Source organism: Podarcis muralis, chromosome 5 (assembly GCF_964188315.1).
Source record: "Podarcis muralis chromosome 5, rPodMur119.hap1.1, whole genome shotgun sequence".
In the NCBI taxonomy this organism is placed as follows: domain Eukaryota; kingdom Metazoa; phylum Chordata; class Lepidosauria; order Squamata; family Lacertidae; genus Podarcis; species Podarcis muralis.
Genome location: NC_135659.1, coordinates 25,132,712 through 25,421,069, shown reverse-complemented (window position 1 = coordinate 25,421,069; position 288,358 = coordinate 25,132,712). Strand labels below are relative to the sequence as shown.

Sequence of the window (288,358 nt, the reverse complement as noted above, 5' to 3'; positions counted from 1 at the left end):
CCCCCTTCTGGTGTTTTACCCTTACCGGACTCCCTGTGCAATGGGCAGGAGTCAGATATTGTCAGGTCCATTCAATGCCTAAGCCAATACTGCTCACATTCTGTAATCAATAAAGTTGTGGTCAAAATTTGCCCAATAACAATTAACCTCATTTCTGTGTCCTAGTGTGTTGATTTGCTTATACCTCAACGAGGGGGTGGTTGCGGGGTCTAGACATGCGAGAGTATTTCAATAGCTTCACTGTCAGGGACTGGCTGGATGAAGAGGAGCGATGGCAGGCACCAGCTGGAGACCCCCTTAGGGAAGCCTCAGAGGAGGAAGACCCAGAGCCTGGGGAGTGGTGGTGGGACACTGAGGACAGGTCAGAGGATGAAAGAGAGGGGCAGAATGGTGAACAGGCTGAAGAAGCAACAGGTTTGAGCGAGAGAGAAGAGCCAGATACAGAAAGCAATTCAAACTCAGGACATGAAGCAGAGAAGGAGGGGCCAGAGATTATAGAAACATCCACAGAGCTTGCCTTTCCTATTGTAGCAAGCTCCCCTCCCCTTTGTCTCCAAGATCACAGAGAGCTTTCCATATAACAGAACAAACAGCCTGTGTGGCCCCTCCCTGTGTAGTTTAAAGCTGCTGGGGAGACATCTGGCTGGGGGGGGGAGACTTAATGGGAAGTAGAAGGCAAAGACCTTCAGTATGGCAACTGTTTCACTGGGGCCAGTCCTCTTTGCAGGCATTGCTGCCTGGTATGCTGTTTCCTTGAAGAAAGAGCTGACTTTTCTGCTTGTCTCTGCATCTCGAGTGCTGACCTGCATCTGAACCAGCCGTGACATTCACTTCTTGCAAAGTCCATGGATTACGAGCACAGAAACACAGAGACATAGAACCGACAGAGCGGGTGTACAGAAAACCAGAGCAACACAGTGGCAGAAGACTTTGTGGGAGCCTTGATCTGATTAGGGATGTTTGGTTGACTACAGGAGCATAAACATCATTCCTCATCACCATAGCTGTCAACTTTTCCCTTTTCTTGCAAGGAATCCTATTCAGAATAAGGGAATTTCCCTTTAAAAAAGGGAAATGCTGACTGCTATGCTCATCACCTCAACTTGCTTCATTATTTGACCCCAGCACAGAGCAATTGCACATGCCTAGGAAATATGTTTTGTGGAAAACCCCCGCCCCTCCAAGAAAAGAACAGGTTTTGGGGTTCAGAATGCAGAGTACTATAGCTCCACTATATTACTTTCCCTGTGAACACAAAACTCCTTCCTAATCTTTGCAGAGATCTTATTTTCGTTAATGACCACACTTTTTTTTAAACTGTGATTTTAGCATAATGTTTATTTTGCAGCACCTTGGAGAGCTTTGGTCACAGACACAATTAAAACACGAATTAAGTAGGATGCAAACTGAGCCGATTTATGCCCAGCTCGCTGTCAGAGGTCCAGCCGTGTATCTTTCTGAACTTTCCTTGCACTTGGGGTTGTAGTAGCATGGGGGGAAAAAAGCTGTGAAGTGTTCAGAACCTTTTAGATTTCTTTTGGAATTTCAGCAGCCGTAGCACTAAGAGTTTGCCTTTTAGCCTCTGCTGAATGAATCAACCTTTCTGCTGGAAGTTCAAGTGCGGGAGACGTAATCTTTTACCAATGTATTCCTCTTGCGAGAGAAAGTCAAGGGAACGTTATGTATGGCCAGTCCCACTGTTTCACTTTGCTAAGTGCATTCTGGAATTCTTCCTGTATTTATCAGAAGACACCAGCAATGCATTGCTTTTTGTAGCAAAATGGCAGGCTGCCGATCTTCTGCTTTTTTTGTCTTATTGTTTTAACATCTGGGAATCTCTGCAGAACTCTGCAAAGCATTTCAAAAGAAAACATTGCTAAAGGAAATTAAGTATATTGAAAACAGCATGATTAGCAAGAGAATAAAATATTTTCATAAGTATTGAACGTATCTGCTGCTGTTGCCGCCAGTGGTTCTCATCCTGCCATCCTTCCCAGCCTGCCATGATAGGTGGTAGCTGTGGATGATGACCTGGGTCTGCCCTAAGAGACAGCCTAGTGTAGGAAGGAAATACTAAGGAAATGGGACACCATGATGCATGGAATTTGCATGCCAGTTTGCATTCACCTCCACTGTGCAAACATCTCCCATGGCAGGGTTTCCCAAACTTGGGTTTCTAACTGTTTGGGGACTACAGTTCCCATCATCCCTGACCATTGGTCCTGCTAGCTGATGATGATGGGAGTTGTAGTCCAAGTACAGCTAGAGACCTAAGTCTGGGAAACCCTATCCTATGGTAAGGCTGGGGATAGCCCAGGTGTCATACAGCTCTGTCTCTGTCTCATATTGTATTTGTGTGTGTGTGTGTGTAGTAGTAGTAGTAGTAGTAGTAGTAGTAGTAGTAGTAGGTGCTGATTCAGCTCATGTAAGACCCAGTGTTCTCCTTCTCCATGTAAAACCAATCTACAACGTCTCGGGCTATTCAAAACCCTTGAGCATGTTGCAGCATGAATTTAATGGGGAGCTACTGATCCACATCAGCAGAACTGGGCATGGTGATCACAGCAGATGTTTTTGGTAGCAGCTATGGATGATGTCGCCCGAGCTGCAGCTTGATGGGATATGTATGAGGAAGCAATTCAGACACATTTCCCCCCGTACATTGGCCTGTAACTTTTTATTTTACTGGATGTGGTTGACTAAGGTTTACCTGATGCCCTTTAAAATGAATGAATATACAGCAATAAAAAACAAGACTCACTACGTCTTTCCTTTTCCCAGCAGTCGACAGTCACCTTGTTTATAACACAAATGGCACACGGAACGAAAAGAGTCACGGTATTCCTTTTGGCTACACTAACAGTATTCGGAATGGGATAAAAGTCTTTGCCTGTAAGGGAAAGGGTGGATCAAGGAGATAACCCAAATGTTTCTCGCTACAATCATGGCGCAGTTATTGAGTTAGACGGGCAGCAAATCTGTTATGGAAGAGAAGTAGGTTGTCAAAAATACAACACCTAGGCTCCAGGTGCCATTGTTAGTTAACTCATTAGCTTTGCCACATTTCATAGTTTGGAAGGTGTAAATGCCACAATTGATTGCCTCTTGTCTCAACTTGCTTATCAAGAACTGCCTTGAATGGGCTTTATTAAGCAAGGGTAGAAGTGAATGATAGGATACAGAGAGGGGGTCATGCCACCCTAATCTCTGCACCTTGCTTCCCCTGAATATAAATAGGCAGGTATCTACGTACAGAGCAGAAGTACTGAAAGCCCTTTAAAGATAAGGAACCAGTTCTTTTGCTATCTTCTCCAGGCGCAGGTAGCAGATCTGATAATGAATCTATGCCAAATTGGAGGGCTTTCATCTGAGGCTTTTTTTTTTTTTTGGCCTTGGTTTTCAAAGCTAACTGATTAACCACCTGCCCTTTTTAATGGATGAATTTAGGTGCAGTGCAATTGAGTTCAATGGGACTTGCTTCCTGGGCAAGCGTGTGTCGAATTTGAAGCTTCAATAGAAATGCATTTGCTTCTTCCCAATATAGATGCAGTTTTGACATACCGGGGAAGTGCCACTTAATAAAATGAAAGAGGCAAAACATCGCTATAAGGAAAGCCACATCCTAATGTGTTTGTGCATCCATTCCTTGTTATAGTCATACAATTATACACCACAACCAACAGAGCCTCAAAGCAATAATGTGTGTGTGTGTAAAGTTTTTACTGACCAGATGAACGCACCAGTAATAGAAATTATGTATAGCATAGGTTCGCCTTTCCTGTTGCATACTGTGGAATGTGCTTAACCCACATTCCCAATGTACCCTTACCCTTTCCCTTGCATGGGAAGATAGGCTACAGAGGATTGAGTGGATGAGACCAATAGTTGGTCCAATGGTCCAATGGTCAAGAAGGCAGTTTCTGCACATGCTGTTGAGGGGCAGGTGGAGCTTGTCTGCCTCAGAAGGCTAAGGAGTAAACCCTACACAAATCTGGAGTGGATTCCCTAAGAACAGTTGGATGGCATCTTGCACGCCTCCTTCCAACCAAGCTGGTGCTCTGCTTTCCTTTTGATCACATCAGTGAGGCTAAGGGGTTGTGGTCTTGTCATCTGGGCAGCTCAGGACCTCAATATGGCTCAGGGCCTTCTCTGCAGTGGCTCCCCATCTGTGGAATGCTCTCCCCAGGGAAGTTCGCCTGGCGCCTTCATTATACACCTTTAGCCACCAGGCAAAAACAAGCCTTTGGTTGACCTGATCAACATCCTATACCGTTTTAAAATGTGGCTCTTTGGGGGAGGGTATTATTGGGTTATTGTTTTTATTTTTATTTTATATATTGCAATCTTTTTTTGTGAACCTCCCTGAGACCTCCGAGTATAGGGTGGTATATAAATTCAATAAAAATATTTTTTTTAAAAAGCTTGATTAAAAGGATGTCGACCTGTCCTGATAATGCTCTGGGAAACTGTGGCAATTCCTAGGGACTCAAGTTGTTGATGCAGCACAGATTTTGTGTTTAGAAATTGCTTGCCTAGCATGGAGCACATGGACAAATGTGCTCCATGAAGATACATGCCCGTGCCACATGTAATACAAGTAGAATCCAACTGCGGAGGACTTGATGAAGGATTCCAGTTGAAAGCCCTACCAGCACCATAGGAATTTTTGCAATAGCTTTCCACTTAAGCAAGCTGTCGGGTCCATGCACAAGGGTGTTGATCGATGGATATTCACAAGGCACCAATTCATTATAAAACTCTTGTGCTTAGAAGTAGTTGCCATTTGTAAATGGCATTCAGCTCTCTCTCTCTCTCTCTCTCTCTCTCTCTCTCTCTCTCTCTCTCTCTCTTAAAGGTAGGGGGCATTTATCAAGCAGACATTTTCTCATGAACAAACCAGCAAAAGACATTCTATATACTGTGTAATGTACTTCTGAAAGGAACACGAGCAGCAAGGAAACAGATGGCCCCAACTTGGTCAGGTGAACAGCACCATAATAGGTAGCCTGAGGCAACGGAAGAGAGGGGGGTACGTGGGTGGGGTGGGTGGTTGAAAAGCAGTAGATGCTGCTCTATTTCTCAAAGATTCATTTCCCCATTGTCCTGTTACATTGCCTCAAATGGCCAGCTGTTTTACCATTGCTTGCCTGAGCAAAAACTGGGTTATAATGAGCCTGAAATGTCTGGATAATATATAGGCTTTAGCTATATAGTGCTTTGCGTCTAGGAGGTCTAAGGTTCAGACTTGGGCATCTCCAGTCAAAAGATCTTGAAGGCAGCAAGGTTAAACCCTGAAAGGTCCTGCCAGTCAGGGCAAACAGATACCTTGCTTATGATGCCAGTTCTGATCAGCAGATGCCCCACCTGGTTTCACTTCTCTGGGTTTTGGAAAAGAGCAAAGTGAATTTATTCTGCTCTGCGAAAATTCACATTTCCACAAAATTCACTTGGATCTGGGTAAAGGCAACATGCTGGACCAGGTGTTTGGGTGTGTGCTGTGTGTCCTGGAAAGCAGACACAAAGTTGAAGGTTGGTGCAGCTCAGAGATCTGCACTTCATTCCCACCCTGCTTCACCCTGTCCAAGGCCTCTAAGTTTGTTGTTGTTGTTTAGTCATTTAGTCGTGTCCGAGTCTTCGTGACCCCATGGACCAGAGCACGCCAGGCACTCCTGTCTTCCACTGCCTCTCGCAGTTTGGTCAGACTCATGTTTGTAGCTTCGAGAACACTGTCCAACCATCTCGTCCTCGTCTCCTTGTGCCCTCCATCTTTCCCAACATCAGGGTCTTTTCCAGGGAGTCTTCTCTTCTCATGAGGTGGCCAAAGTATTGGAGCCTCAGCTTCACGATCTGTCCTTCCAGTGAGCACTCAGGGCTGATTTCCTTAAGAATGGATAGGTTTGATCTTCTTGCAGTCCATGGGACTCAAGAGTCTCCTCCAGCACCATAATTCAAAAGCATCAATTCTTCGGTGATCAGCCTTCTTTATGGTCCAGCTTTCACTTCCATACATCACTACTGGGAAAACCATGGCTTTAACTATACGGCCTCTAAGTTAGCAAGCAGCAAAGGGAAAGATCTCTCCTTCCCAATTTTGGAATCCTCCCTCTACTTCTGGAGTGAGCTCAGAACCTGTTGGAAAGGAGAATGTCCTGGGCTTGTTCTGGAAATGCTTTGGCAGCCATGGTTCTTGCACAGATGGGGGAGAACACCGCTTCCGTTCTATGTTTGAGCTGCCAGCAATATCTGTGGCAGGCTGCTGTGTCAGAAATAGTGTTGCACTAGGTGGACCTTTCGCTCGGTCTGTTCCAGCAAGACAATTCATAGGGTTTTAAATTAGGACTCTAAATGAAGTGTACACAGAATGGAAAGATGGTAATGGAACATTACTATTTTCATTTATCATCCTTTTCATTCTCACCATCCAATATTTCAGCAAGCAGAGGTTTAGGCAAGTGCTAAATGAAAACTTTCATCAGAGCATAAGAGCTGTCTTGCTAGATCACACCTAACATCCATTACACCAAAAGTCAGCTATGGCCCAGCAGATGCCCTGTGGTAGTTCAAATATCTGCTGAAATGTTGACAGGAGTGAATAAAATGGGTAGAAAATGAAAAAAGAGGTAATGTTCCATTAACATGTTTCTATTTTCTTCATACTTCATGGGGGGGGGGGGGGAATCCTAATATACAACCCTACAAATAATGGCAATAGTCATTCTTTAATGTTTGCACCAACATGACTACAAGATTTGGTTTGGATCTTGAATCAGAAAATAAGAATAAGCTATAACCATTTTTTCCTTTTGGCAGAAGTGCATGAAATTTGCAGGTGTACCATCCCCTCCAGAGTGGATAAAGCATGCCAAAAAATGGTCCAGGAGCTTTGAGACTGGCTACGTTTAATGTTAGGTTGGGATTTTTTTTTAAAGCAAATGTCTATAACTTTTAACAAAAGTTATTTTGAGGCAAGATATTATGAAATTTGCAGGCAATGTCACCTCTTCTAACACCATAAATCCTACTCAATTTCAGAAAGATAGCTGTAACGGTTTTTTTAACGGGGGCCATGATTACAGTTTTGGGGTAGGTAAAAACAAAAACAACCTTAATCACCATTGATTTATGGGCAGTTGTTCTGCAGCCATGAATAAGCTGAGCCTGGGTAAGAAATTTGTCAAATTGTGGTCAAATAAATCCAGACGCTTTTGAGCTAGGTAGCTTTAATGAGTCGCCCCCCCGGGGGGGGGGGGGAGGGAGAGAACCAAAGGGGTTCACTTTCTAGGTAAAACCATTCCCTCTGATTACTTTATTTGCTGTGCCTTGCAAAAGATCTGACTTTACCTGCTCCACTTGAGGCTCGGTTAAACAAATTCTCTCTTCAGATTTTCCATGCATCTGATAAGATCTGATTCAGCGGATAAGATCAGATTTTTGCAAGGCATAGCCATGGAACAACGATGAAAGCTCTTGGACCTTGGGGAATTAATTGGCACACAATACAATCAAAATATGGATTGAGAAAAAGTGTGGAGGATCCTTTAATTGCTTGGATTCTTTATGTGAGCAGCACGAACAACAGAACCAGGTAATGAAGCACAATGTTTATTTTGATACATTTCTAAATGTATCTTGGGGAGAAATGAACTGAAACCCTGATACTTCTTTCTGTGAGCACCTATTTATGTGCTACAATGACTTCCTTTTCAGTGCCCCCTCCCTCTGGAGACGAGGCTGGGTGCCCCCCTCCTTCCTTCTTTTGGTCAATTGAGTATGGCACAAGGGTAATAAGCAGTCTAATAGATGCTGTAAACCACCCCTTTTTAATGCATAATGTAATTGAGTCAGAAAATAGTGCCTATGCTGATAGTATCCCTGGTGCTTTAACGGCTGGAATTATGATTAGACAGAAGCAGATAATGCTGACTTCTAATACATTAAGCTGCAACATTATACAATTTGCCTTCCGCGGTGGAGTCACTTTTCACTGCTTTTGAATTATGTAGCGCCATCTTAAACGAGTTTATTATTGTACTGCAACAGAATGCTAAATCCAAGTGAGGGCTCTGCCATTGTCGTCAGGTGAACCGTACACAGGCTATGTTTCTAGGAGCCATTTGCGATGCTTAGATATTTCTGCCAACTTTGGGCTGCATTTGAAACACGGGGTGTGGGGTATGTGGGCAGAAGGTGCCACCAAGGGGGTGATTTGGAGCGGGGAAATGCCATTCACGATTCCCTTCTCCCTGCACTTCTCCATTCTAAACCACCTCTGCCGCAAAGCGGCAGTAATGGCTGTTGCCTATTGTGGCTGGTCGGACAGGAAGGAAAGAGGCCAGCAGTAGGCGGAGTTAGAGCTCATCATGGGCAGAGCCAACAAATTATAGTTCTGTCCCCAACCTTCTCCCTGATGAGTTCTACAAAAGCAACACGGAGGCTGAGGAGGAGGAAGCTGGTGACACCCCAATGGGGGCTGTTTCAGAGACAGATGGGGTTTGGATGAGGGCAGACTGAGGTTTGTGAGGCAGTGCCCCATTTGCCCTAATGGACCATCCTCTACCGCAAAACAGATTTTTTTTAAAAAAATGACAACACTGTAACACACATTAATGGGAGTAACATGTAGTTCTCCTTTAATCTGCAGCTGTGACCCAGACACTTAGAAGAAGAGTTTGGAAGAGTTTGGATTTGATATCCCGCTTTATCACTACCCTAAGGAGTCTCAAAGCGGCTAACAATCTCCTTTCCCTTCTTCCCCCACAACAAACACTCTGTGAGGTGAGTGGGGCTGAGAGACTTCAGAGAAGTGTGACTAGCCCAAGGTCACCCAGCAGCTGCATGTGGAGGAGCAGAGACGCAAACCCGGTCCACCAGATTATGAGTCTACCACTCTTAACCACTACACCACACTGGCTGTGTGACTAAGGGGAGGGGACCTGCATTTTTCAAACAGCAACCCTTGATGCCAGAGGAACCTTATAGTTGAATTTCACAAACATTTTAGGATTGCTGGAGGCCACTGGATGAGAAGCTGAAGCCAGGCAGCCCCACCCCACCAAGTGTCCATTTTGAGTTCCAGTGGAGAACTGCTTCTCCTGCAGTCTCAGGATGAGTGCTGTCATGATGGCAACTAGGCAGCTACATAGGGTGCAGATCTCAGAGGGGAACAGTACTGACCTTTGAGGGGAATTTTTTAAATTCAGATTTAGTTTTTTGAATTTTTTAAAGTCAGATTTAGTTTTTGTTCTCTCTTATACATTTCTGATAATATTTTACTTTTATTTTGCCGGCACGGCTTGCAGTTGGCTACTCCCATTGCTGGAGGAAAGACACCACTGTGTCTGGATCCGACCCCAGCTGAGAACCCCCTAGCATTCCAGATGCTATTTATGTATCACATAAACGCACTGTGTTGCATTTTAAGTGCTGTTTATGTCGGACTTTAATTGCTGTGAGCTGCTCTGGGAGTGACGTTTTGGCTGGAAACAGGATATTTGAATACCGGCGATCCTAATTGGAAGTTTGCTTTCCAAAGAAAAAAATAAAAATAAAATCCTACCAGGCATACCCAAGCCCTTGGATGCATCTCAAGTAGGTCTTTGGATCTCATCTGGTATGTGCATTGCAGTGGGATGCAATCTGGAGATGTTGTTCCCAGTCGAGCAAAGGGATTCATGCATAAAAGAAGCTTCTACGCCAGGATATCCCTTGCTGGATTAGGGTGTTTGCTTAAACTTTCTTTTTCTTTTTTTGCCAGTGGCCGAATTGGAGAGACAACATTGGCGAGGCAACAGCTCCTGAACGGAATAGCAATCAGAGGTGGTTGTGCGTGTATGTTCACCTTCGCTCTCCCCAGATGGTATGATTACTCTGCCCTCTTGTTTTCCCTTTTCTTTATCAAGAGTGCAAAGTCAGGAGACTCTCTGCAGATAGCAGTGGATTGTGGAAGTTACTCCGAAAAAGACTGAAAGCCCCATAACTCATAGATGCAGTGAGGTGTGAGTGAAAGATGTTCTGCACTCACACTTAGGAATTCAGCTCATCAATTACAGCCGGCTGTCAAGATTCTTTCAGGAGACATTCCAAAGGGTAATCTAGAAAATATGTTAGGATTTTTTTTAATTTTCTTTTTCCAACCCAGCTACATTATGAATACACACAGACACACACACACACACACACACACACACACACACAGAGAGAGAGAGAGAGAGAGAGAGAGAGAGAGAGAGAGAGTGGTACCTCGGGTTAAGTACTTAATTAGTTCCGGAGGTCTGTACTTAACCTGAAACTGTTCTTAACCTGAAGCACCACTTTGGCTAATGGGGCCTCCTGCTGCCGCTGCGCTGCCGGAGCACGATTTCTGTTCTCATCCTGAAGCAAAGTTCTTACCCTGAGGTACTATTTCTGGGTTAGCGGAGTCTGTAACCTGAAGCGTATGTAACCTGAAGCGTATGTAACTTGAGGTACCACTGTGTATATATATATATATATATATATATATATATATATATATATATATATCTCCACTGATGGTTTTCTTACTATCCAGACGGCTTCTGCATAGTACATAGGATAGAGTCATTCAGAGGGGCTGTAAAAATGATGATTAGAGAGCTTTTTTTTCTTCTCCTCTTGCTTCTCTTCTGACAAAATGACAACAAATATTTTTATGGCATTTTGGTCGCACTGTCGATATCCAGATGTTATTGTAATCTAAAAGCAATCTAATCAATAGGGCAGCCACTCCAGCCCATTATAGGAGTCTTGGTCAATTAATTGCATGAGTTGGCTATTCCATTAATTTAATAGTCCAATCTGCATAAATTCATGTGGGAGAATCAACAATGTGTTCTAAAGCAAAATAAAAATAAAAATAAAAATTTAAACCCTTTCTTTGGGTTGTAGCCAATGGTGGTCCTTCTGCAGATGGTAGAAGTCTTTCTGTTTGCAGAAGAGTCTTTGATCTTTGCTTATAGGTGGTGATTTTCACTCATTTCTCCTGCAAATCTCCCACCAGCTTCCAGGCTATTTTGGAGGGTCTCTGAACTCTTGAGGAAAGATTTTTAGGGGGCACTGGAGAAATGGGGAATGGGTGGGGGGAATGCCTTCCCTCTGCTTCCATTAGTGGGGGCAACTACTGGATCAAAAGCCTGTTTGCAAATGGAAAGGCTCTGTTTAATCTAACCCATTGTTTCCAGATAAGGAACATTGTTTGGATGTACATTTTTAGCTTATTAAGCTGAGATGTGCATGAGTATTGTACATGTGTGCTCTGCCCTCCTTCCCTCTCTTCTTTGCAGGCCAGTTAGTCCAGGAAGTCTTCAGCTAACCATAGTTTTCCTGTTATGTCTCAGTCAGTAAACCATGGCTGGAAGGATCTTAAAACGGCCATTTGAAGTTGGAGGAGAGGAGGGGCAGCATGAAGGTGGAGCAAATGGGCAAAAAGCTCTTGCATACCTTGGCTTAGTAAGTCAAGATGTGTACATCCATGACCGTTGTTTTACATCTTGTAGAAGCCACTTTTTAATATGCAGAATGATTTCCTGCCTCAATACTGACACTTCTTTCATTTTAAAAGCCCTGTAAAGCAGACTTTCTTTTTTCGTCTCTCTTCTTTATTTTTCTTCTTTTTATATTTTCTTTAGAGTCCAATGTCTGGGGCCTTTCTTCAGGTCCAGACATTGTATATTCATGGGGGGGGGGGGGTTAGATGGAGGCCCGTGGGTGAGAGACAGGGAAATGACGTTCTCAGAGGGTGAGAGGGTGAGAGGCTGGGAGGAGAAAGGAAAAATTCCTAGGTGAAAAGTGAGAGGAGCTACTGTCCTCAGTGGGTGACAATGGTCAAGCATTACTTTTAGGTAGGGTTGCCATATTTTGAAGAGCAAAAAAGAGGGCGCTATGATGTCAATAATAATAATAATAATAATAATAATAATAATAATAATAATAATATTTATACCCTGCCCATCTGGCTGAGTTCCCCCAGCCACTCTGGGCGGTTTCCAATCGAGTGTTAAAAACAATACAGCATTAAATATTAAAAGCTTCCCTAAACAGGGCTGCCTTCAGATGTCTTTTAAAGATAAGATAGCTGCTTATTTCCTTCACATCTGAAGGGCAGCTGCCACTACTGAGAAGGCCCTCTGTCTGGTTCCCTGTAACCTCACTTCTCGCAATGAGGAAACCGCCAGTAGGCCCTTGGCGCTGGATCTCAGTGTCCGGGCTGAATGATGGGGGTGGAGATGCTCCTTCAGGTATACAGGACCGAGGCCGTTTAGAGCTTTAAAGGTCAGCACCAACACTTTGAATTGTACCCGGAAATGTACTGGGAGCCAATGCAGATCTCTCAGGACTGGTGTTATGTGCTCCCAGCACCCACTCCTAGTCACCAGTCTAGCTGCCGCATTCTGGATTAATTGCAGTTTCCGGGTCACCTTCAAAGGTAGCCCCACATAGAGTCCACTGCAGTAGTCCAAGCCATTCAAAGCAAATGAATGCAGTGCATCTCAAATTTTACGCCTGAAAAAGAGGGTGTGTCCTGGAAAAAGAGGACACACATGGCAACCAACCCTGCTTTTAAGGGAGGACTTCATATTCAGCTTATTTCCATTTGCATTTGGGTAGCTGCTATTTTATTGTATTATGAAAAAGTTTAATAAAAATCGCATTATATATATAAAAAAGCAGAATTTATGCTCTGAAATAAAGTTAGCTCCTCCCCACTCTTTCCTGTCATCAAAACTTTGCTACATTTGTATGTTCACCGAGCAACTGAAGCAGCCATTCTGTCAGGATGGCGGCGGCTGGGGTGGTGGAATTAATTCTGAAAATGTTACATCTGTATGTAGCCATAGATGCCTCTGCTCTTTATGGAGCCATTGTAACTTTCCCATTGTAGTTTAATGAGTATGATATATGTGCCTGGCCTAGGTAGCGTTTTATAACACCCAAACTGCACGTTTGTTCTGAGCTTTTTGTGCTGAGAGGGAGAGTGATCAATTCCATAGACCTACTGGACCTGCTGCTGAGTGATCTATGATGAAATGAGCAGGGAGAATACCCTTTTGCAGTGCCGCCAAAACTTCTTCTTTATTACCTCAGTTCCTCTGGAATCTAGTGTGAAACGGTTCCATGAATAAAGGGGAGATATAAGTCGAGGAACAAAATTCTCAGCTCAAGTTCTGAATTCCCAGAGTTGAAAAGCATGGGATATGCATCCTAATTTTGAATGAGAATACTCTAAAATTATGTGTGTGTGTACACGTATACTAGGGGCTAGTGCCCCGGCTTGCTCCATTCGAGAATACTGATCCCGGCACAGTTAAAATATCTTCGATTATGAATATCTTCCATCCAGAGCTTCAAAATCAAAGCTCTGCTTCTCCTTTCCAAACAGCTTCCATTAGCCTGAGGCTGTCTTCCTGGAGAAAGAATGAGCTCATCCTTTCTCTTCAGTAGCTTCAGAACAAAGAGCTAACACACCCAAGATGCAGACCTGCAGATTAGCATATGCATAGACTTTTAACAGTACATTTTTTCGTGTGATTGAGCCAGCAGACATACAGCCCCACTTAATCAGTAACTGTTAGGCTCACTGCAACTCTTGTTTAGCTTCAGTGGAAGTTTCCATGCCTGCTGCGCTGTCTACAAACAGGCACATACAGAGTTATTTTCCATTCCAATGTACAATTAAACAATTACTGTATACTTAGCAGCTGCTGTAGAGTTCTACTGCTCTATGTTCAGTAGGCGATGGTAGCTCTGCACTGGGTTATTCAGTTGTGGGTTAAATACTGGCCTCAAAGGTGGAGCATTTAGATGTTGGCAAACCAGTCTTTCCAAGAACTGCTGGGGGGTGCCAGGCATATGGACTCTGTTACAGACCCCCCATCACATCTACCGAGTAGTGGAAAAGGCCACGATAACACCAGTCTGCACTTCAGGATTTGAATATTTTGCTGGCGAGAGAGCCATAGCTTCCATATCAATTGGACAGCCTGACGACAGTGCTGGAAGGCATTTGACCTATGTCAGGGACAATTAGAGAAGCTGTTCCATGCTGTGCTGGTAAATTGTCCTTGCGGGCTGCAGTGAAGGTCTAAATGAGACTTTAACTGGTGGACAATCTTAATTTGTTGCAAACTAAGTGGATACAGGTGCGTTGACAGCATTGCACATTCATTGCACAAAAGCATGGGACATCCATAATGATTTGTGTGTGGACAACTTGATTCAATTCACTGTTTAGTACATCTGGGGCTGCAAATTGCCTCTCTATTTGTGTTCAGCATCCGCATCCCAGTGCAGATGGCATTTTCAGGCTTCTCCCCCCGAAGGTTTCTTGTACTTTAAGGAATATTTTGACTCATTGTTTCTGCCCCAAAAGATTTCCTTTGTAAATCCTTGCTATTTCTTCCCCGCATCTTCTTCTTAGCAGCTTTTGTTTATTTGTGGCAAGGAATTCTCCTGATGAAAATGATCGTTTCTTCATTTTTTAAAAAACTAATCTCCCTGCATTATAGCCAGGCCAGATTGACAGGTAGGCTTTTCCCTGGACTCCAAAAGATCTTAAAATGTTATATAGCTAAAACACAATGATGGAAACAAGTGTCAGGAAAGCAAAACAGCATGGAGAAACCTGCAATGGCCGAAATAAATTGTAATGTTTTCATAGAAGGGAGCTAGTAAAGGGGTGGGGGCAGGGGGCATCTATGGATGCTATCCAGTCATAAAATATAGCTTTATATCAGGGTGGTAACCTCAGGTTTTCAAGGCATCTTTACATAGCTTTGGGACTTCTCCAGGGCAAACCCCTTTCTCAGCCTACTGAACCTTGTGTCAGGAATTGGCTGGATGAAAAGGAGTGGTGGGAGGCATCAGCCAGAGAACCCCCTAGGGAAGCCTCAGGGGACAAAGGCACAGCGCTTGGGGAGTGGTGGGTGGTGAGACAGCTCAAAGGATGAAGGCAGGGGGGCAGGCAGAATGGTTGGATGCTGAACGAGCAACAGGCTTGAGCGAGAGAGAGGAGCCAGATGCAGAAAGCAATGCAGACCCAGGACATGAAGCAGAGAAGGCTGCAACAGATTCACAGAAGCTTGAAGGTCTTTCGGTAATCAGCTCTCCAAGAGCACGGTGGGCTTTGCATGTAGCAGAGTAAAGAGCTCTGAGAGCATAGAATTTAAGACTGCTGGGCAGGGGGGAGATTTAATGGAAATGGGAGGCACAGATTGTCAGTTCTGGCAATTGTTTTACTGGGACCAGTCTTGCCCGTAGGTTTCTCGGTTTGTATTTTGTTTCCTTGAATAAAGAATAAACTTTACTGCTTGTCTCTGTGCTAACCTGCAGATGAACCAGCCCTGGCACCCTGCTTTACATCTTCCTTGAGGGTTTTTGCCTGGCTGGAATGTACCCTTGAACTCTGATAATATCTCTTTCTTCCCTGAATGGAGAGTTGAGAGGGTGTGTGTGTGTGTGTGTGTTTGTAGAAACTAGCCTTGTCAACAAAGGTAAACTTTGCCACCCACATTTTCCAGGGAGTCTTCTCTTCTCATGAGGTGGCCAAAATATTGGAGTCTCAGCTTCACGATCTGTCCTTCCAGTGAGCACTCAGGGCTGATTTCCTTCAGAATGGAGAGGTTTGATCTTCTTGCAGTCTATGGGACTCTCAAGAGTCTCCTCCAGCACCATAATTCAAAAGCATCAATTCTTCGGCGATCAGCCTTCTTTATGGTCCAGCTCTCACTTCCACACATCACTACTGGGAAAACAATAGCTTTAACTATACGGCCCTTTGTTGGCAAGGTGATGTCTTAAGGTATCCATGAAAAAAACTTCTATGAGCTCTCAGGTTCTCTCATAGTATAAATACAGGGTCAGTCCTACCATTAGGCCGAATGAGGGAGGTGGCTCAGGCAACTGGTGTTAGGGGGGTGGCAGAAGTCCTCCCACATAAGCGGAGTTCCCTAAGCTCACTTGCTCTGAACCTTCTAAGTGTCCGCAGGCATGGCGGAGAATTTTGTCCTGTTTCTAACATTGAAGTAGGATTCAGTTGTCAGTCTGGTTGGATTCTATGTGTGGAACAGGGAGGGCGCCATTTTGCCTTTTACCTCAGGCACCAAAATGTCTTGGTCCAGCTCCATATTGACATGTAAAACCAAAACCCCAAAACCGTCAACATTGTTTCTGATATAATGAATTGGCCTTGCTTTGCGCCAGCTATTTTCCATGCCTCTTTCCAGGCTTCCTTTTCTGTGCAGCCTTGGGCTCTGGCTGCTCCTATAACTGTGTTGGCAAGCTCCGATACGTGATAAACCACCCTGCAACAATCTGGATTTGTTGAAAGAGGATTCCTGTGGCCTGCATTGTTCCACTTAGTGCCAGAATGAATAAGTTGCTATTGGACTCCACCTCCTGTCAGCTGTAGCCAACATGGTGAATGGCTGGGAATGAAGGGAGCCATAGTTCAATACCATTTGGAGGGCTGCACCTTCAGCACCTTCATTCACATAACTGCCTGTCTCCACCTCAACAGGTGCTCATGGCTGTGTGTGCAGACTGTGCCATCCAGGGCAGGTAATGGAGCCAGGAGCCTGTTCACTAAAGCTCATGTTACTTGATGAAACCCAGCTGGGCCATTGGGAAGTATGTGTAGCCCTACCATTAGCTGGTACAGGGACGTGGGTGGCGCTGTGGGTTAAACCACAGATCCTAGGGCTTGCTGATCAGAAGGTCGGCGGTTCGAATCCCCGTGATGGGGTGAGCTCCCGTTGCTCGGTCCCAGCTCCTGCCAACCTAGCAGTTGGAAAGCACGTCAAAGTGCAAGTAGATAAATAGGTACCGCTCCAGCAGGAAGGTAAACGGCGTTTTTGTGCGCTGCTCTGGTTCGCCAAAAGCGGCTTAGTCATGCTGGCCACATGACCCGGAAGCTGTACGCTGGCTCCGTCGGCCAATAAAGCTAGATGAGCGCCGCAACCCCAGAGTCAGCCACGACTGGACCTAATGGTCAGGGGTCCCTTTACCTTTACCTTACCATTGGCTGGAGGAGCTATTTGCACCTGTAGCCATGGTTGTACACTGAGTGGGGGTAAAGATACCGCTGTTAAGCACTATGGGACTGGATCTACACTGACCTATTTAATGTTATTTCCCCCGTCTTAGAACGATATTAGATATGTTGCTCTAAAAGTCATAGGGCATACTTGTTAACTAAAATGTTAATAATGGCTTTTCCCGTCAAATGTAAGTAATACCCAGCCACACCACTTTCCAAAATGCTGTTTCTTTCTTGCTGCTGGTTGCTGGTTGCTCTGCTCCACCCTCTGGTGTCGCATTTTAATTCTTCCTCCCTCGCTTCCTGCCTGAACACCGCTCCTCAAATACCATTGGAGGGGGGTTGGAGTTAGAATGCAGTAAAGAAAAGCAAGACGCTACATAGGGACATATGAGCAGTGTTTCACCAATATAGCAGCATAAAACGATGAAAAATTAAGCGATGAAAAAGACAAGGTAATAACGCATCATGAATGTTAAAAGGAGGACGGCATATGTCCATCTACGTTATCTAAACCCTTTTTTAACATTAAAAATCATAAGTGTAGATCTGCCCTGGGATTTTTCTGGAGAACCTGGCCAAGGAAGTTCGTGGCTCACCAAACAGGATTTATTTCCAGTGTGTCTAGAAGAAGGTAAAGGTAAAAAAATGTAAAGGACCCCTGGACGGTTAAGTCCTGTCAAAAGCGACTATGGGATGTGGTGCTCATCTTGCTTCAGGCCAAGGGAGCCAGCGTTTGCCCACAGACAGCTTTCCGGGTCAAGTGGCCAGCATGACTAAACCGCTTGTGGTGCAATGGAACACCGTGAAGAATGCCAGTGCGCACGGAAACGCCGTTTACCTTCCCATTGCAGTGGTACCTATTTATCTACTTGCACTGGTATGCTTTCAAACTGCTAGATTGGCAGGAGCTGGGACAGAGCAATGGGAGCTCACCCTGTCCGGGGATTTGAACTGCTGACCTTCTGATCGGCAAGCCCAAGAGGCTCAGTGGTTTATACCACAGTGCCACCCGCGTCCCTAGCACTCAGGGTGGCTATTTGAAAGGCTGTTGAAGGGCAACTCTCTTGGGACAGGTCCTCTGTTTGAAGGATTGCCCAACCTAAGCCCGGCTTAATGATAACTATGCAGAAGGAGGGAGCGCAGGAGGGGATTTGAAGTCGTCCACCCAGAGTTAACACCTGTAGAGCAGACTCAGGTCACCCGGCCACAGTCTTCTCCACTTCCAATTCAATTACAGCAGTTATTTCTAAGTGTGCATCGTGACGTATAAATGAGCATGTAAATCTGTGCTCTCTTTTTGCCCTCTTTTTTTCCTGGCACTGTGTAACTGTCCTAATGGCACTGCCAACACCGCGACATTGTCTGATATGATGATAAGGTCGTGTAAAAGCCCTTTCTTAAGGGTGCAGAGCCGTGTCCCGCTTTTAATATACGCTTTGCACCGGAAACCTTTTCAAAACACATTTAATTAAAACGGGGGCTTGGGAGATCTCAAGCTCCTCTCCTGCTCATCCTGCTTGCTTTCTTGCCGACAGCAGAGAGACACAATGGCTTGTCCTGATTTATGACAGCTGAACGAGGCATCCGAAGAGGAAGCTCCCTTTTTATAGCTTGTTTAAGGGTCGCCTTCTCTAAAGTCAGCGCATGTTCCCAAGCATGAAAAAGAGAATGTGGCGGTGGTGGTGAGGAGGAGGGGACGGAGTCGGGAATATGGGAGGGGAAAAAACAAATAAAAGAATTGTGCACCATTTTCCTTTTATTGTTTGTTGCTGGTCTCTACGATGTTCCCTCAGGGCACACAAAGCTTATTTCACGGTAAGATTAGAAGACTCGCTGAGTGCAAAGTTGTCTGCCTGGCAGGAAGTTGCGAGGCAGGATTTCTTCAGTCGTTCCACAGTGCCACACCAGGGATTCCTTCCTTGCCATTGTGCTGCTTCTCTTTGGCGGCTGTGGTCTCCTCTGATGTTTCGGCACAGCGCAGAGGTGATTCATTTGGCTAGGTGGTAACCCTCAAGCTCTTAGCTCTCGGCAGTTTCTCATTAGTGTGCCAAAGTTTGTGGGAGAACTTCTGTGCTTCCTTCCGCCTATTGCTCTCTTCTGAGGAACATACAATACCATCTTTCTATATTTTTCATGACGCACACAGATACTTGCAATGACAGACGCAGTTAAGCACTTTAAAGTCTCCTTGATTTCAGTGGCATGTTCTTTACTCCCCAGTTGCTACGGATGGGATTTAACAGTGCTTAATTTGGGCTAGATTGGGCCCATTTTTGCACTTTTATGCAGTGTGGTGTAGTGGCTAAGAGTGATAAAGCGGGATATCAAATCCAAAACTCTCTCTAAAAGCTCCCTGGTTCCATCCCAGCATCTTCAGCTTGGACTTGAAGAGTCCAACTAGCTCAGTTGTTTTACATCCCTTCCTGGTGCAGAAGGTCAACAGAACCCACCACACCAGCCCCGTCCTTGCTGTCAACGCCACTGAGTACACGCACATGGGGTGTGGAGGGTTTATGGAGCTTGCCTGCCAGCTCAGCCCTGGCCACCGGATCCTTGCTGCACCCCTGCCCACCGTGCAGCAAGGAGCTTGGCCGGCCAATGCTGCCCTTTGAGGGCAAATCTCCCCCCTCCCAATGCCGGCCAGGTGGCTATTCAGTGAGGGGGCTGGAGATGCAGTGGCAAGGCCAGGCCAGGCTTCGGGGCCCAGACCCCTGGTGGCAGAATGGGGATCCCTGCCTGGGGATGGTTGGCTCGTGCCCTCTAAAATTTGTGTGTCCGAGGCTACAGCCCCCAGACTTTCCCCCGCTTTGCTCCTGCTGTAGCTGCAACCCTTGGGAGCTACTTCCAGTCAGTGTTGACAAGCTTCTGTAGTTTGGAATTGGCTTCTATGGATCTCTCTGCCTTAACTACACAATATGTTGCTCCTGCTTAAAACATTTTTGTTTAGGCAAGCCAAGCCAGACTTGCATAAGTTTTATGAGCTTTTAACTTGATTTTAATTAGTTTTTAAATGCGTGGGTTTTTAAAATAATAATAATACAGTGGGGATTATGGACTAGCTCACAAAATGCCGCTCAGCTTGCCATGTTGGCATTTCTCTGTGGGTCAGAGCACTGACCTGGCACACTGACCATAATGTCCACCCCAATTGCTTATTGGGTAGCCTTCTGGCCCACAGAACTGGCCTTTAACTATTTCCATGGGTAGATCTGGAAATTATTTTAAACACCACAGAGTGGCTGTTGGTAAGCTAATGGCTATTAGCAACGGCAAATAAATTGGCTAGGTATTTCGTGTTGTTTTAACAGCTTCGCCAGACAGCTGCCTTGGATTGAGACAATATTCCGTAACTCTGTTTACCAGGTTACTCTTTCAGCTTGCCATTTACTTTATGTCTGTGTCAGGAGAGCAAATTTTTATTGACTCTGATCCACGGCTCAGGGACTCAATTCCCCATTGTTATTAGAAATGCAGAAGGCTGTTCCTTTAAAAACACACACCATTGAAAGACGTATTTGTTTGGCTTGGCTTATTAATATTTGATTCCAGTTATTTTCTACTGTGACTTTGTTCGGTGCCCTGGAATGTCTGCACAAAGGACACTTTATAATGCAAATGTTGATTTGATTGAAAGTTCTCAGGGAAACCAGATGCGGACGTTCTTGTGTTTTTTTTTGGGAATTGATTGCAGTGCCATGCGTCCTTAAGGAAAGCTACAATAGGCAAAACAATGAGAAAGGTTGTTGTTCTGGAGATTCTATCGTTGCTTTTGTTTGGGAGTTCTATCATGCGAATAGAAGCTGATTCTCATTCATCCCCCATTTCTTCCCATTGTGTGGGCCTGTTGTACCCTTCATTTATCTACTTGCCTCAGAGATTAGCTACTTCATTTTGCTACAGGTGCTTCCCAGTGTCATAGTGAGGAGCAACCATAGCAAGAAAACCCTAAAACAATAGGTGCTCCATTAAAAAAAAAAAGTACTTCCTATTGCAAGGGTTTTTGAACTACCGCTGCTGTGATCTGTGCAAGAAACCGCCCCGCTGCGCAAATCTTAGTAGCCCAGGTGGATTTGCAATGGTTGCAATTGCCTTTTCCCAATTCCGCCAGATGAAAGTATTGTTGATAGAGTGATCGGTTCACAGAATCTGCACACCTGTCATCACACCTGGTGGAAGCAAGCATTTGGAAGCAACAGAAAGCAGCACAGTCAATGTACTCTTACTGAAGAAACTTTCTGAATAAATTAATTGGTGGAACTAAAACGTAAATAAAAATCCATGCCTTAGTCTTGGAGTTGAGAATTAGGTCTCATCACTTCAATAAATGTAGCTTAATGGAAGTTTTTCCCATCCCAAGCTCAGGCAAGACGTTCAGTACCTGGGCTTGGGTTTTGTTGGTATTAATATTACTTCTGCATTGAGTGATCGTCCTTTCTCAGGAATGGGAAGACAATGTTGGCTTATACATAGCTGGCTTACACCAAGGTGGATCACTGCTCCATCTAGCAACTGCAGTGCTCTCCAACTGTTGGATTCCAGCAATCATCATCCCTTGCCATCGGTCATGCTGGCTAAGGCTGATGGCAGCAGAGTCCAGTGATATCTAGTGGGCACCACATTGGCCACCCCTTCCCTACACAGACTGGCAGTGGCTCTTCATGATTTCAGACAAGCTGCCTCTCTCGGCTCTAACCGGGAGATGTCAGGATTGAAGCTGGGCCTCTGCGCGCAAACAGACTCTCCAAATGTCCCAATTTTCCAGGGACAGTCCCGGATTTACAGAAGCTGTTGCAGTTTCCAATTTGATCTTGGAAATCTCCCACCTTTCCTTAGGATGTCCCCATTTTCATTGCAGAAATGTTGGAGGGTATGGAGTTATGCGACCCCTGAGCCAAGGAGATACAACTGTTAGAAGACATCTCAAGGCAGCCCTGTATAGGGAAGGTTTTTTTTTAAAAAAATGTTTAATGTAATGTATTATTATGTGTTTATATATATTGGAAGCCACCCAGAGTGGGTGGGACAATCCAGTCAGATGGGTGGGGTATAAATAATGAAATTACTATTGCTATTGCTATTACTATTGAATAGAATGCCCCTATTTTTATAGGATAAATGTTGGAGGGTATGTGTAAAGCAAATGCTCTCCCTGCTCTACTAGTGATCTATGGCCCTTTCTGTTAAGGATTCCAGGTTAGATCTCTCCTAGATGGCTCAGTTGGTTGGAGTGTGGTGCTGATAATGCCAACGTTGTGGGTTCAATCCCCGTATGGGACAGCTGCATATTCCTGCATTGCAGGGGGTCGGACTAGATGATCCTCAGGGTCCCTTCCAATTCTACAATTCTATGATTCTATATCAGACAGGTAACATCTCAACAGAATATTATCCAGGCACTCCATGCTTTCCTTGCACAATAGCTGAAGGCTGCCAGTTCTTGTTTCTGTCAAATTGGATGTAAACTCTATTTCTCTTCCACCTCAAAATGCAGCAATTCTCACACTGAACGGTGACAGTTACAGAAACTGTCTCGACTCCTTTTAACACAGCAATCTGAGGAGGTAAGTTTTTTCCTAGGTCAGGCTACTTTGGAATGAGTTTCTTCTCTAGGGCTGCAATGGGTCTTGTGATGTTTCTTCCCATTAGCAACTCTGCCCGGGCCATGAAACTAGTAGCTATCAGCAGTGTTGACCTGTAACTTAAAAGGGCAACTATGCAGGTCATTCTTCCTCAAGATTTCCTTTGCTGTCTGTCTCCACTCTGCCTGCATGCTTGCTGAGGGTAGTGAGGGCTAGTGGTAATCTGGTGGAAATAGAGGTCTGGGACAACTGCTGTAAAATTGAGTTGCATTGTCTGTCTTTGAGGTCATCTGTTGCTCTTTAAAAGGCCACCCAACATGAAACTTCGTTCACAGTAATATTTTCTTTGAGCAAACTGAGCGCCAGTGTCATAGGAATGGGTAGACGGGAAACATGCCTCTTGGGGAATGATTGCTTTACTGCCCTTTTTTTTTTTTACTAATAGGATTAGAAACAGCTTATGGCCTGAAAATGAAATGATAAAGCATCACCAAGTTGAGGAAGAAGAAGAAGAAAAAGCCCTAACTACTTACCAAATTGCCAGGTTTTACAAGTGATTTCCTGTTGGAGGTTTTTGTTAAGTTTGCCACGGCAACATGTTGTGTCATAAATAAGTGTTAATCTTTAAAGCTACTTAAGGAGGACAGGAGAGCCGCTCTAATCCTTTCCTTGCCACCACATTTCTCAATTTTCCTAACTCCTCAGGAGAGTCTTAACTTGAAGGAGGTAATGGCTGTGCTGTTAGATTCCCCAGGCAGAACCTGCTTGTAAAGCTTCTGCAGCCATTATATTACGTGGATCTGCATTAATGCCATTCTGCCACAAATTGTGAGCTGCATCATCCGTAAGAAATACTATTCTTTATAATGGAAAGGCCACGGAACCCTGCTAAAGTATCTGCTTTGCAATGCAGGAGGTTCCATGTTAACCCCCAGCAACTGGGAGCAGAGGTGCTGAATTGTGTCCAACAGTGGGGGGGAGCATCCTGCTGTGTGTGTGTACAGGTATGTGTGTGTGTGTGTGTGATGTCACACACACGCTGCCCCCCTGAGGGTGTCTCCTCCCCCTCCAAGAGGCCTGCCAAGGAACTTTGGCATGTTCCTTTGAGATTGCCTTCCTGGAAGGTGCCCTGGCAATCGTGAAAGGGACGCGCCGAGGCAAAGACGCTTCGCCCCATCGTGTCTCTGCCAGAGGATGTACCGTATTTTTTGCTCTATAAGACTCACTTTTTCCCTCCTAAAAGGTAAGGGGAAATGTGTGTGCGTCTTAAGGAGTGAATGCAGGCTGTGCAGCTATCCCAGAAGCCAGAACAGCAAAAGGGATCGCTGCTTTCGCTGCGCAGCGACCCCTCTTGCTGTTCTGGCTTCTGGGATTCAGAATATTTCTTTTCTTGTTTTCCTCCTCCAAAAACTAGGTGTGTCTTATGGTCTGGTGCGTCTTATAGAGCGAAAAATACGGTATTAAGGCACCTTCAGTGTGCATGGTTGCCACAGAATTTTGAGGGGGCCCAGTACCCTCCTAGAAAATTGTGGGTGCTCTTTTGCTCCTCCCCCCCCAGATGGCACCCCTGACTGGGATGCCATCTGACTATGCCATCCCTCTGTTTCCCTTTCCCTCTGGTGAAATCCCCAATGGAGAATGAATTATGAGCGACAGGTTGCAAGCGAACTTTATTACAACAGATGTAAACAAGGAGATTTGGTTCTTCTTCTTCCACAGAAATGTAACGAACAGTGAGGTCATTCACGGCGCAGTGCTGTTGCTTTTTACAAAAACGTATAGTGTTTCAAGTTATAGGCTGTATGCTGTTCAGGCTTAAGGTTTCTTTCTTTTACACATCTTTCATAGATCAGACTTCTCCACACATACATCAGGAACTTAGGATTTCAACTGGACTGTTTCCTTACAGACCCCCCAATCCTCTTTGGCCTCGGAATCACTCCTGCCCTTTCCTGTCAGAGTATTCCCTCTGAGGACCCCTTTTTCCTGTAAACACCGTGTGGGACTGTGTCCTTTCTATTTTAGCAGTGTTCTGCGATCCAGAACCTTAGAGCATATGCTGAGAGTTCTCAGCTCTCCTCAGAGTTCTCACCTGTCAGAACGAACTCTCCTGACAGAATCCAACTCATAGACCGAATGAGTCTCTCACACAGTCTCTCACTCCACCCCAAGTGCCTCCCTTGGAACCCTAGCCAATCAGGAGTTATTGCTAGCTAACTGTAACAGTCACACTTTCCAAAATGAAATTTAGAACTGTATAACAAAACTCATTAACTGTTTTATCAGAAATGAGGACTGAGTTGACTTTTTTGTGAGTTACGATTTGTTTCTTTCTTGGGAACAAGCTCAAGAGAGGTGGTTTTTTTTTTTTTTGGCAAAGCTCCCATTGATCTAGGACTTGAACAACCCCCCCCAGCATTTTTCTTATGGGACATTCTGGAAGCACATTTAAAAATGTATTTTTCAATAACAATGAAACCAAAAATATAATGGCTCACCTTAATTTGGAGTGACTGTGGCAGACTTTTCAACATCATGCCCATGTAGTACCAGCAGTGAGTTACATTGTTCATTTCAGTGGAGGGAGCCAATCTGAGCATGCCGAGGAGCATGGTATCTCCAGATATTCCCACAGTAATCAGTGTTCAACCATGCATGTGCAAATTACAACTCATCCAGTTCCCAGCTGTCCATTTTTACATTCGTCTCTTCCTCATTGCACGGTTTCACTCAGATTGCAAAAGCTGGTGTGTGGGTTAAGAACAAGTTTTAACGTGCTTTGCATTAAGTTTTCATCCATGTGTCATGTCTTATATTTTTACAAAGATAAGTAATCCCCCTACAACACACGATGACAAATAAACATTTAAAGCCATAGCGTTGTTTCTGATTGGTATAGGCAGGGGCGACATGCCATGTTTTGCTGCCTGAGGTGCAGTGGAAATGTGTCGTGGAGCTGTACCACTCTCTCTCCTACCTGGGCTGTGTGGTGGCTGCCTCACATTGTCTAAATGTGGGCCAGCTCTGGGATAGGGGTAGTGAATGCACAGGCTTTCAGGCGTTGTTGAACTACAACTCTCATCTGCCCTGACAACTGACCATTGTGCTGAAGCTGATGGGAGGTAGAGTCCAGCAATAGCTGAAAGGCACCATGTAGTCTACCCCTGAGTAAATAAACATCCTACGGATCACACTGATTCAGAACAGAAGAAGAGAATTGCAATGTTTACTGCCATTATTCTGAGAAAACATGCGTGAGCCTGTCCATCTCAGTTCTCAGAATGAGCACGGACATTATCTGGAAGCAATTAATCCCTGTGGTATGAAAAGCATTTGCAAAAGACAAGAAGATGAAGCTGCCATTACACATTATGTTCTTGAGAGGTGAAGCTAATTTGAGGTAAACTATGAATAGATTGTCTTTTCTATCACTGGCGAGCCAACTCTAGAAGACAACAAAAGAAGTGGGTCACTCTGAGAATCTAAAAATATTGCACAGGGAAAGCATGGGTTTTGCAGTCAGAGCTTTTGGTTGTACTGAATTGCTTTTCATATTAGGAGGGGTTAAGAAAGTACATTCAGGTGTAATATTAGTGTGCTAAAATAAGTAAAGGGTACGAATGGTGGTCTCTGGCTGTTTTTGGACTACAACTCCCATCATCCCTAGCGAGCAGAACCAGTGGTGTCAGGCTTCAGGGAATCCTATCCCTCCCACGGTGGGATGCCAAGAAGCAGATAAACAAGAAGAGTTCTTATCAAGTAGTTTATTCAATATTCACAGAGAGAGAAAAAGGAATGCAGTCTCTCTTAGATAATGGCGTTGCTCCAAGTAAAGTCCCACCCCCTCAGTCCCTCCTATTCTATGTCATCCCTGTGCCAGCTGATCTGTGCTTTCTGCCTCTAAGCTTTCTGCTCTGCTACTCTCAATGCACACCTGGTCCTGGCGTGGTGTTGGTCAGGAATGCTTTCTAGAGACACTGAGTCTGTCAGCCGTCTCTCCCCTGGTGCTTCTTCTTCCTGCTCTTCTCCCAAAATTCCCAGCTTTCCCCTCTGCAACCTCTGAACTATGACCTTCTGCAAACCACTGTTCTAAATCTATACTGTCCTCCTCTTCTCAGGAATGTGCAGGAAGGGGGGGGGGGAGGTCCCCACCATCCCTCCTCAGTCCAGCCCCTGACAAGTGGTCAGGGACGATGGGAATTGTAATCCAAAAACAGCCGGAGACACAAGTTTGGGAAACGCTGCTCTAAACAGAGCCTATCAGAAGCTGAGCTGGGGAGGGCAGCCATTTGTATGTATCTTCCTTTCCTGCTCCTTTCCTGCTGCTTCTTGCTAAGCTGTACAACCTGGGGAATAATCCCAATTGTTTGGACATGCAGTATGCACAGATGACGGCAGTTGCCAGGGACAAACAGCAGAGAAGGTCTATTTCCTTCATGTCCAGCTTGTGAGCTTACAGAGTCAGGATTCTGGATGATGAGCCTTTGGTCTGATGCCGAAAGTCTCTTCTTATGATTCCCATCACTCTCTCCTGGGTTAAGACTGGAGGAAGTCAAACCAGTGGGGATTCAGAGATGAGAAGGAGTGGCAAACCCACAGGAATGAGGGATGGATTAGCAGTCCATATTTCCTGGCAGGGGTGCTGTTAGGGACTGGGCAGAGGAGGGGGAGGAATGGTGGATACCGCCTCCTCAGACTGAACTTTCCAGAGAAGAGGGAGACAGTATAGATTTACAACAGTGGTTTGTGGAAGGTCACAGTTCAGAGGCTGCAGAGGGAAGAAGATGGGAAATATTGGGAGAGGAGCAGGAACAAGAAGAAACACCAGGGGAGAGACAGCTGATAGACTCAGTGTCTTTAGAAAGCATCCCAGACCCTCCCTCTCCCAGAACCTGGTGAGCATTGAAAGTAGGAGAACAGAAAGCTCAGAGGCAGAAAGCGCAGATCAGCCAATGAAGGGATGATGTATAATAGGAGAGGTGGAGGGGGTGGGGCTTTACTTGAAACAACACCATTACTGCAAGAGAGGCACCTTTTCTAAGCCTCTGTGAATATTGAATAAAAGACTTGGTAAGAACTCTTCTTGTTTATCTAATTCTTGGCTGCCCATTGTGGGAGGGATCAGATTCCCTGAAGCCTGGCATGTGCCAACTTGAATAAAATATTTGAGGGGCCAGATAAGGCTCTTGTAATTAATCACAAGATGTAGCACGCACACATACACACCATTTGAATGCCAATGCCCATTACCTTTGGGGCCTCCACCCCCTCAAATATTTTATAGGGAGGTCCCACAGCGACCTCAGCCCCAAGGAGTTGGCTCCCATGTTTCCTGCTGTCTTCTAGGCTCAATGCTGCACACCACCTGACTGAGGCAGCAGCTTGTCTTGCATGATCAGAGGATTCCCCCCCCCCCCATTATTTCTAACTTTGAATCCAGGCATATAAATTAGCATATGTAGACATCTATGCAAATGAATGTCCTCTTTTGGAGTGATGCTTTCCTTCTCCTTTTCAATGATGTGTAAGTGGCTTCCTTTGTTAGGAGGGAAGGGTCCAGGTATGTTAGGCTGGATGGAAATAGTTGTCCTGTTGCCCATTCCCTGCCATGTTAACAACAGGTGATGGCAAAGGGAGGGGCACCATTTTTTGTCTCCATCTGACTTGCTGCCAGGTTTAGCGCTTCTCCCACACAAGACACGGAATGCTGGCAGTTTAAGTAAGGTAAAGGGACCCCTGACCGTTAGGTCCAGTCGTGACCGACTCTGGGGTTGCGACGCTCATCTCGCTTTATTGGCCGAGGGAGCTGGCATACAGCTTCCAGGTCATGTGGTCGGCATGACTAAGCCGCTTCTGGCGAACCAGAGCAGCACACAGAAACGCCGTTTACCTTCCCGCCGGAGTGGTACCTATTTATCTACTTGCACTTTGATGTGCTTTCGAACTGCTAGGTTGGCAGGAGCTGGGACCGAGCAACGGGAGCTCACCCCGTTGCGGGGATTCGAACTGCCAACCTTCTGATCGGCAAGCCCTAGGCTCAGTGGTTTAGACCACAGCGCCACCCGTGTCACTTTTAGGTAGTTTAAGTGTCCAGTTTAAGTAGCTGAGGTTTATTTCTCAACAACAGGCTTACAGCAGTCTAAGCTTCCACAACTCATCCTTCACTGTTGGAGTCAGTTGACTTGACTGGCTTCTGACCCCTCTCAAGACCAGATATACGCCATGTCCTCCCCTGCCTCCTGCTGGCCCGCCTCTGCTCTAATCGCTTGCTCTGCCTCCTACTTCTTGGCGACCCAGCCAATTGCAGCCAATTCCTCCTCCTCTGAAGGTGGAGACTCAGGTGCAGCCAATTCCTCTGCCTCTGGAGATTCCTCTCTGCTGGGCTTGTCTCTGACACTTTCATTTCCCAGCCTTCTCAAAATAAGCATGGCTCCACACTTCTTACGTTTCTCAATTGACAATGAACTTCCCTTTCATCTGAATCCAGGCTAGTGGCCTGACATTTGGCAGTACAAAGTCAAGGACACAACTCCCCTCCTGTTTTCGCCTTCTTTCCTGTTTGAATTTTGCCGTTATTCAACTTCGCGGCTGCTTTTCTCAATCAAAAGCAGTTCTTTGTAGTTCAGACGGCACATTCTTAAGACGCTTGCTTCTTTCAGAAAGGGAATGGTTTCCGAGGCTGGGGGGAAAGCTCTCCCGTGAGTTTGTTAAATATAACATATTAAATGACTTCACCGTGGTTAATAAAAGGAAACATGAGTGTTTTGCTTCTCAAAAATGAATTAATGCCTCATCAATGGACACTTACAGGTGATCTGTCAAAAGTGCTGCTGGTGCTGAGGTCTAAGAGTATATTCTGGCCCATAATGTGTATAGGAAGCACTTAGCTCCCTGCGATGCTGCATTTTCCTGATCTAAGTGGATTAATTCCTGGAGGAATCCTAAACGCTGGATAAATGATCTCAGTGTGTGCATATTAAGTGACTTTGTTAAAATGCCATTGAGGGACTGATATTGCTGTTTTTTTATAATGCAATTGGGCATAACATGCCCAGAAACGGCAATGAAGCAATGACAGCTTATTGTCTGGCCCTATTAAACCAACATTGATTGAACAGTAAACAGAGCTAAGGCAAAACAGGGCAAGGGGTGTGTGGTACTCCTGCAATTTAATCTGAAGCTGTCAAGCAAGCAATGTTTTGAAGGTCTTGTGCATCCCACAGTTCTATGTCCTTTTCCACCCCCTGCAGGGGGAGCCCTAGAGCTGAGGAAGGGATGGAAGCTGGATGGTTTGCTCCCCCAATATGAGACTGTGAGCGGGTGGCTCACTGGAGGTGTATCATGTTCCTTTCTCCCTACCTCTAAAGGTTATGGTCATGGGATTTCCAGCCAGAATCACAAACGCATGATTGCCAGACAGGCACATGAGGGGTTGACACTCATAGAGTTCCCGAATCAATATGGAAGGGACTGGATGAGGTCACTTCCTTAATGCTTTGACGGGAACTCCCAACATCCCAATTACATTTGGTGCCCATGACGATGGTTGAATTTGCAGTGGGATTAGGCAGAAATTTAATTTTCATTAAAAGGCAACCCTACAATTCACACTTTCCCAAACAATATGTGAACAAAAACACAGCCATCCTTCGAAACTCACACTTTGTACATACAGAGGTGGTTTTAGGGTAGTGCGATTGGTTTGGGTGCACTGGGCACTGGGCTGCAGGGGGTTCCACAACAGTGCTCTAGAACTGAGTGCGAGAGGCGAGGGGGTGCATTGCAAAGGGGGCCACTGAAATTTAAGAGCCCCACATCTGTCACTGGTAGATAGATCAGTCTTAGCGTGTTTTTGAAGAAAGCCCTGCCTCTTTCAGCGTAAGGCTTTACTCTTGCAGGATCAGCAAACACATTTTGTTCTGTTTGCTGATTGTTGTTTTAAAATAAAAACCTCCTAATATCCTCATCCATAAAAGAAACACCACATAAATGAATGAATGAATGAATGAATGAATGAATGAATGAATAGATAAGTTTATTTTACAAATGAGAGACTCACAGTGTGTCCAGTAGTGGCCCTTCACACAAAAAGGCAATGGGCATGAAGCAAACAACAGGGAACAATCCTGCTCATGGGACCAGTCTGTGCAGGTGTGGCCTTCAAGGAAACAGATTCAAGCATGCTCAGAACAGATGTATTGGCTCGTGGGTCTCCCCTACCAGTAGACCTGGTTAGATTTAATGGCTAGATTGCCAACATGACGATAGGAGGGAAAACTTTACAACCACAACTAAGAGCCAGTAGTGTTAAAAAGATTTTTTTTAAAAAAACCCCCAAACCAATCATATACTTTTTCTGCTTGGTGGGGACCTTCTGGCCATAGCATCACTTTTGGACAGGGGTTATCATAGAATCATAGAATCATAGAGTTGGAAGAGACCACAAGGGCCATCGAGTCCAACCCCCTGCCAAGCAGGAAACACCTGAAAAGTAATGGGAGATCGGCAGAAAGGGCCTCTCTCAGTTTACTGGATGTGTGGGACAGAAAAGGAATGTGACATTGAGATTTTGGAGAAAACATTAGAAAAACTTGTTGGCGTTTCGCTTGCCCTAGCAGGCCAGCTTCCACTGATCAGCTTCCATCCCAAACTTGTAAGAAGGGCATGAGCTGGCTCTGGTAACTTTAACAGAGACTGCAGCAGATTCCTTCCTCCTGTGCCATTTCTCCCTAAACTCTCCATGGGGGAAAAAATAGCTACAGCTTGTATAGACAATTTATCATATTTGACAAACAGATTTTTTTTTTAATAAAAAAAAATGATGTCAGGCAGACGGCGCTTGTGAAAAGGATATTGATAACGGGTTGTTATGTTTTTTAATAAGGTCACCCCACAAGATTTTGTCGATCACTGAAGCAGTGCAAGCCTTGATTATGATTGCCTATGCTAACCTATGGCTACCTCTAATTTCATTTTAATTAAAGTTTACAAAGATCCACCATTTGGTATTCCCACAAGAAGTCCATGTTTCTTAAATTACCCCATGATGATAAATGTAATCAATCAATGGAGAACGTGCCCCTAGGAATGAATTGTTGCCAGCCAACGTGCTTAATGGGATATCACACTTCATTAGCTCAGCTAACTCATTAAGATAGTAAAGGGGGGGGGTAAGTTACTGAACAAAGTTAAAAAGTCTAAAATGTCAAATTCCTCCGTTTCCACAAGAGGCCTCGCTCCTGGCACTGCCGGACTGATTTTTATATGGATGTAAGGATCCCACTGACGTTGCTGGAGCCATGCCAGAATCCATGATTGCCACAGACTGCAGAATCAGGACCACAAATTAGCATTTACACAGCATTGATTTAGGGCATTATTTATAGCAAGAGACAGAAGGCTACAGTTTTCTGCTCTTTACACTTGTGCCAAGCCACGAAACTCTCATGGGGCTGTATTGGCCATAAATCAGATAAAGTAAAAATTGCCTGTAGAGTCTTGTGCAAAGGGAGAAAATATTAGATCTCTCCAGAGCAAAGAGCAAGTACAATATTTCACAGAAAGAAAGCAATATGTTTTGTGGGCGTTATGACCCAACGCAATCAGTAAATTGCTGAAGTAAATGGCAAAATACTATATAATTCCAGCATGAGCAGAAGAAGGCTGCATTCTCATCACATATTCCCGAAACCACAGGATAACCCCGGTTTTGGTCTTGGAGCTGCCATTTCAGATTTCAGAAGGCAGGTAGGGTGGAAAGAGATTTCAGCAAGGGAGGGGAGAAGGCTCAGCAAGTTGAGACAAAAGTTTGAAAGAAAATTCATTGTGGTTACTTTGTTGTTAACCTATTTAGTAGGTTACTAGGTTGGGATATTGTTTAGGGGGGTTGTTGGGGGTTCTGTTGCTGTTATTATCAGGACTTTTTTCTAGAAAAGGAGGTGTCAGAAACAAAGCTGTTGAGCTGTTGAGGTGCCGGTGAGTTCTGGCTGAAACCAACCCCACCCCCGGTTATTATTGCCCTAATTGTTTAAACTCCTTGAAATTCTTTTAGCTGCTTTTTAAGTTGTGTGTTTATAAATATGTGCTTTCTTGTTGCTCTTTAAACCAAGGGATGTAAGATGTACCTGGGGAAAGGAGAGAGCTAGGGAGAGCAGGGGCAACCCCAATCACAGTGGTTCTGGGCAAGGCGAGATGGGGGGTTGGGGGTGAGGCAGGCTGGATGAGGGAAACAGGCAGTTAGTGACTGTGCTTTGTGTCCGCCTCTCTTCCAAACGGGGGAATTGTGGTTGTCCTATCAGCCAGGTCTCGGGTCTGTGGCTCAGTGCTGGATTACCAAATAGGCAGAATGGGCACCATCCTATGGACCCCATGCCTTTTAGGGGTTTTGTGATAACGGATCAAAATAATATTGATTTGATCTTGAAAGGAAATTACAATCAAGTCTTGGGAGATAATTTGTGAGCCCCCCCCCCCAATTTCGACTGCCTAGGGGTCTCCACAGGGTTTAATCTGGCACTGGTGTGGCTGCTGTGGCTGAATGTCAGGTCACCTCTGAGTAAGACTTCCCTCATCCATGATCTGATTAGGGATGAGGAGGCTGATCTGGCCTGCATCACTGAGACCTGGGTGGGTGAGCATGGTGGAGTTGGTCTCACACAGCTGTGACCACTGTTGGCTATTTGCAGTATGGTAGCGCTGCAGATAGCTTGCTGGGGAGATCATGCATTAAAAATGAAAAGGACTCAAAAATAACTTAAACAAGGTTTTAATAAGAAAAACAAAAACTCCATTTACACTAAATACATTAACAACCAAACCAGACCCAACCACCAACCCAAACCCCAGGGTAATGGGAGAGCTAGGTGCTGCTCCTTATATACTAAACCCAAATGCTGACACACCTTAATCAAATACAACTCAGCAGCACCTGCTATGTTTCACAGCTTTAAAGTTGGGTCTCGTTATCTTGCTCTGGCCCTTGCTCTGGCCCCTTTAAGATATACACATCGAGTGGAACAATGATGAACCTTTACATTTAAAGAAACCATTCAACATTTCCCCTGCGGTTCATCATTGTGGAACAAAAACAGAAAGCATACTTTGTACATGTTTTTCATGTGTAACCTTTGGAAGTGCTTTTGTAAAAATGTCCGCAATTTGACTGTCACCAGGAACATATTCAAATACAACCATTTCATCAGCAATTAGTTGCTTTACAAATTCTAAACGTAACCTTAAGACTCTAGTGCGCTGCGTATTGGTCTCTGAGCACAGGATAGCAAGTCCACTCTGGGAATCAAGGTAAACTTTTACTGGTAGTGTTACTTGCATCTGTAGGTCTGCAAACACTTGCAGATACCATTCTACATCACGAGTGGCCTGAACGCATGCACATAATTCACTTTCTGTTGTGGAGAGACAAATAATGGTTTGTGTTTGGGACTTCCATTCAAATGGACAACCGTTATAACAAAACACCATACCAGACACACCCCTGCAGTTATTTTGTTCCATTGCATGAGATGCATCGCAGAAAATTTCAAAACCTTTGTCAATACATGTTGTAAACTGCAACCTATAATGTTTGGTATGTTTAAGGTACAGTACCACTCTCTTAAGAGCAGAGAAACATTGTGTAGTAGGCTTTTCCACAAATTTTGCCAGAAAATGAAAAGCATAAGTTATATCTGGTCTTGAGATTCTTTGAATGAAATTTAGCTTGCCTATAGCAGAACGATACAAAGTTTTGTTAGGAAATGGCTTGTCTTCACCTGTAAAGGTGAAACCACACACCATAGGTGTTTCCTTCCCATTTGCATTTTCTAAACATAGCATTTCAACAAGATCATCAATTTTTGCAGTTTGATGAACCAGAAAAGATCCATTTTTGCCTTTCTCAATTTGCATGGATAAGTAATTTTTAGCTATGCCTAATTCCACTACATCAAATTTCTTCTGTAACTGTGATACCACCTGTTCATATTCCTGTTTAGTTTTTGTAGAAATTAATACGTCATCTACATACACACATATTTTTGTTACAGAGTTTGCCCTTTCCTTTATGAACACACAATTGTCTGCCTTTCCTTGTGAAAAACCAATATCCAGCAATTCTTTTGCTAAAGTTTGGTGCCAATTCCTTCCACTTTGGTGCAGACCATAAAGGGATTTGTTTAATTTGCATACCAAACCTTCAGCGGCGTCTATGCCTTCAGGAACACGCATAAAAATTTGTTCTTTTAAATCTGCAAACAAATATGCAGTTTTTATATCTAGGTGATAAACGGAATGTCCACGCTGTGATGCATCTTTTAACAAAAGCTTAACTGTTTCATATTTTACGCTTGGTGAATAACACAAATCATAATCTTCGCCTGGAATTTGTTGAAAACCCCTAGCAACTAATCTTGCTTTGTACCTTACAACTTCATTTTTGTCATTCGTTTTAACTCTATAAACCCATTTCGAATCAATAAGTCTCATATCTGGGGTTTGTGGTACAAGAGACCAAGTGTTATGCTCTTTTAAAGAAGCTATCTCGGAGTTCATAGCTTTATACCAATTTGCAGCTTGTTGCTTAGGTAATTTCTGAACATCACTGTAGCTTTTTGGCTCAAAAACTACCTTATTGGCATACACAGTATTAAAATGTTCATCTGCAAATCGTTGTGGCTTCTGTCTCTTTCTATCTGAACGTCTCAGTCCAGAAGGAGAGTCAGACTTCTCAGACTTAATGGGACTAAGTAAACCACTAGTTTCAGGTTGTAAATCATTGTCAGATTGAAGAGGTGCCTGTAGGCTAAGCTCACGGTCAGAAAACTCAAGAGAATCTGACCTCCCCTCGGGTGCCTGTGACTTTAAATCATCAAACAATTTATCAGACTCAACAGGCTTTTTGTCTTTTCCCATTAATTCAGAAGCACTATTTCCTGCTGCTTCTTCTGCTGTTTCTTCCTCTTCTTCCTCAGTATTATCTATACCATCAGTATCTTGGAAGATAGCAACTCCATTCCAATTTACAGTTTGTATCATGCTTCTGGTAATATGAAATTTGCCAGTTGCTGGTATGTAAATTCTGTACGCCCCCTGCTGGTAGCCCATTAATTTTCCCTGGACACTACGTTCACCCAATTTTTGCTTAGCAGGATAATGCATAATTACATCTGAACCCCAAATGCGGAGGTATTTCAGATTAGGGCGTTTTTTAAACAGTTTCTCATAGGGGGTGACATCTAAACCAGTATGATAACTGCGATTTCTAACGTAACAAAATGCATTAAGTGCTTCAGCCCAAAAGTCTTTGGGCAGATTAGCATCATGCAGATACGTTTTAACCCCTGCCTGTAGGTCACGCTGCACAACTTCAACAAGCCCATTTTGCCAGGGACTTCGGGGGCAAGATAACTCATGAGTAGTCCCCTGCGCTTCCAGGAATTTCTTAAAATCCTCAGAAACAAATTCCCCGCCCCGGTCAGAAAACAGGTTCTTAATTGGTTTGTTAAAGTGCGTTTTTACCCAGTTGCAAAAAACTTTATACTTTTCAAATGCTTGGGACTTCTCAGCTATTGCATAAGTCCAACAGTATCTACTATACTGGTCTATCAGAGTAAGCCAGTACTTAGAACCTCCTAATGATGGTGGGAGTGGCCCAACTAAATCACAATGTACACGCTCAAATGGTTCAGTTACTTTCCTATCTGAGCACCTACCCTTGCGTGCAACCTTAATCTTATTCTTGCAACAGGATAGACATTGCATAAAGAATTTACATGGTTTTAAGTTGAGGCCATTAACGATATTCTTTGTCTTAATTACATCAGCAAAATTCAGGTGTCCCAGAATTCTGTGCGCCTCATGGACACACCCGGAATGAGGCCTTACATTCCTCAACCCCTGGCTTGACTGTGCTGCTCTGCAATTTATAGGCGATTGGGAGTAGGTGCGAAAATACAGTCTATATAAACCATCAGAGTCCCGGGCATACAATAAACGTTTGTTCCCATCAAAAAACTCACACATTGATTTTAAGAAACGCACAGTTATGCCTTGACGAGCAAAGCACCTTACTGACAATAAATTGTCCACTGACGGGCAGTAAATGCAGTTTGCTATTGTAATGTTTAAAGAGTCAAGTTTAACAGTACCTCTGCCAAGCGACTGCAAGACTTGTGAATTGGCTAAATGTACATTACCAATTTCCTCTTCGAAAGAAATAAACAAGCTTCGATCATTGCAGATGTGCTGAGATGCTCCAGAGTCTATAATAAAAGACTTCCACTTGGCATCTTTAATTCCTTTACGATTTGTAGTCCAAGCATGAAAAGCTCGCGGCTCGTTTCTGTCTTTACTATACGATGTCTGCTGTTGGGCTGACAACCGTGACTGACGAACAGAAACAGACTTGGGAGTACTTTGCTTTCTTTTGGCTCTGCAGTCCTTTGCAAAATGTCCTTGCTTATTGCAGAACCAACAACGCTTTGCAGCTTTAAATGCAGTTGTATCACCACAGGTTTGCATATGGCGTTCCTCATTCTTTCTGGAAATAGGAGTGCTTATGGCACAAGCCTCCCTTCTATCCAACTCGCCCATTAATCTTGCCGTTACCCCTTCCACAGTTAATTGTGCTGGTGGAACGGCAGATATCTGGCTAGCTATACTATCGAAGTCCTCATTAAGGGAACAAAGGATGATAAAAACATACTGAATATCAGGTATCACCATGTCCCTTCGAATTAATTCGCCGCGTATTGCCTCCAGACGTCTCAAGTGTGCTGCCAAATCACCACCAGGCTGCAACTTCGTCTGGTACAACTGCTTGAAAAACGTCAATGCAGATGCTGACTCTTTTCTAACATGCACTGCTGCAAGACTGTCCCACATTTCTTTGGCAGTTTTCTTATTTCTTATATAGACTACTTGCTGGTCGCTGACTGCCAAATTAATTATCGCCCTGGCTTTTGCATCTCCTTTCGACCAAGCATTAGTTACAGGGTCAGGAGGGTCATCAGTTACATAGGTCCATACTTCTCTAGAGGTCAAAAGCGCCTCCACCCGAAAAGACCATAAACTATAGTTCTCATCTGTTAGCTGTGGGAAGACCAGAGCCTTCTCAGCTTCAGAAACCCGGTCAACCATTCTGGAACTCTTCCAGACCCACAAAAAATTACTCTAACAGGAGAAGGAGTTTTCAAACCTTTCTCAGAGTCCAAAAATATGCAGTCATCCACTCAGCAGCTGGGCCCATAACCAAAGATGTTGGCTATTTGCAGTATGGTAGCGCTGCAGATAGCTTGCTGGGGAGATCATGCATTAAAAATGAAAAGGACTCAAAAATAACTTAAACAAGGTTTTAATAAGAAAAACAAAAACTCCATTTACACTAAATACATTAACAACCAAACCAGACCCAACCACCAACCCAAACCCCAGGGTAATGGGAGAGCTAGGTGCTGCTCCTTATATACTAAACCCAAATGCTGACACACCTTAATCAAATACAACTCAGCAGCACCTGCTATGTTTCACAGCTTTAAAGTTGGGTCTCGTTATCTTGCTCTGGCCCTTGCTCTGGCCCCTTTAAGATATACACATCGAGTGGAACAATGATGAACCTTTACATTTAAAGAAACCATTCAACCCTGCCTTTGCTCTCTGCGTTGCGACTTGCAAAGATGCCCGGCTGTAACTTTCATCGATAGCCGTCGTTATGTCCTTTTGAAATGGAAATCCTCAAATAGCTCCATTACGCAACAGCTTGAAAGGACTCTTACTATCTTATCTGTGTTCCTTTGTAGGTATGTAACAGTTAGCTATAATGTACACCGTTATTATTTTCATGTTTGTAAGACATTTAAGATGTGCCTGTGGTTTTCCCACATGTTTTCAGTTATTCTTTTAAAATAAACTTTTATGTTAGAACCTGTTGGTATTTGTGCCTTTTCCGAGGGAATAGCTAAATCCAAGCCTTCCGCTTAGTTACGCTCTACCAAGTGAATTTCTGCCTGCAAGCCTGTGGATGCAGCTTGTAAGGAAGGGGGGATTGCCAGGTTAATTGGACGCACTCTTCTCCCTGGGTGGTGTCCTTGGGTTCCCCTGAACTAAAGGGAGTGGTGGCAGCCCTACCGGTGTGATTTCGGCCTGTGTTTGAAAAAAGTAAACCCCCTCGCCAGCCTACTCTAGAAACCTGGACTGGCCGGAGAGCAGAGTCGGGTGATGGAAGGGTAGCGTGGGCGAGGGGCGCCTTTACTACATGGTGGCAGCGGTGGGATTCCGCTACACCTGTGTACCTTTACTACATGGTAAAGTTCATGGGTATTCAGTGCAGCATCAAGGCAGACTTGAAGGTGAGGAAGGGGAAATTGCTGTCATCTGTTGAGATTTCATCTCTCTCTCTCTCCAGGCACTCAGTTGGGGGGAAATCTAGAGTGTGTGTTCCTGGTGTTGGGCAATCGGGACAGAGTAGGGATTCTGCTAGTTTACCACCCGCCTCACTGCCCGGTTGTCTCCCTGTCTGAGCTGACACAGCTGGTCTCGAGAACTCCCAGAAGGTTGGTTTGGGGAGAATTTGACATCCCTGCTGGGACCACTGTCTCTGGGGCGGCTTAGGGCTTCATGGCTGCCATGATGACCATGGGGGCTGTCCCAACATCTCACCAGCCCAAGACATGGGACAGGTTATATTCTGGACCTTGTTTTCTCAACTGGGCAGGAAGACGGTGATCTGAAAGTTGGGGGAGGTATTGACATCAGTCCCTTGTCATGCTCAGATCACTTTCTGTTGAGATTTAGACTTTCCACACCTTTTCCCTCTGCAGAGATAAGGGATGGTCTGCCCTCATGGAGATCTTCCGTTGCCTTGCAAGGAAGTTTCATGTCCATGCCACCTGAGTCTTTTGCTAAATGCGTCATAAGAGCATGAAGTTACTTTATGCAATTCTGGGTGGGTGGGTGGAAAAATACATAACCTGTGCCCAACACTGATATTTGCTAGAACGTGAAAACATGATTTTATTAAAAGTCATATTTAATGCGACAAGCTTGGGGGTTACTATCTGCTGTCATTAGCTGGCTTACCAACCTTTAGTGATATTTACAAATTTGGTGTTACTTTGACTTGAGGCCTCCTGGGTCATTTTACATGAGATGATTTAGAGTCCAAGTAGACAAGTCTGACGGACATGAAAATGAGTAGGAAATGCTATTACCATTGAGGAGGAAGGAGCATTTGTTAATCAAACTGGGGGGGGGGGGGACTACACCAGACCCTTCAAATGTCCCTGTTTCCCAGGCACATATTCACAGAAGCTGTCCTGGTTTCTGATTTGGTCCTGGAATGTCCCGCTTTTCCTTAGGATGTCCCTATTTTCACTGGAGAAATGTTGGAGGGTATGGAACTATGTGATCCCAAGCCAAGGAGATAAGAAACTATACATCCTTCAGAAGACATTTGAAGGCAGCCCAGTATGGGGAAGTTTTTTAATGTTTAATTTTTTATTATATATGTTGGCAGCTGTCCAGAGTGGCTGGGGCAACCCAGTCAGATGGACAGGGTATAAATAATAATAGGCAGTGTACTACTGTTGCTGCTGCTGCTGCTGCTACTACTACTACTACTACTAATGGAATAGAATGTCCCTATTTTCACTGCAAAAATGTTGGAGGGTATGCTATACAGTGGTACCTCAGGTTAAGTACCTAATTTGTTCCGGAGGTCCGTTCTTAACCTGAAACTGTTTTTAACCTGAAGCACCACTTTAGCTAATGGGACCTCCTGCTGCTGCTGCAACGCCGGAGCATGATTTCTGTTCTCATCCTGAAGCAAAGTTCTTAACCCGAGGTACTATTTCTGGGTTAGCAGAGTCTGTAACCTGAAGCGTATGTAACCTGAAGCATATGTAACCCGAGGTACCACTGTATAGGCACTGTGATGCAGAAAGAACATTGGCCTCACACTCAACAAAAATTCTTCAGGCAGAGTAGTTGTTCCAGCTGGTTGAAAACAGAGAATGAACCAATACACACACACACACACACACACACACACACACACACACACACAGTCAGTCCACCCATGAGGCAGACTGAAGCAGCTGCCTCAGGTGGTGGAATCCCATAGGGCAGTGCCCTGCCAGGCACCTTGCCCCTTCCTGCCTACTACTGGTGGAACTTTCATGAGATCTCATGCAGTGGCATAGCTAATTGCTTGGGTTCCTGGGACAGTGTACACACCCTGTGCGCATGTGCCATGCACAGGGGCAGGGCAAGCTGCTCCAGGAGCAGGTGGGGCAGGGTGCGCTGCTGGAATCTCAGCGCCGGAGCCACCACGTTCTGCTCAAGTGCAGTTTGAAAGCACACCAGTGCAGGTAGACAAATAGGTACTGGTGTGGCGGGAAGGTAAACGACATTTCCGTGAGCTCTGGTTTCTGTCACGGTGTCTCATTGCACCAGAAGCGGTTTAGTCCTGCTGGCCACATGACCTGGAAAGCTGTCTGTGGACAAACGCCGGCTCCCGCAGCTTGAAAAGCAAGATAGTTCCTCACCCCATAGTTGCCTTTGACTGGACGTAACCATCCAGGGGTCCTTTACCTTTACATGTACCCACAGAACTTAGCTTTCATTGTCACCTAACCATAACTGGTCAGTTTCACGATCTCCAATACCGGAACCACATCCAGCACTGGACCCTGCAGGCTTGCAGCTACAAACTTCCAATGTGAATTACTGAGCTCTGAATTTGTGCCATCATGACCATGCACACATAGTTCCAGACAGGTCAGAGCAAGATACAGGTTTCTGAAATAACCTGTTACTTAGCATCTGGCACTGTGGGTTAAACCACAGAGCCTAGGACTTGCCGATCAGAAGGTCGGCGGTTCGAATCCCTGCGACGGGGTGAGCTCCCATTGCTCGGTCCCTGCTCCTGCCAACCTAGCAGTTCGAAAGAACGTCAAAGTGCAAGTAGATAAATAGGTACCACTCCAACGGGAAGGTAAAAGGCATTTCCGTGCGCTGCTCTGGTTCGCCAGAAGCGGCTTAGTCATGCTGGCCACATGACCTGGAAGCTGTATGCCGGCTCCCTCGGCCAATAAAGCGAGATGAGTGCCACAACCCCAGAGTCGGCCACGACTGGACCTAATGGTCAGGGGTCCCTTTACCTTTACCTAATGAAATGATGTGAAGGAGATGTCTGTGATGAATGACTGCAATGGTGCAAATTCAGCATAAAGATTAAATGTGGGTGGCTTTTTTGGCCTTATAAAAACAAACTACCATCATTGCTATGGATTACAGTCGTACCTCCACTTACGTATCCCTCCGCTTACGTAAACTTTGGGATTCGTAAGTGGCAAAACCCGGAAGTATATTTCTGGGTTTTTGCTGTGCGCGCATGCGCAGAAGTGCTCTACCACTGTGTGCACTTGCACAGAAGTGGCCCCTCTGGTTGTGGAAACCTCAGGATCTAACCAGAGCTCTGGAACAGATTCCGTCTGCAACCGGAGGTACCACTGTACAGGTTTGTTCGTGATAAATGTACTGTGTACTGAACACGACACAAGCTCTCCTCTGAGACTGAAATTCACAGAAATGTCACAATTCCACTTTTTGCCTTTGCTCAGCTTCTGCAGAGTTGTTTGCTTGTTTCCCCATCCTCGTAATTGGCTGTGTTCCCATTTTTTTTGTCATTTCCGATGAATCTTTCACCAATTCTTATACAGAATTGTACTTCTTTCTCCTATTCTGAACTTGACGGTTTCTCATATTTCATTCCCTTGCATTTCCTTTTTGACACTTCAGATTCCTTTTCAAAGGAATTCCTTTTACGGAAGGTATTATTATTATTATTATTATTATTATTATTATTATTATTATTACTACTACTACTATTATTATTATTTAAAAGCCTGTTGCTGCTAGGGAGGATGATCCGATGGACATCTTTGATGGTATTTGAGTCATTTCAAGTTGTTTTTATGTAACTCGATAGGAGTATGTTAGTCTATGAATGTATTTATATCTAGTTATATTATTAACTAACTTAAAAACAACAACCTGGTCTATTTGAGGTTCGCTTTTGTTTTCTTGCATGCCTGTAAAAATACCACCACCCCACTTTGTTACTGAAATTATGTCAAATACATCAGAAGCATTGATTATCTGCTGAGCAACAGAATACTGAATAGGCAGTTAATATTGAATAGGCAGTTTTAGATCAAGTGGTGTAAACTGTAGTCTGTACCATTGCAACTCAATGCAACAATCCCATACTCCCTGGCTTCCTGGGAAGGTGGCTGAGGGGGGTGATAGGATGCTGCAGGCCTCATATTCTGTAGAGGGACGTCTGTGGGCAGAGAATTCAGTGCAGCAGAAGAAAGCGCCACCGCTATTGCTGTTCTACTGGTGATGCTCTGAAGGCAGTAGTGCCATAAGTTGGCCATTATGGGTGGGTGGTCTGAGTGGAATCTTGGGAGGCACAGAATCCCAAGTTCCCTTATTCTGTTGACACCCCCCCCCCCGGAAATGCAAAAAAGAACACTAGGTCAACTGAAAAGGTTGTACAGGGAGATGGAAAATCCTGGTGGAACTTCTACCCTGACCGGTGTGAGATGACAGGATGGCAGGTTTTGGGGTCTTGGCTTCCTCCCCCGCCCTTTGGCCGTAGATAAGCAAGACAAAGCGAAAAGAGTCACTTAATGGGATCATCTTAATAGATGGTCCTGGTTGCGGGCAGGCTCTCAACCTGGTTCCCCCCACCCTGGCGTGGGTGGAGCTATTGCCCTCACTGGAATCATCCAGGGCTGTTGCCCAATCATGTCAAAGGGCGATAGTGGGGGAAAGTATAAAAGCGGCAGCGCGACGTGTGCCAGGCTCCTGCTTTGCGCTGCCAAACACCAGCCCGCCCTCCCTTTAATTTAGATCCTTTGGCCTTGCTTTGGACTTTGGTTGGCTGCCCAGCTTGAGTCGGGGGCTGGGTAGGAATTTTTTCCATTTGGCAAATTGGCACGGGCCACTTGGTTTTTGCCTACCTCTTAGCAATCGTCACAACTTTGTAAGGTTTGGCGGTTAGGCATTGGCTTATGGTGAATGGGGGAGGGGAGGTTGGCCATTGCCTGCCTCTCCAGTTTCAAGGGTATTCCGTTAAAGGAATCCGGGGTCTGGTTCCTGTCTGAAGTCCGCTTAAAGGGTGAGGGCCATGCCAGGCCTCTGGGAACACCAGGGGAGATGCAGGCGGGTTACCCCGAAGCAATTTCCCTTTGGGTGGTTTACCCTTACAGACTTCCTGCAAAGGGGGCAGGAGTCAGATATAGTCTTGCCAATGCCTAAGCCAATACCACTCTCATTCCTGTAATCAATAAAGTTGTGGCCAAATTTTTGCCCCAAAACCTTAAACAAAATATCCGTGTCTGTGTGAATTTATTTACCCTAATGGGGGGTCGGCTTGAGAGTCTTGGCACACAACCATTTAAAGAGTCTTTAATGAAAGAACAAAGCATCCATTCTCGAAGCGAAGGTGTTCTCAATTAAAGTTTCTCCCCACTCCCCCCCCAGTCACTTCCGTGCCTTGCAACCTGATCTCGCAACCACCATCTTGTGTAGCCACCTTATCTGCTCTACCTGACCTTGGGCTGATAGGCTGGACACTTTCCAGTGAGAGAGTCTGTTAGCTCTCTCTCTTCCAGTTCTTCTCCACTTTGCGGTTCACAACCCAGTTCTTCCCAACTTTTGTCTTCAGAACTATGCCCCTCTCCAAACCACTGTTCCAAATCTATACTGCTCCACTGCTCCTGGGCAGCTTGCGGATCCTGGTCAGGAGGAGGGGGACGGGGAGGCTCCCACCATTCCTCATCAGAGCAGTACTCCTCAGCCTGGTCTCTGACACAGGCCTTAGGAAGCAGAATTTTCCTTGTCATGGAATCCAACCTGTTGGTTCCTGACACCTCTGATGTTTGGTTGCCCCCCACTAGGGACTGAGTTTTTAGTGTAGGAGGCCATGCCCTGGCTGCAGAGCTTTAGCATACCCTCCAACATTTCTGCAATGAAAATAGGGACGTTCTATTCCTCTACAACAACAACAAGAACAATTTTATTATTTATACCCTTTCCATATGACTGGGTTGCCCCAGCCACTCTGGTTGGCTTCCAACATATATAAAAATATAATAAACATCAAACATTTTTTTTAAAAAAACTTCCCTGCCTTCAGATGTCTTCTAAAAGTGTATAGTTACTTATCTCCTTGGCTCAGAGGGGTGATGATGTAGCATAACTCCATGACTGATGAAAATAGGGACTTCCTACCATATCCTCCCATGGCGCTGTGGGTTAAACCACAGAGCCTAGGGCTTGCCGATCAGAAGGTCGGCGGTTCGAATCCCCGTGACGGGGTGAGCTCCCATTGCTCAGTCCCTGCTCCTGCCAACCTAGCAGTTCAAAGGCACATCAAAGCGCAAGTAGATAAATAGGTACCGCTCCAGCGGGAAGGTAAACGGTGTTTCCGTGTGCTGCTCTGGTTCACCAGAAGTGGCTTAGTCATGCTAGCCACATGACCCGGAAGCTGTACGCCGGCTCCCTCGGCCAATAAAGCGAGATGAGCGCTGCAACCCCAGAGTCTGCCACAACTGGACCTAATGGTCAGGGGTCCCTTTACCTTTAAGGAAAAGAGGGACATTCTGAGATCAAATAAAAAACCAGGACAGCTTCTGTAAATCCAGGACTGTCCCCGGAAAATAGGGGCACTTGGAGGATCTGCTTTAGCAGAGACAGACTGATGTCTTCTGAAACCTGTACTATTTAGACAGGCCTTCACAATATTCCCCCCCCCCTCTAAAACAACCCATATCTGCTGCTGTTTTAAATTCCATTTTATATATATTTATAGATTGATTTTATTGTATTTTATTTGTGAGCCAGCTCGTTATGTTTCAGAAAAGAGCAGATCAAACTTTGAAATAAATAAGTAGAATAAATCTTTTATCCCACTCTTAAGTTGAAGAAATAGAGGCTCCCACAGCGACTTACATATATCAGTGATCTGACTGCTCCTGCCCTCAGGCTTAAATCTAAGATGCACCACACAAAAGGAAATGGAACTGGGAGGGTGGAGGGTGGGAAAACAACCTCAGGCACTGTTATTTACAGAGTCCTTGTAGTGACCACCAGCTGGGATGGAAAGGTTTGGTGAGAAGGAGCCAAACATTGCTGGTTTTTCAGGAGAACTAATAGAAAAACCCTGCAGTCCTCCCTCTTCCTCTGCTGTAGCCTGATGGCTGTGGAATCACTTGCAAGATTTTCAAGCTCCCTCCATACAAAGGATCCTGAAGCTGGCTGCAAACAGCTATAAAAAGACGGAAAGCAAGATGATGTTGTTTGCTAAGCAATCTTATGCCTTAAGAGCAGGGCAGGGAACACATTCCTTATTTCTGTCAACTGCTTGTTTGTTGGGCAAAGAGGTTTTAGTGAGTGTTTCAGAACCCCCTCCCCAGTCCTGCAAAAAAACAAAAACAAAACCACCCACACATTACCACCCCTCCTATGAAATGTGTTTGTACTGAGGGAAGTGAAATCTCTCAAAGCATTTTCAGTCTCATCTTGGAAACTGTTGCTAATGAGTAAGGATGGATGAACCTGTCTAGTTTGGATTCTCTCTGTTTTCCCAAACTGAAGTTCGCTTCACATTTCTGCACCAATCCGCGTTTGTTTTTTTTATTATAAAAATTAAAAAGTCCTCATGAGAATCCCACATTTTCCCAAAGATCGAAATTTTGTATGCAATTTTGCCTAATATGCAGATTTTGGCAAGCAATTTCCCGTAACAGAATGCGCTTTCGCCAGTCATTTTCGTGAACAGATGCCTAAGGTACACTCTCCTCTAATGCACACATTGGGAGTTTCAAAGGATAACTGCATTTTGGTTTGTGTATTGGGGTGGTTTTTTTTATGGGGGGGGGGGGAGTGTAGATGTGTGACGTGCTCCATTTGAATGTCTTAGGATTCCCGATAGATCATCAAGAGGTATTTGTTCCTGTTTTGATGAAGTTTTCTCTTTGGGCAAGAAAAGAAAAAGTGGGTCTGTTGGAGTTCATTTTTCACATTAATATTGAGAACTGTAAGTACAAAACTGCCAGAGGGGTCAGGAAAACCAACAAAGTGTACTATTTTGGGCTAAGCGCAGCTCGTCTCCAGCCGTCTGCAGATCCACTGAGACACATTTTTGATCTTGAAGGAGGTTAATTACTAATTCTGTCTAATCCCTTTGCAGCAGTATCCTTATTATAATGTGAGATCATATACTCGTGTGTCCCTTATCTAATGTGACTGGCTAATTATTAAAATCCTCCATTTTTCTCCAGCTGTTGTCTTCGCGGGTAAACAAATTGCTAAGTTCAATTGGCTTCCATTTGCACTTCATTGCTTCTTGACAGCAAACACTCTGCAAAAACGAGCTGCCTCGGGGTGTTCAGAATCTCCATTGGCAGGAGAAACAAATTTATGCATAATTTCTCTAGATTTTTTTTTTAATAGTAGCTTACTCGAAACATAGCTGTTAAGAAGTCCTTTGCACATTAAAAAAAGCCTTTGTTCCTTGCAAGGAGTGACATTGAAGGACATGCAGGTCCCACTTTCTCTGTGGTGCAGGAGTCCCGAGGGCTGGTGGAGCATGTTCTACAAATTGCCTTGCAGAAAGGCTGAGATTATATAAAGGTCAGAACAAGGGCAAAGAGCGGAAGGAAGAACCATAGCTCAGTGGCAGAACATCTGTCTTGCATGCAGAACCTCTCAGGTTCAATCCTCAACATCTCCAGGTGCAGCTGGAAGAGGTAAAGGTAACAGATCCCTGGACGGTTAAGTCCAGTCAAACTACAGTGGTACCTCGGGTTAAGTACTTAATTCGTTCCGGAGCTCCGTACTTAACCTGAAGCACTACTTTAGCTAATGGGGCCTCCTGCCACCGCCGTGCTGCCAGAGCACAATTTCTGTTCTCATCCGGAAGCAAAGTTCTTAACCTGAAGCACTATTTCTGGGCTGGCTGAGTCTATAACCTGAAGCGTATGTAACCTGAGGTACCACTGTATGGGATTGTGGCACTTATCTCACTTTCAGGCCGAGGGAGCTGACATTTGTCCATGGAAGGCTTTCCAGGTCATGTGGCCAGCATGACTAAACTGCTTCTGGCGCAACAGAACACCGTGATGGAAGCCAGAGCACACAGAAACGCCACTTACCTTCCAGTCACAGTGGTACCTCTTTATCTACTTGCACTGGCATGCTTTGGAACTGCTAGGTTGGCAGGAGCTGGGACAGAGCAACGGGCGCTCACCCTTGTCACGAGGATTCAAACCGCCAGCCTTCTGATCAGCAAACCCAAGAGGCTCAGTGGTTTAGACCACAGCGCCACCCACATTCTATGGCTGGAAGAAACCCTTTTGGAAACCCCAGGGAACCACTGAGCTAGATGAATCAGCAATCTGACTTGATATATGACAGCTTCCTATCTTCCTGTGAGGTGCGATTTGAAATTTGACAAATGACCCCCCTCCCCCCTTTTAAGGGACAACTAGATCAGATTTGGGTTGATGTCTCTCTGTTGCAGCATGCTGGCCATTTGGCGGGAGGTAAAAGAATGGTTGGTAAAGAGATGACATTTCTTTCTGTGGCCATATTGAATGATACCAAAGATGTAGACAAATGTGATACATGCCTATGCAAGTTTAACAACTGCTCTTTTACCAGGTGTCAAGGGGCTGCCAACGAGCCAGGTCATCCACAGGGCAGGCACACACACAGAAGGCATGGAATGCAATTAGCTTTTTATAAGCATAAAAACAACAACAATATAGCAATGTCACTGGTCCATCTTAACTCAACGAAGGCATTGAAGAAACTGAGCTCTGGGCATGCCCTTCCCCTTCTAACCTCTCACTCTGGATCCTTCCCAAGCAGACAAAGGTTGCATTAGGGTGGGGGTGGGTGGTCTCCTTCTCTGGGTGTGTCTGGTGCATTGCTCATCAATGTGCAGGATCCTCCTCAAGCGGGGAGTCAGAGGGGGAGGAGAGTCAGCAGGACTGATACTGTCTGTGCACATGCTGTGACTCTCAGCTTCTAATCCTGTCCTGGAAGACCTCTGATCACTCAAGTCTCCTGCTTGTAACAGCTCCCAGTTCATACCTTCTGCTGACTGCTCCTCAATGTCCCACCACCAGGCTCCAGGCTTTGTGTCATCTTCGTGTGTGTGTGTGTGTGTGTGTGTGTGTTGTCTTGGGAGGAAGGCTCCCATCACTCTTCTTCATCCAACCAGTCCCTGACACCAAAGAACCTTGAGAGTTGTTGTGGCGTTCGTACGGAGCCCCCGGTCGTCTCACAGACTATTGACCCGTACACCACTAATCCGCTGCCACCAACGAGGTCCTCCCTGGTAAAATCACTTCAGTCTCAGTCAGGTTCTCAAGTAAATAAAGAAGAGTGTATTTTATTTCAGACACAAACAAACTTTTACGGCACTCCAAACATTGTTACTCTTTACTTTCTTAGTCTTATTTCCCACTCTCTATCTCTTCTACCTCTCCTCACTCAAGAACCCACTGCCCTAACTGTCTCTCTATTTCCAACTGCCTGCCAACTGCTTCTCCAACTGCCTTTCCCAACCAGCCAAACCACTAAAACCAACCAACTACCCACCAACAACTCCCAACAACAACTAACTCAAACCTTGGGCTAAGCCCTTTTATACACAGGTAGGCTCCGCTTTCTTATTGGTCTATATTTTTAACCCTATCTCTCCCCCCTGTTCAAACATTTTCTAAACGAACAGGCAAACGCCACATCTGTAATGCAGGGAAAGGGCTTAAGAGCATTCTCAACAACTCTGCAAAATTCAAGTTCCAGAGTCCATTTAGGCCAAGGGTGGTGAAACCTTTTCAGCCTGAGGGTCTCATTCTTGTGTTGGTAAATTCTCGAGGGCCATATTCTGGTAGTGCCCAATGCTTTGGTTGTCCATTTTTGGAGATGATTAGATGTGTGTGTGTGTGTGTGTGTGTGTGTGTGTGTGTGTGTGTGTGTATAGCTAAGCCTTTCGTGGAAACTTATTTTGCCATTATGAATCTACTAAGTTTCCCAGAACACAGTCTGAAAACTTCTGTCATAGGAACAGTAAGCACAAAGGTGAACATGGAAGTCCTTTGTTATATAGTCTTATGAGCCGCCAACATAAAAGCTGGCTGGCTTCTCGGATTGCTGTATTCTTGGGGCTAAGCATATGTAGCTGAAGCGAGAGCTAGGAACTTTTTCTCTCAGTTCTGTCTCGCCTTTTCCATTTTTGAACAAGCTGTCATAATAAGGGCATGGTACATGCTCAGCCTTATGTTAACAAATTTCTGGAGCTGAAATACTATTCCCTCAGGGTGGCCCGCATGCCAGCATTTGGCATATGCACAAAAAAAGCAATCGAGGAAAGGAGGACATTCCTGTGATGTGGGCCTACATTTCGAAAAGAACATGACAGCATTTCCTATGAACACAATAGAATGACATTTTTTCAAAAAAAATGCAAAGGTAGTCCAACACATTTTTCTGTTTTCACCCCTCTGCCTCGAACGCAGCATCTTTTTATTTATTTTTTAAAAAACCCTGACATGATAAGTATAAGATCCCTCTAACTTGAGCTGTCTCAGTAAGGTTTTTATTCTGAAATCTTCTATGAAATTGTGACTTGTTTTGAGGCTATTGAATCTTAGCACGCTGTGCATTGTAAGTGAAATGTGCGTTTGGTTATGTATTTGCGCTGGCATCAATAGGTTGATCCTTCAGCAGGAATAATAATTTATTCATTTGACAAAATTTCTATGCCACTAAATTGTAAATAAAATCTCTAAGCAGTTTACAAAGAAGATAAAACATGCTTTAAAATTGTCGATGAAAAGCAAAGTTACAAGAAGTTTTTAAGAAATCAAGACACAAATAAAACCCCTTAGTTAGAAACATACAGTATAAGCTAAAATTACATAAAATACACGACAACTTTATGTTTGGGTAGCCTAAGGTTACCAGATGTCCCCATTTCCTGGGGACAGTCCCTGGATTTACAAATCAGTCCCCATACAAAATCCTATCATTCCTACTGAAGTTGAAAAGTGTCCCTGGATTCATTGAAAAAAAATCTGGTAACCTTAGGGTAACCTTGCCAAAAAGCAGGCACCAAAAAGAATACAGCGAAGATGTCTGAGCAGGCAATTCAAGAGTGTAGGAACTGCCACACTAAAAGACTGTTTCCTTACAAGGGCAGAATGAACATTTTATAGGACTTGTCAAAACACCAGTTTTTCAGACTGAAGTGGTCAAATGGGCATATATGGTGTAAGGTGATCCTTCAAGCAAACTGGTTCCAGGCTGTTAAAGGCTTTTGACGATGGTGATGATACTAGCTGAAACAAATTCAGAACATTGATTTATTTTTATTTCTACGTAAAGGCTGTACAGATCTGAATGTGTGTGCAGTCTTCATCTTTTGCTCAGGGAAATGAAAGATAGGGTGTTGCCTTACAGTGCACCAGACTGCCGATAATTAACAACAACAACAATTTATTTATATGCCGCCCACCTGACTGGGTTACCCAAGTCACTATGGGCGGCTTCCAACAAATGAAAACACAGTAAGACATCAAACATTAAAAAAAATTCCTGATATAGGGCTGCCTTCAGATGTCTTCCAAAAGTCAGATAGTTGTTCATTTCCTTGACATCTGATGGGAGGGCGTTCCACAGGTTGGGTGCCATTACCGAGAAGGCCCTCTGCCTGGTTCCCTGTAGCTTCACGTTTCACGGTGTGGGAACCACCAGAAGACCCTCAGAGCTGGATCTCAATGTCCAGGCTGAACGATGAGATTGGTGATGCTCCTGCAGGTATATAGGGCCAAGGGCATTTAGGGCTTTAAAGGTCAGCACTGACACTGACTTATACTCAGAAATGTACTGGGAGCCAATGTAGATCCTTTAAGACTGGTGTCATTTGGTCCTGGCAGCCGCTCCCAGTCACCCATCTGGCAGCTGCATTCTGGATTACTTGTAGTTTCTAAGTCACCTTCAAAGGTAGCCCCGCTTAGAGCGCATCTCAGTAGTCCAATGTCTATATTGGCTGGCACTTGCTCTCCAAAATTGAACCTGTAACCTTCACTTTGCAAAACAGTAGCCCTATTAGAAAAGGAGCAGTAAAAAGTCCTCTTGCCTCTTATCAACAAACAGCTGGCTGGGGTGCTTGCTGATTGTTTGACATAGCTGCAAACACAGACACAATCCTGGTTGCTAGACTGAGGCCCATGGAATATAGAATTTATATAGAGTCAGACCAATGTTCCACCAGGCTGGGACTTTCATCTGAGTGGCAATGACTTTCCAGAATACCATCCCCAGCTGAAGAGATTACACCAGGGATCTCCTGCATGTACAGCTTATGGTCCCCTCTTGTGTGGACAGGATCTCCCACGATCACTGTTGGAACTGGCCCTAGGGAAGCACAGAACTAAGGGATTTACCGTATTTTTCGCTCTATAAGACGCACCAGACCACAAGACACACCTAGTTTTTGGAGGAGGAAAACAAGAAAAAAAATATTCTGAATCTCAGAAGCCAGAACAGCAAGAGGGATCGCTGCGCAGTGAAAGCAGCAATCCCTCTTGCTGTTCTGGCTTCTGGGATAGCTGCGCAGCCTGCATTCACTCCATAAGACGCACACACATTTCCCCTTACTTTTTAGGAGGGAAAAAGTGAGTCTTATAGAGCGAAAAATACGGTGTTAAAATAAAATAAAATAAATTCCCGAAGAAGTCTTTACAGCACAGCTTCTCTGCCAATGGTAATAATGGCACTTCAAAATGCTTGACAAGAACTACTGCAGTGAACCGTAGCAAAAGCTGTGAAAAACAGGCGAGCCTTTTGATTTATTAATTTATTTTAATCCATTTATATCCCACTTAAAAAAAATTAATTGGCTCCAAAATGGCTAACAAATCAAGAGCAGCCATAACGATAGGACAACAATGGAAATCAATCACGTATTTGCATGCGTCAGCATAAAACTGGGAAAACCAATATAAAAAGCGCATAAATCAGGCATTGGAAAAAGTCTTCCAGAAAAGAAAAGAAAAGTTTCCAAAGTCCATCTAAAAATGAAGTCAGAGGGTTTGGTGGATTGCAGGAACTGGGGTGGGGAGTGCCTGGCGTGCTCTGGTCCATGGGGTCACGAAAAGTCGGACACGACTAAACGACTAAACAACAACAATAACATATGTGACTTCAGAAGCTGTAGGACAGTTTCAAACAAATATGTGCTCTCCCAAGCCCACATTCCCAGCATGTTCACACTCCTGTCTCAGTGACATCTATGCTGGCTTGGTCATGTTCACAGAATGGAAGGATCCCCAAGGACGTGATCCAGAATTGCGTGCTGCAGAGACCTGGCTACTAACTCCATCTTAAGGATGATGGGAGTTGTAGTCTGACAATGTTTGCATATCACTATGTTGGCTATCTCTGAACGGGGGGAGGATATCCTTTCAGCTTCAACTTCCCAGCTCACAGTCTTAGGCAGCACTCGAGACTATGCTATAAATATATGATTATTTTGTATCGTGGGCATCTGCGCATCACAAACGGTAACACTATTATGTGAAATGAGTTATGTTAGAAGGTAAGTGTCCTGATTTCTAAGACTGAACTTTAAGTACAAAGACACTTACATTCAGAATGGCAAACACTCTGGTTAACGCAGCAGCTCTCATGTGTGACCAGATTACTCCGAAGGGCACTTGAAAATTGGTGCTTGTTAGTGGGATTCAAGCCTCCCATACTAAAAAGAGAGACCAGAGGAAGATCTCAGAAAGTGCAGCTCTGCCGAGAATTAATAAGAGACAGGGTGTTGTGGCCGAGTTTATTGTGTTAAGAAGGTGACCTTCACAAAAGCACATCTAATTGTTAATTGCGGAGAGAAACCATACACATATACCCCCATTGAAATTAATTATGTGGTCTCCCCTCATCGCTTGGTAGTTCTGTGTCGTGGGCATCTCCACAAATAATCAATGATACAATCGGCTGATATGAATAAGTTGTGTAGAGGTTTCCAAGATTGTCACTTTCATTATCTTTCCTTAGGGTAGGGTATTAGCTTCCCCCTTCCTACTGCATAATGATTTATTTATTTTAAAAGAAATGATTAGAGGCAAGGATCAGCAGAATAAGAGTTGGGGGGGGGGAAATATATCTGGGAAGACAGATTGCAGAATAAAATATTATCTTCTCATACAGGAGGGTTAGTCTTGGAGGAGTGGCAAATTTGGCAGAGTTGAAGATGATACAACATAGCATGTGTGTGTGTGGAGGGATGGGGTTAGTTTCAGGTCCGTCTCTATCCTATAATAGGCTATCTTAGGGTCCAGATTAGGGGACACTATTAAAGGGCAGCTGATCCCCGGTTATTTACTTTATTATCACAACTTTGCCACTATGCGGGGAAGGTCTATTTAGATATCCTGCCTCAGGTGCCAAAACTCCTTGGACCATTTCCTAGTTAGCAGTGGACATGTCTCTCTCCACCAGAAATCAGTAGTTGCTTCAGACTTTACTTCTGATTTGCCAAGTTCCTCCCCCTCCAGTTGGCACAGAGGACCACAACACTGTGGGTTTAAGGGTTATGAATCCACTAAATCGAGACTGTGGACTCATCATGCCAGGGGTGGGGGCCGGAATAACCTAGGTTCTGGGTTCCAGTTCTTTCCTGCCAAGTAAGACTTCATGGAATTGTCATTTGAGGGTTTTATTAGCCCTAGTCATATGCCCACCTCTTTGCTTAGACCAGCCTTTCTCAACCTGTGGGTCCCCAGATGTTGTTGGACTACAACTCCCATCACCCCTAGCTAGCAAGACCAGAGCTCAGGGATGATGGGAGTTGTAGTCTAACAACATCAGGGGACCCACAGGTTGAGAACTGCGGGCTTAGACCAAACACAGGGGATTAGGACCATATGAGAGCCAAAATACATTATGGCATGAATAGGGAAACTCTGGGCTTCCATTATCTTTCACCATTGGTCATGCTGGGTGGAGCTGATGGGAGTTGTAGTTCAACAACTCCTGCAGGGCCACAGGTTTCCCATTCATCTTCCATTACCAAACTTAAGCTTAAATCTCCTCTACATTGCTTCCCCTGCTGTTCGCTGTCCAAGGTGCTGATTTACTATGATACTGAACCAGGAGAGAAAGATCAAGTGCTCAGATGCTCCTTCACAGAAAGAAGTTCTCCTCTAATGGACCATTCAAGGGGTGGCAACAAGTAGGAACCAAGGCTAACCATCAAGGATTCTGGAGTGACACATTATGGGTAAACACAGATAACCATTTGCCAATGACTAACTTCCCACAAAAAGCTATGGTTTTCCTAGTAGTGATGTACGGAAGTGAGAGCTGGACCATAAAGAAGGCTGATCGCCGAAGAATTGATGCTTTTGAATTATGGTGCTGGAGGAGACTCTTGAGAGTCCCATGGACTGCAAGACGATCAAACCTCTCCATTCTGAAGGAAATCAGCCCTGAGTGCTCACTGGAAGGACAGATCGTGAAGCTGAGGCTCCAATACTTTGGCCACCTCATGAGAAGAGAAGACTCCCTGGAAAAAACCCTGATGTTGGGAAAGATTGAGGGCACAAGGAGAAAGGGACGACAGAGGATGAGATGGTTGGATAGTGTTCTCAAAGCTACCAGCATGAGTCTGACCAAACTGCGGGCGGCAGTGGAAGACGGGAGTGCCTGGCATGCTCTGGTCCATGGTGTCACAAAGAGTCGGACACGACTAAACGACTATACAACTAAACAACAACAACAACTTCCCACAGTGTGTGTGGTAGCAGTTGTTAGGCTTCTTGCCTGTAAGTGGAGGAATGAATTTTGCCATGTTTCATTTGCACTGGTCAGAAATCGGGGTGAAGTAGTGGAGAGGTTAAAGAAATATGTTAAGGGAGGCAAGAGCAAGGTATCACAGGTATTAGGACCTGTGTGTGTTTGTGTGTGGTTTCATAGGGATGTCTGTTATTAAAACTTCAGGTGTCAGTGGGAGAGAAGTATATAAGGTGGAGGAAGCAACCATTGTCCTATGCTGGGACAAGAAGAGACTGTGAACATCAGTTGAGAGTGATGCATTGCTGAGCCCTTGGTTCAAGAGCACTCAGAAACCCTGAATGTAGGATAGCAGGATAGAATGCTCCTGATGGAAACAGGTCTCCCTGTTTCAGGTTGTAAATATAGTCTCACTGCTGGCTAGACCAGCCTTTCCCCAACTGGTGCCCTCCAAGTATTGCTAGGCTACAACTACCATCAGCCACACAGTCAGAACAGTCAATTGCCAGGGATGATGGGAGTTGCAGTGCCCATCAGTAGGGCATGAGAGTACAAATGATAAGTAACTGTCAGGCTTTGAGAAATTCTATCCCTCCCCTGGTGGCAGCAAGAAGCAGAGAAAAACAAAGAAGAGTTCTTACTAAGGAGTTTATTCAATCATCACAGAGAGAGACAAAGTCTGTATCCCATTAATGGCGTTGCTCCAACTGAGCTCTTCCCCCCTCCCTTTCTAGCAACAGCACTTCCCCTTACGGTGGACGCCAGGGGCTATTTGTCTCTGAGTGCTTTGCTCTTGCACTCTCGGTGAATGCCGAGTTCTGGGCGGGGAAGTCAGAAATACTCTCCAGTGGTAACGTGTCAGCTGGCTGCTCTGTCTCTGCCTTCTCTTCTCTCACACCTCCCAACTCTTCTGTTCTCCTGTCTCTGAGCTGTGACCTTCCTCAAACCACTGCTGTCATTCAATATTGCCTTCCTCTTCTCTGCAAGCTTCAGAAGGGGAGCGGGTGATGTCCACCATTTCTCCTCAGTCTCATCCCCTTCAGTCCAGTCCCTGACAGTAGCTTAGCATGTGAAAGGTCACCTATATTCATCAGGAAAAAAGAAAGCCTTCATTTGTTATTGTGATGTACATCATTTCCATTTCTCGTTCTGAAGCAAAAACCATGCAAGGTTTGAGACGGAGGGGATGGAGCGAACTTCTAGCCCGTCCTCTAGACATCAGCTGACAAAGTCAAGCCTTTTCTTCTCATACCCGTCATATTTGCACTTCCAGAAATAGAAATGACCCCCATCACCAAAGACTTGCTTGAACGCCTCTCTCCCCGACAACCAGCCTCTGTAATGTAATGCAATCATCTCTTACAACTGTTCTTCAACTTTCAAACAGCTTGAAGCAACAATTTCACTTAGGTGGACAGTATATATTATCAAGTGCTCCTCTTGCTGTTTGTCTCAGTGTGAATCTTCCTGTCTGAGGAGTGTGTAAAATTGAGAACGGGGGAACAGATGGGTCTTGCCATAAAAATGAAAATCCTTTTTTAAACACACACACACAAACCAAAAACCTAGAAATGAAAAGTTTCATGAGAATGTGGAACCAAATCCTGTATAGCTCATGCTGATAATTCTCATCCCTTCATCCTGTGCAAAGTCCCACTGCTTTGTACAGCTCTCGCAAACCTGAGCGTGGAGAACATATATGAGGAAGGCTTAGAGGATCATGCTGGCATAGGAAGGGATGCGAAGAGAAGAAGGAAAAAAGTCAACAAGGAGGCAACAGGATCCTATTTGCAATTCAAATCTGATGCTGTGTTTGTAATGCCGCAGCTACAGACATCCTAGTTGGCAGGGAATGAAATCTCATGAAAATGCAAATTCTTTTGACACAGTGATAGTGCTGAGACTTACCTCTATTGTAGGAAGGGAAAGAGAATGCACAATGCAATATCTCTGGTATACAAATACCAAATGTCCCATCCCTACCTGCTCCAGTAGAACCATCTAATTTCATACCCTGTTTCCTTAAAAGAAAAAAGAAGAAGTCCAGGTGCCATTCTCTTCATGGAAATATAATGGTCTGCCATTATTATTATTATTATTATTATTATTATTATTATTATTATTATTTCTGAATTGTTTCCTCTGAGGCTTATTGCAGTGAACTGCAGTGCTATAAAATGTGGATAAAACAATGACATTTCTAAAATAAATTTCAAATCCAGTACAGATACCACCTGGGATAACAAGGCTTGTTTTAGTGCTAATTGATCCTGTTGCAATAATAATAATAATAATACATTTTTATTTATACCCCGCCCTTTCCGGTTCAAAAACTGGGCTCAGGGCAGCTAACAACAAATTTAAAACACTTTAAAACACTTAGTTATAAAAGCAGCATAAAATACAGTATAAAAACATGAATAACAATAAAATTCAAAAATAAAAAATCAATTAGATAATCCCCAGGGCTTGCTGGCTGAATTGTTCCTACTTAGGCCAGCGAGGAGGTCAGGGGAGAATTAGCTGTGGGGTCTCAGAGTGGGTGATCTTCATAAAAAAGGAGGGGGAGGGAAGAGAAGGGAAATAAAAGATCAGGCTGAATTCAAAGGACAGGTGGAATAGCTCTGTCTTATAGGAGGAGGTTTAATCTTGAAGGGCCCTAGTCTCATAGGACAGAGCATTCCGCCAGGTCGGAGCCATCACTGAAAAGGCCCTGGCCCTGCTGGAGGATAGTCTGACTTCCTTAGGGCCCGGGACTTCTAAACTATGGTTATTCATGGACCTTAAGGTCCTCTGCAGGGCATATCAGGAGAGGTGGTTCCGTAGATACGAGGGCCCTAAGCCACAAAGGGCTTTAAAGGTCAAGACCAGAACCTGACAAAGGGGAAGTTCCTTTGTTAAATCCCTCCCATAGAGCTTGAAAACATAAGGCCAATGCCTTGTTTCATGCCTGTTTGGTCCTTGGCCAAACATCCACTTCAACCAGGCTGCTATAAAGGCTCCATGGATGTCTTAAGACCTTGGTCAGGGTTGGAGAACCTACAGCCCTCCAGTTGTTGCTGAATCTCAGCTCGCATCACCCTTGTCCATTTGTCATGCCACCTATGGCTGATGGGAACTGCAGGTTCCCTATCCTTATCCAGATGTGGGTTTTAGCAGGCTGTCCTTTTTTATCTGTTGACTTTTGTTATATTATTTGCTCTGTAATGGTACATTTCTGCTTTTCGTCTCATTGAGTGCTCAGCGAAGAAAGGCAAGATACATATTTATATATATAAAAAAATACATAGGTGAATGTTGCTGCTAGGAACCCATAGCAGAGCTTATACCCAGTGGTGCTGATGGTCCGATTTGCATTCAGGTCTTCCGGAGTTGTCTGTTATGCCGACGGGATTGAAAGGTCACTTCTGAGCAAATGAAAGACATTGTCTTTTTAAAAACCAGCATCCTCTGTTCTCAAGGCCTTGAGTCCCTGAAGATATTCATACTGGATGCAACACTTCCTGAATAATAAATAGCTGTGCTGTTCCCAGAGGGGCTGGGGAGGGGGGGAGAAAACAAATGGCAAAAAATTGGACTGTTTCCATGTTTTTCTCTTCTCTCTGTGATTCCAGCTGAGAGTTCTTTAAAAGATGCAGTGTACTTTCTGTCTCCCTGCTCCATTCCCCTAAATCTAATACTTGCCATCTCAGGGCCTTTGGACACCATGCAGGGCTAGTTCAGGCCAGACACTGCTTTCTTCTGTCTACAGGAAGTGTGAAGAACCTTTGACCCTCCAGATGTTGCTGAACTGCCCCAACCAATGGCCAGGGAAGACGGGTATAATAGTTTAGCAACATCTGGAGGGCCAAAGGTTCCTCACACCTGCTCCACAAGGTGCATGTTTGCTATCAAATGCGATGGAAAATTCACTGTTGACAGGCATAAGGTGGTGCCCATCATTCTATCAGCATTGGGTCCTATAAGGAATAGTCTTTATCAGAGGGGCAGCTTGAAGAACATAAGAGCAGCACACCTAGATCAAGTCAAAGGCTCATTTACTCCAATATTGCATTCTCACAGTGGCCACCTAGATGCCTCTTGTATCCTCATGATTAAATTTTATTGAGAAACCAACTGCCAAGAACTCAATTATACTTGTACAATTTAAGGGGGATGCAGAGGAATGATGATTTTAAAAAACCCTGATCTTTGGCTTCTAAATGAAATATTTAATTTTAAGAACATAACATGTATTTCTAACAGGAACTTCAGCTGACCTCGATGACTAATGTCCTGACTTGTATTGCACCACACTCCATCTTGAGGAAGGGACGCGGGTGGCGCTGTGGGTAAAACCTCAGCTCCTAGGACTTGCCGATCGCATGGTCGGTGGTTCGAATCCCCGCGGCGGGGTGCGCTCCCGTAGTTCGGTCCCAGCGCCTGCCAACCTAGCAGTTCGAAAGCACCCCCGAGTGCAAGTAGATAAATAGGGACCGCTTACTAGCGGGAAGGTAAACGGCGTTTCCGTGTGTGGCTCTGGCTCGCCAGATGCAGCTTGTCACGCTGGCCACGTGACCCAGAAGTGTCTGTGGACAGCACTGGCTCCCGGCCTATAGAGTGAGATGAGCGCACAACCCTAGAGTCTGTCAAGACTGGCCCGTACAGGCAGGGGTACCTTTACCTTTACCTTTACCATCTTGAGGAATGGCAGAGGTATGGAGAGGGGCCCAGAGCAAATCTAAGTGCTCTCTCCAATTTTGAAACAGGGCAGTATAGTCCTTGGTGTCCATCATGGCTCTGTGCTGTTATCCACCGGCTATGTACCTCTCCCAACATCCTTGGTCCAGCTTTCCTGCTTATGGCAATGTTCTGAGCCAATCCGTGGCATTTGCTGGAACACCCAATTTCCCCTTTCCCCTTTTTATTGCCAAGCTGTGAACATCAGGGCAGTCAATGTCTAAAAGTGAGCTAGCGGTACTTTGGACATCTTCCTTATACATCCATGACATGTTGGCTTGGGTCAAGCTATGGATCTCACTAGGTTCTCAATCTATCAAACTTTATCCTCATCCTCACGATTGCGAAGTCCTTATGCAAATCATCCTCTCAACCGGATGCCTTGGTAATAGTGGGTTGTAGCCACTGTTAGTTCCACTCAGAGGGGGACAACTCTGAATGGAACAAAACAGGATACAACCCACAGTCTGCTTTCCTCATTAAGAAAGTTATAGTCTCCTTTGTAGTTTCCTGATATGTACAATACGGCATCTATTTATTTAAAAAAAAGCAAACTCAAAACCAGCTTTGCTAATGTATTGTATTTATGGTAACAACTCACAATGAATGCAGAATTGTACGTGCGCTCTCTCCTAAGGCAAACTAAAATAAGAAAGAAATAAACATGCTCTCCTCTAATTTCCATTCATCTCACTTTTCTGTGAGAAGGTCCTGGTGGGTTATGTCCACAATACCTTCTCATCACATGAAGAATACCTGCTTCATGCTTTCAATTCTTGCCACTCTTTAAAAGTTTTTGTTCCAAGAACTGTAATTTATTATGTTTTATTGTTGCATGTAGCGGGAGCAGACTTTTGTTCTTCACACTAGGGGTATGAAAAATGAAGCAGGTAATATCATGAACCCTAAAAATAGAGGACGTGACTGGATGCTAACAGGCCTTAATTTAGACTGTGTGGCTTAGACTGAACTATGACATGTAGAAATATGGGGGGGGGGGAGTAGCCTGTGACCTGCGCACCTGCAGCATCTTGCAGACAAGCACCTGAAACTCAGACTCCATAGGTAGCAATTACGGATCAGAAGCATGAGGGATGATATCATATAACTCACCAGTCAGATCTTCCTGTTCTTGCTGTCTCTTCTGATTTTATGAAACAATAATCTAACTAAAACTCAGCTGAACCTACTCTCTGTTTTCTGAACACTTTCAGCAGTCCAAAAAACCACCTCCTTTCCCCAACATTTTTTTTTTTTGGGGGGGGGGGACAATTCCTTTGTGAACATGTTCACTTAGTAACCTCACTGCTTCCCCCCTCCTTCTCTCAGCGGATGTCATGATACAGACACATCTGATTGGCTACTTGGTGTTATGACATCATTCCATTTGCTATGCGATTCCTTACTGGCAAGACCAACCACGTGACTGAGCTAGAAAGCAAGAAGAAATGGTATCTGTGGAGAAATGTAATTAAAGAAGCAACATGACCCCAATAGCATGAAACGGGATAAAAATATATAAATATTATTTAATATTACTAAGGCAAGCAGTACACATAGAACCCCCCACACAATTAAAAAATCAGAAGCAGTACTTTTGTGTACCGGGTTGCTCAATACATGGTGACATCATCATAAGTACAATCTCTGCTGTTGTTGCTTTTGAACAGTATTTTAATGTTGCAGATTTTTTAAATTTTAATACGTCATATGGCATTGTGTTTCAAAATTGCCGTAAGCTGCACGAGCACTAGAAAGACGGGAAATAATGTTTTCATGTAAGTAAATTCAGATAAAGCCATCAAGCGCTTTTTTGGAGGGCTGCAAACTGGACTCAAGGTAGTGAGGCTCTGAAGAGAATATAATGGGAGCCAATTCTGGCCTAATCTGACGAAATCTCAGGTAAGACATAACCACTTAAATGTTCCAAAGTGCCAAGCTACAGCAAAGGACAAAGGTGCCAACTCTATGTGTCTAAGGTGTTTTAAATACCTGTTGAAAATTAAAAAGTCTGCAATAAGTGCTGGAATTTCAAGAGGGCAGGGGTCTGTCCAATCTCAACCAAGAGAGAGTTCCTAAGAATTGGGCCACAATCAGTGCCGGATTTACGTATAAGCTAAACAAGCTATAGCTTAGGGCGCCACTCTCTTGCCCCCCCCAAATATACTTCTTAATTGTATTTCACTATTAATATAGATAAAGGTAAAGGGACCCCTGACCATTAGGTCCAGTCGTGGCCAACTCTTGTCTCATCTCATCTTGCTTTACTGGCTGAGGGAGCCAGCGTACAGCTTCCGGGTCATGTGGAAGCATGACTAAGCCGCTTCTGGCGAACCAGAGCAGCTCACGGAAACGCCGTTTACCTTCCCACCGGAGTGGTAGCTATTTATCTACTTGCGCTTTGATGTGCTTTTGAACTGCTAGGTTGGCAAGAGCTGGGACCGAGCAACGGGAGCTCACCCCGTCACGGGGATTTGAACTGCTGACCTTCTGATCGGCAAGTCCTAGGCTCTGTGGTTTAACCCACAGGTGTTTTAGGCCTCCCCAATATCTGTTGGGAAGGGACTGGGCCCCCTCAGTGTTGAGGGGGTCGAGCAGTCTAAGTGTGGAGCTGAGCACAATGTGGCTTCTGTGACTGGCTTCTCCTGAGGATGAGAGAGGAGGAGCTCCACGCTCGGCCCCCTCCTGATAATGTGATGTTGCACATGATGTCATGCATGCACATCATGCACCAGGCCCCCTCAATCTTGGGTGCAGGTTGCGCCTCTTGTAAAGGATAAGGGCCTGCCTGGTCTTTGAATTTGGTCTCCACTGGGCTCAACGGCCAACTTGCTCAAACGTTCATCAAGAACTGATTAAGATGCTGTAAGCTTTGCAGAGACCTAGGAGAAAACCCAGACTGTGCACTGTGAGGAGATAGTGCCACAAAATCAGATGGGCAGGGTGAACGGGGAAAACACCTTGTTTATGTACTCCAACAGATTTTAAGTGGCGTTGAAGAGGGATATGACATAGAATCAGTTAAAATTAACCATGACATGAGAAAAAGTAACTGAAAATGCCTGTTGAAATTTAAAAAGTCAGCAATAAGTGCTGGAATTTCAAGAGGGCAAGGGTCTGTCCAATCTCAACCAAGAGAGAGTTCCTCAGAATTGGGCCACAATCAGTGCTGGATTTACATATAAGCTAAACAAGCTATAGCTTAGGGCCCCACACTCTTGGCCCCCCCCAAAAATATACTTCTTAATTGTATTTCACTATTAATATACTTCTTCTTTAATTGTATTTAAGTTCAACAAATACTTTGATAAAATACAGGTACATATTTTTTTATGTGCAAATGGCTTTAGATACCTATTAGGTCCATAAATTCCCATATAGCATATATTCAACACAAAAAACAGCGACAATTTGTTGTTGACAAAGGACAGCTGGACATATAAAGGACCCCATTACCTTCAGTAGCTTGGGCCTCATCAAACCTAAATCTGGCCCTGGCTACAATACTGAATGAATAGCTCCTGGTGGATATGAGTCATACATGTGACATGTGGGGGACCACTAACTAACAGCCAATGCTGCACATGTGCAGAGTGCCTTGGGTGCAATGGGACTCTCCTCTCCTCCCCAAGCACTCTCAGAATCTGCTCCAGAGGGTCCTCCAACGCTCTGGGGCAAATCTTGAGGGTGCATGGGGGCCTGCAGAGGAGAGAAGTTGTGCAAGAGAAGTTCAATGCGGTAGTGGAAAGGATACAATCTTGTGACTTTCCCAAACATCTCAGTGATTGGGCAGGGGTATAAGGAATCAGGACGCGGGTGGCACCATGGGTTAAACCACAGAGCCTAGGACTTGCTGATCAGAAGGTCAGCGGTTCGAATCCCCACAACGGGGTGAGCTCCCATTGCTCAGTGCCTGCTCCTGCCAACCTAGCAATTCGAAAGCACGTCAACCTGCAAGTAGATAAATAGGTACCGCTCCGGCGGGAAGGTAAACGCCGTTTCCATGCGCTGCTCTGGTTCGCCAGAAGCGGCTTAGTCATGCTGGCCACATGACCCGGAAGCTGTATGCCAGATCCCTCGGCCAATAAAGCGAGATGAGCGCCGCAACCCCAGAGTCGGCCACGACTGGACCTAATGGTCAGGGGTCCCTTTACCCTTTACCTTATAAGGAATCAGGCAGCCAAGATCTTGGATCCAAGTTGTTAAGGCCCTTGTAAATTAATACAACACTCTTGAACTTGCCCAGGTATCACAAACTGGCACTGGCTGCCCATCTCCCTCCCTCTCTCTCTCCCTCTATAACTTTCACTCCACTTTGATTTGAAATGGCCCAAGTGTAACTCTCCAGAATTGGATCTAAAACTGTTAAAGGGTGATAGAGAAAATGTGACATCGCTGCAATTGAGCGGTGATGAAAAGTACCGGGTGCTTTTTTTATCTCATATTTTTTGCTTTCAACAGTAAAGTACTCCTGTTGATGTTGCCACAAACTGAAGACAATTATTCTTTAATGCCATGTATTTGCTAGACCGGGACAGGAGAAGAATTCATAGCCTATTTCACTCAATTACTGCTCCCAGCAATATTCTTACCAGGATATTGCTTTGCAGCCACTAAAGCAAACCGAAATAAGATTGGGTTGTTTGCGAGGTGGATGGTAAAGGGGAAAAAATAGTTATTAGGTGTGTGGGTGTGGGTATATATATATATATATATATATATATAACCAAACAAACCTGTAAACGGACAACATAATGCTTTCTTTCTGAAAGGCTGCTTCACAAACTAGTTAAGCTAGAATACTTGGGTTTTACTTGATAGGTACTTGATCATAAATGTTGGCTTTAGTGTTCTTGCCATAAACATTGGCTCTGCTGCTTCTGCCTGTCATAGTGCTTGTGAGATCACATTGGAAAGCTGGCATCTTGCCATGTTTTGTGATGTCTCCCTTGTGTATGTCATCTTAAATGAACTCTGAGCAACTGCTGAACTACCCAGCTTTAATTTATTAGGACCCCTGTTTGTGCAGAAGATTGTGGTGAGTCAAGAATGGCTGGTGGTCTTTGTGGATCAGGACAGTTAAATATAATGGATTCAATCCACACAATAATGAAAAATGTATGTGTATTAATGAAGGTTTAAAATGGAAAATGGCTAAATGTGTATTGCTAACATTTGGGGTTTTCCACAATTGTTTTCTAAAGAACTCCGAGCGTCTAAATGGGTTAATGATTACCTGTTGATTGCTTTCTGTTACTCTAAACTGCATGTAACTTTTGATCACTTGACGAGGGTATTGAGTTACAAATTCGCCATCCTGAAAGGGTGGTGGCTGTCAGTCTTTCTCTAAACATGACAGAGACAGAAAGATGTAAATGAAGCTCTCCTGAAGGGAGAGTAAACAGCCTAAGGCCAATGGAAGCTGGAATGCAGTCTGTGGGAAGAGATGATCCTCTGCTTCTAGGTCTGTTTGGATTATTTCATATTTTCTAAGATGCTGAGCCTGTGCCGGGTAGCACAAGACATTGTATAGATATTTTGGTTGTATCTTAGATACTTATGTTTTGTTTTGAAAAGTTCTCCCAGCAAAAGTTTGAATAATATTTTTATGGGCCTGGACAACGAAACGTCTCAACAGCAGTTATTTAAAATTACTTTCTTTTGAACCTAGACACTTAGAAAAATCTGAAAATCTTTAGTCACTTGAAAATTAAGAAGTTAATTTAAAAAACAAACAAACAGTGAGGTGTACCTTTCATGCGGTTAATGAGTATTTTTTTTTTCAAAATTATAAAGAAATTCCATCTTATTTTAAAAAAGCTAAACTAAAACAAGTTTTCTTAGATTTGCTGAAAACCTTTTCAGCACCTTTCTCAAATTCCTACTTTTTTCCAGTGTAGTGTTGCTGTGCACACTCAGTAAGCATAGCTCACTGATAGCTCACTGAGCATTCAATTTCAAATGTTCTGATTATTTCTACTTTTAGTTAAGTGTTTTTATTTATTTACAGTTGTACCTTGGTTCTCGAATGCCTTGGTACTCGTACATTTTGGCTCCCGAAGCCGAACGTCCGACGTGACTTCCACTTGAGTGCAGGAAACCCCTGCAGTCAATCAGAAGGTGTGCCTTGATTTTCAGTTTTGGGTGTCAAATGGACTCCCAGAATGGATTAAGTTCAAGAACCAAAGAACCACTGTACGTGGCTATGCTGTTGATGGGCCTCCTATCCTCCAGCATCACCAGCAGCAAGCTAAGTATTACATTTCAGAGGAACCATGGGACTGTCAGGTTTATTGATTGCTAACCACTGGGATATAGAACTGGTTCCTGAAACCAGTTGGTTTAGACTTGATCTGCACTTACAGTGGAGTGAGGTGGTAGAGTTGAGGTGAATCAGCAGTACCATTTCAGATTACAGGTTAAGATAAAAAACGCTCTCTCTCGTGTGCTAATTAATTTTGTTCTTTCTGTTTTGCCAGGAATTTTCAATCTCAAGGTGCACTACAAAATGGCACCTCCCACCTGTATGGTATAGCCCTATCATCCCGTGTTATCATTCGTTCACGTCATTCTGCTGTATGTGTAGACTTGATCCCTAGCTCAGCTTGATTGTAGATTGAACGCATTTGTTGATTTGATGAGCTGCCTCCAACGATACTACTTGAGAACACTTGTGCAATGTTAGACTCATTAAACTGCACAGAAGCAGCTTTTTATGTATTTCAAAACACAGATGTGTTTTTTTTTAGATTAAGAACAAATTAATCCCATTTGTTCTTAAGTACCACAGAAACCCCTGGGTAACAAGCAAACAAAAGTCTACATCTGCCACGATTTACATTAATTTCCGCTGCAGAGATTGTACACATTGGCTTCTTACTGTTAAGAAAACAATACTCCCTTCTAAGATGAAAAATGCAAATAAGATTTTATCAGCATCACATGCTGACAGTGCCTGTAACATATTTGCCTGAAAAGCCTGTAGATCTCCAATGAGACTATTGCAGTTAATCATACATTAAAAATTCAATGTCCAGCCATAAAAAACAGCAGGGAATATAAAGTCTTTATAAATCCTCGTGGCTTTAAATTGAATGGTTAATGTTATAGATTCTGAAATCCAGTGGAGTGGATGGGAATGTGCCATTTGATTACAGCAGGCAGGGCTGACGATAAGGAGCTACACACAAACTCAGCTCCAGTCCAACAGAGGCCCTAGTCTTTTAGCTTTCCATTGTTTTTTTTAAAAAATAAAGCACATCTTTACTTTTGACACTTGAGTTGTGTGTGCTTTTGACACTTGAGGTGTATGTGTTTAGGACTCAGCTAATGTTTATGGTTGTAAATGGTTTCAAATGGCTTTTAAGACTGTAACCTGCTCTGGAACCTTAAGACGAAGGCTGGGTAATCCATAAATAAATAGTCAATGAGTCCTGTCCTTCTCATCAGAATTTGGACAGGCAGTGAAAGTGGTGCTCTGGGGTCTGGAGGCAGTTTTTATTTTACGATTGGACACTGCACTTGAAGCCATGAGAAAAAGAGTGGCCTAGAAGAGCTTTAAAATAAATAAAAATCAAAACAGCAGCAGCAGCTTAATCCAGCTATAAAAATTTGCACGAAGAGGAACAATGTGTGTTTGTATTAATCATGGCAGCTACAGTAACCATAACACACGGGAGAGAGAGAAATAGTGAAGACAGGGAGAGATTGTGAGGAAGCATAGAGAGAGATACAAGGAGAGAGGGAGAGGAGGAGGAGGAGAAAGAGAGTCGTTTTATCAGTTAGGGAGCCATTTGATTAGTTAGGAGGTTATTGTGTTAGCTTGGGGGTTAGAGAAAAATGGGATCCTCTTTAGTGAGGGCCCTGGTTGCGCGTGGGCCCCTAAGGCACCCCTGCTGGGAGAATTGTTGCCGGGCATGGCCCAAGCCTTAACTGTTAGGCCCCAGGATCGTGCCAGGCTGTTTGGGCCAATCGGGGCGGTTGGCACGATTCCTGGGGCCTATAAAAGCTGCAGCGCAATGTAACTGGGGGCGCACCCTCCCTCCCTAATTTTAGGTGCTGCTGCTTTGGCCTTGCTTTGGATTGGGTCGCCTACTTTGAAGCAGGGGCTGGGTAGGATTTTTTTTTTCCATTTGGCAGATTGGCTGTTAGCCACTTGGTTTTTGCCTACCCCCTTAGCAATCGTCACAACTTTGTAAGGTTTGGCGGTTAGGTATTGGCTTATTGAAGTGTGTGGGAGGGGAGGTGCAGCCATCACCTGCCCCTCCATGAATAAGAGTATTCCAGTAAAGGAATCTGGGGGTCTTGGATCTTGTCTGAAGTCCTCTTGAGGGGCTAGGGCCATGCCGGACCACGGGAACCCCGGGGTGAGCTTTGGTTGGACTTCATCAATGTTGCTCCCTCATTTGGTGTTTACCCTTTCAGACTTCCAGCCAGAGAGGCAGGAGTCAGTTATAGTCTCTTGCCAATGCCTAAGCCAATACCGCTCACTTTGCTGTATTCAATAAAGTTGTGGCCTAAATTTTGCCCAATAACTTAAACTAAAATTACATGTCAGTATGAAGTTATTTTCAGGGAAGGGCTTGGGGGCCTCGAAGCGCAATGCCATTTTATTAGCTAAAGAGTCATTTTATTAGTTAGGGGGTTATAGCACAGTGGAGGAGTAAGTAGGATTTCTTACTAGTGAAATTACTATCAAGAATAAGAGCTCTTTGGGACAACCCAGCCACAGTCATGGCTTGATTATTCTCAAATGGTTATGTTCAGGACCAGTTTAAATGCTTCAAGTAGCTTGCCTTTTCCTCTTGTGGGTATGATTACAAGAAGGCTGTCTCCAGGTTTTGGAGAGTTGTTTGACAGTATTTACACACTGGGTCCTACACCTGCCCACAAGTTGCTCATTATAGCAATTTCTTGCCAAGTGGAGGTGTCAGATGCCCCAGGTTTCGTGCAAGTGCTACAACCCAGGAAATCTGCCATTTTCAGTCTCTCTCCATGTCTCTCAAGTTCAGTTCTTAACAGTTCCAAAACTGTGATTTTTAAAAAATAGTCCTTCTGAAAATTCACCAGCATTTAAATGCAAATTTCTCATAATATTTGTGCATGGAATTTTGCCTAATATGCACATTGGTGAAAATCCATTGTCCCTCATTGATAGCATTTTTGCATTTACCCTCCCCAATATATGTATTTTAGTTGGCTAAATAATTGCCTTGCAAAATTCAGAGAAGCGATGATTTCAAAGGTTTTCTCTGTTTTGGTTTGCGTGTTGTTTCAGAACATGCAGATTAGGTAGTTTAGGTAGTTTCACCTTTAAATGAGAACTCGGTCAACTTTCTTTCCCATCCCTATGCTCAACGCAGCAAGTGTCCTGTCTAAACTGTCCTGAGTTATACAAGTTGGGACGTGGTTCGGAATGGTTTCATGGCAAACCCCCCTCCACCCACCCACACATATTTATCCATTGACAGAAGGGGTTAGTTTTGTGTAGAATATCAGATCCAGAGAACCATTAATGAGTGACCACATTAGAAGTGGAAAGTAAAATTGCGGTGAGTGGGAAGATGACCATTCTGTACGTCTCTCTGATGAAATGTGTTTATCCTTCTGCTGTGTATTTACTTAGCAACTTCTCCTGTTCACTAGATAATGGCATGGATTTACTTTAAGCTACTCTAATATGGGTTTAACACATTCCCAGTAGTGACTCAAATTGCTTCTCAGAATATAATATAGCAATCCAGGGAGGCTATGTTGAACTGCATGGCATTCGTGCCCTTTTTTGACTCGCTTCAGTGATAGTCACTTTGCTGGGCAGTAATAACTTAAAATGGCTTGGATAATCACACGCGTTCCAGCCAGCATCAACAAGACATCATAAATCTGTTGCATTTGCAGTATGTAGGCTGGCCAAAGTATTTCCACTTTCTTGTGGAGTGGGGTCAGAAACTATGGAAAATGAGGCCGTCCAAATTTGGAAACTGTATGCAGTTGAGGATCTGTTCAGAAGAACATAGAAGCAGCATTCTGAAGTGAGAGGGACCATATCTTAATGATACAGCCCATGATTTGTCCCCCCAACACCACCAGTTTCTGGATAGGGACAACCTGACCGCAGTACTGGTAACCTCAAGACAGGACCTCTGCTCTAAGGTCTATGTGGGGTTACCTTTGGGTCTAATCTGGAAGCTTCAGCTACTGCAGAATGCTGCAAGTTGTCTGGTGATGGGAACAGATGGGAACAGGCTACCACCAACAAATAATATCAATGTCAAAAGGCTTGCATTGGCCTCCCATCTACCACCAGATAAGGTTCAGGGTCCTTGTATTAGTGTACAAAGCTCTGAACAACTTAGGCCCAGGATATTGCCCCTTACGTCCCAAGCAAATCAGTGATTTGGGGGGGGGGCACTATTTGTTGTCCACCATGGTCCAGAAACACGACTTGCATCACCAAGGAGTCATGGACCAAATTCTAGGGAACTCCTTCCCAGTAGAAACCAGGCAGGCATCTTCACTGAAAAGATTCAGATGTCAGGTCAAAACAGTTTTATTTCAGTTTTACTCCAGGAGGATTTTGCTCTAGCATTCTTATTTTCTGAAATTGAAACCTATGTTTCAAATTCTGTATGCATTGTGTAAGCCGCATTGACAAGTGTTTCAAATTCTGTGCGCGTCATGTAAGTATATTTTGTAAAAAAAAGAAAAGAAATAGATAGGATTAGACAGCAGGTAATGAGAAAGTCCTCTGTCTGAGGCAATGAAGAAAGCTACTAGTCACAGGATACAATACTGAAGCTAGTCTGACCTGGTTCAAGACAGCTTTCTATGTATCTTAAGTGAAGCTTGGTTCTGCAATAGCACAACCCTGATGCTTACTTCCTGGGAAGCCCAGCATTGCCTTTTCAGCACAGGTGGAACTTATTTCCATGGAGTTTATAAAAGGAGACAGCAACAGAAATGAAAGGAAGCAAAGCAAAGCAAAGCTTTAAGAATGTACTGGACAATCTTTTTGGGCCTTGGGAATGGATGGTCTCTCACAGCACTTTGCTACTCTGGCACAGGAGCCCATGGATCCAATGAGACACACACATCTTCAGTCCAAAGGGTTGACCCTTTAAGAGAATCTAGTGGTCCACTCAAGGGGACAGAGCATAGAAGAGGTGGACTGGAGGCAGTGGCTCAAACGTCCCAGCTTTACTTCCAGCAAGCACTAGGAGCTCTCCTTGGTGCTGTGAGAACCAACCCACCTTGGCGCATGGGCTCCTCCTTGGGACCAGAACTAAGGAGTTATCCTTGGTTTAAACTAGGGTTTGTTGGGGGGGGGGGGAAACCATGTTAAGGAACCATTGTTTGATCCTGGCTATAATGAGCCACAGTTTAAACTAACTACAGTTTATTGTAGTTAGCTGTAACAACAAATAACGGTTCATTTAACCATGGAAGCACTGTTTCTGATCTCTTTGTCATGGCTGCATCAGAGGAAAGGGAAGAAGACAGTGTCCAAGCCTGCAATTCACCCAAGCGCCTTCCCATACCGCTAAATCAGACATAGGCAAACTCGGCCCTCCAGATGTTTCGGGACTACAACTCCCATCATCCCTAGCTAACAGGACCAGTGGTCAGGGATGATGGGAATTGCAGTTTGCCTATGCCTGCGCTAAATCATGTCCTTGAGAAATACAAGCTTTGTGAATTCCAGTATGAACAAATCTGATCCATAGCTCCCACACTAATATGCAATTGGAATGCAACTCTTCATTAGATTTCACTCTGTGTGTGAATGGAAAGACGTGTTTTGATGGGCTGCGTAGATGTGAATGGATGGATTTGCATGGTGAGTTCCCGCCCTCCCCCAGTGGAAATAAAAACATATGACACAATTAATTAAGGTTAATGGGCTAAATAAGGCCACAACTTTATTGGTTACAGGTGATGAGCGGTATTGGCTTAGGCATTGGTCCTAACCGACTATCCGGCTTCAGCCTGTTTGCTTGAAGTCTGGGAAGGGTTAACCACCAGTAGGGGGAGTCCTGCTGATGCACATCAACGAGGATCTCCCCTGGGGTCACCGCTCGGGGGCGTGCCTTAGGCCCTCAACTCCATAGGCTTTGGACAGGGCCACGCCCCCCAGAATCCTTTATCGGACTACCCTTCAGTATGCAGGGGTGATGGCGCTTCCTCTCCCCTTCATCTACCACAACAATACCAATACCAATGCCTAACTGCCAATACCAAGGACGTTGTGACGATTTGCTACGAGGTAGGTGAAAAACCAAGTGGCTGGTGCCAATTTGCCAAGTGGAAAAAATTCCTACCAGGCCCCTTAACGGCGACCAACCAAGGTCCATAGCAAGGTCAAAGACGAAACCTTAAAGGGTGGGTGGGTGGTAAACCGGAACAGTTGGAGACGGCAAAAGAGGGAGATCCCCGGCTGCCCCTGCATTAAATTGGGCAGGCTACACACCCCGTGCCAGCCGATTGGCTGTCCAGGGGATGATGCGGCCAAGGATTCCCTCAATCGCGCGGAGGCTGAGAGCCAGCCACCACGCTTGTGGTGGGGGCGTGCAGCCCGCAATCCCACCTCCTCTGAAGGTGGAAGTGGCTTTGTGTAACTGAGTTGTGTATGAGTGTGTGTGAACAAATGAAATATTTATATGGGTTTGACTCCACCTGCTTTTGATCCCACCCACTTTTTGATTGGGTCATTCCCACTGTTAGCATGCAGCCCTCAGAAAGTTACACACAAGGGAATGTGGCCTTTGGTTTGAAAAAGTTTCCTCGCCTCTGATCTCACCAGACAAACTAGACTTACAAGCCAGGATATAACATGTCAAGAGCCTGAAGCAACCTTCCACCTCTGTGCATTCTACATTTAATCAGGTTTCACAAGCAGGTATACAAGCAATTTACCTGTAGTACATTTAAGACATGGGGTATTGTTTGTAATATGTTGTTAAATATTCTTCCCCCCTTTACCTTTTATTTCCTTAGGCAAAACATTTATCCTGAGGTTTGCAGCTATTCTCATAAAATGAGCATCTAACATTTCATTCAGCTATGCAAACGAAGAAGGGATGAATAAACATTGCATATGAATGCAAAAGATACTTTGCATTATCACATTAGACATGGAGGAGGCATAAAACGTTCCTATAATTATTGTCGGCATCTGTGAATTTATAGGAAAGATGCAAATTGGAGGAAATGAGAAAGCACCAACAAGAGAGTCTGCTGCTTTTTATTTTTAAAAGAATTGTTGGCTATGAATTCTTCCAACGCTTAAAAAATATATCCATACCTATAGTCCTACAACTAATAGTCCCCCCTCCCACTGTGAAACAAACAAAAGGAAAGGTCTAAATTAATGAAACTATTGTGCATTTGAATTTTTACACTGCCATTGGAGAGAGGGGAAAAAAATCATTGGCGGGCATCCCAGTATTGAAGAAATAATCATACTCAACGTGCTGAATTATTGTTAGCTAAATGCTCTGAAGGACTTTGGAGTAAATTAGAAGTTGTTAAATTAAGAGAGTCACAGTGTTTACTCAGAAGTAAGTCTTATTTAATTCAATAGGACTTACTCCTAGATTATGGCTTCCGAAATTCTGATAGCAGCCATTTCTAGATTTGTTTTCAGTTTCCATTTTTCCAAAGGACAAGTATTCAATCGAATGGCGTGGTGGGGAGGAAAGGATAATTACGTTGTCAAGTTTATCCTCTAATGACAACGATGTTTAGTTCGGCCAGATAGATACCTCGGTTGTGAATATATTGGGACTATTTAATTAGTTTAGGACTGCAACCTTTAATTGGTGGGATCAGTAGATAAATCAGGTAAAGCTCTCTTGATCTTTGGGAAACAATTATCTTGGCGGAGCTGAAGAAAGGGCACACTTGTTTATTTTTTGAGGCTGTTTTGATCCTGGTAAAACAGGCTGCCATGTGTGGATTCAAACACATTCCATGGATAGAAAACTATAAAGTACAATAAAGAACTGAGATAATTGTCCCTATGAATATCTAATGTGAATATGCCGCAGACCACCTCAATGAAGGCTGTGGACCATTGGCAGTCTACAGAGCAGTTTGGGTACCTACTGAGTTCAATGTGGTTGTCTACTAGGCTTAGGGAGTGGCAAGGAACTCTGTATGGCACTGAAACGTCCCCCTTCTAGCCACAGGAAATCTTGTTTAACAACTCTTGGGTGTTCTGAAATTTCTCTAGGCATTGACACACACAGAGAGAGAAACAAACAAACACACTTACATATAAGAAGGAAGGGGATTCCTGTTGCACAAGCAGGATTTCCATTGTGCAAATGGGGAGGACATTATGGATGTCGTCCGTGATTTTCTCTCCTTACAGCCACATACATGTTTAAAAGGGAAAGCATTATATTAGTTCCTATAAATGTACTTTCCCATTGTGCATTCTAAAAAGTACTCACAGATTTACTCAAGGGTGAACCATAAGAAATGAGGTACTGTAAAAATTAATTTATTTAGAATATGTGGAAGGATAGTCTATCTTCATTTTTGTCTTCCTTGAACCAAAGCAAGAAAAGGAACTTCACATCACTAAAAAATTATACATGCCTTGATTTAAAAAGCTATTGTAGAAAACTATTTGGGGGGAGAAACTATCATATTCCATTGATATAATAAAGCTGTATTCAGGCTACATACATAATAAAAAAACTGGTCTTTCTTTATTTTCCCAATCAGACATTTAAACATTGTACTGCAACATTTATAATTAGTTTTTTTTCACAGTGTGCAATTTTGTGGACTCTTGTTTGCTTTTGACATAATTTGAAGCATTTTTTAAAAATAAAAAACCGTCTGCAGTCTTGAGTCTCTGTAAAAAGACAATCAAACAGAAGCTTTAGTTTGTCAGTGGAAAAAACCCCCTATATATTTTGACTCTACATGTTGATACTTTGGAAACTAAGCTTCAATTACAATGATACATGTCAGAGGAAAATCCCAATACAGTCACTATTTTATCTAAAGGAAATCCATTTCTAATTAACTGGATTTTCCTGCAATCTAGTCTGTCATTGCAAATTTGTTTTCCTCAATGGAAAGATGTTGCACCAGAATCCTTGTGGGTTTAAGTACATGCATATCCAGACAGAGATATTTTTCATAGTGGGTGAGAAGGATGAAGAGTAAAACTCTGCCAGAGTAAAAGTTACCGGTATGGCTGTTTGTATGCTGCAATTTGGTACAAACACAGGATGAGGTGTGACATTACATACAGAATTCAGTTATTGGGAAGAGATGCCTGTTCACATTTCTTTAGTCCTTGCCTCAAGTTTTCTGTAATCGTCACAAATTATTTTCTTCCCAAGTTGTAGATTTTACTAGATTTCAAAGCCAATTCACCACACTGTCAGGACAGTGCAACCTTGCTTGTTTTCCTTGTTCTCTTGGCAGCTGACCACTGTGCTTCAGTTTTTCCACTCCTCTCTCCAAATCCACTTCCAAAAACGGACCAACCTGCTAGTTCCATTGCCCTCACAAATTCAGGAGTGGTGGTAGTGGCCTGGGAAAGGGCATTCTCTGTATTTGATGCCTAGCATTCTGGAATTCTAATCTTGTGGCAATATAACAGATTAGAAGGCGAATTCTTGTGGTGACCCTGGTTACCATGATGAAATTTCATCTGCTGCTAATGTTTGCTGTCACGGGCAATGCTTTGACCTAATACCACTGTTTAGATCTGCTGTATAGTTGTACCTCAGGTTACATACGCTTCAGGTTACATAGCTTCAGGTTACAGACTCCGCTAACCCAGAAATAGTGCTTCAGGTTAAGAACTTTGCTTCAGGATGAGAACAGAAATTGTGCTCTGGTGGCGTGGCGGCAGCAGGAGGCCCCATTAGCTAAAGTGGTGCTTCAGGTTAAGAACAGTTTCAGGTTAAGAACGGACCTCCAGAACGAATTAAGTACTTAACCTGAGGTACCACTGTATCTCTCTAAACTGAGCTCACATACTGACAGCTTGCACCGGTCAGAGGCAAGTGGCCCAAACAAAGCCCCCACTCCCTACACACTGAAACTGGGGCATGCCATCAAGGGCGTTGTGTCCTGTTTCACTGCCTGAGGCAAAACAGGGAGGTTCTGTGCCGCCTCACCTGGCTGAAACCACCCCTGACCTGAGTTACACAGTGGTGCCTGCGAAGTGGCACCAGCAGGTTCCTATGAGATATCACGACATTTCTGTCATGGAATTCTACTCGATATCAATCCAGAGCAGATTCCAATGTATAGTTAGCCGAGTAAAAACTTAAATACGTTGCAGGATTCTCCCAAAATAGACCAGAGGCAATTAATATTCCATCCAGTGGAGCTTTGCTGCTACCGAAGGCAAATGAGCATAATGGTCACAAATCCAATACATTCAGGATTGGCACTGTCCATAAGATATCCAGTTGCAGCAGACTTACCGTACTTTTTCATCTGTAAGACGCCCCCTTGTACAGTGGTACCTTGGGTTACATACGCTTCAGGTTACATGCGCTTCAGGTTACAGACTCCGCTAACCCAGAAATAGTACCTCAGGTTAAGAACTTTGCTTCAGGATGAGAACAGAAATCGTGCTCCGGCGGCGCGGCAGCAGCAGGAGGCCCCATTAGCTAAAGTGGTGCTTCAGGTTAAGAACAGCTTCAGGTTAAGAACGGACCTCCGGAATGAATTAAGTACTTAACCCGAGGTATCACTGTATAAGACACCCCCACCATTTTGGGGGACTAAATTTTCAGAAAATGAGGGGAGATGACCCAAAGTTGTTGAGTCTCTCCCCCCACGCAGCTGCAGGCAGTAAACACTCCCTAGATCGTTTCCCATGCGTAGTGGCATCAGGTGAATTTGTGCTCCCTCCAGCCATCCAGTTTGTAGAGCACAACCTCCCCCGATGCTGCCATGCACGGGAAACGATCCAGGGAGTGCTTCCCATGTGCAGCAGCATCGGGTGAATATGCACTCCCCCCAAAAAGCTGTCTGGTGGCACGCAGCTGGTGGCACGCAGAGATAAGAGAACCAGTTTCAACCAGCTCTACTCAGCTTCTCTGAAGGAATAACCCAAACATCATAAACCTTCTGCTTGTTTCTTTCATATAGAGAAGCTTCCAGAACTCTTTTGAATTAATTAGAATAGAACTCCTTTGAATTAATTAGAATAGGAAAGAGCTCTACACATCAGATCAATACTTTCTGTACTAAGAAATGCAGACTGACAATTTCAGCAAGATCTTGCATATTTTGGCAAAATCTCATGAGATCTCACTGGAAACTGCCACCGTTATCAGTGGCAGAGGCAGTGGGGTGGAAAGAGTGCCTGCAGGGGTGCCGCCTCATGGGCTTCCACCGCCTGAGGCAGCTGCCTCCACCTGCCTCATGGACTGGCCGGCCCTGCATGGCACACAAATGAATATACTGAGGATCCATTCTAGATCTTTCGCAAAAGTCAGGTTTTTTTGTGTGGTAGAATAAAAACATGAATATTTTAAAGTGCATCCTTCCAGAATACTAGCTGAATAATGTCAACATTGTGTGGAGGCATACCATTTTTTTAATTAAAAAAACCTACCAACTAAGTATGCCAATGGCAAGTACAGAAAGGCCCCAAATCGCAATAATAGTGGGACAAAAAAGGGCCCAGAACGTTTGTGGTAGAAAAAGTTACAGGATTCCAGCAGGAAGCTATGGGAGAGGCACCCTGGAAATGAAGCAATACATTCAACACAAAACCTTTTGCAGGTGCAGTATTAAACGCAGTATTGTCTATAGCCATCTCAGAACCACCAGGAGCACAAATCCTCATGAATGAAAAACAAAAAGTATATCTGGAATGGTCTTCGGTGAAAGAAGCTACACTGTTTGTTTTAGGAGGAAAACACATCTAAGGCCCAAAGCCTTCAACTACAGTCAGCCATCTTAACAACAAGAGCTCTCTTCCTCACACTTGGGAGGCAGACAGAGATTAACTCTCTGCTCACCATAGTACTGTTTTCATAGGGCTGCCATTTTCCCAAAAGTAAAATCCAGACAAAGTTGAGCTTTTTTCCTGGACATTTTGCCAATTTGACGAAAATTCGCCCAGATGCCCATTTTCTGGCCAAATTCCTGGGCATGTCTAGGGAAACCCAGATGTATGGCAGCCCCGGTTTTTATGTACCGTATTTTTCACTCTATAAGATGCACTTTTCCCCTCCTAAAAAGTAAGGGGAAATGTGTGTGTGTCTTATGGAGCGAATGCAGGCTGCGCAGCTATCCCAGAAGCCAGAACAGCAAGAGGGATCGCTGCGCAGCAATCCCTCTTGCTGTTCTGGCTTCTGGGATTCAGAGTATTTTTTTTTCTTGTTTTCCTCCTCCAAAAACTAGATGCGTCTTATGGTCTGGTGCATCTTATAGAGCAAAAAATACGGTACTTCCCTGCATTTAACTGAGCTTCCTGTTGCTTGCTTTGGAATAAATATGCATAGGACCGGACTTCCAGTTTGCACATTTAAGCAGTAGCCCCTCCAACTTTTTAAACACAGTTTGATCCTGCTAAAATTCTTCTGTAAGGCATTAGCACGAACTTTTTTTTGAAAAAGCTGCTTTGTCAATATCCTCTTGACTCAGGAAGCTTAAAGCGAACTTTTCAAAGAATCAGCAAGTTCTTTTGCTGGTAACGGATGAAGTGACGAGGATAGCTTAGGCTCCTTTCCCCCAGCATAATCCCTTATAGCATTATTTCTGTCTATATATGCACAGAGCTACTGATGACTGAGTGAAAATAGGATTTAACAGGATTTAGTGACACTTTCAATAAAAGGCTTGAACTTAATGCAAGAATTCTAGGGGGAATTTCTTTCCGAAAGACATTTCCAGCAAGCATTTACACTTGAAATCTCCGGCATATAGAAAAATAAAGTGAGGCCTGTCTCCGGGCTGAGTAGACGAAACCCAGAAACCTACGCCACAAATTAATTGTTATGTATACCTTTGTAAAAGTTCATGTTCTGAATACAGAGTGAGCATATGCATGCACTGAGGTGCCCGTGGCCTTTGAAGTTCTTCTATTCTCCCCCACCCCATATCGACTTTTCAAAAATATGTTCTGTGAATTTACGCTTGAAGGACCTGGCAAAGCAGAGCACAATTAACCACTGCTTAGGTCAGCTGTCAAGAAGGATAGAACGTCTGTCAGGTGTAAGGCGTTCGGAAACCACCAAGGACCAGTCTTCTTCAAGTCTTTACAGTCTACATTTTCTGTTCAACGGTGGGTACATTGACTTCATTTAGAAGGTGATTTTCCAGCCATGCTCCATCTGCTTTCCTCTAAATGAATGCTTTGAAGTGAGGAGGTAAACCGGGGGCATGCCAGAATTTCACAGTCAGGAGAAACCAAACCTGGTTTAGGTTTTTCTGCCACGAGAAAGGTGGAATGCCGCAAACTTGGATTCTTCTCCGTCCTTCTCTTTTAAAAATCTGGTGACAAGGATAACAATGAGAGGCACTGATGCGTAATAGGGTCGCCCAATTTTTCTCGAAGGGCCCCTGCACAACTATATGACAAAGAGAAATACAAGAGACAGGAGGAGTCTGATCTTATTTAAAGGCAAAGCTACCTAATTCACACTTTCTGAAACAATATATATAGCAAAACACAGAATTTCGGCTTCTCTGAATTTTGCAATGCCGTTCTCCCACCAATGTGCATGAAAACTGCGTATATACTGATGTACTGTGTCCATAGATGTGCACATGTTGGTGAAAATGGCTTTAATTAAAGACACAGTAGCTCTAGAAAGCCTCAGCGTTCCTTATGAGTCTTCAGTGGACAGGCTGGAACTGCTACTGTGTTTTACATTAAAAAAAAAAATCACAACAAAACAAAAAGTAAGGAGAGCAAAACAGGTAAATGCTGGAATGCAAGGACATCATCTGAATTCTCTATCAAAAATAAGTGAGCAAGGATGTCAATTCCAGACTAAACGACTAGTCTAGTACCACCCCCAGAAATATTATTTGGAGTTGACAAAAATCCTCTTGCTTCTAGAATGCACCTGAGATCCATTAACGTATGGCAGTGTATGCATCTTGTAAAAATGGGTGTCAGCCCTTTTGTGTTTCTTCCTTGTCACTTTATGCCCGTGAAAAGTTTCCCTTGCTCCGTATCTGTACGTCAAGCTGCAGTTAAAGACACAGGAACAATTAGACAGCTGGCAGCTCCAGATAGAGAGACCTTCATTTTGGAATTGCGGGCAAAGTCACTAAACCGAACTCCACAAATCATACATTTCCCCCAAAGCTTCAGACTTTACAGCTTTCCCATGCCTAGCTACTAACCAGAACATAATGTATCTTTCTGCTTAAAAGATGAATGGCTTGTTTGCCGCCCTAAGTGTTTGTAATCGTGATTCATGCCTCGCTTGTAAACAAGAGTTACTGACAGGAGGCGACTCTGGTTTTAATTATCCCAAGTAGGTTATTTGGCTGAGAAATTTCAAAAGCTTAATCGCCAGTGGCTTGTGTGGAAAGGCCAAATGGTGAGGAAGTGATTAGCTATTGAAATCCTACCCTCATAATCAAAAAGACAGACCATAAAATAACAATTTGCTTTGAATCAGGAGCACCTAACTTTTGAATAATGCTAAGCGACGAATGGTTCTTTAGCAAAGGTCCCACAAACAAGGCCTGATCAACTTTGAACAGCAGTATGACTATCCTGTAATTGGAGAAGGGTCCATATTAATTTTGTTTTTAATCTTTAGAGCTCTTCTTTTTCTCCTTTAAAGGTTGCATGGAATAATAATGGGAAATGGGGAGACAAGATCTAAGGACTTAAGTTCTCACAACTTCTGAAAGTTGGAACACAGCTCTCTTCTGTCAGGAATAAAACCGAAGATTCGGTTTACATCAGGAATGACTAATCCCCAGTCTGCAGGCCAGAGCAGGCCTCCCAAGCAACGTTTTTGTCCCTCCCCTCCAAGACCCTTCTCATGGGAGTTTATGAAACTAGGGCAAGATGGGGCAGAGCCCTGCCAGTATTTTTTTCTTCATCCCCAAATCCAGCAGTCATATTCACAATTGTTATTGTTGTTTAGTCGTTTAGTCTTGTTCAACTCTTCGTGACCCCATGGACCAGAGCACGCCAGGCACTCTTGTCTTCCACTGCCTCCCGCAGTTTGGTCAAACTCATGCTGGTAGCTTCGAGAACACTGTCCAACCATCTCGTCCTCTGTTGTTCCGTTCTCCTTGTGCCCTCCATCTTTCCCAACATCAGGGTCTTTTCCAGGGAGTCTTCTCTTCTCATGAGGTGGCCAAAGTACTGGAGCCTCAGCTTCACGATCTGTCCTTCCAGTGAGCACTCAGGGCTGATTTTCTTAAGAATGGATCGGTTTTATCTTCTTGCAGGCCATGGGACTCTCAAGAGTCTCCTCCAGCACCATAATTCAAAAGCATCAATTCTTTGGCGATCAGCCTTCTTCATGGTCCAGCTCTCACTTCCATACATCACTACTGGGAAAACCATAGCTTTAACTATATGGACCTTTGTTGGCAAGGTGATGTCTCTGCTTTTTAAGATGCTGTCTAGGTTTGTCATTGCTTTTCTCCGAAGAAGCAGGTGCCTTTTAATTTCGTGGCTGCTGTCACTATCTGCAGTGATCACGGAGCCCAAGAAAGTAAAATCTCTCACTGCCTCCATTTCTTCCCCTTCTATTTGCCAGGAGGTGATGGGACCAGTGGCCAATCTTCGTTTTTTGATGTTGTGAATTGTACCACAATTCACAATTGAACCACCATCCAAAGACTCCCTGAAGTCTTTTCTGCTCTTCTCTGCTAAAAAAAATATGTATGATCACACTTGGCTCCATAATGCAAACAGGGGCTGAAGATGAGTGGATTTCGGGACCAAACTGTACATCATATTCAATGCATCACTGTATTTAAATTAATTACAATTACAACCTGGCTGTTTCTAAAACTAAAGACAGGTGCTACAAGGTCCTTTCCCCCATTTTGATCAGGAATGTGGTGCAAAGGGAGTTTTCTCAAAATATTGCACTCTCACCTATTCATGCCTTTCAGGAGATTCGACTGAATGACCCCCAGGGCCTCTTCCAGCTTGACAACACTACGATTCTACCCCAATCTTGAAAAAAATTGCAGCAGATTATCTCAGGAGAGAATCTGCTAACCAAGGCTTACAGAGCTACAGATGCTTAATATAGTTCATAATTTTTGTAGGTTCCATCTTCACTATGCATTTAAAGCAGCACCATGCTACTGTAAACAGTCATAACTTCCCTCAAAGAATTATGGGAACTTCATTTAGTGGGAATAATTAACCCTTCCTAAAACAGTTGTTCAGGGGGACACGGGTGGCGCTGTGGGTAAAAGCCTCAGCGCCTAGGGCTTGCCGATCGAAAGGTCGGCGGTTCGAATCCCCGCGGCGGGGTGTGCTCCCGCTGCTCGGTCCCAGCGCCTGCCAACCTAGCAGTTCGAAAGCACCCCCGGGTGCAAGTAGATAAATAGGGACCGCTTACTGGCGGGAAGGTAAACGGCGTTTCCGTGTGCTGCTCTGGCTTGCCAGAGCAGCGATGTCACGCTGGCCACGTGACCCGGAAGTGTCTCCGGACAGCGCTGGCCCCCGGCCTCTTGAGTGAGATGGGCGCACAACCCTAGAGTCTGTCAAGACTGGCCCGTACGGGCAGGGGTACCTTTACCTTTACCCTTTAAAACAGTTGTTCAGGAATGAAAATTCGAATGGTTAAGTCTAGTGAATTCAGCCTAGAGAATTGGAGTGCTTAGGCCTTTTGATTCATTAGTCTTGGATATTTGCCTTGCTCGGGTGTCAAGGAAGACCAAAGCGAGCTGCTCCTGCAGCTCACTGGAGCTGGAGAAGATCCTACGCCAGCCTGCCAGTGTGACCAATTTGTGTGTCAATGTATGTCAACGTATCCTAATTTGAAAAGAGTGGCTTGGCAGGCCACAGGAAAACCGGTTTAGCAGTAAATGAGCAATGACTCCCGTGAATACAAACTTGGATAAAATTACACAACTGCCTGCTTCCCCCCAAGTAGGCTTGCCATGGCCACTTGCTTGTTTATCTCACTTGTTATTGGGATCAATTGTCTTGCTCCTCATCCTCCTAATCTGCTGATATGCCTTATGACAAAGCACCTGCGGTCTTAGCCAGGAGGACAACTACACTAGAGCATTCCAATAGAGAACTGAACTGAATATTAGGTATGTGTGGTGGTTCACCTGAGCAGGAGCTGATACAGAAGAGAATTGAGGTTACTAGCTGCGAGTAGGGATGGGTAAGGGACACAGGTGATGCTGTGGTCTAAACCACTGAGCCTCTTGGGCTTGCTGATCAGAAGGTTGGCGGTTCGAATCCCCGCAATGGGGGGGGGCGCAATCGAATCCCCGCAATGGGTGAGCTCCCTTTGCTGTGTCCCAGCTCCTGCCAACCTAGCAGTTCAAAAGCACACCAGTGTGAGTAGATAAACAGGTACTGCTGCAGCGGGAAGGTAAACGGCGTTCCTGTGCACTCTGGTTTCTGTCATGGTGTCCCGTTGTACCAGAAGCAGTTTAGTCCTGCTGGCCACATGACCTGGAAAGCTGTCTGTGGACAAATGCCAGCCCCCTTGGCCTGAAAGCGAGATGAGCACCCCAACCCCATAGTTGCCTCTGACTAGACTTCCAACAAATTAAAACACAATACGACATCAAACATTAAAAACTTCCCTATACAGGGCTGCCTTCAGACGTCTTCTAAAAGTCAGATAGTTTTTTATTTCCTTGACATCTGATGGGAGGGCGTTCCATAGGGCAGGCACAACTACCGAGAAGGCCCTCTGTAAATTCAGTATTATGGGTCTGTTACCTTGTTTGCCTTGTGTGTTTTTTTAAAAGTATTCTAGCACATCTGCCAGTTTTTGCTATAAGCCTTGCTATAAGCCTTGAAGAATCGACTCAGGATTTTTGCACCCTTTTTGTTTCTAGGGTGATTATAGTTTTGACCACATCAGGATTGATCTGCACCACTTTTCCCGATATTTTCACCTGAATTATTTCTCTCGTTCTGAGCTTACCCTTTTGCCTGTTCGGTTTTCTCCCTTTTATTCTGTCTCTTCCTGGTGCTCCCCCCCCCCCCATTTCTGATCATGTTCTTCAATGGTCTTTCCTCAGGCCAGTTTATCATCGATGTATGCCGTAGCCCATGGAATCATGCAGTCACATATTTGTTGAACTTTCCTGTGAAAGACTTCAAATGCATTCTGCAAACCAAAGGGAAGCCTTTGGAAGTATTGCCTTCCCAATGATATGTGTTGAAGGTGCATCCCTTTATACTATTCTGCTCTGAGTTAACTTCCCAGGACCCTGAACAGGCATCAAAAGTTGAAAAGAATCTGGCTTCTGCCACATCTTTAAAGATCTCTTTTGTCGCAGCAACTGGGAAGTTTTTAATGCACTATTTATTTTATTTTACAAAGGATCTAAATACAGTCTTACAGACCCAGTCTTTCCTACAATAAAAGGTGAATTGACCCTCCTGGCTCTTCTGTCCCCCCCTCCCCATAATGTCTACAGCTGCCAGCTTTATCTTTTTTTCCATTTTCTCATGTGAAAATTATACAGTGATGTGCAGTCAGTAGGCTAGGGGGACTAGGCTAAAGGTAAACGTAAAGGGACCCCTGACCGTTAAGTCCAGTCGCGGACGACTCTGGGGTTGCGGCGCTCATTTCGCTTTATTGGCCGAGGGAGACAGCGTACAGCTTCCGGGTCATGTGGCCATCATGACCAAGCCACTTCTGGTGAACCAGAGCAACGCACGGAAACTCTGTTTACCTTCCCGCTGGAGCGGTACCTATTTATCTACTTGCACTTTGACATGCTTCCGAACTGCTAGGTTGGCAGGATCAGGGACCGAGCAACGGGAGTTCACCCCGTCACGGGGATTCGATCCACCGACCTTCTGATCGTCAAGCCCTAGGCTCTGTGGTTCAGACCACAGCGCCACCTGTGTCCCACAGGGGTACTAGGCTAGTCCCCCAATATTCCCTTGGTGCCCAAAGACAGGAAGCTTCTGCCTGGCTTAGGGAGGGAGCTGTGATACTCTGGTGGGTCTAAGAGTTTTCCCATCAGCTTCCCAAAGTCCAGGAAGCTTCTACCAAGCTTAGGGAGGCAGGGCATGATGCTCACAGGCACATTGCCCTCACAAGCTGGCATCTCTAGCCCTAAGTGTTCCCCCATGAAAAATTTCACCACATACCACCATAGATATACCTCCAGCACTCTCCCTTATTTTTGGAATACGGTATTCTTCAAACTTTTCCTTTGCTATATTTAAAAATTTGCTCCTCTTTTCCTGAGGGCTGCAAACTATTGCAAATGCAGCCTTGCAGTCCTGAAAAAGATGATTTTAAACCTTCTTTTTTGGCTGTCCCTTGGCCAGCATTTACATTTCATCCCGTGTTCAACGGCATTGATTAGCTCAGCTCTTTGCATGTTTTTCTGTGTTCCTCTTTTTTCTTCCTTTTCTTCAGATCCTTCTAAGATTCCCCTTTCTGCATATCATGCACTCGGTAATAAGTAATGTGGGGTTCATAAAGAGCTAACAAGTGAAGATTTATTTAACATAATATTGAGAGGGAGGAATTAAGTTAACCATAAAGCCATGTTAATAGTTCCAAATGGACTCCTCTTATTCAGTAATATAACAAGCCTCCATTTCCTCCCAAACCCTAGGTAAATGTATATATAGGAGCACATTAATAAAGCTGTATCAGTGCTGCAGCGGCAACAGCTTTGCCAGACTGAACCAAATTAGAGTGTAGTGCCAGAACAAAGTGGAGTTATTAAAATGTTAGGCCTAAAATTCTTCCAGGGGTTGATTTTGAGATCCTGAAACTGGAAGGGGCCTATTTTAGATATGGGGTGTGGGCAAAAATTTCAAGTGGTTTGAAAAAAAATGAATTTAAAAAAATCATTTTTTAAACTGTATTTCTCCCCCCCCCCCATTTTTAGTGTTTTTTACAGTTTATAAAAAGGAATGGGGGGCATATTGGAAGAATGAAAACTGCTGTATTTAGCCCCCTCACAAATGTTTGCCTCACCCCTGAAAACTGACCATGCTTTCCAAATGTGGTAAGAAATTGGGATTGGGTGCATGCCAGATCTAGTTTTTTAATCCATCTATGAATTTTCTTGGCCATTTCCCAGTTCTATGACCTGTGAGGGCTATCAAACTGGCATGTCAATAGCTTCCTTGTGGGCTACATCCTGCCCCTTACAAAGCCACTTAATTTTCCTAAGGGGCTAAATACTTTAACCTGGACTTTGTTACTTTTGGTGGGATGGGGAGAGAGAAAACCGCCCCTTGAACATTAAATTAATCTTCATGGGTGAGCAAAATCTAGATACTTTTGGGTGGTTGGAAGGCTAATGCTTCTGTCCTGGTTTCTAATTACCTGTAGTGTTATGGAAAAGTGTTTCTCCCCCATCAACACACCACCATGTTGTGCTAAATTGCATTCACACCAATGGGCGTGGTGTGACACAACAGCAGATGTCATTGGGCATGTCACCACCCTCCACATGGCGTCATCTTCCTTCCTTCCTTCCTGCCTGCCTGCCTGCCTGCAAGCAATTAACATGGAATGAACACTAAACTCCTGCTAGATTACACTAGAGTCCCAGAAGTGGCTTTTACATTGTGTGAAATATCACATAAAACACAGAAATTATAAGGTAAGGAAGCATTGGGGAAATAGAATAAAGTGCTGTCTGTATGAAGCCTAGATGTGAGACGGTTTTTGTTTGTTTGTTTGTTTTTAGAGGGGGTAGTGTTTTTTTTAAAAAAAGTTTTGCCACAGCTTCAAACAAGAGCTTTGCTGCCCCCCAGCAGGCAATCACCATTCCCTTTATAATTAAAATCAGAAAGTCCCATGGGAACAACACTATTGCCCTCATGAGCCAATGGGTAAAGTATCAAGTGCAGAGTGTTTTGCTTTTTAGGAAGCTTACTCATACAAGGCCAGATTATTTGTCCTTCTAATTCAGTATTTGACCAGCAGCAACTTTCCTGACTCTTAGGCAGAGAGAGATCTTTAATCTCCAAGTGGTGTGGAATTCCAGAAGTTCCAGGGGCCTACCTGGGATTCATGTTTCATTTGGAAATGAGGCACAGTGGAGACTTTCTTTAGGATATATGGTTTATTTACACATATATACAACCTGAGTCTACAATGGAAGAGTCCACAACATTACACTCCAGACGATTCTTGCTTCTCCCATAGCTGCAGCCTTGGATCTAAAGCAACCTCAGCCATGGCTCTGAGTCTCTCCCTCCTACTTGCCACTTACAGATGGAAATGATTTTTTCCCAGCTCACATCATGCTATGATCCCTTTTCTCCAGTTTGCCGCATTTAACTGACTGACACCTTTTTCTTTTGCTTGCATCATCTCCAAGTGAAATCCAAAAACTCTGCTCTGCTTTTGTCTCTCCTAGTGGAAGGAGGGGCTCACACCACTCTGCTGTCTGGCACAGAGGAACTGCTTTGTTAATCACCTGTTACTTTTCCTTTTTTCTACATGATGGTTCTTCTCTCCGACAGTCTCCTAGGCTCCAGCAAACTGGTTTGGCCAGTATTTTGACACTGCTAAATTTAGCATCTGGCATCCATAAATTAGAAGGGGAGTCTAGGCACCCCACAAACATAACAATTTCAGCCACATTTAAATAAATATCAGCCACATTTTCTGGGGGCACTCAAGGGTATGCAGTACTGGTACCTTTTTTCTAGAAGAAAAGCACTGGATATGCTGGGAATCTAACCTGTGCCTTCTGTATTCAAGGCATGTATACAGCCCCTGAGCTGTACTCCTTCCTCACCCACAAATGTTATGGTCGATACAGATTTCAAGCAGCCTCCGTGTTTTTCCACGATCTCCTGCAGATGCGTATTCAGGTGAATGCCAACAGAGAGGGGAATATAGGTTCCCCTATTTAAAATGTTGGTGATGTATTAACTGTCCTAATTGGCATGACTCATTTTCTTAGAGTACAGTGGTAATTGGAACCTACCAGTGGCTATCAATAGGATCGTTCATAGATCTCACAGTGCTTTCAATTTTAAGTCTGTTATCGATCCGATCGTTTCCCCCACCCCACCAAACTCTTCTAGATATCGATTTCCCTGGGGCTGCATCGACGGCACTGAAATGGCAGGTGTTATGCATTGATTTTTGTAAAGCCCTTCACTCTGAGTGCAGCTGCAGTGTTCTTTGCTGCAAGATGAATTGCTCGTGCAGAAACCAAATTGGTGGATTCTATACATACGGCTGTATCATTCAGGTGACCAGGCTTTTTACCACTTACTCCAGTACAACCTCACTGGGTATAGTTGCAAATCCTGAGGCTAAGAAGGATCTTGAAATAATGTAGACAAGAGTCCCGATATTGGCGCAATCGATGATAGTTCAGCGAGCAGTTGTCTATATCGAACAAAATCTGGAAATAATTTGCCACAATTTTTCTGAAAATAGGACGTAGGGTTTAGAAACATGGGAAGTTCCTTATACCAAGTCAGACTATTGGTCTATATGACTGGCAGTAATTCTCCAGAGTTTCAGATAGGGCACATTCTCAGCCCTGCCTGGAGATTCCAGGATTGATCCTGCTGCTATTATTAAAGGTAAAAAGGTAAAGGACCCCTTGATGGAGAGTCAGTGTGGTGTAGTGGTTAAGAGCAGTGGACTCGTAATCTGGTGAACCAGGTTCGCTTCCCCGCTCCTCCACATGCAACTGCTGGGTGACCTTGGGTTAGTCACACTTCTCTGAAGTCTCTCAGCCCCACTCACTTCACAGAGTGTTTGTTGTGGGGGAGGAAGGGAAAGGAGATTGTTAGCCGCTTTGAGACTCCTTAGGGTAGTGATAAAGCGGGATATCAAATCCAAAGTCCTTCTCCTCCTCCTTCTCCTCCTCCTCCTCTCCTCCTTCTTCTTCTGTACAATCAAAGGCAACTATGGGGCTGTGGTGCTCATCTCCCTTTCAAGCCGAGGGAGCCGGCATTTGTCCACAGACAGCTTTTTGGGTCATGTGGCTGGCATGACTAAACCGCTTCTGGTGCAATGGGACACTGTGACAGAAACCAGAGTGCACAGAAACTCGTTTACCTTCCCGCCTCAGCGGTACCTATTTATCTACTTGCACTGGTGTGCTTTCGAACTGCTAGGTTGGTAGGAGCTGGGACAGAGCAACGGGAGCTCACTCCGTCATGGGGATTCGAACCACTGACCTTCCAATTGGGAAGCCCAAGAGGCTCGGTGGTTTTAGACCACAGCGCCACTCGCGTCCCTACCTATTATTAATAGTATTTGTATTAGCATTATTTACATTTGTTAGATGCCTTACTCAAAGACAGCCTCAAAATGACTTAACGAGATAAAATATAGCAAACGAAATCAAGAAGAAGTCAAACATTTCAAAAAAATGTACAGCGCAAAATTCCTTAACTAGGCTGGGTAAATGAACCCAGGAGTTTTTAAATGCAACGCAGATGGCTTCTTACTGAGCTACTACCCTTTCCTTTACCAAAGCAGTGGGCAGCCCCATTCTTATCTGAAAGGTTGATGGCTTATCTTAATGTGGATCTCCAACAGGAGACAAGAAGCATATTGTTCAGCTCCTCTTGAATGGCATCACTCGAGAGTGCAAGCGAGTGATTGCACATTTGAATGCTCCTCTATGTAAAAACAAAACAAAACACAACTCAATTACCTCTCTGTGACAAGCTAACATACTGTAGGGAGCTGTTCCAGTCGAGTTCCTAAGCTTTATACTTGTGATGTGAGAATGTGGGTGTTTATGGTGGTTGGTTTTTTTTTAGGTATTCAAATATGTAATGACCTTACTTGCACTTGAAGTGGCACAGTCACTGCACCATGTAATTTTTCTGAAAGTGTTGATCAGGAATAAGAACATCTCGGAATCCTAATTTGAAGAAAGAGTAGTGCCTTGAGTGCTTCAACACCTGTTCTGTGGAGGACCCTTTTCCTGGGCACTGCTAACTGGTCAATTAATGCAGTACATGGCTGTCACTCAATTGCTGGTTTCTTGTGGCTGGATCACAAGAACATAAGAAGAGACTTGCCGGCAGGGATGTACGATCATGTTCTCAAAATCTTTCAACATTCATTGACCCTTTCATCTGCTATTTTCCTTTTCACTGTAGTTGGCTTATTTCCCCCGAATCAGTCTTCTGTTTTTTTGGTCTGCTAAGATGGAAATATATGTATTTTTATGTACATGGTAGCACATGATAGGCATGCATATCTCAGTTGCGTGGCGAGTTCCCGCCCCCCACCAGGATTAATAAAGACACGAGACACCATAATTTAAGGTTAATTGGGCGAATTAGGCCACAACTTTATTGAATTCAGGAATGAGAGGCATTGGCTTAGGCATTGGTCCTAACGACTATCCGGCTCCAGCCCATTTGCTGGAGACACGGGGAAGGGTTAACACTATATCGGGGGAGTCTCCTGCTGAGGCACGTCGACTAGGAGCTCCCCCGGGTCACCGCTCTGGGGCGTGCCTTTGGCCCTCACCTCCATAGGCTTCGGACAGGGCCACGCCCCCCGGAGTCCTTTAACGGACCACCCTTCACTCGCTGGGGGGAGGTGATGGCGTTCCTCCCCCCCCATCCTCTTAACCCCTTCTTACCAATGCCTACCGCCAATGCCGAGAAGTTGTGACGTGTTGCTACGAGGTAGGCGAAAAACCAAAAGGCCAGAAATTGCCAATTGGGAAAAATTCCTACCATGCCCCTTGCGGCGACAGACCGAAGTCCATAGCAAAGTCAAAGACCTACCTAAGCCTAGTTAAAGGGAGGGAGGGTGGGAAAACGTGAGGGCGAGCCGGCGAAAAGAGGGCGAGCCCCCTCCGCGCCGGCCCTAAATAGGGCAGGCCACGCCCCCCCAGCCAGCCAGCTGATTGGCTGGCTGGGGGGGGGGGGCAGATCCAACCGGGATTCCCCTGCTCTCGCGGGGGCTGGGACCAGCCCCCGCTCACGTGGGGTGGGCGTGAAGCCCGCAACCCCACCTCCTGGGCAGGCCGAAAGTGGCTCTGCCAACATATATCTACAAATCAATTGCCTTCCCTAAGTTAGTGTATTTCTAGAAGGGTAGCCCTATTATTCTTTTGTAGTAAAACCAACACAGCCTTGTGGCACCTTGCTGGCATCCATCTGTGTCTGGAGACAATGGAGGAGTGCGCCTTTGGGAGTGAGGTCAAGCTGTTAGAAGGTTGCAGCACTTGCTGTGGCTGTAGAGACCGATGCGGGAGAGACATGTTTTGTTGCAGATGAAGGCACCCAGTTGTGCAGATGCAGAGGCACCATGGCATTTCTTCTCCTCTCTGCGTTCCTCCCAGTAGTCATTTCTCCTCTGGTCAGTGCTGTGGATACACAGCTTGAAGACAAAGTTAATGACGCGACTAATGGTCCATCACAAAGCTATAGCTGTATATGGCTGTCATACTGACCATGTCCATTCAGGGGTTAGTTTTGCTAAATTCAATTGGGCATACTCCCAAGTAAGTGGGGGACGCGGGTGGTGCTGTGGGTTAAACCACAGAGCCTAGGACTTGCCGACCAGGTCGGCGGTTTGAATCACCGCGATGGGGTGAGCTCCCGTTGCTCGGTCCCTGCTCCTGCCAACCTAGCAGTTTGAAAGCACGTCAAAGTGCAAGTAGATAAATAGGTACTGCCATGGCGGGAAGGTAAACAGCGTTTCCGTGCGCTGCTCTGGTTCACCAGAAGCGGCTTTGTCATGCTGGCCACATGACCTGGAAGCTGTATGCCGGCTCCCCCGGCCAATAAAGTGAGCTGAGCACTGCAACCCCAGAGTCGGTCATGACTGGACCTAATGGTCAGGGGTCCCTTTACCTTTTTTTACCCAAGTAAGTGGAGTGAGGATGGCAGTCAATCTCACTGGTTTTATTTTGCAGTTCAGTATGAACTTTGGGACGCGGGTGGCGCTGTGGGTAAAACCTCAGCACCTAGGACTTGCCGATCGCATGGTTGGCGGTTTGAATCCCCGCAGCGGGGTGTGCTCCCGTCGTTCGGTCCCAGCGCCTGCCAAACTAGCAGTTCGAAAGCACCCCCGGGTGCAAGTAGATAAATAGGGACCGTTTACCAGCGGGAAGGTAAACGGCGTTTTCGTGTGCTGCGCTGGCTCGCCAGATGCAGCTTGTCATGCTGGCCACGTGACCCGGAAGTGTCTGCGGACAGCGCTGGCTCCCGGCCTATAGAGTGAGATGAGCGCACAACCCTAGAGTCTGTCAAGCCTGGCCCGTACGGGCAGGGGTACCTTTACCTTTATGAACTTGCCATCCATCCTGTCTCATTTCTCTCACTTAGGCATCAAGGAAGGACGGCTTAACACTCTCTCTATATTTTGCTCTTTGTGTCCTGTGGTCTATGAATTCCTGTGGTCATATTAAACATTTTATAGGCAGCCTAATGCCACTCATAAAAGGCATTTTTATAATGCAATGTTTTATTTCCCAAATGCATATTTTATACAGAGAATGGTTATGCATGTGCATTTGCTGAAGCATCACGTTCAATCTAATGTATGTTTTTAAACATTTGTAGTAAACGTGTTATCATGTTTGACAGCTTGAATTCCTCAGACCTTCAAGTGAGGAGCGCAGATGAAGACATTCCATGTGAAAAGAACAATAATAAACAATGTGTTCCACTGGTTTTTACAATTCACGGTAGGAAGCGCATTATGTCTACTATCACAGCCCCACTGAACTGAGTAGACATGATTAGGATTGGTGCCTATAGGCTGACTACAGTAGCAAACAGGTTAGTCACACACAAAGTCAAGAAAAAACACTTCAGAAAAAAAGAAAGAAAAACAATGAGGTTCCCAGCTTCAAGCCACAGTGTTTGTGTGTGTGTGTGTGTGTGTGTGTGTGTGTTCTTTTGTATCCTTGGCTTGAAATCAAGTCAGGGATGCAAAGGAGGAATCGGGATTGCATTCTAAGTGTGCTCCAGGTACTTCCTTTGCTGCCAAAGGTGGTGCCTGCAGTTGGCACCTTTTTCTGTTAACTGTGCAGGGCAACAAAAAAGAGGCCAAAAGGAAAAAGGAAAAGGAAAGAAAGAAAGCATCAATTTTTGGCTCAGCTCAGAACAGAACTGCACTTTACTTATGCTTCCCCTTCTTCCTCCTTTTAGCTGCAGCTTGAAATTTCAATCTGTAGCTCATACTTTCCTGTGTCCAATATATTATGTATTGTCAGGACAAGGAAAGGTGGGCATGGTTTGGCATCACGTTCTGGCTGACCCACCTCTGAAGCCTGGTGGGCTTAATTAGGCCCACGGACCAGAGGTCCCCCACCACCGATTTATTCTTACTCTCTGCTTCCTGTTCCTTAACCAGTTATGGATCCTTCCTGCCAATGCTTAGCTAACTGAATAATCCATGCCTAGGTCACAGGCAAAGTTCCCATGTCTATACTGTATTGCTAGACGGCTGGTGGTGTGAACGTTTCTTGCACCATTCACTCTATGATTCAGTTTTCAGGAAGTGGCAACAATGAGCTACCAGTACCTAGGTTTGGTGTCAGCACCTGACATGGTGGGGCAAATGTCAGAGCCCATGAGCATGGGGCTGATGCTGCCATCCCATTTTTGTTTATTTTTCCAGTGGAGAAGAGATGCAGTCTCCACCCCCCCTTTACTATGCTAGAATGGACCCCCAGGGTAATGAGAGTAGTGAAAGTGGCTGCAGCTGCTTTGCCCAATGCTTCTCTTCTCATTACTAGGCTGAGCACTGCTGCCTGCCTGCCCTGCTGCCTCCCAAAAGGCCGGGCTACAGAGGAGCCAGGTGGTGATCCTTAGCTTGGCCTGGGGTCCTGGACTTCCTGGATGCAGTGGGGTGGTGGGAGGCCGGGAAACCCACAAGAGAAGAAGGCTCAGAGCCCGGGGAGTGGTGGTGGAATGACAGTGAGGGAGAAGAGGGGGCAGACTGGAGGGAAGAAGCATCAGAAGCTGAAGAGGCAGCAGGTTTTTGTGAGCAGGAAGAATCTGTGGCAGAGAGCAGTTCAGAATCAGAGGCAGAAGTGGAGGCTGGGGAAGCCAGGGGGTCTCCCCCTCCTGCTGTGATAAGCTCCCCTCCCCACTGGTCTACCAGAACTCAGAGAGGTATGAAGAGGGTGGAGCAAAGACAGACAAGCCGAAGGAGCCTCAGGTTGTTCAGGAAGGACCTAGGGGAAGAGGAGACTTAGAGAGTTGTGGGAAGGCAGGGACTGACATTGAAATTCTACTCAATATTGATCCAGAGTAGATTTCAATGTACAGTTAGCAGAGTAATAACTTAAACATGTTGCAGGATTCCCAAAAAAGAGACCAGAGGCATTTCATCCAGCAGAGCTTTATTGCTACTGAAGGCAAATGAGCATAATGGTCACAAATCCAATACAAAAAAAAAAAAAAAAAACCCTTCCAGTAGCACCTTAGAGACCAACTAAGTTTGTTATTGGTATGAGCTTTCGTGTGCATGCACACTTCTTCAGATATGACAAATCCAATACATTCAGAATTGGCACTGTCCATAAAAAATCCAGTTCCAGCAGGCTTAACTTAAACTTACAACTTATAATAAGGCTAAACCTTAACATTACATACAGAACACCACACCAGAAAGAAAGAGAGACAGAGAGAGTGAGACGCAGGCCTCACTATTATAGTCAGCATGACCTTGACAAAAAGAGATAACAAAACCAGTTTAAACCAGCTCTACTCAGCTTCTCAGAAGGAATAACCCAAACATCATGAAGTTTCTTTCACACAGGGAAGCTTCCAGAACCCGCTAACCCAGAAATAGTACCTCGGGTTAAGAAATTTGCTTCAGGATGAGAACAGAAATTGTGTGGTGGCAGTGGGAGACCCCATTAGCTAAAGTGGTACCTCAGGTTAAGAACAGTTTCAGGTTAAGAACGGACCTCCAGAACGAATTAAGTTCTTAACCCGAGGTACCACTGTACTAAGAAATGCAAACTGACAGAGACCTTCAGATGTTGCAACTGCCTCATTGGGGTAAGACCTACCACGAAAAGTTGCTGTGCTCACTAGGCCTGAGCTGTTCTGTTTCTTTGAATAAAAAAAATAACTTCACAGGAACCTTGTGAGTTATTGAGGAGGGCCCCGAGGGCACAGTGTGCCCTCTCCAATAGCCAATGAACTGGCTCTGTGTTCCTGACATCACAGATGAGAGCCTGACATGTGAATCATGGCCAGATACCACCTGCTTATTAAGCAACTGTGTTTTGCCATGCAACACCATTCTTCCTCAAACCAAATCGGCACAAGGCACAAATGATGAGAGCAAGGTGTTGGGAGTCTCCCACACCTGCTCAGTATGCAGCGCCAATTGCTGAAACGTGAAGGAAGAGAAGGAAAACCGCAGGCAAAGTGGAAAGTGCTAGGGCAGTTGGGGGTGGGAAGAGCATGATGTTTCTTGATTGAATTGGAGAGGAGGACAATGATACAGCTCCTTGTTTATAAAGTCTGTTAGTGGCGCATGACTGCAGTGCGCGAGATGACGGCTTGCATTTCCCCCATCCTTCTGTATTTTCAGAGCACCAATTAATGGGGACTGTGTAGCAAGTCTTTAATGAGCAGGGAGAAATCCATAGCCGGTTCAGGCATACTTAATGGGCTGAAACACATCTGGCTATTTTGTAAAATGTTCCCTAAAAATATGATGCTGGCAATCTTTTTTTTTTTAGCCTTCTTATGATTTCCCTTCCTGTTTCAAATGCAGGAAGTGACATTCATAAATTTTTCATGGCTAGATCGCGAAGTAATTCCTGACACACCACTTAGGCTGCCCTCTTAAACATGCTCACTGGGAAGTAAAGCCCACCGAACACTGTAGACACACTTCTGAGTCAATATGCGCAATATGGAGGGCTCTATAAGGACTGTGGCTCTTTGCTGCTGCCCAGCGAGGGACTCACCTGCTGCTGAGGGCCTGAAGGGCCTTGCCTGCCTCCTTCCATCCATCTGGGCAGTGAGGGCTCTGGTTTTTTTAAAATTGCTTTTGTTTTTTATCTATGTCGTTATAAATTGTAATTGATATTAATGCTGTATTCTTAGTTTTAGATTTTATGATTTATGTGGAAATTGTTTTCCATTTGGTTGTGTGTTTTTTGATGTGTTTTATTTATTGCTTATGACTTTTGTTACGTAGCTAATTATGTACATCTTGTCATGTTGTAAGCCGCCTTGAGCATTGTTTTAACTATGGAAAGGCGCCATACAAATAAAATGATGGTGATATTCCGTACTCTTTGTTTGAGCATGGTCAGCTGCTCAAAAACTGCCTGCTGTTACAAACCCCATATACCAGGGATGTTCAACAGGTCGATCGTGATCTACTGGTCGATCCCTGTGAGGTTTTGGTTGATCGTGGTTGATCGCTGGCCCCCTTCCGGCCCTGCCCCACCCTCCATTGTTAGAGAACGGAAGACGGAGTTTACAAACCGAGGCTGTTCCCCCCCCCCAGCAATCCTTCAGTGAGTTGCTGTTCCTCTTTGACCCCAAAATAATGTAAAAACTTTGTGCCCCCCCTCACAAAGCTAAGCTACTTATGCTTCCCGAAGCCCCTTAAAACGGGGCTTTCCCCCTCCCTAAAAAATGCTCAACAACTCAACAACTTTGACATGAACCCCTAAAAAATGGGGGTAGATCACTGCCAGTTTTTAATTCTGTGAGTAGATCACAGTCTCTTGGAAGTTGGCCACCCCTGCCACATACCATCATCTGGAATGCCAAAATTCATTAAAAGTCTGAGTTAACTAATGGTGAGAGAAGAGTAGGACATCTTTGTTGAAAAAATTCAGCAGTGGTAATGGAATTTGAGAAAGCAGAACAATTGCATCCCCTCTCTCCGATTTTCAGAAATTACACATCCTGGAGGGAGGACAAGGTATTGTTGTTTTTTAAAGTGGTAAATTGGAGCAAAGCTTTACTTTGCTGTCCAGTTTTATGTCTGCCTGGATCAGTGCTATTTTTCTAGAAAAAGAGACGCCAGAACTCACCATGAATACCTCCCTTGTTCTCCTATAATGACAAGGTGCCCACCTCATACCCTCCAACATTTCTCCAATGAAAATAGGGACATCCCATTCTATAATGATAATTTTACTATTTATACCCCACACATCTTACTGGGTTGCCCAGCTACTCTAGGCAGCTTCCAACATATATAAATCATAAGAAAACATTAAACATTCAAAAAATACTTCCCTAAACAGGATTGCCTTCAGACGGCTTGGGGGGGTCGGATAACTCCATACCCTCCAATGAAAACAGGGACATGCTAAGGAAAAGCGGGACATTCTGGGATCAAATAAGAAACTGGGACTGCTTCTCTAAATCAGGGACGTCCCTGGAAAATAGGGACACTTGAAGGGTCTGCCACCTGAGAGATGCTGGAACTGAGTTCCGGTGAGTTCCAGCTGAAAAAAAAAGCCCTGGCCTGGATTAGACACTTCTGAGCAGGACTCTGTTAATTATTGCTATATTATAGCTTTATGGTTTTAAGTGCTCTAGAAATAATCTCTGATAATGATGAGAACCTATGAAGTTGCCTTAATAGAAGGGCAATGGACAAACTGACACTCTAGAATGACAGGAAGCTGCAATACCGACTTAGCCTATTTATTGGTCTATCTACCTCAGTATGACGCAGGTGGCGCTGTGGGTTAAACCACAGAGCCTAGGACTTGCTGATCAGAAGGGCGGCGGTTCGAATCCCTGCGACGGGGTGAGCTCCCATTGCTCAGTCCCTGCTCCTGCCAACCTAGCAGTTCAAAAGCACGTCAAGTGCAAGTTGATAAATAGGTACCGCTCCGGCGGGATGGTAAATGGCATTTCTGTGAGCTGCTCTGGTTCGCCAGAAGAGGCTTAGTCATGCTGGTCGCATGACCCGGAAACTGTACGCTGGCTCCCTTGGCCAATAAAGTGAGATGAGCATCGCAACCCCAGAGTCGGCCATGACTGGACCTAATGGTCAAGGGTCCCTTTACCTTTTTTTACCTCAGTATGCAACTCTCAACACCCCGAACAATATACAGTTCTGAGATATATATATTTTTTGCGGGGAAGCCGTAACTGTTTAAAGTGGTAAGATACTGCTTTAAATGAAGGTTGCAGATGGGGTCTCAGACAAAGGCTTTCCCTGACTCTGATGCTTGAGATCCTTTCAACTAGAAACTTCAGGGAGAAGGATGGTGGTAACGAAATGCTTGGCGAGATGTTACAAATGTGTGACTTACCAACTGTTGTGAAGGACCAAACAGTTCAGCAACAAGAAGACATGAAAAAGGAAAGGGAATGAAAGGAAAGGAAAGGAAAGAAGATAGGCACGCCTTTTCCAGCCTCCTGTGGAGAGAAAGCAGGGAACATTGCTGGACCAAGATATTTTTTTTTGCAAGACATTTTTGCGGCTCCAGACCACAATCAGAGTAATACAACCCAAAATCCCTTGCTACATATAACTGTGCAAACTGACATTTGTAAAACATAGTTAAAGGTATACATTGCAGCGTCTCCTACTTGAGGACAGGGGAGGCTTTCTAGAAAATTCTAGCTGACCAGTGTGTGGATGGGCCAAAAAGGCTTTTGGTCTTTTCTGACAGAACCATTCTTACATGAGATGTTTCAGTTACATGCTGGGACCTTCCCCTTATATCATGTTATGCGTAATATTGGCACATTAGGGAAACTATTACCAGTGGAAGGTTTTGTGACTGAAGATAGTTTGGGAATACTCGGACTCCTGTTCATTTGAGGTGAGAGGCAGACATTCGCTACCCCCCTTAGTGGACTGAGTTAGTGCTGAAAGCAGCTTACCTCACTCAGCAATTATTCTCCTTTTCTTTTTTGTTTATTGGTTAAATTCACAAGAATGTAATTGTATATAATTGTGTGTAGTTAGGTAGATAGTTGCATGCCATAATAATAGAATATAATTATATGGAATAATAATAATAATAGACCTGTGGATCAGCTCCAAGTTCCTTCTAGCACAGGGGTAGGGCAAAACATTCCAAATCAAGCTTCCCTCATTATTTGTTCCTCAGGAGAAAGGAAGAAAAACCATTGTGTTAAAAACAACAACCAGGAATTTCCCCAAACCTAAATGTGCTTTCTTAGCAATTGATGGATTCTCCATACAGTTTTTCATTACCATATGTTTTTTGTTATTTTTTTTTTACTTTGCTATGCACAGCCTGGCAAAAAAGGGTGAAAATTAGCTTTGCGTCAATTTTATGTCATTACACCCAGCCATGTCGTCCTTTCTGTTGCCCAGTTCCACTGCACAGCAACCCACTTTCTAAAAAAAGGCAGTGAATATTATCCCTCCCCCTGTCAGGAGACAAAATCCTTGCTAACAAAAGATTACCTGCAGGGCAGGGGGTCCTCCTTGTCCCATCTGACAGGTGTGACCCATCATGTGGGAAACTGGAGCAGGGCTTTCTTTGTGGTGGCCCCCCACCTGTAGAACCCTCTCACCTTGGAGAATGGCTCTGACACTGAAAGATTTATGGCACATGGGGAAGTCTCACCTGATTCCACAGTGCCTTTGGAGGCCATGTTTAGAAGGTAATGTTTAGATTAGTATGTCATTAGTGTTTTACTCTTGGCTTTAATTTGTAATTTATCATTTCCTATAAATCTTATTGTTATGTTTATGTGCACTGCTTTGAGGTCAAAAAGTGGTACACAAGAAGTCCAAATAGATAAAAATATAAATGAATAAATTGACTGAGTTTTCTAACGAGCTTGTTGGAAAGGAGCCATAGCTTACTTTCCCCCCATTTTAAAACACACAAATTTATTAAAACCCAGACAAAGCAAAAATAAAATATTGTAATTTGTCCATTGTTAATTATTGAATACATGTGCCTTCATGTGGTGAGACCATTTCAGCCGTTTACTGCATGAATGCTGTGGTGTACCTCTGGTTCATTGTAGTATGTATACACCCGGGATGTGGGTGGCACTGTGGCATAAACCACTGAGCCTCTTGGGCCTGCCAATCAGAAGGCTGGCAGTTCAAATCCTCATGACGGGGTGAGCTCCCATTGCTCTGTCCCAGCTCCTGCCAACCTAGCAGTTTGAAAGCACACCAGTGCAAGTAGATAAATAGGTACCACTGTGGTGGAAAGGTAAATTGCGTTTATGTGCACTCTGGTTTCTGTCAGTGTTCTGTTGCTCCAGAAGCAGTTTAGTCATGCCGGCCACATGACCCAGAAAGCTGTCTGTGGACAAGTGCCAGCTCCCTCGGCCTGAAGCAAGATGAGCACCGCACCCTTAGTCTTCTTTGACTGGACTTAACCATCCAGGAGTCCTTTACCTTACCTTTACCTAGTATGTATAAAAGCATTAACCATGGAAGAACCTCGGAATGCTTTTAAGCTCTTGCACAGAAGCACCCAATGAAAATGACAGTGCCAGCTTCCCCAAAGACCTGGTTTAACAGGGTTTGCAAAAACAATTTGATGTCCTTAGGTGGCAGACTCTGCCCAGGAGTCTGTACTGCTGTTGTTGTTTTCTCTCCATCTTCCTTTTAGCATCACAGAATGAATTAACACTTGTTTCCTCCGAAATGTTTCCTGGCCTTTCAAGTGGGGCTGTGCAACAGTGATGCTTCCAAGCAACTGTTAATCAATAATGTTCTTCAAGGTTACGATAAGTCCCGCTTGCTTGGATGAGGCACGCCTGAATAATTGGCTTGTCTGCGTGGCCTGACACACAGCGGTGACTTAACTAGAGAGAAAGACTCTTGACAGGACACCCAGGCTGCAGTCCAGTAAAGTTCATTGTGACAAGTGAATGACTGATGGAGTTTATTTGTGGAGCAATCATATGGATCACAATAGAGTCATAATTCTAACAAGGCACGTATGCCACAAATATAGTGCAAAGAGCCATAAAATATATCAGAATTAATCATCCAAACAATATATCACATGTGCAGTTAAAACATTTAAACATACTCTTGTTGCGGCAATAATAATGATCAACTTTTTTCCTGGTTTGCCAAATAGTTCATCGGCTGGAACTGAAGGAATATCAATGCACAAATGCTAATGGAATGCTCAATAAGTTCTGAATGAAATCATTTAGAGCTGTGGTATAATAATAATAATAATAATAATAATAATAATAATAATAATATGGTGTTTCCCCAGCCACTCTAAGTGTTAGACTAAGTGTAGACACCCACACCCAAAGTCTCTCTTGGTCACAAGGCTCAGTGCATAACTGTGAGCTAGTCACCATGTCTCAGTCGAATCTACTTCACAGAATTGTTGTGAGGATAAAATGGGGGGGGGGGGGGAAGGCACCCACCCACTCTGTATGCCACTTTGAATGCCTTGAAGGACAGATGAGATCATGGCAGAATTCCATCACAATACCAGGATGTCAATTTCACACATTTAAGAACTGCATTTTGTAGCATTGCGCTTCTAATTTCAGTGAACCGCACTAATCAGGTCCCATGCTGGGATATCAAATCTGGGCAGCCCAATTTCCATATCATGCCCGTTGTCTGATAATTATGCAAATATTACTTTGACTTTGTGTGAAGCAGTGGACTTTGTGAGCTAATAAACAACAAAAAATGCAATGGTTCTAGCATGGGGCTTACCTTTTGCTAGGAATAACTGGTTCTGCTGCTTTCGGAATATTAGAATTGTGAAGTTGGAAGGGAACCCAAGGGCCAAATGCTTCAGCCCCTCCCACAATGCAGCAACCCCTTGCAATGCGCAAGCAACCTGGTGCTGTGCATTTTTACTCTCAAGTAGTGCAATCCTATAAATGACTGCTCAGATGTAAGTCCCATTGTGTTCATTGAGTCCCACTGAGTGGGTACAGCAGGGCTGGGAAACCTCAGACCCCATGTGGGTGGCTGACTGCAGCCCTCAAGGCTCTCTACTTGACCCTTGAGTCTCTCCCCACACCAGGCCCCTGCCTCATCTACACCCCCCCCCCTTGAGTGCTTTTGGCTGACTGGATCATGTTCTTAAACCCTGAGAATGCCATTTGCTTGCCTGGAGGAAGGGGGGGGGGGAGATAGAGAGTAAATGTATGTATAGAAACTAGTCTATTGCAGAAGAGCAAAATTTATCTTCACTTTTATCTTTGGCCTTCTTTCCCACTTGCATGAGATATTGCAGATATTAATATTGCACAGTTTGAAGCAACTGGATGCATAAAAGACGGTTCCTTTTGGAAATAAAGCATTGTCCAGACCCATAAAAATATTAATCAAAGTTTTACTTGCAGAACTCTTCAAAAACAAAACAGAAACAGTAACGATACACCCAAAAGATCCAAGCATAGATTCAGCAGCTTACAAAATACGAAATAATCCCAACAGACCTAGAAGCGGAGGTCTGTCTCTTCCCACAGCATCAGTTTCCCCTGAAGCTGTTTCCCTCCCTTCCAGAGAGTCTTTTACATGAATTTGTTCCCTGTGGCCATCTAAGAAAAACTAACAGCCACCACCTTTTCGAGCTGGCGAATTTGCAACTCAATATCTTTGTTACCTGATCTAAGGTTACAAGACTCACATGTAACAATTAGTTAATTATCAACTCAGCAAGAGCTCAGAGAGCACTTAGAAAACTACAGTGGAAAACCCCCAGTTTTAGCAATACACATTTAGCAATTTTCCATGTTAAACTTTCATTAATACACACAGGCAATTCCCATTTCTGAGTGAATTAAATCAATTATATTTAACACCCCAGACGGTTGCTCAGAAAAATGATGCAGCCTTTGGGCTAAAGGAAGGTTCCCCCACCAACTCGATTGCAGCAGTAGACTCCTGAATTTCAATCCCAAGAAGCCTTTGCCAGACTGAGATTTCCACTTGCTGTTGTCATCGACAAGGAGCTGCTGTAGACCATTCTGTGACATTGCTGGGTGGGTGGCACGATTCCAGAAGTGGGAAATTAATGGCAGCCACCCCAGCTCCAGTGAAAGATGATCCTAATCTAATTTTGTGCTGCCAGTGGAACAAAATATTTCCTTTAAAAAAAATTAAATACAAGAGAGTGGGGTGGGGGGAGCCCTCTCAAACCTGCCTTAAATCATTCCTATGGAGCAGGCAGTGAAATACATCCATTGTTGCTTCCAGGCAGTTTTACAGGCATGCGAGAGCTAAATTTTACATAACTGGGAAAATAAATTAAGTCCTCCTCTGAGCCACGCTCCCTTGTGTTATAAATCTCCTTTGTGGTTTCTAATTCTACCCAGAGAAGCCCCGCGTTAAAATTCATTTGGCAAGATAAGCCGGGCAAGAGCAGGTGTAAGCGGTGATCAGGAAGATTAACACGGGAAGAAAGGAAGAAAAGCAAAAACTAATGAAAATCAGAAGGAAGTATTGGTGCCTCTTTGCAGGGGACGCAGTGTGGGAGAAAGAGGGCCATGATTTATTCAAAGAGTTAAGTGAATCGGAAGGAGTTACGAAAAAGTGCTGATGGTACAGCAGGGCGCATTTTGGTTCCAGGTCACTTAAGCGCACACATCTTTGGGAAAAATGTTGAAGGTCAGATCCGCACTACGGGCTTGAAATGGACTCAGCAGTTGTTCCCCTTCTCTCACCGCGAACTGCCCTACCATTAGGCAGAGTGAGGCGCGTGCCTCAGGCGGCAGATGAGGAGGAACCCAACCAAGACAGAGCAGTGGGAGCCACACAACTTGCACCACTTTTGCCCCCTAGGCTAGCCTGAGATACTCAGGTGAAATAGAGGATGCTGTCCTGTTGGCAGTGTTTATGTAAGACTCAGCTGCCAATCTGGTCAACTTTTGTACATGGAATGGAGAAAGGCTCCATCTTGTGTTTCATTTCAGACACCCAAACGACTCAGGCCAGCGCTGCTATTCATCCCGGGAATTGCAGTTCTGTGGGGAGGAAAAGCTATGATTACTTTAATATGAAATGATTGTGGTGTTTTGGGAGGGGAGGGGGGACACCCCCCCCAATCCCTATAAATTAATAATTGGTAGGATTTTGATTATTCAGAATAAGAAGGGAGAAATACAAGCTGCAGAGGAATTCCTGGGCTAGTCTATGCAGAATGACTTGGCCAAGCTAGGGCCTTGAAGGAACAATACAGGGCCATTGAGAGCCATTGGCAGTGCAAAAGAACTGTCCTTCCCCCTGCCTTTGGGGGTGAACAGAGGCAGGGGATTTGGAAGGTTGCCAGGGGAACTGGGTGTGAGGTGACAGGAAAAGAGTGTATTTAGCAAGGTGTTCTGGAAAGAGGAAGGGAGATCCATCTTGGGCAGAGTGGCTGAAGGCACGTAGGGAGAGCACTGCACTGCTATGGAGACCCTCTTGTGATGACCAAGCTGTAAGATCTGGACTCCCTCCATCTAAATTAGGCATAAATATGTGAATAAACCACATTGCTTAAAGCTATGACAGCCTCTGCTATGTCTTCAATTCTCCAAAGGAACACAGACCCTAGTTGAGGGCCAAGACCCCTGGAATCTCAATGTATAGATTACCTAGGAAGATTAAAAATTGGAGAAGTATTGATATGCAGTTGAAAATAAGACCCATGGAAGGGATGTGTGGGTGGGTGGGTGGGTGGGTGGGAGTCAGGAGATTCAGAGTAATCTCGATAATTAGATTTGGAATTGGTTTTGTTGTATGTTTATGTTTTTGAAAATCAAATAAAAAATTATTATTATTTTTTAAAAGACCCCTGGAATCCTGTGAGTAGCTCAGCAGGGATGGGGGAGGGGGCTGGCAACACTAATTTAATATAAAAACAATTGAAAGCATTCCAACCGTGAGCTTCCTAGGCATGGAAGGCATTGAGCTGGTTGCACATGATGCCCTGAAATAAACTTATGTTCAGTGGAGCAACACTAGGATTTAGGAACCACACAGACCTTGGGGGAGTAGGACTCAAAACCCCTTTTGTATGATTGAGGGTGACAAAGTGATCAAGTAGAGCAGGCGCAACCCAACTCTAAAACAGTGTTTAGGCTCTTTGGGTCCTTAAACTAAAATGGGGGTTAGCAGCCACAGCCTTTCTTAGGATCAGGGTCAAGGAGATAAACATGCAGAAGATGTACCATCTCAAGGGTTAGAGGCTTAGGGCAGCAGACAGGGAGGCAAAATTATTGACCAGAGAGAAGGCTACCAAGAAGTGACGCAGCACATACCAGTAAATTAGCAAAAATGTATAAAACAGAGTCAAATATATGTTGGAAATGTAAGGAAAAAGAAGGCACCTTTTATCATATGTCATGGACATGTAAGGTAGCAAAAGAATGATATACAATTGCAATGGTTTCTAAGGGGTTGCTCGTGCGTAAGCAGTCACCTATCTCCCTGGCTGGATGCAAACACCTGGCTGGGCTGCCAAAGTGAACCTTATCTGTCCGGACCGCCACTCACCCGTGGCTGACTCAGTCGCTGGCAGAATCCGTGAGTGGGCGTTTCTTAAACTTCTTCCAGCAAAGAAGCTCTTTGACGCCTAGTCTCCGCCTACCCTCTCTGCGCGAAAGCCTTCTGCGCAGGGAGGGCGTGGGCAACGGAGGACCCCTACTCTCCCCGCTGGTCCCAGGCAAGGAGTCATGGGACCGCCTCGCCGCTTCCCCCACCTGCCCCCCTTCTCCACTGGTGCTACGCTGATTCTCTTCCCCAGAAGATGGGCTGCTTCTCCCGATCCCTGGACGCTCTCTGGAATCCCTCTGGCCTTTGCGCTCTCCCTCCAGTACTGATGGCAGTTCCCTGACAACAATGAACTGAAAAAAATGTATAAAATAACTTTTTCTTTAAAACCCCGCAGCCTTTCTTTTAGGAACTCTAGGTGCCAAAATCTCAAGGGAGCAGAAAAGACTATTTATGGCCACACGGATACTACTAGCCTAGAGATGGGAAGAAGATGAAGTCCCTACCAGAGAAGGATGGCAGTTCAAGTTGATGGACTATGCCGAAATGTTAAAAATAACTGGAAGAATCAGAAATCAGGAAGATCAAAACTTTAATAAGGGATGGGGGGGAATTACAATTCATCTTAAAAACCATTGTAAACAGTTAAAACTGTCAGCAGGACTGGAATAACACTTATAGTTTAATGGTGAATTTTGGACATAAGGGTGGTGTAAAAGATTGGATTATTATAAAAGATGCAGGAGGAAATGATTAACAATAGGACCCACAAAGGGGAGGAGGGAAGTCCAGAAGATTCGTTGGAATCTTGTTTTTATGTTATACATTGGATATGTGATTGTAAAACTCTGATTTGAAAACCAAATAAACGTGTGTGTGTGTGTGTGTGTGTGACACAGCACAAACATGACAGGTGGAAACCATTTTGCATGGGGGTCTCATTACTGTTCCCAGTGCACATTGGCAGAGAGTGCACATAAGCCCACCCCCCATTCCAGACCCTTGATCATCTTGGTCACCCTCCTCTGCACAAGTATATGAACAATTCAGTACCAAAAAGGAACAATCCTAAATCTGTGATGACTCAATTAGTGCCAACAATTTCTCCCCAGTGATTATATAAATGAATTGAGTAACTCGAGTAAATAAAAGATCCTATCATATTCATTAGCGAAGCTACAGTTCTTGCAGAGGAACACCTAATCAAACATTAATTGGGACTGTTTATGATGAAGTGATTCAATTCATTGGTTCAAAGCAGTTTAATTCAATCGAAAGCAATTCAATTCCTTAATTTAAGATGCTAATAAATCATTAAATTGAATTATAGCTATTTGTTGGAGAATTATTTGTTGGAGTTTGTGCCTATCTTTATGGAACCCAGAACTGTGTATCATGTTGCTTAAGTAGGGACTCAACAGTCATTCGTAAATTACAGATAAAATACAAAAGGTGTTCCCAAGAAAGTGATGCAATTAAGTCCAGCTTGAAGATTATATGATTACTTATTGCAATTTGCTAGCTATCTAAATTTTAGCCTTTTCCATCTTGCTGGGGGTTCCCTTTTAGTTTTTGACATTTCATTGTGGGCAGTGGTGTTTGATACCCATTGGTGATTGGTAGAGTAAAGTCAATGAGATTAACGGTAGGTTGACATACCTGCCAAGTGTACCTATTTTCCAGGGACACTCCTGGAATTTCAAAAGCTACCCCAGCTTCTGATTTGAGCCTGCCATGTCCTTATTTCCCCCATCAGCACCACCGTGACTGAGCCTGGGGAGGAGAATGTGTGTCCACATCTAATCTCGTCCCTCTCTAAAATTTATTTATCGGTGTGAGTTTTTCTTTTTGCAAATCTACCAAATAATAAAATAAAATTCGGATTAAGGGGTTTTCTCAGGGTGGTGGATGTTGTGTGTGCTGTGCCCCATTGGTGAAGTAGTGGTGGCCCTTGCCCTTCTTCTGATTGGAAATGCTCTGTGGTGGGGATGATGACCAAAAAGGGGGGGATTGAGGAGGGTCAGCTGGGTAGGGGAGGGAGCTATTCTATGTCTCCATTTTCACCTGAGGAATGTCGGATGGTATGGGTTGAACTAGAGCCAATGACATAGTCTCCTTAGGCTTTTCCTCCATAATATCTGTGTTGCCTATTGTAGGATTCAGCAGAGAGCAAGATGGAGACAAAACGATAATTAATTAGCTATGCCTGTCATTGGCATTAAATTGATTAGAAAAAGTCTTCCTCTATCTCTGGTCGCAGGCAATGTGTTTGTGGGACCTGGTGGTTCCAGGTTTGTGGTGTGCTTCCTCATCAGCATCAAAAAATGAATGCATCCTGTCAGGGAAGAGTTAGAGTTAGAAGTTTCCAGTTTCTCAGAGGAAGAAAGCTTTCCCCAAGGGGGGGAGGAGAGCAGTGAATCTACCGTATTTTTCGCCCTATAGGACACACTTTCCCCCCTCCAAAAATGAAGGGGAAATCTGGGTGCGTCCTATGGGGCGAATGCAGGCTTTCGCTGAAGCTTGGAGAGCGAGAGGGGTCGGTGCGCACAGACCCCTCTCGCTCTCCAGGCTTCAGGAACACATCCGCAGCCTAGGCAGCCCTGCGGGAGTTCCCGCAGGGCTGTCTAGGCTGCGGATAGCAGCCTGCTTCCTGGAGCGCCGGGTGCAGGAGTTCCCCACAGGGCTCCCCACACTGCGGATAGCAGCCTGCCGCCTGGCGCGAGGAACGCCCTGAAGCAGAGCGCCCTGCCCACCGGACAGACATCGGCAAGCCCCACAAGCTCAGGGGACAGCAAGGAGGCGCAGCGCCGCCATCCCGCTGTTCCTCGACCTGGTTCGGTTTCCCCAACCTGGTTTTGGGGGGGAAATAAAGGAATTTCCCCCCCTTTATTTCCCCCCCAAAAAACTAGGTGCGTCCTATGGGACGAAAAATACAGTAATAGACGACAGCAACAGGAACAACAGGCAGGATGTTCCCAGGAAAGGCAAGGGTTAAGTTCTAGCTCAGATTCGGAGGAGGGGAGATACAAGCCAGCTCTAGTGAGGAGGTTAGAAAAAAGAGCGGGAAAGCGAAGGGAAGGGCACGTCCGCCATTTTGAGAGTGGCTGGTCACGGAGAAGCAGAGCTCAGAAGGTATCTGAAATAAGTGACTCTGAGGAATAGTAGTTAAAGATAAGAACCATTTAGAAGTTTGTTAATACGCAATAAAAAGTTATAAAAGAACAAGAAGCGTTTGTGTGGTGATCTGAAGAGGACAACGACCAGTCCTGACACATCCATCCTGTGTTTGTTGTGCATATGGAGGACTGCTTCCACCTGCAGCTCTTCCACAGCTGGACTGAATGGGTTTACAGCTATAAGATGGCAAAGGCAACATCATGTGAATGAAAAACCTTCTATGAACCATTCATCTGCATCTCTTTCCCCCAATTCTTCTTTGGACTTGTGAGCATCTGTTATCCAGTGTTCTGTTTTAGCTAGTGATTGCCGCATGAACTTAGTGGATCTGGCCTAGTGAGCTGAAAAGCATTTAGCACCACCAGGCTGGCCTGGAAATAAATATTATCCGGGAGAGAGTGAAGCGACTCGGGGAGTAAGCTGCTGCATTATCCTACCACACTCATCTCTTGGGGGAATTGATTATTGTCTTCAGCTTGGAGTCACTTCAGTGCCAAGAAGACACTCAAGCAAGCTGCTCTTCCCATGGTTGGCTTGGCATGCTGTGACAGATGACATCTGTGGAGCAACAATCATAATCTTAAGTGTCTCGAGCAGAAACTGCCAAAAAGGAGCTATACTAAAAGGATGGGGGGGAGAAGAAAGCATTTTGAGTTCACAAACAGAATCTGCAGACATTGTGATCCCTGATATGGTTATGTGGCTTTGGATTACCACAAACAGCTGGAGATCTGTTCATATTATTAGGAACTCTGTTGGGAAGCTTCCTTATGTGTACAGATGTGCATGCATGTGCACTCACACATGTGTCCATGTGCACACATGCAGACACACACCCTTTCCACGCTACAGTTGAAGAGATAGAGGCGATATTTGATTCAGTTCACATTACCTAATCAACACTTTCTGAGTCAAGATATGAACTGAGACGCAAACCCTCCTTTGCAATCTGCACTTACCCAAATTTTGTAATGCAGTTCTCTGGTCAAGTAATGGGTTCAAAAATGCATGTATTGGGGTAAAGTGTGCACAGAAATGCATGTATAAGTAAAAGTGATATACACAAATGCGTTGTTGTTGTTTTTTAAAAAGTATAGGCAAAAATGTATAGGCAAAATTGTTTACAGTGGTGTATATAAGGAGGAGTTCAGGCTAAAATGCTTCTGAATTTTCATGTGGTCTTTAAAAAAAAAATCACATATTGATGTGGATGGAGATGTGGAGATTTGAATTTCAGATTGGAAAAATAAGAAGCATGGAGAAAATAACACCATTGTGGTGCTCTCGAGATATTGTGGACTACACCTCCCATCATCTCAGAATAACCATGGATTCTTTGGTTCAAGGATTGTGAATAATGCAAGGCTTTGGATGTTTTCCTAACCGGAAAAGGAAGTAATAGAGGACGGATATCTGGCCATTCTTTGCTGAAGTCCATGGTAAAAGACCCCACTTCTCTCTCTTTCCTGCCCTCTCCCACTGCTCTTGTTTCTGTGTTCTTGGCAATATTCTCTGACCCTTTGAAAATAAATAAGATAGAAAGAGCACAACACATTCGTATTCCATTATTGAGAATAACCCCCCCCCCAATGCTGAGAATGTTTCAGAAATCTGCAAGATGGTCATTTAGAGCTTTAGAGTTCCAAACAGGCAAATAGGCAGATGTTTGGTCTTCTGGCTGCCGATGTCACAGAAGCCCTTCTTTCTGTATTTACAGAGTCCTGCTGGGTCTAGAGCAGCAGTTCTCAACCTGTGGGTCCCCAGATGCTGCTGGACTACAACTCCCATCATCCCTGAGCTCTGGCCTTGCTAGCTAGGGGTGATGGGAGTTATAGTTCAACAACATCTGAGGACCCACAGGTTGAGAAAGGCCGGTCTAGAGGGAAATAGCATTTGAAAGCCTCCCTCCCAAGCAAAACAGCAGATTCGCCAAACAGATTCCATTCCCACCAATAGTGCCAAGAGGAAATTGTAGGGTGGTGGAGCCAGAGTCAATGACAGGCAGGACCAAAAAAATTCTACTTTTGTGTCCATCCTGCTCCCAGCTGAATTATACAAGACTAAGGAGAAGGCCTTGGACTGGCTGTCAGAAAGCAGGTTCAGGTGTGTGGTTATTGAGGGCAGACTAAGGTTGGTGGGGCAGTGCCCCAATTTTCCTTCCCCATTTGCTTTTCTTGTGTTATCACCATGTTGCTGTTTTGATGAAACAGTTCAGGAGATGGAAGCAGCTCTCCCCAACACTCATGTGCTTATAGACAATCATCTGGGACATTCTTACTGAGATTTCCTTTGTGCTCATTATATGCAACAGACACATTTTGAGTTCAAAGGTGCAACAGGGCATCTTTATAACTGTAACGTCAGAGACAGGTGAAGTGTGCACAGATGTGCCTTAGGGCCGGCTTATCACTTGATATCTTTACTTTTGGGTTATGTACACTAGCAGACTGGCGACTAAATGTGTGCCCTGACTCCCATTGACTAGCAATGCAGATGACTGCTTCCACCAACATTCATGAGTACAACACAGAACCGTTAATTCCCTCCAACTTTCCTCCGATGAAAATAGGGATGTCTTATTCCATACTTTCCAACATTTCTCCAATGAAAATAGGGAGGTCCTATTTCATATCCTTCAGCATATCTCCAATGAAAATAGGGATGTCCTATTCCATGCCCTCCAACATTTCTCCGATGAAAATAGGGATGTCCTAAGGAAAAGTGGGACATTCCAGGGTCAAATCATAACCCAGGATGGCTTCTGTAAATCTGGGACTGTCCCTGGAAAATAAGGACACTTGGAGGGTCTGGGAACCATAGATGGGAGTCGCTGTATTTCAAATCTACTATATTTTCCAAGGACTGCAAACATGGTGCTCTCCAAACAGTGGCGTAGCGTGGGGGGTGCAGGGGGGGGGGGCGGCCGCACCGGGCGCAGCTTCTGGGGTTAGGGCAAATCCACAGGTTAGGGGGCGCAAATCCACGGGTTAGGGGGCGCAAATTACTTGCCTTGCCCCGGGTGCTGACAACCCACGCTACGCCACTGTCTCCAAAGGTTGTTGAGCTACAGCTCCCATGATCCCAAGTAGTTTGGCCAACCAGGGATGATGGGAGCTGCAGTCCAATACAGCTGTACTGGAATACACAGAAGAGAATTGCACAATGAGGAGTTAGATTGATGTCCAGCAGTTTCCCCCTTCTAACGCCCCTGGCTTACCAGGTCTGCATTTATCACGGCCTGCTATCCGTACCTCTCATCAACACGATGAGAGTTAATATGATTTCTTTGTACTCAGCATTCCTTCAGTAGAAATGCTTAAGGCTCTAAAGAGGATCAAAGGCTTGTGATCTGTTACAGATAAGCCAAGACAGGGTCTCATACCCTCCGACTAGGGAATGCAGCAGCTTTTTGTCTGCCTTAGCATTTCTTTTCCCATACTTGAAAGTGTAAGGAAGGTATAGACCAGGCACGTCCAACTCCCAAGAGACTGCGATCTACTCACAGTATAAAAAGACCAGCTGTGATCTACCCATTGTCATTGCTAGGGGACGGTTGACCAAAGATGTTCCTGGACATGCCTGGTATAGGCCATGGGAAAGCCACAGCTTGGTTAACCCCCTTTTTAATAGTGCATGTTGTTAGGGCCAATAACGTACAACCCAGGTGGGTGTGATTAATATACAGTGGTGCCCCGCAAGACGAATGCCTCGCAAGATGAAAAACTCGCTAGACGAAAGGGTTTTCCGTTTTTCGAGCTGCTTCGCAAGACGAAAAAAATTCTGGGTTTGAATTTCTGTGTGGTGGGTGGCTGGAGGAGCAGTTGGGGAGGGGTTTGCAAGAATCTGCATTTTTATGATTTTCTGTGACCATTGGGCCACTCTGCTGTTTTGTAAAAAAAATTCTGGGTTTGAATTTTGAAATGCTCTTTACAGTATGTGTGACTTTAAAGAGCACTTAATAAACTCTTGTTGTACCAAATTTGGCTTTGTTTGGACTTTTTTTGACCATAGGAACGCATTAATTGATTTTCAATGCATTCCTATGGGAAACCGTGCTTCGCAAGATGAAAAATTCGCTAGATGAAAAAACTCGCGGAACGAATTAATTTCGTCTTGTGAGGCACCACTGTACACTTTGCCCTCCCCAGTGTAAGACTACTGCATAAACCTGAGGGAGGAAGACACTGTCCCTGAGAATCCAGTGTAAGACCAGCCCAGGGCAGCGCTGCCCATCATCCAGCTTCAGCTATGAGCAGGTGTGCCCACTGCCATGTCTATATGGGTTTCCAAGCAGCAGCAGGAGCCTGAGTTATGCAATTTACGTGGTCTCCTTGAGTTCTGTCTAGCTGTAATGTGCCTGCTGAAAAGGTTTTTGTTGAGTAGGCAAGCCTACTCAACAATGTATGGTTGACATGCATTCTATTAAGTACCGTATTTTTCGCTCTATAAGACGCACCAGACCATAAGACACAGGAAGAGGAAAAGAAAAAAAATATTCTGAATCCCAGAAGCCAGGACAGCCAGCAGGATCGCGCTGTCTGTCCTGGCTTATGGGATAGCCACGTGCAGCCTCTCCCGGGCTGTGGAGGCTGTGCGCAGCTAAGCAAGAAGCCAGGAAGCGCAGCGATCCCCCTGGCTGTCCTGGCTTATGGAATAGCCAGGAATAGCAATATGGAACACAGCCTCTCCTGGGCAAGGGGAGCCTTCATTCTCTGCCCGGGAGAGGCTGTGCACGGCTAAGGCTCCCCCAAGAGCCGCGCTCCCTTTAAAGAGCGTGCAGAGTGTGTGTGCGGCTCTTGGGGGCTTTTCCCCGAGGAGGGAGAAGGGCAGCCCTTCTTCCTCCTCAGGGAAAAGCCCCCAAGAGCCACACACAAGCTCCACGTGGCTCTTTAAAGGGAACGCTGAACAGAGCCTCCCCTCTGCATTCGCTCCATAAGACGCACACACATTTCCCCTTACTTTTTAGGAGGGGGAAAGTGTGTCTTATAGAGCGAAAAATACGGTAATTTCTTGTTTTCAAATGACGCATATTTTTAACTACTGGTTTTATGTGTACTTTGATTTTTTTCTTAGGTCTTGTTTTTACCTTCTAACTTCAATGGGCAATTCTGATGTATATTTTATGTTTTATGTAGACCATGGTTTTGCCAGTTAAGCAGTATTTACATTTTAAAAACGGGCAAACAAATAAATTCATGTATGTAGTATGGAATTGATGACTGCAGAATTTTCATATCCACACCATTCCAAAATGGACCCATCAGACCATCAAACTTCAATATATTTTATAAAAAATAGTTGACTTTCACAGAAGTGAAGAGATACAATTGCACAATGGTGGACACAATGGTATAAATACGTATCACTGAGAAATTGCTTGCAAGAAGTTTAAAAACAGACTGTACAGCACCGCATCTGAAATTGTGTAACAGCCAATAGAATTTTACTTCTTTCCACCTCTAAAGAAATCTGATTCTTAAGTATTTGACTTTAGAAGAGAGTGTGGTTGTTGTTGTTTTAAAGAGAAACCCAAATGATATTGATGCACATTCTATTTCAGATTACTGTCCAAATATATTTTGATGTTGAGCAATTAGACAGATTGCTTTTGTTTTTAAAAAATGATATATGGTAGAAAAAGACATTCATGCAGTTAAGCCACCATTAGTCTCTGACTCTAATATAAGGCAGATCATTAATCTTTTTTATTTTATTTTTTTAAACAATGTCTTTAGCCACTGAAATAAACTTTAGTGCTTTCCATGACAAAGTCACGGCAGGCCTGGTGTAGAGTTAAGAAAGTTACCTCTTATCCCATCTAGATCATTTTAATTAAAGGCTCCGCCATATTTGGAATACATTATACTGTAGAAAAAGCTCCCCCCCCCCATTTCCTTTTTTAAATTCTTACTGGAAAAAAGAGAACTTAAGAGAAACCCAGCAGAATGCTTTTGAGTTCAGCACAAATGACACTGCTTTCAGGTGGCCGGAATATCAAGGTTGAGTTTATGTGTCATCCTCAGTCTTAATTATGTGGAAAAGAGTGACATTGAACAGGACTTGGTGCCCATTATTCCAGGCATACAGAGCTCGATCTCTGGCATTGTAGTCAAGCATGGATATATGAAAATATTGATTATGAAAGGGGATATCCGTGTATTCGTACGTGGAGGTTTTCGTGGAATAGGAGTAGTACACCTTGGCTCCAGTTAAGTGAGAATTGGTGACGTACAAGGTGCCACAGATCATGAAGGATTCGCCAGCACTTCTCTTTGGGTAGCCAGTGCTCCAGCTTTTCATCACTTCCAACGTGTCCTGGTTCAGCTGGCTGATGACGATGTTGCCCGCGTTCTGATTGGTTGCGTAGACGGCCCACAAGCCAATTTCGTCCGCCATCAGGTCGATATCCGAGAAGCCGCCCCAAGTGTATGGGTAGACGTTGTGGAAGCCGGCATACTCCAGGCTACGCTGAGCCAGCACCCGGCCCGTATCAAAGCTGTACTTGATGATGATGTTGCTCTGGTATTTGTTGAAGAAGAGGGAGCCGTTGTAGACAACGTGGTTGGTTCCTGCCCACTTGAAAGGGAGGTTGTATGTCCTCGACTCGGCTCCGCTGACAAAGTCTGCTATCGATTTGTACTCACGGACTATTTTGTTGTTGGTGTAACTGTCCATATACCAGACCTGAAAGCAAAAAAGAAAGAAAGAAAGAAAGAAAGAAAGAAAGAAAGAAAGAAAGAAAGAAAGAAAGGATAAGCTGTGAACTTTGGACAGAAGCATAATTTGCAAGTTGGCCTATCATTTTAAATGCATTGGCTATTTAATCTTTCACTGGAGTCTTTCCATTTGCCACGCAAATCAAGCAAAGGAAAATCAGATCTGATCGGGTTTTGTTGATTGCTGGGTTTAGAAAAAGGGGAGCGGCCCATCTGCACACAGCAGGGCTCTGAATTTCTCAGACTGCCATTTCTCAGACTATGTTCCACAAAACCCTGAGGTTCCGTGAAGCAGCCCAAGGGGTTCCTCTGAGAAAAGAACTGTATTGGCAGACAAGCACACACAATGTGTGATTTCTGTTGAGCTGTCGCCATGGGAATTAAATGCACCATTCAAGCAATTTTCCTGGGATTTCCTTCCCTTCCCCCCCTCCCTTGCTGGGTTCTCCAAGGTTTAAATCAGTAGAAGAGTTTGGATTTGATATCCCGCTTTATCACTACCTGAAGGAGTCTCAAAGCGGCTAACAATCCCCTTTTCCTTCCTCCCCCACAACAAACACTCTGTGAGATGAGTGAGGCAGAGAGACTTCCGAGAAGTGTGATGAGCCCAAGGTCACCCAGCAGCTGCAGGTGGAGGAGCGGAGACGCGAACCCGGTTCCCCAGACTACGAGACTACCGCTCTTAACCACTACACCACACTGGCTAATGTGCAGAAGTGCCGGCTTCTAGGGGCTGGGTCCTTTTGAGTCCCTGCTATATTTTTGGAGTAGGGCCGGCCCCCACCACACCCCAAAATTTCAGAGCCAAAGAGGGGAGCTGAGCACAGTGTGCCTTCAGCAGCTGGTTCCTCCTCCTGCTGCTGCTGTAGAGGGGAAGGAGGGTTGAAGCACCAGTGGTGGTGCCAAGAGGAGGCGGAGGATGAGCCACCGGCCACTGAGCTGATTGGCTGCCATGTTTGGCTCCGCCCCGGCTCCTCCCAACATCCTGACACCACACTGCAATGTTGACACCCCCAATTGCCTTTGCAAGTTGGTGCCTCTGGCGAGGTGTCATTGCTTGCCTGCCTCCCCAGTGCTGTGCCTTGCTGCCAGTTGGCCAAAAGGGAGAGGGGCAAGGCAGTGTGGAGCTGGGTGTGGTGCAGGCTCAGCAGCAGAGTCCATCTGACCCTCCCAGCACCTCCACTGCCTCGCCCATCTTCTCCTCTTAAGTGTTGAGAAGCCAGGTGAGCAACACTGCTCTGCCTGCCCTGCCCTGTTAGTGTGCTATGTAGGAATCCCTTGCCCCCTTCTGGCACTTGCTAGAAAGAGCTCTTAATGCTGGCAAGTAGATAAGAACTCTAACTAACAGGAGCAGAAGGCTTAAGGAACACAAAACAGAACACAGGCTTCTCCTGGCAGAGGAGTACAGGAGACCGACGGCAAAGATTTTTAAAGTCTCAAACAGGGTAGATAAAAATCAGTGTTTTTTAAAAACAGTTGAATCAATCCCCCCCCCCAATTTAAATAAGATTTTTAAAATAAAATGCTTTTGCAGGAAAAATCTTTCTAAAGATAGTTTTCTATTTAAGTTAACATTATATTCCAATGGCTATTCATCAGGAAATAAGGATTTGTTTTAAGTTTATCATGTGGCCTAAAACTCAGTTTAAGTTTATATATATATATATAGTTTAACCACATCAGTTAACAAACATGGATACATATGCTATAATGTTATTTTTTTAGTTAAATAAATGGTTTAAATTGTTATTAAGGAATGATTATTTTTCTCCTTCCAATAAAGTACAGCAGAAAACTTGTCCAAATATAAACAATAATTTCATAATTACCTGTCTTTGTATTTCTAATAGTATAACCAAAGCAGTAATTTTTGATATAACTGTAAAAACTACTCTGGAAATTTATTATTCCAAAAATGAAACCTTCATCTGGTTGTAAATATTAAGATCATACCAGAAAGAATGAGTCTTTCTGTAAAAAAAATGATTTAAATCAAGTCTTACTGACTAGTGATTTAAATCAAGTCTTACTGACTAGTGATTTAAATTGATTTATATCAAATCCACCCTGGTCTCAAACTTGCCACTTTTAAAAGTTACTCCTCTGTTGTGAGCTCTCCTCATAATCAACTCTGCCCCCTTTTAATTCATTTAAATATATTCTACTGTAAGTGTTCTGCTGAAGTTTTCTTTAACGTAAAGGGTTCCACTGGAAACAAAAAAATTGAGAACCACTGCTTTGGACAATAAGGAGAATGATGTGTAGGTCATGGTAATATTAGACCCTTCACTGACATGGCTGTCATGTCTCCATGTTGATCCACCCCATGTGGTTTGCCCTGATTTCATGTTTATTAAAAGGGAAGGGTTGTGCACTGCATTCAGATAGATCCCAAACTAAACCGGGCTGATTTGGGGGCAATCTGGACATAGCTGAGTCAGGTTGAGACAGCCCTGGATAGGGCTGGGCAGGCCAGAGAGATCCGGGGCTGTCGTGGGGCAGGGCATGGGAAGTAGAGGCAGGCATAGGTGGGAAGGAGAAACCATAGAAAGGTGGGACCGAACAGCTGGCTGCACCTGGCAGAAGGTAGGGGTGGGTGTGAGTGGATGCCGTTCTGGCCTGATCTCTCCTTCCTGCCTCCTGAAGCAGCACCGCACAGGATTGAATCCTAAGCAAAAGATTCGATTCTGCATTATGCTGGTTGCTACTCCTTCCCATGGGGCAGCAGCACCCTGCAGGATCCGGTCCTCCCACTTGTAAGCAAATACTACTACTACTACTACTACTACTACCAATAATAATAATTTATTTGTACCCTGCCCATCTGGCTGGGTTTCCTCAGCCACTCTGGACGGCTTCCAACAAAGATTAAAAATACATCAAAATGTCACACATTAAAAACTTCCCTAAACAGGGCTGCCTTCAGATGTCTTCTAAATGTCAGGTAGTTGTTTATCTCTTTGACATCTGATGGGAGGGCGTTCCACAGGGCGGGCACCACTACCGAGAAGGCCCTCTGCCTGGTTCCCTGTAGCTTAGCTTCTTGCAATGAGGGAACTGCCAGAAGGCCCTCGGCACTGGACCTCAGAGTCTGGGCAGAATGATGGCGGTGGAGACGCTCCTTCAGGTATACTGGGCCGAGTTGTAGAGCAGATGCATTGCATTTAGAAGACCCTAAGTTTAGTCCCCAACATCTCCAGCCAAAACATTCTCAGGTAGTAGGTGCTCAGAAAGACTTCTGCCTGAGGCCTTGGAGAGAGCTGACAACTGGGCTGAATGGACCTATGCTGTGACCCAAGTATAAGGCAGCTTCGCATCTTTCACTGACCAACTGGTAGAATTCCTGCCCGGCTCCCAGCAAGAAATAATGAAAGCCACATACTCTGTTATTTTTCTCTGGTGCTAATGGATCCGTCATCCAAGCGCCAAACCGGGTTCCCGATGTCTTGACTGTAATAGGGCCAGTGATCTTCATCAATTTGCCGCAAGCTGAAATGATAAGAAACCAAAATGACTCTATGAAAATCCCTTCCAAACCACAACGTTGGCTGACTGTGCTCTTCTTCCAGATATAAGTGCTGTGAAAGGAGACCGAGTAAGAAATAAAAAAACAAACGCTGGTGATGCCCGAGTGCTTTTGGTGCCGTCCAAAAAAGAAGAAGGATACTTTGTTCAAGTTCTTTAAATGAAGAGGTTGAAGAATGCAGACAAGACGTGGTGTAAGGATTTGAAATAACTAGCACTACAGTGGTATATCATTCTTTCTTATGGTTTTATGTAGCATGCATATAATAAAACCAGCAAATGAAACACTGCTTTTTCAGGGAACATTTAGGTTGATTAAAAAGTAGCATATGGGATGCGGGTGGCGCTGTGGGCTAAACCATTGAGCCTCTTGGGCTTGCTGATCAGAAGGTTGGTGGTTCGAATCCCCGCGACGGGGTGGGCTCCCGTTGCTCGGTCCCAGCTCCTGCCAAACTAGCAGTTCGAAAGCACGTCAAAAGTGCAAGTAGATAAACAGGTACAGCTCCGGCTGTAGGTAAACGGTGTTTCCGTGTGCTGCTCTGGTTTCGCCAGAAGCGGCTTAGCCATGCTGGCCACATGACCCGGAAAAACTGTCTGTGGACAAATGCCGGCTCCCTCGGCCTATAGAGCGAGATGAGCACCGCAACCCCAGAGCCGTCTGTGACTGGACTTAACTGTCAGGGGTCCTTTACCTTTACCTTTAAAAAGTAGCATACAATGTTTCTGGTTCTTCGCTGTTGTTGTGTTGCGACTTTTTAATGCATTGTCTTATTTGATTGGTGTTTTATTACATATTGAGGTTTTACCTTACTGCTAGTGATCTATATGGCTCAAAAGAAAGGATATCTATATATGATATACACGTACATACAGTGATACCTCTGGTTGCAAACGGGATCCATTCCGGAGGCCCGTTCGCAACATGATTGGAACGCAACCCGCAGTGGCGTTTCTGCGCACACGCGGGTTGCGATTCACCGCCTCTGCACATGCGCGTGACGTCTTTTGCACATCTGCACATGCGCGAGTGACGAAACCCGGAAGTAACCCTTCCAGGTCGCCGTAGGATGCAACCTGGAAAAACGTATCAGGAAGCAAACATAACATGAGGTATGACTGTATGTGTGTACAGTGGTACCTCGCAAGACAAATGCCTCACAAGACGGAAAACTCGCAAGACGAAAGGGTTTTTTGTTTTTTGAGTTGCTTCGCAAGACGATTTTCCCTATGGGCTTGCTTCGCAAGACGGAAACGTCTTGCAAGTTTGTTTCCTTTTTCTTAAAACCGTTAATACAGTTGCAACTTGACTTCGAGGAGCAACTCATAGCACGCGGTGTGGTAGCCTTTTTTGAGGTTTTTGAAGACTTTGGGGATTTTTGAAGCTTTTCCAGAACTTTTCCGACACCGTGCTTTGCAAGACGAAAAAATCGCAAGACGAAAAAACTCGCGGAACGAATTAATTTCGTCTTGCGAGGCACCACTGTATATATTTGTATGTGGTATCATGCCTGAAAGCATACCCAGGAAGCCTGTACAGTTATCATTGGGTTTTTCTACTTGTAAGAGACTCTGCTTCCACCCATTTGGACCATTGGCTGGAGAATAGCATGCATCTTCTTCTTCCCCTTGCCTCCTGATCACATGTTTTTACCTGAATTACATGCCTAAATCCTAATTAGAGGTTTACATCCTAATTAAGAAACAATGGAAGGCCCCTTTCTCAGGGGCCAGATCCAGGTTGACTCTGGATCATCCTGGGTGAGATTTAATTTTTATTGTTTTGTATTTATTTATTAAATGGAAAGAAACAAGTTTGGTCCTCCTCTGAGGGCACTGCAAGAAGAAGAGTTTGGATTTGATATCCCGCTTTATCACTCCCCTTCAGGAGTCTCAAAGCGGCTAACATTCTCCTTTCCCTTCCTCCCCCACAACAAACACTCTGTGAGGTGAGTGAGGCTGAGATACTTCAGAGAAGTGTGACTAGCCCAAGGTCACCCAGCAGCTGCATGTGGAGGAGCAGGGAAGCGAACCCGGTTCCCCAGATTACGAGTCTACCACTCTTAACCACTACACCACACTGCAAGATGCTATCACATAGGGTTTTTGCTCCAACATGCTAGATCAGCCCTTGGATCAGGGAGCCATCTACAGCCCTAGCATTCATGATTTTTTTTTCGGGGGGGGGGGAGTATGTAAAAAATGCACCTTATTTTCATCAAAGTGACTAGGATTCCGTTGGGCGAATTTGAACAAGGTTGAGTGATTTGTAGACGACAAGACGACAAGTTGCCCTTCCACGTGAATGAAAATGCTTAAATGGAAGTTAGTTTTAGGAATGCTTTGTTCAATCTGCATATAACTAAGTAGGTCAAATTAGAGACGAGCAGAACAGGCTGTGTGTTCTGACTACACCGGCCAAGATATGACTTCATTTCCTACACTAAAGTTACTGGAAATGAATGTGCTATATCATCCGAGCCTATTCTCATTCTGTTATAATGGGGCAAGTGCTTTGATAAGCTGCCTTGAGGCACTGAATCCATTGCTGGGCTAAATGGATATGAAGGAAATATGTACAAAGTGAATAGGCACTCAAGTCAATCAACTACATTGGATGAAAGTAGATGTTGCAGGAGCATCCGTCCTGTGTGTGTGTGTCTCTCCCTTCTCCCTGGAAACATCTAGTATAGGGATGGGGAATCTGTGGTGCTCCAGATGTAGCTGGATTTTCTCTCCTCCCCATCTGAAGTTAGGCCAGTAGTGAGAGAGGAGAGGGAATTCTCAGTCACAACACTCCATTTGTGGAGTTCTTGTTATCCCCTCAATCCATCTTTTGGGATATGTTTCTTTATGACTATTTTCTTGGATTAGATCGGGTTAAAATATATACAGCATAGTAACAACATTTTACTTAATCGGAAGCTGTTTGTAAAATTAAATCAAATAGTCCCGTTTTTCTTCATTTCAGAGCAAGTTGGTAGGCTTGTGCAGAAATATAGGTCTTTTTGAGAATCAACAAGTGCACAAAATACGGGGGGAAATGTAACTTTCAATGTAAATAGGGAATTGATTTCAGCATCACAATCTCTACAACAGAGAGGACTTGGATGTATCAGAACATAGCGAAAAGACTGTATTCACCATTCTTAAATCTTTCATAAAATGAGATTTTGAGGGTACCTATTCTCTCTCTCTCTCTGGGGGGTGGGGATTACAGAAGGAAAAGTACTGGAGGTGTTAAACCCAATGGGGAGCTTTAATACATATATTTTGGGTTCTGCCCTCCTGTCAAACCATTTTGGAAAGAAGTTATGGAAGTAATAAAAAAGACAAACAGACATGGTATTATGTTAAATCCTGAAATATTGCTTTGGGGTTATCTGAAGGATCGCATCTTGCAGGGCGACTTAGAAAAGGTGAACAGTTTACTTAAAGTAGCAATACATAAGTGGTGGCAGCGACAAGAACTTCTTTAATATCCTCCTGGACTGAGCAAATTTTGACTGTAGCGTTTCTAACCAAAATTGGCGTATTATGTGAGGTTTAAAGAAGGCTGTTTGGAATAATAGTTCATTGAAAAGTGAAGTTTTTAAAAAATAAATAAATCAGTAGAATATGAAAGAGCAAGATAATATTCAACCACATATATTATTTTAATTGCAGCTTTGCTCTTGCCAATGGTAGGGTGGAAGGCAGGGAGGCCAACAGTAGGTGGAGCAAGAGCCAATAAGAGGCAGCACCACCAACTCATTCTAATTCTACCTCCTTCCTCCTCCTGTCTGAGTTTTACAAGGTGCAACACTGAGACTAAGAAGGAGGAAGCTTCTTAGTAAGGAAAGATAATAAGAATATATAGATGATTTGAGAAGGTTGTAGAATGCAAAGATTATTGCAAATTGTATAATGTGGAGGAAATCGAGTGGGGGCGGAGGGAAGTGGGAGGAAGGAGAAAAGAATAATATGATGGATTGAGGAAATAGAAATGTAAATGTATGAGGGGAGGAAATGGTGTTGGCTTCGGTACATGTATTGTAAAGTAATTATGTGAAAACCAATTTTAAAAAAGGAAAAAATAAAGACTAAAGAAGGAGGTCTGGAATCCCTGTTTTCCTTATCTTCAATATCCTCAAACCAATGTGGATACAAATGTCAACTTGCATTTGCAAAGCATGCAGTTTAAGATAAATGTGGTGGTTTGAGAAAATAAAATAAAACACTCTTTGTCAAACTCAAAAAAAGGGGGGGGGGAGGAAGAAGCTGACAGGCAGCGCCACCCCCTGGACTTGTTGCAAATAAGAGGGTAGGCAGGTGGGTATTTGCTGAAGCCCATTGCGCATGCTGTAGTGGTGCCTTGGAGCACCGGAAGTCACGTCCAAGGCCCCATGGTGCAGGGGCTGAGCACCCACCACAATTTTTTGGTGGGTGCCCAAGCCCTTAGGACCTCCTGGCGCCGGCGCCAGTGTGTTTGTGGGTGGACTCTGTTATAAACGGCTCCTGATGGCCTGCATGAAATGGTTTCAAATTTTATTTATTTCATTTAAATACACTGCACTTCCAGTTACACAGAACACCAAAACCCCTGCGAAGCCATCTTCTGATGTGGCTACGATGCTTCTCCCACAAGAAAGGCTTTGAAAAGAACCAACTCTTTTAAAAAAAACAAAAAAACTTTGTCAGGAGCCAATTCTTCCCAACTGCTTTGGTTGATAATCAAGGGGGGGGGGGGGATCGCAGAAAAGAAAGTGAGCTTGATTAATGAGCCTTCACAGCACTCTGAGTTTCGGCAGCTGCGGACCCTGCATTTGCATGCAGGGAACGGCTCAGGATGACAAGGTAGGCCCTGAAGCACGTCTTCGTGTGAGTGGTGAGGATGATGGATCACCCTGTACTATTTTGAGCGGCTTAAGGCCTACACTGGAAACTGCTGGGAGAGAAAATGACTTGGAGAAGAACACCCAGTGACTGACCCACGAAATACTTGACCTTGGGAACGTATCAAGGGATGGATCGGCACTGATGGATGGAACTGTAAGTTCAGGGCAGGAAAGCAACGGAGGAAATACAGGGTCCCATTTGATTCTTGCTGAAATCCTCCCCAATGCTTGACTTCTTTCTCAGAGTCTACCCACCCAGTATTCCACGTCAAATGTCTTCTTCGCTCACTATTGCATTCACCAAGAAGCTGATCAACGTGACTCAAGGGGAAATTAAAACTAAGTCAATCACTTCTTGCAGAGAAACCCTAGTAATCCCCCTCTCCAGTTTATAACAGTAATAATGTGCACACAGTTCTTCCCCTGTCCCTGACTGTCTAGATCTCTTACTATTTGCACCAAGGTAAGTACAAATTAAAGGTCCGTATAGCTAAAGGTATGGTTTCCCCACTAGTGATGTATGGAAGTGAGAGCTGGACCATAAAGAAGGCTGATCGCCGAAGAATTGATGCTTTTGAATTATGGTGCTGGAGGAGACTCTTGAGAGTCCCATGGACTGCAAGAAGATCAAACCTATCCAGTCTGAAGGAAATCATCCCTGAGTGCTCACTGGAAGGACAGATCCTGAAGCTGAAGCTCCAATACTTTGGCCACCTCATGAGAAGAGAAGACTCCCTGGAAAAGACCCTCATGTTGGGAAAGATGGAGGGCACAAGGAGAAGGGGACAACAGAGGACAAGATGGTTGGATAGTGTTCTTGAAGCTACCAGCATGAGTTTGACCAAACTGCGGGAGGCAGTGGAAGACAGGAGTGCCTGGTGTGCTCTGGTCCATGGGGTCATGAAGAGTCGGACATGACTAAACGACTAAACAACAACAGCAACAAGTACAAGTGTGTTTGTATGGATGTTCACAGAGTGTAACATATAGTTATCTTAGCCAATCCACTCATAATTGCCCATGTGGTACTGATAGGACCTTGATTCTTTCACCGTTTCAAATAAACTGAACCAATTAGTGTTGTCGTTCAACAAAATCCTTGGAACCTGTGCTGTTCTCCGTTGCCTTTAGCTGTTTCATTAATTTCTCCACAAGTACCAGTTCTAAAATGGCTTTTTAGAACGAGACGTACTTAGAAACAAGCCGCACAGTGCAAATGATTCCTCTGTGGAAAAGGAACCCAGTCTTCACACTGTTCTGTGTGTGGAACCTTTCTGAAAGGCATTATACCAGAGTGGTCAAACATGAGCTGTGAATTATTGGGGCTTGAAATTGCACCTCAGCCATGAACTCATTGGCACCTGCCATACATGGGCAGATGCCAGGGCACCAGCACTGTCGTGGGTCCCACTACTAATAAGAGTTGGAAGGGACCCCAGGGCTCATCTAGTCCAACCCTCTGTAATGCAGGAATCCCGACTAAAGCATCCATGACAGACGGCCACCCAACCTCTGCTTAAAAAGCCACAAGGAAGGAGAGACTACAACCTCGCGAGGGAGCCCGTTCCACTGTCAAACAGCTGCTACTGTCAGAAAGTTTTTTTCTCATGTTTAGTTGGAATCTCCTTTCTTGTAACACTGGTTCAAGACCAACCTCCCAAAGCAGAAGAAAACAAGCTTGTATCCTCTTCCATGCGACAGCCCTTGGGATATTTGAAGATATTTAATACAGTGGTACTTTGGTTCTCAAACTTAATCCGTTCTGGAAGTCCGTTCCAAAACCAAAGCGTTCCAAAACCAAGGTGCAATTTCCCATAGAAAGTAATGCAAAATGGAGAATCTGTTCCAGACTTTTAAAAACAACTCCTAAAACAGCAATTAAACATGAATTTTACTCTCTAACGAGACCACTGATCCATAAAACGAAAACAATAAACAATGTACTGCAGTCACACAAACAATCAATCAGTAGCTGAACTGGGTTCCACACAGTCACAAAAACAAAACAAAAAGAGCCACAAAAACAAAAACCCAAAATAAATAGCAAAAAAACAGACAGACCTCAGCGTAACACTCAAAACGGAAGTGTTGCACTCAAATCGTCAGCGTAACACTCAAAACGGAAGTGTGGCACTCAAAATGGAAGCGTAACACTCAAAACGGAGCACGTTCGGCTTCTGAAAAAAGTTTGCAAACTGGAAGACTTACTTCTGGGTTTGCAGTGTTTGGGTTCCAAGTTCTTTGAGTACCAAGGCGTTTGAGAACCAAAGTACCACTGTACCTGCCCTAGGCCCTCTTAACTTTCCCCCAAGCTTCGAACTCTTGAGCAGCACCTGGGGGCTGGATCTAGCCATGCCGTTAATTTCCCACAATATCCCTGACTGAGCCTCACTTTAGGGCTTTGCGGGGAATTTCAAGGAAGGCCACCACAGGCAGGTAAGCCCAAGGCTCACTGAAAGAGGAAGGGTCCCACCAGAGAGAATGTTGCTGAGGTACCTCTGCTGAGGTACTTCTAGAGAGATATTTAGTTGTAAAGTAATACTACTGCTAACAAAATTCCTCTGGAAAACAGATAGAAAGAGATCATTTTTAAAAGCGGCACAAGGCTGCCATGCTAGCAGGGGTGAAGGCAGTAGAGGAAATGAAGGAATCCTCCCCTGCTATGCCCTTCTGTCACCTCTGAAATGAACGGCAAATATTAGCAATTCTGAATGCATTAGGAACAGGTCGGCTTTCTTCTGACTCTCCTGCTAGCTGAAAGGGACTCCTTTAACATCACTAATATGAGACTCATACCAATGTTTTGGTAGCAAAGGACTGTCAGGAAGACAAATGCCTTTGCTGCCAGTGTCTATTAGGGACATAATTCGGGATGTGCAGCTATAGTTTTGAAGGGAGAGCAGTGTGGGCTGTAAAAGCCATCTGCCCAGTACATTTTCTAAAAGAGCAGAGATGGTCAGACTTTAATTGGAAACAAGAGCTGAGCCCCACATCTTGCAGCAGAGAAAATGCTGGCCCATCCTCTGTGGGCATATTTGACAGGTGGGGTGGGGCTCACCTGACGTAATATGATGTCAGGTGATTACACTTCAAAGGAAAAACCAGCCCTATGGTTGTGCTGCTTTCCTTGGCAAAAGCAGAGCTTGCTTTTGGTGCTGAATTAAGTGCCGAAAGCAATACCCCCTTGCGCCAGGGATGGATGGTGCTCGAGAACACTGTAAGAACATGCTAGCTCTGACTGGGAGATCCTAAATGCAGCTGATCCGGGGGGGGGGGGTTGCATTTCGTGCTGAATTTAAAAATGGGGCAGGAGCAAGCATTCAAGTACTAGCTGCACTTCATATCTTCCTGTTCTGACGGAGTCCCCATTCATGATGAGGTTTTTATGTGCATTTATATGTGGGTGGCACTGTGGGTTAAACCACAGAGCCTAGGACTTGCTGATCAGAAGGTTGGTGGTTCGAATCCCCACAACGGGGTGAGCTCCCGGTGTTTGGTCTCAGCTTCTGCCAACCTAGCAGTTTGAAAGCACGTCAAAGTGCAAGTAGATAAATAGGTACTGCTCCGGCGGGAAGGTAACAGCGTTTCCATGCGCTGCTCTGGTTCGCCAGAAGCGGCTTAGTCATGCTGGCCACATGACCTGGAAGCTGTCTGTGGACAAACGCCGGCACCCTCGGCCAATAAAACGAGATGAGCGCCGCAACCCCAGAGTTGGCCACGACTGGACCTAATGGTCAGGGGTCCCTTTACCTTACTCAAACACAATCGACCAACTCTGCTTCAGGCCTTCCCTGTTGATGCAGACCAGTCTGAAGTGGAGCTGGCGTATTTGGTGTTGGAAGTGAGGCTTGCATATTCATCCCTGTCCTCTTCCCACTTCATGCATTCAGGCAAGCACCAAAATGGAGCAGAAGCCCTAAAGAAATAATACTTATGATTACAGTGGTACCTCCAGTTGCACACAGGATCCATTCCGGAGCTCCAGTCAGATCCCGAGGTTTGTGTATCTGGGGGTGCCACTTTTGTGCATGTGCACGGCACATAGAGCACTTCTGCACATGTGTGCAGGGGCGAAACCCAGAAAAATACTTCCAGGTTTGCCACGCACATATCCCGAAGGATATGTAACCAGAGGTGAACATAACTGTACATTTATAAAAGGTAAAGGTACCCCTGCCCGTACGGGCCAGTCTTGACAGACTCTAGGGTTGTGCGCCCATCTCACTCAAGAGGCCGGGGGCCAGCGCTGTCCTGAGACACTTCCGGGTCATGTGGCCAGCGTGACATCGCTGCTCTGGCAAGCCAGAGCCGCACACGGAAATGCCGTTTACCTTCCCGCTTGTAAGCGGTCCCTATTTATCTACTTGCACCCGAGGGTGCTTTCCAACTGCTAGGTTGGCAGGCGAACTGTACATTTATACCTCACTTTTATTCCAGGTCATCCCTTTCCTCATTTTATCTTCACAGCTCTGTGAGGTAGGTGGTTATCATCATCATCTCCATCTATAAGATTTATATACCACATATATACCATATATATTTTCACAAGATAAAAATGCAAGATAAAACAGAAACAAGAAAACAACAACCTCTCCTCTCACCTCCTTGAGAGGCGTTGACTGGCCCAAGGTTAGCCAGTGAGCTTCCTAGTTGAGTCAGGATTTGATCAGTCCTTAGTCTAGCACTCTGATCACTTGCATGCTGTTTAGATTTCCACTAGACAATTCCTTTCTGTTCATGTGCTTTATTTTTTGCTTTCTCTCTTTCACTGTGTTATTTCTAGTTTCAAAGGGAGACTCTGAGAATGAATTATTGAAAGGATAACTCAATCTAGAGATCATCTTTTACCTCTGACTCAGTTCATTTGCCTTCAGGATCCACTAGGATTCATGATACTGAGAAATATCTATACAGTTTTTCAGTTACTACACAGAGTTTACCGCAGCAGATCCTACTCGGTAGGAGAGTGACACAATCTAGAAGACAGTGATGTGGATAATCCTGCTTTTCCCCATCTTTGACTAATTATTTTCTTTCAGTTAATTGGGCTCTTTCTAAAGATGCATGGTTGACAGAAATGAAGGGTGAATGTTCTTCTTCAGAAACTTTGTAAGTTAATTCTTATGCACTTGCAGTTCTTGTGAAGTTAGTACAAGTGATCTTCCGTTCCCACTTTCATTAACTGACTAAGTTCACCAAACTTTAAAATTCATGCTGCCTTTTATCTTAGATAGGATGGATCAATATGATGCAATGGAGTGCTTGCATGAATGTGAGAGAGGCTCCCTTTTAGGAAACAAGGCAGACTTTACCAACCTGATATCACCCAGATGTTTGGGGCTATAACTCCCAACAGCCCCAGCCAAGCTGAAATAAGGGGTGAGCCTTTACATAAGAGAAGTGGCGAGCATGGAGACTGCCCAGGCAGAAGTCCCAATATGATGCTTACTTGTAATTAAGTTCCACAAGAATCAGTGAGATTTACAAGAAAAATATGTTTGGGGTTAGAGCCATAACTTCCAGCCTATTTTCAGGAGCAATCCTGTTGAATTTAACAGAACTACCCTTGTACATAAGGGTGTCATAGTTTTAAATCGTGGAAATTTGGCATATTGATTCCTTAAATACAGTGGTACTTCGGTTTGCAAACAGTCTGGTTTGCATACGTTTTGGATTACAAACATGTCAAACCCGGAAGTGATGTGTCCCGGGTTGTGAACTTTTTTTGGATTACAACCCATTTTATTTTATTTTTGGATTACGAACAATTTTGGGGTGTGTGTGAAAGTGCGCCTTGGGTTACAACTTGTTTTGGTTTATGAACGGACCTCTGGAACGGATTATGGTTGTAAACCAAGGTACCACTGTAAATGAAAGTAAAGGAAACAGGAACTATGCCACAAATCAGAATCTAGAAATACCTGGATTTAAGCCATTTTGAGGAAGCTTGAGAAAGCATTAAAAGATGCACCTATAAGTGGAACTGCTGTGTCCCACACTTCAGCATTCAGTTTTCACCTCCTAACAAGCTGAATAATTTCACGGGCCCAGAAGCCTTACTGTGTTGGAATTGAAGATGGATGAACTACCTTTTCCAGTGCATTTGTGTGTGTGTGTGTGTGTGTGTGTGTGTGTGTGTGTGTGTGTGTAAACGAGCAATGGTTTCCTACAGCAATCTGGACACAAAAACTTAAAATGTAAAAACCCTACAGAGTGTGGTGAATACAGCACAAGATATTTCCCGTGAATCCACTGGATGAAATAGCGGAAGAACGTTGCCTCAGGAGAGTGAGGAAAATTCTCAGGGATGATTCACACCCTGGCCGGCACTTTCTTGATCTCCTGCCCTCAGGCAGAAGATATAGAAGCATGATTAGTCGCACCAACAGGGTAAAGAAGAGCTTCTATCCGTGGGCTGTTAGGCTGCTGAATGAAAAGATGACAACAGGGCAAGTGACTTCCGGGTTTTGTGAGTGTGCGTCAGTAAACGAGGGGAATTAAGACTAAGAGAGCTGGGGGGGGGGGTGCTTGTGTAATCTCACTGTATACAAGTAGTACAAGTGACAATAAAGTATTTCAAATGCATGATTAATGTGTCAGTGGGATTTTGCTGCATGCACATGCAATAAAACAGAGGTGTATAGATGGGCCATTACTCTTTGAAATTGTGCTTACCCACCAAGCAGGTGGTGTTCCGAGTATGTATATTTACATGAAAATTTGTCTTTGGCTGAAAGAGGAAGAGCCAAGACCCTTGGATTTTGCAAGGGGGTCTATTGAGTCAAAGTACATTTTAGCATCTGATTCCCTCTTAGAAAGTAAACGAAAAATTAAAATGCCAAAGATAAGCTACAAAGCAAAGGAAATTGGACTATAAGACTATTGCTTTTCCTGAGCTGAGCTCCAAGCCCTTCCCACTCCTAGCCTGTGGGAAAGCACTGTGATCAGAGGCCATGTTCATCTATTGCCACATGGGTGTGCAGCAGGATGCCAACCTGTGCCCCTCCCCCGATGTGTCGGATTACAACTCTGCAATTCCAGATGGCTTGAAACCGCATTCAAACCCACATGCAGCGGGACGAAATGGGCCATGAAATTGTGAACTTACTAAGCTTTTTCATGCAGTCTCGAAGCCTGGTTTCCAAACTGAGCACTCGCTGGTGGAGTTCCTCATAATCATAGGCGCCAATTTCCTCCTGGATCCCGGTGAGGACTGAAGACAGATTTCTAATTTCCTCTTTGAACTGGGTGATTAACTTAGCATCAGTTTTGTACTGTTCCAGGACTGGTATCAGTGGCAGGAGCTCATCCATCTTTTCTTTCAGCTCCTGCGAAAAAAGCAGTGAAGTGTGCATTAGGGAAGTCTAAAAATGTTACGTCCTCTAAGTTCTTTAATAAAATTCTTTTATGCTTCTTATCAAATCTATGCCTGAAATTCCTATTGATCGTAGTATCAAAATTAGTGTCCCATGAGAGGTTTAGAAGCCCCGAGATGAATGGCTTTAAAGCTTTGGATAAATTGTATGTTCTTAAATAATGTTCTTAAAGAGAAATTGTTTTCTTTTAAATCAAACCTTTCCCAGTATAGAACTAAGAAGAACAGGAATATTTTTTTTAAGCTAGTTTGATCAGAACCATACATCCATTTAGTCCAAATAATGACAGAATGCTTAGCTATATACATGCATTCCACTATTATCATTGCGGTGCGTGAGAAAGCTAGTGAATTTATTTGATTTTTCTATTTAGAAGAGGCGATTGGTTGATCTGTACAGAACTGCCTCATCCACTAAGAGCGTCCTGGGCACTTCAAAAAGTGTACAACACTGTCAACGGTGGCAGCTCTAAAGGAGATCCTTGTCCACATGAAGACCCCTGAATCTAGGCTGGTGTGTTGATAAACAACCCCTCCTACCTGACTGATTCTTTGGCCAATATTTTAACCATGTAACCATGTACAAAACTGGTTATACCTGCCTATTGGCCAATTAAGTATCAATAAAATGATTATTCCTCTAAAACTGCTCACAAAGCAGTTTCCCAGAGGAAAGGATTTTGATTATGCCCAAGTGTGTGGTTTGACCTTTATGCTAAAACATTTGGATTCTTCACCCACAGATAGTTTGTTTCTTCTAGATTTCTGTTAAGTGCAAGCTTCCCCAGACCCCAAACTGATTCCGAAACAGTTTCCTTAGCACACTGTACTACTTTGGTCAATACTTTAACCTTGCGTTAAACGAGTTCCATCAATCATTTTGCCTATCACCTGGTTTTGAAAGGTGATTTGGAAACACATACACCCCTTCTCCAATCCATTAAGAATAGATCTCAGCTTCTAAATCCACAACAGCAAAAATGGACTGGCCAGTTCATCTGCGTAGGAGGCAAATGCAGAAGAATGGAAAGAAAACACGGAAGTATAAAAATGGTAGGTGGGTCCTAAGCGAACAATAATATTGGGGTTGTATCCAATGCCAGTCCTCCTCAGATGAGACCCATTGAAATTAATGAACACAACTAACTTAGGTCTTGGGATGCGGGTGGCGTTGTGGGTTAAACCACAGAGCCTAGGGCTTGCTGATCAGAAGGTCGGCGGTTCGAATCCCCGCAACGGGGTGAGCTCCTGTTGCTTGGTCCTTGCTCCTGCCAACCTAGCAGTTTGAAAGCACATCAAAGTGCAAGTAGATAAATAGGTACCACTGTGGTGGGAAGGTAAACGTCATTTCCGTGCGCTGCTCTGGTTCGCCAGAAGTGGCTTAGTCATGCTGGCCACACGACCCAGAAGCTGTATGCCGGCTCCCTTGGCCAATAAAGTGAGATGAATGCCACAACCCCAGAGTCGTCCGTGACTGGACCTAATGGTCAGGGGTCCCTTTAGCCTTTGCCTTAGGTCTATTAATTTCAATGATTTTATTCAAAGTCAAACTTGGTTGGTGGCAACCACTGAGCAAGCAAGCTCACAAAAAAGGATAATCTGGATAGGACATGACTTGGTTCCACTGACTCCAGTAGAAATCATTGCCTGCCCGCCTGCATTGGGTTTTGGCATTTGCTCATTTGGAATAAAGAGAATCGCTACATTTCATGATACATTACTAAAGTGATTCTAATAAGAAAGCTTTGCCTATGATGGTTGAGAAATGCCCTCATGATGTTGAGAGAAAGGAGCTGATATTGTAAAATCTGTCTTCAGCTCAGTGAATAGGTTTATCCCTTGAGGTGCTTTTGTTAGCACTGTACCATGCTGCATAATAATGATGATAGTGGTTCCAGTGTTTCGACAAAAGTACATTTAAATTAATTGTATCAACCATTTCAATGTAATGAATTTTTTTAATTGGGGGGGGGGGGAAATCACCTGGGAAATATTAATTCCGGTGATGAGGTGGGGTAAAAATCCACAGGCAATGTCAAAAGGCATGTTTTACATATAGCTAATTTAAATAGATGTAAATTGCATTTTTAAATTACATGCAGAAATGTTATTACCATAAATGCATTAGAGTAACAAGAGCCCCCTTTGCAGTTCTCTTATATAATGTTATACTCATGAGGAAAATCCCACTTTTTGTTGATGCCCAGAAATCTTGAAATGATATCCGCTTGGAAAGGATGAATCGAGGGAGCGTTTTGTTAGACACAGAACCATAAACTCACACAGACCTTCACAAATGGGACATTAAATCCTCTTTCTGTTCCAGAGATCTTAATTTATGAACACAGTGACATGGCTATGTACATCGTTGGGCTTCGTTTCAATAGCGGTTTCAATATGGGTTAAAGGAAAGAACTATAGACCTCAGACTCCATTTCCTGAAGCAACTTACAGCAGTCCCTTATTCTATGAGGCAAATGTGCTTAATTTGTTCACGGTTGTTCTTCCTTTAACAAACTTGAACAATATATATGTCAAGGGAGACATAAGATGAGCAGTTCATGTGCGTAACAACCAGTCATTGTGCATAATTCACTTGGCCTCTTGAAACAGGGGTCAGCAAACATTTTCAGCAGGGGACTGTCCCTCAGACCTTGTGGGGTGCCGAACTATATTTTGAAAAAAAATATGAACGAATTCCTATGCCCCACAAATAAAACCACGCATTCTGCTCATGTAAAAACATCAGGCAAGCTCCACAAATAACCCAGAGACCCGTTTTAAATAAAAGGACACATTCTACTCATGTAAAAACATGCTGATTCCCGGACTGTCTGTGGGCCGGATTGAGAAAGTGATTGGGCTGGATCTGACCCCTGGGCCTTAGGTTGCCTACCCATGTCTTGGAAGGATTCTCCATGAGGTCCGGTGAATGTTCACAATGGCTGGTTGATATGCACACTAACCACTCAACTTATAGTCCTCTTAACATATGCACAAACACTCATCTTTAAACATTTGTGTACATGCAGATGGGTACTCTGGTCCAGGGTCTTTTACAATGTAGTGCAGCAGCAGCCAGACTCGGGAGGAGTGCTGTGGCTGTGAATTTTGTTCTGGTTCTTTGCACCAAGCCATGATTTGGCACCTGGGCCAAAGTGGTACTTATTGCCTGCAGTTAGATGAGCATGAAGGCTGTGGTTTAAGATCTGAAGATTGCATTTTAAAAGAAAAAGAAAGAAAAGAAAAGAAACCACATGGACTGGTACACTTTTATGCCTGAGAATTTTTTTTTACAAAGGATCCAAAATGATCCAAATGCAGCCTTGTATTTAACCCTGGTAGCCAAAGCCAAGCGAATGGGATCCTGTGTAGTTGAGTGAGTGAGCTGGCAAAGGAGGAATGGAGCAGTCTGTCCCTCCTTTGTGCCCAGAACAGAACCTGTAGGCTGCCAGAAGAAATGAAAACATCTGCATTCAGCAGGCTACTGAAGAAGGGGCAGCACTCTTCATCCCTCTGCTGCCAGGTCATAGCAGGTTGATGTTGGGTTGTTCTTGTTTTTTTGCAGCTAATAACTTTCGTGGGCATCCCTACAGATGAGGAATGTCCACCCACTGTACTCGATTCTGTTCTCCAGGCACTAGTTCAGGACCTGCAATTCTCAATTGGATGCACAGACTCTCTGGCAAAGCTGACATCACTTAGCAGGGAAAGCTTCATAAGTAGGGAACACACGAGTGCTCAGATTGTCTGTAATAATCAATGGGTAGAAATGCATTTTCTAAAAGATCCTCCCATTTCCTGCACACACTCTAAGAAGGCAGATCAGCCTTTTCAGAATGTGAACGAGATAAAAACACGGTAATGTGACTATGATATCCACAGGGCGACAGATTGCTTCTTTTTCTCCACAAGTGAAATAGGCTTTTTATAAAAACCCCCACCTCTTGATTGAAATTTGGTTGAGCTAATTCAGTTGCTTAAGATGTCTGATCAAGCATATGCCAGTAAAAGGAAAACTGAACCTCTATTTTACAAGTTTTCAAAAGACCAAATTGGGCCATATTGGTGACAGATAAGAAATGTGTTCATTGCATTCCAACACAACTAGGAAGCATATAAATTGCACTTTGGTCATTGTGCATACAAAGCCTGCTCTGTACCATTGTGCTCAGCCCCCAGTTTAAGCATGAAGTGCACTGAGCAATCTCACAGATTGCTCTTCCAAAAGAAAGAAGCACGGCCTGTTATTCTGACCTTTTAAAATTACTGAGTAATATGATTGCTTTGCACTCCTTTTAAAATGCCAGTCAAAGGACCCAATCAAAGCTGAAGGTCCAGCCAATCCAAATATCGGGTCTTTTAAAAGGTTACAGTGTTCAGAACATGATGTTGCCCTTGACAGCTCTCATTGGAACTGCTGGATGCTGACCTTAACGCTAGGGCCACGAAAAGTGTAATGACAATACAAAATACTTGAATGGCACAATACAAGCTTCCCATTATTGCCAATGATGATAGGAATCGTCGTTGAGTCTTGTACGGCTATGGACATATCCTCTAGTTACACCATTCTGAACCTTTCTTGGGCAGGAAAAGAACATCTTAAAGGGAGCGTTTCTCCAACCGAGGCAACCTGATTTTGTTTTTGAATTGCTCTCGTCCTTAGGTTAGATAGTGGGGAGCATTTCTGAAAGCTACCTGTCAGAGCAGGCGGGTGAGAGGAGGTGAAGCAAGGCAGCCAGAGGAGTCTAGAAGGAAGGTGAGCTCACTTGTTGACAGAACGGGGAGCCGGCAAGCTGGTAAGGCAACACACTGTTGAGCAGGGCAGCTAAGAGTCAGAGAAGCTGGGAGAATGGCAACTTGGCTTTTGCTGGAAAGTCAAGTTGTTCTGACTAAGCAGGAGCCAGACTCACTGTAGAGCCATGTAAAATGCTATTGGCTCTGTTGTGTCATTTGATCACTTTTGGCACTGGTACAATCCACTGCAGAGAGCAGGCCAGAAGATCCCTCTTCTGCCAAGCTGCCATATTGGGGCAGTGAGAAAGGATCTGGGGTCTAATGGCCCTAGTTAGGGATGAGCTAGTTGTCTCCTCTAGTGACCTATAGCCTCACTCTGTTCTGGGGAAACCTATAGAATCTCTAGGGATGCGGGTGGCGCTGTGGGTAAAAGCCTCAGCGCTTAGGGCTTGCCGATCGAAAGGTCGGCGGTTCGAATCCCCGCGGCGGGGTGCGCTCCCGTTGCTCGGTCCCAGCGCCTGCCAACCTAGCAGTTCGAAAGCACCCCCAGGTGCAAGTAGATAAATAGGGACCGCTTACTGGCGGGAAGGTAAACGGCGTTTCCGTGTGCTGTGCTGGCTCGCCAGATGCAGCTTTGTCACGCTGGCCACGTGACCCGGAAGTGTCTCCGGACAGCGCTGGCCCCCGGCCTCTTAAGTGAGATGGCCGCACAACCCCAGAGTCTGTCAAGACTGGCCCGTACGGGCAGGGGTACCTTTACCTTATAGAATCTCTAAAATCGGTTCCAGTCTAGATTTCAGAACTGGAGCATGTGCAGTTTGTCCTAGTTTTCCATTTCTTTGGTTCATTTGGAGCTTCTCTGACTCCCCTGCCTTGGCAAAGTGCACAACTGCATTGCTGTTTGTTTGTTTGTTTGTTTGTTTTAACTCTTCCAAAAAGAAATCAGAAGCAAGCTTGGATTGTTACTTATTGCTCGCTTTTGTTCCTCTACATTAGAACACCACACAAAAAGAATCAAAAGGTTCAATCACAAATAACAAGCGCATGAAAACACTTTTTTTGCAGAGGGTTGTGGTGTTTTTTCCACTGTGCACATGCATGTAAACTAGACAAGAGAGAGAGAGAAGTGTGATGGCCTGGGAATCTGATTCAGAAGCCGAGTCTGAGGAGTCCCAGCCTGCACAGGAGTCCCCGCCTCCAGGGCTGGCTGAGCCGGGGCAGGGGCTTGAATCTGAAGGGCCTGCACCTGTGCCGGGTCCTCAGGATCAGACACCAGATGTATCCACTCTGGCTCCGGAGGTGACTGAGGACCCATTGCCTGCAGGTGTGCCTCTCCCAGCCCTGTCAGGGGAAGGTGAAGCTGCCCCTGGGTCCAGTAACCCTCCAGCCTCTCCTGAGCTGCAGAGGCTCAGGGCAGAGAGGCGGAGGGAACTGGGTTCTCCCAGGAGGAGTGCTCGCCTTAAGGCCAGGAGAGGCGGGTCACCTGTGGGCCGGGACCGCCCCTGGCCTCAGAGGAGATAAAGGCCAGTCAGCCCAGTCCACTCTGTACAAACTTCAGGGGGGAAACGGATTTTGAAATGTAAAGATCTTTCATTCCTGCAGAATTACTGTATTTTTCGCCCTATAGGACGCACTTTTCCCCCTCCAAAAATGAAGGGGAAATGTGTGTGCGTCCTATGGGGCGAATGCAGGCTTTCGCTGAAGCCTGGAGAGTGAGAGGGGTTGGTGCGCACCGACCCCTCTTGCTCTCCAGGCTTCAGGAAGCTCTGCGCAACCCTCGGGAGACCGGCGCCACTTCGCGCCCGCCTCCCGAGGGTTGCGCAGAGCTGCCTGCAGTTCCGGGGCGAGCGCAGCTCTGCACAGTCATCGGGAGCAGGGCGCGAAGTCGTGCCCACTTCCCGATGGCTGTGCAGAGCTGCCTGCAGTCCTGGGGCGAGCACAGCTCTGCGCAGCCATCGGGAGCGAGGCACGAAGTCGCGGCCACCTCCCGATGGCTGCGCAGAGCTGCCTGCTGTCCCAGGGTGAGCGCAGCTCTGCGCAGCCATCCGGAGCCGGGTGCAAAGTCGCGCCCGCCTCCCGATGGCTGCGCAGAGCTGCCTGCATTCCGAAGCCTGGGGAGACCGGTGCGACTTACCGCTGGCCTCCCTAGGCTTGCGGATAGCAGGCTGTTCTCGGGTCTGGGATTGGGGGAAGCTCGGGCTTCCCCCGTGCCACCTCTGCGCCTGGGGGGGGGGGAATAATTTTTTTTCTTTATTCCCCCCCCCCAAAAAAAAACCTAGGTGCGTCCTATGGGGCGGTGCGCCCTATGGGGCGAAAAATACGGTATCTGTTTCAGAAATTGTATATAGTGACAAAGTTGTGTGTAGTATGCAATTGGAAGTCTCCAAAGCAATCATAATGGTTTGTATTCAGCGCTGCCTTTAGCATATGTGCTGCCAGGGTGCAAAGATCTGCCCAGCGCCCCCAAATTTTGTTTAGCCCCCAAATTAACTTTTATTATGCTTGTGTCAGACATCACGCTTACGCCTTATCTCTTGTTTACGAAAGATGGGAGGAAAAAGAAACAAACGTTTGCTCATTTATTTATACACAACACCACCACACTTACACTTGTAAGTATTGTTTAGGCACCTACTTAGGAGAAACATCAGTCATGTCAAAGGTGCCATTGACCCTGCTGCCGCATAGCAGCTCAACACAATACGTAACATAATATTTTGATGTAAGAGTTAATTTCATATGCATGGCACTGTTGTGAATGACAAGTGCCGCCATTGTGAATCACAAGCACTGCCGCTGCGTGTCTTTGGTAAATGAGCGCACAAAGTAGAAAGTCCTTTAGTGAAATGAGGGAACCGCCAGAAGGCCCTCAGCGCTGGACCTCAGTGTCCGGGCAGAACAATGGGGGTTGGAGGCGCTCCTTCAGGTATACTGGGCCGAGGCCGTTTAGGGCTTTAAAGGTCAACACCAACACTTTGAACTGTGCTCAGAAACGTACTTTTACTTAGTGTCAGATCACCCACGTCACTAGAGGTGAACACCAGGTCTAAGGCATGTCCCTGACTATGAGTTGGGCCATATAGCATAGTCAGTAAGCTAGTTGTTCAACATGCATAATAATCAAAGGATTGATGATTATCAGTAAGTTTGTTTTTTCCCCTTTACTAATCTTGTTCCACTGCAAGTCCCTTTCTTTGCTTGTATTTTTAACTTTGTCTCAAAATAAAATTCTGATTAAGGAAGGGGGAGGGAGGAAAAAAGGGCAGTTGGTTCCACTTCCAGGAAAAAATTGGATTAAAAAAATCAGACAAGGATAATTATGTAAGGAACCATCCCAATTATGTTGCTGCTGCAGCAAAGGTAGTGACTGTGGAAAAAATAGAAAAAGAGGCACTCAATTCTTCCTGTTTTTGAATGGATTGAAAAGATCTGGTCTATTGTGACAATGATTAAACTAACTTAATAAAGGCAGTTACAAATAAATCAACCCGATAAATTGATGGAGAAATAAGGAGTTCTTCTAGATGCTTGGAATAACAAGCACAGAGACGACATGCAGCCTTATGAAGTTTACAACCTGTTGTAATGTTATTATTTGAAACTTTTGTTGCTGATACATTGTAAAAATTAAAAATATTAACAAAAATAAAATAAAACGAACTACATTACTTCATGTTTAACAAGAGCCAACAACCTATCATGCCTTTTTAAAAAACAACAACACAACAACAAACCCAGACACAACAACCGAAAAACCCACAGTGCTATCAATTAAAGCAGGCATAGGCAAACTCCAGCCTGCCAGATGTTTGGGACTACAATTCCCATCATCCCTGACCACTGGTCCTGTTAACTAGGGATGATGGGAATTGTAGTCCCAAACATCTGGAGGACTGGAGTTTGCCTGTGCCTGAATTAAAGCAACATGAACTTCTCTCCTTATAAACTTTCCCACCCTGGAAAGTACAGAATGTCAGAGTTTAATGGGACACTATGGCTCCTTGCTTTTTTCTTATTAATTCTGCCGGGTGTGCTTCATTTATCACAAACAGAGGCTGTTTTGAATATAAATCTCCCGGTGGGGACCCCATCATGGATGCCACAAAAATAGAATTCTGTTCTGCGGTGGTGACATTTCCCCCCCGCTATTGTGTCAGTAATTAATGGTCACTTCCCATCACAGCGAAACGCTGCAGCGAGAGGGATGGTCGCAGCAGAAAGAAGGGGGTTCATTATGCGCTTACCGACAAGCGTTTCAAGTCGACAGCTTTGCCGGCCGCACATTGTTTCTCACAAGCACATCACTTCTGGCAGTCATTCAAGTGATCATTAAAAGAAGAGAAAAGTCAAACATACTTGAAAATGCTTTGTCATTAGTGTCTTCCGGTCATCTTCAATTTGCCGGAACTTGGCCTTCAGCCCTTTCATTTGTGTCTCCATCCTTAAAACGTACTGGAAATCTCTCTGAGTCCGTAGGTTTAAAACTTCAATGGACTGGGACATATTCTGAACCTGTTAAGGAAGAACATCAATTATGCTCTCAGAATATACTGCCTATCTATCTATATACATAAGTTTCCATTCTCACACATAAAAATGCTGTTATATCAAACGCTGAATGATACGCTGGCATGTGTCAGCATTCAGGTTTGCTAGGCATTTTGCTGAGCTCTGAAATTCACAAGAACGGAGAATTGGAAACACAGTCTCGTTTTGTACAGGTACGACCCCTTCTAAAATTAATGAGACTGTGGAGGTACAGAATTTGAACTTGTCCCTTTACCCCATCAAACAATGCCTGCAAAAAAAGAACATTTTGTGGCAACTCAGCAAAAGAGGAACATCGATGCTGAGGCAGAGCTGCATATTTTTGCACATATATATATTAAATATTGTAGTAGCCTGAAGCAAGGTGTGTGTGTTGCTTTTAGGTCAGTTCAGGACAGTGCTGGGGATTAGTAATAACCACAGGCTGATATGGAAGCAGTCTATTATGGCTGCTTCATACATGACATAGTTTAAAGTGCACACCTAAGTGGGTGTGAGTGTATGGCTAAAAGATGTAAATGTTGTGAACAAACCCAGACACCCACCCACCACACCCACCCACCCACAAATATATACCGTATTTTTTGCTCTATAGGACACACCCGACCATAGGACACACCTTGTTTTAGAGGGGGAGAACAAGAAAAAATAATTCTCCCCCTCTCTGCTCAGCGCCTCTTCAGCAAAGCGGCAGGAGAAACGGAGCCCTTTCCATTTCTCCTCCCGCTTCGCTGAGTCTTGCTCTCCTGGCTTCAACAAAAGGAACCTGAAGCCTCCGGAGTGCAGTGCGAGGTCCTGCTGCACCCCAAAGGCTTCAGGTGGCTATCCCTGAAGCCTGGAGAGCGAGAGGGGTCGGTGCGCACCAACCCCCTCGCTCTCCAGGTTTCAGCGAAAGCAACGCGAAGCTTGGGGAGCGCGGAGGGAGCTTCGCGTTGCTATCGCTGAAGCCAAGGAGCCTGCATTCGCTCCATAGGATGCACACACATTTCCCCTTAATTTTTGGAAGGGAAAAAGTGCGTCCTATATAGCGAAAAATACGGTATGTCTCTCTCTCTCTCTCTCTCTCTCACATTGGCTTAAGCTCCTGCTTAGGGATGCTTGAGGATTGCATGCAGCCTGTATTTTTAAATGAAATGACTGGACTCACATTTCCCAGACTGATAGGGATATCCAAATGCAGTTACCTTTGGTATTGACACTTAAAAGTCATACCGAAATGCATATAAAAGCCATACTTTAGTGTAAAACGCCAAAGTAATGCATATTTCATGAAAAACATGTACAAAAATAATGCACTTTTTTAAAGTTCCCAGGCTGATACAGAAACAAAATAGATTGGGTTTAAGAACATACGTGAAAGCAACGCAGATCAAAAATACAGTGGTACCTCAGGTTAAGTACTTAATTCGTTCCGGAGGTCCGTACTTAACCTGAAACTGTTCTTAACCTGAAGCACCACTTTAGCTAATGGGGCTTCCTGCTGCCACCGCGCCGCCGGAGCATGATTTCTGTTCTCATCCTGAAGCAAAGTTCTTAACCTGAAGCACTATTTCTGGGTTAGCGGAGTCTGTAACCTGAAGTGTATGTAACCTGAGGTACCACTGTCTACTGAACCATCCATCTCTGCTCCTGGTCAAATATGCACCTAGCAAACCTTGTTTGCTGTCATCAGTGGTATGGCTCTGCCACTCTCCTGACCTCCAGTTGGTTGCATTGCTGCATACCAGGCGGTACAGTGGTTGCCACAGTGCAGACACACATGCAGGAGTCTTGGCTTGCCTCTGCCACTGTATTTGCACCCTGTCAACCTCCCCTTCCCAGTAAGCAGAAGCGGTCAGGTGAGTGCCACTGCTGTCATATGCATCTTCTGAAAACACCAGAAAAGTGGTTTGGTTTTTTTTGAGAGGGGGAGGGGGAGCTGCCACACAGATAAAATATAGCATGCTTCTGCTAATGTTTCAAGTGCTGTGAACCATATTATGTGGCTTCTCAGAAGTATGGCATCTCCTTGATGGGGGGCTCTATTGTGAGAGTGGTTCCATCAATATTCAGACCTCAGTGGCATTAGAACCACTAAAAAAGAAAGAAAAAAAAGGATGGCCAGAAGTGCAACCACCTTCTGTGCTGAGGAGCAGAACTGCTGACATAAATAGCTATTCCGTGTCAAGTTCACCCCCACCTACCCTACAAAATTCTGGGCAATCTTAGTGCTGGTGTGACATCACCACATCACGTACCTCCCCACTTCCACTCTGCCAGATTTGTTGAAACACTGGGATCAGGGTCTTTGATGTGGGGTCATGGTTTTAGTTCAGCCCTGACTCTTGATACATTGGAGTGCATTTATTTATTTTTCTTTCAAAGTCCCCAATTTCTATACTTTCCTGATACTTTCCTTTTTGATGTGTCTGTGCTTTGGAAGATGCCAGGCAGCGATATTTGTTCAAGTACAAAGCGTCTCATCCCCCCCCCCCCTGAACTATGCTAGTGTTTTCTTCTGCAAGTACTTGGAAGTGCAACCTGCACGTTGGATCTCCTTCTCACTGAAATAAAAAGAGAAACAAGAAGAAGAAGAAGAAGAAGAAGAAGAAGAAGAAGAAGAAGAAGAAGAAGAAGAAGAAGAAGAAGAAGAAACAGAAACAGCAGCAGCAGCAAGCCCTGGTGTCCAGACATATACCCACAAATGCCTCGACATTTCCTTTTGCAATCAGCCTTCCTCACACTGTACTGGAAGCCCCTTGAGACTGGGTGCACTCTTCCCACCTTGGATCAAATCTACGCTTCCAGGTGTCATAGGAAAGCTTTAGAGATAGTGCAGGATAGTGCGCACCCCGGAAATGATCTCTTTCAGCTTCTGCCTTCTGGAAGAAGGTACAGGGTTATAAAGACTAGGACTAGCCGCCTGAGAAACAGTTTCTATCCAAATGCGATTTTGGTTTTAAACGCAGTGTAAGGTAGTCTCTATGGGAGTATATTGTATTTAATTATGGGGTATCAGAGTTTTTAGGGGGTTAACCAGGCAGGGATAGCGGGGATAGTAGGCTTGTTGGTTTTGGAATGTCCAATGTAGATTTTTTCAATTTCATTGTTCCAGTGGCGTAGCGTGGGTTGTCAGCACCCGGGGCAAGGCAAGTAATTTGCACCCCCTAACCCGTGGATTTTAGCATTCGAGTCTCTTCTTCGCGGCCCCTCCCCCCGATGTTGCGCCCGGTGCGCCCGCCCCCCTGCACCCCCCCACGCTACGCCACTGCATTGTTCTGTATGGGACAATGACAATAAAGATTATCGTATCGTACTGTATCGTATTCAAGAGTGAACTGTTGTGGTACAAGCTGCAGAGTGGAGAGCCATGGTGCCCACATGGAAGTCTGTGGTGCTTTAGTTCCAACCTTTGCCAACTGACTCCCTGGCTTCATCTTCACAAATGGCTGTTTTATCAGGAGAAAGCTCCATAATGAAATGCATAATACCTTGGAAAACTTTCATAGTCTGCTTGTGAGCTTCCAGTGGCATCTTTCAGTGCTATAACAAGATGCAGATGGCCACCAGCAGTTAGAAGCTGGACAGCAGGTAAAGGTAAAGAAAGGAAAAGGCGTGGGAATGTTGAGGGTGGCAAGAGAGGATATATTGATTATTAATATCCCTCCTAACTTGCACTAGGAAGTTTCTTCACTCCCCCCCCCCTTACGCAGCAGAAAACCGGTTGTAGACTTGTGTGAGCCTTTTAAGACAACAAACAATTCAATCTGGCTTGCCCAGATTGAGATATGTTCTATTATTCCTGGTAAGACCCCTTTGATCCCTCCTAAAAGAATAAAGACATAAGTAACAAAAAGTAGTTTTACTCATGATCAGGCAGAGCACAGTGTGATTCCTGAAGACAAACTTTAGGCTGTACAAACAGGTTTACCCCATATGGATAACCTGGGGAACTGCTGGCTTGCAGCAGTCCAGTCCAGGTGAATCAGGAATTTGGCAGGACAAAAAAGAAACCAAAGAGAGGGAGGTGGCTGAGTGACTTGGCCTTTTGCCAGGTCTGGAAAGGTCACGCCCACCTACTAGTCACATGCAAGAAAGGATGCTGCAGGTCAGGAGGAACAGGAAGTTTCGACTGGCTGGACTAACATTCCCTGCATGACCACTCTAGCAAAACAGGTAATTTTGTACTTGACTGCTCCCAGTGGATTGCATCCCACAAAAGAACCCCTGGACGGTTAAGTCCAGTCAAAGGCGACTATGGGGTTGGGGTGCTCATGAAAGTGTTTTCAGGCTGAGGGAGCCTATGTTTGTCCACAGACAGCTTTCTGAGTCATGTGGCCAGCATGACTTAACCGCTTCTGGTGCAACGGAACACTGTGGCAGAAACCAGAGTGCACAGAAACACTGTTTATGTTCCCGCTGCAGCGGTACCTATTTATCTACTTGCACCAGCATGCTTTTGATCTGCGAGGTTGGCAGGAGCTAGGATCAGAGCGACAGGAGCTCACCCCATTACGGGGGATTTGAAGATGCAGAGAAAACAATGCTATGGATTTGTGATTACTTAATCTTCTGTAACTCTGCTCCTAGTTTAAAAAAAACTGCAAAGCTGGTATTTCATCAAAATGCAGATTTGCTACTTATCTAGCTCTTAGCGCTTTTTGAGAAACTGCCAGTGATAATAGCAAATCCACAACTTTTATTATCCTTGTCGCTATGCAAGTCAAGCAAATAAAACACCCCTTAGAACTGTGACAAAACTAGGGCTGTTTGTTTTGCTAGAGTTGTTGTTAATCTGAATCTGTAAGAAGATTCAATGCGACATAAAAGGGAAATTCCTTGCATACTCAATGTGATTAAATTAAAATAATTTTATTACGGCTGTACTCAATATCATTCAGATTTGCTTTTGTGGCTGAAAATAGTATGGGGAAGAAATAGTTCCAGAAATATTGATTGTGTGAATAGTTTTTTCTGAATATTGTTCAGAAAAACTGAGTAGTAGTCGTTATTCTACCCCCCTGAGCTTAAGGAGCATTAATTCCAATGGGCCTACTCTGAGTAAAATTTAGTTGAATACAACCCACTGGTTCCCATCATTGCTGCCACTACTTTGGCGCCATTTTGTTTCCCAGGCCGTTCCTTCTGCCTACTTCCTAGATTAGTCACACGATTGATTCCTCACAATCTGGGATCATACAGTGAATAGGATAATGTCACATGGCTAAGTAACCAATCAGATTTGCCTACATGATGTTGTCACTGAGAGCAAGCAAAGTCAATGAAGAGTGAGAGCAAGCGAGTATGTTTTTTTTGAGGAGTGCCAAAATATACTGTTGAAAAGGGGAGGGTTGGTTTTTTTTGCCACTGCTGTACACGTTCATAAAAATACAGGAACAGTCTGAGTTTCTGCAGTATTTTGGGTTTTCTAAGCAAGACCTGTGGCAAGGGTGGGGCTTATGGTAAAAATCACAAAACACACTATAATTTGATTTAATGTCTGGACTGGACAAATTCATGGAGAAAAGGTCAGGTTTTAACTAATGGGCAGTTAATCCTTTAAAAACGGTATTGATTGGGGGGCCGCTAGGGGCGCATCAGAAGATGGCTGACAATAACATCTCTCCGACCCACACGAGGTAATTTGGAGGCTGTGATGGGAGTAAATAGCCTCCCTACCCCCCCAGGATTGTGGGGGGGACTGCCCTTGCCTGCTGTGCCCTATACCACCCCCAAATTTGTGGGGATGGGGGCACTAGGCACAATGCCCTCCTGTGGGATTTCGGCGCTCCTGGACGCCGTCTCTGATCCGCGCCACTAGCTGCAAGAACTTCAAAAGAAACAATTTGGATGAAGCGAATGCACATATTTCAAGGAAGAAGGGGGAGTAAAGACTGCTAACAGAAGAGATCTCTGATAAAACAAGACGAGTCGGAGGAACAAGTATAAATCATGAGAAGATACGCCAAGACTCGGTATGGCAAAGGGACTGATGGGGGAGGGAAAAAAAACTTTCCTTTCTTTCTTTTATGTGATTAAACAAGAATCCCCCCCCCCCTCACAAGTCAGAAATGTCGTTTTAAGGACTTAAGCTGTGGATTTAAGGCTGTGTGGAGATAAACTTTCGAACCAAAGCATGTTTTAAGAAGAGTGTGGAATGTATAGGGGCTTGGGAATGACGCAGTTAAAAATACCGTCGCCATATTGGGAAGTTCTGTCGGAGGACTTAAGTCTGAGAGGAGAAATAGAGCTGTTTTTATATTGTGGGTGAAACTCCTCAGTGGGACTTAAGAACGACAGTTCTGTAATTAATGATGGAAAGAGCGCTGTTATCTATGAAGGTGATGATATATGGAAATCATCTCGATTTGAGGATTGGAAGAACGGAAAAATTCACACAGGATTATTATTGGTGCTTATCGGCTTAAGGAGACTATCAGAAGAGATCATAAAGAAAAAAGAGAAAATATATGAACAAGATGTGATGTGGAAACAGCAAGATAAGACTGGATAGAATTATGAACTTTGTTTGGACTGATTTGGACATTAGCGCAGTAGCAAGAAGATGATCAGAATCCCCCTTTGGATCTTGAAATATGGGTCCCCTCAACAAAATTTAAAAGATATCACAGTTTCAGTGGATCTTCTTGTTGAGTTCTTAATAAAGAGGGTGGAGGCATAGGCTCTTTGGGCTCCATATACAAATTGCAGTGTCTTTCCAATTTCACAAAGATGATCTCACTCACCAAGAAGAGTCTTATTGAACTGGAGGGCAGAGCCAAGGAAAACTACATGGCCAGAGGCTGAACAGCTCTGAGAACTACCGTATTTTTTGCTCTATAAGACTCACTTTTCCCTCCTAAAAAGTAAGGGGAAATGTGTGTGCGTCTTATGGAGCGAATGCAGGCTGCACAGCTATCCCAGAAGGTAGAACAGCAAGAGGGATTGCTGCTTTCACTGCGCAGTGATCCCTCTTGCTGTTCTGGCTTCTGAGATTCAGAATATTTTTTTTCTTGTTTTCCTCCTCCAAAAACTAGGTGCGTCTTGTGGTCTGGTGCATCTTATAGAGCGAAAAATACGGTAGTTTCTGGGAGACAAATAATGGTGAAGCACTGTTGTTTTTCTGCCTTTCCAGAGAAGCAGCCTAGAGATGTCTGAGTGGCTACTGTACCAACAGGAAATACTGGGTGAGGTAGATTCAGAAGGCCCCATATTATGTTTTTGTTATTCTGGAAGTGATCTACTTTACTTCAATAGGTTGTCTATAAAGGATGCGGTTTATAGGTACGGTTATGGAAAACGTCAGTGCTGCGAAATTGCCAGAAAGCCTTGAGAGCATTTTAGTGCAAGAGTGTAAATGGCATGGTCCCTTTGTCTGTTAACAAACAAACCCGGAACAGGAGCAGCTACACAAATATTCCCTTATTATTTTAAAACTGAAGTCTATAACCTCACCCTCCACCATCGTGCTCATGAATTCTTTTATTCTGGAAGACAGTTTGCTTTTATTTCACAATGCCTGACCCAATGTAACATCTGAAACTTCGAGGAACAGCAGCATGACAACCCAGCTGTTTTTAAAAGCCTTGTGGCTATGTGTGCCTATTGATGTGGAATATTGCCTTCATCCTGGTTTGCCCTCATGTTGTGATTTCTTAGAACTGGTCCACACATATGGATCCCTTGCCTACTTTTCTGCATTGATTACTGCACAATTGATGACTAGCCCTTGAATCACACCTTAACTCTGGAGCCAGTTGTGGGTTTCTCTGTGGAGAAACTCTACTGTGGAGAGAAGGATTCCATGCTTCGATGTATTACATGAAAAGAGACACTGCATTCATTCATTCATTCATTCATTCAATCATTTGTTTGTTGGTATTGGGCCACCCCCTTTATTCTGCATAAATTTACTGCCACTCCTACCCATAATCTTATTAATTTGGTGTATGAAAGAGAAACCTTAAAAAACCTGCAGAAACAGTTCAATAATATAAGATTCCAGATCTTCAACAGGGATAGCCTACCACATTAAGTGTAGCCTATTTCAAGAGTGTTTCTTTAAGCTGAATTGAAGAGGGTTTCTCATTTCCTGAGTGTAGATACTGGCCACCAAAAGAATGACTTTTGACTTGTAAAAAGGTATTACAGAAAGGTCATAGGGTTGCTACCTTTTCACATGGCAAATTGTGGACAATTCAGACTGCAGCCGTAAGCTCACTTACCTGGGAGTAAGTCCCACTGAAAATTCTGGGACTTACTACTGAGCACTTATGTGTAAGTCTGTCAGGAATCATGTTAGTCAGCACAACAAGAAGAACATCAAGGCGCTTATTATTTATCAGCAAGTATTATAATAATAGAAGAACAGGGTTGACGAAACATCTAAAATACCTGCCTGGAAAGGGGTGGGAAGCTCTTGCTGCCTGGAAGCAGTGGCTCATGAAGAGATACAATATGTAGCCTCCTCTGCAGGTTATTTTTCTCTCTGCCATGCCCCAACATTTCATTCTGTCAGGACTAACTCAGAATGAGAGACCACTTCCTCTGACGGTATCACTGACTCTCACCTAGGGCCATTGGTTGTAGACAACTGAGCCTGAGACCACAAGCCCAGGAAATTTTAAAATAAAAACTAATATAAAAAATAGTCCAGGAAATGATGGCCCATCAGAGCTGGCAGCCAATCTGGGTATAACAATAAAATAATGAACAGGGTGGTGATACAATGGCCACTGCAATCAACACAAGATAATATCACCAAGACAACAATCTGTAAACAAACAATAAACATCCATAAATATGGATGAACTCTTTATTTACTGTGTTTGCTATTGCTTAAGATAAAAACTCTCCTTTATGGATTACTGTATGGAAGTGAGAGCTGGACCATAAAGAAGGCTGATTGCCGAAGAATTGATGCTTTTGAATTATGGTGCTGGAGGAGACTCCTGAGAGTCCCACGGACTGCAAGAAGATCAAACCTCTCCATTCTGAAGGAAATCAGCCCTCAGTGCTCACTGGAGGGACAGATCCTGAAGCTGAAGCTCCAATACTTTGGCCACCTCATGAGAAGAGAAGACTCCCTGGAAAAGACCCTGATGTTGGGAAAAAGGAGAAGGGGGCGACAGAGAACGAGATGGTTGGACAGTGTTACAGAAGCTACCAACATGAATTTGACAAAACTCTGGGAGACAGTGGAAGACAGGAGTGCCTGGCGTTCTGTGGTCCATGGGGTCATGAAGAGTCAGACACGACTAAATGACTAAACAACAACAAAGATAAAAACTATTTGAGAAAAAAAGTACTTTGCCATTTTCATGGACGTTTATTGTTTGTTTACAGATAGTTGGCTTGGTGATATTACCTTGTGTTGATTGCCAATCGGGCGGCAGTGTACCCTTGACTGGTCCTCAGCACCACCTCCATACCCTCTAATATCTCCCCTAAAAAATTACTCTGTGCAGAAGCCCAGAGCCAAAGGGATAATGTCCATGTAGCAGCAGGAAGCGTCATATTCCGGAGACTGGAAGGAGGAAGACAGAGCCACATGCTCCAGAGCAAGGTTAACACTCCCAAAAAAGAAAAAAAGAAAAAAGGGATAGGCAGCAGAGTGAGTAATAAAACGGCACAATTTGTGCTTAGCAGTCACAGGTGCAACATCTACTTCTCCTCAGCAATTAGAGATCCTTTAGATCTGCTGGACAGCTCCCTGTCATCAGTAATAAGACAGACATCTGAGCCAAACAACAGTGGTGTCTGGGGTTGAGTTCTTTCCACATCAGTAAGGATTGAATGACCCCAAACACCACCATAGGCAGAGATGTGGTTGACTGGAAGCAAGCAAGGTCTACTTAATCAGTCAAAGATATGGCAGGCAAGATGTCACTATGAAGTTGAATGGGTGCTTCATTATAAATTCATTTCTCACAGAAGTTCTTTCATGGCACTCAGTTTGGGAATTACTAAGTTGGCTGTGGCAATTATGTAGCACTAAGTATCACCATTTGTCTTTAGATTATTAAAAGCTAAAATTGGAAAACCGGCCACTAATGCCTGATTATCCTTAGAACTCTTTATTATCTAGCGCAACAATTTCTGTTTTCAGCATGGCACACAAAATTACAATATAAATTGCAAATCTACAAAAGAGATTATGGTGATTATTAAAAAGTTCTTTTTTTGTTGCCCACAGAAGCTCTTTTTCACAAAACACTTATTTGGGACACTGTCAGCACCACTAATTGCAATTTGTGGGGAAACACACGCTTTTGCAGAAATTATGGGCAGACTGTCTCCGAAGTATGTTTGCTACATATTGTCACCCTCTGTGTCCGGTGCTCATTGCCCTGTGTTGTTTAACATTAAGAAGAGAAAGTGGATGTCGATAACTTTTAAAATGTAAAATAAAAATATTATTTAAAAGCGAGTGAAAGAACATATTTCCATGCGCATCTTAATAGGCAAAACGAATGTTATCTGGTGACCATACTCACCTTTTCCAGTAGTTGTCTAAGCTGCTTGCTTTTGGCATCTCTGGAGCAAAGGTTTTGTTCTGGAGCAACCACAGTGCAAATACATCTTCCATCTGGGTCTTGGGCAGAACTATAGACTTGCCAGCCTTCTTTGGGGCTGATTTGAGTCTGTGAACAAGAAATAATGGGACACTATAATAAACAAGCACAGAACGGAGAGAAAGAGAAATGGGGTTTCATTGGCCGATGACCATTCACCGTATTTTTTGCTCCATAAGATGCACCCGACCATAAGACGCACCTAGTTTTAAAGGGGGAAATGCAAGGGGAAAAAATTCTTTAAAGGGAGCGCTGAGCAGAGCCTGTATGCATCCCAGGCTCTGCTCAGTGCTCCCTTTCATGAGCCGCGTGGAGTGTGTGTGCGGCGCTTGTAGGCTTTTCCCTGAGGAGGGAGAAGGGCAGCCTGTCTGCATGGCTCTTTAAAGGGAGCGCGGCTCTTGCTGGCTTTTGCGGGAGGTAGGGGAAGGGACAGAGTGTGGCTAAACCAGAAGCTAGAACAGTGAGAGGGAGCTGAGCGATCCCTCTCGCTGTTCTGGCTTCTGGGATAGCTGTGCAGCCACTTCAGGGCAGCGGGATGAAGGCTCCCCCATTGCCCTGAAGAGGCTGTGCACGGCTAAGCCAGAAACTAGAACAGCGAGAGGGAGCTCAGCGATCCCTCTTGCTGTTCTGGCTTCTGGGATAGCTGTGCAGCCCGCATTCGTTCCATAAGACGCACACACATTTCCCCTTACTTTTTAGGAGGGAAAAAGTGCGTCTTATAGAGCGAAAAATATGGTATTTATTAATTAAATAGAATCTGTACAGTGTTCCATTGCACAAAATCTCTTCAGTAGTTTGCATAAAATTACAGACAAAAATCAGCAGTTTAAAAAACAGTTTCACCTAAAAAATTCAAAAAAGTAAAGCCAGCGGTTTAAAATATATTATATCAAAATACACGCCAGCTTTACCATAGCAGGGTAGGCTTGCTTGAACAAAAAGGTTTCTAGTACGCATTGAAAAAAGTACAGCAGAGTATAGCCTAATTTCATATTTTCCAGAAATGGCAATTTACTCTAGGAAAGATCTGTGCCGATGATATACTACGGTTGCAGTTGGTGCCATCTCTATGGCCCTTTTCAGATCAATCCCTCCATGTGGTCGGTGAAAATGTATGGAGGGAACAGATGATGCCTCAGGCTTATGTTAGTACACCCATTGGCTGTTCAGCTGCATTCACTTAGTGCAGGCAAGTCCAACTCCCAAGAGACTGCGATCTACTCCCACTTTAAAAAACCTGGTAGTTATCTACCCATTGGATTGACCAAAGTTGTTGAGCTTTTTTGGGGGTAGGAAGACCCAAAGTTGTATCGAAATGTTGGACAGCCCTGACTTAGTGGGTACTTTGCTGCATTCAGCAAGATGTTCTGATGTCAGAGGCATGGCAAAGAGGCACCAGTTGTGCTTCTTGTGCCTCATTAGTGCTGTGGCTGGCAGGGCTGAAGCTGGGACCTTGTGTCTGCAAAGCATTACTCTCCCACCAAGCTGTGGTGTCTCCTTACTTCCGTCAGAGGAACCAGATGACCTAGAAGAGCAGCGCTACAAAGCTTTCATATGGAACGGAAATCTCTAAAATACCTGCACCCCAACATCCATAAAAAGAAAATGAAACAATTCACCCTTTGTGCCTTTTTAATTTCTATTCAAAAAGGGCAGAGGTCCTGATCCAGCAAGGAATATCCGAATGCACAAGGCTTACTTATAGCCTGCTTATGTGAGTTAAGAAATGAGAGGTTATTGTTTCTCCTCTCACTGCTCACTAAGGGCCAAAGCAGACCTTACTTTAATTGTGTTAGTAATCATGCTTCACCCTGATTTCGACCCTGGAGATGGAGCCATGGTGAACAGGGCAGTTTTTCATTGGATGGGTTGCGTGTTCCACTATGTGAATATCTGGGCAAGGATTTGGACACTAAACCCCTGTTTTGCTGCATAAGTTTGCAGAGCACAATCTACCCCAAGTGGAATGATGGCTGGATCAGCACTTAACTTCAACTTGGCCAAAGGAGCTTGTTTGCTGAAAGGCGGAGTGAAAAGCTGACAATAGATAAAGAATAAAATAAAATAAATGGCAGGCCATGCATGTCATGCAAAGCTGATCCAGACTTTGACCTGTGATTGACACTCATGCCCACACAAGATGCAAGGTGTGATGTTTTTCTAACCGCAGAAGAGGAACCACAACCTTCTAACTGCAGAAGAGGAACCACAACCTCACAAGTGTCTTCTTCTGTGATGTTACCACTTTAACTACTGATGGATCATTATACTCTGGTAACTTTGGCATCACTCCTGGACATACAAGAAATGCAGACTAAGTTGTAGCCTTCGCAACTGCCAACTGTCCACAGACACAAAAGTGACAGCACAACTCAGACCCAAAACAAATTGCCTAATAAAAGCATTAGACAAAACCATTCAACACACCCAAGACACAACAGAGAAAGCATGCATTGAGCTAGAAGTTAGCTTTTAAGTGACACAGTACAGTATTTCTAGCACAGATGTGCAGTTATGTTTTAATTGTTTTAGGAAAAAGATAGCATTGACATCTTTTGTTTTAAAAAACGAAGAAGAAAGGTTTACATGTCTACAATTATTGGATTGCACACTGCTTGGCTTTTCTTAGGGTTAATCTCACGCAGCCCTCCCTAGACACAAGGCAGCAAAGGCTTTGAACGAGATGATTTAAAATCATCGCAGAAATGTGAAGAAACAAGACTGCAAGGCATTTTTCTACCTCCAAAACCTTTCAAGCCTCAGAGGACTTTGTGAGGTAGAGAGTAGATATTGCAAAGCAGACCAGTCATTAGCAGAGCTGAAAATAGATCTGGGAAGCACGCTGGTTTTAAAAAAGTCAGTGTCAAATTAAAATGTCTCACCTAGACTGGATATGCAGAGGCAGCAGAAAGCGAGGGTAGAATCCTAGTGGCAGTGGAACAGATGGAACGACTCTGGACTGGTGATAGCAACATCTTTTAATGTTCCTCTACAATTAAAACCAAACTCTCTCACTGCAAACAGAAAACTAGCCCAGTAGTTGGAGGGAGAGGCAAGCTCCTCCATCCTGATGTGCTAGTTATCTACTTGCAGGGAGCTTTTACATGAGGGAACATGCAAAACTGGCATCCTTTACCTCCAGTCTGAAATGCCACAGCCCATTACACCACCGTTGGGCTTTACCACCCAATTCCTACCCATATGCAAAGCCAGTAGGTCCTCTAAGGATGTGCTCTGTCCTTACTTTATAGGTGGAGGGGAGTAAGAGGAGCAGGCAACACTTTCAAGCCCTACTCAGGCATTCAGTGCTTTGCGAACATCCATGGGTACTGGACATATGACACAAATCGAGAATATACATACTGACAATTACAACCAAGGAAATAGGGTGGCTCCTAAAATCCATATCCCAGGTGTCAACAGCCAATGTGAAAAGGTGCATCTTCAGCATACATCTAATGAAGGTGCCATATACATCTCTGTGGAGAATGAATTCCACAAATTAGGGAGCTGTGCCTACTTCAAGAACAGGTTTGTATGAACCCATGGGTTATGTTAGTGCATATATATATATATATATATATATATATATATATATGCAGGTTTTGGTGTCCTCGGGTGTCTTCCCGTGTAAAAGTTGGGGTGTCTAGGCGACGTTTCGACGAGGTCTCACTCGTCATCTTCAGGCTGGTGCTTTCGGCTTCTTGTTACTGGAACAGAGCAGGATCTCAGTGTTTGAGTTCCTATAAATACTGTTGAGGAGGTGTGGTGTATAGCCTCCAATGTTCTGGGCAGAGAGGAAGTTCCCAGGCTAGTGTGCCTTTTCTTCTTTTGTTCCTTAATTGCTTGAGGGATATCTTGAGTGATTTCTTGAGTGATATCCTGAGTACCACTTAGGTGGGTCATTAGGTGTGGATTAGTTGTTAAAGCCTTTGTGTCTTGACCTCTTGAACTTTGTGAAGAGTTTTTCTGAGAAGATGGCTGTACTGCATTTAGTTGTGCTCTGGCTTGGCTTCGTGTATAGGGGCGAGCTGTGGTTTTGTGGCCTGCAATCCCTACACAGATCTGGCTGGCACAGGCCACAAAACCACAGCTCGCCCCTATACACGAAGCCAAGCCAGAGCACAACTAAATGCAGTACAGCCATCTTCTCAGAAAAACTCTTCACAAAGTTCAAGAGGTCAAGACACAAAGGCTTTAACAACTAATCCACACCTAATGACCCACCTAAGTGGTACTCAGGATATCACTCAAGAAATCACTCAAGATATCCCTCAAGCAATTAAGGAACAAAAGAAGAAAAGGCACACTAGCCTGGGAACTTCCTCTCTGCCCAGAACATTGGAGGCTATACACCACACCTCCTCAACAGTATTTATAGGAACTCAAACACTGAGATCCTGCTCTGTTCCAGTAACAAGAAGCCGAAAGCACCAGCCTGAAGATGACGAGTGAGACCTCGTCGAAACGTCGCCTAGACACCCCAACTTTTACACGGGAAGACACCCGAGGACACCAAAACCTGCATTCCTATACCCGTGAAAATCTACGAAAGCATATATATATATATATATATATATATATATATATATATATATATATATGTATAAAACCTAACTGGGTTCCTGTACAGAGGTACCTCGGGTTAAGAACTTAATTTGTTCTGGAGGTCTGTTCTTAACCTGAAACTGTTCTTAACCTGAAGCACCACTTTAACTAATGGGGCCTCCTGCTGCTGCACGATTTCTGTTCTCATCCTGAAGCAAAGTTCTTAACCCGAGGTAATATTTCTGGGTTAGCAGAGTCTGTAACCTGAAGCGTATGTAACCCGAGGTACAATTATACTTCTCTTCTGCTTGTAGCTTTCAGTTACAATAAAGGAAGGATTTTGAAGTCCTGGTTATGAATTGCTCCCCCCTGAACACAAACACAACAGCTTGCAATGTGCCATGTTAGTCTACCCATTCCCTGATTCAGGTATATGGCGGGGATGGGCCTACTAAACTACACACACACACACACACACACACACACTTCAGCATTTCCTGTGCATTGTACCAGGTACATATTAAAGAGTATGGTCAAACTGACAACAAATATATTTGAGGGCCAACCAACACCATCTGCTCTGTGAGGAGGATGAAGAGAGTGAGGAAGGCAGCTGAAGACATCAGGACCTTATCCAGATGGACTGTACCCTCCCCACCTGGCCAGCTTTACAAGTTAAAGCATTTGTCTAAGTTCTTTAAAATTCTAAACTGCCTTGGCAGAAAGGCAATATATAATGAATGAATGAATGAATGAATGAACTGGTGCTTCCACAGCACAGACCTGCACAGAGTGCTCTTCCCATTCAGCCCTGAAGCCCACTGTGTGACCTAAAAGTGGAAGAGGGGTGTAGGACTATGGACTTCTTGGAAGAAAGCTGGGAAATTAATAAAATGAATATATCAGCATCCTTTCAGAACAATCCTATACATACACATTATTATAGGCCCGTTGAAGTAACCATCTACACTACTAACTTAAAACATTAAAATAACTGAAAGTAAGGTAAAGGTAAAAGGTAAAGGACCCCTGGACGATTAAGTCCAGTCAAAGGTGACTATGGGGTGCAGTGCTCATCTCACGTTCAGGCCGAGGGAGATGGTGTTTGTCCACAGACAGCTTTTCGAGTCATGTGGCCAGCATGACTAAACCGCTTCTGGCACAACAGAACACCGTGACTGAAACCAGAGTGCACGGAAATGCTGTTTACCTTCCTGTAACAGCAGTACCTATTTATCTACTCGCACTGGTGTGCTTTCGAACTGCTAGGTTGGCATTACGTGGATTCAAATTGCCGACCTTATGATTGAAAGAACAGCTTATACACAGCATAATTTTCATTTATTGTCATTCCGTCCTTAAGCTATTGCTTATGTAGCCAAAATGACAAGAGCCATACACAGAAAGGAGGTATCAGCAGACTTGGATTAACCTTGTTTGCAGAAGTTCTGTTTTTCTTTTTAAGAAAAAAACTACCCTTGGGATTGGGGATCCCCCAAAACAGCCCCATGAGGATTGAGCACCTTCACTGTCCATGGAATTCTGCCATACTGCTGAGAGAGGAAAAACGGAAAACTAGGTGGAAGGGAAATGGAATGGGCTGCTTAGAAAAGGAGGACAGAGGAAGAGACATAGATATTTAAAGGTGGAGAGAACAATCTCATTGTCTGAATTGGCCATTTCCTGGTCACAATGCAAAGCTATTTTTATAGGTCCCCAGGGAAGGGAAGTGAGACCTGCCAAAGATTAAATCAATGGAGAAATCAAAGATTTTAATTTAGTTATTACAGATGTCGGAAAATTCTGCCAAAAATGGAAAAGGAAGCAGAAATGGCTGCAACTTACAGCAATAGTCAGGAACAGAAATCAGTCAAGTGAATACAGCAGGTATTCATTCACACTGTTGTTTCAAGTCTGCAAATAGTGCATAATGAGTAACTTTTTTTTTTACAGTGTCCTGACACTTTTTTTACATTGAAATGAATGTAAGTCACATAAGTCAGGTAAATAGTTATGTAACTTACATTGAATAGCAGACATTGAGACCTATAACATAGTGTTTGGTAGAAACCGAACTGCAGTGGAATGGAAACGGTGCTAATTGTGACAAATACAGGTCAGAATGGATAATGCTGCCTTATTAAATCTGTAGTAGTTATGACTGAGTACTAAGGTGTCTACCGCACCCAACTCCACTGAGGCAGACTGGATTGAAGTGCCTGGAATCCTGAACAGAAACAACATTTTGTTTCAGGGCTTTACCTAAGATATTAAAAAATAAGATTGACTTATAATTTTCTAAAAATAATTCAAATGCTGAAAAGGTAACAAATACAATCTATTTTGTCACAAAATCTTTCTTTTTTTAAAAATACACATTGCAAAGGGGGATTCAAACCATAGCACACACGACAATCATGTTAACTCAAAATGCATTTTCTGGAGCAAGAAAAGCTAGAGTTTCCCAGTAACAAAATACTTCAGCACAAAGGTTGGGAAAGTGCAACACTCCCACCACAGAAAAGTGCAGCCTCAAAGAAAGATGTCTGGGTCCTCCATAAAAAAGGAATAAGAAAGGTGTATTTATTATTTGGAAAGGTCCGTGGAAAGACTTGCCTTAGGGCTTTCTGGAAAAAGGTTTAGTGCTGAATTATATGAAGTCCACAATGCTCCTTTGTCCATTGTGTTTATTATTGTTATGGCGGAGGGCAGGTGGTATAACAAGAACAATAAAAGCAAAACAAAACAGAGCCAAAGGGACCAATTTTGATGGGTTTTGAATAGCTAGAAGCATTGGAAGCTGGAATAAGCCCAGCTTATCAAAGCTACAACTGTTTGTAACATAAATAAAATGTGGGCCACTGACATCTCCATTCTGTTACCTCCTGGTATATTAAAGCTGATGTCTTGCAGTAAGAAGACACTGTTGCAGGTCTGGACAACCTACCAAGTCACATGCAGCCCAGTGGTCATCTATGGTGGCTGGGCAACCGGTCCTATCATTAGGCAGAATGAGGTAGCTGTCTCAGGTGGAAGATGCAGAGGTGTACAGAGCAGCAGAGCACAGGTTGTACTACAGAGGTGTATGAGCCATGCAGCTTTCCCACTAAGCTAGCTTGGTGCCATCAGGTGCAGGGGAATATGTTTCCCCATTTACAGCATTGAAAGGACTCAGCTGCCAGTATGATCAGCTTTTGCACACGGAATGGAAGAGAGGCACTATCTTTGCCTAGGGTAGTAAAACACCTTGGGCTGCTACTGCCTATCAAATACTTGGCACTCCCACAGCTCCTCCTCCCTGCCAGGGTTTTGTAGTCCTTTGTTGTTGTTGTTTAGTCATTTAGTTGTGTCCGACTCTTTGTGACCCCATGGACCAGAGCACGCCAGGCACTCCTGTCTTCCACTGCCTCCCGCAGTTTAGTCAAACTCATGCTGGTAGCTTCAAGAACACTGTCCAACCATCTTGTCCTCTGTCGTCCCCTTCTCCTTGTGCCCTCCATCTTTCCCAACATCAGGGTCTTTTCCAGGGAGTCTTCTCTTCTCATGAGGTGGCCAAAGTATTGGAGTCTCAGCTTCAGGATCTGTCCTTCCAGTGAGCACTCAGGGCTGATTTCCTTCAGAATGGATAGGTTTGATCTTCTTGCAGTCCATGGGACTCTCAAGAGTCTCCTCCAGCACCATAATTCAAAAGCATCAATTCTTCAGAGATCAGCCTTCTTTATGGTCCAGGTCTCACTTCCATACATCACTACTGGGAAAACCATAGCTTTAACTATAGGCAAGCAGTAAAGGCAGGAACTTTCTCAAGCTGGTGGAAGGCCGCCGTAAATGTACAGTGACTGTGTTCACATTTGGGAATTGCAAAAGGTGCAGGTTACACAAATATAGAAGTTAGTAGCCAAATGGTGCTGTGGGAAGACTGTGATTTGGGGCCTGCCTCCATTTTGTTTTCAGCGGTGTTATATTTAAGTCATCCAAAAGTTCCGATGTGGTGGTGTAAATAATGGTGGTGATGAATACTATTTTGCAGAACTGATTATGGTTCTGCTAGCCACAGAGAGAAGTAACACATGGGTTGCCACCCCTGGCCACTAGAAGCTGGGATTCCTGCTCAGCACCCTTGTAGCTTCTGCCAGGAACCTTGTCTGTACTTTACATCAGCAAGAAAACAAATTCTGAGCAAGCGCTGTTTTGGAAGCATGCTCATACACAAAAGTTAAGCAGGTAAGAAGAGCCCCTACCCCACCCTCAAAGCCACCTCACGTGTGACATTTTCAAAATGTGCACGGAAGACATTGTTGTTTGACATGCACACACACAAAAGTAATGTGTGAATGCAATAAAAAAACTGTTTGCAACATGCAGGCGCGTCAATCAGGGAGCCTTGTTTGGCTGCAGGTCCCTGTTGAGTGCATGTTTGGTGGCAACCCTGGGTTTTTTGCCATGTCATGTATGAAATATCACCGGAGAAAAAGGAATCGGCTGCAAGACCCCTATACTCTGACTAGCAGCAGGTGAAAGGGGGACTGTGCCACTCAGCTGCCTCAAACCACCCAGATGTGCAGGGTATTATTATTATTATTATTATTATTATTATTATTATTATTATTATTATTATTAACTGGAGGTGCCAGATATTGCTATGTGGGCCTTCTTCAGGCAGAGCTTGTGTTCTGCAACTGGGCTCTGCCTCCCCCCCAGCTCTGCTGCTGAGTAATCAAGAGATGATCAATCAGGTGATAAACACGAATTTGTGACCAATCCCAACATATGCTCATGTTGTATCCATGTCTCATTCACATTTGCGCCATTCCCCGAGCTATTAAAGTGTGGGTTGCTTATTTATTTATGACACTTATCTACCACCTTGCTGCCAAAGCACTTAAGGCAGTTTATATTTTATAATAATGACTCAGTAATGGATCACAAGCTTGCTGTGGCATTGGCACATCTGAGGCACGGGCTGGGGAGCTGTGGTGCTGGTTCCCGCACAGAACGAATAAGCAAACAGTTTGAGGGTGAGTAACAAACTCAACTGCAGATGTAAAGTTACTGAAAAGCTAAAAAGGGGGAAAGCATTCTCACAGCTAGACTTATTCTTGCTAAGCAACAGCTTTGGACCCAGGAACTATGGGTAAAAATTCTTTCTCAGCTTTAGACTCAGTTGGGCACCTTTTGGCCTCAGTTCCACATTTGGAAACTGGGTCACCATTATTGTACGGATGAGGCTAAGAGATAGGACAGCTACATATCACATACAAATCAAAGAACATACTGTGATGATGTTTATTCACTCCAAAACTAATACTCATATCACAATCCTATACAAGTCTATTCAGAAGTAAGTTCCACTGAGGTCAGAGAGACTTATTCCCAGTTTATGGAAGAATCCGAACGTTGGGAAGCTGGCGTGATTTAAAGTGGCTTAAGATACGACAGCATAAAGTCCACCAGATCCAAACTCCATTCAAATATGAGGCTATTGCTAACTGAGCTGGTGGAAGGCCAGCAGAGGGAAAACTAAAATAGAATTTGACTTATGCCACCCATTTTGCTGGATTATCAGGTCATGCGATTGAGCTAGGAATTAGGATCCAGCATAAGTGTGTCCCTGCCCCCAGTCTGATGCCTGTCACACTGCAGATGCCTCTTTTTTTTGGGGGGGGGGGGGACTAATACAAGCCTCAGCTGAGCTAGCTTCAGATGAGCCAGGGTTGGGGGGGTGGCCTTACACTGAACCAGAGATTCACTACATTCTAACTCACTTATTCCTCAGAGAACCTTGGGTTTAGATTGCCTCCTAAGTGTGTATAGGATTGCAGCTTTCTTATTATATAGGGTCATCTATATAGCTACTGGAGTGTCTCCACCCCCATCGTTCAACCCAGATACTGAGATCCAGCTCTGGGGGCCTTCTGGCAGTTTCCTCACTGCAAAAAGTGAGGTGACAGGGAACCAGGAAGAGGGCCTTCTCAGCAGCTGTGTCTGCCCTGTGGAACACCCTCCTATCAGATGTTAAGGAAATAAACAACTTTTAGAAGACATCTGAAGACAGCCCTGTAGAAGGAAGTTTTCAATATTTTGATGTCTTGCTGTGTGTTAATTTGTTGGAAGCTGCCCAGAGTGGCTGGGGCAACAGTCAGAAGGGTGGCATAATAGTACAGTGGTACCTCAGGTTACATACGCTTCAGGTTACATACGCTTCAGGTTACAGACTCGGCTAACCCAGAAATAGTGCTTAAGGTTAAGAACTTTGCTTCAGGATGAGAACAGAAATCGGGCTCCGGCAGCGCAGCAGCAGCAGGAGGCCCCATTAGCTCAAGTGGTGCTTCAGGTTAAGAACAGTTTCAGGTTAAGTACGGACCTCCGGAACGAATTAAGTACTTAACCTGAGGTACCACTGTAGTAGTAGTAGTAGTAATAATAATAATAATAATAATAATAATAATAATAATAATAATAATAATGCTGAACAGGATAGCATAAGCAGAATGGGAAAGTTCCTTTCCCTGAAAGTATGACAATCTACATTTGGACAGTGAGGGAGACAATAAATAGGATGAGAAGAAGGATGGATTCTCAAAACCTTCCCTAAACCCGAAGGACATCAAGCATATTATGTATGAGATATGATGTGCTGGAAGAGTCCTCAGCATGTTGCATGCTGAACTAGTGCTATTCTAAAAGTAATCACTACAAGACATTTTTTTAAAATAACTTCCTGTTCATCTGATGCATATTTAGCACAAAGCAAATTCCTTAGGCACAGTGGAAGGGCATTGTGATTGGCTACCCAGGCTTAAATGATTGATGATATTAGGCTATATTTAGGCCACAGTGCTCTTGTGCCTTCTGTTTTTCCTTTATTATTTCCAGCATCTTTTGTGATTTTAGAAGGGCTGTCGTTCCTAGGAGAAATGGCACAGCAACAAACAGGTAAAGCTGGATTTTCATTTTCGAAAAGCGTTGATGCACTTGCTTTGCATCAAAGAGCCATGGCTCAATGGCAGAGCATCTTGTCTGCATGCAGAAGATACTCAGGTTGAATACCTGGCATGTCCAGGTGGGACTGCCTGAAACCTTGCGGAACTGCTGCCAGTCTGGGTAGACAATGCTGAGCTAGCTGCCGTCATCACCACACCTAACAAAAACTAACAAAAGCCACCGCTGTGTCTCCTGCAAATGCAGGTTTGCTGCTAGCTGGTCTGAGAAAAATCAAGGAAGCTGGGGGAAATCTCTCTTCATGCAAAGGAAAAAGGATTCCTGCAAATCTTTAAGGCTGGACACACTGCAGGAAACAGGGAAGGAAACAAGAGTTACGAACAAGTAGGTCCCTGCCCCCGAATAGATTGCATTCTAAAAATTAGCAGCTGGAAAAACTACAGCGGTAGAGTAAGAACTGCTAAAGGTAGTAAGTGATGAATGAGAACAAATGGGTGAGCTTCCTCCCCATGCAAGTTCATGTTGGATTACCTTGGAACAGAGCCAAGTTATTTCTGAACTAGGCTTATTTCCCGAGCGAATCCAACATTTCGAAAAGGAGAATACCATTCCCTCTTGCCAGCCCTCTCAAATCTCCAGAAAGGCCCTCTCTGCCAGCTGAGACCTTCCAAACAACTTCTTCCTTCCCCTTAAAGATATTAACAGCTAGTTGTGGGAGTTAAAGGATGGAGGAACTTGTCTCTCTTTCCCTGCTCTCTTCATGTGATGATGCTATGCTGCTGCCAACCACTATGTCTTTAAGGCAGTATGGGGGAAGAGTGTTTTGGTTATCAGGGTAAGGTGGAGGAGGATGGAGATCAGGGCTGGGTATTCTTCTCAGGCTTAGATTTCAGCCAGATCTGGAGCTTGCAATCTCACTGCTCTTCTGAGATGATATTTATGAAACTGCAGGTCCCAGATATGACAGACTTTGACATTATCTTTAGAGCTGACATAAAATGAAGGGGTTGCACCAAAACAGGCAGGTTTTGAAGAAAGACCTGAAAGAAGACAGAAAGACTGCCATGTATATGTAGATATTAGGGTGATGACTGTTATGTTTATGCCCATGCCCTTGATGCTTTGCCAGGAACTAAAGGAAGACTGAGAAGTGGGGCATGAAAGATAAACTTCAGAGGGAAGTGGGGGAAGAGAGACAAGGGAAACAAACTAGCAGACGGAGGGGAAGAGAGTTGAGATGAGGGCAACATGAGATGAATGGGGGCGAACGAAGTTACTTTGTCTTTGTTTGAAGGGGTTTGGGGTTGCTGGTACAATGGATTAATAAAGCAGAATGCAGTATCAAAACTCACTGAAATGGAAGTGAGAAAGACAAGAAGCCCAGAACAATTTGAGAGCTTTATTATTTATCTGAAACACGAGTACAATTCAGAATGCATGTAAAGCAATCTCGCTGCTAATTGTATATCAAGTTGTTGTCATGGTTATTAAATTAAAATTTGTATACTGCCCTATAAAAAGGTAAAGGTACCCCTGCCCGTACGGGCCAGTCTTGCCAGACTCTGGGGTTGTGCGCCCATCTCACTCAAGAGGCCGGGGGCCAGCGCTGTCCGGAGACACTTCCGGGTCACGTGGCCAGCATGACAAGCTGCATCTGGTGAGCCAGAGCTGCACACGGAAACGCCGCTTACCTTCCCGCTGGAGCGGTCCCTATTTATCTACTTGCACCTGGGGGTGCTTTCGAACTGCTAGGTTGGCAGGCGCTGGGACCGAGCAACGGGAGCGCACCCCGCCGCGGGGATTCGAACCGCCGACCTTTCGATCGGCAAGCCCTAGGCGCTGAGGCTTTTACCCACAGCGCCACCCGCGTCCCATACTGCCCTATACTCACAGGATAAAATTGCAATATAAAAACACAAAACACACAATCAAAATAAAAATAAGAACAATCCAATAACCCCCTGCAACACATTTTTAAAAGGGCATTGAATGTCAGTCAACCCAAGGCCTGGTTAAAGAGGAACATTTTTGCCTGGTGCCTAAAGATTTATAATGGGCCTATGGACCGTAATAAAGCTGTGTGTGTATAATGAAGGCGCCAAGCGAACCTCCCTGGGGAGAGCATTTCACAAGTTATGATTCATAGATGAAATGGTGAAGGGTTATACGTTCATCTATTCAAATAGTGAATATGTGAGTACATTCTATATGTTTGCATGTTCGTAATATAGATGCCAATGTACATAGTTGCGGAACAGCTGTACTCCAGCCAAGCTGTTTATGTTTCTCATTGTCTGGTGATATCACAGTAACATGTTTTTAGTTGCAATTGCTGGAGTTCAGATCTCTAAGTGGAAAAATTTCCTGCACAGGTTCCACTGAATTGAAAGCGGGAGGGATGACAAAAATGAATGCAAAATTTCTATTGAAACAGCCTCATTTGTTTCAATAGAAGACTGGCCACTCAATGTATACTGGCCAGGTTTTTGGGGGGTGGGGCATCAAATTCCATCAAGTTCAATAAAAGCAGCAACTGAAAAAAGGAAAAAAGAGAATATTTCTCCAGCCCAGTTGGGGAGATAATAAGGGAAAGTGGATTTACTGCTCTTCCTTTATGATACAGTATGTGCAGCAAAATATCTGAAAAGGTACCAAGCTTCATAAAAAGACAACTCTCCGCTTCACATTTGATAGTTTACTTCGAGTTTATCTATGGTGGATTCATAATCACCACCCAGTGCCTTCTACATACAGAGAACATATTGCTAACTGGTCCACACTAAGACAGACATGCTATTATTTCCTTATCATTCCCCTGAAGTATGAGGATTACATTACTGTTGTAGGGGCTGCTTCTGCAGGGATTGCTGAAAGGATGGAGGCGAAGTGCGTTGGAATGTGCCGAACAAATGCTAGTTGTGAGCACAGATTATTTCTTGGGTCAGAAGGTTTAGGACAGAGCGGTACAAATAATTCACAGGATGTGTGATATCTGGAAATATTGTGTGCCGGACACCCTACACACACACACAATCAAATACAAGCCGCTGAAGAAAGAAGGAAAGAAAAATGAAGAGAGTGAGAAAAGAGTGACTAAGGGTTGGGATCCAAACTTTTTTCTATCTGGGGAATGGAAACTCACCAGCCTACTCTAAAGTATATTGGCCCAGGTTCTGATCAGGTTGTCTTGACTTCTATCTCTACATTTGTCTCTTAGATTCATCACAGGAGTCCTCTCACACAATGGTACACAGTAGGACATTTTAGACTCAACCTAATGGTCCCTTTAGATGGCAAGGTATATCACTTTGCTTACTTTACATGATCTCACACAGCCACCCTCTCTTTAAAGAGGAAGGAGTTTTGCTAGACTTACTTCAAAAGCCAACCTGCTGTGCTCTGTGGCCCTCTGTGCTCATTCTGTTGAATTTCTGCCCCCAACTCCTTTCCTGATGGTACCACTGCTTTCAGGGTCTGGCAACAAGGCAGTTATACTTGAAGGCCTGCCCTTGGATCAAATTCCAAAAATTGTAAATTTTGAAATGAAGACAAATCATATATTAAAGCTAATTTATTGTAGGTTCTACCCTCTTCCTGGCTTCATATGTCTCCCAGTTTCTTTTTTTTTTGGGGGGGGGGGAAACCCTGATAAATCATCTGGATCTATTAATCTATCTAACACCCATCCTCAAACATGTTTGGACAACGCATATCATATCAACCTTGCAAGGCTGGTTGGGCTGAGATTGGTTCAAGGCCAGCCAGTTACTTTTGTGGCCAAGAAAGAATTTGAACTCAGATACCCTCTGTCTTCCAGCGTATCCTTTACACCACACAGGTTTTCCAAATTTGCAAAAAATAATAATCTTATATTCGTTCAACATATAACCGAGAGAAACAGTGACACTTTGTCCCCTTCGTCCTTCTAGCTGTAACCTTAACTAAACCCAATTAGTTTTTTTCATCTTACTGCAGTCAAACATAAGGACACACACACAGACAATGTATAGCCTCAATCCTTAACTCGATACAGCTCATTTGAGGTCTAAAGAGCTACATACACTAGTTTACCTTAGGTGAAGAGCTGATCCATCAAGTTTAGTAAGTCAAACTGGGTGCACAGTTCAAATAAACTCACATCTTCCCAGAGCCCCAGTAGATACAAAGGTGGGCGATAATTCAGTTGTATTTCTTGAAAATAATCAGAATTGTCTCCCTTCTACCCACAGTCTCCCTGAAATCAATAGGGCTACATTAGAAGGTCTTTAAAAATAGCAAAACAAGGAGTCTAAATGAACAGCACTGGAAGCTAACTACTATAATTATCTTCCTCTGTTCACAGGCTTTTGGCAAATTCAACATCGATCAGTAAATTAATCACATCTTTTAGTTTTTAAGTGAAATTTAGCCCCAAGCTGTTCTTGCCCTGATATTTGATTGCAATTACACTGCATGTTAGCACAGGTATGGAGGAATGATTCCTCACAGATATTTAGTTTAAGTGCCCTCTCTTCAAACTTTCATTAGCTCCTCTCTCATCAAATGAGATGGCAAAGAACCCAGGGTTCACCCCTTCCACTGAGCTATTAAGCCAATATTAAGACCACAGAACGAGACAGATAAAAGCAATTTTGAACAGGCTGCTCTTATGCTGGAACAAAATTTCCTGGCATGCATCATATATGAACTGCAAGTAGTCATAAACGGGAGATTAAATCCATAAGGAAAAGTAGCAGAACATCAATAGCTGGTAAGCTGGGAATAAGAATTGGCATTCTTTCCTCGCCGAATTTCTTGCAAGTATGTGTTTGTTTTCCGGCCAACCGGTAAAACTCCTACTTTTAAAATATTATTTTGTGATATTTTCATGCTGCATTGAAACCTGGCAGAAGCAGGAAGGGGGTGAGGAGGGAGAAATTATTCTGCTCTGCTGCATATGATAGTTTTTACAATAAAATAAACATAAAAATAAACAACTCTGACAGTCTAATCTATTTTACTCCACATAACCACGACAAGATTTGTTTGTTTGTTTTTGGAATAATAATAATCCTGCACATGAAAACAACCCCAAACTCAACATCTAGAAACATCTTGCATATTGCATACAATACCCTGGGTTTTAAACAAGTATTCAACAAGCCCACTTCAAAACCTTCTCCTGCAAAGATCCTTTCCAGATGTTCTGAGGTTCTAGGGTCCAGCTGGCAACATACATCAATTAAGAGTCTGGGGAGGTTTCCTACTTAAAACAGATTTAAAAAGGAGATGAAAAACTTTACGAAGAAGGACTTCCCAGTCTCTTAAAAAAGAAAAAGAAATTGCTGAATGTCTCTTCCCCCTCCCTAGCCCTCCTCCAAACGAAGCCTTTCAAGAGATTGCAGTTACTTACTAGAGTATTGGAAGTGGACAGCCTGGTGGTGTTTAGTCCTACCAGTGATGGGAGCGTTTGGGACATCCAGTTAGAAATCATTGCCATGGTACTAAGGACAGCACCAAGCTTGAGCAGTGGAGGACTCATTGCTGTGGAGGCTAATGAGTTTTCATAGTGACTGATTATCATCCTAGTGCAGGCTGGCAGGGAGAGGCGTTCCTGCAGCTCACAACATCCTCAGCATGAAAGGGGATCAGCCTCCCCAGATTTAATCATCCACTAAAACACACATCCAGGCAGCCTCTCTCTCTCTCTCTCTCTTCCCCCCTCCAGTGCAGCTCCTAGTCTCCTTTCTTATATCACCACACACTAAAGCAGGCTGGCCACAGACACACAATCCTTTTTATATGCCTGTAATTATTACAGCTTCCCTGCGGAGCGAAGGAAAGGGAGAGGGAGTGGGGGATGAGAGTGGAAGGTTCTAAGGAATCTGTTAAAATCTAGTTAGCTCAACCAGTGGGAGATGACTAACGGTGGCTAATAAAGCTGCCGCGCTCAGGACAGGCACCAGAAAAATAACCCGATACAGCAAGCTGGTGGATATGCAAGAAAGCCTCTTCTGATTCACAGACTATTATTTGGGTGGGCATATAACCACTGGAGAAACTGTGAACGTATGGTCAAAAGTGGTCCCAAATGCTTGCCTGCAGATCTTGTGTAATCATTTAAGGGTGCTGAGTTCTGTGGGTCTGATTTCCAAATAAACAGGAATACGGTCAGGCTGCATATTTGGCTCTGTCAATGATGGCAGATGTCATATGTGCACAAATGAATGATCTGCATATACAAACCCATGATGGAGAAGAAGGGATGGAAGGAGGAAGACCTGTACGCCTAGGGTGCAATGAATCACACACCTGCAACACTTGTTGGCAGTTGACATTGGGCAAGTTGGACTCTTTATGCTGGTTTTAAATACAGGATGGGAAATGTATATAATTTCAAATGAGGACAAAGGGGTTACTGTAAAACCGGCTACCAAAACTTCTGTTTGTGATGTGGCGGAATAAGTGTTGTAACTTCATTGCTACCTAGGACAGTCATAAATAACTTGTATCTTTAGTCCTCACAGATAGCAATGAAGTCTAGGTATATGTAACTGCTTTCCCAATACTCTTTCCTTGCCTCTTCTATTGATATTTAGATGGTTTAGATTGTTATCTCCCTGGGGCAGAGATGCTATTTAGTTACATTTGTCTGTAAAATATTGTGTATCCAATGGCAACGTACAAATAAAACACATCATCATTGGCAACAACAACCCCATAATCAACCACAGTTTCCCATGATTTCCACAATTTTCTGTTGTGACTCATGATATCGCAATTTATCTAAGGAAACTATTGTACAAATAAAGAAGTTACCTAAGAACAATATTATAGATTTCTTATTTCCTAAGGGTGTAATAGGTTGGTCCCTGCACATGAGAAAGTCTTTCCTGCCAGCTTATCAGGACTCGCTTTTCCTCAGTCTTAGAATGAAGGCTCACCTGAGGCCACCTGGGCTAGAACAACCCTTTAAAAAGATGCTGTTGGCAGGTAAAGGTTTTGAAATATCTATAGCTGAAACCTCCATTGAGCTCAGGAGCAAAGCATGTGCCGAAGGCCTTGGGTTCAACCCCATGTGTCTCCAGGTAAGCCTCCTGTCTGAAACCCTGGAGAACTTCTGCCATTCAGTGCTGAGAGAGCTAAGCAAGGAAGACCAATGGTTTGACTTGGTATTTTGTCTCTGCTTTTATTCTGGCTGTGATGCTCTTTGCTAATAGGTTTTCAGCTCCTATGAGATTTTTTCAGCTGCCCACATGACCGCATGAATTCGAGGGTGGTTGCAGTTAGCTTGTTTATCTGTGCTGTTTTTGGATTTTATGATGTTATTTTTTTTTAGTGTATCTCTGCCTTTTATAAAGCGTGTTAAGCTATTAATTGGACATTGCCCAGGGAACCATGCCATGGCGTGAGGAACAAATAAAAATAAAGCAGCTGCCTTTGACCTTCTCTATCTCTTTGGTATCCCAGAATATTATCACCACATGAAATGCCTTAGTAACCAGCAGTATGTATGGGCTTGGATCTTAAACACCCTTAATTGGCAAAGAGTTCCATTTTAATAACAGATTGGATGTAAGTTGCTTCTGTGAAACCTTGTATGAAATTCAAGTAATTTTTCCATATGCTCTATTTACTTTAGAGAAAGTAAAAGATAAAACACAAAAGGCTTGCTTCTGGCTCCAATTTGCTGCAGCCATCATCCAACCTGTTCACCAAGGCTCAGGTGAACATTACTACGACTTGGGCAGGGATGTCCATGTGATGAACATCTGAAGTATCCAATGTGTGTGTAAGGCTGTTTACAAGCATCACATGTCTGCTTATGCATGCAGATCTTTCTTGCTGGCAAGTAGAGCCCACTGGAACTGGTAGGGCAGGAGGCAGGAAGACCAACAATACGTCGAGCCAGCGCCAATGGCAGGCAGAGACACCCCCTGGCTGGTTGTGGGGGGACAGGCAGGCAGGATTGGCTGAAGATAGACTAAGGTTGGTAGGGAAGTGCCCCATTTGCCCTCATGGACTAGCCTCCATCATTTGTTGTGAGAGGGACATTTGTTACTGAGAGCAATGAGGTCTGAAGGGAGGAGATTGGATATCACACAATGCTAAATAAATGGGAAGAGTTGACAAAGTAAGATGGTGTGTGTGTGTGTGTGTGTGTGTGTATGTGTGTGTGTGTGTGAGAGAGAGAGAGAGAGAGAGAGAGAGAGAGAGAGAGAGAATCAAATATGCTACTTTCAAAGTGAATATAAAAACGAGAGAATATTTGGCACAATCATCCTACGCATCTCCCTGAATCTGTGCTCCAAATGCAAACCAAAGCTCCTCTTTCCCCTTATGCATTTCAAATTATTTCAGCCTATCTCTTTGATTTAGCCAAGATGTACAGAAAAATCAATCAATGCCTATTTCAAAACACAGTGTGATCTGCTGTATAATTTTATGAGGGACTTGGAGGCTTGGCCACATATATACAAAAGAGATCCCTCGCTTCTAAATATTGAATTCTTTCTTGGAAATACTGAGTTTGACGGAATATTATTTTGCAGAAGTATTCCTGTGAAGTATGCCCTTGAAAATTGGTTAAGTTTTAGTCCACAGGCAACTGAGGGAAACCAAAATTCCATTTGAAATTTGTAGCTCTCTGCTCCATGGAAAATCACCAGCCAGTAGTTAATATAAAATATATGAACTAGAATATGCCTCGTAGCTACCTTACTACATGAAGAATGGCACTGGAAAGGCTGGCACTGCCACACAGTAAACTTTGCTGTAGTCAATATATGGAAATGGTGCATTTCCAATTGATTATAGGTGGATGCAGATATCCATTTATCAAATAGTAATTTATCACAGGGTGCATGTGGCCTCTTTCTAAGATATATTCCTGGTTTAGTTCAAAGCAGCAGCAGAAGACATAGCTAGACTGTTCCTGGACTGCATCACTTCAGACTGCAAGTGGGGCAAATCACATTATTGAATACAAGGACGAGGAATCGTTGGCCCTCTTGGTGTTGCTGTACTGCAACTCCTGTCATCCCCATCCAGCATGGCCAATAGTCAGGGATGATGGGAACTGGAGTTCAACAACAGGTGCCGAGCCACAGGTTCCCCACCCCAGATTTTGCATTTCCACGTTTAACAGTTTCTCCCCAAATCTACAAATATACAAGCCTAGCCTTCTCACTGACAGGTAACTTTTGTATGTGCAGCAGGAATTTTAATATAGTTTATTTATAACATGGAGGAGAACATCAATCACATAAGCCCCACAAGTGCTGTCTGAAACGCTCCAGTCCAGGCACAATTTCACTGCCTCATCTGTGCTTTGTGTAAATGAGTCTTCTTCAGCCCTCCTGCCAAGGATAAGGAGAATTTTACCTCTAAACCAGAGCCAGGGCTTTTTTGGCCGTGGCCCCAATCTGGTGGAATGCTCTGTCACAAGAGACTAGGGCCCTGCGGGACTTGACATCTTTCCGCAGGGCCTGCAAGACAGAGCTGTTCCACCAGGCCTTTGGCCAAGGCACAGTCTGACCCCCTCTCTCCTTCTGTAATCTTCATAGAACTCTAGCCCAATGGTTGACATTAATTTGATTCTGAACTGATTTTAGAATGTATTTCAATTAATTGATTGTGATTTTATGTAAATTGTGCTATTTTTACTGTTGTTAGCTGCTCTGAGCCCGGCTTTGGCTGGGGAGGGTGGGATATAAATAAGATTTTATTATTATTATTATTATTATTATTATTATTATTATTATTATTATTTGCTGGTGCAGAAGTGTGAGAAAACAGTTCTTCAGGTCCACTAAACCAGAACCAGCACCAGCAGCTGCCAGTCTTGGGCAGTTGCCAGCTGATGCCAGTTGCCAAAACTGATGCCTGTTTTGGCTCCTCTTTGATTCTAGCCCCTCTGGCCCAGCATTCCAAGCCACACCAGGTGGCTGAGTCTAGCTGCCATTCTGATTTCAGACAGTGCCCCTGGAGTGGCATCATTTCTGGACATTGTGGTGATACCCAGCCACCTGCTACTGCCTGCTCCTTCCTGTACTGCTTCCAGGAAGCCCACTAGATGAAGGACCCCATCAGCAGGTGGACACTGTGCTCAGGGCCCTCGCAGACTGGAGGCAACCCTGAAACCAACTTTCCAGCCATCCAGCTATGTGGATGAACACAGGTGGCTATTATTGAAGTGATAACTTGGTACTGGCTGCAGGTGGCACGGTGGGGGCAGCAGGGCTCACCCGGCCTCCAGGGAGTTGAGTCACTGCCTCTTGCCAGAATGGAGAAGCAAAATTGCAGGGAGGATGACCTGGTGAAGATACTGTGGCAGGAGCACCAGATTAGCTCTGCCAGTGAGCCTCTAACCTCTGGAGATGTCACCAGAAAATGGTCCACTTCTTTTCAAGCTAGAGGAGTTAGAAATTTGTTTCTTTAAAAGTAAAGACAAGCTTTGGTGGATGCTGTGTGCTACATCCAATGGCCACAATCTGCCTTAATTGAAACTGCTTTGTCTTTTCAGAAGCTCTGGTTTAGCCCTACCTGTGTTTCTGTGCTTCATTTCATCTGATAATCTCAAGCCACACAAAGGTACAGGTGAAGAAATACTGTGATGCTTTGAGATATAACTAAACTCCTCCTCCAGTGTTGTCCTCAAACCACTTAAGAACCTAAGAAGAGCTTTCTGGGTCAGGACAATGACCCCTCTAGTTTAGCCTCCCGTCGTCAAGGAAGTGGCCAAAACCATCCCTCAGGTTCCTCTCAGGCAGGGAATAGAATAAGAAACGCAAACAAGATTCCAGAAAGACAATACCCTTTAACTAACTTCACTGCAGTAAAGGACAGTCCCGTAAGTGATGGGTACTGCAACGATCACAGGATCCACACAGTTTATGTACCTTTTACAAACAGCATAAAAGGTAAAGGGACCCCTGACTATTAGGTCCAGTCACGGACGACTCTGGGGTTGCGGCGCTCATCTCGCTTTACTGGCCTCCGGATCATCTGGCCAGCATGACTAAGCCGCTTCTGGTGAACCAGAGCAGCACACGGAAATCCCATTTACCTTCCCGCTGGAGTGGTACCTATTTATCTACTTGCACTTTGACGTGCTTTCGAACTGCTAGGTTGGCAGGAGCAGGGACTGAGCAATGGGAGCTCACCCTGTCGCGGGAATTCGAACCGCTGACCTTCTGATTGGCAAGTCCTAGGTTCTGTGGTCCCTACAAACAGCACACATCAGGCTAATTACATAACTACTTTCACATTGTTCATTCCATGTCAGCCAACAACATTACAAGTCATCCCAGTACAATAAATTAACAATAGTAACAGTAACAACAAACAAAAGCACAAAGGTTAATCTTTAAACTTAAACATACATTACCTTTTACTTCCTTGCCTCTAATATGCATAGTATAAAATTAGTGAAGGCCTCTATACCTCTTCTATAATCAGGTTCAAGCTAACTAATACTTATCAAATATCAATGCAGAACTTTTTTTTTTTTGCTGGAACTCAACAGAACTCAGTTCTGACACCTCTCAGGTAGGCGCCATTGCCATTCTAAGAGAACAAAGGTGAGTTTCAGTACCTCTTTTTCTAGAAAAATAGCACTGTATGAATGAAAGTATTTCAAGCAACAAGAATATATGTTCGTACATTGTACCTGAAATATCAGCATCCCTTAATGACTTTTATTGCTAGGCCTATTCACCACCTTATTAGCTCGTTCACTACCATTTGCCCATCACATTGTATCTGCAGTATACAGAGAACTGAATCAACAACTCTTTACCCATCAGTGCATCAGCATAAGAGCAAAAGAAAAAAAGCAAATATCCTCAGACTTTGTCCTGAGCAAGGTCAATCCAATACTTTTCGTTGCTTGTGTTTCATGTGTACACTATCCTAGGGGCTTTTAAGGTAAGTTGGGGAGCAATAACAAAGGGTAAAGCATGTTTTCCTTCACACTTTTCTCACAGCCTACCAAGTACCCATGGGAAATCCACAAGCAGAATATGAGTGCTGAGAGCCTGCAGCTCCCAGCAACTGGTATTCAGAGGCACGAGGCCATCAACTCAGTGCTGAGAAGATGAGAGGAAATCTCTCTCTCAAGGAGGGTATTGCCACAAAGCATGTTCTCCTTCATAGAGAGCACGTATTGTGGTGGGGGCGACAGAACACTCCAAAGTTGTGGGGCGGGCTAATTGATCGTTGGCCACTGTTGTGATTGGGCTTCCCTTGTTGTTGGGAAGAAGTTAATGTTGCCATTTGTTGATTGACAGCCAGAAATGCTAAAACTCCCTGCACGAGGCATAGAGCTTCCTCTTTTCACCCCGTGCATTGGATTGCCCCCCCCCTATATTTAGGGTTGTTCGCTTTGACCTTGCTATGCCTGTCATGGGGTTGTCTGTTCTTGGGGCAGGGGCCCAGTAGGAAATTTGTCCATCTGGCTGATTGGCTGGGGCCATATGGTTTTTGCCTACTGCGTAGCAAATCATCACAACTTGTAAGGTTGGGTTAGGCATTGGTTTATGGTTTGGTTGGTTGGGGGGCATGGATTGGCTGTGCCTGCCCCTCTAATGCTGCTGCTGCAAGGGATTCCATTAAAGGAATATAGGGGCTCACAATTGCTTTTGTCCAACCCTGTCAAGGGGCTCGGGCCACGCAAGAGCCCCTGGTTGCATTTGGGGAGGGCTTCCCTGCTCCGTTGCTACCCCCAAGTGTACAGTGGTGCCCCGCAAGATGAATGCCTCGCAAGACGGAAAACCCGCTAGACGAAAGGGTTTTCCGTTTTGGAGGTGCTTCGCAAAACGAATTTCCTATGGGCTTGCTTCACAAGATGAAAATGTCTTGAGAGTTCCTGCAGGGTTTTTTTCCTTCCCACCCCCCCTTTTCCCCAAGCCGCTAAGCCGCTTATCAGCTGATCCGCTAAGCCGCTAAGCCGCTTAACAGCTGATCCGCTAAGCCGCTTAACAGCTGATTGCTAAGCCGCTTATCAGCTGATCCGCTAAGCCGCTTATCAGCTGATCCGCTAAGCCCGCTAAGCCGCTAATAGTGCGAATCCGCTAAGCCGCTAATGGGCTTGCTTCGCAAGACGAAAAAACCGCAAGACGAAGAGACTCGTGGAACGGATTCTTTTCGTCTTGCGAGGCACCACTGTATTCCCCTTTTCTGACTTTCGCAGGCGTGCGGAACATCAGTCTGTTCCCCACTGGGGGGCAGATAGTTGCAACCAATGCCTAAGCAACCACTCACATTTTTGTATTTTAATAAAGTTGTGGCCAAAATTATGCCAAAAACCTTAAAGAAAATTTCTGTGTGATGTGTGAGTTATTTGGGGTGGCCCTGGGGACCTCGACACGCAAGCAGAAAAATGCCATCAGAACAGCCCTATCCCTAAAATGGTGGTGGGTAGGGAAACCCGTGGCAGTAGGCAGTCTTCCTTCAGACACCGCGGCCTCAAGTAACTTATAGCTTCCTAGATCCTAGTGGACAGCATCTTGAAGTCTACTAAGAAATGAACTGGGGACCCAGCATATGTGATGAGCAAACAACGTTTGTGGGTTTACAGGAAGCTTTGTGAAGAAATAATATTAGAAACACTGTAAAAAGGGGAACAAGGGAGTAAGTTTATAGGGAGTAAGGGAGTAAGGGAATGTTAAATTTAGAATTGCGGATAGAAGATTTGATAACGGAAGATTTGCGGATGAGTCGAAGGAAGTCAAAATTTGTATTTGTGATAATATTGAAAATGTATGTTTAAATTTTATATTGGAAATTGAATAAAAATAATTTTAAAAAAAGAAAAGAAATGAACTGGGGACCAACTGTAATTCTTTAGATACTGGAAGAACATTTCCTGGCTGGACATAGCCCCATTTAACAACCAGGCTGCATATTCTGGAAATGGCTGGGGGAAAACAACAACGGCACACACACAAAAAAATCTGAGGTGGAGGAAGTACAAAAAAAGGCGTTGGAACGTAATTTGAAATCTAAAAAGCCATGGGCAAATGGTGTGATTCGGCCTGGAAGCCTCTGTGGTGATTAGCTCGAGATATATTACCCAAGGGTGTGTTCTGGTAGCCCCTAGGAGCAAGCAGCTATTTCGACATTACTGGGAGATGGAATGCTTTAAATTCTGCCCTGCCACCGACTCCCTCAGTGATCTCTGTAGGAGAGCTAACCTTATAAAACATGGTAGAAGCAGCACATCCAACTCAGTCTGAATGCCGGGAGGATTAATTAGTCAGTGTTTGTAAAGACTATTGAAGATGAAAAGAGCCATATATCTGTACTAACCTGGGGCTATATGAGTGGTATGAAGCCAAATTAGAATTTGGGCCTCTTTTGTCAGGCATTTGTTTGAGTTGGAGAGGTTTAAAAAGTTGCTGTAACTTATTTTAAAAGAGAGAAAAAGATCGGTGTCTCTGCTCACTCCCTCTGACAAAGGATTTATGGTGAGCCAGAGCCTTGCTCTGAGGGGAAATGGGGAAGCTGGCAGCAGTAAAATGAGAAAAAAATGCCTCAACATGTAAAACTATATTACATTTATATATATATCTCATTCGCAGCCGAAGCAAAATAAATAACCGGGAGCCGTTGGTGCAATGCACAAAGTGAGCTTTAATAACTCGCTACTGTTGCTGACATGCATCCACCTTTTCTTTTCTAACCTGTCAGTGTGTCTGCTCAGTGTTACAGATGGAAATTTCCACACAGGCAGAGTCTGATGTGCTGCAGAATAAGGAGAGTTCGCCTAGGCCTGGTGGATTGATTCTCCTGCAGACAAAGCAGGCAACTGGGGTTTTGCTTTCTTGAGAAAAACAACAGTTTCCTAAACCACCAGGGACAATAACCAAAGGATGTGCTGCAGAACCATGCGAGAGCATAAGCAAATCATATCCATGCGAGCGACAGGCAAAAATCACCCGGCTCTTTTGTTCAGACGAAAGGCAAACAAGTGCCACATCATCTGGGCCAGTCTGGGACCTCTACTTAAGCCACTATTGTAGCAGAAAGTGTGAGTGGACCCATCCCCATGTTCATGAGATAAGACATGACTGAAGCCTTGAGCATCTCATTATATATTATGCAGTCAGACCTAGTTGAGGCACCAGACTGGGCAAAATATCCCATTCCAACAACCTTCCGGCCTCACCTCTCTCAGCTAACTCTCTCTGTGCCCTTGAGGTGGTTCCTTCAGGTTGCTGCCCTGAGTGAAGGATCCACCAGCAGATGTATTTTGGAGTGTCTAAAAGGGGAGCGTCTACCTCTGAAAGGTCTCCAGTCTCAATATATGGAGATGCTGCTTGACTCACATGTAATCTCCTCCTCAATTCGAGTCCCACGTGACCCTCTTTGTATCCCTCCCTCTACTCCAATGACACAGTCAAGGATCTGCTCCCCACTCCTCACCTTCCAAGGCATTCTCCCCTTACTGCACTTGGAGCTCAACTTACAGCCTATGGATGCTCCCGAATGGCGTCATGTTCAGATGTACCCCGCTGCAGCCAAAGGTAGAGATGCATGGTAAAAGATTGTTGAGTTGGCTGCTGGAAGTTCGTGACACAAGCACAATGACATTTTCTATTTTGTCTAGATTAGCTTTCCATGTTGCTTTAGGTGAGCTTTGCAGACAAATCTGACTTCCACTGACTTTTATCTGGGGCGGTGGAGGAGCAAGTAAGCGTAAAACACTCACCTGACCTCACACCAGATATAAACCTGGGGTTCAAGTCTCAAGTGCAAAGGTTCTTTGGTTTACATGCTTTGAATATTATTTTGCTTTTGCTTTTTGGTTTACATTGGTGTGTCTACTTGCATTGTGTCATGAAGAGAAGGAAGGAAAAGAAGGAAGGAAGGAAGGAAGGAAGAAAGGAAGGAAGGAAGGAAGGGGCTTAACAATTAAAATGCTTAGTTCACTAGCTAAAGCAAAGGAAGTTGCTTCTCAGGTTAATTGGAAATTAAGAAGCCTCAGACAGACAATCTTTGGACTTTGCTAAGACAGAGCTGAAGACTTCAGTGCTATGCAAATGGGCTAGAGGAGCTATACAGTATCCCCTAGAGTATTCTGCATGAACACACACCGCTAATTATCCAGGAGACCAGTTGCAAAAGCACGTGCACAAAACTAATTATAAAACTTTATAAAAGATTGTTCTATGAAAGACATGCTAGCAAAAGGAGAAAGTGTTACAGCTGGGGAGGTGGGTGGGTGGGGAAATGTTTCTTGGGACACATTTTGCTGCAAACCTACCTGACAGGCACTTTCAGAGACAATAAGCAAACCGAAATACAGTTATTCTATGAAATTCACACTTCTCTGAATTTTGTGAAGGCCATGCATACAAAATGCATTCATTAGCAAAAGTAGCATTAAAAAAAGGCATTGTGTCAGGGAGAATTGCTTGCAAAAAAATGTGTGTAGTAGGAAAAAATCACATACAAAAATGTTCATGTTAGAAGAAATGTGCACATAAATGCTGACAAATTTACATGAGAACTAAAAAAAAAAAAGGTTGCTAACTGATGCAGAAAGTGGCAAATGGAACTTTGGGTTGGAACAAATAAGAAACAGAAATGGACAGATTTGCTCACTCAGCTGCAGAGCAATCCTATGCATATCTACTAAAAAACTGGACCATCTATGTTTACAGTGGTAGCTCCGGTTACATACGCTTCAGGTTACATACGCTTCAGGTTACATACGCTTCAGGTTACAGATTCCGCTAACCCAGAAATAGTGCTTCAGGTTAAGAACTTTGCTTCAGGATAAGAACAGAAATCGTGCTCTGGTGGCATGGCGGCAGCAGGAGGCCCCATTAGCTAAAGTGGTGCTTCAGGTTAAGAACAGTTTCAGGTTAAGAACAGTTTCAGGTTAAGAACAGACCTCCGGAACCAATTAAGTACTTAACCTGAGGTACCACTGTATTGAGGTTGACTCCCAGGCAAGTGTACAGAGAACTGCAGCCTTATTGCATATATGAACCCTGAATCTGGACAAGTTATAACAAAGCTGTAATGGGAGGAGAAAGTATTGAGTTCTCATCGCTATTGGATCTTGCTATGGTTTGTGGGCAACATATAAACTTTGGAGGAGACTTGGGCCTCTAGATTCCCAGAACTAATAATCTTACAGGGTGATGCTTAAAGAAGTAACTGGGTTTTGCAAAGCTATTTTGAGCACCTTCCACAATCTGTATGTTTTGATGTAATAAAGATGTAGGCTACGCCGCTAGAAAGCTTTGCATGCCTTATTGCAAAGCAGGGCCATTCTAAACTTGGCAGAAGAAGAAATAAAGGGTGGGATGGTAACACTGATTGTGCTCTTAAAACGATGAAGGTATAGAGATAATGGCCAGGATTGGGGAGGGGAGGATTGAGAGAACCATGGATGTGGTTCTGTAAGCACAAGGCAGTTTTAGATTTGTTTTCCTTGAACAGTAGCCTTAAGAACATAAGAAGTGTCCTGCTGGATCAGCTCAATGGTCCATCTAGTCTGACATTCTGTTATCACAGCGGCCAACCAAATGCTTGTGGGAAAACCATTGGCAGGACCAAGCAAACCATTGGCAGGACCAGTGCTTCAGGGTTAGCAAACCTGGGTAGCCTCAGATAGTCCCACTGCTGCTGACTGGAGACTCCACCAGTGCTGCTGCTACACCATGGCAAGGAGGAGAAGAAGAAGAGTTTGGATTTGATATCCCGCTTTATCACTACCTGAAGGAGTCTCAAAGCGGCTAACGTTCTCCTTTCCCTTCCTCCCCCACAACAAACACTCTGTGAGGTGAGTGGGGCTGAGAGACTTCAGAGAAGTGTGATTAGCCCAAGGTCACCCAGCAGCTGTATGTGGAGGAGCGGAGATGTGAACCCGGTTCACCAGATTACGAGTCTACCGCTCTTAACCACTACACCACACTGGCGTAGAGGAGGAAAATAAAGGGTGAGGGTTGGCACTGGAGTGGGAACTCATTCCTTGTCTGGGTCCCCCCAAACCTGGAGGTGGCCGCAAGGTGTTCCAAGAAGAAAACAAAGCAGGTCATTCCATTGGGCTAGCTAGCTCATGTCTTTCATGTGAATCTGAGTCGTTCCATGGATCCTGGCCAATTCAGTCTTTCTTCATTTTTAGAAATATAATTAAAGTGAGAAAGACTCCTACATACATAGAGGCTTGTTTCAGGAAAGGAGGGAGAGCTTCTTAAGTGTACAAGCAGCCCAACAGTGCGACTCTGCTCTGAGAAGGCTTGTCAGGATTAACTCCCATTTCAGCAGCTGGAATGAAGCAGCCTTGGTGAAAAGCTTCTTGATCTGCTCTGCCCATTAAGCAAAGGGATGCTTCTCCCCTGCAGTGCCACTTCCAAACATTTGTGGTGACTGAGGAGTTCAGAATCAGATGGAACAACATGTTGCAGCCTTCAGTAATTGGCACAGGCTGGAGTTGTGGAAACAGTGTGCAGGTGGAAGGTCAGTGTACAGAGTGCTCTAACAACCACATCTGCTTCAAATGTTTGGAGGAGCCTTGATGGAGTGCTCAGCAAGACGTGACATTAACCATGCAATTAAGTGACTGCATGAATGGATTTTTAAAAGCCATGGTGGCAGTGGATAATTTAACCCTTTGCCCCCTCAGCAGATCTGATCTCTGTTGGGTCCTCACAGCTGGTATTTGCACTGAGAGGAAAGATTCCATTGCCATTTTTATTTTCGATCGGTTTATCAGTTGATAGAGACCAAGAACTGGCTTGCACGCAACAGTAAGCCCAAGTATGGCTTAGTGCAAATGAATGAGCAGGCAGAGTATCGAAGAGGAGATTGTGGGCACCGTGATCCTCTCCTGATCCTCCTGCTGCTGCTATGAGTCACACCATGGTTTTGCCTAGAATGCTGGCCAAACCCAGGCCCATGGTTTGTCTCACTCCAGACAAACCACAAGCTGTGATCCATGTTGGTCTTTAATTTACACTGCATAGTTTGTCTAGTGGAGACAAACTCCAGATTCAGACAGCACACTAAGCCACGCTATGGCTTATCTCACATCAGAACTTGGAGGAGGACTGCAGCAACATGTGTTTTAAGTCAGGGCTTGGGTTTTTGACTCATCTCCCTGCTCAAAAACATAGTGAGCCAATTCCCCCTTGATAAATAAATGTAAAACGATTGAAGAGAAGCCCTTTCCAAGGGGGTAGGTTTTGAACAAACCCAACAAAGGCCATTTTTAGTGCCCTGTCAAGTACCAGATGGCATACACTGTATTTTTCGCTCTATAAGACACACTTTTTTCCTCCATAAAAGTAAGGGGAAATGTGTGTTCGTCTTATGGAGCGAATGCAGACTGCGCAGCTACCCCAGAAGCCAGAACAGCAAGAGGGAGAGCTGCACAGCAATCCCTCTTGCTGTTCTGGCTTCAGGGATAGCCGCACAAAGCCTCTTCAACAACATTTGATTCAGAATATATATTTTTTCTTGTTTTCATCCTCTAAAAACTAGGTGTGTCATATAGAGCGAAAAATACGGTATTTACAAAATGTGAATAGTGATACGGTTTACTCTGCACCTGACTAGGTAAGGAAGAGTTCAAGGGCAAATTCCAGCCAGGAGGGTGTGAGGTATGGCTGGTAAGGGATTTGGCCTGGGGGAGAGAGTGTGGCCTCTGGAGAGTCTCAAGGGCCAGATAGACAGGCCTGAAGGGCCACATTTTGCCCTCGGCCTGAGGTTCTCAATCCTTTGACATAAAAAGTTTCAAGATTTGCTGTTATTACTTATGTATTCCCTTCTGGGACATAGCCTACCCAAAGCGGTACACTGAACCATAAAACGGTACACAGAACCATAGACAATCTAAAAACTATCTAAAATTAACAAAGGACAGATCATTTAGAAAAAGGTCCAGTTGAACCAAATAACAATGAGTAAGATAGCACTTACTACAGCTTTATTGGGCACGAAGTGAAAAGCAAACTGGACAATAAGTTACCAACATAAAACAGCAAAACCACAAACTTTAAGGGCATTCCATCAATCTGCCAGTAAGACTTTCCCCAATTCATTCCCAACTTGAGCTGCTTTTTTTATTATTATTTCAATACCTGGAAAACATATTTGGAGGCTAGCTCTGTGTTTCTGAGGCTCAGGCTGAAATCAATGGGATTTACTACTATATAAATTTGTTGACGGTTGAAATGAAAAAGGCAGAATTGTTAACCGTAAGTCCCCCGCAAAAGAAATAGGAAACAAATAAAGGGCAAGTTCACGCATACTGTGGTCTCTATGAGATCAACTCCGGACTACATGTGGCCATTGCTGGGATTGTGAAGAGCAGGGGTCAGCAAACTTTTTCAGCAGGGGGCCGGTCCACTGTCCCTCAGACCTTGTGGGGGGCCAGACTATATTTTGGGGGGAAATGAACAAATTCCTATGCCCCACAAATAACCCAGAGATGCATTTTAAATAAAAGGACACATTCTACTCATGTAAAAACATGCTGATTCCTGGACCGTCTGCTGGCTGGATTTAGAAGGCGACTGGGTCAAATCTAGCCCCTGGGCCTTAGTTTGCCTACCCACGGTGAAGAGTAATCATACAGAAGAACATACAAAGCTATCGTAAAGCGAATCAGACCATTGGTTCATCTAGCCCAGAGTCCTGCCTGCTTTGATTGGCAGGAACTCTCTGGCACGGATCCATCTCAGGAGATTTTGAGTCCTGGACCTCCTTCATGCAAAGCAGGCGCCCTCCTATGTCTGAGCTGGGGGAAGGAGCTAGGATTCTTGCTCCCCTTTCAAAAGCAGCGTGAGGGACAATGAGGAGAACCTCCCTCCACAACTCCAGTTCCTGCCAATCAGATGCCCCTCTGTTTCTGTTGCCTCCTCCAGTTGCCAACCCAAGCCTGATTCTGACAGCGCTTTGGGGATGCTGTCTCTCCACGCCCCCTTTCAACTAAACCTACCTAGGACTATCATAAAGTTGTCTGGTACTCAGCAAGGTGTAGTTGCTAAGAGTTCAAACACATGGTGCATTCAGGCATGGGGAATATCACATTGGGCTTCCTGCTAGCACTTCTGTTCTTGTTCTCTAATACTCCTTTCACACTATAGACATTATAGAACTGTGGCTTTATGACCGGCAGCTCATGCTAATTTTCTTTCATACCAGTGAGCATGGGGTGACCCAACAAGGAATGCCATTGAACAATGTTGCTATCCCCTCCCACCCGCCATTCCGCACATGCGTGCTTTTGTACCCCCACAATTCCCCCACAAAAACAGCAGGAAAAAACTCTATACCACCCCAAATTTAATCACTTTTACTCCCACAATTTTCAGGGTCACGTGGTCTGCAAACAGATTTTTCCCCCCTGAAATAAAATAGAATGGAAATGAACACTGAACATGTGCTATGTTCCATTAGTTTTCATGAACTGGCTTTTACGTCACATGAAAGCTGAAATATAATGCAGAAATTAACCGTCCGGGGAGTGCTGAGGAAAGGGAATAAGATGCCGTGCGAACGCAGCCATGTATAGAATAATGGTTTCTCTCCCATGCTCTATTTAATATCCAATTTCCGATCCAATATCTTACTCTGTGTGTCTTTAACCTTACCTTAGCCAGTCGTTACTTCAGTAGTTGACAGTATTACCAGTTCAGCCCGAACTATTCATTGCACAGAAACACAGTAAGCTGCCTTATACGGAGTCAGACCTTTGCTCCATTTTGCTCCATATGGTCTACACTGACTGGCAGCAGATGTCTAGGAATTTAAGTGGGGAGATGAAAGGGGTTGAACTTCAGATCTTTTGCTTGAAAAGGCAGACACTCTACCACTGAGCCACAGTCCTTCCCTTAATTGCACTTTGGGTTAATTTGTCCCCCCATCTTCCTTCCAGACCCTTTTGGCTGCAGTCCTCATTTTTACATAGAGCTCTGCTGGCTTCAAATGCATCGCAGGTCCAATTTAAATGTGATGCCTGGCATTTAAAAATAAATCATTACCCATACAGGGGTTCCATATGGACACTGTCACGTCTAACCCAAGTTGCTGGCACTGAGATGTGCGGCATTTGCACGCCACGTATCTGTGGCCCACGAGTACCCTATCCCTTGCATGCTGCTATTAAACAAGTAGACATGGCAACCAAATTTAGGTGTCAGGATCTCCACACCAGGAAGCTTTGTATACCTGCCTAGCTTGAGATTTAAACTGGGACTCGTTTTTCAAATTATATACAGCAGCTCTGATTCACATTCCAGTATTATATCCAATGTCTATGTAATGGCAAGGGGGGTGGTAGCTTTGATCTAGAGCCCTGGGAAATGGAAGCCTTCTTGCCAAGAATACCTGTAGCTAGGAATGGGGGAAATCTGTTGATTCGGGTACTTTTGGGTTCCTTATTTTTCCAGTGTGACGTTCTGTTTTCCACATTTTAAAAAAAAAGTCCTCTTGAAAATCACAAGCATTTTGTGCCAATTGATCCTAATCTTCACAATTGCTCCTAGTATAATGCATTTCTGTATGTTATTTTTGCCAATGTATGCATCCTTATACACACTTTATCCTAGTGTATGCATTCAGAGAAGGACGCAGGTGTGCTGTGGGTTAAACCACAGAGCCTAGGGCTTGCTGATCAGAAGGTCGGCGGTTCGAATCCCTGCAATGGGGTGAGCTCCTGTTGTTCGGTCCCTGCTCCTGCCAACCTAGCAGTTCTAAAGCACGTCAAAGTGCGAGTAGATAAATAGGTACCGCTGCGGTGGGAAGGTAAACAGGAAGGTTTCCATGTGCTGCTCTGGTTCGCCAGATGTGGCTTAGTCATGCTGGCCACATGACCCGGAAGCTGTACGCCGGCTCCCTCAGCCAATAAAGCGAGATGAGCGCTGCAACCCCAGAGTCGTCCACAACGGGACCTAACGGTCAGGGGTCCCTTTACCTTTACCTTTATGCATTCAGGGGCATATTATTTGGCCATGTGGGGTGTTATTTCAGCAATGTTGATATAGTATAGAATCCTATCCTGTGGGTAGTTCCAGTTTTTCCACTGGCTGCCAATTAGTTACCAGTCTTAACATCAAGCTGCTGTTTTTGTTGTATAAAAGCAATACACATTCTGGGAACAAGATACCTTCACTTGGCAGGTGAAGGTCTCCTGCAGACACCATTTTATCAGGAGGTCTGTTCCACAGAATAGGGCCTGTAGTGCCCAGCTAAATCTTAGACTCTTTTGCCTTACTGGAACTTACTTTCCTCTTCTAACAAGCCTTTTAGGGACAGATTTTCCCAGTCTGCATCTGCATTGAAATAGCTTTTATGATGTTTTTAGCTGTTTCTTGTTTGTGCGTTTGCCACCCTGGGCTCCTTCGGGAGGAAGGGCAGGGTATAAATTTAATAAATAATACAATAATGCATTGGAGTTTGATGGCCACAGGCGGCAGAATGGTCCCAGATTTGTACAGTCAAATCAAATGGATATACGGAGTCTACGGAATTGAAGCTATCATGCAACCGAGGCTACCATTTCACATCGCACGTACCCAGTTGCCAATTGATGCCATCAAGACAGAATAACAGCCAAGAGAATGCATGTGAACTGATTTGGACACGTTAGAAATATGTCGCCTTATTACTGATGGCAGCTAACCATGAACAAAGCCTCTTTTCTGTGCTCCCTTCTGTGACATCACCTGAATGTTTTAGAAATTGTATTTTCACAGCGCAATCCTGTACTTGCCTACTGGGATATAAGTCCCATTGATTTCAATGAGGCATACTACCAGATAAGTGGGTCTAGGATTGCAGCCTAAATGTCTTTTTGAACTCAATCCAACCACTAGCCTTTTCGTTCTGCTGGTTTTGAAAACTTCAGCTGGATAGCTAAGCTATATATTTTTTCCAGATCTTGTGTTTACACTGTGTTGGGGTCACTGGCAAGAAACTGTACTTTCAGGCATTTAAATAAAGTACATAATTCATTCTGCAAACACTACATTCAATTTGTTCTTCACTTCAGTCTGTGAGGAAATTTATCTGGGTTACATAAATTTCAGATCTATATTACCATTTAAATAATTCAATGGGCAAATGATAATTTGTGCCTTCCTTTGCAAAACGAGCAGTCCTTGTGAACTGCTCTTACGTAGACTGTGCCACACTTGCGTAATGAACTTCCTTTAATGCATTCATTCATTATGTAGACATATTAATATTCCACCACTAGAGAGCACTTCAACAGAAACAATATGCATGGAAATTAGAATCTGGCTTCAATTATGGACCTATACATTTCCTTCTCTGTGGACTTTTCTCAGGATTGAGCAAACGACAACCCCCAACCCCAACTCTCTCATTGAATGTTGGTAGAAAACACAGTGCTGTGTGACTGAATGGATGTCCAGAAACAATGAGAGAACTGGTACATTTACATTAGCAGCACAGGTCCCCCCCCCCCTTCCCTGCTCACTGAAGGAATCACCCAAGGGGTTGCTACTGAGTGCATCTCTAACTGCTGCAAGGAGCGTGCTCGACTAATGGGAGTCCAGTACTGAATTATCCCTGCTACATTTACAAGTAATTTCAGGAATCTCAATAAGATAAGAGGTCAGTGGGGATGGTTCTGAGCTAGAGAATAAGACTGAGCAACTCTAAACACATTCCCTTAAGACTAAGTCCCATTGTAATCAGTGGGGCTGATTTCTAAGTAGACATGTATAGGGTTGCATAGTTAGTCAATACAGTGGTGCCCCACAAGATGAATGCCTCGCAAGACGAAAAACTCGCTAGACGAAAGGGTTTTCTGTTTTTCGAGCTGCTTCGCAAGACGAATTTCCCTATGGGCTTGCTTCGCAAGACGAAAAAAATTCTGGATTTGAATTTCTGTGCGCTGGGTGGCTGGGGGAACAGTTGGGGAGGGGTTTGCAAGAATCTGGAAGCTTGTGTTTTCCCCCCCTGCATTTTTATGATTTTCTGTGATCATTGGGCCACTCTGCTGTTTTTTTAAAAAAAAATCTGGATTTGAATTTCTGTGTGGTGGGTGGCTGGGGGAACAGTTGGGGAGGGGTTTGCAAGAATCTGGAAGCTTTTGTGTTTTTTTCTGCATTTTTATGATTTTCTGTGACCATTGGGCCACTCTGCTGTTTTTTTTTAAAAAAATATCTGGATTTGAATTTCTGTGTGCTGGGTGACTGGGGGAACAGTTGGGGAGGGGTTTGCAACAGTTGGGGAGGGGCTGGGGGAACAGTTGGGGAGGGGTTTGCAACAGTTGGGGAGGGGCTGGGGGAGCTTTTCAGGCGATGCTTCGAGGTGACTGATTGCACCACCATCACCCTGCGGGAATTCTGGAAGGACCACTTCAACATCGTCACCTGCTTGAAGATGATCACCACGGCCTGGGACGGGATCAGCCAGAGAAATTTGAATTGCGCTTGGCGCAGCCTGTGGCCGGACTGTGTGGCACCAAGTGACTCTGATGCACCAGAGTCAACAGTGGTGCAGGACATTGTTGCCTTGGGGAGGACCATGGGCCTGGAGGTCACAGAGGAGGACATCAGCGAGCTGGTGGAGGAGCATGACCACGAGCTGACCACCCAGGAGCTGGTCGAACTGCAGGCAGAGGCTGCGCAGGAGCAGGCCTCGCTGGAAGAGGAGGAAGCAACTGAGGAATGGCTGTCCTCCAAAGAACTGAGGGACATTTGCCTGAAGTGGAAGGATGTGCAGGCTTTTGCACAGAGGCACCACCCTGACAAGCACGTGGCACATGACCTTGTGAACACTTTTGATACGAGGGTCATGTCGCCTTTCAGGGAGGTGCTGAAAAGGCGGATGAAGCAGCAGACCATGGACAGGTTCTTCAGCAAGAAGCAAAGAGTGGAAGAGGAACCTTCTTCGAGTTGTCCCCCAGAGTCTTAGAAAATGTACTGTACACTTTGTTGATTTTTAAATGTTTTTCTGTCATGTTTAGAAACTTAATTTATTGTTCCTTCAATGTTTGAAATGCTCTTTACAGTATGTGTGACTTTAAAGAGCACTTAATAAACTCTTGTTGTACCAAATTTGGCTTTGTTTGGACTTTTTTTGACTATAGGAACACATTAATTGAATTTCAATGCATTCCTATGGGATTTCGTGCTTCTCAAGACGAAAAATTCGCTAGACGAAAAAACTCGCGGAACGAATTAATTTCGTCTTGCGAGGCACCACTGTAAAATATTCTGCACTATCTCTAGGAATTCCTGGGAACTGTAGTTGGGTGTGCGAGGGATCTTTACCAGTGAACACGCAGCACAAAATTCCGTTTCTTAGTATTGTTGGAGTGAGTCAGGACAGTTAAAATAATATCAGAGCTACAGTATTCTTACAGGACACAACCCACCCAGGTAGTAGTATTGTGCCCAACATAGGGATGGGCGACATCTTGTTTTCAACATCATGACATATCACCAGCTAAATATCACGATATACCAGTATATCACGATGTCTGAAATAAAGATGGGGCTGTGTAGAGGCAACTGGCTGGCTTCATGGTTTTCCCCGCATTGTGATTTTTGCTGGTGTCTGTTCGTGATTCACTGCCCCTTGCAGGACGCAGGGGGAAGAGCTGAGCTAGCAGAGTTAACAGGGGCTGCAGGAATCAAGAGAAGCATTGGCTGGCTTTATGGTTTCCCCCACATTTAGATTTTTGCATAGCACATGCACACATACACACACACACCATGATTTGTGATATATTGCCAGGTCAAAAATTATGAAACTGATACCACAATAGGAACCGCAAACCGGTTTTGGCCGATATATTGATATACAGTAGTACCTTGGGTTAAGAACTTAATTCGTTCTGGAGGTCCGTTCTTAACCTGAAACGGTTCTTTAGCTAATGGGGCCTCCCGCTGTGGCTGCGCCGCCGGAGCCCGATTTCTGTTCTCAACCTGAAGCAAAGTTCTTAACCTGAAGCACTATTTCTGGGTTAACGGAGTCTGTAACCTGAAGCGTCTGTAACCCGAGGTACCACTGTATCTCCCAGCCCTAGTGCAGACCATATATCCAAAGAGGGCCCTGTTTTCTCTCTCTCCCCATTACACAGGCACCCAGCATCCTGGGCCATTATAGTGATTAGGTAGTCCATATGCAGCTTCCATATGTTCAAACATATCACCTTTTGCTTAACTAGTGGAAGGTCAGCTACAAGGCTGAACAACCCCGCTCTCCCAAAATCTCTCTCCTTCTGCCACACCTATTTTCATATGCACCCCCCTCCCAAGTGTTGACTAATGTGATCCTTGCCTCCCAAAGATTAGCCACTCATGTTCTACAGAATACAAATCCATTGTGCTAGGGATCAGATTACTTAGAATCTGGAGTGTGTGTCTGGGTAGGGGATTCTCTGAGGAAAACAACCCTGCTGACATGCTATACACAAGGCAGTTGTTGCTGTTGTTGTGATGCAGACTGACGAGAGGGTCTTCTGTCTTTGAAATGTGACCCTCTCTGTGTTGCATTACCATTTGTCTGACATGATGCCAAGTCTATTTCAATTAGCGAGTCGAACCATGACATTATGTACAAGAGAGAAGCTGTAAAACGTTTTAACGAGATGTTGAGGTTTCTGTATGCTGGCTACCAGGGTGATGGGAGGGTTAGGTTTGTGAAGGTGGAAAAAGAAAAGAAATATATATATATATTCTTCGATCCCTACAAAGTAGAACCCACCATTCTGGGAGAGAAAGAAAGAAATGAATGTAGTGAGTCTTTTAAACCTGTCTACAAACAATTATTTTACTGAACCAAGGTGGTCCCAAAGTGATGCACCTGGAAATTTCAGAGAAAGGGGCAGTGAAGCAATTTGACAAGCCTCCCGAGACAATAAACTGATTTTTTTTCTTATTTCTTCCCATCTCCTATTAGGTTGTGAGAGACTTGCAATAACCACTGCTTGTGGTTACCAGATGCTTCTTGGAGGTTTTTTTTTAGAAGCATGTAACCCGCCTCAAAAGTTATTGCTTTGTGTGTGTTCTGTTACCATCAATCTAACTTCAAATAGAATTGACTTTTCAAAAAGGAAAGGAAAACAAAAACGCGACTTCTTTTTCAAGCAATGCTTTGTTATAGAAATAGCTGAACCCCCCACCCACACCCTTGGTTCAGTTCTGAGTCATCTCACTATTTGTGAAGCTTTCTGGTTCATTTTTCTTATGGCATCTGTACCCCACCTTTCCTCCAATAAATTTAAGGGGGGCTTACACAATCCCCTTCCTTCCTGTTTTGTTCTCACAACAAGCCTGTGAGGTACGTTGGGCTGAGAGGCTGTGAGGTAACCCATGTCCAAGGTAACCCAGTGAGCATCATGGCTTCATGGGGATTTGAACCTTGGCCTCCCAGGTCATCTTCAAAGAATTCTGGGAGTTGTAGTTTAAGGGTACTGAGAGTTGGTAAAGGTAAAGGGACCCCTGACCTTTAGGTCCAGTCGTGACCGACTCTGGGGTTGTGGCACTCATCTCGCTTTATTGGCCGAGGGAGCCGGCGTACAGCTTCCGGGTCATGTGGCCAGCATGACTAAGCTGCCTCTGGCAAACCAGAGCAGTGCACGGAAACGCCGTTTACCTTCCTGCCAGAGCGGTACCTATTTATCTACTTGCACTTTGACGTGCTTTCGAACTGCTAAGTTGGCAGGAGCAGGGACCAAGCAACGGGAGCTTCACCCCGTCTCAGGGATTCAAACCGCCAACCTTCTGATCGGCAAGTCCTAGGCTCTGTGGTTTAACCCACAGCGCCACTTAGGAGATCTCTATTTCCCGCACAGAGCTGCAGTGCCTAGCTCGTTCAACTACCAAGACCTTGCCTCAGGGAACTCTTGGAAAGGAGCTGATTTATTTTTTTTAAGGGTGTATAAAAGAAATGGAAGGCAGGGCAGGTCCCTATGGACAAGTAGAGTTGAGAAGCTCAGACAGTGTCAGGAAAGCTGAAGCTTAGAACACACAGAAGCTGGTGAGAGATGCTACAAGCGTTTTCCTAGGTTTTCAGTCTTTGATTGATATGTTTTCTTCCAATGACCGTTGATATTATTTCTATGCTGCTTTTATTGACATGCTGTTTCTAAAACTTATTTTTATGGATTAGCAGGGACAGCCTGAGGGGCAGGGTGGCGACACTCATCTGGCCACCACCTGACAGCAGTGACCCTATGGCTTATGGGGAGGGAGAGGTGAGGTGGCTGGGAGCTTGGCACAGCATGGATGCATTGGCGAGAGCAACAGATTGGCTCCAGTGGGGCCTCCGCACCATACTGACCTCCTTGCCCTCTTCTCCCTCTTTCTTCTTGTAAGCTGCAGCAATACTGGTGCTGGGATATAAGTACTATTGCCCCTTTCCAACTATTGCTTCTGTGTATTAGTTATTTTATGGTGTGTTTTCTAGTATGGTAATTTGTCCTGGTAATGATCTGGAAAGGTGTGTGTGTATATATATATATATATATAGTGGAAAGCTGAATATACAATAAACTTGCAAGCACTTATGCACCATAGATCTAGTTACAGGTAGGTAGCCGGGTATCTGAAGAAGTGTGCATGCACAAGAAAGCTCATACCAAAAACAAACTTAGTTGGTCTCTAAGGTGCTATTGGAATGATTTTTTTTATTATTATGCACCATAGTACCCTTAGTTTTTTTACAAACCCTGGCACCATTCACATCATTCGTTAAGCCCTTCCAAAATCTTAAGAATGAATGAATGAAATTCTTTAGAAGTGCCAGAAGCCACCAAACGAGATGACAGAAAGGATTTCTAACTCAGCCTGGAATTTGGTCCTGCTAGCTCCCTGATTGGAAAACCGTCTGCCGGAAGTTCAAACCAATAACTCCCTTTAAAGCACGATCATACCACTTTAAGCAGTCATGGCTTCCCACGGCAAAGAATCCTGGGAACTGTGGTTGTTAAGGGTGCTGCAAGTTGTTAGGAAATCTCTGTCCCTCCCCCCCCCACAAAGCTACAATTTTCAGAGGATTTAATGATCAACCCATCTTCCAGTGAACTGGGAATTGTAGCTAGGAGATCAAGGAAGACTAAATATGGCATTTAACTGGCCAAACATTAATTGGGCTTCAGCTTCCTGAAGACAAGTCAAAGCTATGTCATGTACAGGTCTGGAATCAGGTGTAATGTCTTGGAGCAGCCCACCACTGAACTGCTGAAGTTAAGAGATCAGCCACTTCCACTGCCACCTGCCTGCTCTCTTTCTGGGTTGAGTCCCTGGGGACGATTCTTTCCACCCCCATCCCTGCATTGCACTGTGCTGATCCTTGCAGAAGGGATTCCTCCTTCCTAGCTTCTGAACACATTCAGATGACAGCTGCTGGTGGCAGCTCTTTCTCTTTAGCACTACCATTCCCACTTGGTTGCTTTTCTGTGAGCAAAAGAGAGGCAACAGTGACAACAAACTGGCCACATGCAGAAGAGGACAGCACTCCTGTGCTAGCAGACATTGCAGCTTATGTGAATTAGAGTGAAAAAATCACTTACATTTTCTGGAGTTCAAAGGCTTTATTCATGCAGGAATTATTTACAGGATGAGTGGTTATGAGAGAAAGAAAATAGCAAACATTGTGTCTCAACAAGTTGGGAGAGAACAATAAACAAAATGACTCAGCTTTTAGGGATGGAGTTACCATAGAAAAGCAAATATTATAAACAAGTGGTGGCTAGATTGCTAGACAAATAGTGCCCTCATGTGGTTTAAAGTAACACATGCATTAATTCAAGTTCAGGAAAAGGAAATGTATTTGCTTTTATCCAAATCCTGCATCTTTAATAGCTACACAGAAGAGGAGCCCTGTCTTCTTTAGCATCTGGGCTCTTTAAGCTAGCTCCTGCCACCTGCTCACCTGTTCAAGTGGCAGTGGTGATAAGGGGCCTTAGCCTACCTTCCCCTTCATTGCAGCAAGAATCAGTAGAATCCCAGGACCCTGATGGGGGAAACAGCATTTTCAATTTTCAATTGTTGAAAACAAGGTAGCTTTTGCCCTGGCTTTTCTTTTGCAAAAGAACACCATTTGACATTTGAATCGGCAAAAGCTGATGGATATGACATTTCTCTGCAAATATACAGTGTGCCTATAAGTTTACTTCAAAGCTGCCAACCTTCATTGGCTGAAACGTGCAGCAGTCTGAATAAACCAGGGAAAAGAAACATTTTAAATTTATTTTTCTTTTGTTCTCTCTGAAAGTGTCAAAAATAATAAATGTTTCATGCCCCTAATAGCCCACTTCAGCTTCTGATTATATCTCATTGAAATCGAAAGCTTGACTATAAACATAATGTCATGAGGATTGGAATTTATTTTCTCTCTCATATCCACATCAAAGTTGCTTGTGAAAGTATTTCTTAAATAGTCAAAATTGCTTAAAAAAACCAGCAGCCAACCAAACCAATTTCTTTGGCTTTTTGAATACTACTAGGTCTCATATACACTTTGCATTTAAAGCCACATTTAAAGCAATATTGTTCCATTTCAAACAGTTAGATCTCCAGTTCTGCGCACTGAGCTACAATTCCCACAGTATTCCAAGTGTGGTCGCAGCTGCATTATGACTGAACAAGAACTGAGCAAGGATTGAATCCTGTCATACGAAGCATATTCTCACTGAGCTATGGTCTTTCACCAAACATATATCCATGAATTTGAAAAGGAAAGCCAAGTTCCTCAGGATTTCATTTTAAGTAAATTTTTGGAGAATCAGCTTTCAGTGATTACTTGGTGACTACATTTACTGCCAATAAGGCAACAGGTGGTGCCATGGTCTAAACCACTGAGCCTCTTGAACTTGCTGATCAGAAGGTCGGTGGTTCAAATTATTGCAACGGGTCAGCTTCTGTTGCTCTGTCCCGGCTCCTGCCAACCTAACAGTTTGAAAGCATGCCAGTGCAAGTAGATAAATAGGTATTGCTGCAGAGGGAAGGTAAACGGTGTTTCTGTGCTCTCTGACACTCGTCACAGTGTCCTGTTGCACCAGAAGTGGTTTAGTCATGCTGGCCACATGACCCAGGAAGCTGTCTGTGGACAAACACCAGCTCCCTTGGCCTGAAAAGCGAGATGAGTGCTGCACCCCATAGTCGCCATTGACAGGACTTAACCATCCAGGGGCCAATATCAGAGGCAGCATACCTCTGAATATCAATTTCTGGCAATCATGAGTGGAAGAGTGTTATTATGCTCATGTGCTGTTAGTGGGCTTCATAGAGGCATCTGATTGATGGTGAAAATGGAATGCTGGAATAGATGGGCCTTTCTTCTGATCCAGCACAGTTCTTCTTACGATCTTATAGTCATCTCAGTCTAATGGAAGAGGTATGGAAGAAATCCCATATTCAGATCCACTTCAGGTTCAGGATCCCATCAGCAAACAGGGCTATACCAAGCCATTTTGCTCCGCATCCTGCTCTGAGTAGCGTAAATATCTTCATTGCCTCTCTTCCCAAAGCTCAGAGAAAAGTGTGAGTTCTTGTATAGCCAAACAACGGCCTCCATGCATATCAGGGAACCCAAAGGTTTGCAGAATAGCAGGAGGGGGAACACTATGATGATTGAACCATAGAATGCTGACTGGCCGTGAGAATGGGAGGAAGGGTGGAAAAGTGTCCGGGGTGGAGGAATGGTATACAGCAGTGGTGGCCAAACTTGGCCCTCCAGCTGTTTTGGGACAACAGTTCCCATCATCCCTGATCACTGGTCCTGTTAGCTAGGGATGATGGGAGTTGTAGTCCACAAACAGCTGGAGGAGCAAGTTTGGCCACCACTGGCATAGAGGAACCTGGCAGAAGGTATAACTGGCTGAATGGAATGCTGCACACTGCAACGTTTTGTTGTTAAGTTCTATCTGCCACGTTAAGCTTTTGAGAGTTAACAGGTGGGATGCTATATTCTTAATACATCTTGGGACCAGGATACCTGGAAGATCATCTCACCCCCTATATACTCAATTGATCACTGTGTTCTGCAGGTGAGGGCCTCTTGCAGATACCATCTTATCAGCAGGTGCATTCCACAGAATAAAGGAATCAGCCCTTTCGTGTCATGGCACCTACCCTTTGGAATTCCCTCCTGTTAAATATAAGATAGGGGCTGTCTCTGTTGTCTTTTTGGCACTTACTGAAAATCTTCCTCTTCCAACAAGCCTTTTAAGTAGAGATCTTCCCAAGTCTGCACTTGATTGGGAATTGTTCTAAAGATGTTTTTAGTTGTTCTTTATGCCTTTGACACCCTGGGCTTCCGTTGAGATGAAGGCCAGGATTTAAATTTAGTAAGTACAAATAAAAGAATACATTGGAGCTTGATGGCAGTCAGCGGCAGAGTGGTCCCAGATTTGTCTGGTCACTGAAATGGACACATGGAGTCTACGCAACTGAAGCTACCATTTCATGTTGCAAGTACGCAAATGTCAATTGGGGTTTAATCTTGTGGAACCCTTTGGAGTTCCTTCCCATTAAATATTAGACAGGCATCATCACTGTTGTCTTTTAGGTGCCTACTGAAGACTATCCTCCGACTCAGGGGATGAGAACCATTTTCTGCTTTGCCTTGGGCAGCAGAATGACCTGGAACAACTCTGCCAGCATCCAGAGCTATGGATTGTCCCTGCCAAATCAGGATTGCCTGCACCTTATTTTATGGCTTTGCCCCCTTCTCTGGCCCTCCAGTTCCCACCTGCTCCTCCAATTTTCAGCCATGATGTATGGCCAAATGAATGGTGCTGACTGGAGGGAAAAATAATAATTTTTAAGCCCAACTGCAACAGCCCTAAATTTAAGCGCTGGCTTCTTAACCTGCCCATTTGCATGTAAACAGTACACCGACGAATTAGCAGAATCCTATCCCTTTGCCAGCTTTCAGAATTACACCAGCAAAACCAAATTCATTGCCGTAATTTGGGTAAGTGCTGCAAAATTGATTTTATTTGCATAGCAAAATGATTTAGCTTGGGTTTGAAGCACAATTCATCAACCACTCTATAAGGCATTTGCATAAATGACTGCATTTCACACAGGCAGAAACCAAATCTATCAGAATCCAACACAGCAGAGAATTGTTCCGTTGAATTCATTTCAAAGAAAGGTCTAAATAGGAGGGTGGTGTATGAAGATTCTCTAACAGCTTAAGTTCAAACGATCTCTCTTCTCTTCCATCTCCTCAATCTTCCCCAGGAAAATAAAAATATCAAAAGCAACTCACTGTTAATTTAGAAACATTTTAGCACAGCCAGATATTAATTCACTTTTGGGCAGTTTTCAGCACTCTGAGTTATGTTTTCCTTTTCTTCTTTTATTATTGTATTGTCAGATTCATAGCCAATCCTTCAGCTTGGAGGTCCCTTTCCATTGCCTTCCTTTGCCCTCTCTCTCAAATGTCCTCACTTGTCTACGGTGGTGTCAACATGTGGGTTAATCAGACTGGATGCAGCAGCCATAGGAAAACTAGCACTTTACAGGATAAAGAGGAATATTTGCACAGTTTAGGTGTGTGGGTAGTTCTTTCGGAGAGTCTTTTGGGGGGCAAAATATGCCCACTCACTAAATATTGCAAGTTTCTATTGGCAAAACCTATTGGTGTTTCGCAACTTTCCGACTAGTTACAGGATCTTAGCCAGACCTAGCAGAACATGCAGAATCCACGGAAGCAATTGACGACTTGGCTGCAGACAGGATAGACGAAGCAGGAACCAGGAACTTGTAGTTAGGTGTTTATTATATACAGTGGACTAGTTACGGGAACAGAACACGGATCTTATGCTAGCTCTCTCTGACACGACTCTCAACTCCCACACTGTCACAGAATTCTGAACTCAAACTCTGAACACTGAACCAACAGGTTAGTAGGCCATTAATTATCACTCCCTTGAGAGAGCTTGACCAATCAGGGAACGGTCTCCATGTCTCTGTTATCTCCAGGCAGACTTACTCCTTCAGATTGCCTTCTGGCTGTCTGCCAAACCTTAATTGACTCTGTGTGAGTAGCTGCATGTACAGTTTCCCAACAGTTTCTACCCCAAAATCAAAATGGGAGAATATTTGGCATAGCCCAGCACATCGGCTGAAACTCTGATGCAGGCGTCCAGTGTATTAAGTTCAACAAGAAGTATTTTAAGTTCCTACTATATGTAGATGCTGCTGCATCATTTCCCCAGACTTGAACAAAGATACCCACTTCTAAACTACTTACATTTATCAAATAGTGCTGCTCCTTTTAGAATGTGATGTAAAAGGGATGCCCAACCATTGGTTCTCCAGAAAATGTTGGCCTACTAACTCCCACTATTCTGACCTCTGGACTGTGCTGGCTCGGTCACAAATGAGCCTCACTCCAGCGACATTTGAAGGACCACAGATTCCTCCCTGGTGTTCACTCAAACTCAGTTCCGGCACCTGTTTTTCTAGAAAAATAGCACTGATTCTAAACATGGCATTTTTACTGTCAACCATTCCAAATTCCTAGGGCTTTAACTAATTCATTCCATAACTGACACTTTGATTAATTGTTAAGACTGAAATAGAACGGCACAGTTGTGAATTTTTCGGGGGCTACTATGGCTCTCCCGATGTCACTGTAATAGATAATCTTCCTTTCCAACCATGTGTGGCAGTTTTACTTCTCAGCAAGAGACTTGTATTGAGGAGTTGAAGCTATGCAAATTTATTTAAATAGAATCAATCAGTTAGAAGGATGCTTAACCACCCCAAGTTTCTTTATTTGGTTGGCAGCCTTACAAATTGTCTATCTTGGTATGTAGGTTTCTTTGAAAACTAAATCTGTGGTTAAGAGTAATCGATGATATCCAGCTTCAAATCATCCTAGACACGGATAAATCTTTCAGAGCACGAACATATCAGTGTTATAAAAAATGAATGTTCTACCATGGCCATTTATCTCCTTCACAATCTACCTCCATCCATCTTTCCAGTCTATTTTAAAAGATTGGGTCAATTATTTAAAGCTTTTTTTATGGGGCTGAAACAGCAGGTCAAAGATGCACTTGCCAAGCTTTAAAGGAGCTTTAAAACCCCCACGGACCATTCTTTAATCTTAGGTCGCTCAAACTAACCTGTTGAAAGGGGAGGACCTGGTCAGGGATTGATCACCTAGCTTGACTGAGTGCTACTCAAGCATCTAGCAGGCCAGTCCATTTTAAGTTATACTTTCCATAGCTCTGAAATGTTAACGCCTCCCTGGTCATTGTCAGCTGCTCTTCAGCTGTATAACTGTAGGCTGCAGGTGATAATCTCAAAGCTCAGTGCATAATGCATACCTCCTTGCACATAGAAAACTGGGTGCCAATGAGAATAAACATAGTATTGCTTTCTCCCTGATATGCCAGCTTTGTATGTACATGTAATGCCTCCCCACCTCCCAAATGGGGAAGCATTCAGAAATTAAGACTTCGACCTGCAGCCTCCAGTGATACTGTTCAGCAACCATTTTAACATCTTATTTGCTTTAGGTAGATTATCTGCAGGGACGTAGGTGGCGCTGTGGTCAAAACCACTGAGCCTCTTGGGCTTACTGATCAGAAGGTTGGCGGTTCAAATCCCCGTGATGGGGTGAGCTCCCATTGCTCTGTCCCAGCTCCTGCCAACCAAGCAGATTGAAAGCACACCAGTGCAAGTAGATAAATAGGTACCGCTGTGGCGGGAAGGTAAATGGCGTTTCCGTGCACTCTGGTTTCTGTCATTGTGTCCCGTTGTGCCAGAAGCAGTTAGCTTTCCGGGTCATGTGGCCAGCATAACCAGTCTGTGGACAAATGCCAGCTCCCTCGGCCTGAAAGCGAGATGAGCACCGCAACCCCATAGTCGCCTTTGACTGGACTTAACTGTCCAGGGGCCCTTTACCTTTTAGATTATCTGCCTTGCATGCAAAAGGTCCCAGGTTCAGTCTGTTGGTATCTCCAGGTAGGGTTAGGGAGAGAACCCTGCCTGAAATCTTGGACAGCTCCTGTCAGTCAGGGTAGACAATACTGAGACAGATAGCCCAAGGGTCTGACTCTGTATAAGACAGCTTCCTCTACTCCTGTCAGCATGCTGGGAGAATCCCAAGGTTATAGAAATACAACAAAACATTTTTTTTAAAAAAACAAAAACTTAAGGGAGCAACTGTCCCTCAAAATAGCTCACTTTCTCCATACCAGGCCTAATTTTATATTCTATCATTTTGTCTCTTACCTTTGCTCTAAAATAAAAAAGGCTCTAATTTTGTAACCTTTGTTGCCCATTTCTGAACCTTTTCTAATTCTCCTGTGTCCAGTTGTGTGCTTGGTGGCAGTGCAATGTTGACTATTCACTGGAAAAGAAAAACACACAGGGAGAACTCAAGTTGGTTGGGGAACGGAATGGCCTGCGTGATTCCCTCCCAGTTTATCATATTCTGGAGGACACCAAAAGAGCCTACTGAGGACTGAGCATGCTCAGTTGCCTCAGAATGCTGACTGCTGGGTGGCGTGGCTGATGGAAAACCTGGCAACAGCTGAAATGGCTTGTTGGCAGGCAGGCAGGCACCCTGAACAGAAACACTCGTTTGAGGAACTGAGGATGCACTGCAACATTTTCTTGCACATCCCACTCATATTTTATATTGCAGAAATATATGCCTGCTGCGTATCTTTGTGTCTAGTTGGGAGAGAGAATTACCACCTCTTCCACGTGATGGAGCTGTGGAGTGAGTGCCCGACTCAAAGCTGCATGGTAGGTCAGTACAGGCTGGTAGCCCTGTTTTCAGAGAAGGTATGTAAACTGTCTCCTTAGAGCTGTCGCTCTGTGGTAGGACATCTGTTTGCATGCAGAAGGTCCTAGGTTTAATCCCCAGCATCTCCAGGTAGAGCTGGGGAGAGATTTTATGCCTCAAATCCTGATGGTCAGTGTAGACAGCTAGATAGACCCAAGGATCTTACTAAGTATAAAACAGCTTAGGTAAAGGTAAAGGGACCCCTGACCATTAGGTCCAGTCATGGCCGACTCTGGGGTTGTGGTGCTCATCTCACTTTATTGGCCGAGGGAGCCGGCGTACAGCTTCCGGGTCATGTGGCCAGCATGACTAAGCCGCTTCTGGTGAACCAGAGCAGCGCACGGAAACGCCATTTACCTTCCCGCCGGAAGTACAGGTACCTATTTATCTACTTGCACTTTGACGTGCTTTTGAACTGCTAGGTTGGCAGGAGCAGGGACCGAGCAACGGGAGCTCACCCCGTCTCAGGGATTCGAATGATCAGAAGTCCTAGGCTCTGTGGTTTAACCCACAGCGCCACCCGCGTCCCATAAAGCAGCTTATTATGCTCCTAATAATGCTTTGTAACTTAACTTTTGCATAGTAAAATGATAGGCTACCCTCCCTAAATAATGCTGGCTCTGAAAACCACCAGAAGGTATGTATTTTCAGCATTTTGATGGGCTGCCAAATTACCTTTAATTGTGTACGTGGAAGGAGGCCATGCCAGCCAATGTAGGCATGCTGGCTGCCTTCTTCTGCAGCCCACAAGTAAGTGATGTGTAAGAAAGAGACTTGGTGAACTGATTAGAACAGAAGCAATCTGACATCTCTTCCTGGCTTGCTATCCCTTGTAAAATAATCTGGGTCGTGCATAATGAGAAATTGGACAGGGGGAAGGGAGTGATTGCTCACCTCTCCCGTATTATTTTAATGTTTTGCTTCCTGTTCCCTTGAGATAGAACTAAGAATCGAATTTGAGCTAGAGGCTAGCGGAGGAAGACACAGTGTTATTCAGGATTTCAACAAGACTTTATATGCAAGTGATTTTCTCCTGTCTTGAATGACAGAAGCCTCAATGAAATTGATGGGAGAAAAGGGCATGTCTATCAACAAACTGAGTGCGTCAATTTTTAACCAAGTCAATGGTTTGTAAGTGATTATCGAGGTAGGTCATACACTTGCAAAATCTTTAGATTCAGGGTAAATAACAATCATTTGTAAAACTTCTTTTAAGATAAAGTCATAGCAAAAGAAAGGGATAAATCAGTGGTTCTCAAACTTTTTTCTCTGGGCTACCTTTCAGAATAAAAATTTGCTTGCACCACACCAATTTTTTTATTGATAAGAAATACATCGGAAAACAAAAAGAAACTACTCCTGGAAGTGCTTGGTTTATAACATAGAACACAACTACTTTATAATATGATCATGAGACCATCCAGGAAGTATAAAAAATGCAGCTACATAAGAACATGAATCATTCCCAAAATATATTTCTAAATGAGCCTCTTACATATGTACCTTAAGTACGTATGCAAACTTAATAAGAGGTGTGGCCACAATAGCTGGATAAGCTATTGTAAGTAGATCTAATCTGAGACAAACTCTCATCTCCTCATCAATGCAAAGAAGCCCTTCTCTTTTCTGATCTTTCATATTTGTCAGAGTTGGAAATCCCTGTTCACAACAAAATGTCATGGAGAACTGTAGAAGAATGGCCAATGCTCTTGAAAAGAGGCAGGGATGCTGTATCTGGTTGTGTGTGTGTATATAATGTTTAAATGTTTCTTTGATTATCCTTGAATCTTCCTGCCCCACTTGCCACCCTCTCCTGCCACACCGGGGTGATGTGCCACACCCTTCCAGAATTGTTGGCACAAATCATTCTATTTCTGATCAATGTTTCTGCAGCAAAGATGGTACTACCATCGCAAAACTCTAAGCTGACCCATTAGAATCGATGGGTGTGACTAACTCGTCTCCTCCTTTTAAGTAGTAACAGTGGATACAGCCCAGTGTGCATGTATAGGCTACTTGCATCCCAGCCTTTTTGTTGAAACTCAAAAGGTTTCAACACCTTTTTAACAAAGAAGGCCATGATAGCAGGAAGGGAAATGTTCCTTGAGTAGGTGTATGAATGGAAGCAGATCTGAGAACCTTCCCAAGAGAGATCTGAAACCTAACGTGGCAGTAGCCATACTGACGTCAGCGGCCACAGCCCAAGCCACACAATGTTAAGTAGAGTTTGCTTGCTCCACACTTTGGTCTCCCGTGGAATCATTTAAATAAAAATATAAAATAAAGTATTGTTAGCCCAGAAATGGAAACAAGAAGAAATTCTGATGAAAGAAGAATGGCAGATGAAATTAATGGACTATGCAGAATTGGACAAAATGACAGGAAGGATTTGAAACCTGCGGGACCAGTGAAAGATGGAAAGGATTTGCTGAGTTAATTAATAGGTTAGATTGTTAAGATAAATTACCTAAAAAATTGAGAAAGATGGAAAGAATTTGCTGAAACAAATAATTAAACTAGAATACAAAAAGGGAGGTGTGAGGAGGTCGAGGAAATAAGCAAATGAAAGATAAAGAAATGGAATATTGGATGTCTGTTCCCCCCCCCTTTTTTTTGTTGCATTGTTGTATTGGTTTTTATGTATTTTTTTCTATTTTTATGTATTGTAATGTATGTTTTGTTAAATTTTGTGGTTCTTTTCTTTTCTTCTTTTTTTCTGTATTCTCTAAACTTCTAATAAATATCATTTTTTTAAAAAATGAAACCTGCGGGACCAGAGATTTACAGAAGATTGGAAGAAGTATATGAATTATTTGAAGAGCAACTGTAATCAACAAATTACGCTAGTAGGACTACAAGAAGTTTTGTAAGGAGAAATATACGAAGTGTTACAAAGTAGAAAGATAGAGATATGGGTTATGAGTTTGAAATGTAATAGGGAAGATTAGAAATGCATACTGAGAGATTAGTTTGGAAAATTTTCAGACAGGATTGATGAAAGTCAAAAATTTGAATAAGATGTAAAAGTATGTTTAATTACTGTTGAAAATGATATGTTAAAAAAACTAATAAAAATTATATATTTAAAATCAAATAAATAAAATAAAAAGGCTGCTGCAGCAAATCTTGCACAGAGCATCCTCTGTGGCCATTAGGCCCACAATGGATCAGCTTATGAATGAATTGGAAGCGAGGGCTTCACTACTCCAGGAACTGCTTGAAGCTAATGGAAACATAATTCAAAGGGGAACCGGAGCTGCAACGAGCCAAAGGAAAAAGCTTTTGTTTTCCATTAGGCCCTGTAGCTTCCCTTTCTCATTACATGCTACATCAGAGTCTCAATGAACTCCCCAACTCTATTTCCTATTCTAGCAGGCCTGTTTAAATCAACGCGCAAAATGACCTACTAATCCTCCTAATTGGAGAAATTCCATTTAGCAGACGTATCCTATTTCTACCACCAAAGCTGTCTTTCCTTGACAAAATTTACAGTCGGCTCAACCTGTCTTAATAACGTTATTTCACTGAAGCAAGATGCGTGCCTTATAAAAGCTGGATGTCATTTACGAGCTTTTTAAAGCTTACGCTATAAAAAAAAACCTCGGGCAAGAGTCAATGCAAACTTGTCAGGTTTGCCAAAAGGTCGCCTTGGAGCAAGGTGCTCCCAGTCGGTTTTTCTGCTATACTACATAGATCGGAGACTGGAATATAAAAGGGGTGCACTCGGTCATTTCCACCTAGTCTAATATAGCCTGTGAATTCTTTTAACCAGGCTGACTCTTAACTGGGCGTGACCTGCTGTTTCATAACAAACCCCGTTTACAGTCGTGAACACGCACTGGATCATGGATTGCTTGAAGGTTCATTCAAAACTAATAATGCATGTGTCAGGGAACTGCCATCGGCACAGGGGCAAGAGGAGAAAAGCCGGATGGATTACAGAGAGCCTTCGAAGATTGTGGGAAGCAGCACTTCCTCAGCGGAGAAGGCAGCCATGCCTCTAGTGGAGAGAAGATCGGAGGAGGCGAGGCGGTGCCAGGACACCTTGCCTGAGCAAAGCGGGGAGGAGAGAGAGGTCCTCCGTTACCCACGCCTTCCTTGCGCAGTAGGCTTCCATGCCGAGAGGGGAGGCGCAGACTGGGCGTCAAAAAAACTACTCTGCTGGGGAAGGTTTAAGGACCGCCCACTCTCAGATTCTGCCACTGAATGAGCAAGACACGGAATAGAGGCACTCTGCATTCTAACGGTTTTTATCAATAAGAAACCTTTTAAAACAGACTATTGAAGCTTATTGCCTGATTGCTCTCGAGCAACCAACCGATACTTCTAACAGCATGGCATGTGAATTCAGCAGTCACAGAACCAGGGTGTATGAGACATGTTTTCCATGAGGGTGGCAATTTATGCATTGTGACACAACAGGGAGGAAATGCACCCACCGAACCTCCGACTATGACCAGGTGATGTGTGTGCCTGCTTGGTCTGTTGCCCAGGTGTCAAATGCTCTCACTTCATAGGGTTCTTTTGCTTTAAACTAGACCTCCGGATGTTGTTTGATTTCAGCTCCCATCAGTCTCAATCAGCATTACCACTGGTCAGGAATGATGGGAATTGTAATCCAACAACATTGGGATGGGGGGGGGCATATGTTCTCCACTCCACTTCAACAGCATAAATGTAATTTCACAGTTATCTTACTGCACACAGAAGAACTAACATTACAAATTTATCTTATTGCCATTGTCATTTTATTATGGGGCAACCCAGCCAGATGGGTGAGGTATAAATGCAACAGCAACAACAACATACCACATTTCCCACAAGTAAATTGGTGCTCAAAACACTTCGCAGAAAAATCAAAATCTAAACACAATAAGATGTATGATATTAGTGCAGCATAGCACTAAAAATAGTAATAATCAATAATTAACAGTTCATCTAACATATATAAATATTTACTCAAGTGTAGAGTTTACTGATAGAAGAAGTTAAGTCCAAGCCATCTCTTGAATAAGTAATGATATTTCATAGGAACTAGCCAGACAGGCCTCATGTTGTGGTGATAGCAATGAATTTGAATGGCTCTATAAATGACTATTAGACAGAATGGCTAAATGGAACTTTCATCTTAAGATGAAAATACCTGTAAATACCAGATATTGGGATAGGCAATGGGGAGAATGATGCTCCCATGACCTACCTGAATTTTTTCCATTGTTCCATTGGATTGAGCTTCATTCTGAACCGTGATATTTAGTTTGAATGAAGGAAGTGTTGTAATGTGTCCTGCATTCCAAATAGTATGAACCAAAAAAACACATGCCATGTTTATTCACAAAGGATTGTTTCGTATGAAATACCCTTGCTTGGGGAAGACATGATATCTTTATTATAGATCTGTCACCCAGCTGAAGAAATCTGAGGTGCTTAATTGTGTGAGTTTTAGTTGGCCGATTGGTTGGTTCATGTAAAATCTGCTTATCTCAAGATATATTGACAACCAGCAGTTCTGAACTGGCCTGGGGGAAATATCATTTCTGCATCAATTGTTCTGTGATGGAAATCCTACTGATTTCAAGGGGGCCTAACCCAAAAGAAAACTGCTAAAGTGCGGAGCCTCACACTCTGTTTGGAAATACCCAGTGCAAAATCTTGGCTTTGTGGCCATGGGGACATAAACTTAATTTCCTCTTGCTTAATCAACTTCTGCAAGAGTTGTGGTAAGGACTGGTCGCAGAACTGGCATGTGAGAGAACTCTGACCCTCTGTGCCTGCATCCATCTTACTTTCCTTTTCACCCAAATGTGTTGGGGAAGAGTAAGGGGAGATAATAGGAGACCCAACTGAAAGTGGAGAAGATGAGATGCTCCTCTAAAATGGCACTCAATTAACTGAGGGGAGGAACAGCATTTTTAATTGTTTGGAAGATCTTTAATGAACAATTTCATTTGATTAATCGGTTAGACATTGCAGCTTTGCCAAGTTTTCTCTGGATGCACACCTAATGGCATAAATCTATGACTGACTGCAAAGTCAGCTCCCAATGAAACAGTCTTCCTGGATGAAGCAGGGTGGGGTGGAAATGCAACCATTCTTTTTTGATCCTGAATTTCAAAAATTGTCATCTTGGGAGACTTGCTTTGTCCAAAGCAAAGCACAACCACTATTGAGACAGCTCTTCATTAAGAATAACAAGCATTCCCCAGAGATGTTAATCATTACCAACAACTGTGATTCCCCAACTGCATAAATGCATTATCGCCCCTTTATACATCTCCCAGACAATAACGAGACAATATCCTTCCAGCGTAAGACCTTAGACCTCCAATGGATAATAAGTGATTCTTCAATGATTACCACAATCCAGGCTACTGCAGAAGTTGTACAGGCACACAGAAATGATGTGATTAGGCTTTGTGTTGCTCAGCCGAGCCTTGGCTAGGTCTCCAATATTTTAAGCTATTGTAATGGAGCAGAGCAAGCCGTTTATATCACAGTAAACAGTTCTGACATCAAGCTGATGGATCATTCTCCCCCCCCCTCTCTGCAAAAGGGCTCACAGCTTTCAAATGCAAACGAGTCTAGAAACCTTGGTGCACATTATGTCATATTAGAAGTATTCATCCGAAGTAACATCTTATAACCAAGGGAAGGAAAAAAGCTATTTTCTCCTTACAGAGAGGGTTGCTTTTGGAAGACTTTGGTAAGCCTAGAAAAAGCTTATAATCCAATGCAGACTCGCAGCAGACTGACCTATAGTCCTTCACTAATCTTTTGAAGGCTGAAGGTCCAATGATATGTACAGATTGTAACATTATTATGTCCTTTAAGCAAGTTCTCAAATAGATTAGGACTGCAATACTTATTTATTATTTATCCGTTTCCAGTATGGATAGACAGCTATGCTCCAGGGATGGTCAGAAAGAAGTTTACACAGCCATCAAGAAAAAGAGTTCATAAACCAAAATAATGCGGTCTTTAAGGCAAACAGCTGCCACAAAGTAAAAAGTAAGTTCAGTAAATAGGCAAAGTATAACTTGCTTAAACAGAAAGGTATTTTTCCAGTGCCCAAAATTCCAAGGGTTAAGCAGCTCAGTCCCTAATCTCTCCATTACAAAGCAGCTTTTCGTGTTTTTAAAAAAAGGGTTAGTAGGAAACGCAGACAGTCTAAAAATGTAAGTGGCACCAAACTGCATGTCATATGGCCCACAGGGCCTAGGTTTGTGTGTAATATGTAGCTTAGCCCACTTCTACATAGGCAACCTAAATTTCCAGACTTAACTACAAAAGGCAGTGGGACTTTAAATGGATTGAAACCTGATTTGATTGCAAATAATGGAATTCACAGCTTCCTATAGTCAATTTGTAATGTGCTCTTCCAGACTTAATGTTAAAGCCGTTATTGTTATATGATAAGCCCTGAAGTCGTTTACTAGAGCAAAGGATTTTTTTGCCAGGCTTTCCTGCATGAGTTCAGGTTTTACAATAACAATTTGCTATGGCACCATTAGAAAATGGAGAAGGAAATTTATCCCTCTAAAATTCTACAAATCCTGTGTGGCTTATTTTGGTTTCTCAACTAATCCAGTGGCACAGAAAAAGAGAATGACTCTGAGGACTGTCAGATGCCATTTTAGATATAAATGTTAGGCCGAAATCTCCTGAAAGGATCTAAACTTGGTATCTAAAAGGCAGGGTGAGGGGTTCCTGCTGTCAAAAATCATGCTGTGCTTTGAAAGGAGTGGAAACTCACCGTTTGCTTCAGATGAGTTACTGACACAAGCCGAGAGATCATTTCTGCTGAGATAATAGAAGAGGGCTATCTAATTGCATATGAGTACACCTGCCACATAAACGGAATTCCTCATGAGTAATCCATTTGGTACTATGCATAGGGAAGCGCCTGGGGACTTAGGGTGTAGGGCAGGTAATAAAGAAAGAAATAATGTGCTATACCCATCATCTAGCAAAAGACACCCTCCGTCTATTTTGATTACTAACGCACATTGATGTTTTCTTTGAGAAACATGTGGGAATGAGCAGACCGCACCTCCTTCTCCAAAGTTTCTTTCAAACTCTTTTTTAAATCTCTGCATTTGCTTTGAAACTTTACTTCAAAAAGTAAAGTTGAAATTTGGGGACAACTGCAATTCTACCATGGCCCTCCTTGTTTTGCCCTACTGTCGTGGGCAATGGCCGAAGCATTGACAATTGGGCAGGTTAAGAGGTGGCAATTCTACCTAAATCACTGCTGTCCATCTTTTGTCAAACTGGTGCCAGCAAGTCCAGAGCAATGTAAGTTAGGAAAGTTAGGAAACGCCAGGAGTGCCCTTGAATTTCACATCAGGTAGAACCCAAAATGAAATGCCATGTGCTGCTTAGATTTTGCAGTGAGAACAGGACCCAGCTCCTTACACACATACACGGATTCTAACCCCTTCTGAAAATGCCTGGGATATCAAGCACTGTGAGCAGTCAATGCCGGCCGTTAATTTGGCTAGCTCCTACAGCTTCCCAGCACATCCCAGGGATACTCTGGAAGGCTGCCTCATGTTCCCTGATCACATGCACTGCAGCCAGTAGGTTGGAATAACATGGTCCATTCACTACACTGAAAGCTTGACACATGTCACCAGGCATGACATCCCAAGAAGACCTGGAAGCCATTTCACAAAGTGGGACAAGATGATCACATCATCTAGGGACCATGATGCTCAGGGCTTGCGAGACAGCCTCCAATATTACCTTTGGGATGCCCTTCGATTCCATAGGACGTCACCTTGCATGACCCAATTGCATGCAATAAAATGAGAAGAGGGCGTGTCCACTACCATTGGCTGCTCCAGAGGCTGGAGCATGCCAGATGGGCTTATGAGTGGTCATGCGCAAGCAGGTGATATACAAACAGGGTATGTGTTTATATCCAAGTTGAACTACAGAAGTGATTCTGGCATCCACAAATTCACCCTGGTACAATGGGGGTGCAGAACAGATGCACTCATCCCTTGTAATTGCTTGCCTCAGGAAGTCGAAAAAATATATAGCCACCTGATCTATGAGCTGAAGATTGTTAGAGCCATTAAAAAATCACGGGGTGAAATTTAACAACCCTCCATTCATTTAATCTGTGCAGACATTGCCAGATGGAATGATACTCTCTCTCCTAACGCCATGCGCTGTTCTGGGGGTTATCATGAGAGAGGTAAGGAAAGCCCCATTGTGCAAGCAGAAGTTATTGAGCAGGGCTTCCACTGAAGGGGCTGGTTTAGCATATCCCGTCATATAAAACAATAATTATCACTGTCACATCATCAAGGATGGAGATCAGTTTGAGATATGAAGATACGGAGATGTTGTGGTGTAAAAGCTGCAGAAGGCCAGGTGGTCTGAAATACTAAGAACTCAAGAAAATAATGCAGTGTTCAAAAATGAAAATATTTTCAGAGGAATTTATTCTCCTGCTTTTCTCTGCTGCTGCTGACAGAAAACATAATTGTGACTTGCTTCACAGGGGAGAGTTACAATGCTTGAGACAGGAAGCTGGACAGAGCTTGACTCCTGTGTATCAAAAGGAATGAAAGCCGCATTTTGCTGGGAGTGCATTCAATAAATACATTTTCATGGACTGTTTTGATTCTCTATACTTTAAAACTATGAGCTACCTTTCTCTACTTGATTTTGATTTGATCAGTTCTTCAGTAAGGTCGCTTTCTCATCTAGCCCAGTATTATTATCATTATTTTCCTGCCTGGAGATCCCAAAGGTTGAACCTAGGATCTTCTACATGAAAAGCTCATGAAAAGGTCTTAGCACTGAGTCACAGCCCATCCCAAGGGAGAATGTGTGATCATTTCAGTTACATGTACATTGACTTACTTGCAATTGGGTGTTGGAAAACGTGTGGTTTGAGAAGGAAGGAAGGAAGGAAGGAAGGAAGGAAGGAAGGAAGGAATTCTACAGAGACAATCTGCTCCAGAAGGCTGGGAAACCCTCCAGAGCAGGTGTGTGGGGCCCACAGGAGAAGGAGAGGAAGGGGAAGTCCCATTGCATGAGCAGAATTCCACTTGAATAGGATTGTACTATATTATAGTGGTACCTTGGGTTACAAACACCTCAGGTTACAAACACTTCAGGTTACAGACTATGCTGACCTGGAAGTAGTACCTCAGGTTAAGAACTTTACCTCAGGCTGAGAACAGAAATTGTGCGGCGGCAGCAGGAGGCCCCATTAGCTAAAGTGGTACCTCAGGTTAAGAACGGTTTCGGGTTAAGAATGGACCTCTGGAACGAATTAAGTTCTTAACCAGAGGTACCACTGTATACTCCTGAAGTACCCCCCTGTCCACTCCTGGTTGTTTCTCATGTTTAACTTCAAAATTTTCCATAGTCTTGATCCCCCTTACCGCTTCACTCCTATCTCCTATCCCATTTCCCCTTGTGACTTTTCTGCATTCAGCTCCACCACCCTCAGTCATCCAAAGGCCCCCATTTCCCCCAAACACCACAACCTGTTTCTCCCTTGCTTCCCCACCATCACACCACCACCAATGATTTTGATCACAGCAGGCATGGAGGAGGAAAGAGTTAAATTCACACACACACACACACAAAATCCCATTTTCATTAAACAAGACATCCCTGGCACATTAAATGCCAAGATAAAGGGTGGTCTTCAACTAAGTTTTGTTCAAGGTAGGCCCACTGAAATTAATGGACCTAACTTAGCCACGACCCCTAATTTCAGTGGGCCTACTCTGTTGTAAAATGGAATGCCACCCACTATTTGTGCCGAAGAGATAAGTTATACTCAAAGGGAATCTCTCTCTCTCTCTCTCCCTCTCTCTCCCTCTCTCTCTCTCTCACACACACACGTTCTGCACTTCTGAAATATGAGCAAAGCACTGCCCCTCAATATTCTGCAAGAACGTTAAATTAGATTGCATACATTATTGGTGCCTTGCCTTTTCCCCATGGCTATGGATTTTTCATAAGCCTTGAAGATTTTCAAACTTGACAAGTGGGAAACTAATGGGAAATTGGCAGAGTAACAATCGAGCCGCCAAGTTAAAGCAGGCAAGTTGTAATACAAGCTCCCCCCCCCCCCCCCGTTCTCCCACGAAGGACTGTTCATTGTGTTGTTCTCAAATTTCCCCCACTGGGAGACCCTTTTGCTCCTCCACCCACACAAGCCTATTTCCACCACCCTCTCCTGCATATGGCGTTTCTCTTGCTGCAGAAGGCTTCGACAAAGCTCAAGCCGTCACATCTGTGCAGCACTTATTTTTTTTCGGAAAGATGTTGCCTGAATGTTAAGTTAATGGGCCAAATTCGCCGGCGATGCAAATCCCTTCAGAGTCGCCCGTTAACTTCAACAGAACTGAGTCCGGGGGAAACGTGGTTATTTATATTGAAATAATCAGATTCCATTGGTATGCAAGCAGAGACTTGCGTCAAAGGAGAAATTAGCAGATTTTCGGTTGTGTCAGCTGAACGACTCTGCTTCCCCTCCCTCAGCTGATGAGCAAAAAGAAAAGAGAGAGAAGAGAACATTCGCTGTGGACCACAGAAACCTTCGTTCATATCTAATTGGCATTCACGCGCAGAACACGCTGCCATTTAAGCAAATTTGTAGGATGCTGAAGGTTTGAAGTGGGCAACAATTTTAAACATGCACAAATAAACAATCGGCATCATGTGGTAAATTGCCCCTCCCACGCTTTAAGCTCCCTGCCTTATGATTGATGTCACCCTGCAATGTAACAAAGGCAAGGTAAAGTTAAGGGTTTTACTACAAAGACTCGAATTCTGGAGTCCTCAGTCGAGTGACTGTGAGCACGAGAGATCCCTCAAACAACCCCCTCCATGTACTGGCACTGTATCCGGTGCCACATAGAACTCAAGCTTTTAGTGTGGGACGTGGGTGGCGCTGTGGGTTAAACCACAGAGCCTAGGGCTTGCCGATCAGAAGGTCAGCAGTTCGAATCCCCGTGACGGGGTGAGCTCCCGTTGCTCGGTCCCTGCTCCTGCCAACCTAGCAGTTCGAAAGCATGTCAAAGTGCAAGTAGATAAATAGGTACCGCTCCGGCGGGAAGGTAAACGGCATTTCCGTGCGCAACTCTGGTTCGCCAGAAGCGGCTTAGTCATGCTGGCCACATGACCTGGAAGCTGTACGCCGGCTCCCTCAGCCAATAAAGCGAGATGAGCGCCGCAACCCCAGAATCGGCCATGACTGGACCTAATGGTCAGGGGTCCCTTTACCTTTACCTTACCTTCACTTTGAAACTCTCTGCCTACTGATATGAGGCAGGCATCCTAAAATCATGTTTGCTGAGACAAGACTATCCAGATGTTTAGAAGGTTGAGGCAAATTTTAATCTGCTTTTAGTTTCGATTTCTGGGAATGGAATTGAGACATGACCTAATCTGGGGAGAAAACAGTAAAGTCCTGATGAAGAGAGCACAGCAGAGGTTATATTTTCTGAAAATACTCCGGAAAAACAATCTCTCAAAGGACCTGTTGATGGCATTTTACCATTGTACTGTTGAGAGTGTATTAACTTATGGTCTGTGTGTGTGGTTTGGGAGCTGCACGGCCAGGGGAAAAACAATGCTGTCCAGGGTTGTAAAGACTGCGGAGACAATAATTGGGTTCACTCTTCCCACCTTGGATCAAATCTATGCTTCCAGGTGCCATAAGAAAGCTGCAGAGGTAGTGCAGGATAGTGTGCACCCCGGAAATGATCTCTTTCAGCTTCTGCCTTCTGGAAGAAGGTACAGGGTTATAAAGACTAGGACTAGCCGCCTGAGAAACAGTTTCTATCCAAATGCGATTTTGGTTTTAAACGCAGTGTAAGGAGTCTCTGTGGGAATATATTGTATTTTAAAAATGGGGTATCAGAGTTTTTAGGGGGCTAACCAGGTTGGGATAACTGGGATAGCAGGTTTGTTGGTTTTGAATGTCTTCTGTAGATTTTTTTTTCAATTTTGTCGTTCTGTATGGGACAATGACAATAAAGATTATCATATTGTATTGTAGTATTGATAAATTTATACCCCCCCCCCCCCGTAAACCGCTTTGAGGCTTTTCTTCTTAACAAGCAAACAGTGTATACATTTTATGAAACAAACAAATAAATTGTAGCCTCTTTCCCATTTTCTTTAGTTGTGTCTTTTGTTGTTTTTTGGTTGGGAGTGTTAACTGTTTTTTCCCTTCTTTAACAGGGGACTGGAATTTGGCTCTGTTTTATTTCTTGGGGTGGGTGGGTGGATGGGTAGGTGATTGCCTGATTGACGGGGCCTCACCAGTTTTTCTTCCGCGAAATGGGCATTTTGAAGTGTTCATGACAGATTTCCAAACGTATCCCAGGCTTCCCAAATGTTGCAGATCTCTGATCTAGTGCCTGGAATGGCTTTGTCAAACAACACCATCAGTACAAGTCATTTTGTGTCTACAGACTGTCAAATACTTATTTTAGTTGTTCAATGTGACTGTTAGTTTGGGAGGGTTTTTCATTTTTCTTTTTAAGCTGACTTCTCTCTTTTAATCATTAAATATTTCCACGCTGCCTTTTGGTTCCAAAAAGAGCTCCCGATATAATTTCAAATGTCAAATAAGAATCAAATATCAAAGCAATTAAAAAGAGTTTTCAAAGCCAAAAACAGATAAATAAAAACCATAATGAGGTAAAATGAAAGAGCATTAAAAAGTACAGGGGAGGGAGGGAGTTCCACAGTTGGGACTCTTGAAAAGGCCTTGTCCTACAACCCAAGTAACACCTAGGACTGAAACCCCCCCTTCCAAAATGGGTCTCTTGCCTCTTCTTCCTGCCCAGTGATTCACCCCTGGGTGTCTGGATCTGACTCAGGGCTGTCTTGGCCCAACTCAGGCATAGCCCATGTCCTCCCCTCCACCAAATCGACCTGATTCAGTCTGGTATCCATGCTTCAGCTGAATCCAGTGCAGAGCCTGAATAACCACACCTGATAGGCAGCATCTTGTAGGAAGAGGTGCTCCTCCCAATTTCATGGCCTGAAGCCATTCAGGGCTTTCCCCCCAGGTTAGATGCTGATTTGCATTAAAAATACATAACCTTGTTTGATGTCTGAGGAACGGTCATGTATTAATATATTTATTTCAGGCAATTTCTGCCCTGCCTGCCTACCCAAGGTGTACTCAGAGACAGCCTGAGATAAAACAAGAGTGACAGATTGTAAAATAAAAAGCCATAAACACAAACCAGCAGTAACGCAGAAAGCAGTATCAGATTTCTCTTTGGAGAACTGTTTTGGTTTTTTTATCTGATGTTACTTGTCGGATTTTTAGTGGTGTCGCGCACCGCTATGGCGTTTTGTAATGCTCAGTGGCTTAGGCGGAACAACAACAAAGAAGGAAAAAAATCCGGACCATCTGCAGACGTGATAAAGAAAAGTAATTGGGATCAAAAAGTTGGCTATTACAAACTGATGTAAACTGATCAGATAGATAAATAAATTTTCCATGGAATCTAAAACAATTTTTAAAAAAGATTGGATTTGATTTATTATATTTCTATGCCACTTTTCATAGGATCATAGAATTGTAGAGTTGGATGGGACCCGAGGGTCATCTAGTCCAACCCCCTGCCATTCATTTCCATTCAAATGAATCCCAAAGTGGTTTACAAACAATAAATAACAGATACGTAATAGAACATCACAAATATGACATCTATCATATATTATAATTATAAAAATGCACTAAATTGTTTCAAAAATATATGAAGGGTGACAGTGTATATTGACAAAATGTAAACTAAACCCACAACCTTGTGAACAGTTATGACTCACAAGATATTAACAGAAGCCCATTGCATTTTTACTTTAGTCTTCTTCAGTGAGGTAGGTTAGACTGAAAGACAGTGAGTGGCCCAAGTTCACCTGGTTTCCTAGGTCCTAGGCCAGCACTCTAACTACTACACCACACATAAATTAAAAATACAACATTGAAATCACTCAAAACAATTTATTATAAAGCGAATAGGGCAAATCTTTAAAAACATCCAATGATAGCTCAGCTGGTTAGAACATGGTGCTGTTAACACCAAGGTTACAGGTTTGTTCCCCTATAGGACAGCTGCATATTCCTGCATTGGACTAGATCATGCTTAGGCAAACTAAGGCCTGGGGGCCTGATCCGGCCCAATCGCCTTCTAAATCCAGCCCGCGGACGGTCCAGGAATCAGTGTGTTTTTACATGAGTAGAATGTGTGCTTTTATTTAAAATGCATCTCTGGGTTATTTGTGGGGCACAGGAATTTGTTCATCCCCCCCCCAAAAAAATATAGTCCGCCCCCCCCCACAAGTTCTGAGGGACAGTGGACCGGCCCCCTGCTGAAAAAGGGTCATTTTCGAATCTACAATTCTATGATTCTATGATCTCAGGTTTCAAAGGCCAGGGTAAAGAGCTGCGTCTTCAGCAGGTGTAATAATGTCAATTCGAAATGTGTATGTATTAATTAATATATTAATTACGATTACACATAAACAGCAAATATAAATAGTGAATTAAACCATCTCAGGAGTCACTTTGCAGCTAGCGGGAGAAATATAGGCCAGCTAATTTGGGGGCAATATAAAAGGGGGAATCCTCATTCAAATCGGGTCTCTGTAATTGACCATTCTACATAGCATTTGAAGTGGAATTGCATTCCAAATTAACAAGGGAGATATGAAAATGAAACTTTAGAAGGACTATTTCACAGGCTTAACTTCCAAGGATATGCAAACTATGTTTTAATAAGCCCTTCTTACAATCAAGGGTGAGGACTGGGAATAGACGTACTACTTTTCAAAGGAGACACAGATACCAGCACCATTTTATATGGGGGATTTGTATTGCAGAAGGAAAATCCAATTAAAATAAAAGTGTCGTAAATGTACATCTTGCAAATGTCAGAGATACAGATGTGGAAGTGGACAAAGCATTGCATTCACTAGCTCAATAATCTTCCAATGAGAGGACAAGCACCAGCTATGATTTTGACTGAATCCAGCCAAGATAAAATAGCATATTGCCAGAGTGTGTTCTGAGAGTGGATTCTGATCACACAGAAGAGGAATGAGTATTTCTTTTCACTGAAGACTATTGCTAAATATATGGTTTAAGGCAGATTTAATATAGAAAAAATATGTTTCCAAGAAGCTACCTTTTCATTTTTAAGAGGCAATCATCGCAGTTTGATGTTCAGAAGGGCTGCAAGTCAGAGCGTGACAGTAATCAGAATGGATCTTTGGGGCTGCAAAGCTGATTTTCCATTCATAGGTTTTAGGATAAAAACCTGTTTGTCCAGACATCTTAATTGTTTGCGGTGAACTTTTTAATGACTTGGAACAAGCTTAGCTAATTGCTAACCAATGTGCTGAGTCTTGGATGCTTCCAGGCTTTGAGAACAGACAGGAATCGATAGCAAACTGATTTAGGATCTCAAGTGTCCAGGCTATAAAAGCTGCGGTCAAATGGGGAAATGAGAAGCAATTTTATTAGATCATAGAATCATAGAACTGTAGAGTTGGAAGGGACCCCAAGGGTCATCTAGTCCAACACCCTGCAGTGCAGGAATCTCAGCTAAAGCATTCATGACAGATGGCCATCCAACCTCTGCTTAAAAACCTCCAAGGAAGGAGAGTCCACCACCTCTCGTGGAAGTCTGTTCCATGGTCAAACGGCTCTTAGTGTCAGAAACTTCTTCCTGATGTTCTGCCAGAATCTCCTTTCTTGTAACTTGAAGCCATTGGTTCAGTTCCAACCCTCCAGAACAGAAGAAAACAAGCTAGACCTATTTCCCATGTGACAGCCCTTTAGATATTTGGAGCTGGGTCCCTGGAAAAGACCCTGATGTTGGGAAAGATGGAGGGCACAAGGAGAAGGGGATGACAGAGGACGAGATGGTTGGACAGTGTTCTCGAAGCTACCAGCATGAGTTTGACCAAACTGCGGGAGGCAGTGAAAGACAGGAGTGCCTGGCATGCTCTGGTCCATGGGGTCACGAAGAGTCGGACACGACTAAACGACTAAACAACAACAACAAAAATCATATCTCCTCTCAGTCTCCTGTTTTCCAGGCTAAACATATCCAAGTCCCTCAACAGTTCCTCATGAGGCTTGGTGTTCAGATCCTTGATAATCTTGACCACCCTCCTCTGTACACATTCCAGCTTGTCAATGCCCTTCTTAAACTGTGGTGCCAGAACTAGACACAGTATTCCAGGTGTGGTTTGACTAAGGCAGAATACAGCAAAAGTATTCTAGAATAACATTATCTAGTATACAGTGGTACCTCGGGCTACATACGCTTCAGATTACACATGCTTCAGGTTAGGACTCCGCTAACCCAGAAATAGTACCTCGGGTTAAGAACTTTACTTCGGGATGAGAACAGGCCCCATTAGCTAAAGTGGTGCTTCAGGTTAAGAACAGTTTCAGGTTAAGAACGGTACCCGAGGTATCACTGTACTCTGATATCTCACTTGGTCACCATGGCTATTGTCAAATACCTGAACTCCCCCCCCCCCCCCAAGCCTTGTGAAGATCAGCATATTGTTTCATGTTGCTTCAGGACATTTCCTAAACATGCCCCCCCCCCCAATAAATAACTCAATGTGATAAGGCAACGAGGGATCTCCCTATTAACATCCAGCCCCAAGTGCAAAATTCCTGCTCCTCCAAAACCCCACCAATTTTTGGTGACTGTGGCCAAAAGGAAAATAAATAATAATGTAAATGGTTGTTGCGTGGCCAGAAAGGTTTAGACCTGGTGCAAATCATTCCCCACCTGAGCTCATTAAAACAGCCATTTGAGGAGTGGTGAGGAGATAACAAATTAGCTTGGGGGCACTATGTGTGGTGTATGTGTACATAGGTAGCCACACACCCCTCAATGGATGTATTGATCATGTGGGTGGGGTGTTCCCATGTAGCAATGTAAGAGTGTTTGCATCTGATTGCACACCATGTTCCACAAATGAGAAAGCACATGAAAGTCCTTGACATGCTCCTGATTCCTAAGATGTGAGGAATTGATCGTGTGCATGAGCAGGCTGTAGGCTTGAAGGAACTTTTCCTCATCTCTTATTGAGTGGGATGAAGTTACAGAGGCACCCAGAGGAGGAGATTGTCAAATGCGGTCAGGGGTTGCAGTTGAAATGTCCGCCATTTTTCTCCTCTCCCTGACTTCCCCCTTGAGAAAGCCTGACTTGATAAGAAGGAGTTCCATGCGTGTTCACTGGTCCAGCCTGGCGTTTATTTTACAAGGCATTACAAATGGCTCAGAAGGAAATTAGATGGGATGAAACTGCCCTCTGACAGTGAATAAGATGGATACTATCTCGGAAAACAGCAAATACCCCAGTGGGGGAAAGTGGCACGTCAAGACGCTGATGAGTAGATGACAAATTCAAGATTACCTTGCTCAAGGCTGTTCTGTATAATAGGAAGGCAGGAACCTCCTCACACAAACACATCAGGATGCAAATAAAAATAGGGGAAGTCAAAATAAGCATCAATAGCCATAATGGATTGCTTTTGGACTTCCTAGCAGCTAAAACAGATTGACTTAGCACGTTAGAGTAGCTGCCTATATTTGACTCTGGAAGCAATCAGCCAATATAAAGTAATTGCAGCTCGCCGTAGTTTTACAGATCTCTATTTCAGAAAGCAGTAAAGAAAGGCAGACAAGAGATTTGGTATGCCTCTCTTTCCCTGAATGTGTCTGTGTGAGAGACGGCTAGAGGTTGTTTCTGTTAAGTTGTGGGTCAACATATCAGATGACACTGTGATTCTCCAAACAGCTCTTGTTTATTCACAGGTGAGAACGGAACTGAACTGAAGGGTTCAGCCAGCCTGCCTATATAGAGCTCCAGTACAACGTAACTGTAACAACTTTCTGTAACTATCCAATCACTGAACGTCACTTTCGATCCCTTATTTGCATATGTGGACCTGAACTATCTACAGTATCCCCCTGCTGGCCCAGGGTGAGAACTTCAGTACATAACAGCTTTGACCAGTAAGCACATCTGCCCAGAACAGTGCACTAACTCTCCTGTAAACATCTATTCTCTGTGAAGCTTTTGGCTCAGCCCTTAACCTATATACACAAACAATAACCAAAGTATTTGGTTATCCCACCTTAGGGCCATTCAGAAATGCCTGCACTCATTTTACAAACATGTGGAAGCGGAGCATGCTAGCAAAACTGAATGCCTTATGAGTGTTTGACCCAAAGTCTGGACAGCAAGCCAGTACTCATACAAGCTCTAGTTTCCGCCATGCAAACTGGGAGCCTCAGACATGCAGCTTTCCTGATCATGTGGAAGGAGAACTCGTGGGCATGTGGGGTACAGGGCTAGTGGGGTGTAGTCACCCCCCACACACTTGACACACGCAATGGAGAGGTGGAGGGCACTTGTGAATTCCTCTTTTGTGTCTTCCTCCTCTCTCTCCTCAGTGTTGCCTTACCCACTGCCAAAATGTAGACTATAGACTCCTTGGAGGCAGGAGCTATCACTGTCCCATATGCACAAACAATGTGCCTCAACCAGAGCCAGGGCTTTTTCAGCCATGGCCCCGATCTGGTGGAATGCTCTGTCACAAGAGACTAGGGCCCTGCGGGACTTGACATCTTTCTTGCAAGACAGAGCTGTTCCACCAGGTCTTAGGCCAAGGCACAGTCTGACCCCCTTCTTCTGTAATCCTCATGGAACTCTATGGCCCAATGGTTGCCATTAATTTGACTCTGAATTGATTTTAGAATTGAATTGATTTTAGAATGTATTTCAATTAACTGATTGTGATTTTATGTAAACTGTGTTATTTTTACTGTTGTTAGCCGCTCTGAGCCCAGCTTTGGCTGGGGAGGGTGGGATATAAATAAAATTTTATTTATTTATCATTATTCACTGGTGGCTGTTAGCAGAATGCTATCACAGTACACCAAGTTATAGTGAACGTGTCCCTCCTGAAAACCGTGGATCTCAGTGAATCAACCATGCAAGGCCTTAGTATCCAACAGAGCCTCATATGTAATGGTAATCCAATGTATTCACTCATTGCTTCTATTAGTATCCTTCTGTGTAAGCAGTAAAAGAACAGAATGATGCCATCTGCTGGCTGGAGGTGCTATATACCTAAGAATCGGGGTAGAATTTGTTTGCTCCCACTGTCTTTTTGGGGAACATCGCTGCAATCTTGGCTGATTTTGGTGTGATTTCCTTTGCTGTGGGCATTTTTGAATCATTTGCTTACAAGCTGGACTACAGATAGCTTTCTGTTCCTTTGTAGCCCTCACACTTTCAAAACAAATCAAATGTTTGTCACCTACATAAATCAAAACTACATATCCTGAAGATCACTGAGGCCCAAGCATGGTGGGTTGAAAGACTAATGTCAATTTCCATTAAATGTGTGGATGGATTTTTCTTTTTCTTAAAAAAAAAATAAACACACTTATCTGGGAAATATGACTCATTCAGAAGCTGTCCTTCTCTTAGCTATTAAAGCAATTTGATTTTTCCTGAGTGGTATTGACAATCAATTAAGAGCTATTTCTGCTTTTCTTCCACCTTTCAGCAATGCTATCAACTAAAATTATTTCCTCTCCTGTACATTTCCATTCTCATTTGGTCAAAAAAAATATATATTGATCAATCCCTCAAAGCCTACCAGACATTATTTGCTCTCGTAGCACTGACTTTTTTCTTCTTCTAAACACTAGCTTGGATAGTTAAGAGATTCTTATAACCAAGCTGCAGTACTTGAAATATTTCTGTTCTGCCTTTCAGTTCCCCATGGGATACTGAGGTGGCTCACAACAAACATTTAAAAACAATATGCAAGCCAAACAATTTTTTTAAAGTGTCAAATCACAAATCAGAGTTAATATGCATCAAGTAAAGACAGAAGGATAGTTTTACAGTGGTACCTCGGGTTACATATGCTTCAGGTTACAGACTCCGCTAACCCAGAAACAGTGCTTCAGGTTAAGAACTTTGCTTCAGGATGAGAACAGAAATCGGGCTCTGGGAGCACAGCAGCAGCAGGAGGCCCCATTAGCTAAAGTGGTGCTTCAGGTTAAGAACAGTTTCAGGTTAAGAACAGACATCCGGAACGAATTAAGTACTTAACCCGAGGTACCACTGTATTTACCATTCACAGGCCATGTTCACACAATACATTTAATGTAATATCAAACAGTCATGGCTTCCCCCAGAGAATTCTGGGAGCTGTAGTTTGCTAAGGGTGCTGAGAATTGTTAGGAGACCCACTATTCCCCTCCCAAAGCTACAGTTCCCATAGAATTGTAACTCTAGGATGGGAAGAGGGGTCTCCTAACGACTCTCAGCTCCCAAAATTTTTTTGGGGGGGAGCCAGGGGGTGTTTAAAGTGGTATTGTAGTGCTTTAAAAGTATGGTGTGAATGTGGAGACAGCAAGGCCTATGACATCCTCATTACATTTTGAAGATGGGATACTTGGACCACCATCCTATAGAAACTCATTTACCTGTGAACTGAATGTGACAGGACTTCTGAGAAGACATGTAAAAGACTGTACTGTTTGCGCTGTTTTAAATCTCATGTCCTCAGAAGCAGATGAGGATGCCAGTGTTGAATTCACCTGCCAGACTGAAGAATTGAAGTGTGGAGGGCAAATCCTTCACATCAGGCAGCAAAATGGGTTGGGCTGACCTTGAGTTTATGGGAAAATATAAAAGCTTTTGGGGTGTGGTGGGTTTGGAAGGGGAAATTCAGAAACATCTGGCTAGGCCACTGTTGGAAGGCTAACTTTTGGCCCAAAACGGAGAGGATCCCTGAACTATTGATGGATTGATCCAGCAAGGCATTGCTGTTGTTTTGAAGGAGATCTCAGCTGGCTGGAAGTGGCATAGAAAAGAATCTGTTTGTTATAGCTGCACTGCTGAGTTATCTGGGGAAATTAATTAGGCCTTCTTATTTCACATTCACCCAACTCTCCCTGAGGCTTACCCCAAGCAGAGAGATGGCGAGGGAGTGCATTGTTTTACGAATCTTTTTGGAGCATCTTCAGAGAAAAGAAAGGAAAGAAAAGAAAATGCTTGATTAAAAAAAGAAAGGAAGGAAGATTAAGCTGAATGGAGATTTGCCATCTAGTCTCAATAATGGAGTGGCTTCTTTGTGGCTTTGTGTGGAAAGGTATTGTGTCTACCATCACCCCAATGTGACAGCCAGTGGGTCGGGGAAAGAAGCCAGGCAAGAGCACCCTATTGTCTCATTCATGGCTGCTAGAAGTCGAAGGCATGAATCGAAGTAAGAAAGGAAGGGATGCTTTTGAACATAAAGATATGATTCCCCTCCATATCTCATTTCAGCTTGGCAATGCCTGCGAATCGAAGACCATTAAGAATATTCAATACAATCATACTGCTGGAGGAATTCGGGGGAAATCTTATTATTCCCATCTCAGCTCCTTCCGCTCGGCCCTGATTGCTAATCTTTTGGCATAATACGGTCATATCTGAACAATCTTTTAATTAATCAGTTGTTCTTAATTATAGCTATAGGGATAGGGATGTGTAAGTCTTGGGTCACTTACCCACCTTCACGAGCCAAATCAGATGACAAGAAAAACACCTCAGTACCATGAAACCAAAACCGTATGATATGGGTGTCCACGTGTTCTACATAAGCAGCCTCTTTCACCTCAGTCCTCCACTCAAACAGGCACCTCCCCATGACTGATTTTCAGTTAGTAAAAACAACAACATCTTAAAAAGCAGAGACATCACCTTGCCAACAAAGGTCCGTATAGTTAAAGCTATGGTTTTCCCAGTAGGGATGTATGGAAGTGAGAGCTGGACCATAAAGAAGGCTGATCACCGAAGAATTGATGCTTTTGAATTATGGTGCTGGAGGAGACTCTTGAGAGTCCCATGGACTGCAAGAGGATCAAACCTATCCATTCTGAAGGAAATCAGCCCTGAGTGCTCACTGGAAGGACAGATCCTGAAGCTGAGACTCCAATACTTTGGCCACCTCATGAGAAGAGAAGACTCCCTGGAAAAGACCCTGGTGTTGGGAAAGATTGATGGCACAAGGAGAAGGGGATGGCAGAGGACGAGATGGTTGGACAGTGTTCTCGAAGCTACCAGCATGAGTTTGACTAAATTGCGGGAGGCAGTGGAAGACAGAAGTGCCTGGCGTGCTCTGGTCCATGGGGTCACGAAGAGTCGGACACGACTAAACAACAGCAACAAAAACAAACAAGCCTTTAAGACTATAGAGAGACTGATCATTCACCTGTCTGATGCCATCAGTAAGTAATGCAAGTGAACTAGCCAGGAAAAGATGAACTTTCGAGGATGTGAGGTGAGCAATGCCTTCATCTTTTAACCTGTACACATTTTTGCATGCTTTTTTTTCAATGCCTTTCATGCTATTCCTAAAATATACATTTTAATGTAAATCACACATTTTCCAATGCTGCGCAACGCATTTTTCATATTATTTTTTTTAAGGAAAAGCACACTTTCCCCTCCAATGCTTTTCCAAATATTTTCCTCATAAAGTGTTTTGCATGCCTGTCTGTGTAAAATAAGTATTTTTGTGCACTGCCTTTTTTGCATCAAAACCACACTGCAAAATCCAAGGAAATGTGTGACCCAAATGGGGCCCTCTGTTCTGATCCACAAGCAAGTTCAAAAGTGTCAGGCCTGGTTGGTCTGCTGCGAAAAGGAGACCAGATCAATTCTTTCTTCGTTCCTACCGGCAGATCCCTAGGTAGCAAGCACATATATTCCTTACAATAATAATTACATGTCAGGAAGGGCTTGCTGGTCATGCTCTAGTAAATAGATGCCCTGGGAAGAAAGAGCCACAATCACTGTGGGAAGTGACCTAAGCAAGCCAGTTTCTCTACTTCCTGCCTGGGGTCTCAAGAGCATTTATAATAGCCGCCTCCCGGGTCCCAAGGCAGTTTCCTCCACCTCTTAACATATTGGTTCATATTAGAGCCATTAAACTGAGCCATAAGCTTGATTCACAAGATGCACAAGACTGAAAGGTGCATTATTTCAGTGGTGCCTGGGAGACAGGAAATAAGAAATGAATGCAGAAGGCTCAAGCACACTGTTAATTAAGCCATGTTTCATATTACAGGGGAAGACCCACAAATAGCTTGATATAGACTTCAGCTTGCAGTAACATTAATGTATGTGAATGAGCGAGCAATGGCCCTTTTTAAAATGGATCCCTAAATCACACTAAATTATTTCCCCCCAAAAAATTAATCATATGGGCATCAGTTCGTTCTTGGCATTCCACGATACCCTTTAAAGCTGTCATGTTTCTTTACTCCTGGGACGCCTTTAAGTTTATGTGCTGTGCTGTGCTCAGTATTTTGACAAGGGAAGATAAAAAAGATTGGCTACTCTCCACCAGCTACTCTTTCAAGTTTCGCTATCAGATTTATAGAGATGCCTTTTCACCTTTCTCTGCTAGCGCTGCAACATTTCATACGCTCAGCCCTTTCGATTCCATCAGTGCGTCTCCAGTACCAGGTCAGAGTTTGTCAAACTTTCTTTTTCTCTTGCCATTCTGGTGAGAATAGAAATGAGGACCAATGTGACAAGCATAGGAGCTACTCCTAATTTTATCCCACAAGCCTGCATGTAGATTAGGTCAAGAGATACTGATTTGCCCAAGGCCACCATATGGTTTCAGGGTACAGGTGATATTTGAACCCTTGTCGGATGCTTCATCCATTTCACCCACTTGTGATTGGCCAAATGGATAGTAAGCCAATCAGGATTTTTTTTTAAAAAAGGATTTTCTTCTTCAGTTCTCACTTCCCTTTGTGCCCCCCTATCCTCATGTTGTGGCCCCCATTTATGCATTTTTCACCTGTGGCCCCCTTGGAATATCCTGAGGGGGGGGCATATGGCCCCTGGTTGGGAAACACTGATCTAGTCCAATCACTTGCAATGCAGGAATCTCAACTAAAGCATCCATGACAGATGGCCATCCCACCTCTGATAATTTTGTGTGGATAATTATATGGATATCTGGAGGGCTTCTGTTAAATGATAGGTCTACCTTAAGATGTATGTGAAAATGGTTATTGCATTCACATTGCAAACGGATAATGGCTTTTTTTGTTACTCTCAGGACTATTTATGTACTCCCCCCTCCCTTTATTGAATTTTATTGGCTTCATTTCCCCACCCTCTTCTCTCTTTTATTTTCTTTGTTAACTTTGCAAATAGAAAAGACACGAAGGAGGGGACTGTCATATTAGTTAAAATGAAGAATGAGTTGCAAAATAAACAAACAGACATCTGGAAATAGTGTTTTCAAATTCCAGTTTGCATATTAGTGGTGGAAAGTTTGTGCAGAGAGAATCAGAAATATGATATTCTACAGCAAAGTATGGCTTTTGAAGAACCAAACACTGTCTTCACAACAAAGAAAATAAGTTTGGTGACTTTTTCCTGACCTCCATGGAATCTGTATCACAGCTACATGCCCAATGATGCTCTCTTTGATATTATTTTATCTTTGGTGCTGTCTGATCTTTACAGCTGAGTCTATGGATTCAATCAATATCTTTGTGCCAGACACCTTCTACCAATGCCTGTACCAAGGATAACACAGGCTGGCCTATATCAATGATAAAAAACACACACAAAGCAGAGGGTGTTCAAAGTGTAGGAATAACCCTCAAAGAATAGCAACCTTTCAGGCATTTCAGTGAAGTATGTATGAATGAATACAGTTATTTAGAATATTTCTAACCATTCCTTCATCATCAGCAATATCAGGGTAGAGGGAAATTCAATTAAAACCCATTCAATCTTTTTCTAAGGGAAGTTAAAAAGCTTGATTATTAACAAGAGCAAGTAAGACAAATATGATTAAAATGAACAATCCATAATATAAAGGTAAAGGGACCCCTGACCATTAGGTCCAGTTGTGGCCGACTCTGGGATTGCGGCGCTCATCTCGCTTTATTGGCCGAGGGAGCCGGCGTGCAGCTTCCGGGTCATGTGGCCAGCATGACTAAGCCGCTTCTGGCGAACCAGAGCAGCGCACGGAAACGCCGTTTACCTTCCCGCCGGAGCGATACCTATTGATATACTTGCACTTTGAGGTGCTTTCGAACTGCTAGGTTGGCAGGAGCTGGGACTGAGCAACGGGAGCTCACCCCGTGGCAGGGATTCGAACTACCGACCTTCTGATTGGCAAGTCCTAGGCTCTGTGGTTTAACCCACAGCGCCACCCGCGTCCCTGCATAAAGCTTACATGTCTGCAAATTGTCCACATGTAAATGCACAGTCAGAGATCATGCATAGGGGACCGCCACATATTCAGCTTCTACATGAATAGGCTCTGTGCAGTAGAGATTGATCAGTGGCAAATGGAGTTCAAAGACAAAGGGGAGCCAGTGTAGACAATCTTGAATATCCACACACCCACACCCCGTTTTGAAAGTGTTCCATCTTCTTGAATTCAAACCTTCCCCACACAGGAATCAGATTTAATTTACATTTAGTTTGGTGTCCAAAACAATCTGTCCTCAATTACAGCTTCTCCTTCTTAATGCAAAGCATATTGTATTTATGCCTACAACATTACCTGCGGGAACTGGCACTCACAGTATAATTTATAATGTACCTGGTGCCATTTCCATATTTTTACACTTAAACATGTAGTAGAGAGCTTCCAACTGGCATTGATGTGGTGCTACAATATAAGCATATAACTTGATTGCATATTAATGGCACAGTATTAGGAAAAACAACCACCACGGCCTTCTTCCTCCATTAGACGTTGACTGCAGGTCACTGCTGAGTTGGAGTTTAAGCAACAGCTGGCCTCAAGCATTTGAAAACATCTGGGAACTGTTCTAGGCACTGCCAAACATGGCATTTTCATTATAGAGGTTGAACTGCTCTGAAGAAGGGAAATGTATGCTATGGGCCAACAAGGCATTGCCTGTGGGTGCACAGTCTCACAGATGTCACCTCTGCTGCCCATAGGATCCTTTCCCCACTTCAGGGAGCTTAGAACTGGGGAGGGGGAAAATGTAACTCTCCTTCCTCAGTTGTGACCACCCTACCAAAAACACCCACCCACACCACAATTAGGTTTGGAGGGAAGCAGGTTTAGAGCAAATAAGGGTGGATTTGATTTACATCAGATTGATTTCAATCACGATTTCAATCACTAGTCAGTAAGACTTGATTTAAATCATTAAAAAATTTTTAAAGAGACAGACTCGTTCTTGCTGGCATTTACAACCAGAATAAGGTTTCGTTTTTGGAATAATAAATTTGCAGAGTAGTTTTTACATTTATGTCTAAAATTACTGATTTGGCTATACTATTAGAAATACATAGACAAATAATTATGAAATTATTGTGAGGTTTAATAAGTTAACTTTATATTTGGACAACTTTTCTGCTGTACTTTATTGAAGGGAAAAATAATCATTTTCTTAATAACAATTTAAAGAATTTATTGAACTAAAGCAATAGCATTATAGCATTAAGCATTTTTTTTAAAAAACAACTTAGACTGAGTTTTAGCACACATGAAAAACTTAGAACTAATCCTTATTTCCTGATTAATAGCCTTTGGACTATGATGTAACTTAAATAGAAAACTCTCTTTAAAAGGATTTTTCTTCCAAAAGCATTTTATTTTAAAAATCCAATTTAAATTTTTTTTTAAATCCAATTTAAATTTAAAAAACCGTTTTTTTATTTTTTAAAAAATCTTCATTGATTTTTATCCACCTTGGAGCAAATAGAAGGCTTTTTTTCAAGCCTATTAGCTTTGCATGTGTGTTCTCTCTGGAGAATGTAGTTGGAAAGGAAATGTTAACTCTTGCCTCCCCAGCTGCACTCTCCAGGTAGATCAAACCCACCTCCTCCAATTTCCTCAAGCCTAACTGCTGGTGTGTGTGTAGCACAAACAACCACATCTCCAACTCACAGATGATCCCACAAGCCTGAAAAGGTTTGGCGGCTCAATGCATGAAGAAGGGCATTGATTTAACTGTATTATTTCTCAATACAATGCCTGAGTTTTCACTGAATGAGTTTGCCTTTGGGTTTTCCTTGCGCGGCTAGTTCTTCTATGTGGCTGAATGGAGTGGCAGGCTTTCAGGTGCCACAGAAGGTCAGTACATTGTGAATAAGGTCATCAACTCTTATGTTATTTCCAATGGAGAGTAATCCAAATGCACGATAGAGAAGCTCATTACTTTGTCAACACAAAAAGCAGAGAAAATGACTTTGCCAGGGGTAGCTTTCTTGGAGGTTTATATAACAGCCCCCCAATATACTGCAAAAGATGCTATAAGTCAAAGGGGTGGGATTTGTGGTCTTCCCGATGTTCCCAGTATCCCTAACCATTCCTTGGCCATGCTAGCTGGAGCTGATGGAATGTAAAAGTCCAATAACATCTGGAGGGGCAGAGCCTGACATTTTCCTGTAAGATTTCTTTTTTTTTTTTAAAGGCAAAGGACACCTGACGGTTAAGTCCAGTCACAGACGACTCTGGGGTTGTGGCGCTTATCTCGATTTACAGGCCGAGGGAGCTGGCGTTTGTCCGCAGACAGCTTTTCTGGGTCATGTGGCCAGCATGACTAAGCTGCTTCTGGTGCAACGGAACACCGAAACCAGAGCAGAGCACAGAAATGCTGTTTACCTTCCCACCGGAGCGGTACCTATTTATCTACTTGCACTTTTGGGTGTGCTTTTGAACTGCTAGGTTGACAGGAGCTGGGACCGAGCAATGGGAGCTCACTCCGTCGTAGGGATTCGAACCTGTAAGATTGGAAGAGTTAACAAACATGGGGAGGGAGCTGCAGACGCAAACATCCTGGAAACTGAACTACTAGGATGCAAATTTAAATCTAGAATGGAATTCTCCCAGTAATGTTTAGTGGGCTTGTAAAGGGCGGGGAATGGTTTGTCCAGTGACTATGGATAGCTAAAGGGCCTGAGAACAAAGTGGGAGCTCTACAGTTCAGGGTCAATGTAATGCGGGGTAGCTGTTGCTGGAATATAACCAGTGAAGGTAGGCCTGTTACTACTGTGCTCTGCTCTAGAGTTTCCAGGAGGGATTTTGATAGGCCATGTCGAAAATAGCACCATGGGCTAAGACGAATGGTGGGGGGGGGGGAGTCCCTGCTAGATGAGGCATCTCCCATCTAGCTGGGACCCCCACCACCAATTCTGTTTTGAGAGTATATCTTTCCCAAGCTGGTGCCCTCCAGAGCTTTTGGACTCCCATAAGCCCCAGCATCTTAAAAAGCAGAGACATCACCTTGCCAACAAAGGTCCATATAGTTAAAGCTATGGTTTTCCCAGTAGTGATATATGGAAGTGAGAGCTGGACCATAAAGAAGGCTGATCGCCGAAGAATTGATGCTTTTGAATTATGGTGCTGGAGGAGACTCTTGAGAGTCCCATGGACTGCAAGAAGATCAAACGCATCCATTCTGAAGGAAATCAGCCCTGAGTGCTCACTGGAAGGACAGATCGTGAAGCTGAGGCTCCAAGACTTTGGCCACCTCATGAGAAGACTCCCTGGAAAAGACTCTGATGCTGGGAAAGATGGAGGGCACAAGGAGAAGGGGACGACAGAGGACGAGATGGTTGGACAGTGTTCTCAAAGCTACCAGCATGAGTTTGACCAAACCGCGGAAGGCAGTGGAAGACAGGAGTGCCTGGTGTGCTCTGATCCATGGAGCCATGAAGAGTCGGACACGACTAAACAACAACAAAGCCCCAGCCAGCATGGCCCAAAGGTCAGGGACGATGTGAGTTGTAGCCCAAAACAACTGAATGGAGTCAGGTTGGAGAAAGGCTGCAATAGATGACTCATTAACCTTGAGTAGCCCTGGAGTACTTTCGAACGAAGGTTGGCATACACAGCTGTGGGTTTTAGCCTTAATGCACTCTTCAAGTTAAGAGTGCACTCTGCAGTCTGTTGAAGTGCATTTCAAACATCTCATTGATTTTTATAGATGTGTACACACAGAGCAGTAAACAAATAAATACATTGGAGTAGCTTAGTCCCATTGAAATCAATGGGCTGTACAGAATGTTTACTCAGAAGGAAACAGCACGCAATTACAAGTTCGTCCAGGCTTGTAGCCTCACAGTACGTAACACACTAAATTCAGTAGTACCTATTTTGGAAATGTCCATTTTGCAATCCCAGGTAGCTAGCAGAGGCAGGTGTACTGAGCCCCCAGTGGCCCTTGCTCAGTATGTGGCTTGCCTTTGTCTTATTGGGGTAAAAGTCATGCACACATACCTGCTACTTCTACTGAAATGAATGGGGCAGTCTGAGCACAACAGCTGCATGCAGGCTTTGTGATGAGCATGCTAAAGCTCTCTTGAAATTCAGCCCTCTGGTTAAGGACTCTTTTATAGAAGGCTTCTTCTGCCTAAAATGTAAATGGGAGTTCATATTGCCCTTTATAGTGCAGACTAGTTAATGAGTCCAATACTTGATTTGACTTGCCCCACCACCACACACCTGCTTCTTTCCCTTCTCTCCTGCGACTACAAAGATGTGAAAAACTGGAACATTGCCATGCAGCGAACGGTAAAGTGAAAGTTAATGGAGCTCTGAGATTGAGGTAATTCACATGAATTAGAAATAACACACTGAAGCGCTGCAGTTTCAACAAAAAATCACTTCTAAAATATTCTGCGCAGAGTTCAGGGCAGGCTAAGTCAGACTTCCAAAAGGTCTTGAGAAATAGCTTGATATGCTGAAATGAAATATATTGCATGCAAGTGCCAAGTAACAAGAAAGGAGGGGGCATCTAGCATTCCCAATGTTTTAAAAATTGAGATACATTTCTAGTAAGAGTTTGGGCTGCTGAAGTTTAACACCACAAATGCTGAACAAGAAATGAGAACTTCATATTATGCATGTACCTTCCTGGATATAATATAAGGATTCCTGTTAAGAACGGGCCAGGAGTCAGTGTAATAAAATCCAAAACTGTGGTGCGTGCGCTCTAGCTTATGGTCTTTGCAGTCAGGTAGGGGGTCAGAATGCATTAAAGAGAAGGTACTGCCCTAACCAGAAAATGAGGAGGAATTAAAGAACCTCTTAATGAGAGTGAAAGAGGAGAGCGCAAAATATGTTCTGAAGCTCAACATCAAAAACCAGTCTGTGGACGCTCTTATGGACCTAAACGTCCAACAGGCAGGGCACCCACAGCTTCTGAATGGCTGCAGGAGCTTCCTGCGGCCAATCGGAAGTCGCGCTTTGGTTTCCAAACATTTTGGAAGTTGAACGGACTTCCAGAACGGATTCCGTACAGCTTCCGATGTATGACTGTACAGTACCTTTGGGAGCCAATGTTGGGGTCTGTGGAAACATGAATTGAGAAGCGGGTAACAGAGGAAACCATTGGGCACTTGTTTGAAAACATGCTCACCTGTGTGTGTCATAGCTGCCACATTAGATGACAGTATTGCTAAGGTGTGTACAATTGCAAACCACCGCACACTGTGAAAAGGCAACTCTTCCACATTTCAAAAGCCACATGGGTACACAGTGACAGTCACTTGGGTATCTTCAGCTTGCTGAGCAGGTCACGAAGGCTGCAATCTGGTCCACGCCTTGCCTGGAAGCAAGCCCCACTGAATTCAACAGGGCTGACTTCTGAGTACATGCAGTAAGGGTTGCGCTGTAAATTGATAAAATATAACCTCATGGCGGCAATTTATCCTTGCTGAATTATAACAGCTCTGTTTATTGTTTCAGGGAAAGGAAAACATTTTACAAGCTTGGTCACCTCAGAGCAAATCATAATAATGGACAAGTGTTTGTCAGAGTATGTTGATTTTATTCCAGTATGAAGGGCCTGCTGTAATGAAATATTTATGTGGCGTTTTTATTTAACTGATGATGAATGGGGTATAAACAGCAACACGGTCGCCTTTCTTAAAGATCTCTCAGGCAGAAAAGAGACGTGATCCCTTGATCTTCCTGTTGGCGGCTCACCTGGGCAGCTCTTCAGTATCAGGATTTGGGGCAGAACTCTCTGTGAGCACAGCAGTTAGGAACTGGACCCAGCATAAAAGTTATCCATCTAAATGCAGGCATTGGGATCCTGCGACCTTCTGGCACCTCCTGCCATCTCTCACACTTGGTGTGGGCTCATGGGAGTTGGAGTCCAGCAATATCTAGAGGGCCATAGGTTAGCCACCCCTGATGTATTGTACTATCAACCTTACTGTATGCTTGTGAAACATGAACCACTTATAAACACCAACTCCTTGAAAGATTCCATCAATGGTGCCTCTGAAAAATTCTACACATCATCTACACTAATGCCAGTGTACTGGAAGAAGCAAAGATCACCAGTGTCAAAGTGATAATTTTTCAACATCAACTTGTTGGACTGGTCATGTGGTGCAGATGCCTGATTATTGTCTTCCAAAGCAACTACAGTGGTACCTCGGGTTACATATGCTTCAGGTTACAGACTCCGTTAACCCAGAAATAGTACATCAGGTTAAGAACTTTGCTTCAGGCTGAGAACAGAAATCGTGCTCTGGCGGTGCGGCGGCAGCAGGAGGCCCCATTAGCTAAAGTGGTGCTTCAGGTTAAGAACAGTTTCGGGTTAAGAACGGACCTCTGGAACAAATTAAGTACTTAACCCGAGGCACCACTGTACTCTATTCTGAACTTAAAAATGGAAAGCGTAATGCTGGTGGTCAACAAAAGAGGTTTAAAGACTCTCTCAAGGCCAACCTAAAAAAATGTAGTATAAACACCGGCAACTGGAAAACACTGGCATGCGAGCGCTCCAACTGGAGAACAGTCTTTACTAAAAGTGTCATGGGCTTTGAAGAGGCTCGAACTCAGGATGAAAGGGAGAATTATGCTAACAGGAAGGCACGTTTGGCAGGCCCTCACCGTGATCAACTCCCACCCGGAAACCAATGTCACCAGTTTGGATCCAGAATTGGCCTCCGCAGTCACTTATGGACTCACTTTTAAAACCATGTTTATGGAAGACAATCTTACTTGGCTACAAGTGATCGCGAAAGAAGAAGAAGAAAGTGTACAGCTTTTAAAAAAGCGAGAGGAGTCAGATATATTTGCCCTTTGCTCTGCTAGCCATTGGCCCCAAAACAAGAAAACCCCCACAAAACGCTATGACTGCAATTCAACAGTGTGCTGTTATAACTGTTCTATCAGTGCAAGCATTATTGTTTGCAAATTGGATCAATCTCCCCTTTCCCAATGTGCTATTTTTTTTGGGGGGGGGAGGTTTCTCTCGACTCTCCAGTTGGTTTGCAATCCTGTACATCAATGGCATCAGAATATCGCCTGATCTCTTTGTACAGCAGTGTTGTAATATATGGGGCAAATGAAAGAAAGATCTTGGGTGGCATTTACAGGCATATTTGTTTAATAAAAAAATGGAACTATGGTAGCTCATATCAAGAGTAGGAGATTAGTACTTGGTTTGTTATAGGGACGTGGGTGGTGCTGTGGGTTAAACCACAGAGCCTAGGACTTGCCGATCCGAAGGTCGGCGGTTCGAATCCCCATGACTGGGTGAGCTCCCGCTGCTTGGTCCCTGCTCCTGCCAACCTAGCAGTTTGAAAGCATGTCAAAGTGCAAGTAGATAAATAGGTACCGCTCCGGCGGGAAGGTAAACGTCATTTCCATGCGCTGCTCTGGTTCGCCAGAAGCCGCTTAGCCATGCTGGCCACATGACCCGGAAGCTGTACGCCGGCTCCCTCGGCCAATAAAGCGAGATGAGCGCTGCAACCCCAGAGTCGGTCACGACTGGACATAATGGTCAGGGGTCCCTTTACCTTTACTTGCTTTGTAGCTCCATCAGAGATTGGGGAACTGCTTGCGAGTGCTGGATCCTTACCTCCCCGCCACCAAGCCAATTTTGACAGGTGGGGTTTTGTTTTGTTTTTATGAAAAGGAAAATGCTTTTCAAATGTATGCATTTAATATAAATTGCTGTATTCTCTCTGGGAGCTTTTTGGGAGTTCAATGCAGATTTTTCAGACAGAAAATGAATATGGCCTTGTTACTTGGCAGCCATGAATAAATAAAAGGGGCAAAATAGCGGAGGCTCTCACTCCCCTCAGGCTGATTGCTCTTTTAAGAACACATTCATTTGTGATAGAGGCTGGTCATCCTACTAAGACTCTCCTGCTGCCTTGCTCTGCCTGTGCTGCTGTGTTGAAAACAACTGAGCGATAGCTGTGTTGAGCTAAGAAAAGACAAGAGAGATTTTTAGACTGTGTAATTGTTTAATTTGCCTTCATCACACAATAGTGCTGAAGAAAACGGCCCCTTTGCCCCAAGTCAAAGAGGTGGGTCGTGACCTTAAAGGGTATGCGTGTGATGAGGATTGCTGAGTTTTTATTGCTTCTGTGGCAGGGAATCTGTTTCCGTAGTCATCAGTGAGCTGTATTTATTGAAAGAAGAATGAAAGAAAAAATAATTGGGGCAGGAGATGGCACAGGGGCGTTCCTTTCTGCAGAAGGTCAAGAGTGTTTGCAAAGGTTTCTTCAAAGCTTTAGTTGAATGCTCATCACCACCACCACAATGGCTGGTACACATGCATCTATATGGAAGGGAGGTTCTGTATATTGCAAGAATACTGCGCAGGATGTATGTGGCGGTGCCTCTCTGCAAGCTAAGCAAGACATGAAATTAATTATGTGATTGCAGTTATGTGACTAGGTTTTTGGTTAATTAAATAGCAGGCGCAAGGGGAGGCTGAATAAAACTTGGACTGAGACGCAGGAAAGACTTGTCCCGATTGAGAAAAAGGTGAATGAGCATGAAGCGGCCCTCTCCTTACTGGAATTACAACGGAAAGAACGAAATCTGAAATTTAGACAGGTTCCAGAGAAAGAAGAGGACAATCTGGCGGAATTTCTCACAGAGGCAATTCTGGAAAATTGGCAAGGAGATCTGGAGGAAGATGAAGTGGGGATAACAACTGCTTTCAGACTTGGTAGAAAGCAAAGCAAGAAGTCAAGGGATTGTCTGATCACCTTTAGAACCAAAGAGGAAAGAGACAAGATACTGAACCTTCACTATCAAAAAGCTTTGGTGATTGGAAACATTCAAGTTCAAATCTTTAAGGACATCCCTAAATACATCTTGGAAGTGAGGACTTTTTATAGAGATCTTGCCAATTTGCTGAGGAAGAACTTCATACCCTTCAGGTGGGAATTCCCACAGGGGTTGTCCTTTAACTACAAAGGGAAGAAAGTAAGAATAAGAACAGTACAGGAGAAAGAGTACTTTTTGGAGAGAAACCTAGAGGACCTACAGAAAGGTACGGTGGACCCGGCAAGAGAAGGACAAGGATTAACATCAGAAGGAGGAGGGCTAACGGACATTGCAAATCTATCATTTGGACTACCACAACCGCCAACTGAAGAGGAAGAAAAACTTGGAGCAGTCGGAGGATCAAACATCTAACAAACAAAATGTCTCTGCAACTTCTAAGCTGGAACTGCAACGGTTTGAACCATCCCAGAAAAAAACGACAGGTTTTCCACATTTTGAAAAGGGAACAACTGGATCTGATATGTCTACAGGAAACTCATATAACTAGAGCACACAGGAAATTGTTGGTGAACAAAAGATTGGGACAAGAATTTATATCTTCCGATAAAGTAAAAAAGAGAGGAGTAGTGATTTATGCAAAGGAAAAATTGGACCCAAAATTAAAATTTAAGGATGAAGAAGGAAGATACCTGGCAATTGAAGTACAGATCCAGGGGGAAAAATATTTGATAATTGGAGTATATGCACCAAATGGTGGGAAGGCAGAATTTTTTAAGAAGTTGCATGAGACCTTACTAGATTATCTCGACTGCAAAATAATAATGATGGGGGACATGAATGGAGTGGTTTCTACAAATATGGACAAGGCACAAAGACAGACAATATCTAAAGAAGGAAGATTACCAAAGACTTTCTTCGAGATGACGGAAAATATGGACTTGATTGACATCTGGAGAACAAAGAATCCTCTCGAGAGAGAGGGAACTTTTTTCTCGGAATCTAAAATGACATGGACGAGAATCGACCAAATCTGGGTATCTAGTGTGATGGCTACAAAGATTAAAAAAGTAGAAATCTGCCCAAAAACCTGCTCCGACCATAATGCCGTAAAGATGGAAATGAAAATGACAACAACTGGATCCTTTAGATGGAGAATGAATGACTCCCTATTTAGAGATGAACAATTCTGTATAAAGGCCCTAAAGACATTGAAAGATTACTTCGAGATAAATTTGAGAACAGATGTGGAAAAAAGAACAATTTGGGACGCGAGTAAAGCCGTGATGAGAGGCTTCCTGATACAACAGAATTCAATCAAGAGGAAAAAGCAAAATGAAAGGAAAGAAAGAATTTTAGAAAAAATGAAGGAAGGAGAAAAGAAACTGAGGTCAAAACCAAAGTCTCAAGAAATTTTGAGAGAGATAAAATATTATCAGACGCAATATATGGAACTGACAAATCAAGAGATAGAATGGAAAATTAAACAAATGAGACAAAGGACTTTTGAGTCTGCAGACAAGTGTGGGAAGCTCCTTGCATGGCAACTGAAAAAGAGGCAAAAATTGAATACAGTTACTTGTTTGGAGATAGAGGGAAAGAATGTTCATAAGCCAAATGAGATAAGTAACTGTTTTCAAAGTTTTTTTAGGAAATTATACACACAAGGGCCAGTAAACGAACAAGAAATAGAAGAATTTCTTAAAAATTATGGACTACCGAAAATTCCAGAACAGGGCAAGTTGATTTTGAATGAGAAAATAACAGAACAGGAAATAGAGGAGGCCATTCAAAAGGCACAATTGGGAAAGTCTCCAGGACCAGATGGACTGACGGCTAGATATTATAAAGCTTTGAGAGAAGGTTTAGTGCAACCACTGAAAGAAGTTTGCAATGAAATATTGGAGGGGAAAAAGACACCTGAAACGTGGAAAGAGGCCTTTATCTCACTTATACCAAAGACCGAGACTGAAAAGAACCAGGTTAAGAACTACCGCCCGATATCATTATTAAATGTGGATTACAAAATTTTTGCAGACATTTTAGCAAAAAGACTGAAGAAAGTATTGACAGGTGAGATTCATAAAGATCAATCTGGCTTTCTCCCGGGAAGACACATGTCTGACAATGTGAGGAACATAATAGACATTGTGGAATTGTTGGAGATGAACATTAACAGAAAAGCGGTTTTGATTTTTGTGGACGCGGAGAAAGCCTTTGACAATATTAGTTGGAGTTTTATGAAAAAGAATCTCCAAGGGATGGGGGTAGGCCAAGGTTTTGAAAATGGTATAGGTGCAATTTATTCTGAGCAGAAGGCAAAGCTAATTGTGAATAATGTGGTAACGGAAGAGATAGCTATAGAGAAAGGAACACGACAGGGATGCCCTATTTCTCCCCTACTTTTTATACTGGTTCTAGAGGTTTTGCTAAACATGATTAGAAAGGACCAGTTGGTTAAAGGAATTCAGGTCGGAGTGAGAGAGTATAAATTAAGGGCATTTGCAGATGACCTAGTTTTGACTTTGCAACAGCCAATCACTAGCACAAAAAGAGTTTTAGAACTGATCGAGATATTTGGTCAAGTTGCAGGATTTAAGTTGAACAAACAAAAAACTAAAGTCTTGGAAAAAAACTTAACAAATGAAGAAAAAGAGACATTCCAGAATGAAACAGGTTTGGAGATAGCAAAAAAAGTGAAGTACCTGGGGGTGAATTTGACATCGAAAAATGTGAATCTTTTTAAAGACAATTATGATAAATGTTGGACAGAAGTTAAGAAAGATTTAGACATATGGTCAAGGCTGAAACTTTCCTTGTTAGGCAGAATTGCTGTTATCAAAATGAATGTATTGCCTAGAATGTTATTTCTGTTTCAGACATTACAAATAATAGACAAGATGGACTGTTTCAAGAGGTGGCAGAAAGACATATCGAAATTTGTTTGGCAGGGCAAAAAGCCAAGAATAAAATTTAAGACATTAACAGATGCGAAAGATAGAGGGGGTTTTGCCCTGCCGGACTTAAGACTTTACTACGAATCAGCAGCGTTTTGCTGGTTGAAAGATTGGCTGCTCCTCGAGAATACAGACATTTTGGATTTGGAAGGATTTGATAACAGATTTGGTTGGCATGCATATATATGGTATGACAAGGTAAAATTGCATAAAGGTTTTAAGAACCATATCGTGAGGAAAGCTCTGTATAATGTTTGGATTAAGTATAAAGACCTGTTTGAAAGTAGAACCCCCAGGTGGTTGTCACCAATGGAAGCAAAAGAGGTGAAAAAATTGAATATGGGTTCTAATTGGCCTAAATATTGTGAAATTATAGAACAAGATGGCGAAAATGTAAAATTGCAGAGTTTTGAGAAACTGAAGTTTAAGGTGAGAGATTGGTTACATTATCGACAGATAAATGAAGTATTTAAGCAGGACAGAAAGAAAGGCTTCCAAGTGGAAAAGTCAAAATTAGAAACAGAACTGTTAGAACCCAATACTAAAAATTTGTCAAGAATGTACAATTTGCTGTTGAAATGGAATACTCAAGATGAAATGGTGAAATTTAATATGATTAAATGGGCACAGGATATTGGGCATGACATTGAACTTGCTGACTGGGAGCAGTTATGGACCACTGGTGTTAAATTTACGGCATGCAATGTCTTAAAAGAAAACATTATGAAAATGATCTACAGGTGGTACATGACTCCTGCTAAGTTAGCAAAGATCTATCATTTGCCCAACAACAAGTGTTGGAAGTGTAGTGAAACGGAGGGAACCTTCTATCACCTTTGGTGGACCTGCCCGAAGATTAAGGCTTTCTGGGAAATGATCTATAATGAAATAAAAAAAGTTCTGAAGAGAACGTTTGTTAAAAAACCAGAGGCCTTTCTCTTGGGTATGGTGGGCCAAATGGTGCCAAAGAAGGATAGGACATTTTTTATGTATGCCACTACAGCAGCAAGAATTCTTCTAGCAAAGTATTGGAAGACGCAAGATTTACCCACGTTGGAAGAATGGCAGACGAAGGTGATCGACTATATGGGACTGGCAGAGATGACTGGCAGAATTCGAGACCGGGGGAAAGAGGCGGTGGATGAAGATTGGAACAAATTCAAAGTTTATCTTAAAAACTGTTGTAATTTGGAAAATTAGGGGCTCAGAGTTATAAGAGATAAAGAACTACAGTTGTATTAATAACTAACTGAAGTTAAATACATGAAATATATTTAAGTTATGATCAGAGGGTTGCTGAAAAATCTTGAAACAAGAATGCAGAAAAGGGGTGGTATGGGGAAGTCGTGTTTTTGTTTGTTTATGTTTATGTTTTTGTTTTGTCCTCTTTTTATTTATGGAAAACTAATAAAAATTTACTATAAAAATAAAATAAAATAAAACTTGGACTGTGGCACACAGGGAGAGGGTTAACTCTTTCCTCCAGTAATACCACCCCCTCCCCACCTTGGCATTACCCCACCCAGGATGGGAAGCTACGGTTGGTGCCAATGGAAGCTTCTACCTAAGGGTGATTAGTAGTTTAAGTCAGGGACAATTATCCTCAGGCCTATGGCACAGAGGTACCATAGCCACACACCACAGTCATGACCACCCTTAAAAAAAAAAATCAAAAAATTGAGATATGTTGATTGCAACCATCTAATTGACATCATGTCTAGTTGGGCCCTGTGTGCCCAAATATATTTTTCTCTGAGTGCCTGGGTGGAGGGCGCATCTTTCCTCACAAGTGGAGCATGTTGATTTTCTCCACAGATGTGAATTCCAGCCTTTCACTTATATGGGAGAAGGTGCAGCAGTGTGCTTAGAGAGCATCACGAAAGCAATGGCTTCCATGTGATCTCTGCTCCTGGCAGCCACAACCATTAATACAGTGGTACCTCGGGTTAAGAACTCAATTGGTTCTGGTGGTCCGTTCTTAACCTAAAACTGTTCTTAACCTGAGGTACCACTTTAGCTAATGGGGCCTCCCACTGCTGCCACTCCGCCGCCATGTGATTTCTTTTCTCAGCCTGAAGCAAAGTTCTTAACCCAAGGCACTATTTCTGGGTTAGCAGAGTCTGTAACCTGAAGCGTCTGTAACCTGAGGTACCACTGTATCGAAAATGGCTCCTATCTGCACAGCTCCATCTTGCATTATGTTTCATGGTCACTCTGCTTTGTGCCAGAATGTCAGGAGGGTGACATAGACGGCCAGCGACTGGCTTTCATACATAGATGATTGTTTTCATTTATTTACTCTCGCTTCTGCAGTGCCGTGAAAGGCAATTTCAACCAAGCCTGTGAGGGGGCAGGCAGCATACAGGAAGGATATTAATCATCTTCTTCTTAACAGGCAATCCAGCCAGGCTAATTCAGAGGCCATTTAGCATTCAAGGGAACACACTCCTGAACTTCTGCTTCCTTCTAGTTTCCAAATGCCCTCCTGCCAATTTGGTACGTTATTGCTGCTCTTATTCATTTCACAACTTCTCGACTCCTTCTGATGTCAACCATCAAGCGGCTTGATCCTGCCATGTTATCAGGGTCAGGCCTGAGGTCTCTCAGCAGGGAAGTGACAGCCAGCAGGTATGCTACACTTATCTCCTGAAAATGCCACCCTCAAATCAGCCCATGAGAAATCTGAGGAACAAAGAGTCTTCTTTAAACTTGCTCCTTTGACTCTGAGCACATGGGGGTGGGTGGACCATGCTCTCAACTTTATCATTACCCCCATGAGGACTAAAAGCACACAAACACAAAAAAAGTCATCACGATTTCACCTGTGAACAGTGTCACTGCTTATGAGCAAGGACTGAGGCCACATTCACAAGTTCCTTTTAAAGCACCACGATACCACTTTAAACCACCATTGCTTCCTTCAAAGATTTATGGGAGCTTTAGTTTGTTAAGGGTGCCAAGAATGGTTAGGAGACCCCTATTCCCCTCACAGAGCTACAACTCCCAGAATTCCCTGGGATTGGCTGAGGGTTGCAGCTCTGCAGTCATGGTATCATGACAACTTGCAGCACCCTTCTCAAAGTGCATCCATTACGCCTCAAAAATTGAAAATCTCAAAAAGGAAAGTAGGAACATCAGAAAAGCATCCAGGGTGCAAGGACCTCCTGAAATAAAACACTTTTGGCCAAGCCTCTCAGCAGGGACAGTGCCTGTCTAATTTCTTGTGGGCCCCACAATGCTGAAGGCACAATTGCTCATTGGCATGAGTTGTGCTTCTGACCCATAAAAGGTAAAGGGACCCCTGACCATTAGGTCCAGTCGTGGCCGACTCTGGGGTTGCGGCGCTCATCTCACTTTATTGGCCGAGGGAGCCGGTGTACAGCTTCCGGGTCATGTGGCCAGCATGACTAAGCCGCTTCTGGTGAACCAGAGCAGTGCACGGAAATGCCGTTTACCTTCCCGCCGGAATGGTACTTATTTATCTACTTGCACTTTGATGTGCTTTCAAACTGCTAGGTTGGCAGGAGCTGGGACCGAGCAACGGGAGCTCACCCCATTGCGGGGATTCGAACCTCCAACCTTCTAATCGGCAAGTCCTGGGCTCTGTGGTTTAACCCACAGCACCACCCGCGCCCCTCTTCTAACTCATAGGGAACCACTAATAGTGCTCCTGTCGCCCAGATAATATCAATGAGGGTATCCAGGGTAAGACCTAAGGTATACATGTTAACTCAGAAGGAAGACTCAGTGCATAAGATGCTCAGTATACTGGGTGTGACCTGACAACCTATGTGCCTTCTCAGTCTGCTGCCCAAGTGCTGCTACCCACTGGGGGTCAACCTCAAGGCCCCTCCACTTCCCCTCTTGGGATGCTTTTCTTTTAAACTAGACAAATAGAAGACTGTCCTATGTAAAGTAGGATGCATACGAACCCTCCAAGCTTCTCTCACAATAGAGTGGAGTGGTTGTACAGAAGGACCCTGTGAGTTGCTAGCAATCCAGACCTTGCTATATGTAGGTCCATGCCTGAAATGCTGGTGGTTGGTGTTATTGAGCACCAGGCAACTTCCCCACTTACAGCCCAAGTGTGTGTGTGTGTACACACACACACATACATATAGCCTTCAGGTATGTTGATACAGTCCTTTGGGCCTGACCAGTTTCTCATGGCACCTCTAGGTCCATTTCTAAAGTGAGACAAACACTGAGCAGTACCGTAGTGAGCTGCTTGAAGGAAGAATGGGATGTGCAACACGTAAACAGCAACTGTGCACAGCGGGCTGGCATCCTACAGTGTAAGCAGCAGAAGTAGCTTATTTTGTTAATTCTTAGCTGCAAAAAAAATGTGGAGTGAATGGCAGCTCTGTGGGGAGCCATGCAGCTTTCAAATAGCTATACTTCCAAATTAAGCAAAGTAGCACAATGGCTTATTTTACCCGCTGACATGCTTCTCAGGTACACGTCGCAAAAGCAAATTTGTCACAGTCTCTTTGCCTTTTCCTCCACTCCCTGCCCCTGAAATATGCTGGGAAACTCTTGGGCAAAAGGTCCGTTGGCCGATTACCTCCCTTCATTTGCCACTCCTAGGTAAAGATAAAGGGACCCCTGACCATTAGGTCCAGTCGTGGCCGACTCTGGGGTTGCGGCGGTCATCTCGCTTTACTGGCCGATGGAGCCGGCATACAGCTTCCGGGTCATGTGGCCAGCATGACTAAGCCGCTTCTGGCGAACCAGAGCAGCGCATGGAAACGCCGTTTACCTTCCTGCCAGAGTGGTACCTATTTATCTACTTGCCCTTTGACGTGCTTTCAAACTGCTAGGTTGGGAGGAGCAGGGACTGAGCTAAGGGAGCTCACCCCGTCGTGGGGATTCAAACCACTGGCCTTCTGATCGGCAAGCCCTAGGCTCTGTGGTTTAACCCACAGCGCCACCCGCGTCCCTTAGGACTCAGCTACATTGGTCAAAAAACGACGTTTTGTATGAGTTATCAACATGCAACACCAGATGGCGACGAAGAGCAAATAAATTCTATGCAATTTTTACACAGCGTTCTCTCTCCCCCCCCCCCCCGCCCTTGTTATAATGATTTAATTTCTGCAGCTGGGCCATGCAGTCACCCATTAGACATCAGCCATGCAGTCATGTTTGTATGTGCTAGAGTTGGGTAATATGTTGATATAGCAACCAAAACCTGTTTGAAGTCCGTATCATGATATCAGTTTCATAACTTTTGTCCTGGCAATATATAGCGAACCATGATGTGTACGTGTGTGGACTATGCAAAAAATCACCATGTGGAAAAAAAACTGTTAAACCAGACAATGTTTCTCTCAATGCCTGTTTACTCTGCTGGCTCAGCTCTCCCCTGCCTCATGCAGGAAAAACTGTGGAGACAGCAATGTCTCTATATAGCTCCATCGTTATTTCAGACATCATGATATATCGGTATATTGCAATGTTTGGCTGGTGATACATTGCGATGTTGAAAACCAGATATCAACCAGGCCTACTGCACGCACACACACACACACACACACACACACACACACACACACACACACCTGTAGGGCAACAGGGAATTTCACAATAGTGAAGTAGCTCCCATTCAAAATGTGACTTCAGTGATATGGGAGTCATTTCTCCATGCCTTCACCCTACACCATCATGAAAATGGGTGGTAGCCAGAGGGCAAACCCTAACTCAGGGTGACCATTTGCCATACCTTACAGAAGAAAGCCCTGTATTTCAAGGAGTTTATTTCAAGGAGTGGTCCAAGTCCTGTTTAAAGATACACTACAGTGGTACCTTAGGTTACATATGCTTCAGGTTACGGACTCCGCTAACCCAGAAATATTACCTCGGGTTAAGAACTTTGCTTCAGGATGAGAACAGAAATCGTGCTCCGGCAATGCGGCAGCAGCAGGAGGCCCCATTAGCTAAAGTGGTGCTTCAGGTTAAGAACAGTTTTAGGTTATGAACGGACCTCCGGAATGAATTAAGTACTTAACCCGAGGTACCACTGTAACTCTAATAAGGGAGAGAGACCCATGCAGTTCAACTGGTCAGTCTTCCTCAATGTAGTGAAATCTACTGTATTTCTGTTTAAATTATTATATATGAATAATATCTGTGTCTCTGTTTGTCTGTCTCAGATGTGGAGGAACCTTTGGCCCTCCAGTTATTGCTGAACTACAACTCCCATCATCCCTTGCCATTGACCATGCTTGCTGCGGCTGATGGGAGCTGTAGTTCAGCAACATCTGGAGAGCCAAAGGTTCTGCACATATTACCACACACAATTGCATGCAACTCTACATCCTCCTTTCTCTTCTTTTTTGGGCAACGCCTAAATACCCACCCTAATTCCAGCCACAGCTAAGTTTGAGAGCCCTTCTGAAGAAGAGGAACCTAAGACCCTAAAGCAAGAATACCCTGTTAAAGAAAGAAGAGTCTCTGTAAAGCAACAAAATATTGAGAGGGACCAAAATAAATAAGAATTTGGTGCTAAATTAAATTGGCATGGTCGTTTTTTTAAAAAAAGTCAAATAACACCTAAACTAGAAAAGTTTGGATTACAGAAGCACAAGTATATGCCAGATGAATACTTTCAAACTTTGCAGGGCTGGAGTTTAAAGATATTGGATTTGCCCATATCTGCCTTTAAAAAATGGGGAAATGGCATTTGAATAAGCTGCAGTCTCAAGGGAATGTAGCTGGGTAATTAGGAAGTGAATGGATAACATCTTTTGGTTCTTTAAACGTTACAGACCATTAAAACTGACAAATCACCAGGTTCCTATAGCACACATATCACAGCTAAGGGAAGGTAGAGAGAAAAGATTTGCTGATAGCTTCTTGACTGCCAATCCTCTCTCTCTGTGTGTGCATATGTTGGAGAGTTGGGGAGAAGGGGGGGGAAACAGCAAAACGTTTCTATGAACTAAAATGGCTGGTCACTTAGTATTCATCAGGAAGCTGTTCAAGAACAACAAAGTCCAGAAAATTATCCATGTGGTCCATTGAAAACACATTGATGTACACTCTCTTTCTTGGCAAGGAGAATTAGATGGCTGCAGTCAGATATTTTTCATCTATACTTGTAATTAAGCCTACTTTGCAATGTAGTGGGGAGGCGAGATTTGCACATAAGAAATATTCAGGATGAATAAGGGTGGGTTTGGGGTTTTTGTTTTTGTTTTAAAAAGAAAAGTCATGCGTTACTAACATTTTACCAGTGTTCAGCCACTGAACATATCTGAAGTCCCCATCTATTTGGCAGAAGTTATGTTAGGGGTGGGGAGGAAAAGCCTTAATTGAAAATGCAGGGAGAATAGAGGTGTGGGGGAACGGGGAGAAGTCAATCTACATTTTTGTTAACACAGACTTTAAATATGCAGGATTTATCAGCAATGAAGGGAAATCAAAGTGGAGAACCCCAGTTGTTAATGATTGCTGGAAAGATGAAGAGATCATCTTTGTATGTATTAACCACTCTCAATTTTACCGCTGGACTGCCATCTGTCCAGATTTTAATTTGCTCTGAACTAATTTTAAGATGTATTTCAATTAATTGATTGCCTGTTTTTATGTTCTTATTTTCTTCGTATGCTGTGCTAGTTTTGTGATGTTAGCCGCCTGAGCCTGGCTCCGGCCGGGGTACAAATAAATTATTATTATTATTATTATTATTATTATTATTATTATTATTATTATTATTATTATTATTACTGCAGTGGTATGAGTTCATCCTATGCCACCATGAAAATGGGTGGTATCTTCAGAGTAAACCCACTGTTCTCTCTCTGTATGTGTGTGGTTCCTTGCCATTTCATTGCACCTTCTGCTACCCCTCTGGAAGATGTGCAGGGAAACAAATCACAAAAGGGATGAAGTAATGGTGAATGGAGAGCATGTGGGGGAAGCATAACACTGCCTGGGGACCATCTGTCAATCTAAACATGCTCCTTAAATGCCATACTGGGAAGTAGTCAGCATGGAGAGAATCCTCATTGTCATGGATTTGCCTATCTTGGAACTGGGATGGCAGATAGATGAAGCTATTCGGCTACTGGATTTAAGAGCAGTTCAGTCATCTGCCATTGCATTGTCTGATGGGCTGATGCTTTTGTGCCAACATCCATTCTCTGGGCTGAACAGCAATATGTAGGTAACCTGAAACAGGTTGGGTTTCCATGATGCAAGCTTTGGTTCAATTAGAACTTCAGTTCTAGAGAAACCTCTGGGACAAATTAGGCACAACTAACCATTGGGAAGGATAATAATAATAATAATAATAATAATAATAATAATAATAATAATAATAATTTATTATTTATACCCCGCCCATCTGGCTGAGTTTCCCCAGCCACTCTGGGCGGCCTCCAATCAAGTGTTAAAAACAATACAGCATTAAATATTAAAAACTTCCCTAAACAGGGCTGCCTTCAGTTGTCTTTTAAAAAGAAGATAGCTGCTTATTTCCTTCACATCTGAAGGGAGGGCGTTCCACAGGGCGGGTGCCACTACCGAGAAGGCCCTCTGTCTAGTTCCCTGTAACTTCACTTCTCGCAATGAGGGAACCACCAGAAGGCCCTCAGCGTGGATCTCAGTGTCCGGGCTGAACGATGGGGGTATAGATGTTCCTTCAGGAATACAGGACCAAGGCCATTTAGGGCTTTAAAGGTCAGCACCAACACTTTGAATTGTGCTCGGAAACGTACTGGGTGCCAATGCAGATCTCTCAGTGTTATGTGGTCCCGGTGGCCACTCCTAGTCACCAGTCTAGCTGCCGCATTCTGGATTAATTCCAGTTTCCGGGTCACCTTCAAAGGTAGCCCCACGTAGAGCACATTGCAGTAGTCCAAGTAGTCCAAGTACTACCATTGCTCACTGGTAGAGCACCAGCTTTTTATGCAGGTTCCTGGTTCAATACCTGGCCTCTGCGGAAATGGTTGGGAGAAACCCCCGTCCTGGAGAGCTGCTGCTGGTATGGAGTTAGATGGACCAACGGTCTGACTCAGTATAAAGCAACTTCCCTTATTTCAATGATTTCAGTGGGGCTTGAGCAAGACTCATTTTAGCTGGACCATTATTTCTTTTTTATTATTATTAAAGATTTTCTTAATTTACAAAAGTGTGTGCAATGTCTCTCTCACATATTTCCCCCCCATGTAACATTTTTACAAATCAGTTTCACTTGTTGAGACATTAGGAAGAAAAGGGGGAAAGAGGTAGAGTGGGGGGAAGATGGATGGGGGTGGGGTCGGGTGGCAATGTTTCTATTTTACTTACTATATGTAGGGTTTGGTGTCAGCGTTGCTTGTGCAGGTTCTTTGCTGTTCATTTGTGTTCCTTTGATGGTGAGAGAGGCTGGGCTTGGCCTAGGGTGTGGTTATTCATTTGTGGTTGGCTGTGATGGTCTTTGTTTTCATGTGTGAGTGGGGTGGGTGGGTGTTTTGGATCAGGTTAGCCATATTGATTTGTATTTTTGTCATTGTCTTATTGGGCTTCACCCTGGGAGCCATACCAGGGTGAAGGTGTCTTCTTCTATTTGTCCCCGTGTCAGTTTCAGTTTATTGGTTAATTTTTCTAGTAGGGCTGTTTCCCATACTATTGGTTAATTTTTCTAGTAGGGCTGTTTCCCATACTATACTCCTAACAAGTATTATTTCTGATAGCAGAATTCATATTCATACTCAGTTGCTGACTGTGGCTTATACCCAATGCTGTTGTTGTTCTGCTTGCGCAGAACAGACATCCATTTGAGCAATGGAGCTTCCCTATCCTCTCTCCTGTAACCCCCTCACACACACCCTCAAAATCTGTTCCAGGGGGTTGGAGGGACCCTTCAGAGCAGAGTTTGGGGACATGTTGGGAGAGGAAGGGAAGCCCCACTGCACAAGTGGAGCTCTGTGCACACAGTGTTGGCTTCAACCATATGCCTTTACTCTAGCATCAATCATGTGGATGGAACAACCTCCTCCCTCCTGGCTTCCCTTCCTAGCCACTCTCTGCAGAATTGGGCAAGCCACACATGTGGGAATCTGTCCAAGCCACATGTAGCTTGAGGGGACCTGATGTACGTTGTGCCGGCCATTTGTTGAAGGTTGCATCCAACAGAGAAATGTACACGGAAAATATATTTGCTCAAATATTAGTTGGCACTGGTGACTTGAATGTGTGTGGCTCATGAACCATGGGAAGCTGTTTAAAAGCTGAAGAAAACCTCAAAAGAGAACTCTGAAAAATTTAGTGGTATCTATAATCCTTTGAAGAAGGACGGGGTAGCAATTCTTGAGAGGCCACTGGAGTGCCATAGTGGGATATAAGCCTGGTAATTGGAATCTATTCCGTTGCATTTCCCCCCATTAATAGCTATATAGATATGTATCTTCAAATGCGCTATCTGTACATGTAATGGAATATGTGCATGGCCTAATAGGAAAATAAGTCTGGTATGGGGAAATACATCCGCAAAGAATTGTGCCTTAGGCACATAAATGTGGACCCAGAATGCATGCAGGAAATACGGAAGGATGGTTTTCAGTATCCATCAGAAAATACTATTCCTTTTGTGGATCCATTATTTATTTATAATAAAATGTCTGTCCCGCCTTTCTCTGCAATGCAGGCGCAAGGCAGCAATAAAGTAATTTAGACCGCCATAACAGCAAAAAGAAGCAAAAATAGAAATAAGATGTTTTCCCCTGCCTTTCATCCATCATGGAACTAAAAGCTGGTGTAGATATGGTTCCTAGACAATCTCCACACCCAAGCAGTGACCAGACCCAAGCCTGCTTAGCTGCATCATGCCTATAAAGAGAGAGAGATTGGAGCACTAATAACTATCCCAAATGGTATTAACTAAATTTGCCCATTGAATCAGAACTGTCAGAAGTCTTGTGCACTTTTTAGATGTGGGAACAAACAAGAGGGATGTTGTGAGCATCAGATGCATCTGATAGGCAGCTTTGGAAAAGAGACCTGTTGGACTAGCTATTAGTTTGGTCTGATCCAAGAAGACTATACTTCCATTCTTTCAATCTGTACCCTCAATTACTAGTACTGTACACTGGCAGTGCAAAGTTTAAAAGTCCTCAATACATTTTTCAAGTGATCATTTAGACTTATCTCCTTAGAATTTTTTATTCTTTGTTTTTTGTTTTAATATTTATACCATTTTGTTTCATGGATGTTGTTTAATGGCTGCTTTCAAAAATCTTTTAAAGATGTTTTGAGTGCTTCATAGATTGTAGTTTTCTGGTCTGAAATACGTTAAGAATGAATGCAATGCTTTTAAATATTTGTGAGCCACCTTGCAAGAGTTAACTCTGAAAGGCGGCCTAGAAATACTGGAATGAATGAATGAATTCCATTTTTTCCAATGGAACCTTGCTCCCAGCAAAGGTATCTAGTATTGTGGCATAACCCTTAATCATCCCAAATGCTCAATCTCATGATAATATCTTGTGATTAGCACTCTCAATAGTGCAGAGCAAATTGGGAAATACAAATTAATCTCCTAATGGCTATAGGATAAGAGTTTCTAAAGGAGGAAAATCAATAGGAGCACTTCAAGCCTCTGATAATGAAACAAATAATAAGATTATGTCTCCCAAGTCTCAGCTGTCTGCTGTTATTCACAACAGCGTGGCACTGCGCTGACATGTAGAAAATTCAGAAAATGACTTTTAAGTGCTTATATTTCCATACCGAAAACTTCATAATATTTCTTCACAGAGAAGTCAATTGCCTATTATTTCTGAACGTTTAAGGCATATCTGAAGGAATTATGAGAACAAAGTTGAAAGTATTTCCAAACCCAGCAAAAATTGTGTTAGTTACTAGTGAGAGTCTAATGTTAATATATCCTCTTTTGTCATAAATGTCCTTTTAGTGCCTATTCCAAGGCCTCAGTCAAAGGCACAAATCCTGGGATTAGGAGCAGGTGGCACTGTGGTCTAAACCACTGAGCCTCTTGGGCTTGCTGATCAGAAGGTTGACAGTTCAAATCCCGGCAACGGGGTGAGTTCCCGGTGCTCTGTCCCAGCTCCTGCCAACCTAGCAGTTCAAAAGCACACCAGTGCAAGTAGATAAATAGTTACGGCTGCAGAGGGAAGGTAAACGGTGTTTCTATGCACTCTGGCTTCCGTCATGGTGCCCTGTTGCACCAGAAGTGGTTTAGTTATGCTGGCCACATGACCCAGAAAGCTGTCTGTGGACAAACGTCAGCTTTCTCGCCCTGAAACAAGCTGAGCGCAGCAACCCCATAGTCACCTTTGACTGGACTTAACCATCCAGGCGTCCTTTACCTTTTTTTTTTAACCTTTATTTTCCAGCATGGCATCCATGGGCACCATATCACCCCCAGGCACCCCCTTGATACCCCCTGCCCTGTTCAGGTTTTTTTATATATTAAAAAATTGAAGTTGAAATTGGCTTTTCAAAATTGTTATTTGGTTTGGGGTTGTCTCTTTTGATGGTGAGCATTTCCTGAGTTTTTGCATTTGGGGAGTATGTGTGTTTTGCTGGTTTGTGGTGTATGTATGTGTGGGAGAGCACCATCAGTTGTGCCCCCCCCCCCGCCCGTGAAATGGGTACATTGTGATGCCCACTATGGTTTCTTAGGTTTCCAAATGTGTTGCTGGGACACAGAAAAGGTTGGGAACTCATGATAATCAATTTACTGCAAATGCCACAGACTGAAGTAACATGACCCTAATATAGTGGAAGAGACTGCACCACCATTAGAAGGATAGCGTTTTTAAATGTTCCACGTTCTGAAACGACTCCCTGTAAATTAGATGAAACAACAGCAGCACATTAGGAGGAAAGATTCTAGCCCAGCCTAATCTTGGCTGTGTTAGATGTCTACAGGGAACCAGGCAGAGGGCCTTCTTGGTAGTGGCGCCTGCCCTGTGGAATGCCCTCCCATCAGATGTCAAAGAGATAAACAACTACCTGACATTTAGAAGACATCTGGAGGCAGCCCTGTTCAGGGAAGTTTTTTAATGTGTGACATTTTAATGTATTTTTAATCTTTGTTGGAAGCCGCCCAGAGTTGCTGGGGAAGCCCAGCCAGATAGGCGGGGTACAAATAAATTATTGTTGTTGTTGTTGTTGAAATTAAAAATCCCCATTAAAAAACATTAACATGTGTCAAAATAAAAATATGCAGTGTTCAGGTGTGTTGTCTGCAGTCTACATTCAGTACCATGGACAGAGCCCTGGCTGCTGCTAGTGGGCTCCTGCAAAAGCAGTAAAAGATTCAGAGAGATTTTCAATGAATTAGCAACTGCTGCAGCAAAATAATTAAGGGTCTGCTACCACGGTAGAAAGGCAACTTTCCACATTATGAAACAGCATCACTGTCTGAAGTTTGATTGAATAGCTGGCTGATTATAATGTTTGATGACACTCAGCTTAGTAAATAACAGTTGAAATGAAGTGCTTTGGTTTGGGCTCTTTAAAAGATGAAGGTTGTTGAGCAAAAATAAATCATGAATCAAAGTACTCCATCTTAACTGGGCTGTGGATTGTGCTGCTAATGCTCATTTGTGATCAGCCAATTAAATCCAGGCAGAGCCCATTAATATGAGGAAGTTATAGAGGACATGTGGTACGGTCAACCCGAAACCCAAAATAAATTTCTTGTTTCAAAGCAAATATACTTCTCACCATCTTTGGTGCATTTGAATAGTAATAATCAATAATTTCACATCCTCCCCCCAAGAGCTTTTGTGTGCATGTCTCTTGAGCTTTCAAAAGGTTTATGGTATCAGAAGCACCATTTGATCTTTTTCAAAGATTGTCATTTTATGGTTGCTTTCTGAAGAGTAAGAGCCATTTATCTCAATCTCTCATTCATCTGAGATGGAGAATGTTGGTATTAATCCATTAGTGGTTGCAGTACACCTAGCAAAATCTCTTTAGAAGCATATACCTTATTCTTAAAGGTAAGGGACCCCTGACTATTAGGTCCAGTCGTGACCGACTCTGGGGTTGCAGCACTCATCTCACTTTATTGGCTGAGGGAGCTGGTGTACAGCTTCCGGGTCATGTGGCCAGCATGACTAAGCCGCTTCTGGCGAACCAGAGCAGCGCACGGAAATGACGTTTACCTTCCCGCCGGAGCGGTACCTATTTATCTACTTGCACTTTGACGTGCTTTTGAACTGCTAGGGTGGCAGGAGAAGGGACCGAGCAACAGGAGCTCACTCCGTGGTGGGGATTCGAACCGCTGACCTTCTGATCAGCAAGTCCTAGGCTCTGTGGTTTAACCCACAGCACCACCCGCATCCACCTTATTCTTAAGTAGATGTTAATTACATACATACACGCATACTGTGTGTGTGTGTGTGTGTGTGTGTGTGTTTGTTTGTTTGTCTGTGTCCATGTCCATTAGTGATATGTCAAGGATAGGAGCAGAACCTGTGTATTATAGGACAACATAAAGGCAAATATGCAGAGAATAGTATGATGTTAGAACAAACCATGACATGTGCCAGATAACATTCAGTTGTTGTTTTTTAATTTTCACATTGGCTTCCATCAATGGCATTCTAATCCTTTTTAAAAATTGCTCCAGCTTACCTGAAAGGGCATAGTTGGACTGCATTCCCAGTGAATGAAACATCATATCTGGTCACATTATTTAAAGGATTTCCTTCACCCATACAAGCTTGTCTCTGGAGGCCCTACATGTTGCTTGCTATGAAGGTCAGCTAGTTTGGTGAGCACAAGGAATGGGATCTTCTCAGTGTTGGCTCTTAACAATATGGAACTCTTTCACTAGGGATATATGAATTACAGCAGCCTTTTAAAATAAATAAATAAATAGCCTTAAAACTCCATATGTTCTAGCTGGCTTTTAGTTCAAGTCACTGCTGTTTTAGAAAATTAGTTTCAATCCACTGGTTTTAGATTTTATGCTGGTTTACATATTGTTTCAATTTGTGGTTAATGCTCTTTGGCTGCAAAATCTGTAGGTTTTTAGCTGTGTTTCTACTTTTGTAAGCCACACAGAGAGGACATTTGCCCATAAGGCTGTCTAGAAATAGTTCAAATAATCAAGCAAAATAATTATCCTAATTTGAATAGTGAGAGTTCCTTGATTTCTAATATTATTATGTATCGTTACTGATACTGAAACAAAAGCTTCAATACATTTCTGAGTGAGGAAAAAAGTCTGTTGACTCTGTGTTGGTGTCATCGTCATGCTCAAGCCAAATTCTCACTAGCACACGCCAGCCCATAGCATCTTTCTCTCCCTCAAGCTACATCACTCTCTGCTTCTGAAATGCTCCAAAGTTTCAAACATAGATTGTTCTGAAGCATGGAAAAGTTGCTGTTCAAGAAAAACAACTTCTAAGATGCCATGGGCATGGGGAACTGGTTGCACGGTTAACTTCGCATCCAGAAAATCATAGAGCCCCCCCCCATAAATAAATAAATTAAAACCAATATTTTGAACAGAATTGCTGATACCTTACATCTTATTCAACCAACTTGCATCTTTTTACAGACTTTTGCTCATTTCCCATGAATGGATACACAGTCGAACCTCCGCATGCGCAGAAGCGGTCCTCAGGTTGTGGAAACCTAGGGATCCGACTGGACCTCCGGAACGGATCCTGTCCACAACCAGAGGTACCACTGTAATTTGGGGAAAGGGGAGGAGCAAAACAGGAAAGCTGAGAGAGTCAGCCAGTTAGCTTCAATCATTGTTACGGCCACATTTCCATACACATCCCTGCCATTTGATGGACACCTGGCTAGTAAATCATCACACATGAAAAAAGTGTCATATAGTAGTCTGAAGATACAGAGGAATTCTCCTTAAGAGAATCACATGATACTACATGAATGAGCAAGCATTGGTGTAAGTAACTGTAATATGAGCAAACTATAAAGAACTGTTTCCAGAGAGTTGACAGAAACTAAAACAAATGCCCCACAGCCGTTGATGCAATATTAAATAATAATTTGCTATTAAATCTTTTTTATTATTTATGCCAAGGGGGGAAACACTTTTTTTATAAAAAAGAATTCCCAAATGCACCATAAAAGCCTTTTGAAATTAAAACATTGGTTGTAAAATTACGGTGCTAAATGCCCCTGAATGAGCCTAGCCAGCCATGATTCAAGAAAAAGTCATCACCAAGGACAGCACTTGAAGAGATGCCAAGAGGAAGTATATATCTGAAGAGCTGTCCTCGATTGCTGTGGACCTCAATGCAAAGGGCCTCCCTTTCAAGTGCTTTTAAAAAGCATCCTCATGAATTTTTATGTGGAGATGCTTTTATTTATCTGCAAAATGTATTAGTCATTTTTCTACCATCATGGCCCCAGATCTGGACATTTATACATCAGTAGAGTCCCGGAGTAGGAGATGCGGGTGGCGCTGTGGGTTAAACCACAGAGCCTAGGGCTTGCCGATCAGCAGGTTGGCAGTTCAAAGCCCCACAATGGGGTGAGCTCCTGTTGCTCGGTCCCAGCTCCTAGCAGTTCGAAAGCACATCAAGTGCAAGTAGATAAATAGGTACCGCTCTGGCGGGAAGGTAAACGGCGTTTCCGTGCGCTGCTCTGGTTCGCCAGAAGCGGCTTAGTCATGCTGGCCACATGACCCGGAACCTGTACGCCGGCTCCCTCGGCTAATAAAGGGAGATGAGCACCACAACCCCAGAGTTGGCCACGACTGGACCTAACAGTCAGGGGTCCCTTTACCTTTAGAGTCCTGGAGTAATGAGGCTGCAAGACAATCACTTCCACACCAAACATTGAAAACACTTTTACACCACTTTAACAGCCACAGCGTCCCTCAAATAATCATGGGAACTGTTGTCAAGAGACCCCCTCGCAGATCTATAATTCCCAGCAACGTTGATGAACTACAGTTCCCAGGATTCTCTGGGAGGAGGCTAGGAGAGCTCGGGATACATGGTGTGGGTGTGAGCCATCTCAGCAAGCAACTCCTGGGACAACCTTGCTGCCAGGATTTGCACAGATTCTCTGCTCAGAAAATATTGCAGCTCTGGGTTTCTGACCGTCTTCACCACATCAGTCCCACAGGCAGCAGAAGATACCAAAGATCTAAGGCAAGGGTGAGCAGAAGCTAGCTTGGGCTCTCTGTCTGAAACTCTGGAGGGCTGGCTTCTGGTCCCTGTAGACAATATGGTGCTAGATGGACTACGGGTCTGACTCAATATAAGGCAGTTTCCTATTGACAAATCTCTGGGTTATTTGAAGTAGATCAGCAAGGATTTCTGTACAAAAAGTACACACCCAAGAGGCAAAGTTTATCCTTCAAGGACAACGTGATCCCATTCCAAATAAGCAACCCCACTATCCTCAAATGGCCAGATATGCCGACCACCCATCCTGTCATGTCAATTCAGTTTCTGTTTCTCATATAAATGTCATTTTAGTGCTGTCACTCTCCCCGAACCTTCAGGATGGCGCCAGTTAGAAATATGGCAAAATTAAAATGACCATAGAACAAGATACCTTGTTTCTGCTTGAAAACTGTACCTATCCAAATATGAAACCAAGTATAATTCATGAGATGTGCTCTGCATTAGCTCTTTTGGAACTTATGGAAACAATTCAAAAGAAAGTCAACACCAACAAGTGCATAATAAGTTCGGAAGTGTATAGTCTGATCCTTGTTTTGCCAGTGACAGGAAGGAATCACATGGTGCTCAAAACCCCCTTTTCATGAAATGAGCATAGATGCGTCTCCAGACATGCATCAGTGTGACAAAATCTGTCATCTTTTCTGACACCTTGGTTGGCTGTCCTGGCAGAGACTGAATAGACACAGACAGTGAATTATTTTCTCATGTCTTCCAGTGACCTCTCAAAGTCAGCCATGTGATATGGAGAAGCCTAGGATACTCTTTCTCTCACTATAGTACTACTATGCTTGAATAAAACCAGGGGTCAGCAAACTTTTTCAGCAGGGGGCCAGTCCACTGTCCCTCAGACCATGTGGGGGGCTGGGCTATATTTTGAATAATAATAATAATAATAATAATAATAATAATAATAATAATAATAATTTATTTATTTATTTATAGCCCACCCATCTGGCTGAGTTTCCCCGGCTACTCTGGGCGGCTTCCAATCGAGTGTTAAAAACAATACAGCATTAAATATTAAAAACTTCCCTAACCCTGCTGCCTTCAGATGTCTTTTAAAGATAAGATAGCTGCTTATTTCCTTCACATCTGAAGGGAGGGTGTTCCACAGGGCGGGCACCACTACCGAGAAGGCCCTCTGCCTGGTTCCCTGTAACCTCACTTCTCGCAATGAGGGAACCGCCAGAAGGCCCTCGGCGCTGGATCTCAGTGTCCAGGCTGAACGATGGGGGTGGAGACACTCCTTCAGAAGAAGAAGAAAAATGAATGAATTCCTATGCCCCACAAATAACCCAGAGATGCATTTTAAATAAAAGGACACATTCTACTCATGTAAAAACACGCTGATTCCCAGACCATCGGAGGGCCGGATTTAGAAGGCGATTGGGCCAGATCCAGCCCCCAGGCCTTAGTTTGCCTACCCATGAATAAAACACTCTCATGTGTTGCAACACATTGGTGATAGTCATTTTATAGTATTTGCCTACCACCATCTAGTAATGGATGGATTTTAAATTGGGGGGGGGGGCAATAACGCGACTGCTTGTTACATCAGTATTAGGAACACTTCCCTATGCCAAGTCAACTAGCAACAGCCTTCTACCACTCCATACACTCCACCACTGAGCTTTGGCCCGTTCCTATTTAGTCCTTCTACAGATCAGCCTGGCTTCTCTAACAGAAGCACAGCAGTGCATAGTTAACAGGAAAGATCATGAGAATTCACATCCTGTGACTCCGGAGCTGTCATGGAACTAAATCTAAGTTAGAGATACACCTTAAACAAAACACCTTAAGTCAAAGGATGCTACAGGTTTCTGTGGGAGGACATGTCATTAGTTTTGAAACAGCTTCACTTCTTTCTTGTTCATCTCAGCACACAATTCAAACAGCTGGTCTTAACCTTTAAAACATTTTACAGCTTTGGGCATGGTTACTGCCCAGAGTGGCTGGGGCAACCCAGTCAGATAGGTGACATATAAGTACCGTATTTTTTGCTCTATAAGACTCACTTTTTCCCTCCTAAAAAGTAAGGGGAAATGGGTGTGCGTCTTATGGAGCGAATGCAGGCTGCGCAGCTATTCCAGAAGCCAGAACAGGAAGAGGGATCGCTGTTTTCGCTGCGCAGCAATCCCTCTTGCTGTTCTGGCTTCTGAGATTCAGAATATTTTTCTTCTTGTTTTCCACCTCCAAAAACTAGGTGCGTCTTATGGTCTGGTGTGACTTATAGAGTGAAAATAGTCACCAATGAAGCAACTGCTTTGATGCCCAGGGTTCCTCCAGCAAAGCAGACTAAAGCCTAGCCAATGTTTTAAGTAAAGGTAACCTGGTTCCATGCCACTGCTAGCGATTCTCTGTGTTAAACTTTTCATGGCCCTCCATATCTGCATGAGACAAGCACAAGCATACAAAGCAGCCTTAGAACGACTTCATCTAGATAGCGATGGAGGATAAATTTATTCAGTCTGCATTTTAGAGGAAACTGGCCTATTTTACAGATCCTGGACTTATAGATGGATCAGAACACAGTTATAAATCAGATTACACACATCTCCAAATTCTGAAGCTCCAGTTCTAAAAATGCACACAAAAATGCATATTTTAAAGGGATATTTTGGGGGCGGGGGGCGGGAATGCAATGAAAAACCAAGAAACATGCATATTTTAGGGGAAGAAAAAATTAACACAGATTGAATATGTGCTGAAAACAACAACACAGCAATAAAATGGAATTAGGCTGATGCACCCATCCCTATATTTATCCCAGAACAGTCTTTTCTGGCAGGCAGTTGTGCTACCTGAGATCTTTTCCCCTGTAGATGTCAGGGATTGAACATGGGACCCTTCCTGCATGACAAACATGTGCTCTGTCCTTGAATCCCTTAACTTCACAGGGGCCCCCCTCTGTCTCCTTGTTCAGCTGCACAGCTAGAGACTGTCCCTCAGGGGCTCAGAGTAAGCACTGCCTTCTTCTTTGGTCATGGCATAAGTAAGTAAAGGTAAAGGGACCCCTGACCATTAGGTCCAGTCGTGACTGATTCTGGGGTTGCGGCGCTCATCTCGCTTTATTGGCCGAGGGAGCCAGCGTACAGCTTCCAGGTCATGTGGCCAGCATGACTAAGCTGCTTCTGGCGAACCAGAGCAGCGCATGGAAATGCCGTTTACCTGCCCGCCGGAGCGGTACCTATTTATCTACTTGCACTTTGACGTGCTTTCGAACTGCTAGGTTGGCAGGAGCAGGGACAGAGCAACAGGAGCTCAGCCCGTCGCGGGGATTCGACCCGCCGACCTTCTCATCAGCAAGTCCTAGGCTCTGTGGTTTAACCCACAGCACCACCCGCGTCCCTTCTTTACTTACTTACCAAATCAAATCCCCCCTAACAAGATCACAGGAGACACTGATCAAAAATGGTCTACAACAGGCCTTCTCAAGCTGTGACCCACTAAGCCCAACACAGATCACCAGTCAAATATTGTGATACTCCATTTTCACCACCACCCCAGGTAGCAAAAACAATTTTTTATACTGAACTCCTAGTGGCTGGTAGACTCTGTTCATGTTATGCAAAGGCATGACAGAAATATAGACATGTATTAGAAATAGGGTAGAGCCAAATTTTGAGCTGCTTTTAATAAAATCTTTCTTTGAATAATAATAATAATAATAATAATAATAATAATAATAATACAGTGGTACCTCGGGCTAAGTACTTAATTCGTTCTGGAGGTCCGTTCTTCACCTGAAACTGTTCTTAACCTGAAGCACCACTTTAGCTAATGGGGCCTCCTGCTGCTGCCACGCTGCCAGAGCATGATTTCTGTTCTCATCCTGAAGCAAAGTTCTTAACCCGAGGTACTATTTCTGGGTTAGCGGAGTCTGTAACCTGAAGCTTATGTAACCTGAAGCGTATGTAACCCAAGGTACCACTGTAATAATAATACATTTTATTTATACCCCGCCCTCCCCAGCCAAGACCGGGCTCAGGGCGGCTAACACCAGGTATAAAAACAATTGATTAAAATACAACTTAAAAACAAGATTAAAATACAACATTAAAAAGCAGCCTCATTTCAGTAGAAACTCAAATCAAAAGCTTTTGGGGGATGATAATGTCAAATCTTCACCAAGTTCAACTAGCCAGACTGTTCCTACGTGGGCCAGAAAAAGCCAGGGAAGTCCCCAAATAGGAGTTCCATCACAGAAGGAGAAAGGAAAGAGGGGGAGGGAATCAAGTTGATTCCAAGCCAAAGGCCAGGCGGAACAACTCTCCCTTACAGGCCCTGCAGAAAGAAATCAGATCCTGCAGGGCCCTGGTCTCATGAGACAGAGTGTTCCACCAGGCTGGAGCCAGTGCTGAAAAGGCCCTGGCCCTGGTTGAGGCTAATCTGACTTCCTTGGGGCCCTTTGGCTGTGAAAACCACACCTTGCTGTTGATGGGGGGCTTGAAAGGGGACAAAATTTGTCCATAGTGCAGCAGTAAGCCACACTCCCCTCTGCGCTAAGGTGGTGTACACACTCCTGTTTCCTTTGCACCCAAGTTGCTCCCGGAACTGGTTTGTGGTGCTGTGTACACAAAACATTAGTCTTAATCCACATTGAGTAATGCTGTGTTTTGAGGTCCTTTCCCCCAATCTGATTTGAAAACATAAAACTATATTCACACACCCTTTCCACCCACTAGTGTGGAAAGCAGGCTGCTTGGAAACACGGCCACATATACAATCTGAAACACAGATGGGGCATGGAGAGGTGGTTGGAGGATGGATGGCGGCTAACAGATTGAGGTTGAATCCTGACAAGACAGAAGTACTGTTTTGGGGGGACAGGAGGCGGGCGGGTGTGGAGGACTCGCTTGTCCTGAATGGGGTAACTGTGTCCCTGAAGAACCAGGTGGACAGACTGGGAGTCATTCTTCACTCACAGCTGTCCATGGAGGTGCAGGTCAATTCTGTGTCTAGGGCAGCTGTTTATCAGCTCCATCTGGTACAGGCTGAGACCCTACCTACCCGCAGACTGTCTCACCAGAGTGCTCTAGTTATCTCCTGCTTGGACTACTGCAATTCACTCTATGTGGGGCTATCTTTGAAGGTGAAACTACAGCTAATCCAGAACGCGGCAGCTAGACTGGTGACTGGGAGCAGCTGCCGGGACCATATAACACTGGCTCCCAGTACAGTATGTTTCTGAGCACAATTCAAAGTGTTGGTGCTGATCTTTAAAGCCCTAAATGGCCTCGGTCCAGTATACCTGAAGGAGCATCTCCACCCCCATCATTCTGCCTGGACACTGAGGTCCAGCACTGAGGGCCTTCTGGCAGTTTCCTCACTGCGAGAAGCCAAGTTACAGGGAACCAGGCAGAGGGCCTTCTCGGTAGTGGCACCCACCCTGTAGAACGCCCTCCCACCAGATGTCAAAGAGAAAAACAACTACCAGACTTTTAGAAGACATCTGAAGGCAGCCCTGTTTAGGGAAGCTTTTAATGTTTAATAGGTTATTGTATTTTAGTTTTCTGTTGGAAGCTGCCCAGAGTGGCTGGGGAAACCCAGCCAGATGGGCGGGGTATAAATAAAAATTACTACTACTACTACTACTACTACTACTACTACTACTACTATTTAAGTTGGTAATGTGCAGACAGCCTGACTCTCACTCAGAGTAAGGGCACCGTGTTGCAAAAAACGTTGCCCTCACTCTGAACTGGCATTACAGTGTGGTCACTATAGCCAGATCTGATTGGTTACATGGTATCCTGAATTTATCACACACACACAATGTGATCCCCAATTGTTTTCAACTGCTCCATTAAAAAAAAGAATAAAAAGGTAACATTTCAAACTTATTGGGGTGGAGGAGATGTTTCTCTGGCTCCTGTATTAAAAGATGCTTGTACTGTTGTCTCTGTTTGTCATAGTTAAGTTATTCAGTGGCTGATGGGGGCACAATATTCTGACAAGATGAATTGAAGACACCTATTTTGAAAAAACCGTCCTGGGGAACTCTGTAAGCCTATCTTAGCAAGGAGCCACCTGACTCTCAAATAGAATGGTCTCATACGTTATGCATTGACAACCTAACCAGACATTATCTCATATCGCTCAACACACACGCTCCTGCAGCACGGCACAAAATGTTCAGTAGCCAGCAGTGCTGTGGCCTCCCAGCACCCCATTGGGAATGTAAGGCAAGCGAGCCAAATTAAAATACACCCTCCAGTCTTACTACTTCTGGGCATCTAGACTCAATGCCTCCGTGTTAGCAGTGAGAAATAGGTAAAAATAACCCAAGTGCCAATTTGGGTGTGTGGCGGCCATGTTTCTAATAATACCAATAGTAATGCTTTATGCAGCATTTTCCAAGTGTTCAAAGAGCTTCACGTGCATTTTTAAGAGATGTAAAAATGAGGGGTTTCTGGTGAGATGTAAAAGTGAGGGGTTATGGGTGTGTTTTGTTTCTGTTATTGTTCTTATTGTGTATTTTTATTCTGTATTTATATGTTGTGAACCACCCTGAGATCTTCAGGTGAAGTTTAATCAATAAAATAAGACAAATAATCCCTGGCAACAACCTGGTAAGCAAAGTTGGCATCCTTGTTGCCCATTCTGCAGATGGAAGGGCTGAGGCTGAGAGAGAAGTACCTATTGATGGCAGACTCAAACCAGCAACTTCCCAGTCAATAGTTCAGGCTCTTAGACACATCAGTTTTCAGTTCAACTTTGCTTAACAAAGGTAATTGTTTCACAGCCATCATAGGGGAGGGCCGGATGCAAAACATTTGGTCCAAGAAAAGGAAAAAGGCATTAGTAATCTCTGGCACCCCATCACTTTCCTTATACTAGGTTCAAGCTGAGGCACAAAGCTGAAATGGTTGTAGAGTATGTGCTTTGAAAGCAGAAAGTTTCAGGTCTCCGTGCTACAATCCCTAGAAGGAAGGATGGGAAAGCTCAGCAACAGGGAAGGGGTGTTTCTAAGAATAGGGTGAAACTGTGAAGCTCTCTTGTTATTTTTGCTATTGCTACATGTTTAAACTAGGGACGCGGGTGGCGCTGTGGGTTAAACCACAGAGCCTAGGACTTGCTGATCAGAAGTTTGGCGGTTCGAATCCCCGCCACGGGGTGAGCTCCCGTTGCTCGGTCTCTGCTCCTGCCAACCTAGCAGTTCGAAAGCACGTCAAAGTGCAAGTAGATAAATAGGTACCGCTCCAGCGGGAAGGTAAACGGCGTTTCCGTGCGCTGCTCTGGTTCACCAGAAGCGGCTTGGTCATGCTGGCCACATGACCCAGAAGCTGTACGCCGGCTCCCTCGGCCAATAAAGCGAGATGAGCGCCGCAACCCCAGAGTTGGCCACGACTGGACCTAATGGTCAGGGGTCCCTTTACCTTTACATCTTTAAACTAGTTATATTTATAATATTGAAGTGTGTGAGGGGGGTTTGGTATGTTATTAAAGTTTTGTTTTGCCATGTTATCATGAAATGTTACAATTTTACTGTTTTGCCACGCTGCTATGAAATTGTTACTACGTTACTATTGTTTTGCTAAGTTATACTGACACTGTTACTAAGTGACTATCGTTTTGCCAAGTTATTATGAAATTGTCACTAGGTTACTGTATGGCCATGCTATTATGGAATTGCTTTTGTTGTGTTTGTTTCAAACACATCCCTGTTTCTTTGTTGTAAGTCGTTTTGAGCAGGATTTTTTTTTTTTTTGCCGGGGGGGGGGGGAGGGGAAGCGGCATACAATTAAAATGAATGAATGAAATTTCTTGCATGAGACTAGGACGCAAGCCTGCCATTTAGAGTAGCTGATGACACTGGTGTGACTTCATACCTTTAAGTACCTGTATGAGCTTTAATACTGGCAGCCCTATATAGGGAATTTTTTATGATGGATGTTTGACTGTTTTGGATATTTTTGGTTACTGTTTGCTCTAGTTATCTCCTGCTTGGACTACTGCAATACGCTCTATGTGGGGCTACATTTGAAGGTGACCTGGAAACTGCAATTTATCCAGAATGTGGCAGCTAGACTGGTGACTGGGAGTGGCCGCCGGGACCACATAACACCGGCCCTGGGAGATCTACATTGGCTCCCAGTACGTTTCCGAGCACAATTCAAAGTGTTGGTGCTGACCTTTAAAGCCCTAAACAGCCTCAGTCCTGTATACCTGAAGGAGCATCTCCACCCCCATCGTTCAGCCCGGACACTGAGATCCAGCGCCAAGGGCCTTCTGGCGGTTCCCACATTGCGAGAAGTGAGGTTACAGGGAACCAGACAGAGGGCCTTCTTGGTAGTGGCGCCTTCCCTGTAGAATGCCCTCCCATCAGATGTCAAGGAAATAAGCAGCTATCCTATTTTTAAGACATCTGAAGGCAGCCCTGTTTAGGGAAGTTTTTTTAATATTTAATGCTGTATTGTTTTTAACACTCGATTGGGAGCCGCCCAGAGTGGCTGGGGAAACTCAGCCAGATGGGCGGGGTATAAATAAATTATTATTATTATTATTATTATTATTATTATTATTACGCAATTTTGAATCCCACTCCATGGTGTTAAATGGGCACAGGCTTTGTCAAGCATCTACCCATATGTTTATCATGGTATGTTTACCTATAGGTTCCAACATTCAAGTTCTGCTACTCAAGATCTGAGCTGGGAGCCTGCTAAGTAGTTCTGAGTAAAGGGAAAAAAGCATGTGTACCATTCCTCAGCATTAATATTCATCCCTACAAACAAACTGCAAGATAACAGCCTCACTTAATCACTACGATAGGAAGCTGGAACAATCTAGTGTCACACACCATCATTGCTTGGTTTAGGGGAAATGAGACTTTTATTTCCCCAAAGACAAATCTTACTTTGTTATTTTCTGGCCTTAAAACCCCCAAATCACATTGTCACACATTTTATATCAGTTTGCTCATAGATCTGCTCTATTTGATGATACTTAGTACACTAACAGCGCAGTCCTATACACAGTGCAGTCGTGTACTCAGAAGCAAGTTCTATGAAATGCAATGGGTTTTATTCCAGGTAAATGGGCAACTGAGAGAACGATTCACTGTGCAGAGTAGGTCTGCATAAAAGTGCACAGGATTGCCCTGCGTGTCATGGTTTATTCCAGACCTGTACACTTTATGACTCACCAGGCCAAATGCTGTCCAAAAGCTATTTATTGATTTAGTGTTCTTGTACACTGCTAGGGGAAAAGCTGTAGTTCAGAGGGTCCCAGGTTCAATCTCTGGTGTCAGGCTTTGGGGAATCAGCTTCTCTCCCCCCCCCCCCCCATGGCAGTAGATAAACAGATCAAACAAAAGGAAAGTCTTATCAGTTAGTTTCTTTAATAAACACAGTGAGAGACAAAAGAAAGTGTCTACCCAGAATGGCGGTTCTCCCAATTAAGGCTTAAATGTAAAGGTAAAGGGACCCCTGACCATTAGGTCCAGTCGTGGCCGACTCTGGGGTTGCGGCGCTCATCTCGCATTATTAGCTGAGGGAGCTGGCATACAGCTTCCGGGTGATGTGGCCAGCATGACTAAGCCGCTTCTGGCGAACCAGAGCAGTGCACAGAAACGCCGTTTACCTTCCCGCCAGAGCGGTACCTATTTATCTACTTGCACTTTTAGGTGCTTTCAAACTGCTAGGTTGGCAGGAGCAGGGACCGAGCAATGGGAGCTCACCCCGTTGTGGGGATTCGAACTGCTGACCTTCCGATCGACAAGTCCTAGGCTCTGTGGTTTAACCCACAGCCCCACCCGCGTCCCAATTAAGGCTTAAGTCCCCATTAAACTACATCTTGTCATCTGAGCTTATATTGTCTGTGCTTTCTGTTCTGAGACTTCCTGAGCTCTTCTCGACCTTGGAGAGAGCGGTTGAGGAACGCTGTCCAATGACTGTGAATCTGTTAACCTTCTATCTCCCAATGTTTCTTCTTCTAGCTGTTCCCCATCCAGTATACCCCAGCTTCTGCCTTCTGAACTAGACCCCTCTGCAAACCACTGTCCCAAATCTACATTGTCTTCCTGTTCCTGGGGAGATTCAGGATCAGGGGGAGGGGGAGGCTCCCACTATTCCTCCTCAGCACAGCCCTCCTCAGCACGTCCCTGACACCTGGCAGGTCCAGCTAGGATTAAAACTTGGTTTGAAGCTCTGGAGAGCCTCTGCCAATCATTGTAAACAATACTGAGCTAGATAGACCAATAGTCTGACTCCGTATAAGGCTGCTCCTCATTTTCGCTTACTCAAAGAAGCTAATTACGCACATACCCCGGAAACATTCTATTTGCATGTTGTTGTTGTTGGACTACAACTTCCATCAGTCTGAAAGAACATGGCCAATGGTCAGGGATGATGGAAGATGCAGTCTAATAACATCTGGGAAGTCAATGTTTCCCACCCTTGTTTTAAAGGAACAGTACTAGATGTGGTCAAAGATGCAAAGATGTAATAGTAGTAGTAGTAGTAGTAGTAATTATTATTATTATTATTATTATTATTATTATTATTATTATTTATTATTTATACCCCACCCATCTGGCTGAGTTTCCCCAGCCACTCTGGGCGGCTCCCAATCATGTATTAAAAACAGTACAGCATTAGATATTAAAAACTTCCCTGAACAGGGCTGCCTTAAGATGTCTTCTGAATGTCAGGTAGTTGTTTATCTCTTTGACATCTGGTGGGAGGGTGTTCCACAGGGAAGGTGCCACTACCGAGAAGGCCCTCTGTCTGGTTCCCTGTAGCCTCACTTCTCGCAATGAGGGAACCGCCAGAAGGCCCTCGGCGCTGGATCTCAGTGTCTGGGCTTAACGATGGGGGTGGAGACGCTCCTTCAGGTATACAGGACCGAGGCCGTTTAGGGCTTTAAAGGTCAGCACCAACACTTTGAATCGTGCTCAGAAACGTACTGGGAGCCAATGCAGATCTCTCAGAACCGGTGTTATGTGGTCCCAGCGGCCACTCCCAGTCACCAGTCTAGCTGCCGCATTCTGGATTAATTGCAGTTTCCGGGTCACCTTCAAAGGTAGCCCCACATAAAGCGCGTTGCAGTAGTCCAAGCGGGAGATAACTACAGCATGCACCACTCTGGCGAGAGAGTCCATGGGCAGGTAGGGTCTTAGCCTGCGTACCAGGTGGAGCTGGTAGACAGCTGCCCTGGACACAGAGTTAACCTGCGCCTCCATGGACAGCTGTGAGTCCAAAATGACTCCCAGGCTGTGCACCTGGTCCTTCAGGGGCACAGTTACCCTATTCAGGACCAGGGAATCCCCCACACCCACCCGCTCCCTGTAAGCAAGAAGTTTGCATACTGAAATAAATAGGAGCTATACAAGATCTACTAGTTATCTGAGTTGACTCGCTCATGTTAAACAAGCCTATGGAGGCTTATGCAAGTTCAGTTAACTCAGATAACTCGTAGAACTCTTGCATAGCTCCTATTTATTTCTGTGTGTACAAATGGTTGCCAGTCTTACTAATGTAAGTAAGGGAAGTCCCATAGTGGCACCATTTAGGGAGAAGAGAGAGGTCAGCTCCCATTCACAGTGTTTCAGACCATGGTGTGATTATTCCTAAGAACCTAACACCAGATCCTTATGAAGCATACAAAAAACCACAGCAAAGTATCTTAAATGCATGGGGTTGGTTTCAGACTAGGTCAATTAAATTTAGGTTCCATTGGGACATGCTTGGCATGACTCATATCCCATTGACTTTTAGTGGGATCCCAGTTCAACTAACTTAGTCTGGATCCAAGGTGATCCAAAGCTTTTCGTAATGCAATCCTGTCCATATCTAAGACCATATCCAAGTCACTCTAAGGCTTTTTTCAATGTAATCTCAACTGTTTTGAAACTTGCTGAGAGTCCTGGCCTCTCCTCACTCACTGTTCATGAGCTGAGGACGATGCAGGCAATCAAAGCAGATTTAGAAAGCCAGCTGTGATAGAAACAGAAATGTAAAATTAAACCTTTCAGGGTCTTCAACTGGGTCAGGTGAGATTGAAAGAGGCAAAGCTGGTGGCTAGCTCTGATTTAGGACATTGGGCCATGCTAATCCAAATACTATGCACTTGGGTTCTTAACTGCACCTAGCAGTTAATGCAGGAATACATAAAAGATATGTCAACACTGGCCTGGAGCAACTGCTAGGGTTTATAGGCTGGCCTGGAGAGTCAGTCTCAAAACTCCATTAATTCAAGTTCTGCATCTGCCCATCTTAAGGGGCCAGTAACATTTTAGAAAAAGGGTAAAGTTTGGAGTTGTGGTGACTTCATTAAGGAACATTCCTCAGGGCCTTCCCATTCCTTGGAGAAGTCTAAAGCATGTTCCTCAAGAGTCTGAGGGGTAGCAGTACTTCCCTGAGATTCAGGGGGCAGGGTGTAGAATCTAGGGTGAGCTTCCCTATTCAGGAAAGACCCGAGAGTGAGTTGAACTTTTCCTTGGAAATCAGTTGCTTTGGGGGGCTCCACCTCCAAAGGCTCTCCAAACGGAGCCAGCGTGGTGTAGTGGTTAAGAGCGGTGGACTTGTAATCTGGCGAACCGGGTTCGCTTCCCCGCTCCTCCACATGCAGCTGCTGGGTGACCTTGAGCTAGTCATACTTCTCTGAAGACTCTCAGCCTCACTCACCTCACAGAGTGTTTGTTGTGGGGGAGGAAGGGAAGGAAGATTGTTAGCCACTTTGAGACTCCTTAAGGAGAGTGAAAGGTGAGATATCAAGTCCAAACTCCTACTCCTCCTCTTCTTCTCTTGGTTGAGGCCCATGATACCAGGTGGGTCAACCCTGTACATTCATTGAGCCATAAATAAAACTTGAAGTGGCACTACTCATAAAAACTGAAGACATGGAGTAGATTTCACATGCCCATGCACACACCACTATGGAATGGAAGGGGCCGCTGCACGCTCATTTGTTTCCCTCTTCTCTCTGAGAAAAGGTATGGACTGAACCCAGAGAAAAATGAGAGTGTCTGTAAAGATGGGGAGAGGTGCCTGCCCACTAAGGATCTCTTGGAAGGCTCCCTCTAAGACCTGGAGCTGGTCCTGTTTCCAGGACAGAGTTTTGCCATGTGCCTCGGAAGTCCCTAGCTACTAGTGCCCAGATTAATATTTTGCAAAGAAGGCTACCACCTAGTCCTGGAAGTTTGGTGGTGTTACAGCGTTGCATACTGAAGAGGTGCAGGCCTCGTTCATTCACTTCAAAGGAAGCAGTGTCTCTGTACACACACATCCACTTGTGTACATGCAACAACCCTTCGACTGAAATGCATGGGAAACCTCTTGCGGGCAGAGGAATTAAGCACTGGAAAACTCCTCACTTGCAAGGGCTGGGAAGACTGTAATAACCCTTCTACATGGCAAGATTTCCCTTTGCAGCTTGGTGTTACTCAACTTAGAAACGTTTCCTTCTGTTTGCCCAGAGTGACGAATTGGTTATGATTGAATGATGGCTTGCCTTGAGTGATCTCCTTAGCTCAAGCCTATGTACTGTACCAAGGTCAGAAGCAGCATTCTGCTTTCCAAAAAATAGCACAGAGATGCCATCTAGCAGTGACACTTAGGAATTTCCAGATCTTGAACATTTCTTTCCTTCACTATATATCAAATCATTGTGTAAAAGACTAGCATCCCCACCTCCAGTCTCAGTATCCCACCCCTTCCAGTATCTCAACAGCATGTAGGGGAGGGGAAAGAGTCCCTGAGGTGCATCATCAAATGAGAAATATATATACTTCCATATATATTATTCTAAAAATGGAAATTCTAATCAGTGGCTAATTAATACACACTGCATTTCAGCCGGAGTATCGAAATAAAACTGGTGCGCATTCATCAGCATTAAAAAAACCCTGCAGAATTAATTAGTGCTTCTTTTTCATTAATGTCTAAGTGCAGTCAATAGTCTGCTGTGCTGAAATAGGTGATTTAACCTAGCCCTGAAATCACACCTCTCTAGAAAATAAGTTAACTCAATAAAAATGGAGCCAGTGTGCAAAGACCTTAATTAGGGTCCGTCCCCCACCCGCCCCAGTAACATAGATCACCATGAGGTGGCGATACACAAACACTTTCCTACTGTTTAACCTTAAAGGACCTAAAACTTTGCCAGCACTGAAGCATTTAGACGCCTTATTCTGCTGACTTCTTGGAAATTATTGCAGGATTCTAAGAATCCAGCCGATGCCTCTTGATGAAGAACAACGATGGATTCAGAGTGATGATGCACCTTCAAAGAGCAATGCTATCCAACAAAGCAACACGTTCTCCGATGTGACACACATCTGGGTAAGGCTGCAAGTGGATTATGTCAGCCAGTGAGTTAGGTATAGATACTATTTGCAGATAAGTGCAAGTTTATCCGATGATCTGACACTGTCTTTGGGGGATTTGTGTATCACTGTCACTACTTCCCCTTATCTCCCACGGTGCTGTAAGGCAGGGGGTGGGGGCTTGAGAGAAGCTGTATGTGAGATCCTTCTAACCCTTAAGTGTCAAAATGTAAACCAGACAGTGTTAGAAACTCAGATATATAAGATAGGTGCCCTTTGGCACCTTAAACCCAGGTTACAGTCACCAAAATGGAATGTCTAGCTGCCATTTTGAGACAAAATGGCTCTAAAGTCTTATTTTTCAAATGATGGACTGACTGTGATTGATTCTCAGTTCAACATATGGTTAGTTCAGATTAGAACCTTGAGCTAGGTTGAGAGCTTTGAGGACTTAAAGGAGAAAAGTCTCTTGATCCAGGGGCAGTTGGAATATTGGCCCATTCCAACCTCTTTTTCTTAATGGTAACTGCTCCTGCTCAGGCTGCACAGAAAGAAAGCATTTTGGTTCCAGAAATCCATTCCGGTTTTCCAGATAAAATACAATTGATAGAATTACACAGGATGGTGCATTAGTGTACAAAAACAGTCCAGATCCAATGATCTCCAGGCATGCACCTTCAAATGGTGGAGATGTCAGGTGCCATTCTGGCTCCCAGGTATCTTCAGTTGGTTGCACTGAAGCCAGGCTATATCCCTATGCTGAAATGAAGGGCAATTAAGAGAACAAAACAAAGGGGGCTCTGTGCAAGATGGGAAATGGGTGTGGCCCCTCCCTCAACTCAGAGATAGTTAGAAGGACAAAGTCTGAGTTGAGAGTTGAGAGTTTGCAGTGATGTGAGAGAGTCAGAGCAACATCTGAGGCTGGTTTGATTTCTGTTTGATTCCCATTGTATATATGTGTAAATAAACCATGTATCATAAGGACACCACAGTCTCCACTTTGTCTCATTGCAAAAGGAAACACAAACTCTGGTTTAGAGCCTGGAATCTCACACTGCTCAGAGATTGGGGCAGCATGCAACAGTATAATAACTCTAAAGGGAGAAGAGTTGCACCCAAGAAAAGAAAATGATTTGATAAGCATTGCTGACGAAAGAAAGAAAGAAAGAAAGAAAGAAAGAAAGAAGAAAAGCAAACTCTTTCTCAACTCTGTCCATTTGACGTCTGAGATGTGTCTCTTGGAAACTCACTGGAAAACCTGCATTCTCGAATTCAGTAAGAAACTTGAGAAAGGCATTTTGCTTCAAGAAGCTTGCAAATTACATATATATCTAGGTTTCCTGCGTTGCAGGGGGTGGACTGGATGATCCTCGGGGTCCCTTCCAATCTACACTGCTATGATTCTATGTATTTTCTCTACTTTGGTTCAGAAAATTCCAGGAGAGCTATGTTAAAGTGAAAACTTTAATCTTAGAGAATCTTATTTTTGTATTAGAATTCCATTTCACCATTTGCATCCAGAAGGATCCTCAAGGCACGATGTTCAGACTGATATGCTCCTTCTGCCATGTAAAAATTGTTTTCACCTAAGTCTCTCTTTTTGATACCCCCCTAAAGCCCCTGTGTACAGAATGGAAAGTCGTTGCCATCACCTCCGCGTAGCAAGAAAACGCTACCACAAAGGTTTGAAACAGTCCGAAAAGTTTGTCCTCACCTCCCACTTCCAGTCTCATTTTGGCTCATCGAAACAGGTGGCTTACTAACATAGGCGTGGAGACTTTTTGCCAATGGCCACACTAGACATTGTAAGAGAAATGTTAAATAAACAAATACACGCAGCTGCAGGAGGCTGCCCTCGGGATGCAGATATGGCAGGTGGAAAGGATCTAGCACTTATCCTCCGGCTTTTCTGCTCAAAATGGCAAAAGCTGGTTTTTCACTTGTGGGGAGGGGGCAGAGCTGCATTCCAGTCTCTTTTCCCCTGTGGGTGCAAAAGTAGCAGAGAGGAGGCAATTTTTAGTACACCCCCCCAAAGCATGCAGTGAAGCAGTCCCTCCCTCCACCATTCCTCTGCATAAACTTGCAACCTGCAATAGTAACTGGTTTTCAGTTAGAAATGAAACATTAGGAGACTGTTCCATGCATGTCGATACTGACCTTGAGTTTTGCTGAAACAAATAAACCAACCTGATCTGACTGCATCTTGAATCCACTGGTGTTCTGCACAGATCAGGTCACGCCTGCTCCTAACTGTTGCAGTTCCTTTGTTTTTTGGCCTCCTCTCCCTCCCTCTCCTCTCCTCTCCCATATTTTGGGTGTGGGGAACGGGAAGCAAAAGACTTTCTGGCCACTTAATTTGTTTGATGAAATGGGCTGCAGCTCCTGAAAGCTCATGCTGAAATAACTGTATCAATTTCAAGATGCCACAGAACTCTTGAGGTTGGGGCTTTGTTGTTGTTCACTAAAACATACTTAGCACAGTTTCTAGAGGTAACTTTGGAACATTTGGTTCTGCCCTAGCTCTCAAACCTCTTATGCTGGAGCAATCCTGTACTTTGTTGTTATTCTTATTCACAACACTTTTAGAAAATATTGATTTGCCGCTTGAAGAACTGTGTGAAATAGAGAACATTAAGTGCCATTTTACCACAGCTGTCAACTTTTCCCCTTTCTTGCGAGGAATCCTATTCGGAATAAGGGAATTTCCCTTTAAATAAGGGAAAAGTTGACAGCTATGCAATTTACAGGTGAGGAAAGTGAGGACAACCAGCTGTACTGGGCATTTAAGCTCTCCCCCCCCCTCCATTCATTTTTTGTGTGGGGGAGGGGCCCCTAATCATAAACACACTTGACATTATTAATATCATCATTGGGATCATTAGCATTTCACCTTTTACATATGTCGCTAACAAGAGCAAAAATAAAAAAGTTTTTCAAACAGTTCAGGAAAAAACCTAAAGACAACTTTAAAAACAAGACAAGACAAACACACCAGCTCACTGTGGAACTTCTCCAAAGAAAATAAGTTTATGTTTGTGGCCCAACGACTAATCTTCTAAAGGGGGGGTGCAGTCCAGTTTTGCCTCTAACTCTTCTTTTAAAGGAACACATAGATTGGAAGGAAAATAGGATGGCTTTCTTCCATATATATATCAGAGATGTAACTCAACACAGGCATCTGAGAAGCTGTGAGCACAATTTTTGTCTATTTACCCAGAGGCTAAGGCTATTGATAAAATGCTCACCAGGCTGGAATCCCTAAACTCTTTTTCAGTATACCAAGACTCAACACACATGAAGAGATCCTAAAAGTACAACTAGAGAGAGAACGATCAAGACAAACCTGAGCTGCTCTCCGTTTTAACCTTAAACATAGAATGAATCAATAGTCACTTTTATCAAAACTGTTTCTACAAATTGCTTGCAAAAGGACTCCATGCTTTCATAAAATCAGCCCTACTGCAAACACACATTTTCTACAAGAAACGTTTGTGCGGTATTTACAATTCATGGCTTTTCCCATGCCCCCATACCTAAATCGTGTTCCCCCCAGTAAACCAATCTGAAGTTTCAGCTCAATCGCCAGTTTGAAGATTGTTTCTATATTTAAGCTGAACACCCTAGATCACATGCTTTTGATGTGAGCAATTCTGACATCCATCAAAACACAAAATGCTGTTTACAAGCCCCGAAAATAGTCCACACTCCTTGTTTGGCACTTCAATGCCTCCGTAAAGCATTCACCGGCATGCAGTGTGGAGACCACACACACCACGGAAGGCCCACAATGGGTATTTTATATCAGCAGATAGACATCAAGTCACCCAGAGGTGGCACACAATGCAAATCTTCCACTCCGTGGCTTCAGGTTTGTGCTGAACAGCACATGCAGTCGCCAGGCCTACTACTGGACTTCACTCATCTCTTACTAATGGCTTTCGACAAGTCTCATTTTCAAGGTCTGATGGAATGGTTTTTCAAATTCCCAGCCCAAGCCAGGCAGCATCGGGGTTTTTTTTCGTTTTTAAGGGGCTGTCATTCAACTGCAGAGCAAAGCTTATTTGCTCTCACAAATGTAACTGGGGGAAAATAATGGTGATGATGATGCTTCTCTGCAACCTGAGGGCAATTGCAATTGCACATGACTAGTGGAAGGGAAAAACCCAACCTCCCCCCCTTCCTCTTCTGCAATATAAAGGCACGTGCCTTTATTCTTCCTCTGGAGGGATGCTTCTCCCCGTGATTCCAAAGGGCTACAGATTTTATGCATCCCCTGATCGCTATGAATAAACCCATCCCTTGTCCACGGCTAGGCTGTTCTGGTGTCATTTCCAGCTAAGGCTGGGACAGCTTCCAGAGTTCAACAGATAAGACATTGTCCATGGGGAAAGCCAATCGCAGCATTCCTGGTGTTCTAACCTGTATCCATCACCCGTCTCCTTTCCATGTGGGTGATCGTCAACAAAACTTGTATAGTAAGATTTGGGGGAGGGGGAGGGAGAGGGAGGGATACCCAACAACACAACCAGAGCAAGTCATCCAGGAAGAAAGGGTGCAAGCCAACATTAGCCGTATTCGCAGGAGACCCTCTGAATTCAAGGGGCTTACTTCAAGGGGTCTCCTCTGAGCAGGATTTAACTGGGTACCACCCAGTGTTCGTTTGTTATTAGACTGGATAGGGTGTGTGTGTGTGTGTGTGTGTGTGTGTGTGAGAGAGAGAGAGAGAGAGAGAGAGAGAGAGAGAGAGAGAGAGAGAGAGAACGCACATCCACATCCTTCCAACTGTTTGGGGGAAGGCAGCCCGCAGTGCCCCTCTGCTGTTTGCCTTATTGACCACTTTCCAACATTGCAAGGTGAACGCGCGCGTACACACACACACACACACTGCCTTTTCAAACAAGACGGAAAAAAGCAGCCCAGGCTGTGTTTGCGGAAAGCCCCACTCCATCCATTCCCCTCCCCTTCTGGCAAAAACTACAGCGCACCCATGGCTAGGAAGACAAAAAGGATGCGCTGGGAAGCAAAGAAGCAGGAATATATACAGTATATACAATCCCCTTCCTCCCCCAAATCCCCCATTGCCTGCCCCATCAAAACAGTGGGGATATGATTATGATTTTAAGAACTTAAGGAAATATCGCAGGAAGGGGGTCAACTAGTAGTTCCAGAGGCGAGAAAGAGAACGGGCAATGTTTGCGGAGGGTCCTTCCTCCTGCATCTCCTACCTTGGAAGGGTCCAAGCCGGCCAAGAGAGCCACAAGCAAGAGGTTGAGGATGCTGGCGGAGGGCTGCATGCTGCTCCCGGGGCTGCTGGGCTGCTGCTGCTGCTGCTGCTGCTCTTCCTCTTCTTCCTCTTCTTCTTCTCCTCCTCCTCCTCCCTGCTCAGCCTCTCCTTCATCAGTCACTGCAGGGACCCCTCTCGTCAGTGCCACTTTCTGCACGCCCGCCTGCCACAGCCAGGAGAAGGCGGCAGCGGGAGGCGGCGGCAGCGGCAGCAGCAGCCCGGGGGACGCTCATTCATTCCGCAGGCATCCTTCTCGGAGCGAGGAGGGAGCGCGGCGGCGGGAGGGGGCGCCCAGTCCAGGCGGAGGGAGAGAGATGGAGAGAGCCAGCCGGCGAGAGGGCAGGGGGAAGCGGGCGGGCCGCGTCGCGCACGCCCCGCCACAGCCGCCTCTCCGCCCCCTCCTCCCTCCGCCGTCACAGCAGCCAGCCCACCCTGCCAGGGGGGGAAAGGCGGGAGAAGAAAAGTTTGCCGGTCCCCTCCTGACTCCGAAGAGCGCGGAGCCAGGCGGGCGCTGCGCAGGGCTGACCGGCGGATGTGACATCACCGAGCCCTGGGGGCGGGGGTGGGGGTCAGGGAGGCAGCTGGTCAGCGCCAGAGGCCGTGGTTAGGGGGGGGGGCTTGCGCAAAGGGACGGTGTGGGATGGGCGCTGAGGGGTCAGTCCTGACTTCTTAGCCCACCCACAACCCCTCTGGTGTCCCTTCTGGAGACCTCGAGGTGCCTTCCAACATTTCTCCCATGCAAATAGGGATGTCCTAAGGAAAGGTGGGACGTTCTGGGATCAAGTCAGAAAACGGGGTGGCTTCTGCGGATCCAGAACTCTCTAGAAAATAGGGATACTTGGAAGGTCCATACCCTCCAACATCTCCCCGATGAAAGTAGGGACGTTCCATTCCATTCCCTCCAATATTTATCCCATGAAAATAGGGATGGTCTATCCCCTACCCTCCAACATTTCCCCGATGAAAATTGTTGTTGTTGTTTAGTCGTTTAGTGGTGTGCGACTCTTCGTGACCCCATGGACCAGAGCACGCCAGGTCCACTGCCTCCCGCAGTTTGGTCAAACTCATGCTGGTAGCTTCGAGAACACTGTCCAACCATCTCGTCCTCTGTAGTCCCCTTCTCCTGGTGCCCTCATCTCCGAAGAAAATAGGAATGTCCTATTCCATACCCTCCAATATTTTCCTGATGAAAATAGGGACGTCCTGTTCCATTCTCTCCAACATTTATCCCATGAAAATAGGGATGTTCTATTCCATGTCATCCAAGATTCTCCACTCTTGCCAATCCTTGCTACAATTTCAGGGTCTCCCTACCATTAGGGAGAACAGAGGGCAGTCATCCCAGGCAGTAGATGCTGCGAAGATGAGGGTAGTAGTGAGATGCTGGAAGACAGGTAAATTTAAATGAGGATTAGACACATTCATGCATACCCTCCAACATTTCTCTGATGAAAATAGGGACGTTCCATTCCATTCTCTCCAATATTTATCCCATGAAAATAGGGACGTTCTATTCCATATCCTCCAAGATTTCTCCAATGAAAATAGGGACGTCCTATGCTGCTGCTGCTGTTTTATTCTTACTCCACCCATTTGACTGGGTTGCCCCAGCCACTCCAGGCAGCTTCCAATATATATAAAAACACAACAAAACATTAAACATTGGGGGGGGGGTGAAATCCCTATACAGGGCTGCCTTCAAATGTATTGTAAAGTTTGTATAGTTACCTCTCTCCTTGGCTGAGGGGTCACATACCTCCATACCCCCCACTATTTGTCCAATGAACACAGGGACATCCTGCTATACCCTCCAACATTTCTCTGATGAAAATATGGACATTCTAAGGAAAAGCGGGACACTAAGGAAAGTGCTGGGCCCCACAAAGTGCTGCCCCCTGAGAGATAAGTTTCCTCATGCACTATGTTTTCCATATGGATTTCTCACTCCACAACTGTAACAAGAACAAAATCTGAGGTATTCATTGCTACATACTATCCAGTAAATGCCTTGTTTGGCCCTGAGGTGGTCAGCTTTAGTCTCAGGTGTAAAATTTCAGACCACATGTGCTTTCTTGCCTGAATGAAGTTCCACAAGGAGAGGAAACAAATATCTCCAAACAAATATCTGGATGGTTTGGGGTGAGGTACCCACATTTTCTTTGTGGGAAGATTCTTTCTTTCTTGAGGAGCATTCAGTCATTCAGCTCTGCTCTGAAATTGTACAGTCAAGAAACACATCTTTCACCTCAGTGAGAACTAGGCCCTTAGGTACAAGCTGAACCAGTTGAAAAGGAAGAGATCGAACTAAGTTATATTATCAGTGAGAAGTGTGGGGTAAGGTTATTTATGTTGTCTTCTGTGTCCTGAAATGAATTCATTGAATGTAAGATGGGGCCACAAGAGAGAGACCACTGGTGTCCACAATTTGCCATGCAAAGAATTGCTTAGATAAGCTGGTTATCCATAGCATTCTGCCAAGTGGTGAAATTTCAATGGGTACAAAAGTTTTTTGGGGATCCATCCTAGTGTTGACCCTCCTGGTGAGGGTCTGCACCATGCAGAAAAAGCATGTGTATTATTGTTGTATGAAGAAATAAATCTCTTCCCACTTGTGATTTCAGCAAAATCACTGTGCCCTACAAAGTGCTGTCCTGGGTGGATTTCCACGTGGGGTGGCTGGCTGGTGAGCCTCTGTTTACCAGCAAGCTGCAAAGGATTCTGGGCAGTGTTTTAGGGCACAACACTTGGTTCTCTTGCCCAACCTGCTGCCCTCCAGATGTTTTGGACTACAATTGCTATCATCTCCATGGCCAATGGTCCAAAATTCGCTGTTGTTTCCTAAGCGCACACAACTATTTGCTGACTCTCTGCATTTTAGGGGCTATTCATTTGGTGTGGAAAAACTGTTTCTCTTGAATGCTTGTCTGTCACTGTGTGTCCTCTCAATCCCCAATAATTTCATCGAGGACCTTTCCCCCCCACTGGCGCCCAACAAATGTGAAAAACATTGATCTAGTTGGAATATTGGTTTTGTTCTATTGTTCAGAAACGGCACTTTTCAAAAAATTGGATATGACAACATCTCCTGGCCAATTTTAAGGTGCTGTCAGCAGGACAAGTAAAATGTTTAGCCCTGGGCATCAGACTGAACACAGAAAACAAATTATCAACTCATGGCTAGTTTTCAAAATTTGATTTTAAAGCTTCAAAACTCTGTTAGTGTTTGGGATATGTGCCCAAATATCTACCATTGAAGAAACCAACTTGTTTAAATTGCATGGGCATATTAAGTAAAATAAATACAGTGAGTTAAATACAGGGAAGTTTTTTTTTAATGTTTGAGGTTTTATTATGCATTTATTATTTTGCAGGGAGCAGCCCAGAGTGGCTGGGGAAACCAAGTCCGATGGGCAGCATATAAATAATGAAAAACATTGTTTATTATTATTAAATATGAATGAAATGATTCTTTAAAATGAGAATATTATTTAGGCAGCAAAATCTTGTGATTTGTTTCATGAACTTATGTTTTTACCTTCCTAGTCAAATAGGGCCATAATGATCAATCCCTGGAAAAATAATAAAACTGACAAAGGAACAGGGGTCAAGATGTTGTATTATAAAATACAAGTGGGAGATCTAGTGTGCCTTTGGAATCTTAAAGTGGAGAATAATTGCTATTCCCAACAAGATAGGCTGTGAACAAAGAAATTCTTCTGAAGGAATGGGGAAATAATGGGCAAGGGGCACAAAAGGAAGACTTTCTAGAGAGGTAGCCATATTTTCTTGCAGGAAAAAATATCAGTAGCAGCCCATGTGGCAGGATGGAGCTGTGGAGCTGTTCTCCTGACATCACTGCAACTTACCTGGATGGGTTTACACAGATGGGGTCAAGACAAGAGTCCACAAACATCTTGAGGACACCAACCTGACTTAGAGGCATGTGATTTGCCACTGCTGGAAGTTCAAAGCTGAACTCAGTGGACCCAATTCTTTACCCAGTTGCACCATGCAGGGAATCCACTTAGTGGCTGCAGAATGACATTTGATCCAGCAGATTCCTCTGGTAGTGGAAGAGTGGGGAAGCAACTTTCACTGATTTTCTATTCCTCCCTGCGGCAACCAGTGCCCTCCAAAACTCAGCTCATGAGAGTTTGGGAAATAATCCAGAAAAGGGTGGAAGGTGGCCTGGGGGTATGCAGTAGAAAGGAGGAATAGGCAAAACTCCACTCCACTCCTCTTCTGTCAGCTCAGAAGCCCTTTCATGAGTGCAGAGGCACCCATTAGATTCTGCGCAATTATTACAATCATATGCAGGAGTGGTTATTTTCCCCACAACAATGCAGTGCTGTAATGGGCAAAGCTTCATTTGATAGTTGAGCTGCAGTTATTAAGAAGAGGGAAGAAAGCAAACTTCCCTACAGGCCAGGAGATGGCAACCCTGGTAAACGGGAATAACTCCTTTGAAACAGCACATAAATCAATTCTTTCAGTTCTCAAATTGGTTAGCATTGCATAAAGCACGCTGTTTAAGCCATAATGGTTGATATTTTACAGCTGGAGTATATACTCCTAGAGATAAACTAAACTATTGTGATGATAATGTATCTGAGACATTATTAGCATTTCAGTGTCAGTAAATAGCTAATCTGGAGAGAAAAAAATTGGCATGGCAGATGCTTATATCTTTTGCCCCCTTGATAGATGGCTGCATTGTGTGGAATTCTAAATGCTGATGTGAGATTACAGCTGTCAAGGCTCATATGAAAGCATACTTTCTGAAATCAATGTAAGCAAGGGGACATGAGAAGGAACCTTTGTTCCGTAAGCAGGGAACCATTTCTGGAGAACACCAGCAGATAACTGAACCTAATGGACATATTGGCTGTAGTAAGCATTCTGCAAGTAAAATTTTGCACGGAGAACCTCATGTCTCTGCAGCTGCTGCTAGTGACAAGTCCAATCATCCCATGTTGGTTGAAGCTGGAGCCCAACACCTGAGTTCTCCATGCTTGCAGTAACAGGTGTGAGGCAGCTTTCCCCCTCTCCTATCCCTTTCAGCAGGTGTGAGAAATCTGTGCCCCCCCAGAAGCTGCTGAATTACAACTCCCTTTGCTGGGGCTCATGGGTGTTCAGCAACATTTGGAGGGCAAGAGATTGTCCACACCTGCTCTTAAGGCATCCCTCATCAAACGCCCTCCCATCTCCATCAAAGAGAAGGGACAAAGCATGAGAGCCAGTGTGGTGTAGTGGTTAAGAGCGATGGACTCGTAATCTGGTGAACCGGGTTCGCTTCCCCGCTCCTCCACATGCAGCTGCTGAGTGACCTTGGGCTAGTCACACTTCTCTGAAGTCTCTCAGCCCCACTCACCTCACAGAGTGCTTGTTGTGGGGAAGGAAGGGAAAGGAGAATGTTAGCTGCTTTGAGACTCCTTCGGGTAGTGATAAAGCGGGATATCAAATCCAAACTCTTCTTCTTCTTCATGTAGGACTTGGTCCAGTAAATGTCCTATAGAGGTGAAGCAATTAGAGACCATCCCCCGGGGCTTCAGCACACCTGCAAATTTTCACACATCCTTTCCTTTTGATTGGATGCTGAACACACACACACCCCTCCTATATCCTGGCAAGCAGCTTTAAAAGTGATAGCTTTCATATATGCTTCTGTTTTCCTTTGTCAGAGGATCACTGCTACCCTAACCTACAAAGAAGTCACAATCCCCTTGCTCATTAATGAAAGCCATCAGAGGGGGTGGTGGGAGATGGCTATTGTTTTGTTATTGTTTTATTGTGTATTATGCATTTATTTTTATTTAAGAACTTTCCAAAAATTTAATGCATACAAATTTAAATTCCTTTGTCTGTCTAATGTAAGGTTACTAGACATCCCCGTTTCTCAGGGACAGCCCCCGGATTTACAAGTAAGTCCACATACAAAATCAATTGAAGTTGAAGTGTGTCCCCGGATTCATTGAAAAAAATCTGGTAACCTTAGTCTAATGCTTCTAGGCTTCCCATCCCATCCCTCCATGGCTTCCCGTTTCTTCCTTGTTGTGCTGCATATCCTCTTAAACCACTCACTTTCACTCTATTTGTTGTCTAGTCGTTTAGTCGTGTCCTTCTCTTCGTGACCCCATGGACCAGAGCACGCCAGGCCCTCCTGTCTTCCATTGCCTCCTGCAGTTTGGTCAAACTCATGCTGGTAGCTTTGAGAACACTGTCCAACCATCTCATCCTCTGTTGTCCCCTTCTCCTAGTGCCTTCAATCTTTCCCAACATTAGGGTCTTTTCCAGGGAGTCTTCTCTTCTCATGAAGTGGCCAAAGTATTGGAGCCTCAGCTTCACGATCTGTCCTTCCAGTGGGCACCCAGGGCTGATTTCCTTCAGAATGGATAGGTTTGATCTTCTTGCAGTCCATGGGACTTTCAAGAGTCTCCTCCAGCACCATAATTCAAAAGCATCAATTCTTCGATGATCAGCCTTCTTCATGGTCCAGCTCTCACTTCCATACATCACTACTGGGAAAACTATAGCTTTAACTATACGGACCTTTGTTGGCAAGGTGATGTCTCTGCTTTTTAAGATGCTGTCTAGGTTTGTCATTGCCTTTCACTCTATGCAACATCCTAATTATTAATGACTGCTGCTCACAGATCAGATTCTACTACCTCTTTAAGTACTCTACAAAGAGTTTCCACTCCTATGTATTTTGTGTTTTCATCTTGTAAATCGACTTGAGATCTATGGATGAAGGGTGGTGTGTGTGTGTTTATTGCATAGTTTGGATTGAGCAACAGTGTCCTTCTGCTCAGCTCTACTGACCAGCTGCTGAACATTTGGAGCTTTCTGCGGAGGTCAGCAGAAAGCTCCAAAATGCAGCCTTCCAAGGGTTAGGTAGGGCCGAGCTGGCCTGGGATCTGCTGGATCTTCAGCCAATCTTGTTGCCATTGGGTGGCAGCATCAGGCCCAATCCAGGCTGGTGCAGGGATTGGACCCAATCACCCTGAAACCTTCTGCCACCATGAACTGACAGATTGCAGATGCAATCATTCTGCAAAACCCTACCAGTGTGGGACTTGTGCCCTAAGGAAGGATCTGCATCAAGTGTTTGGATTACTTAAATCACAATACTGCTTAAAAACAGAATAATAGAATCAAGGAGTTGGAAGGGACCCTGAGGATTAATTAGTCCACCCCCCCCCCCAGCAATGCAGGAATATGCAACTGTTCCTTATGGGCATCGAACCTGCAACCTTGATGTTATCTAACCAACTGAACTAACCCCTTTGCTCTCTCATTACAGAAATGAAGAAGACAGGACAGTAGGTGATATTTTCGCAAACTGATGAGAATAAAGATATGGTGGTGGGATGAGGTGGGAGAGAATCAAGTTTTGATCAGTAAATCTGAAGCACACCAGCCTGACTGAAGCCAGCTGCTGGCAGAGTAGGATTGGGGAGTTGTGTGAACCAGCCATTGAAGATTGGCTAGCATGTGGCAGCCTGTGAAGTTGTTCGCCAGATTGCTGAGAAACACCAAAGGTCAAATTACATGTCACAATTAGCAAGCTGTGTTTTTAAAAAACACACCCTGCACTTAAACAGTGTAGACCATTATTTTGAAGAAAAAGAAGCTATGGGCTCCAATCCAGGATGGGCATTTGGAACCCACACCAGCAGAAGAGGAAACTTGAGAAGTCAGTAATTGGCTAGTAGTAGTAGCAGCATCAGATGAAGCTAAGCTCTACAGTGATGAACAAGCTTAGGATTTCTTTCTGGGACCAGAAAGAAGAAAGTTTGTTGAACTGCAGAAAGCATTTTAAGGACTGAACTTCATTGCCTGCTACTTGAGTGCAATGTGTTACTTTGTTTCTTTGTAACATTTATTTTTTCTAACCAACATTTAAGACTGTTCTGCAGTAAAGCTTTGAAACTCATTCTTCTGGTGTGAACCTCTTTTATTTCTACACAAGATCCAGATCAGTGATTCTGCCAAAGGCCATCTGTCACGGATGCTTTAGGTGAGATTCCTGCATTGCAGGGGCTTGGATTAGATGACCCCTGGCATCCCTTCCAATTATATGATTCTGTGAAATGGGTCCATTTCCCGGGCATAAGATCCAGCCGCAGCAAGACATGTCAAATCCCAGGGCTGCTGCCACACTGCAGCTTCTTGTAAGCTGCTCAGCAGACAAAGAGAAAAGTTCTTCAAGAATGCCAAAAAGGAAACACAATAAATGGAATATTCATCATCTGAGACAACACATCTTGCTCAAATTGCCAATACGTTGTTGAGCAGGGGTAATCGATGCATGTTTATGGATGTTAGGCACTGCCTTTTACTATGACATCATAAAAAGAAAACGAGGATACATTGACAGGGAAAGTGGATTTCTCTGTGATTTGTGTTTCACACCAGACTCATTTGATTGAGGAAACAATGCAGTAACGTGTGGCTTTATTCTAGCTCTGCCAATTGACCAGGAAAAAATCGAGCTCATCCTCTTTTGGTGCTTTTTAACCACAGCTTGATTGGCAGAAATCTGCGGTATATGAAGCAATGTTACATTAAGTCAGATCACTGGTCTATGAGGCACAAGATTTCCTCCCCACTATGACTGACAGTGACTGTCTAAGGGTTCAGGCGGGGAGATTTTCCCCAGCATGTCTCCTTGTGATCCTTTTAGGCAGCAGTGTCAGGGACTGAACCTGACATCAATATTTAAAGCCTATGCTTTGCTACAGAGTAGCAGCTTCTCTCTGTGAGACTTTGCACAGCATAGAGGTAAGCATCAGCTCCTAATGTCTGAAGATCAAGCTTCTGTTACAATCAGAGGAGCAAAGGAGAGGTGAAAAAGTTGACATCCTGCTGCTTCCTATTTAATGAAGTCTCCACAAATGACAGGAAGGAGGGATTATACCAGGGGTAGGCAACCTAAGGCCCGGGGGCTGGATGCGGCCCAATCGCCTTCTCAATCCAGCCCATGGACAGTCTGGGAATCAGCATGTTTTTACATGAGTAGAATGTGCCCTTTTATTTAAAATGCATCTCTGGGTTATCTGTGGGGCATAGGAATTTGTTCATCCCCCCCCCAAAAAAAAGTATAGTCCAGCCCACCACATGGTCTGAGGGACAGTGGACTGGCCCATGCCTGAAAAAGTTTGCTGACCCCTGGATTATACTTTTCTTCCTGTTTAAACATATGAGAGAGAGAGAGAGAGAGAGAGAGAGAGAGAGAGAGAGAGAGAGAGAGAGAGAGAGATTATAATTTAAGAAACCCTTAGGGTTTTGAATGTGCCTGACATCTAAATATTCCCATCAGGTTTAAAATAAACATAAGTGCTATTAAGGCAACTGAAATAAATATAATATAAGACAGGGGCAGAAGCAGTAGGTAGTTTTTTCAAACAGCACATGCTCTATGATAGCAAGGCAAAAAATAACTGTAATAGTGGCAAAACCAAGAAGGCTGACAAAATGAAGCATAGAGTCATTTTAAAAACCAACTTAGAGGGGTCATTCCAAAGATCCACAGGAGTTCAAACAAACACAATTATGACCAGATAATACTGAAAAAGAATTAAAATAAACTCATATCATTATGTTAGTGTATCAAAAGTATACATAGCTATAGTGTGGTTAAGTTATTATTCTGCCACTCAACCTGAGGCTTGATTTTTTTAAAAAGAAAGAAAGAAGAAGAAGCTTTATTTCTAGAATGAGGAGGAACCTTGTAAGTGGACAGGATATTTGTTTGAATCCTCCACAAAACACGAAAAAGCAAAAATAGAAATGTAGAACTTTTTCAGGAAATGTGTGCAAGGATTTACAGTGGTACCTCGGGTTAAGAACTTCATTCATTCCGGAGGTCCGTTCTTAACCTGAAACTGTTCTTAACCTGAGGTACCACTTTAGCTAATGGGGCCTCCTGCTGCCACCGCGCCACCACCATGTGATTTCTGTTCTCATCCTGAGGCAAAGTTCTTAACCCGAGGTACTATTTCTGGGTTAGCAGAGTCTGTAACCTGAAGCGTATGTAACCTGAGGTACCACTGTACATGCCCCAATCTCTTACAGAACTCTGAACTTCTCATTCTAGATTATATCATCACAAAAATAATAATTTAAAAAAGATTTGAGTATTATAATTAATAATTACCCACCGTTCATCCCAGTGTCCCAGGGTGGGTTATACAATTAAAACACAACATTAAAAACAACTTGCAATCACAGAAATAAGTGTTATATGACATCTCAATGGAAACCCAGTTTCATTTTGGACCCATTGACATTTTCAAGTCATCTTCAAGGGCAGCCCCACATAGCAGGGGTGACCTGAGGCACTTCAGCACCTGAGGTGAAATGCTCCACTGCAGGGCAGTGCAAATTCTGTAAAGGGTCTCTCCCACTGGAGGGGAGGGATATCCTTTCTGGATCTGCCTTCCCCTATATAATCCAGAAGTCTAATTTAATTCCTCATTTAGTCCACGAGGCACCAGAGTCTTCGGGGGGGGGGGGGGGAGGGGATCCAGAAGAGTCCTCTTCTCAACTTTGCTTCCGGTTGTTTTCCAGATCCCATTATTCCTCAACAGCCCACAATTTTAAATCCTTTTATGTATGCCCAGAATACACAAAGTGTTTCACTACAGGGGCAGGAAGTCTCTTGTTTCTTTTTATGTTTGCATATTCTCTTCTTTAATTTTTCTAGTAGTCATGCCAACACGCATGAGATTACTTGGGCAATGTGCCACATATATTCCTCCTTTGCTATTGCTGTTATAAACATTTTCCAGGACATACTTCCTTTTTACCAACCTGACTGACCAAGTCCTTAAGCTTCGCGCAATTCATACACGGGCTACATTGGTTACAGGGGAAATTACCTTTGGCTTTCTTGAGCAGAGCCAAATGGGTTGTTACAACCTTAGTTTCTCTTAAGTTACTGTGCACTGGAAGGTCCCTCAAATTCTGAGCACGTTTAAATACCAACAGGCTTCTTCTCACACCTAGGGAAATCTGCTAGTAGACCCCAATATTTTAATCTCACTTGCTGAATCTGCCAATTGAACCCATCAAACACTGAGGGTGCCATCTTTCTACAGTAGTTTCAATTGTCTTACTCCTGTAGGGTTTCAGCAAGTAACCCTATCTTTAAACAAAGCCTGTTTAAGAACCCTTGTTTCTGCAAATTTTTTTTTAATCATTTGGCTTGTTTGTGAAAGCCCAGCAGATCACTCCTTAATCAAGACCGCAGTATCTCAGGGACTGCCTCTTTCCATTTGAACCTACCCGGACCCAGCGATCTTCTTCAGAGGCCCTTCTTCATGTGCCTCCTCCATGAGAAGTCCGGAGGGTAGTAACACAAGAACGGGCCTTTTCTGTGGAGGCTCCCAATTTGTGGAATATCCACTCCTGGGAGGTCCGCCTGGCGCCTTCATTATACACCTTTAAGTGCCCAGCAAAAATTCAACCAGGCCTTTGGTTGCTGTAGAAGGAGGGATTGTTGGGTTGTCTTTGTTTTTGTTGTGTATCCTGTTTTTTCCCTATTGTGATTTAGTGCTGTTGAACCACCCTGAGTTCTATGGGTATAAGATGGAATACAAAATTATTCCAAAACAAAAAAAATTCCTTCCAGTAGCACCTTAAAGACCAACTAAGTTAGTTCTTGGTATGAGCTTTCGTGTGCATGCACACTTCTTCAGATACCTCTTCAGATATTCTTCATATATATATATATATATATATATGAAGAATATAAGATATTCTTCAGATATGCATGCACACGAAAGCTCATACCAAGAACTAACTTAGTTGGTCTTTAAGGTGCTACTGGAAGGAATTTTTTTGTTTTGACTATGGCAGACCAACACGGCTACCTATCTGTAACTAAAATTATTCCAGTGTGGTTTAAATCTCCTTGTGTAAAGTGAGAATGAACACAAATGGCCAGAGCATAATGTAAGAACACAATGTAAGAGCATAAGGTGAGACCTGGTGGATCAGGAAAAAGACTCATCCACCATCCTGTTCTCACAGCAACCAATCAGTGGTGGGGAACCTCAGGTCTGGGGGCCAAATGCAGCCCTCAATGAGTGCCAGGATGCTGTCAACAGCTCCCGGCTGGTTGCCCAGGAAAGTATAAAGACAAGGAAAAGTTTCATTTCAAGCTTTACAGAGAAAGGCTGTAGAACACAGCCTCTTGGATAATGGCGTTGTCCCGAGTGAATCTCCACCTCCCCATCTCATTCACCATTCTCATCGTCTCCTCTACAGGTGCTATATGCCCTCTGTCTTTGAGCTCTTTGCTCTCCTACTTTTAAGGCTCGCCAGGTTCTGGGAGATGGAGGGTCCGGAATGCTTTCTAATGACGTGTCGGCCGGGTGTTGCTCTGGCTCTCCCATGATTTCCCAGCTTTCCCCCTCATCTGCCTCTGAACTGCAACCTCCCTCAAACCCCTGTTGTAAATCTATACGTTCCTCTTCCTCCTCCCTGGAAGGGTCAGGATGGGGAGGCGGTCTCCACCATTCCTCCTTTGCCCAGTCCCTGACAACGCCCCTCTATCTGGCCTTCCCTAGGCCACAGCCCTCCCTGGCCCTGTTTTGTATCCTGAGTGTATGTGCCTGACTGGAATGTGTCTTTGAACTCTGATAATGCCTCTTGCTTACCTGGAGAGAGGAAAGAGGAGTGTGTGTGTGTGTGTGTGTGTGTGTGTGTGTGTGTAGAAACAGGCTTGTTGTACAAAGGTAAAATTAACATCCATTGCTTTTCTCATTTCTGTTTCTGACGCCACTCACCAGTGGCATAGCGTGGGTTGTCAGCACCCGGGGCAAGGCAAGTAATTTGCGCCCCCTAACCCGTGGATTTGCGCCCCCTAACCCGTGGATTTGTGCCCCCTAACCCTAACCCCCAGATGTTGCGCCCGGTGCGGCCGGCCCCCCCTGCACCCCCCACGCTATGCCACTGCCACTCACTATTTGCCTGTGGCCCCCAAAAGGCTGTCCAGAATTTGTCTTTCTAGCTAGCTGGAAAAGGGTCCCCACCTCTGTTTTTTGCAATGGTCAACATATTTTCTGCTGCTCCTGGAATAAATATTTCAGTTCATTTTGAAAGTTAATAATGGACAGAGTA

At 44.0% G+C, this 288,358-nt stretch overlaps 1 protein-coding gene across 3 annotated transcripts; it reads right to left on the bottom strand.

Moving 5' to 3' along the window:
- Positions 1-114,196: 114,196 nt before the first annotated feature.
- Positions 114,197-275,775, bottom strand: OLFM3 (olfactomedin 3). 3 transcript variants are annotated; one of them, XM_028732649.2, is made up of 6 exons: positions 275,172-275,775; positions 151,180-151,326; positions 140,513-140,668; positions 131,150-131,369; positions 119,025-119,131; positions 114,197-115,610 (listed from the first exon to the last, which is right to left on the bottom strand). In XM_028732649.2, exons 1-6 carry the CDS (start codon positions 275,238-275,240, stop codon positions 114,933-114,935), a joined length of 1,377 nt encoding a protein of 458 aa, XP_028588482.1. In that variant the 5' UTR covers positions 275,241-275,775; the 3' UTR covers positions 114,197-114,932. The 3 variants fall into 3 exon arrangements, with proteins under 3 accessions (XP_028588482.1, XP_028588481.1, XP_028588483.1); XM_028732648.2 differs by lacking the exon at positions 275,172-275,775 and adding an exon at positions 168,140-168,447; XM_028732650.2 differs by lacking the exons at positions 140,513-140,668; positions 275,172-275,775 and adding an exon at positions 168,140-168,454.
- Positions 275,776-288,358: the final 12,583 nt, after the last annotated feature.

Excerpts from the sequence above, each read along its gene's own strand:
- OLFM3 (XM_028732648.2), bottom strand. The coding sequence starts at position 168,310 with ATGATAATCAGTCACTATGAAAACTCATTAGCCTCCACAGCAATGAGT. Across the intron at positions 140,669-151,179 it reads TTAGACAACTACTGGAAAAG|GTTCAGAATATGTCCCAGTC; the intron begins GTGAGTATGGTC and ends CTTCCTTAACAG. Across the intron at positions 119,132-131,149 it reads AGACTGCATGAAAAAGCTTA|CTTGCGGCAAATTGATGAAG; the intron begins GTAAGTTCACAA and ends TTATCATTTCAG.